At 40.9% G+C, this 243793-nt stretch overlaps 3 protein-coding genes across 3 annotated transcripts; 1 reads left to right on the plus strand and 2 right to left on the minus strand.

The window, feature by feature from the left end:
- Positions 1–122122: 122122 nt before the first annotated feature.
- LOC137293522 (polyribonucleotide nucleotidyltransferase 1, mitochondrial-like) lies at positions 122123–150621 on the minus strand. The gene is made up of 28 exons (XM_067824121.1): positions 150445–150621; positions 150078–150138; positions 149375–149449; positions 149052–149157; positions 148764–148813; positions 146882–146945; positions 146174–146221; positions 141799–141912; positions 140982–141168; positions 140039–140090; positions 139407–139464; positions 138850–138888; positions 137690–137783; positions 136937–137039; positions 136427–136497; positions 136076–136112; positions 135221–135287; positions 135010–135099; positions 127867–128027; positions 127384–127455; positions 126686–126749; positions 126090–126173; positions 125424–125507; positions 124877–124983; positions 124418–124470; positions 123977–124055; positions 123232–123370; positions 122123–122912 (listed from the first exon to the last, which is right to left on the minus strand). The coding sequence occupies exons 1-27, from the start codon at positions 150600–150602 to the stop codon at positions 123245–123247; spliced, it is 2304 nt and encodes a 767-aa protein (XP_067680222.1). The 5' UTR covers positions 150603–150621; the 3' UTR covers positions 122123–122912; positions 123232–123244.
- Positions 150622–150722: 101 nt separating this feature from the next.
- On the plus strand, positions 150723–224604 carry LOC137295070 (kinetochore-associated protein 1-like). The gene is made up of 62 exons (XM_067826341.1): positions 150723–150810; positions 152323–152457; positions 155832–155949; positions 156872–156987; positions 158077–158149; positions 158518–158598; positions 159155–159276; positions 159985–160075; positions 162430–162494; positions 162929–163038; positions 163656–163800; positions 164200–164234; positions 164761–164823; positions 165262–165337; positions 165944–166069; positions 166457–166546; positions 166731–166772; positions 168716–168777; positions 169095–169203; positions 169724–169867; positions 170770–170826; positions 172823–172936; positions 175064–175183; positions 176208–176351; positions 176950–177048; positions 177687–177790; positions 178202–178304; positions 178750–178887; positions 179126–179242; positions 180553–180619; positions 181186–181268; positions 182346–182456; positions 182781–182809; positions 184475–184576; positions 185917–186098; positions 187014–187111; positions 188489–188654; positions 191116–191306; positions 192056–192154; positions 192633–192761; positions 193723–193839; positions 194157–194266; positions 194551–194743; positions 195199–195276; positions 195658–195753; positions 208648–208738; positions 209040–209098; positions 210493–210721; positions 211073–211152; positions 211499–211703; positions 212285–212403; positions 212878–212954; positions 214234–214303; positions 214454–214563; positions 215063–215198; positions 217244–217339; positions 217876–217987; positions 218553–218616; positions 220164–220368; positions 220635–220777; positions 223758–223866; positions 224314–224604. The coding sequence occupies exons 1-62, from the start codon at positions 150808–150810 to the stop codon at positions 224347–224349; spliced, it is 6594 nt and encodes a 2197-aa protein (XP_067682442.1). The 5' UTR covers positions 150723–150807; the 3' UTR covers positions 224350–224604.
- Positions 224605–227009: 2405 nt separating this feature from the next.
- Positions 227010–243322, minus strand: LOC137295076 (golgin subfamily A member 6-like protein 22). The gene is made up of 10 exons (XM_067826355.1): positions 243278–243322; positions 241701–242081; positions 240030–240137; positions 237461–237546; positions 231750–231939; positions 230890–230970; positions 229996–230105; positions 229745–229783; positions 229124–229259; positions 227010–227507 (listed from the first exon to the last, which is right to left on the minus strand). The coding sequence occupies exons 1-10, from the start codon at positions 243320–243322 to the stop codon at positions 227058–227060; spliced, it is 1626 nt and encodes a 541-aa protein (XP_067682456.1). The 3' UTR covers positions 227010–227057.
- Between the last annotated feature and the right edge of the window lie 471 nt (positions 243323–243793).

A 243793-nucleotide genomic window follows, 5' to 3' on the forward strand; every position in this document is an offset into this window, starting at 1 on the left:
TGAAGCCGGTCTAAAAAGGTGGGTCTCCTCTCCCTACACCCCGAACGTCTTCCATTCCCTAATCTGCGCGTCTTCCAGGGGAATTTGTCGCGGTCTGAAGTTTTGTGTTGTTCGGTGTTGTCATCGGTGTTTTGACGTCAAGGTATACAGCGGTTTTATGCGTGTTACCCTCACTTGAATACTGGATGTTAATCAGGCACAGCGTCTCTAAAAACTCCGTTTTACCAAAATATACAATTATTCATAATTCGTGGAGTTTTTGCGAAAATGTGGCGGATGATGTTACCCCCATGACTACGTCAGTCACAGCCCTGTTATCTTGGAACAAAGGTGCCGTATAGTCTTGTCTATATTATACAGCTATCACCATGCTCTACTTACTTCAGTGTACATCATAGCTTTGTACTGACGGGAACTAAATCACTTCAAATACTCCACCACGTATTTTTCATTTGTGTATGTAATATTGATTTTCAAAAGCATTACATCTTCGGGTCTGGTAACACAGATGACGTCATGACATTGATTCAGAGAAATCTGACAGGTCAAGGTCGTCGTCTGGAGCCGGTGTCTGACGCGGTATGTGTGTCTATCGATCTCAGGGATTATATTATATGGGATATTTCTTCGTTGTGATAATGTTTGAAGTACTGAGTCGGTGTGAATGTTGTTTCTGTTACAAAGCTAAAAAGTTTACAATAATAAATCGGCCGTCAATTATTAATTTATTTCAAAGTGTCATGCAAATACTTGCAGTCAATCCTGGTCCAGACAAACCTGTGTCTGACACCATAAGCACCAGAAGGAGCCGCTTGGATATGTCATAGACTAAATAAAAAAGTTTCCTTGAAATCATTTATTCAAACGATCTATTTGTTTCAATATAAGTCCAAAGTGCACCGAAATTCTATCCCCTATGTCTATGTAATGTATTCAGCAAACATTCGGTGTGTCCCCTCTTATCATAAACCCCCCTCCGGGCAGACCCTTAATTCTCAAACGCTATCAATACATGCCAATTAACACCTCCCTAAGTCGTCGAATCTTACGTATGTACATGTGTATGGGCCAGTGACCTTGCACAATGTGGCATAATGGCCCTAAGTATAAAAACCTGACTGATATGGTCAGTCGGCGAGACCAACCAGTGAGACCATCCAGCGAGACCAACCAGCGATACAGTCCAGCGAGACCAACCGGCGAGACCAACAACGGAAACCAGACCATCGACAGAAGTGGACGGATTGTGCGGCTAGTCGGGGTGTCGGCCAAGATTCAAATCTGGGATTCGATTCGCCAATCCCGAATCCATTTCTAACTTCTTGTTGCCGTCCAGACCCAATCTAAGGCTGCGCAGTTCATAAATAACTGTCCACATGAATTCATTGCAAGCAAAGACACACCAAAACTCCTGTCTATATAGCCGGAATACGGTTCTCCAACAACAACAATCCTTGGCTTCCTGTTGAATCCGCGGCCGGACAAACGAAACTATACACTCATATTTCAAGTATGGTTGAAGAAGGAATGCCATTATGGTTATACGAGTGTCATGTTTCCATATGGCTTACATCTTGGTCTTGTGGGGTTCCGAGGTCTGTTTTCAGCCAAGTAACGCTTAGAAAACGTTTGAGGCAAAATCCAATTTCTACTTTTTTCCTCAAGGTTGACTGGAATTGCTGTTTCATGGATGTTTGTGATTTCACTTGGGGAACTGAAACGTTCATCACATAGTGATCCATGCTTTGTTCTTTTACAGAATGTGTATACATACCTCTTTTATCAAATTCTCTCAGTGTCAATAAGCATTTGAGAATATGCGTCAGTGAAATACGATTATATGCTTCAGAGTCTCAGAGTTCTGTCAGTGCATATAGAAATGGTACCTTTAAATACATAATTATAGTTCAGTTCATTGAGGTTTCACTTCCAAGGCCTGGAAAACATCCTTCTGTTATTGTGGTTATTGATATCCCATGATCAGAATGCGTCTACAGAACAAGTCGTAAACTTTACTCCCTGCTCCTTCATGGCACTAAAACACATTAAAGACTATCTGGGCATGTCCCTACGATCCGAGATAGCCTTTCAGTGAGAAACCAATAATCATGTAAGTGCATAGGCATGTTGAATCGATGAATTAAAGATCACCAACAGGACGGACAAAAAAAAAACAATCTTTGACATTATTAGGCGAAGTCTTTATCAAGTCCACCGGATTGACCGCCGATTTTGACGGTAAAAATAGGTGTACATTGATAAGGAAGTGCTAGTGGTACGGTTTCGTAAAACATTAGAACATTATTGAAATGACACCGATCAAGATGGTTAATGCCATTGATCGCGGAGAAAGGGGGATGGAATGTCACTGGAAAAAGGGACACTCTGTATTGTGTGGCGTTTGTCTCTTAAATGGTTTTACTTCATTGGATGGGTATGGGTGAATTTACAAATCAAGAACGAGATCAGCTACGATTGTTGATTGGCTTTAAAATCTAAAATCTGGGAATGTCAGATAAATTCGCATCTGTTTGAATGCGTTAAGTCACGCTATTACTACTGGAACTATACAATGCCACTTTCTGATGGCGTATTGCTTTCAGGGTGTGCGGTGGGGATAGTGGTTACATCGGTCGCTCGAAATGCTGAATCCCCGAGTTCGATTCCCCATGGAGATGAAGCCAATGTTCGCTGCTCTCGACAGCACTACTGTGGGTACCTTGTTAAATATGGGTTAAATCCGACTGACTCTGATTTCATAGCAACTCATTTATGAGCATCCGTCAAAATTATTCTACGCTCGCTGACAGTTGTGTCCAAAGTTTGCATGTTCACCTTTACCACTGATCAAATACTTCGGACATTCTCAACACTCGCAAAGGACTTAGCTAATGGTCAGTCAGAGAATATATACTTCATTATTTCCTTGAGGTCATTGCTGTGTCCAAGGCAAATCGTGTTAACACATGTGATGGTCATTTGGGACAGTCTCAAAACATTGGGATTATAATTCACTTAGATAACAGCTTGTGTACCATATAATACAAAGTGAAACCATACATTCCACCACTAAGGAAGAGTACTTATCATAGTTTTGACAACAAATACTGACTATATTCTATTTCGCTGACCTTTTCATGCATAGGTTTTAAAGCGCCAACGATGGCTGTAACTATGACATATTGCCAGTTTCTAAATGACATTCAAATGATTATCCACCTTTTTTATGAGTCATGAAGTTGTCATGATCCCCTTCTTTCGCTGCGTCATTTTTAAACATGACTTTATCCACACTTGTAATTTGCCATTACCAGTCGGGGCCAGTGCTTTATTAATAATGTCAGTTTGAGTGAGTGAGTGAGTGAGTGAGTGAGTATGTGTGTGTGTTTAGTTCTACTCAGTCTTAGCGATATTTCAGCAATATCAGGGTGGATATGGGTTACAGAAATAGGTTTCACACACTGTACCCATGTGAGAATCGGATACAATACTTCATCGTGGGGAGTGAACACTTTAGCTACCACGTTGCATAGACCCCTGGTTTAGCATGGATAGCCCACTGATATTAAAGTATAATAAGTGTTCTCAGTTTACGAGCTTTTGTACTCTTAATCCAAACGGATAGAAATATGCCGGTGAGATGTACCCTTTATGTTCCACATGCCTGATGCAATAGTCTCGGTCTAAAACAAGACATCTCTCTAAAATAACTATCCCACAAATGTTTCCATCACAAACACAATTACATCTAAATCGGAAATCAGTATTTGAGAGAAAAATCGAGAGCAGTATAGATTTAAATGTGCTAGCTGATTACAGAAGATCAGATTCACTGCATCCCACTCAACCCCCAACCACTGCACATGCAACTATCGACAGCTTTACCCAAGGTTGAAGATATGGACAGTGAAGATCACGGACATCAAGGATAAGATACAATATATTCCTGTATTAGCGCTTCGCCTGTTTAAGTCTGGGACACAGCTCCTGAGTGGAAGTGATATATCGAGGTACAGAGGTAATCTACGTAAGTGGAACCCGCTTCACCAGACTCACTGGCCAGGCACCCTTGGCTGTGCAAGCAGGACACGAGGCTAAAGGACAGAGATATCAAGGTCCTGCCTGCCGACTTAGGGAGTGCATACATGTTGATGCCGGTTATTCCTTCTGTGATGGTAGTCCTTTTATCTGGTGATCTCGTTCTCTGAACCAGATATGAAATTGGTTAGGTTTGTGTGATTTTATCGTGTGTCGTTTCGAGACGGATTTTATGAGTTTTATCTGCCAAATAATGATGTTTTTTTTTCTCCCACGTCGTATGTAATGAGATTTAGGAATTTATCGCCTGTGTGTTGCGCAGCGGTATGGGGTCAACCTGGTAATGGGTTTTAGTTGGGACATCTTAATCCTTTGTGGGTGCTTTGAACGAAATGATGGCACGTGAACTCTTTGAAAGAGGAATGAAGGACGTATCAGTCACACAGGCATGTTAAATAACGTTCTCCATCTCCATTCATGACATAAGGATATCTGTACAGGAAAGGAGCTAATCGTGTATCAGTTGCAGACAGAATAAGGTTGAAAATGGAACTGTTAGACCTTCGCCAACAGGGTTACACCTGCTGATGATTGAGTTGACAGATGGATGGACAGGATAATTGGTAGACGAATGATGAAACAAGGGAACATCGTACTGACAGCGACAGCACCCACGCAGATCATATTGCTCAGCTACTGATATCACGTGGCCCATAACAGGGGGTTTTCGAAGGTCTTTTTGGTAACCAGAAACTAGGAGTCTAGATTATCTATTTACGGAATCCACTGTGGTCTTGGACAAGTTATCCACAACACCAGTGTGCATTGTATGACATCATCAATAATTCATTCTAACATGAGTAATACTCTTGACCCATTCGCCAGCATAATAGGGTCTTTTCATTGGTTTTAGTAACACGAAATTACGTCGTACAGACCATATGTAAATCCTCTTTGAGACTCTTTACGCTTCGAATAGAACTGAAACCGCTATTTAGCATAATGGAAGCCGTACCCCTACCTCTCTTAGCACTCATGCAAACCTATTAAATTACAGGGTAAACGTTATTTACAACAGACTCTGTGACGATATTGTGCAAGTGGGGTCATGCCGAACCATAATTTGATTTCTTTGGTTTTACTGCGCTGATGATCCGGAAGGCCCAAGTCAAATGAATAAAAACAACAGGTAGAGGTAGATAAGAGGTCTCTTTATAGATGGAAAAACACATATGAAGAAAGAAGAATGAATACACATACAGATAAGTGTGGTATATACAGATAAGTGTGGTATATACAGATAAGTGTGGTGTATACAGATAAGTGTGGTGTATACAGATAAGTGTGGTGTATACAGATAAGTGTGGTATATACAGATAAGTGTGGTGTATACAGATAAGTGTGGTATATACGAGTAGAGATATAGATATAGTGATGCATGGATATATGGACATATTGAAGAAAGACGTGGGGATAGCCGGCTGCTGAGACAGATATTCGACATTTTCATCACACTAATTCGCCTTCAAATCAAAAAGACACTTCTTCGAAGCGACAATACTGCTTCATCTATGGTCACGGAATTTATTATGGCCTCCCGTTGTTGTTGGACACGACTGTGTATACCCTAATCTGGAGACAATTCCAAATTTGACGACATTGATGGAGAGAATGTGTCCATTTCCTGAACTGACTGGATCACTCTGCTGGATGCGAAGCGTCGTCTCAGTGGTATCTTCCATTCGACACGACAAGATGCAAACATTAACTTCGTCATGTCGGTGATAAAACAGAGTAGCAATGTATCGGTATCTCTAATATGCTCTTAATGTTTCCAAAGTTCATCCATCTACTAAATTAAATGTCTTTGCTTGTCTTGACAACATATTTCCATACATACCAAAAAATCGTCATTCCCTCTTAGTTTTAATAAAATGTCAAGGGTGTTTTTCATACTCATTTCCCGATATCACAACTCTTCCTAGTTCGTCTTATTAAAAATATGTCAATCGTAAAAATATCGCGTTTGCAACAGTTGATTAATCACACGAAAAGAAAAGTAGTTTCATTAATATTCCAAGGAAACGTTCAGACCGAAATAAAGTGTTAGATTCCATATTTGAAACGAATATGCTGAAAATGGAATTCGTATGATGTGTCAGTACTGAGAAACTCCATGTTTTGCTATCGACCGTGTTCAGTTACTTGCATCAGAGCAATTTTAGATAATGATTTCAGGTTCTGAACCTAACCAAGCAGTTTCTCGAACCGGTCAGTTCTGCTAATTCCCTGGAGGAAATCCACGATTTCTCCATATCTCAGTTTTAACACGACCAAAAACCTACTGCTAGACACATATTAGATGATCCTGCGCACTAAACGCATTTGTGACAAGAGAGGCGGTACAACGAATCGGGCGAGTACACTTGGCTGATACAGGTAGCTTGACGATTATGCACGTGCAATACATGCTAACCGTGACATGAAATCAACACCGCATATTCCTTCGAATGATAAGACTACAATTTCAGTCATAAGATACTGATATTCCACGTTAACCTTTAGTTAAGACGAAGACAAATGGATGATTGGGGCATTGACAAGCATTTTAGATATTCAACAATTTTGTTAAAAAAAAACCCCAGGAAAATGTCACTTGCTTCGTGAAATGGATCGGTGGTCCTAAACATATTTGCTCAGTATATTGTGTTGATTCAATTCGTTGGGATTGTACCTGTTCCCAAATCGAGTGTGCTATAACAATTCATGCGTGAAACGCACGGGGAAAATGAACTTCTCGATATTTATCAGACAACCTGTCTCCCTCTTGTTTCAAGTGGATTGTCCTGTGGGGCGTTCCAAAGTATGCAAATTGGGGTCATTTGTCAGGTCGTGGATCATCTTATATGTGTTTACCAGTACTTATTAAGTACAAGCGACCAACATATCGTATGGCTTGCATGGGCATTTTGTGAATGAGTGAGGATGGTTTTACATCGCTTTTAGCGATATTCCAGCAATATAAGTCGTGTCTCCAGAAATGGTCTTCACACACTGGACCCATGTGAGGAATCGAAGGTAGAGCAAAGTACAAATTCATTCACCAACGCACATACGCATATACACACGCATATGCCAGCTGCAAGAGTCTTCGGATTCAGCGATCAAGCGTACATATTTTGTGATAATGGAAACTTATCTAAAACTTATCTTTTTAAAGAAAAAGCCTCTCTTTATGATAGTCACATATCAGTAACAATACTAATGTAATGTTCATGGTGCTTTGATTTGTGTAAAGACTGTCCTTAAAGCAAAGCTGGCATTCATTACTGTCAGACACATCCTTTGATTCAATTGACATGTTTAATTCTATATATTCTAATCGAAACAATTCATACAGTAATAGCCACAAAGTAATATTTCCTAGCTTGATGACAAAATATTGATTTTGATTTGGTATTTTTTCCAACTTTGACAAGAAGTTGAAGCAGAATTGGCGGCTAACAAACTCACTTCAGGGAAAATGAAAACGGAGAAAAACGGGAAATATTCCAGAATTATTACGGTTTTTCTCAAGTAGATTAAACAAGGTTTGACCTTGGTGGGAACCGATCAGAGGACTGTATTACCACCAACCACTCATGACGTCAGGCTGCTGGACATTCTGCTTCCATTATCGTGACATCACTCAATCTGTCAAACAGACATTTGCCCTGGAGTGGAGCCTGTGCGACGAAAATATTAGAAAGCGTTTTTCACTCCAGGCTCAGAACTGTCTGTCAGTTTTACCGCATGGCTGAATGGTTAGAATTTCTATGTTGGTTTTAGGGAATGCATGTGTCAGTTGCGTCAATCACCTGTCAGTCAGCATGCACCAATACCGTTAATCCATTTCATGCTGCCAGCGTCAGGCCGCACCAGACACCACGTTCGTATACGACGTTATTCTAACGTCACCTTCGTTGAGATTCACCAGAGCCCAACTGTTACAAACCTGCCGAGATACTGGGTAGTGTAGTGGTTAAAGAGTTCGCTCGTCACCCTAAGGACCAGGGTTTGATTCCACACATGGGCACAACATGTGAAGTCCATTTCTGGTGTCTGGCGAGAGAGAGAGAAAGGATCTGAAGATCCTTAGTAGTGATAATATTTCTTCACTGCCAGTGAGATCATATGATGAGAATCATATCATATGAGAACATATATAAGTATGTCCATGTGCGTGTGCGTGTGCGTGTGCGTGTGCGTGTGCGTGTGCGTGTGCGTGTGCGTGTGCGTGTGTATGTGTATGTGTGTGTATCGATGGCTGTTGAACCTTACTCGTTCGAAACATAAACTTTCACGGTTCAGACTGAGGGCTATTAACTGGACAGATTAAAGCTGACTTACTTATTCAAATTCGACAAACAGTTACAAAATGCATATTATCATATACATTCATTTCCGAAAAGTGCAGCAAAACATACTCAGTGTTTTTTTTCCATATGTATGGCTGTATCTGGATAAAGAAAAACACAGATTACATTTGAAGGAGAAAAACATTTCATACTTGATGTCGATATGCGTCACAGATCTATGAAAAAAGCTGTAATTATTCCCAATGTAGGTATCACACACAGACTAGTCCAGTCCCAATGCAAGTCGACACAGCTCATAAATAACGTCAGCTGTCCAAATGAATTCACTACAAGAAAAGGTACATTAAAACGCCTGTCTATAGGGATAACAGGGATAGTTTCTCCAACAACGTGTGACACTGCCTTTCTTTGGTTTGCATGATATATTCAGTCAGACAAAAGAAAATATATCATTATATTTCAAGTATTGTTGGAAATCAATGGTTATTCGGGAGTGATTCTCATATGGTTATGTTTTCACCATAATTTGGTGATGTTTCAACATCTGTTTTCAGACAAGTAACGCCTAGGAAATGTATGGGGCCAAATCCAAGTTCTAAGTGTAAGACTGCGTTTTTCTGAAGGTTGGCTGGAACTTTTGTCTGATGGAAGATGATTGTTTTTTTCACTTGGGGAACTGAAACGCGCATTACATAGCGATATATACAATGTAGTTTGTTATCTTACAGAATTTGTTCTACTATTAAGTCAAATTTTGCATACTTCCTTCTTTCATCATTTCCCATTATTTCAATGTCAATATGCATCTGAGAATATGCGGCATGGAAATACGGTTATATGCTTCAGAACCTCAGAGTCTCGTTAGTGTATATAGAACTGGTACATTTATATGTACAATTATAGTTCAGTTCGGTGAGGTTTCAATTCCTAGGCTTAGACTACATCCTTCTGTCATTGTGGTTATTGATATGCCATGAATGGAATACGTCTACAGAACAGGCTTTACTCCCTGCTCCTTCATGGCACTAAAATGCATCAAAGACTATCTGGGTATGTCCCTACGATCCGAGATAGCCTTTCAGCGAGAAACCAATAATCTTGTAAGTGCATAGGCATGTTGAATCGATGAATTAAAGATCACCAACAGGACGGACGGAAAAAAAACAACCTTTGACATTATTAGGCGAAGTCTTTATCAAGTCCACCGGATTGACCGCCGATTTTGACGGTAAAAATAGGTGTACCTAGATAAGGAAGTGCTAGTGGTACGGTTTCGTAAAACATTAGAACATTATTGAAATGACACCGATGACGATAGTTAATGCCATTGATCGCGGAGAAGTGTGGAAATGGAATGAGAATGCACTGTCACTGGAAGAAGGGACACTCTGTCAGTGGCCTCATAAATGGTTTTACATCATTGGATAGGTATAGGTGAATCACGAACGAGATCAACCACGGTTGTTGATTGGCTTTAACAGAGATTTTTCATCATCAAAGTCTGGGAATGTCAGATAAATTCCCATCCGCTTGAATAAGTTAACTCACGCTGTTACAACTGGTAGTATACGATGCTGCTTTCTTGTGTCTTATTGCATTCGCAGGGAGCGGTGGTGTTAGTGTTTACATTGGTCGCTTGAAACGCTGAATGCTCGAGTTCAATTCCCCATGGAGATGAACCCACTCGTGGGTGCCTTGTTAGACATGGGTTACATTTCGACTGACTCAGACTAAAAAGCAAGTCAGTTATGAGCATCCGTCAAAAACATACAATCTTCGCTAACAGTTGTGTCCAAAGTTTGCCTGTATATCTTTACCACTGATCAAATACTTCGGACATTCTCAACACTCGCAAAGGACTTAGTCAATGGTCAATGAGAGAGTGAATACTTCAATATTTTCTTTGGGCCAATGCAGTGTTGAAGGCAAATCGTGAGAAGGCATGTACATGTTCACTTGAAATAGGGTCTCGAAACATTGGGATTATAATTCACTTAGATAACAGCTTGTGTACGACATTATACAAAGTGAAACCATCCCGCTAAGGAATAGTACTTACCATAGTTTTGACAACAAATACTTACTATATTCTATTTTGCCGACCTTTTCATGCGTTAGGGTTTCATGCGTCAACGATGGCTGTAACATCTTTCCATGTTCTGTTATCACTATGACATATTGCCAGTTTCTAAATTACATTCAGATGATTATCCTCCTTTTTCATGAACAACTTCATGCGTCATTTTTAACATGTCTTTATGCACGCGTGTAATTTGCCTTTACCAGTTGGGGCCAGTGATTGATTAATGGTGCCAGTTTGAGTGAGTGAGTGAGTGAGTGAGTGAGTTTGGGTTTACTCCGTTTTAGCAATATCGGGGCGGAAATGGGTTTCACACACTGTACTCATGTGAGAATCGAATACAGTTCCTTAGTGTCACGAGTGACCACTTTAGCTACCAAGTTGCATAGACCCGCTGGTTTAGCATGGATAGCCCATTGATATTAAAGTATAATAAGTGTTCTCAGTTTGCCAGCTTTTGTACAAAAGGGTTTTTAATGTAAACAAAAATATGTCGGTGAGATGGTCAGATGACCGCATCCAACTCAACCCCAAATACAGTACATGCATCTATTTCCAGCTTAACCCAAGGTTGAAGATATGAACAGTGAAGGTATTATGTCTTCCGGTTACTCTCTGACGCTCATACAGATCACGGACATCCAAGGATAACATACCATATGTTCCTGTATTAGCGTTTCGCCTGTTATAGTCTCGGACAAAGCTGAGTGGAAGTGATATATCGAGGAACAGGGTTAATATACGTAAGTGGAACCCGCTTCACCAGAGTCATTGGCCAGGCACCCTTGACTGTGCAAGCAGGACTCGAGAGTAAAGGACAGACACATCAAGGTCCTGCCTCATTATCGTTTTGGTACAGGAGATGCATGCATTTTGACGCCGCTTTGATCTTTCTGTGATGATGGTCTGGAGATCTTGTTCTCTGTGCAGGTATGAAATTGGTTAGGTTTGTGTGATGTTATCATCTGTTGTTTCGAGACGGAATCTTTGAGTTTTATCTGACAGTGTCAAATAATCGTGTTTTTCACTCCCAGATCGTATGTAATGAGACTTAGAGATTTATCGCCTGTGTGATGCGTAGCTGTTCAAGGTCAGAGTGGTAATCGGTTTTAGTTGCGACATCTTAATCCTTTGTGGGTGCTTTGAATGAAATGATGGCACGTGAATTCTTTGAGAGAGTAATATCATGTAGAAGAAGAAAGCAGACAGATAGGCATGTAAATAACGTTCATCATCTCCATTGATGACGTATGGGAACCTGTACAGGAACTGAGCGAATCGTGTATCAGCTGCAATCAGACCAAGGGTGAGAATAGAATTTTTAGACCTTCGACATCAGAGACACACCTACTGATGGTACAGTTGATTGACGGACGGACGGGATAATTGGTAGATGAATGATCAGACTAAAGAACAACGTCTTGACAGTGATAGCACCCACGTAGATCAAATTGAACAGCTACTGTTACCACGTGACCTATAACAGGGTGTTGTCAAAGCTCTTTCTCAGTATACCAGGGCCTATGTACCTATATTATCCATACATGGAATCCACCTTTTTCTTGGGCAAGCCGTCCCCAATATCCACTGTATGACATCATCATTAATTCATTTTAACATGAGTAATACTCTTGGCCCATGAAAGTTATTTACAACAGACATCTGATTCTGTGACGACATTTTGCAAGTAGAGTCATGCTGAACTAAAATTTACTTTCCTTGGTTGTGCAAGGCCCAAGTTATGACGTCACTTCCGAAAGGAAGCTAATGCATAGGTAGAAGAGACATTATACCCTTCGACCTTGGACGTTAACGTCATAACCAGGTTAGTACCCTTGTGATTCTTAATGAAATAGATGTGCAACTTGTTTGAGTTACATTTTAGAAGTGGAGACGTACAAATTGATCAATATTGTTTTATTTAGTTAGATGGGCATGATCACAGAAGGAAAAGTAGATACATTCCGTTGATTCAAGACGCATGGGATATATGTGAGATAAATGCTAGATACCAGAATCATTCATTCAAATTTATTCTGTTCAAATGCCCGTCGTGGGAGACAGATAGAAAAGATGGATCTATAGATATTTGAAATGTTAGGTACGGACATATTTTAAAAGGTTCCAAATTAATAAATAAACAGGTAGATAAAAGGTCTCTTTATAGATGGAAAATCAGATATATAGAAAGATGAATGGGTACATCTACATCTACATCTACGTATGCGAATAGAGATATAGATATATAGACGTATGGATATATGAATGACATGAAGATAGCTCTCTACCAGTGAGGTATTCGACATTTTCATGAAATTAGTTCGCCTTCAAATGAAAAGAAACTGCTTCGAAACAACAATACTGCTATTGACACGGATTTTATTATGGTCTCATATTGTTGTTGTACATGACTGAATATACACTAATCTGAAGACAATTCCAAATTTGACGATATGGATGGAGAGAATGTGTCCACTTCTTGAGCTGACTGGATCACCCAGCTGGATGCAGAATGTCGTCTCAATGGTATCTCCCATTCGACACGACAAGATGCAAACATGAAAGGTCACAGGCAACGTAATAACAATAGATTTTATATATCATGAATAAGTGATAACTGTGTTTGAATCATGTTTGATTTTCTGGTTCCATGTGACCTTAAGTTTGTCATTTCAGTGACAAAACAGAACAACAAAGCATCGGTATCTCTAATATGCTCTTAATGGTCTCAGAGTTCATCCATTTTTGAAATTAAATGTCTTTGCTTGTCTTGACAACATATTTCAATGCATACCACAAAAACGGGGGTTTTTTTGGGTTTTTTTTTCTTCCGATACCACAACCTTAGCTTGCCATTTCGTCTTATTAAAAGATGTCATTCGTGAAAATATCGCGTTTGCAACAGTTGATTAATCACAAATCAAGGAAAGTAATTCCACTAATATTCCAAGGAAATGCTGAGACAGAAAAAATATTGGATTCCATATTTGAAATGAGAATACTGAAAACTGAATTCGTATGATGTGTCAGTAATGGGTAACTCCATGTTTTGCTATCGACCGTGTTCAGTTACTTGCATCTGAGTAATTCTAGATAATGATGTCAGGTTTTGAACCTAACCAAGCAGTTTCTCGAACCGGTCAATTCTGCTAATTTCCCTGGGGGAAATCCACGATTTCCTTCAAATCTTAGTTTTACCACTATCGAAAATCCAGTCAGTAAACACTAACGACCAACGCATCGTATTGCTTGCATGGCGTATTGTAGGTCATTTTAGCAAACCTTACCTTTCATACAATTATGTGCTGGAAGGTGGGTGGGAAAATGAGTCTAGTTTTACATTGGTTTTAACAATATTCCAGCAAGATCACGGGACACCAGAAGTGGGCCTCACACATTGTACCTATGTGGGGAATCGAACACGGTTCTTCGACCTGACAAGCCAACACTTTAACTGTTTGACTACGGTATTCAATCGTCCCGGCTGGAAGCAAGAACAAAGAAAATGAAAAATATCCAGACACAAACGCACATACACATATACGGACACACGGACACATCAACTGCATGAGTGTTCGGATGCCGCTAACGGTTTTATTGTTCACATACAATCAAGCCTGCATATTTTGTGAAAAAGAAAACACATCTATCAATAAGAATACTAATGAACTGTTTTTATTTCTTCAATTTGTGGAAAGCCCGACGTTTGGTGCATCGTTTGATCGTAAAATGACATATTTAATCATAACCATCGTAACAACAGATACATTAACAGAGTCAAAGTAATATTTCCTAGCTTGGTGACAAAATACTGATTTAGATTGGGTGTCTTTTTCACATTTAGTTACGTTGACATGAAACTGAAGCAGAGTTGGCGGCTAACAAACTCACTTCAGGGAAAATGCAAAGCGGAGAAAAGGGGAAATATTCCAGAATTATTACGGTTTTCCTCAAATAGATTATACAAGGTTTGACCTTGGTGGGAACCGATCAGAGGACTGTATAACCGCCAACCACTCATGACGTCAGGCTGCTGGACATTCTGCTTCCATTATCGTGACATCACTCAATCTGTCAAACAGACATTTGCCCTGGAGTGAAGCCTGTGCGACGAACGTATTAGAAAGCGCTTTTCACTCCAGGCTCAGAACTGTCTGTCAGTTTTACCGCATGGCTGAATGGTTGGAATTTCTATGTTGGTATTAGGGAATGCATGTGTCAGTTGCGTCAATCACCTGTCAGTCAGCATGCACCAATACCGTTAATCCATAAATTTTCATGCTCCCAGTGTCAGGCCGCACCAGACACCACGTTCGTATACGACGTTATTCTAACGTCCACCGCAAAAACCTTCGTTGAGATTTACCAGAGCCCCAACTGTTACAAACCTGCCGAGATACTGGGTAGTGTAGTGGTTAAAGAGTTCGCTCGTCACGTCGGAGACCGGTGTTTGATTCCACATATTGGTACAGCTTGCGAAGTCTGGTGTCTGGTGTGAACAAAACTCGTATAAACCTGAACTAACAAGCAGTATGACGGTCCCAGAAAGAGAGGCTTATTTAATAGGTACACAACGCCATCATCAGTTTCAGCCTTCGGCTTTTTCTATAACCCCAAAGAGTAACAGGTGTCACTGAAAAGGGGAATAATCCATCAAAAAGATCAGAGGATCCTTGATATTGATCACATTCTCCAATGATCATCATATGAATCGTATCATGTGAGAACATATATGCGTTTTGTGTGTCTGTGTGTGTGCGTTCATGCGTATGTAGAAGTGATATGTCGGATGATCACTCACCTCCATGGGTAAAACGCACGCCCAATAAATAACACTTGGTCTAAATTCGAAAATAAGACTTGTAATTACATACAAGGAAATCGTGAACCTGTGTTAATGCTATAATGAACCTGAAACGTTTACGATTCAGACGAAAGTGAACTTATTAACAATCAACGAAGAGTTAATACGAAGTTTTCAAAATTTTAAAAATGAATGCACTGCACACGTTAAAGTGGACTTACTTATTAACATTCGATAGTTCCAAAATGCCTATTATCATACATATTTCATTATCGAAAAGTATATACTGAAATACACTTAGTGTTTTTTTCCGTGTGTATGGCTGTTTCTAGGTAAAGGTAAAAGAAGATTAAACTTGATGGAGAAAAACATTTTGTTCTTGGCAACATGATGTCAATGTATGTGACAGATAGATGAAAAAAGCTGTAAGTATTCCCAGTGTAGGTAACACACACTGACTAGTCCAGTCCCAGTGCAAGTCGACACAGCTCATAAATAATGTCGATTGTCCACATGAATGCATTGCAAGAAAAGGTACATTAAAACGCCTGTCTATAAAACAGGGATAGTTTCTCCAACACAATGTGACACTGCCTTTCTTTGGTTTGCATGATATATTCAGTCAGACAAAAGAAAGTATATCATTATATTTCAAGTATTGTTGGAAATCAATGGTTATTCGGGAGTGATTCTCATATGGTTATGTTTTCACCATAATTTGGTGACGTTTCAACATCTGTTTTCAGACAAGTAACGCCTAGGAAATGTATGGGACCAAATCCAATTTCTAAGTGTATGACTGCGTTTTTCTGAAGGTTGACTGGAACTTTTGTCTGATGGAAGATGATTGTTTTTTTCACTTGGGGAACTGAAACGTGCATTACATAGCGATATATACAATGTAGTTTGTTATCTTACAGAATTTGTTCTACTATTAAGTCAAATTTTGCATATTTCCTTCTTTCATCATTTCCCATTATTTCAATGTCAATATGCATCTGAGAATATGCGGCATGGAAATACGATTATATGCTTCAGAACCTCAGAGTCCCGTTAGTGTATATAGAACTGGTACATTTATATGTACAATTATAGTTCAGTTCGGTGAGGTTTCAATTCCTAGGCTTAGACTACATCCTTCTGTCATTGTGGTTATTGATATGCCATGAATGGAATGCGTCTACAGAACAAAGTTTACTCCCTGCTCCTTCATGGCAATAAAATGCATCAAAGACTATCTGGGCATGTCCCTACGATCCGAGATAGCCTTTCAGTGAGAAACCAATAATCTTGTAAGTACATAGGCATGTTGAATCGATGAATTAAAGATCACCAACAGGACGGACGAAAAAAACCCAACCTTTGACATTATTAGGCGAAGTCTTTATCAAGTCCACCGGATTGACCGCCGATTTTGACGGTAAAAATAGGTGTACCTAGATAAGGAAATGCTGGTGATATGGTTTCGTAAAACATTAGAACATTATTGAAATGACATCGATGACGATAGTTAATGCCATTGATGGCGGAGAAGTGTGGAATGGAATGAGAATCCATTGTCACTGTAAGAAGGGACACTCTGTGTTTAGTGGCTGTTGTCTCATAAATGGTTTTACTTCATTGGATAGGCATAGGTGAATCACGAACGAGATCAATCACGGCTGTTGACTGATTTTAACAGAGATTTACCATCATCAAAGTCTGGGAATGTCAGATAAATTCCCATCCGCTTGAATAAGTTAACTCACGCTGTTACAACTGGTAGTATACGATGCTGCTTTCTTGTGTCTTATTGCATTCGCAGTGATTGTGTTTACATCGGTTGCTTGAAACGCTGAATGCTCGAATTCAATTCCCCATGGAGATGAAGCCAATGTTTGATGTTCTCGACAGCACTTGTGCATCTTGTTAAATATGGGTTTAATCCGACTCTGACTTAAATCAACTTATGAGCATCTGTCAAAAACATCCTATGTTCGTTGAGCATTGTGTTCGTCACATTTCATGTATATCTTTAGCACTGACACCAAATACTTCGGACATTCTCAACATTCGCAAAGGACTTAGTCAATGGTCAGTGAGAGTGTATGCTTCAATATTTTCTTTGGGGCAATGCAGTGTTGAAGGCAAATGGTGTTAAGGCATGTGCACGTTCACCTGAAACACCTGAAACCTGAGTCATTATTGATTATTGACATTATTAATTCGGTTAGGCAACAGCTTGTGTACCACATTATAAGTGAAACTAATCCATTCTGCCGCAAAGGAATAGTACTTATTACAGCTTTGACAAGAAATACTTACTATATTCTATTTTTGCTGACCTATCCATGCCATTAGTTTTCATGCTCCAAATATGGTTGTCCTTGTTCGGTCATCACCACGGTATGTTGTTAGTTCCTAAAGGACATTCAAATGAACATCCTGCCTATTTATTAGTGAGTCATGGATTTGCGATGGAGACCTTCTTTCACTATGTCATTGTTTAACATTTGTATACGCATATGTGCTATTGCCTTTACCAGTCAGAACAATGATTGATTTATAGTGCTAGTTTTGTGGGTGTGTGAGTGTGTTTAGTTCTACTCGGTTTTAGCAATTTTTCAGCAATATCAGGGCGGAAATGAATTTCAGAAATGGGTTTTACACACTACCCATGTGAGAATCGAATCTAATATTTCTTCTTGACGAGTGAACACTTGAGCTACCAAGCTACACAGACCCAGCTGCCCCAGATGGTTTAGCATGGATAGATAACCCACTAAGACAAAGTATAACATGTGTTCTCTGTTTATGGACTTTCTTTTACAAAAAGACTTTTAATCCAAACAGAAATATGCCAGTGAGGTGCACCATGTATGTTCCATATGCCTGATGCAATAGTCTCGGTTTAAAAAAAGACATCTATCTAAAATAACCATTGGACAAATGTTTCCATCTCAAACATAGTAACTGTTATATCTACTTCGTTAATCATGAAGAAATGACAATATTTGAAAGAAAAACTAACAGCAGTATAGATTTAAATGTTCTAGTTAATTACAGAAGATCGGATTCACCGTATCCCACTACAATTACAGCACATGCAACTATTGCCAGCTTAACTCAAGGTTGTAGATATGGACAGTGAAGGTGTTAATCTTCCGATTATTCTCTGACATCCAAGGATAACATACAATATATTCAAGTATTAGCGTTTCGCCTGTCAAAGTCTGGGACACAGCACCTGAGTGGAAGTGATATATCGAGGTACAGGGGTAATCTACGTAAGTGAAACCCGCTTGCCCAGACTCGTTGGTCAGGCACTCTTGACTGTGCAAGCAGGACACAAGGGTAAAGGACAGAGATATCATTCCGACATAGGAAATGCATACATTTTGATGCCGTGTTATTCCTTCTGTGATGGTAGTCTTTTTATCTGGGGACCTCGTTCTCTGAGCCAGATATGAAATTTGTTGGGTTTACGTGATGAGCTTCGCCCTTGGACGTTAGCGTCATAAGCAGGTTATTACCCTGATGGTTCTTAAAGAAATATATGGGTGTGTTAACAGAAGGACACATAGAACCATGCAAGATATATTCCCTTAATTCTTGATATATGTAAGATACATTCTAGATACCAGAATCATTTATCTTTCCAAATGGTCGCTGTGGGAGACAGATAGATAAGACAAATCTATAGATATTTGAAATGTTAAATACGGATATTTTCTAAAAGGTTCCAAATGAATAAACAACCAGGCAGAGGTAGATAAGAAGCCTCTTTCTAGATGCAAAAACAAATATACAAAAAGATGAATGGTTACATCTACATGTACATCTAAGGTATACGAGTAGAGATATAGACATAAAGATGTGTGGATATTGGAATTCGTTGAAAAATGACTTGAGGATAGCCGACTGATGAGATGAACATTCAATCAATTAGATATTCGACATTTTCATGAAATTAGTTCGCCTTCAAATGAAAACAAAATGCTTCAAAACGACAATACTGCTTCATCTATGGTCACGGAATTTATTATGGCCTCCCGTTGTTGTTGGACACGACTGTGTATACACTGATCTGGAAACAATTCCAAATTTGACGACATTGATGGGGAGAATGTGTCCATTTCCTAAACTGACTGGGTTACCCAGCTGAATACAGAATGTCGTCTCAGTGGTCTCTTCTATTCGAGGCGAAAAGATGAAAACATTAACTTTGTCATGTCAGTGACAAAGCAGAGCAACAATGCATCGGTATCTCTAATATGCTCTTGATGGTTCCAAAGTGTATCCATCTTCTAAATTAAATGTCTTTTGCATGTCTTGACAACACATTTCCATTCTTGGTGCTTTTGATAAAATGTCAAGGATGTTTTCATATTCTTCTTCTGATATCACAACCCTAGCTTGCCATTTCGGCTTATCAAAAGTACGTCATTTGTATTAATACTTTGTTTGCAACAGTTGATTAATCACAGAGCAAGGAAAGTAGTTTCATTAATACTCCAAGGAAATGCTGAGACAGAAAAAGATATTACATTCCATATTTGAAATGAGAATGCTGAAAACTGAATTCGTATGATGTGTCAGTGAAGAGTAACTCCATGTTTTGCTATCGACCGTGTTCAGTTACTTGCATCTGAGTAATTCCAGATAATAATGTCAGGTTTTGAATCTAACCAAGCAAACTCTCGTACTGGTCAATTCTGCTAATTTCCCTCTAGAAATTCACGATTTCCTTTAAATCTCAGTTTTAACACTACTGAAAATTCAGTCAGTAGGCACAGGGCGGCCAACGTTTGGTATTGCTTGCATGGTGTATTGTAGGTCATTTTAGCAAGCCTTACCTTTCATACAATAATGTGCTGGAAGGTGAGTGAGAATGGTTCTACATCGCTTTAAACAATATCCAGAAATGGGCTTCACACATTGTACCCATGTGAGAAATCAGACACGGTTCTTTGACATGACAAGCCAACGCTTTAACTGCTTGGATACTGGGAGAAGGTAGAGGAAAGAAAATACAGGTATCGCACAAATCCTTACACCAACGCACATTCGCATATACGGACACACGCGCACACATCAACTGCATGAGTGTTCGGATACTGCGACCGGTTTTGTTGTTCACATACAATCAAGCCTACAGATATTATGAAAACGAAAACTTATCTAAATAAAGGAAAAGCTTCTCTTTATGAAAGTCACATCAATACTAATAGTAATGAACCGTTTATATTTCTTTGATTTGTGTATTGGCAGCAAAACTGACGTTTATGTAAATTGACTTCTTTAATTTTATACATTTCATACATTTTATAACAATTCATACATTAATAGCCACAAAGTAATATTTCCTAGCTTGATGACAAATATTGATTTTGATTTGGTGGGTTGTTTACCATTTAGTTACGTTTCCAACTTTGACAAGAAATTGAAGCAGAGTTGGTGGCTAACAAAATCATTTCAGAGAAAATGAAAACGGAGAAAAACGGGAAATATTCCAGAATTATTACGGTTTTTCTCAAGTAGATTAAACAAGTTTTGACCTTGGTGGGAACCGATCAGAGGACTGTATAACCGCCAACCACTCATGACGTCAGGCTGCTGGACATTCTGCTTCCATTATCGTGACATCACTCAATCTGTCAAACAGATATTTGCCCTGGAGTGGAGCCTGTGCGACGAACGTATTAGGAAGCGCTTTTCACTCTGGTCTCAGAACTGTCTGTCAGTTTTACCTCTTGGTTGAATGGTTGGAATTTCTATGTTGGTGTTAGGGAATGCATGTGTCAGTTGCGTCAATCACCTGTCAGTCAGCGTGCACCAATACCGTTAATCCATTTCATGCTGATAGTGTAGGAAAGGACAGGAGTTGCCTGACCCATGATTCCACGGGGTGGGGAGCCCTGTGTCAGAAGAAAATGAGACAATATGTAAATACAAGCGAGAAAACAGTAGCGATAATTGTAGCATTTCGACTAATCTCGAGGAAGTGTATGTAAATTTTGACGAGAGTAGTGAGTGAGTGAGTGAGTATGGTTTTACGTGGCTTTTAGCAACACACCAGAAATGGTCTTCACACGTTCTACTCATGTAACTCACGTACGGATTCTCAGCGTGAGGAAAGAACGCTTTAACCACTGGACTACCAGACCGCCTCTGATGACAATTGACGTGCGCGGAAAATGATAATCGTATTCTGTACCGTCGGTGGTACGAGGAACATATGCGAAATAGGGATTCCCATCGGGCACTGTTTTGTAACCGCTGATTCTCCAAGTGTCTACAATATAACCTTTTGGAAGCTCTAAAATGTCATGAATGTTGTGGCATTGATCGAACAACCTTTGAGCAAGGGCCACATGACGGTCTTTGTAATCTTCGTAGACAGACCATGCTTAGGGAAAAATGAAATTTTAACACCAAATGCTGGAGTTGATGGAATATTGCTTGACATAAAGGGTAAACTATTTTTCACATGAGTAAGGTCATTTAAGTCGTAATCACATTTGTAGATATATCTCTGTTTGATTTGTTGTCACAATGAGACGCCGGTACTGGCTACAACTACATCAGCACCGACTGTACACCAACGAACGCCAGCACCTTGTCGGTCTTCCAGACAACAGAGAATATATTAATAATGTTCAAGTTAAGTCTAGAATAATTAAGCCAGTCTAGTTACAGCTCAGGCATGTTATAGTCTTTGATAACATATCAGCCATGACACCATACCTGTACAATGATCAGTACTCATGTATCTGGAGGCGTTAGTGTACATAGTCACTTGAAATACCACTTCTACATTCTGGTGTTGCTAAAACGGCAACTGCTTCTACTACTACTACAACTACTGCTGCTGCTGCAGCTGTTGCTGCTGCTACTACTATTACTACTGCTACTACTCCCACTGCTGTTGCTGCTGTTCCACCCATGCTTGTCGTAAAAGACGACTGACAGGATTGGATGCTAAGGCTCGCTGATATGGTTGAAACATGTCACTGAATCCCATTTGCGAAGATTGATGCTCATGATGTTAATCACTGGACTGTCTGGACCAGACTCTATTACAGATGACACAGTTTCACCACCTCCACAACTACCACTACCTGCTGTAGCTGCTGCTTTATATTGCTGTTAGTGCTACACTACAGCTAAAACTATTTACAGCTGATGTTAGATATTCCAGAATTGGGTGATAGTAATTTCTATTGAGTAAGTGAGATGTGTTTAACGCCGTTCTCGTCATATCTTTACTTCTATTACCGTCTGTACATCATGAGGCATGGCCGAACTGGGATTCGAAGTGCAGAACGCACTGTTAGTTGCCTGGCAAGCTACAACACAGTGACTCACTCAAGGCAGATCAGTAGCTCGTACACGCGTGCTTGTCGAGCCCGCCTAAATCGGGATCGGGTGGTCAAACTCTGTCTGTTAACGGATTGCGGGCATCAGATTTGTTGGACGTTGATAATACTATCATGCTATTAAGCAGATCCTACTGATGTCACTACAATGTGATGGCTTACCACATGTTGATTAAACACAATATTTCAATCAACATTGATGAGAGTCGTGAAACAGCGGGTATACGCATAGTGATAATGCTTATTATATCAATTGTAACAACAGTAATGAGTGATTGTTGATTTTCCCAGTGTGACCACCATTGGCAAGTGAAAAAAATGACGATCCGTAAGGTATGAGTCAGCTTTTGTTACGGACTAGTTCCATTCACCATTATGACACGACCTGTTTTAAATACCCCGTTGTTAATGCACTGCTTAATCTCAATACAAAAAACATCTAATTTTAATACCTTGGCAACAAAGGCATTTTCATATCACACACTCAATTATTGTTTTTTGACTTATTTCAATTTTCTCGTGAACATAAACGACACTTTTAATTGACATTTTAAAGTCTTTGTTATTTTAATCTTTTGTGTTCTCCATATCTTGATATAAAATTCCTTTTCAAATATGAGGTGATGTTTCAGCGCCTGTATGGCCAAAATTGGTACTTCAAATTGATAAATTCATTTGATTTGCATAAGACAGGCGAACATCAAGATGAAATTACGATAAACCATGGCGTCGTGTCATTTTAACGATAATTAATTTCACAATTTGAATTTTTCATTTCAAATAAAGGTTTTAGAGTCATGCTTTGCAAAGCTTTGATCTTCACAATGAAATTGTTATTTCTTACATTGTTGTTTAATCCTGTGATTGATCCCGTTCACGTTTGTTCAAACATGTCGCCCAGCCCTGAAGTTAGTCATGGCGTAAGGTAGCCCTTATAACTAATCGCTGTTTGATGTCCTTTGAAATGCAAACCTTTGAAATGAACACAACGCGTTCTTGACATAGCACATGACGTTTGTATCCCAAGATATTGACAAGAAGAGCAATTAAACACACGTCTATCGACCGAACCGTCGTTAGACCTGGACGCCAGCGGTTCTGTACAATACAATCACGTCCTGTCGGTCAGTGGGAAATAGATGCCAGGGACAGAATGCTGTACATAAATACAGTTATGAGGGAAGCGGGGTTATCTGATGGTCAGTGTGGATCTGAGTTGTGGTAAATATAAACTAGTTCCCATACATCAGTGACATTTTATTGGCTGCTGTAAGTGATATGAACATCAGTCAATCACTGTCCTCACTATGGCGACAGCTAGGTGAAATGAGATGTTATTCAATTGATGGTCACAGGAGAATGAGCTGTGATTGTTTTGGAAGGGGACACTCCAACGGGACATGGTGATTTATTGTTGAATATTTGTTGTTTAACGTCGGTCTCGGCAATAATACAACTACAGGATGTCGGTTTGTAAACAATCAAGACTGGATTAGCATTCCAGACACTGACATCATGAGCGCCGACCTCCGAAACGATTACATACACGAACGCAGTCAGCGAGCCTGACCCCCGTAAGTCGCCTCTTATGACAAGCATGAGTTGCTGAAGACGAACTCTAACTTGGATGTTAATGGGACTTCTGTTCATGGGGAAGCTATTGTCTTGTGCTTGCACGTATTCATGATTCTATTTACATGTAAACGTTTCATGAGACACGACATTAGGACATTGAAGGTTTCATCAACAACAACGATGCAACAGTGACGACATGGAACACGGGCATTCATCCAGCCTCTTCCGATGTTCCTGGTTTCCACTAGGCATTTCATAACATTGAAGGACAGTTGTTATGTAACACTGGCTTCAAAAGGAGATCCTACAAAAATACTGTACGAGTGTTTCCACCAGATGTTCGACTAATGTTTAGAGTGTTGTCGATGTCCCACTGGGCATAAAGTACGTTATTAGCAAATGTTTGTTTGTCGGCATTGAACAATGTGTCAGATATATGGCCACGGTATGAAAATATTCGAGTCCACACAATCCAGTGACTGATATTATAAGCATCGATTATCACAACTGGGATACGATTACGTGCACCCTTTAGTCAGCTCCTACTTCTCGTGGGGCGATAGGGTAGCTTTATGGGTTAAGGTGGAATACTGCTGATAGCGTCGTAAAACAACACTCACTTACGCTTAGCATTGGTGACGTTTTTTTATTAGCATATATTAGCATACATACAGCATACATGCATATCATACGAGAGCAAGCATAAACCACATCTTGCAGCAAGCACATCAAAGTCGATATACGTGTAACCTAACTCTCGTTCCATGAGTCTGACATACTCAACGTAAGCCCAACGTAAGCTACCCTAGCAGCAAACCAATCCACACACACACATGTAAGCTGTCTCAAGTAGCACACATCCACCTTGTCGACACGTCTCTCCCGGCGTTGGGCAATTCCTTCCAACGCGAGAGTCTCCCAGCACCACCCCCAGTTGTTTGTGCAGACCGTCACGATCACAACAGTCATTGGCAGTAGGATTAATGGATCCCGTGTAGACAGCAAGGCAAGTCAGTAATTGTCTGTGTGTCCGAGGAAGTAAATACGCCCGGTTCAATATGATTTGCAGCAGTGCTCATGTGTGCATGCGCTGTGAATGCTGATTAAACGTCTGCCTTTTGTCCAACGTTTTTTCTCGTTCTTTGGTTTTTGTCTTTTAATGATGTGCCTCAGAAATGAGTCGGCATGTATATTGAAAGAGAGGTGTTATGAACCAGAAGCGATCGTTTGTGTGTGTGATATGGTTGCGTTTGGAATTGAGCACGCTGCTGTCATTTTGTGATCTGAAATGTGTCTGCATCCTACTGAAGTGACAAGTGCAGCATGGCCGGGAACCATGTATGGCTGCCAGTGTGTTTCAGTGTTTCTTACAGTTAATTCCTTCATTATATCTACATGATATAACAAGCCGATAAAACCCCTCGGGACCACCACTTCCTTTAGCACGGGGTATTATATGATGGATCGAACCGACCTTATACCATCCAAGATCAATTCAATTAAATATACCTTACGAATTTTGCTCACGAGCGACATGTTGTCCCGGATATATATCGAAGCTAAACACACATGATTATAACACATAAACAAAATACAGATCGAGCACAGTGCAACGCGACATTTCACCCTTGAAGCAGTATAGACTTCAAAAGTCATCCTAAACTTGAGTCGGATTATAGTTTAAATAAGTTTAGGCTAAGGTGGACAAGCTTATCGGGGTTGTAACTTTACGACTGAAATGAGTTGTTTGTGCTCAGACAACCAGGGTGAGATATTCAAACTATATTAAATCATTCGGCATGTGAGCACAAAGAGAGACTAAATGACTGACTGTCGATTGACCTCACGGTGAAGTATGGTTGAAGCTATATTTGAAGTTCAAGGTCGTCATATTCCAACAGCAGACAGTATTAGGGTATGATAACTAACACCACTATTCGTAGCTAATATGAGTTTTGAAACATGGAACACTCGTAGCTAAGATGGCGTAGGTCGGATTATTGTATTAAAATTCACAGCACGCATTTGAATCTTCTTTGATGGTGTACGCGGCAATGTGCAATATACCAGCTGTGTCATGGCGATTTGCTTGTAATCCAGTCCGAACCAGGAAAACTGAGGGTTGATGTTATATGTAACACGGCACCCTCGGAGATTAATGATACGCTGTCAGCTAAGTCAACCAGTCTCACCACAGTATCCATTGTATGACCTCTCTGCAATGATGTAATTAGGGCCATCGATGTATTTAGCGACGCAGTACCTTTAGATTGTGCAAACAGCACATGACAGAACATAGACTATAGTGAACAGATCAGGAAGCACCTGCACAACACATGTCAATACAGTGAGTGAGTTTAGTTTTACGCCACACTCAGCAATATTCCACCTATATGGCGGCGGTATGTAAACAATATGAACCAGACAATCCAGTGATCAACAGCATGAGCATCGATCTGCGCAATTGTGAACCGATGACATATATCAACCAAGTCACCGAGCCTGATCACCTGATCTCGTCAGTAGCCTCTTACGACAAACGTAGTTGACTTTTATGGCAAGCATAGGTTGCTGAAGGCCTATTCTACCCAAGGACCTTCACGGGTCTTCTTTATTCTGCATGTCCATAAAATAGTCCCCATTCTTCATCTACGCAACTTCTAGAGTGCCAGTCAAAGAGGTCACGACAATGTACATTTACAACGTACAGTTCAACCTGCACTTAGTGTTAAGAAAAAAGCTGACGAGAAGGCACAGAAGAGAATACATCTCAGACTGCATCGACAGTTCAGTAGGCACATACTGTCCGCGCATGTACAGCTTGCATTGAAGATAGACGGTCCTCGCATCATGTCCCCTAGTCAGCAGGCGATCACCATCCGCTGAGTATTATGTCATGTGTAACTGTTTTCCACTGGCAGAACTCTACCACACGTGACGCCTGGCTTGACGGCTAACGGTGAATCAGTCCCAGAGGGCTATAAAATACCCCTGTAGTCGAGCTACCTTGCCTATCCAGCTGTCATCTCATTGTTTTATTGTTATCATGGGGAGGATAATATCGCGTTTTCTCGTGGGAGGAAAACATTATTGAAATGTTTCCACAAAACATGCGTCGAGTATGAAAGATTCATACTTCCATGCTAATGTATCATATCATATTTCCATTCCATTGTCCACTGAAATATGAAACAGAAGATGATATTATGTCAGTGTCATATTTTATCACAGGGAGAAAACACTTGTTAACAAGCACAATAATAATACTCAACATCGAAGTTTGAATGCTTTGTGTTAAATCCGTGAAATGAGACGACTGGCTTTTCATCAACCTAGACAATACTGCATAAATGTACGTATATATGAGATTATTATCTACTTAGGAGAAAATATAATCTGGTATCAAATTATATATAACCATACACCCAGTCTGGTTTATGGAACATCTGACTTAAATAGTGATGCCTGTGACCGATTTCTTTGACGTTCAACTTTTATGTATTTTAAGGTGCTATCGCAATAGTCATTAAATCATAATTAGTTTTGATAATTGTATTTATTTGGGTCTTTTTTCAAATCTGATATTCAGAACTGGTTTTATCAGTGTATATGAAATAAAAGAAGAACCAACATTGAAATGTGTATGAATCATATATAGATTAATTTTGCTATTACATGCATCTAGGTCTAAAGTTTGTTTTAATCTACATTATGAAACTATATTATGTATGGAGGCATTTGGGGCGGTATTCACTCAGAAACTAAGATTTTTTACAAAATGAAAACCTATTTTTTATTTCAGACTTTAGTTCTTTTATTAATAACTCAGGTAAGTATCTTTTTCGTAGATAAAAGATGTCAAACAGATACATCGGATAACAACATTGGGCGTGTCGTGTCGTGTCGTGTCGTGTCGTGTCGTGTCGTGTCGTGTCGTATGAATAGTGAACAATCAAATGACGCAAGAAAAACAGGTGGATGATATCATGAGTAATAACCGTCAAGTCACTGAACTTGAAGACAAAACCATGTTCTCTTTGTGCGATATCTATGTGGGTCTTAGAAAGTATCTTGCAATCAAGAATTCAAAAAGTCTCTGTTAACAGTATTCATTTAGATATCACGCAAACAATGCTAGAAATATCGCTTATCATTTTAGTGAAACTTATAAGCATCGACATGGTGGTGAATCCAGGAACAACCAGGGCCCACCTGCATAAAGTAATCTTAGCACCACGATGATTGTAACTCCCATTCTCCAACTTAGGCTTAAGGTAGCTGTAGTACTAAGGTCGCTTTGTGCATGTGGGCCCAGGATTCGAACTCATGACTAGAGACTTCTGTCTTTTCTCTTGGATGCATCAGCGACCTGCGCTCCATATATAATTAGTGAGCACCAGAAATGGGCTTCACGCATTGTACCCATGTGGGGAATTGAACCCGAGTCTGGAGTGACGTGCGAACGCTTAAACCACTAGGCTACCCCATCACCTCTATGTATGATTAATCTCGCATGTCATATTTAAACCGCAAAATAGCATCAGGTAACTGCATGTATGACTTGCTATGTACTATTAACGTTCGCATTAATAAAGAAAAGAACACATCACACATAATATTTCTCATTTTTTATCAAAACCATTTTCTCCGTAATAGACGCTCTTATGACATTCTGACGCCACAGCGAGGAAACACGTCTACTGGATGTGACATCTGACATATGTTGGTTAATCAATTTCACATAGTGCTGTATCAGCGCTGGGGAATCAGGACCCGTAAATGATATTAACACGATATGGCATATGTCTCTGACACATTGGGCCAAATTATTTCACAGATCGGGATATAATTAGAGAAAGTAACGGACACTTGCGATATATTACTGTGACAATTTACGTGTTTTATCTCAAAGACACCGTTGGTTTCTCTGTTAATAGTGTCGTGTTCTGAAGACATATAACACCTCCATAACGTACGAGCGCTCATTTAACCAGATGATTGTATAAAATCACGAGCAACCGGTGCTACCGAACGCTTCAGGGATGTATTCACACGAACTTAATTATAATAGTTTTTTTAAAAGATAAATCTTATTAAAGTTTTGCTGACAGTGATACATCACACTGAGTATTACGAAGTAAGGACATATTTCCTGTAGATCCCAATAGGCAGTTAATTGTTTCTAAACTGCATCTGAATTAATGATCATCAGTATCAGTCACTACTGACTTTTCGCCTTGCACAGTAATGGTGATAATGCTATTAACATGGTGCAAATGCACAATATTTTATAAAGATTCTATGACAGAATATTTTATTGAAATATTGAAATGCTACACGTTCCACATCTTCAGTCTGCCAAGGGTCACACTGATAACGAAGGTCCAAGACCAGTATCTTGTAATTGTTAACAGATAGAGATAGGCTAATCCAATTTATCGTGTACTTCACTCGTGGTCACACTGATATCGAATGTCCAAGACCAATATCTTGTATGTGTCAGCAGATGCATCATGTCTTTCGCTTGTCAACGCCGTTGTGGTCAAATACGTTATGAAAATCTTTATGTAATTCTGACAGATAGAGTAACTTAACTTCGCAGTAGGTACGTTATCGGTAGTCGAATTAGGCAATAGGATTTAGATACAACAACTTATCAGCAATATTATCAGTAAACCCGATTAGCTATGACAACTGGGAAAGGGTATAAAACAGGGACGACCACAGTCACAAATCATCCTGTGACTGTGGCGCAATAAACTCCTTGTTTATTTACTCAGGTTCTCGTGTTGTGTGTGGGTTGGTATAGTTACACCTCCTAGCTGCCAAGCGAGCTGATTCCCCAAACTCGCGAGTTAACAATGCTATAAAAGGAAATGTGGCGTTATTGCCTTATGCTCCTTTGGTAAAATCTCAAATAATAAAAGTAATTATTATCATTATTATTATTATATCACATCAATGAATCATATATTATATTATTTATATCAATGAATTTTATGTCCCTTCTCACCGCTGCGTAATTGGCAAGATTCAGAAAAAAGCATGATAAATATGCGGACCTCGCCTTTGAAATGTCTCGCTGGCATCACAAGGACATCCCAAGGCTCCCTATTGTTCACGGTGCCCTTGGTTTGGTACCCCCTGATATCTTGGCGCAGATCAGGAGAGTGCCCGGGTTCTCCACCTGGAGCACAGACCTTCTGACACTCTGGGTAATGCAGACGGCTGCAGGGTTTGGGAGCTTTCTTATACTCCGGAAAATTCTTGGGGGGTTCGACTAGGCATAGACTACAGCTAGTCTCTGAAAAAAAACCGTTCATAGTGAAATAATAATATAAAGAAATGGAGCCCTGAAACTTTCTTCATTTTCAGAAGCTAAGGAAATTTAGACTTGCCACATTTTCTAGACTTGCGTGGGCTTTCTTGGATATATATACTTCAGGGTCTGTACGACTAGACTAGGCAGGGCTTCCTGGGAGAAGTCCGATTCGCTGCCTGGGTGGGGTTTTAGAGGGGGCAAGGGCCTTGAGAAGATGAAGAGTCCTACCAGCCTAACTGTGTCAGGATCACACGAGCCCTCTCTGCTGCATATTATATTTAATTTGTAGACGGTTTATTATACTTGCGAACGAGATAGTTCAGCGGTACATTGCGATAATGTGATGCATAGTCAAAATGTTTCCTTGTCTCACTGTCACATTTTTGGTTAATTGTGACACTTTTTGCTTGCTTTTTGTACCAAGGATTCCTTACAGCACCTAACAGAATACTACATGTCAAGTATAGACTGATTTTGATATAAACAGTTCGTGTAATTTTGTAAAGATTTCTACCCTAAACGATCTGCTGTTTGATGTTACTAATCTCTTACTTATTAGGCTTATTATGTAAGAGCACTTTTACAAGAAACATCCACTTGGCTTTATGGACAAACAAAGGTTCCATTCTGGGAGAAGAAAGGAAATATCCTAAACAGATCACAGTTCTTTATCAAAGCTATTGATATAATCAGTAAACCATGGATGGGGTACATCAGCCTTAATTCATTGTTTTGTATTCCCATATAAAAGAAATACTTCGAATTTACCGTTTTAGCACTTCTCTAATTCCTTTGATAGTCTCGTGGGAAGCATCGATATTGGTGGACGAAGAATACAGGAACTGGACTCATATTACTAATGAGTTTTCTTTAGTGCAATTCCGAGACATGAAGACTGCCATTTTGAAACCTAACCCATCGAGTACTGTGCTTACTAACCCAGTTCCAGTGAGAAATTTGGTAAAGGGGAGGTAATACCAGAATGATCTCTATCATGAGAGATTTTTTGTTTCAATAACGACATCATGAAAAAGAATAAGATCACTCTGGCCCCAGCTGGAATACAGGACACGATAAAAAGGAACTCATGCAGCATGTTGGCAGGAGCTATGTGCGCAGACACTTCTCTATATGGTTGAATTGCTCTTTTCCTATGATGTTCCTCGATAGGAATTGTTGATGGCGAACATATAACCATGCTGGACATTGGTGCCATCGAGCAATTGTTGCTTCTGTTCTATTGGTGATCTTGGCGCCAGGGGGCCGATGAGTTGGAACACCATGTTTATCTGTCTGTGGAGTGTCCACATGCACAAACACAGAATCTATCGTCTGAGAAGGGGCATATTTTGTTCACTAATTATGAAATATGCGATCACGTGGATTTAAGGATCAATAAATCCGCGCCTTATCTTTTACTCTCTCTCTGACCTAATATTTGTCAAGCGTTGATTGTTCGTCTGTTGGTGTTGTTTGCCTCTGGAGCACCAGACAGACGAAAGGTTTGTCAGGGCAGCGTGTATTGTTTGCTCTCACTTCCCTCATAGCAAAATATATTTTTTTGAGAATGTCAAAATTCGACTGGGTCGGCAGGGCAGAGAGCTGAAGACTGCGACCAAGACCCGTGCTTCAGGACACTACGTCAGCTGATAAGAATTCCACCAGAAGCCGAGGAGGGTCTTTCAGTAAGATATCTTAGTTCATGTCGACTCCTCGAAATCACGTATACCCAATCGATTTCATTGGCGCAAATTAACATTCAAGCACAGCAAGGATGTTGGGAAATGCCTTTAATAGCACCTCGAGGGCTCATTTACCACCGGTTCGCCATGTTATTAGACAGCCCAAGAGCTTGGCAGGAGTTTCATTCCAGAGACTGTGTTTGGATGAAGATCGCACTTACGTGTGTACAGACCCCGGTTTGAAATTTGTCGGAAATTCTTCCGTGTGGCGAGTACTCATTACCCACATGACCCCTCTGCTCCCCCGCCCTCCCCGACCTTCCACCTCTCTCCCTGCTGCCCTTGTCCCCTCGAAATGGTAAACATCTCCTCCTCGTCAAACACAAATGACAGGCGAGTCTCTTAATGTAATGCTTCCAACGTCTCAGCCCGAGGCGGACATCCTTCATTTGTATCAATATTGTGGTTCCTTTCGAAGATGACAGCGTATAAGAGACATGTCATTTGCTTCTATTACCGGTTGAAATCGATTTTTCCGTTGTATGTCACAATCTCACCCCCTTGTCTAACACTGTTAGGACCCTCTCCTTGATTTGCTTATAGTCGACTAGTGCTTTCATGAGTTTTCCCGTATATTCTCTTTACAGAAGTTGTCAAGGACTGAGACTTTTAAAGTGGACACATATGTTGACGCCTTTATGTTATTCATGAAAGAGTATGTTAGAAACACAAACAGAAAAACCTTATTTAGAAGACTAAACTCATAACGTGGAAGCGAAATAGAAGCGACAAAACTCTCACAACGCTTGTAAGAAATTTTGCAAAATGCAGAAACGTTTAAATTTGGACTGACTTTATCATTCATGTGTATTCATTTGTTTAACACTGTATTCACCAACAGGACAGCTAAATGACGACGACTTGTAAATAAAGCGACGGTTGGTTTAACTCTGTTATTTCTGTAGTTTCATGGCGAGTGGAAGGAATATCCTACGTGTGTAAGATATGGTCATCTGAATCCCACACGTTCGTTTCTCTTATTCATGTCTAATGTACATATCATCATGTACACCCCACGCGTTTGTTTCTCTTATTCATGTCTAATGTACATATCATCATGTACACCCCACACGTTTGTTTCTCTTATTCATGTCTAATGTACATATCATCATGTACACCCCACACGTTTGTTTCTCTTATTCATGTCTAATGTACATATCATCATGTACACCCCACACGTTTGTTTCTCTTATTCATGTCTAATGTACATATCATCATGTACACCCCACATGCTTGTTTCTCTTATTCATGTCTAATGTACATATCATCATGTACACCCCACACGTTTGTTTCTCTTATTCATGTCTAATGTACATATCATCATGTACACCCCACACGTTTGTTTCTCTTATTCATGTCTAATGTACATACCATCATGTACACCCCACATGCTTGTTTCTCTTATTCATGTCTAATGTACATATCATCATGTACACCCCACACGTTTGTTTCTCTTATTCATGTCTAATGTACATATCATCATGTACACCCCCGTCGTAGTAATACATCTTCATCGATTCCTGTATTATCCGTATGTTCGATATTAGGCAGTTCAGTGTGGGGGATAACATTTAGTGTCAGCCACATATTAGGGAGATGCATCTGCAACCATATTATTGTAAGAAGGAGCTTCTCACATTGTATCAATGCTTGGAATCGAACCGGGTCATCGATGTGCCAGTAGCTGCCCAGATACCCTCACCCTTTCATTCCAACAGGCTAGTTGTAGTGGTGATTCAGTTTGACCATGGTCCACACTCTTTAAGTCATAGAGTCAGGCACGTAATCACACATTGTGAGCCCCGATCAAACTTTCCGGTATTCTTACATAAAATAACATCAAGATTCCCATATCATAACATATAAAAAATAACGATAATTTTTGCATTTTTGTTTTTAAATCAGAAAACGCTGACTCAGCTAATGAGCCTAACTGTCGCCCCAACGGCAGTATCTTCCTCCGCAAACCTGTCCACCTACGTCGGCGCTGAGTGACAGTCTCAACTCGGCAACGTGTCAGCCATGTTGGCGATGTCACATCCGCCATGTATGTCACGGCCCCTATCTTACACAACAATAATCGGCCTTTGTATTAACTCATCAGCTGTCGCCTACTGATTGGCTTGCAAAACAGGAGGCTGTCTTTGGGTAAGACCCAAACCTATTATTGTCTCCAGAAATATCAACTATGATTGCAACCCGATCAAGGTGCGGACTATTACGGCGTGATGGGTAGGAACTGATACACACTGTTCCATTCTGTGGGAGATCTGCTACAAGGGGTCGACAGCAAGTTTTGACACTGACGAACGAGAGGGATGATATGCGTTTACAATGTACTTAGTTTGAAGAAGGGAGATAATGTGTTTTTAGTGTTTTCTCCAAAGATATGACTGGATATGCCTTTCAGCATGTGGAAGATTTTGTTGAATGTCCACGCCTCCAAAGTTAAATGTCGTCATCTGGAAGTCCCAGGAACGTCCAAACCATGTCAGTTTATACAAAGTGCGTGACCATCAGAGAATTAAGCGTTGCCAACATGTCCTGCATCAATACACAATGCCGTTTAGAAAGTGGTCAAAAGTAAGATATGTTACATTTCCGATTGCACATTCGCGTTGCTGAGTATGTTTTTGTTCTGTTTTCTTTATAATTGTTTTTAAGATCGGTCCAATCCCGGATTCGAACCCACGGTCTCAGAATCAGGCACCTAATCGCTAATCACCTCACTAATAGTACAAGAATCTGTACTATACCGAGAAAGTTTAATCCTAAAGTTCTATACAAGACAAAATAGCGGAAGAACTATTTGGATGGATCAGAGGAAGCCAAAGCCATATTAAACAGCTTTGACATATTCTGCCCGCAAAACATAGTTCGTGTTATCAGGAGCTCGAAACAAGCGGGGTGCTGGTACTATACGGTTATAACAATAGAACTTCAGTTGTGGAGCTAATGGCCGTGGCGAATGAAACATTACTGCTTAACAACCAGACAAAGGAGATGTATTCAATAAAATATCGCGGCAGATGTAATCGACTTTGACTAAAACGGATGTTACATCGTTCACACTTAACGTGGATGAGAGTTGGACATGATGAAGTGGCCAAGCGTCAAGAGAATTATCCAGTCATCATGTCCTATAGAAAAGGGCAGTTATAACAGGGGACAGTGTTGTTGATACATGTGCCTGTTTCATGTCTGGTGTGGAATAACGACATTAGTCCCCTGGGGCAGGATAGTACACTTGTTATTGTCACACGAGGTGACAGTGAGTGGACAAAGGAGCACGGGGCCATCAGTCGTCCCCTCGAAACAGTTACCACGGGTTTGTGTCCCAGTGGGACAGTTTATAATGGTGTAGATTTTATTAACGATATGATCTGGTCAATCCGGATCTTTCTGGTTTGCTTCCTATCTCATTGTATACTTTAACCTCTTTAATCCAGTCAATACATGGCATATTTCCTATTTGTATGTATACGGTAACTCCGTTAATCCGGTTAGTGCTGGTTTATGACAACCACCACGTGCAGCGTATCCTCGTCAATAAAGTCAGTTCCGTTTTATCACCAAACGTCATGTAAGATACTTATCACCTCGATCATCCATGCGTTTCTTTGTGTTTGTGAAACCGATACGTGAAGTATTACGTTTCAAAGGTGTTGTGTAGCAAAACCCATACAAAATGTCCACATTCGTATTTTATATATAAGATTGTGTAACATTACCTCCGAGCACTGAAAACATCACCATAATAACTTCTCAAACATGTTTACTTAGCATTTCCTTGCTAAATGTCACAGTGTATGTTTTATCAAACACACATATCTGTCAACTTTATACAATTTTTTGAGCCCTGTGTTTTTCCAAACATTCATTAGTATGCATACGTACCTGGAATGATAAATTCTGATTCTCACATAGAAGCAGCTGCTTGATAGTGTAATTTGATGTTGTGGACATTGCAAAATGTTAGAAATATATGCGTATCTTCAGTAAAAAATGAATAAGCTGAGCAGATTCAGTCCCTTGGAACAGTCATGATCAGTAATAGGAGCGACAGTGTGGAGTGATCAAGCACATATAAAACCATAAGGCATACTTAAAGAAATGCTGAAGTAAGGTTGGACCTTCCTGTGCTTCCGTAAAGACATTGGACTGCAAGGTCAGCTTGAATTACGTCCCCTGTCCGGGAAGGTCTGTGACAGCAGTACAGGAAGTTTTAAGATCTGATGATATGTTAATGACCCACCGGCGAATACCATGTTGTTGCTTCGGTATTCCCGTGGATGAAATGCGTTCCACTCTCAGAGAATCTGGCTAGAATTTTGACAATGAAGAAAATGTTAACTTGTTTGGTTACAAAGCTGCAAACATCTGCTCGAACACGCACCAACAAAATGTATTGTGACAATCTGTCTCTGTTTGAATCTGACAAGAAAGGTTCTTGCAACATTTTGTGACGAGACGCTACTATGAAACTGCTATGACATTACCGCCACAATAGATAGAGGTACGTACTTAAGTCCATGTGTTACGTTATGCCAACGGTATCATCATTGTAGAATGTTTTCTAAAACGGCAAACAATGAGCAGGACATGAAACACTGTATCTACGGGGTAATTACGGAATGACATTAAGACGAAGAAGCGTGTCTGAGATATGTCGTATTTCAAAACAGTTTTTAAGTGCACATATTAGTCATATTAAATGGCTACAATCAATGCCTTAATTGGCTTTGAACTTGTACACGAGCTCTGTTCACCTTATCTGGCTCTAACAGACATGTTTCTTCGTTCTCCTTTTTCCGGAACTCATTGCAGCTTGAACGATGCCGTCATAGCAGCTATGGAGAATGTTTAGGACATTCAAAAGAAGGGCTCCTGTCCAATTTTGATAACATCTTTCCAACATTGTTGACATATGTCAATGAGGAAGATGATTATGTTGAAATATAACCCATTTTAATGTTATTAATGACCATATACCGTAACGTGATCATTGCATTTGGTCAGGTTATTATCAATCAGCCACTTAATTGTACCATATGATCAGGATGGCACGGCACTCGCCCGCTCTACTTTAATGGATATCTATATATAATGTAATAATTTAAACATGTATGCTAGAGCCCAAAACAGACGTTGCCCCTGACGGTATATTTGCATGACTGAATAATTTGCAGAATAGAAATCTGCAGAAAGGAAAAGGAAAGTGTTTTCCATGTGCTTAATTCCTCTGAACAATCAAATGTGTTATATTTCTTGAATGAATCTGATAATCTGCTTACAGGAAGATAACAGACGAAACAACTGCATAAACAAGTGCAAGTTTCGTGCATTAAGTAGTCCTAATTTATTAAGTGATATTGATTCGTAGCAGGAAGCACATTACGGGCGTGCATATGCGAAAAGAAGAATAAGGCAAAACATACATGGCAGAATTATGTTAGCACATCACATTTACATACTTCAAGAAATAACATTTTGCATCGACTGCAAGAACAAAAAAGACAGGGCATCAAGATGCACAAAGTCAATCAAATTTGTCGGTAACTGCATTTATCTAGAACCTGTTTACTCCTAGGTCCATCCAAAACGTCTCCTTATAAGACTCACAGTCTTAAAGATTAAATCACAGCCTTATATTTACTTAATATAACGCATTCTTGTCAGGACTGGACTGGACTGCACAATGAACTGAAGCATAAAATATTCCAGTGAATATATTGGTAGCTAAAGCGGAAGACGAATAGTGAACGACAGGGTGAGAAGGAAGGAATTTCAAGAGTGAAAAAAACCCTTCAACCCAGCGAAGCCAAGGATGATGGAACAGACACCTCTCAAGATCCCGCTTGTTGCTGAACCCGGTGAGCTAAGGCGTCCTCTGTGGAACGTTTCGACGCAGTTCTGTAGTTTAGTGGTTTATGCGTAAGTTCGAGGTTGATTCCACACAGGGATTATATTATATTGGTTTAAAGTTTTGTTTGTGCCCCAGCCATAGTGTTGCTTCAACATTGTTTAAATTTAAATTTTCGTATCCAGCCAGTGCTAGTGCCAACTAAGGTAGCGGTCGCATTTTGAGGAAATCATACAGACAAACTAACAGGTCCAAACGTTTAACAAAAATATATGCAAGAACCCCTTCTGTACCTTTTTCAGAGTACTTCTGCATCATTAGTGTTGCCAAGTTTAATCGGTTAGATAATTTAAAAAGTGGAAGTGAGTTGTGATTGGTTCTCTGAACGTCCCAGCGTACACACCTGACTGGATAAAAAGCCAGCCAAAGGAGGTACCAAATTCATCGGGCTGAGCCGTAAATGCGTCCAGGATATAGTGGAGACTTGTCGGAACGTATACCTGGAGATATCGAGGATGCGTAGCCCGTGGCTAGTTAAAATCCAGTCGGACCAGTAAATCTCCAGTCACTGGCCCGACCCTCTAGAAAATTTGTATGGGAATGATTTTGAAAACGTATCATCCTCTCCTACTTTTTACGTTAAAACTCTTTAAAACCATGCAATTTCATGGACACATAAAATGATCATCACATTAGAAGCTTAAGGATGAAACCCGTGTTAGCATTCACATTTAGAGCTAGTGTATTATTTTGTGGGCTTGTAACTTTTAGCAGCTAACTGTCCTGAATTATAAGTACTCCAATTTTGAGGCGAGTGTCCCAGGGAGAGAACCACATGGCTAGTGCCGTTGGATGCACTTTGCTGAAGCTTATGATGTGCAGTGACTCCTCTTAGCGCTAAGATATAGTCGTAAGGTAATATTAATGTGAAAATCTAGGCCCACACTTGGATTGGAATTTCTTTGGCAAAACATAGTGGAGCAACCTGTGTTGTTTACAGGGAGTTAGGCTTGGCTCCAGCTATACATGGTGGTAGGTTGTAAGTTATATTGATTTTCTGAGGATCACATCCGTCTGATCTCGGCATACATGTTCCAGATTTATTAAATAAAAACAGCCTGTTTATGTCAGAAAAAACTCCTTTCGTTGGGATAATCTTCACATGGGAAGACATCTAGGCGAAAGCAATACGATGTCTTAACCGCTGCCATCATGGGTATTCATGTACATCATATAACAAATTGAGCCCAGTTCGTGAAGTCGTGGATGGTGAATCTGCAACACCCGTTTCATTGCCGCTTTCTGTTTTCAATTATCTCAAATTTCGCTTGATTAAACTGGGACTTGACTTTTGTGTTCGGCGAGGATATTTTAACAGATTCTTAAAGGCTAGTGGTTGGCAACGTGCCAGAGGTTTTAAGACTCAACCCAGCGTGTGCTTCATTCAATCAGCTGTCAACCGTACCAAGCATTTCGTGGAACAAGCAATGTACAAGCTATGGACAAGGCAAATTGGTCAACTGGCATCTCTAGGCGCCGAAACCTATCAGCTATTGACAACCGTAGGGCTGAACTGAGTCTTCCTCGTGCATTAATGGCGGCTTGTTGACAGGAACATGCTAATGACATGCAAAGTCTAAACGCTGTCGGGGGACAGACCGCCTTTGAACTTGTTTCCGCTGAAAAAAATGACCCTTTGGTTTGAGTGACGTCGTTAATGACAAGTGTCAATCAATGTTATTGTATGACAACGCAGGGCCCTGTTTTCACGCAACTGATAATGAAACGTGGTTTGTTTCCGACGTTATGAAGCTTTAAACATGAGCTATCGTCACATTGAACTTGCTCAGCCGTGGAAGATTACTCCGACATCGGTTAATACTACACACTGATCGGTTACATTTTGAAAATCAGTTTTACATCACAAAATGTAACGGGGCGATCCCATTTACGTCTTCTAATATGCATGTAATATCGAAAAGAGACAATAATACTTGCACTGTATTCCGACCTCGTTACATACTTAATAAGTAAAAATAATATTATCTTCAAGATTCTTTACAACCCTAATAGGGATCCCTTTACTCAGAGGAATACTAGAAATACATGATATCTAATGGTGTTGATATTAATGGTTAATATTTTCATAAGTGGCGATGGACATTTTAAGCAATATGTATTTTCTAGTTTGTTTTCAGATATGTGTCACGTTATGTTACAATATATTTGTGTTCGCGAAAAGTATTCTGTAATCTCGTAACACATTATCTTTGATTCGGAAAGAATTCTCCAATACTTCTCAGATGTATGTTGCACATCTTAAAATCACTTGTCTTGATATACGTCAATTTTCTCACAAAAGACTCCTTTTATATCGACCCCAAATCCCCCTTTTCTCTCAACAGACTCCGAAATGCATTCGTTACCTTTCAACCCTTCACTTTAAAGGCGGAACATACGATTGCTATGGGAGAACAGCACTTCTTTAAATAGGTGTAACTGCCTTTCCCTGTTACTGAATGAAGTATCTAGATGTTACGTGTAGATACTCTGGCTGCACCTAATTTGTCTGCTTAGTCATCCGCCCTGTGTTCACTCGCTGAGAAGGACTGGCGTTTCCTTGTCATTTCCACCTCAGCTAACAAGCAGCGATGTCGCATCTGACATTATGCCATGACTATTGATGCCGAAGTCGGCGATGTCGACACCCGGGAGGTCAAGCCCACACTGACCTGTTCCCCCGTAACGACCACATTCACGACAATTGCGGCATTATCTTGTGTCCACATAACCACGACCTCAACCCTGGCGCGCTTGCTCGCCTAGCCTTGGTCAACATGGTCAGCTTCAGCTAACCCTCCCTGATGAGAAACACGATAACCTCTGTATGATCAAATCCTATTATTCAATACTCACACACAAACGGATTGTTTAAGCACATGTGCTGGTTCATTTGTCAATTATTCAAGCCTCAATAAAGTGTCATTTCAGATTGTAATTATAATGCATGCGGTCATGAAAGTGATGGAGATATGCTGCCCTGATCGTGAATAATCTGCCGATAGTTATCACAAGTTCAAGGAATTATTTGTTTTCGGTCGTGACCTAGGGCAAAACAGCTGCAAGATTAGCCACAGCGATACTGTAGTATTATGCGCAGTATCGACATCCGTGCGGGAAATAACTTCGCAATTACATCCATGGAAGTCCGTTAGCGAACATCAAGTCTGTCCGCTTGACCAGTGTCCAGGAAAACACGGTCGATGGACGAAGGAAGGGTCACATGGTACTAAGCGCACGTAAACCACGCGTCTTCTAGGTGTCCATCTTTAGAATGTCCTCTGAGGTAATGCGGAGCGTTAAATGCCTTTTCAGAAGCCATAGGATTTCTGGCGAGTTGGTAATGGAACAGGAATTGAGACAACCATTCTCATGCTAGTCAAGGGTTAAATCGTTAAGAATGGGGGAAAAACCTCTAAATCAGAAAGGCACTGAGATGAAATGGAAAGGAGTCGCCTTATCGACTGTTGCTCTGCTATGTACATAATACACTCTCACAGGAAAAAAGCCAATCGCATGAATCATGTACATTGTTCCAGTATCTGTAAAAATAATCAATATGATTCTACATACAATCATTTCAGTACAGCATTTTAGCAGACCTCTTTTCTCCCTTTTTTGTCCTGGGGAGCAAAAAACAAAATACGATCTTTTTTAGTGGGATACAAAACTTCACGTTAACAATCTAATCAGTTCAGACTGATCAATGTTGGTTTGACGTTCAGACATATAAATGTGTTGTATTAGATTTTGCATGGAAATATTATGTGCGTATGTAATAATATTGGCCATCGCGCCAGTCTAGTGTCGGTGATTGCTATCACTTTAAACAATGCGTTTGTGTCCGTGATAAATGTCTCCCTTGTATGTTGAATCAGAATATCGGAATAAAGGGTTACTGAGTAAGATTATGTTCCCTTCCTTCTTGGTTTTCATAAATTTGGCTGATTCCCTGCAGTCATTGAACATTGGTTTCATGACCCTCCCAAAGAAGACGAAATACATCCCCGATTCCTTCTCCTAAGATCGGGTGGTCAGGGTGTCATCGTATCCCATTGGGTAAGTCGGTGTTCATGTTGTTGATCACTAGATTGTCTAGTCCAGACTCGATTATTTACGGATCGCTGCCAAATTGCTGGAATATTGCTGAATACGGCGAAAAGCTAACCTCACTCAGTGACAATAATTTTACCATTATCATTCCTATTAGGGTTAGAGTGGCTCCGTATTCTCGAAACCCGAAGAATTCTTAACTTTGATCGTAGCCGATGTGTTAAGAATGGGCTGAATAACTTAAGGATGTTTTGTGAATAGCTTGCCTGGTCTTCAGCAGCCCATGCTGCCCAAACCAGATGACTAATTAAACGATCGGGTGGTCAGGCTATCAGGAACTGGTTGCTCCACGTCCTCGTGCCCCATTTATGTAGATTGATGCTCATGATGTCATTCACTGGCACGACCCGACACACCGAATATCGGAATTATTGCTGAGTGCGGACTTACTCCACAAACATTATTAAACAAATAAGAAGCAAATGCAGTATAATATCTAAGTTCCCCACAGCGTTACAGCTTCCTCTGAGCCCACAACAGGACGTGGTGTGTGTTTGGAGACGCGTACAGTAGCATCTCGAGGGAGAAGCAATATGCAAGAAATGTATTAGGTAAATCTGATTTTAGCGTATTTTAAAGATGTGTGTTTGTGAGAGTGAAATCAATAATACATGCAAAAGAATTTTTAACCATCGTCGGTGAAGTCGAAACCACCTTACTCGCAATCGATAGTATCGCCACTGAACACGTCTTCACCAACTGTGGTGGAGGTGTTTTCTGGCAGTCCACGTCCAACCCCGTGTTAATACTGCTGGAAGTGAGTTTCTTAGTTAGGTTTTACGCTGATTTTAGCAATATTCCATCAACGTCACAGCAGGGGCACCAGCAATGGACTTCGCACATGGTACCCATACTTTGTCGAACACCGGTCAGGAGCGAACGCTTTAACCACTAGGTTACCCTATCGCCTACATGTTGGTGCAAGGCTCAGTAGTGTATGACGTGGTATCACTGCAGTAGTTGCAAATATCAACCTCAGTGTACTAGTAGTCGTGGTCGTAGTAGTAATGATAGCAACACCAGTAACAGCCGTCGTACCTGCAAACATACCAACTGGACATGGCAATACAATGTATGTATATATACGGAGCGTTTTATCTGGTATTCTCATAACTGCTGCGATTGAATCGATCTAATGGAAAAAGTAATCTAGCAAAACAACATAACTCACTGACGTATTTACTTAGTTCTCTGGGACGGACAACACAACGTGGCGACATTGCACTGGGCGAAATGTCCGGTTCATGCTTCAGCTGCTGTTGTCTCCCAAACTGTGATGATTTCAAATTACTTTCGACATGCTCAGTTAGAACAACCATGCAGAAACAATAAACTACCCCAAAGCACACGGGCTGACAAGAAAGTAATAAAGTTTCTGTCTTGTGGATATGTGAAAAGTGTGTGAAAGTGACAGCGGGTGTGTGAAAGGCCATGCTTGTGTGTGAAAGCGTTTTGTGAAAGATCAAGCATGTGCGAGAAAGCGTGTGTATGAAAGACGTGGATGCGTGTGAAAGTGAAAGCGGGTATGTGAAACGGCGTGAATGTATGCGAGCGTGTAAGTGTGAGAGTGTGAAAGTATGTGTGAGTATGTATGTGAAAGAGTATGAAGGTGTATGAGAGCGTATATATGTGAAAGTGTGTGTGAAAGGGCATGAATGTATGTGAGAGAGCTTATGTGTGTGAAAATGAAAGCGTGTGTATGAAAGGGTATGCATCTGTGTGAGAGTGTATACGATTGAAACTATATGTATGTGTGTGTCATCGGGGTATGTGTGTGAAAGTGAAAGCTCGTGTGTGCCTTTAGATAGTAATCTTTGCAACAGATAGGGGCGGCACAGTCATTGTAAGGTGTGTACCTAGCTGTGCAGAGTTGCGTTCCCTTTTCTCTAAGGAAACTTGGGTTCTAATCCCAGATGTTGCTTCTATGTTTACACACACCGATCGTTGGGTTCACCGGAATTGTGGACACCTCATACCTGTTTTAGGTTGTCTTCGGAACTGACGGGACTGATCTCTGATGACGATGCATGTCTGACACATAACTGTAATACTGTTCAAATCAACATGTTTCCCGTGTGCCAATAACCACCATCTTAGATATTAAATAAATAAGAAGTAAACAACACCTGTGTACCAGAACAATATATTTTATATCATGAATGATTGTGAGAGGGTCAACTGGCAATGGGCTTCTTAACATCAGATCAGTCTCAAGGGCAGTGGGGTATGTTATCAGTATTAGGTATGTAACACGAGGCAGTTGGGGACGGCTTGATAGCATTCCAGATGTAGACCAAGCCCTGTCGCAGGTGGACCAACGTCACGTATTGTGTTAGGGTCGTCGTCAAGGACGATTCTTTGTTTTTTCACTTGTCCAGTGGTCTACAGATCTGATGAAAGGAACATAGTACATATACTACATGAAACTTGTATGGATAGATCGCTGAAAGTCAGTGATGACACCAGGTGTTCTCTAACGTCGGAAGATGTTATATCTGTTACAACATACGAGGCCTCGTAAAACCTTGCTGTGAAGTGACGGGAGGTCTAAAGGGGCGGCAGGATGTGAGGACGGATAACTCTGTCACGGAACCGTACACCTGTCAAACAGTTATCGATATCCACTAGCGCGTCCCTTTGATGTACAGTGATACTTCCCCACACCATTACGCTCCCACAGAACTACAAATGCATCAGCGTAACGTTCATTCCAACGTCGATAAACACGCTGACGGCAATCACGCCTGTCAAGATGAATCCTGGTCTGTCCTTGAAGGCGTCTAACGTGAACCTCAGATATAGTCTTGAGCATGCCAGGCGTGGAGTAAGCAAATCCCATTAGCAAATCTGGATGTACATCTGGACGTTGTGGTTGTATGTTTCGCTCTAGAAATCGATAGTTCACAGTCCTTGCACTAATCGAACGTAAGCCAGGGCTGCTGCATGCTGTCAACGTTTCAGTCTAATACCAATTTCGCAGGTGAACCAGACGGATATGATTATCGTGCCTACGTGACGTTGCTCGTAGACATGCAGAACGGTCCCTGGTGTGTCCTGTCTGTTGGTACCGAGTACATGGTGACCATGGCGTTACTTGTGGACGTACAGAGCAGTTCCTGGTGTATCTAGTCTGTTGGTATCGAGTCCAGGGTGACTGTTTGGCATTAGGATAAACACCAAAACAACAAAGTTTGTTTCCGGTATTCCAGTTTCAGGTTATTGGAACAGCTCGTTTTCAAACATGCGTGGCAGAATATTTAGGAGGTTTGGCCATCAACACACTTACCTTTGTTAGTGAAAAAGCTTCGATGATTTACTGTCTTTGATTAGACTCGGTTCCATGTATATTGTGCACATGGATTTCCTTCTCCTCGGGTTTATGCTTACAATGCCCTGAATACAGAGTTCAGTAAGCAATATCATGGTGTATCGTGACAAAGAGTTTGTACCCGTGATTATCATACACGATTCTGAGAAGTCCATGGTCCTTTTATTTCACCAAGGAGGAAACCTAAGCTCTGAAACAGGCTAGCTATTCTCGAAACGTTCGTAGCCCTACGATAAAAGTTAAGAATTCTTAGGGCTACGAACGTTTCTAGAACAAGGACCCAGGACCGGTAATGTGTGAACGTTTCAGATACTTTATATCATCGACAATTTAAATAATGATTTAGTTTAATAAAGGAAATAGTTAATATCACATCAGACCTATCTTTTAAATCAACACTGTCCTGCACAGGCTAATCATGAGAGGGCCATTGTAGGATTTACTACGATGATGTAAGTTTGAGGTGCGACCTCTTTATCCATCAGGAATTAACGACCCGTTCAATGTTGGGTGAGGTGAGCTGAAACTCTCACAGTCTGTTAATCCCGCGTCATGACTGACCAGTCAGTAAAGACGTCCAAGATGATACAGAATCAACAATTTCTTTTCGAACCTGCCCAACCTTTCTCTAAGTGACAGATAGATTCGACAATGTCACCCACAAACATCAGTGTCCCCGGAAATGTAACGTGATTCGTCAAAACTTCTTTAAGTGGTATTTAGAAGTTGCTACGAAGAAGATAAACTTTTATCGATTGAAAATTTCTTTATTACACTGTGCATCAACTTCCCCAGTCATATAAACTTAATTATCCTTCTTGTAAATATGATCTTAAAAATAAAAGAACCTTGACTTGGGAACAATATGACTTTTAGGAAAATATTTGACACAAACCAATCCAAGCTGAATCCAAACATGGCAACGACAAAAATTTGAAAACAGAAACGTTGAACAAAAACGTAACCGTACTCTCATGTATGTACTGAACAGCTAAAGCGCACCCTACATGAAATGTATGTGTTTCATGTAAATGGGTATAACCCTTTGCTGAAGCCTTTGACTTTAAGCTTTAAAAAACCACATTAGTAGTACTCCACATTCATTGCTTTAAGCCACTAGATACCACCTCAGACACTACACGGAGTGCACACAACACTTCACCAAGAGATCATTCAGCATCTCCTTTGTTCTAAGGTCACTGCTGCCAAGCTGCCATTGACGCTCATGGTGATCACACCAGATACTCACATTTTACCCTGACCAAGTGGTTTTGATAGCCTTCTGTGATTTATCAGGCACTTTCTTGATAACCATATTTTGGAAATTTGTAAAGTGATGATTTTGCTGTAATTGAGCAATGAAGTTATGTGTTATATGCACTCAGTAAGCAAACTCTAACACTCTAATTTTTTGGAGAGTATTTTATATTTGCGCATAATGTGTATCTTTTGTCAGACAATAGTGTTAGGATCAGCATTTGCTTGACAACAGTGCTAGGATCTACATTTGTGCCATAATGTTTTTTGACAATCACTACAAAAACGGTGTTAGGATCTACATTTGCTTGATAACAGTGCAAGGATCTACATTTGTGCCATAATGTATTTTGACAACCACTACAAAAACGGTGTTAGGATCAGCATTTGCTTGATAACAGTGCTAGGATCTACATTTGTGCCATAATGTTTCTTGACAACCACTACAAAAACGGTGTTAGGATCTACATTTGCTTGATAACAGTGCTAGGATCTACATTTGTGCCATAATGTTTTTTGACAACCACTACAAAAACGGTGTTAGGATCTACATTTGCTTGATAACAGTGCAAGGATCTACATTTGTGCCATAATGTTTTTGACAACCAGTACAAAAACGGTGTTAGGATCTACATTTGCTTGATAACAGTGCTAGGATCTACATTTGTGCCATAATGTATTTTGACAACCACTACAAAAACGGTGTTAGGATCAGCATTTGCTTGATAACAGTGCTAGGATCTACATTTGTGCCATAATGTTTCTTGACAACCACTACAAAAACGGTGTTAGGATCTACATTTGCTTGATAACAGTGCTAGGATCTACATTTGTGCCATAATGTTTTTTGACAACCACTACAAAAACGGTGTTAGGATCTACATTTGCTTGATAACAGTGCAAGGATCTACATTTGTGCCATAATGTTTTTGACAACCAGTACAAAAACGGTGTTAGGATCTACATTTGCTTGATAACAGTGCTAGGATCTACATTTGTGCCATAATGTTTTTTGACAACCAGTACAAAAACGGTGTTAGGATCAGCATTTGCTTGATAACAGTGCTAGGATCTACATTTGTGCCATAATGTTTTTGACAACCACTACAAAAACGGTGTTAGGATCAGCATTTGCTTGATAACAGTGCTAGGATCTACATTTGTGCCATAATGTTTTTGACAACCAGTACAAAAACGGTGTTAGGATCTACATTTGCTTGATAACAGTGCAAGGATCTACATTTGTGCCATAATGTTTCTTGACAACCACTACAAAAACGGTGTTAGGATCTACATTTGCTTGATAACAGTGCTAGGATCTACATTTGTGCCATAATGTTTTTTGACAACCACTACAAAAACGGTGTTAGGATCTACATTTGCTTGATAACAGTGCAAGGATCTACATTTGTGCCATAATGTTTTTGACAACCAGTACAAAAACGGTGTTAGGATCTACATTTGCTTGATAACAGTGCTAGGATCTACATTTGTGCCATAATGTTTTTTGACAACCACTACAAAAACGGTGTTAGGATCAGCATTTGCTTGATAACAGTGCTAGGATCTACATTTGTGCCATAATGTTTTTGACAACCAGTACAAAAACGGTGTTAGGATCTACATTTGCTTGATAACAGTGCAAGGATCTACATTTGTGCCATAATGTATTTTGACAACCACTACAAAAACGGTGTTAGGATCAGCATTTGCTTGATAACAGTGCTAGGATCTACATTTGTGCCATAATGTATTTTGACAACCACTACAAAAACGGTGTTAGGATCTACATTTGCTTGATAACAGTGCTAGGATCTAAATTTGTGCCATAATGTTTTTTGACAACCAGTACAAAAACGGTGTTAGGATCTACATTTGCTTGATAAGTGTAAGGATCTACACTGAAACGTCGTATTTTCTGCGACATAAAGGTCTTCAGTCCATTCTTCGAAACTGGCATGCATGTTGATAATGAATTTTGACGATACATTATTGTTGGTGACGTACAGGGTGTGTATGTTTTTCAGTTATAGAGCAAGAGCACTCCGATATCATGGACATGCTCAAATCTTATTGCATTTATGGTAAGTTTAATTCCATCTGACCACGTTTCCAATAGAGACTAGAACCTAAATCTGCTCTTGTAGTTCTTCACATTTGAATAATCTCTAAGACGTGCACAGAGGACTCTCTTCCTACGACAAGCTGATGTTTTGTGATAAAACGCGGATACTGTTCACAGCGGATTTAAACCAAACTCTCCCACTCATCTAAAAGAAACGAGATTCATGTAAAGAAACGCTGGATAGGTATGTAGAGGCCAGGGCACCATGTGCAATCTTCAGCTTACTCGCCATCTCTGTTGTTAATTGTGAATCATTTCCTCTTAGAGCTTTGAACCAAATCCACACAGGATGAGCATACACGCTGGGCTCAGATCTTGACAACTCAACACATTTCATAAGTTCGGGTAACCTTGAATATGTAAACGTGTATTCTGCCCACACACTGGGAGTTTCTGCTGGGAGATAAAAGTGTTTTTGTTTGTTTGTTTTTTAAAAATAAAATAAAATAAAAACATTCGTCACTGTATATATGAACTGGAAACACCTCAACTAATTGTAGTTTGCATGAAGTAACATGTACAGATCTTCATAGATATGTACTGTAAGTGCTTTATCACCTTTATTAATCTGGAGCTATGGTCCATGAAATGCTTGAGGTTACATGAAATGATTATATAATGGAACCCTCGTATTTTAAGAAAAGCACAGTCTTTTCATCCCAGGGGCTGGAGTTAAGAGTTGATGAACAGAGGTTGGTAGAGCCAAAATGGGATTAAATGGTGGCATTTTAAAGGGTGATTGTTTTATCAAATATATGCTCTGTCGTCTATAGGAGAGACAAAAGACCAGAGATAACACATTCCTATTCCTCCTGGGATCCTAACATCATCTTTCGACTAAATCATGAATAGACCCACAGTCCTATGGCTTATACCTCCAATACATCAATTATTCCTGGAGATATCTTGGAGTACCCTAAGCCAACACCATTCAACCAGTCCATTCAACTAGGAAACCACCGACAGATGTAGTGTGACAATTAACTCGATAAACCAGACAATAAAGTGGTATATTCATACAATCGAGACAGCTTTATTCACTAATTCCTCATAATAATGCCGGCCCCTCTACTATTCTAGCTCGATGAACACTCTGAAACGGTGGTCGATATATATACTGACCAGCACCCGACGGCGGTCATTGATAATGATGGAATGTCCAGCACGGCGCCAAGTTGACATAATTGATGAGGAAGCGTCTTACAGTTTGGCTTTTCCCTTTGTCGATGGCAATGGGGGCCGCATACGATCTTCCGCTATGGCGGTGCCTCAGGGGAGATAACTCACAATATTCTTCAGATAGGGAGGTACGATAGTTACGGTGAATGCTGATTGAGAGTGATTGGTGGGAACACTTTGGCTTGTAACTCCCTTAGGCAAATGTGTGATTGCTTGGTATTTTGATAAGCTCTGATAATATCGGATATTGACATTTTATGATATGAAGGAATACTTTTAGTGATAGCGGTGATAAAGAAAGTGGTATCCTTTGCTACAATCCAAAGCTGATGCTGACTGCTAAGTGTGTTATTAGACGTAGGTGGTGCTATAATTGTATATGTTAAAGGAACTTTTAGCCGGGAGGCAATTAATTATGTATCAAACAATAGCAGCTAAAACCGAATGTCGTTACGTTGACTAGCATATTGTGTTAAGTGTGAAACCCGGATGACGATTTGAATGTTGACTGAGACTAACCGACCGACATGGATGACCAAATACTCATCTGTTCACCGAATAACCGTAAATCCCATTTTATTGCTAATTATTTATAGCTAGATATTCCAATAGAAGCTTAACAATCGCTTTATGCGCAGTAAACATCAGCAAATCTTCTTAGGGTGAAGTTTAAAATAAAACCAAGCCGATTGCAAGCAGAAATCGATAGTCCTAAATTAAATCAAGCCCCCATTCTTTTGCCAGCGTTGCGTAATTCTGCTACGAAGTTATTTGCACCTGATTTAAATACTGACATTGGTTAGTAGGACGTGGTGTGTTAAGTTGAGGGAGAAGGCTCACTACTGAAGGATGTTTCATAACTTAAAAAACAAATAGTTTGTAAAACATTATGTTATTGCTGGAGGAACGGGTTTATACGCAGGAAGGGACAAATGATTGGTAGGCGTGACGGTACTACCAACTAACATGGAAGTCTCCAGTGACAAGGTGGCACTGTCGGAAGTCTGAAAACAGTTCGTGTTGTTGGGGCGTGATACAATGACTTCAGCAGCAGGAGGAATATATAACGTTGGTGAAAACTAAGAATGCTGTCCACAATGACAATCTGTTACCATGAACTCATATATAACGCCATCAATGACGAGAGAGAGGGAGAGAGGGAGGGAGAGAGAGAGAGAGAGGGAGAGAGAGAGAGAGAGAGGAGAGGAGAGGCATTATAAATATGAAGGTAAGCCTGTGATTTACTTATAAGTCACTTGGTCACAGAAAGTTAGCGCGGTGTAATACTAGTGTAACATTCTCCTATGGTTTTATGGGATTTCTACTGTGATACACCGTTCATACTGTCTGATCACATTTCAAGGCGTCCAAATCCCATCATGTATCGCCATCGTGACACTACGCACTGAGCCGGGATTAACCCCGCCGTACAACACGGAGTCTCACAGCAAAATATCTCCGTATTTATTATCATAATATGTGGTGATGCTTCCCATCACGCGATGTTAACGCACACTCACAATACTTGGCTGTAGCTAATATTCCACATTGCCTTTACTGGATGAATAATACATCATATCTCGCGGTAAAGGTGGGTTTAACAGCAATGTGTGCGATCGTTTCTACATGAAGGCAACCCGAAACTACGGTTTTTAAAGGTTTTTAAGCTTCATGTTCGTTGAATTGCGTTTATCGCTCTTCCAGTTTGAACCTTGGGGAAAATAGGAGTCGATTTCTAGTTATCATAGAATAATGACAATGAATAATTGTAGACATATTTCAGAGTAACACGTGACTTTGTGAATTTCCATTAAAATGTAAAAATGATTTTTTAATTAATTTCAAGAGACTGTAAATAATCGAGTCTGGATCAGACAACCAAGTGATCAACATCATGAGCATCATTGTTCGCAGCTGGGATACAGTGACATGCGTCAACGAGCCTGACCACCGATCACGTTAGTCGTGTCTTCCGACAAATATAGGTTGCTGAATATCAATTCAAATACGATGTTACGATCACGAAAATGTAGAGTTTGGAATAGGCCCATATTCCTCAGCCTCAAACATACTCAAGTCAGCAAACCTGACCCTATCGTTTTCGGTAACACCGTAGACATCATTGGATTTTGTGCCCTTTTTGGCACAAATGTTATTTACAAGATTCAAGAAAAACACGTGAACTATGAGGACCCAATTTCACGCTTTCGATCCTCCAGTGTGCATTGTGTCTTGACTGCGTGTGCATAGGCTTGATACCTCCTACTGGAAGTATAACAGCCACCATGTAAGTACGTGATGACCGCCAAACTGAAACAATTAAAAAGAAATTCACACCAGCAATGTCAAACCAACCGATAACAAATATATTTTATAGACGTCAAGGATAGTAACTATCATGAATTCTACCAGGTTTCAAAATCAGTATACCAATTACTGCAAAGAAAATGATATACACAATATAGAGACGGGGCAAAGTATAATAGCAATATTGTCGGTATTCTACGTGTTTGTGTTTTGTCTATAGCTCTTTTAGCAGATTCTTTATTACACATGTGCAACTAATCGTCATCTAACAACCAGTGTGCAACTATACGTCATCTAACAACCAGTGTGCACCTATACGTCTAGACATCTAACAAACAGTGTACAAATATACGTCCACACACACATTCGCCAGTGTGCAAATATACGTCTACATACAAATCAGCCAGTGTGCAACTACACGTTTATAAACAAATCATGCAATCTGCAACTATAGACATACAACGAGCAGTGAGCAGATATACATCTACATAAATAAATCATGGTCAGCAAGTATACGTCTTGATATAAACATAGACACGGTGAGACTGTACATCTGCACACAAATCATCTCCAAGCAGAAGCTATCCTGTGACTGGAGACTATTAACGTCAAGCACGGCCCCGACTGCGACATGCACCACGATACAGACATCTCCCAGCAGACAAACACTGCAGTGTGATCAATAATAGACGTTACATAACTTCCTCTAGTTCCTGCACAATGAGCACACCCCGAAGACTTCCACCTCCAGTCGGAACTGTATTAATCAACACTACAGCATTAGAGAGTCGTGTGTTTCCATATCCATGTGTCAGGGCCTTCTTTTGACTGACTCTGATGATGAGTAACTCAAGACCCAGAATATGGAGCATAATTTTGATTTACGATTTATATCTGTTTGGATCAGTTGGCTGTTATTGCGAAAATTTCATCTCATGAAGTTGTTCACTTGAAAGAACGACACATATTTAATGCTCTTAGGATAGAAATGTTTCCAAGATGCAGATCAAGCAAAGAAAACAACCAAGAGATCCGGGGGTTATCTCCACAGTACATCCATGCATTACCTACCTGCATGTACAGCAACATAAATACAGTTATTTCCACAGAGCAGCAACATCCACACAAAAAGTACTCCACAACATTATCTCAACAGTACAGCAACACACTCACCCATAAGGGACACCAAAAATGTGTCCATGTACAAAAGAAAAATAACACATGGAACACCGTTTGGAGTAATCTATGTAAAGACATCTAGGGTCCACTATCGGGAACTATCGTCTCCGTGCCTTAATTCCACCGAAACACTACCTCTCTATACTACAAACATGGTTAGAATTACAGCCCTTATGAATACTAAACATGTTCAGAATTATCTGGAGCTTCATCGTGGGAGTATTACTTTATCCTTATCCTTATCCTTATCCTTTATTACTTATTTGATCTGCACTGCATTCTTCGAGACTACTGAGTATGTCAGGTGAGCAGATCCTTACACTGTTAATGTGCATTCCGTTTAGGTATACAGGACTCCCTGGTCATTAGGCCATTAGGTCATTAGGCCTTTAGGTCATTTGTCCTGGAGAAGATGTGGCATTATATCTAGGGTGGCATTATAACAGTTACGGGACCGAACCAGGTATCATACTGGCAGGCCATCCGTTCTAGCAAAAACATGCCAGTATATCTAGGGTGGCATTATTTCCAGTGTGCGCACTGTGTACATTTGTACAATGCAAGGGGAGGGGCAACCAAACATGGACAGAGAACAACAGAGAGACGAATGAAAGCCTAACTGGGAACGTTTTAATGCGTACCTTGAACGTTTTTACAAGTCTTTGCCAAGTTGTTCTCGGGTGAACTTCTGGAATCAAAACCACTTCAAACCTCTTCAAAATACATCACACGAAACAAGCACCAGTTTAAAAACGGATAGCTTATTCGCTATCGTTGGTAATAAGGTAGACTCTAAAGCTCTAATTTTATCTCTAAGCAGCCATAAGTACCACCTTGCTGCTAATTGGCCTGATAACGTCCCCTTCTTGTCTATTTACGTAGGAACGGTGGACAATTAAATCGCATGCACATCTAGGGGATATCGTTGTCCAATTGGCCTACTCCGAACTAGAAATTGCTCATTTCAGCCTAGTGTGATGTGTTTGACCTTTTCCCCCTACCTCCTGTATAGTGTAAATGATGTCTTTAGCAGCTCAGACACTTGTCGATTGCAGCAATGACAACACAATTTACTTCCGATGCATGGGGTTGTGTGACGCTCGCGGCAGTAATGGCTGTTTACATGCCTAGTAAGTCCCCCAGGTGTAAATGTGCCCACTTCTCGGGCGAGCACGCTCCAGAGACGAACGAACGGTTTACACTGCATCATTATGTACATGAAGCTATACACATGGATTCATTAGATTGCAGTTGATCCACTAAACGTATCGGTTCCCATCTGGAACAGCTGCGTTATAACCTTTTTTCTTTAAAAAATGTCCATGTATCGCTGACGTCTTTGTGCAAACATGGTCATGTACAGTACAGTATCTATTAGATGTTTTGAACCCACATACGTCCTCATCGTGTTTAACCAATGGCCTTTGTAGTTGATAGACTGGTTTGTTGTTAACATCACACTCAGCTATATTTCAGCTATGGCGGTGGTCTGTAAATAATCGAGCCTCAACTAGACAACCCAGGGATCAACACTATGAGCATCGTTCTACGCATTTTGGATACGATGACATGTGTTAACCGAATCAGCGAGCCTGACCTTCCAATCCCGTTAGTCGCCTCTTACGACAAGCATGGGCTACTGAAAACCAATTCTGACTGTGATCTTCACGGATGTCCCATGTAGTAGAAGCCCTTGCATATCCATGGCGCTAATGACGGAGTGATAGATTTGGGCTTGGAATACTATTCCCGTTATATCTAGGTATAATGTCGGAAGACCACGACGCAGGTCTCAGACGTTTAACACGTTTGTGAAACCCACGAGCATGCGCCTGGGGATGACACCGGACAAACGGGAGCGAACCTGAAGCCGGCGTCACAACACATTCCTAGCACTAGGGCATTAACAAGCCAAATGATAAACTGAGAGTCACGACAGTTCGTAACGTTACGGATGCTTTGTGGAACTGAATCTATGATCTTACGTTTCTGGTGCGCCCAAGGGACGCAACCCTGCAAAGTGAATTGTGTTGCTGTACATGACTATGACGCCAGTGCTCCTTGTGGACTTTATTATATGATAAAAGGTCTAACACCGTTGTGTCGAACTCATGGGAAAAGACGGAAAACGGAATGTTCGACTTATTCGCGTGTTCGACGTATCCGTCAGCATAGAAATAATGATGAATATAAGGAAATCGGCAGGGACTGAGAGATTAGTTCGACACAACCGAGAATTCGTCTCAACCGAATTCGGTACGGTAGGGTTTGACTGTATCAGTAAACGACCTGTCATACGCTGAATATGTAGCATATACATTTAGCACTGAGATGACTACTAGATAGCATGTACCAAAATAGCAAGACACGACTGTTATGATGATCATTTAGATCATATATCTCTACAGTTTGCTGCATGATCCATATACACAACAATACACTTGTCTAGACATACAACGGTAACTTTATGCCGCTTTGATAAAGAAGACAATCATTCTCAAGACTTTATTGACTGTACAGACTGCTGCACATCTCCATTGTGATGTGGTCATTTACCGTGAGTCACGAGCATACAAACATTTTTAAATATTTTCTTCAAACCAAATTCGATCAACAGTGGACACCTTCAGGAACGTATGGGTGAGTGAGGTGGGTTTTCAACAGTATTCACGTCTTTTCAGCTCAGTGTTGAGTGAGTGAGTTAAGTTTTAAGCCACACTCAGCAGTATTCCAGCTATATGGCGGCCATCTGTAAGTAATCGTGTGGGCCAGACAATCCCGTGATGAACAGCATGGGCGTCGATCTGCGCAAATGGGAACCGATGACATGTTTCATCCAAGTCAGCGAGAGCCTGACCACTCCTACAAGCATAGTCGCCTTTTATGGCAAGCATGGGTTGCTGAAGCCTATTCAACCCTGGACCTTCATGGGTCGTCAGTGTGGAGAATATCCCAAGATGATGTACATCTGAGACCTTCACCTTCTAGGTGATACCCATGGGCATGGCTATGTTACTGACAAACCGCAGGTTACTGACCTCATATAACAGGCCACAGTCAAATGTTCCTGGCGAGGGGCGGTGAGGTAGCCCACTGGTTAAGGCGTTCGCTCACCCCGCCAAAGATCCGGGCCTTTGAGTTCCCACATTAGCACAAAATGTTACGTTCATTCCTGCTGTTCCCCGTCTTGCTATTGCAGAAAAATGTGCTAAAAGCGGCGTAAAACCACACTCTCTCATCGTCCCTAGCAAACCTAAGGGACGCAACTCTCAGAGTGTATTGCTGCGTCATATCCGGCAGGGGCAACCCTGCTCCTCTTCACCAAGATTAAACTACTCTCGGGACTCGGTTGAGGTTTATGTTTTGCCTCCTCAAACCTCAGTGAGACAATAGCTACTAGGTGCAGTTACTTGCACCGGATTACCCTCACCAAAATCTACAGGTAATCCGGTCACGTTGAGGGGTCCCAAGAATGATTGATGACAAGGAATCCACACTGAAACACATTACAGGACGTTCAACTAATAACACTTATTAGATGAGGTTTCCGTGGCAACAACGGAGCGACGAGAAGACTACGCTCAATACGGACACACAGTAAACCCGAAACATGGCTGATACATCATATCTGTGGTGTTGGAGATTTGGAGCATGGGTTCCGTGTCTCTCAGATCAGTAGCACAAACATATATGAATAGTTGTCAGCTCAAATGATCTATCTGAGTAACGTTTTAGAAGTTGATTAATGCTGAGAAAGGTGTGATATTTTATGTATGACAAGCATTATATTATGATGCGAAGTTTCAATTCCCTCTCTTGACAGTCGCTATTAGCTGCTATATTGCCGATGAGTCTAACTCACTCACTCACTCACCTTGACAGCGATACAAGGACATAGACCGAAATGTCGCATCGCAATATCATAAAGTAGTTGTCCACAAAGTAATGTCATACCTGGTGTCATCGCAAAGTCCATGTGGTATTTCAGATAAAAAACACAGGCAAACAGAAAACTAATTAATATACAAAGAGATGTCTCGAAGTCCTTGGTCATCACGAATGGGAATTTCCGTAGTTCTGGACAAGTGCCGATATTAGACTAGAATGTCGATTTATGTCGGACCACAAAGTTGTTTATAGGGGAAACGTTTGTTTGTTTGTTTTGTTTTGTTTTTCAATAATACAGCGGCCGTTAAATATTCGAATGAGGGCCAGACACTCCAGTGATCGCATCTGAAGGCAATGATCCACGCCGTCGGTGTATTGTGGCAAACAATAATCTAAGCTACGAGCCTAACCACACATATTCTGTCTCCTCTTATGTTGACCATTTGTTGTCGGGCATTTCCCCGAAAAAACAATATTTAAATGAAATCGACTGCGAGAAAGTACTGATGCTATTCTCGGACTTTATGGTTTTAATCGACCCAGCGGACTAGGCCGATGCAGTTGATGTCAACTGTTGGCTCTCAGGTCACCACGGGTTCGAATCTAAGACTTTAAATCCAATAATCATCGCTAGTTTGGGATCCTAGCCATATCGGTTTGGACTTACTCTGTATTATTAGTATCCACACTTTCCTCGATGTACATAATAAACCTCATGGGAAAGGCACCTCGGTATCACGGTTGCACATTTAATCATATATGAAACTTCTGTCTAAGAGAATAGCTGCATAGACAGATTTCAGGTGACGTATCGATCGAGCTAAGTGTGAACATTATGCGAATAGACCAAGGAAAATCTTTCATGGCACCAGGTGTTCACGACAAGGGAAAACACATGTATGTCATGCCTGCCAGAAGCAACTGCCAGCCGTAATGTCACATCGTAGAGAAGAACTCGTTCCATGAGACGGCAATCCAGACAAACAAGTGATGGACCACATAATCCAGTCTTGATTGAGCAGGGCGCTCTTATTTTCTTCTCTAACGCCTAGTGCTATCATTGATTTTCATTCCTCAATCCAAATAATGTAGGCCCCTAGTTTGCCTTTTACTCCCAGCGGCGTTTGTTTCGACAGATAATGGACTGTTATTATTTGGCGTAGTAAGCTTTCATCGCCGAAGCGGTTTCATCTTCCTTCTCGGGATTCAAAAATATATGTTTACATTCTTCAAACAAATACAAAGCCCCATATTTTTACAGGAACGATTTCTTTGTCTCTTTCTGTCAGATCAGTTTGGCACAAATATGTCTCATAATGGGCTGGGGGTCAGCAGTGAATAGGTCACACGAGCTGTTTTGTTACCTAAGAAAACTGACAGAGAACGAAATTATATATGGTTACTGGAGTCAGGATATAGAGAAAGACGTTGCGTACATTGAAGATACGTCTTGTTAAAGCACCTTACAGTGCTAAATATATGACCACGCCGATCTGAATTTCAAAAACCGTCCTTGAAAATATTGTAACGTTATGTCGGTATAAATCCGTGTTTTAATGCGTTATGTACGAGAAGTGAAATATAGGCCAGACCATACAACCTAAATTGCTAAATTGGGAGATTTATTCTATTTTTGGAGTATTAAAGCAAAATGTCCTCTGGACATTCTGGTTTCCTGAAACAAATGGGTCTGTGACAAAAAAGTCGATCGTTTCCTTATTCCATTCATGTGACCGAAAATATCTTTGAGAAACTGCGATAAGAGCTCCTTGCTGTGTAAGGGTAATAATAACCTCTTTGTCCCGAAACAACGACAAACCTTCGAATGTTGATGTGCATGCTTGTGGTTTCAAATATGACGATATGTTACACTTGATCGGCGATAATCACAGGATGTAAGCGTATGTTCTTTTATGCAGCAGACAGCAACAATTGTACCAGAAACCAGAGGCTGACAATATGAGCAACGATTCACTGTGATCACCTACTCCTCATCAGTTGTGTTGGGTGGCGAGGTAGCCTAGTGGTTAAAGCGTTCGCTTGTCACGAAGACCCACATACGACCCCGACCTGGGAACAATACGCGAAGTCCATTTCTGGTGACCTCAAAAACTCTAGCCTACTGAGATGAAAAAAGAATAGCATCATTAACCTATACGATGAATTGCAAGTCTTGCTTTGACCTTACTAATAGTGAGAGTCATTTTTAGGCCAGGATGGGTATGCTACCGAGTAGGTTCAGAGAAATGAGTGGGTAGATATGTGTTTTTATACCACCGAAAGCAATATAAAGTAACAATGGAAAATCATATTTTAGAGCATTTAAATGCCACGCTTTCTCAGTTCACAGATATCGGTTTACTCCCGAACCCATATATAGCCTTGTTTTATTTAATGTTTCAGCATTTTAACGTTCAATCACATCTTCAAGTGCAAATAGAGCTTTATTTGCGTCGAAGCGCAAAGGATAAGCTGTTCTTACTTTTTCACTTGTCACAGCGATGAATTAACGATACTTGTTGGAGACTTATCAGATTACTTTGAAAAAGAATGGGTGTTGTTTAACGCCGCACTATTCCAGCTGTATCAAGGCTGCCGGCAAATATTCGGTTAAATAGCAGCAAAACGCACTTCACGATTTCTACACACTCAGAGCCCCCACCATACGGAATATTTCCTCTGTACCTCTAGCTGCTCTGTACATTATTTCCTGCTCAAATGGGCAGAACTGTCATGAAACGACCCGCGCCTTTACAGGTATAGTGCAGGATATTCAAATTTTCCTTTTATCCACTTATAGTCTAGCATGACAGGGAAACAACAAGAAACATTTTACATTTTTCGCATGACGCATCCGAGGCTCGACTGAGCGATGTTCCAGTTCCGCAGGCGATCTATCCACTAGACTACTCCACTACTCGGTAAAGTATTGACTTTTTAGAAATGTGGTCGACGATATCGATATGAGAATTGATGCACGCCTCACAAGGCCACGACAAGTTTGCATATAAATAATGGGGACGTATTAATCTCCTCAATGTAAACATATTTCAGCGCATCCTGACAGATGAGAACAATACTGGAAGCTGTTTGTGCTGCCCCCGGGCTGTCTGGTGCTGGGTTCCACCGAGACAACAACCCAGCAACACCTACTGTGACTTCACTCACAGGAGAAGGTGTAGGTAGTCCCAGCCTCATTAGTTAATGGAGTTCCTGTAATTTTATTCCTGTGACGTCTGATGTTTATAAGAGGATCCTCATACTATGTACGCATATATCTGATGTTCTGTTGTTTGGGTTTTTTGTTTTTGTTTTGTTTTTGTTTTTCAAATTTAATACCACGCAGGTGCGATCCAGGTGTGAAGGTACTTACAATCATCTCCACCACGGTGGAACATCTGTCACTTTCTGTTCATGGGGTTTCAGGGTTTTTTCAGAGACAAAATCCTTTTTTCTGTCGCTGTTTTTAGACAAATAGTTTTTAAAAGTCAGGAGCCATGTACAAGTAACGAACTGGGACACAGTTCCTTCAGTATATCCATGTCAAATGAAAACATAATTTATTTATTTTGCAGCATCAGTTTATCTTTACAAGCATTTCCAGGAACAAATGACGTTTTGAATATCAAAAGCGGTATTTCCAAGCCTCCACCACACATGGTCGCTTCTGTACAAACGTGTGCGGACCAGCGTTTCAGTGTCGTAAACATCAATTCACCCGAGAGTTTGAGCTGCACGATGACTGATAACGAGGACAGGGGGAATTTAACAAACACAGAAGAAGTGTGCGCACCTCATTAAATATGCAGATGCCACAAACAAACTAACAGAGATGTTTGATAATGATAACGGTCAGTTCGCCGAGCTCCAGGTGCACCATTGTCACTTCAACGCTCACAGTCAAAGGCCGCACGATCTGTAAACATTTTCAAATAAAGTTATTTCTGGAAATGAGGGTTAACTCACCATTACATCTCCAGAATTCCAGGATCACGGCAAGGTAACGGTCTTAGAGGTGTGATATGGATTGTTCAAACATGGTTTAAATCTAGTTTTACGGCGCTATTAGTAACATTACAGCAGGGGTCACCAGAAATGGGCTGTGGCCATGTAGAGATTTGAACCTAGGTCTTGTGGGTCGAACGCTTTAACCACTAGGCACTCTGCCCCCCCCCTAAATAACACATGTCAAGAACATCTGAAGGGCAGCTGAAAGCGAGTGGTTCAACAATGTCGACATCCAAAGCTGATCCCTGATCCCAAGAAATAAACTGTCTTGATCTTCTAGTTTACTGTAAAACTAGTTGTTTGTTGTTTAACTCCACACTCCTCAATGTCCACCCATTGGTGTGTGTGCATATGCCGCTCGCATATTAGTGTTAGACTCTTTATGCAACTGCTGTTTCACTACAACTTACTTTGTGACACCATTAGAATCTGACAGTAGTTGAGTTTGCACGACTATAACTAATGGTGAAACTATTATCGTACCAGCAAATATCAGCTAACGGTGTCCACACGGATGTGGCTAATACTTGTGGGCCAATCGTCAATGTGTTTACTGAACCGACTGCCATCTCATGATATCAGCTGGGTAAATGGTGCCCCCTCTCTGTGTATGTCCAGAAATCACAAGTCAAGAGTGGCGGAAACACGCATATCTGAACTTCACACTATGTTTAAAGTTGTCTCCCAGTATTGAATCCTGGACAGAATAGGCAACTTCACTCTATGTTTGTCTCCCAATGTTGAATCCTGACAGAATAGGCCAACTTCACCCCATGTTTGTCTCACAATGTTCAATCGTGGACAGAATAGACCACTATTAATGTGCCTGCATCCGAATTTTTATTTTTACATTTTGTCCAGCAATCGACAGTCGGACACTGAAGCTAGTGCTATTTCAAACATTCCCACCAGGACATACGCAAGGGATATTCAAATAATCAATCAAGTGTTCAATGTACTTAATACCGAATGTTTGTGACGCCAGAAGCTGCCGTTATTATAACATATATTTGTCAAAACGTATGTCGTTTGTCGCTATCTTGTAAAGAAATCTGCGCAACGGAAAGAAATGCAGAAACTGCACATTTGTAAGTTACACTATATCCAGCGTCTGTGGCCGTGTAGAGACAGATGTCACAAAAGGTCATCAAGGGACTTCAAGGTCATCAAGGGACTTAACAAACACGATTATCACCAAGAAGCTGAGCTACCCGCTGTTGTATCACCCAGCCTTGCGTTATAGATTACTTACATCAAACAACCGCTCAAAAATTCAGTTTCATCTTTTGATTGACAGAGAGATAAGCGGATGTTTAGGCTATGTATCCTCATCGATTTGATAATGCCGGCATATTTAATTCAGCCGTTACACGGGACGTTCAAGTGGACGCATTCAGGGCGCCGTAAGAGCATAATGCTATATATTGATTCCCCATCTTTGCTTCTTGTGAAATTCTATCCGGTCGGACTCTACCTACTGGGAAAAACTGTCTGCGAGCTAGCTACCAATATTTGACCGTGTGTAGGAGGAAAACGGAAGAGATATGAAGCTACTTAATGGTCATTAAGTGAAAAAGACTAAGTGGTGGTTCTTACCGCCATGTTTGTATACGTTTGACGCTATTTGAAATATTGACATATCACTATCGGTGTTTTTATTTTGTCAATGCATATAAAACACGGATTTTCCATAATAGACGAGGATGCGTTTTAGTGCTGTGATGCTATGTTTTGGACTGCACAAAGTTATGAATGATTTATGAGAGGCATTATGTAAAAGGACAAATAAACATGATGTAGGCCATTAAAATTCAAAGTGGACATACCATTTATGCCAAACCAACTTTTGATACTGAACAGCAAAAGAAAGGCAACTCTCGTTTTCGTTAATATGTAAATAGAAGACATAAACATGAACGCTGACTTTTATGAGATATCATTGTTTGAAACTTGCGTTTCTTTTGCTGTTCAGTATATATGGTGCATACGCGGAAACCAGCCACACTGATGAGATGTGAGGACAAGCAGCTTAAAGACAAGAAGTTGATCATTCTGCTTTTAGGACATGTTTGAGGACCTTTGAATTTGTTAGGTCTCATCTCCACAACTCCACAGCTGTCTCGAGTCTACAAAAAATCGTCTGTTTGGAAGGGGAAGGCCTTACACCAAGTTGTATCATAGGCTTACGGAGTGGCGTCCTTTAAACATACGGGAAAATTCATAGGTTCGATCCGAAGACACGCCTCGACTAGATTTATTGTTTATCAGCACCATAACGTCCTCGTGTCTTTCGTCAAATGGAAAAAAAATGTCTTTGAAGTTCACAATTCCATGTTTTCCTGTTTTTTGTGAAATAATTGAACTTCTGTACCAAGCGGTGTTGGAACCAGTTGTCGAAAGCGCTATGTTCACCAAGCGGAGTTGTATCTCTTGCGACTGATGATCGTTGATTCTAATCCCAGATTCTGTTTAAACGACCTGTGAAGATCGTCAGTAACGCATGCTTGCCGTAAGAGATGACTAACGGGATCGAGTGGTCAGGCTTGCTGACCTGGTTCACACATGTCATCGTATCCCAATTGCGTAGATTGATCCTCATGTTATTGATCACTGGATTGTCTAGTCCAGACTCGATTATTTACAGACCGCTGCTATATGGCTGGGATATTTCAGAGTGCTGCGTACAATTAAACTCACTCACTCACCCGTCAAGGCTTGACGTAGACGGCAACGTAGCTGTCACATTTGTCGATACAAACCTGCCTGACGATGCGCATTTGTATTCAGTCAGTGTATGGGGATTACAGGACGTTGTTTCTATTGACCATCAAGTCTGTTATTTCATTTCACATACATAACTGAAGATAGGCCCATATAAATAACGTTATGTCAGCCTCGTCGGATGTATATTACATATCAATATACCTCGCGATATTTCAGCTAAGCCGAGTAACGGGTTAAGGAGCTTTGCCAGCGCTATCAAAGCAGTAAGCGTTATCGTTCTTACTCTGGAACTAAGAGCTCTGTTATCATCAAAGCTGGCATTTCAAATGTAAACTATAGTTCAAAGATGTCTACGGTATTCCACTTGATCTGCTGATATGCCAGCGCGCATCATGACCCCGTTGTCAGGACATGAACATATTTCGCCCATTCTCCTTTCCGCCAATTTCTGTCTGGTATCCTGCAGGACCTGTCCGCTCCCTCCGTGGTACGGAACGGAACAATTTTGAAACCTTAATCGGAGGAGCTCCAGCATCAGCTTCCTACAACAAATAGTGAGTGAATGAGTTTGGTCTTATGCCGCTTCTAACAATATTCCAGCAATATGACTATGGGGAGACACCAGAAATGGACTTCACCTAAGTTGGGAATCGAACCGGCGTGACGAGCGAATCCTTTAACCTCTCGGCAACCCGACTACAAACTATTGGGTGATTGACTTAAATTTTATACCGCACTCAAAAATATTCCAGCTATATGGTGGCGGTCTGTAAATAATCGATCTGGGCCAGACAATCCGGTGATCAAAAGCATGAGCAAAGAAAAGAAGACGACCGTTTTGGAAAACATTTTATTATAATCTTAAGGAAAAATAGGATCAACATGGTTGTCTCGTGGCCGAAAATATCAATATGGCTTCTTCTCGGTGCTGCCAACCGAGATGATGTATAGGAAATGATGTATAGGAAATTCAGCATTGATATTTTATTGTTCCCTACGTAAACCGTAAACACAGCCACCATGGATCATTACTAGCAACAAAACCATTTCAGTATCCGCCAGACATCTCAGCTGAAAGCAGACGTCATTTGTTAATTGTGGGTGTGTCATGAACACGCTTTTGTGATTCACAATTAAGCAGTGATGATACCATCGTTCTTATCCTATCCCACGGTCACACACATATGCAAAGGCACGTCATCTGAAAAAAACCCAGAACATTATGTGTAAGGTACAAGTGAAATTGGGGAATAGCACCTGGCATCATTTATGGTTTTTGCATCAAATTTAGATTTGTCCCGCATGTGTCGTAAAACACAATGAAAGTTGTACTGAGGTGTTGTACTGAGACGTTGTACTGAGGTGTTGTATGTTGTAACCCTGATGAAAACGAAGTTCCAATAGCATGCTGTACGTTTTAAAACGTGTCTCGATGCGGTGTGGGTTTCTGTCAGTGCTAGCATATGTTCTTTTTGACTGTCGGCAGAAGTGCAAACTAAGGACAGGTAACTCTAAACGCATTTCAGTCGCATGAATACATTTTTTAATGTCTCCTCCTCTGCTATTTGGCCACGATATCAGAGATGACACATTGTGCTGTAAGCACTGGCGAGCATTTGCTTGCATGAGGACTAAAATGAAGACGATTCATATATTCATATTTTCTCAACTTTCCAACTTCCTCGTACAAGAATGATGAACTTGCATAGCATGGTGTAAACATATGCTTCTAGAAGTTTCCAACTTTCTCATACACGATTTATATAACTACATACCACATCTTGGGCATACTGTGTATAATCCTGTCACTGCTTCCAGACTTAAAACTGATACACCAATAATGTTCGTATACGTTGTGTTATCTACCACGTTTTGTCAGCGTGCCCACAGGCGATCTGCTACCATGGTGTATTTGTCGACTAACAAGCTAGATATTCAGCCCACGCTTATCTCAGTCTGTCCAAAAATAGCAAGACGTCTATGCAAAAAGAACTATATGACGTTCTGTGTCTATTATGAGGCCTTTCCATTAATTCACTGAACTAATATACGTCACACCTGTATATTTGATACCGTCCCCAAACAAACAATAATGTCTATCTCACCTACATCCCCATCACTGTCACAATGCCACTCGGTCTTATCGAAAGGTCGTTCTATGTATACACCTACATTTAACTGTGACAATTTGCCTATTTTGGAAGTCAGATAAGTTATCTGTGGAAACATAATATCACATCAAATGGTATATACATAATCATAGCTCGTGTTCATAAAGAGATTAACATTTATTGTCAGTAAAAAATAAACATAAATTCGAATAAACAGATAGTTATTGTCATTTCAAAGCTAAATAGGTGCTCGACCGGTCCGTTTGGATTTTTAAACCAAAATTCTAGTTCGCCCCTTGACAACATCGTACCCGACAGTGATGGTGTATGGTATGGCATGTGCTTGGCGGGAGATAGTTTGAAATATTTCCCCAAGCACTGAGTGCAGACCTGTTGTTTTAAAAATTAAATCTTCAAAGAATGTGTCAAAGAATGCCTCATTGCACACAGGTAACAGACAACGTATATATATTGCCATCAAGTGATATACAGTGAAGCGATATTACATGGTGATGATATACAATAGAACAATATTACATGGGGATGATATACAATAGAACAATATTACATGGAGGTGATATACAGTGGAACAATATTACATGGAGAGGATATACAATGGTACAATATTACATGGAGGTGATATACAATAGAACAATGTTACATGGAGGTGATATACAATGGAACAGTATCACATGGAGGTGATATACAATAGAACAATATTACATGGAGGTGATATACAGTGGAGCAATATTACATGGAGAGGATATACAATGGAACAATGTCACATGGTGGTGATATACAGTGGAACAATATGGCATGGTGGTGATATACTGAGAAGCAATATTATAGGGCCATGATATAAAATGGAACATTATTACATTGAGGTGACAAACAATGGAACAATATTACATGGAGGTGATATACAATAGAACAATATTAGATGGAAGTGATATACAAAGGAACAATGGTCCATAAATATATACATGGAACAATATTATTTTGAGGTCATGTACAAAGTACCGATATTATAATTATGCAACTGATATACACAATGTTAAACAGAAGTGATATACAATCAAGATAACAATAATACATAGGGGTCATATAAGAGGTAATAATATTGCATATGGTTGATATGCACTGGAACACTGTTGAATATAGATGATATATACATATACAAAGGTGATGTATTGTGGAACGGTATGTTGCATATGCTCGGTTTACAGTTAGGAATGTTCAATAACAACAGATAAGACACAAACTAGAAATACTTTTTTAAAGGCAAGACCTTTATGAATATAGAACATTGTACACAGTATTGATTGAATTATGTTTCTTCTGGGCTGTGTTGTCCTTGTTCTAATCCCTCAGACAGGGCAATAACATGTAAAGGGATCCAGATATTTCGGTACGATAAGGCAAGGCGATAAAATCACCGCCCTTCCACTTTCCTGGCAGACACTCTACAAGTACATCGCGAATGAGGTTTAAGAGTTAAATCAATATTTTAACAAATGTTCATGATATCTCGGTAAATGTGATCCGAAGTCTCATTTACCCACGGGACATAAATATGCGGGCATTAGAGTCCAGCACCATTATAACACTTAAACATTTCCGGTTAATTTTACAGATACCCTAAGTTTACGATCTTTGCGTAAAAATATTATTAGATACAAACCTTTACTTACCAACTCTACCAAACACAATGCCCAACCTATGTGGGTTCGTTTTGGATGGTCAATATTTGATTCCATTGAACAACATGGCTGCGCCATTAGCTGCTCAAGGTTTCTGCAACGAAAGTTCTTAATGTAAATGTTGTTATAAATCAATAGTTAGCAATTTGTACATATTAGGCGCACGAATGTGTCTGATCAGCTGTACCTATGACAATTTTACACAATTTTATACCAAAATACCAAAGTGTTTGACCTCTGTTTACGTAAGCTTCAGCATAGGCATTGTACTTATGAGAGCTACGGAGATTCGGAACTGAAGCCCCTAGCTTTATCAGAATCTGCTTATCATGAGTGTGAATATGCCAGCTCCCGTCTCATCGTTATATGTTGTCAGCACACAATCCATAGGTTTCAGGAATGATGTAAAACAACATGGGTCTGTGTCACGTCGTAAATTAAACCCACGTTTTTATCGTACACGGTGTACTAGAATTGAAATACCGTTTATTCGGCAGACCCAGTTTAGACTAGGGGAATGTGAACCTGATATGTAATTGTCACAAAAAATACCAATTGCCTGTCAAATAGCTTACATAGAGTAATGTTCGTAATATATATCTTAATGCACATGCATTTTTAATTCATCTCATATCAACTACAAAGAGAAAGCAACAAGATACACTGCCAATAACCAAAGTTACTCCAATAAATAAGAAATATGGATATTAATTCTATATAAAACCGTGTAATGGCCGCTTCGTGGCTGTACTACTGACGTAAGTTGTCTGGATAATAGTCGTACAACTAACCTGTACCCTTGTCGGAGTTTTCCATTGCCGTTAAAACGTCTTGCTATTGGAAACCGCTGTCTGTGGAAAGGCTATAAAACCTAAGTAACTTTTCTCACTGAAAATAACGAGGAAAGACAGTCCCTGTTTAAAGTAGTATTAATGTAGGATAGCGTCGGTTGTGTATAAAATCAATAAGACGTATTGCTTGTCCGTTGTAACACGGGCGTTGTACTGCGTGAGTGAGAGTGCGTGTGTGCGTGTGTCCGTTCATGTGTGAGTAGGTTGGTGAATGAGTGGTGAAATAGTTGTAATACATCTTTCCGGTAACTTATCTTGCTTATGTAGTGGGGCAAGAAACAAATCGAGGTGAGACGTTTCACACCCTGCTAAATCCATGGTTTGGTTGACAAAGGTCATAAACGGGTGACTACCGGATCCGGGCACACATAAGGGACACAAGAGGACCCAGCAGCGCCCTAGACAAACGGAACAATCAGCACAAGTGTTATGTACATTTGGGACGACCACATGGTATAATAGGAAGTGACTGATAGCTAACTCGGGATATATCAAATCAGATAACAGGACAGCCAGACAATAATTACTCTGGGCTATTTGGCGAACAATATTCCACTGGGTGTGAAGAGCAAATACCGATGAACATAATGTGAATGGAACCCTGGAATCAATGGTGACGCCGTGTTCTCGAGAGTCAGTTCTTGGTTTGAACCTGTCAAGACACTGTGACAGAATCCCCTCGATATTGCAGTACTTCCGATCCTCCTGTATTAGGGAGTGCCACCAGAATGAAGGAGAACCGCGCACCATGGCCTCTGTCGTGCATGTTTACCTGTTTGGGTAAAACCAGGTGCGAGAGATGTGCCAGTAGATAATTGGCAATCCAATTCGCTGCATATCCTGAGGGGCAAGGGGATGTAACCAGTTTTTACTCTTCTCCATGTATAGTTTTCATTCAAGTGCTGAGTTTAATGTTGTATTGTTGTTCCTCCTCATATCTATGTCTGGCACGTAAGCCGCCATGTCCAGAGCTGCGATTTAATACACCAGGGACGTATCCACGCAAGGCAGACAGGGAGACTATTACATGACTAAGTAGGAAGCGAGACTTATAGGAAGCGAGTGTGAAATTTTGCATTGCACGAGCGTGTAATAATTTCTATATCATCCATTTTATTCGTGTAGATATGTGCAGTAAAACACAGTAAACAAGTGTAACGGACCTCCTCATTGGCATCACGTTCAACTGCTTAATGACGTCACTGACGAAGAGTGAGTGAGTTCAGTTTTACGCTACACTCAGCAATATTCCAGCTGTATGACGACGGTCTGTAATTAATCGAATCTGGACTAGACAATCCAGTGATCGACAGCATGAGGATTAATCTACGCAAATGGGAACCGCCCGGATCCTCACGGCTACCACAGACAACAAAATACAGAAAACACACATGTGATAAATATGACACTGGCTATGTTTCCCGATGTACATAAAAAGGAGTGATACGTTACGGGGACGCATCTTAGCAGAGCACGTTAGTACTTCAATATCGTAACGCTTATGAGACTCGATCCAATACGTCATGATGACGTGTCCTAGCATAACAGGTTAACAAGGTGGTGTCACAGCTGACTCGGTACGATACGGTATTTTCACGTACACTCGCTGGGTAAGTCCACGCTAACACGGTTATTCTTCATGATCATCGAACTCAATCTAATATGATATATTCACGAACTCTTGCTGAGAGTATCCACATTTTCAGCTGGTTCTTTGGCTACACTTTTTCTACATTCGTAATGGCACCCTTAAATCTTCCCCTTCATGTGTATCGCCCAACAGAGACTTGAAACCGTTCGCCGAATGCACCATCTTCCCTTTTGTCTGACTTGCAAAGGTTAAAAATATTCTGGCATCACACTCATGTTCACTCTCCTCCTCTATATTATAAGTGTTGTCAACACATAGACTAGATCTTGCTAGTCCTCACATCCTCTGAGATACCTAAATAATACCACTTCTTCGACGCATCCAAATTACGTAAGAGGTTCTTGCTTGTCATTTCAGAATCGGAACACGAATAGGCTTAAAACAAACCGCGGGCAGTTTGGCAAGGCTAAGTTCGAAAATAAACTTTTTCAAAGGTTTTCAAAATGTTTATTTCCTTTTGAAAAGCTATCCCAGTCTGTCCCTGGAGGCAATGTGTTCCGTGTCATCTGTAAACTGGGTTTCTTATAAGGAGCACAACCGCATGTATACTCGATTGCGCATTTACCGATGACAAATGCAACATCTACCGATGAAAGTGGAATCAATATTCATACTATTCAGGCCAGACTGTGTTTGTTTACAAGATGTGGTCGATGTTGGGTATTCCGGATTGTGAGCCGTTTAAATGCATCGAGGATCAAACCTAAATATCACATTTATCAAACTGATTAAATATTCATCAATGTGAGTATTCCTAAGTACTGATCAATGAGAAACTGTATCTGGGTCTTAAGACTCGTCTCAAATTACATGGGGTTTGCTGTGTTAATGCAGGTGTGGCTGGAGCAAGTGTAAGCAATTACGCTCTAAGGTGTGACTGGCCTACGTTTCTACAATTCATGTCACTGTTCGATTAATTGGTCTGCACTCGGAACTGAACACATCACTGTGGTCATGGTCGATGGGAGCGCTTAGTCAAGTGCTGTGTAATTGCTAAGTAAATCTCTCCCAGCCAAAGTCCTACCTCGATTCTGTCGTGTCAATAAAACACACTCCAATAGTCAAAGGAACAATCTCCCAAAGCCCGGGGGTCAGGATGGCGGAAGGAGGGGTGTTGACTTGCCGGCCTCTGGGGCGGTGGTCAAACAATCTGCATGACGTCCCGGGGATACCGTCATACGGAGGGTTATCATTTAGTTATGGGAGGGCTTTTATGCTTAATGTGTTTGCTAGCCTTTGGGAACAGGTCACGTGTGGACTCAGGTTGATGCTAGGGTTTACAAACTGATGGCGACGGTTTGTCAGACACTTGTACGTATTTGAGATTTGTGACTGGACAGGGTGATCTTGTTAATGTTGAGTCGACGCGGGGCGGCCCAGTTGCCTAGCAGTAATCAAGGAGAAACTCGGTGGTTTTATTGGTTGTCTAAATGCAGAACGTCTTGCGTCTATCAAACTCTGGACGGTCAATGATAGTTCGTATACAGTGAGACACATGTACAGTTTTTTTTTCGATTTTTTTTCAAACACATTCCTGGGAATCTGTGATTCTTCAAACAGGAAAAGGCGAAATCTGACCTTTATTACCTACGGCAAGTATATAATAACAGAAATTAGCAAAAACTAATGTTTACGAAAGAGAAATGAACCGACATGTTGATTTCAACATTTGAATATATTTTTTATGACAGTCCTAAATTTATCTGAAAATTTATCATTGTTGTAGTGCATCACAAACTTTCATTTTATATTTGGATTTTGGTAAAGTTGAAACTAAACAAGCCTTGGAAAAATCATTTCATGCATATCGTAAAATAATAGGGTGCGGACTTGCTGAATGTTGGGTTTTTTGTGAAACAAATTATAAAATATTTAAGTCACACAGAAATATTTGAACATCCGATAAGTCTCAGCTTGTCACAACGATTCTCACAACGATATTCCTGTGCCTATTTTCATAAACATGGTGCACATTCAACCAATGGTAGCGGAATAGAGACTGAGAATAGGACTGAACCCATTCTGACATGATAATCGTCATGTTGCCAAACAGACCTAATATCATGTCATCGAACATATTGCATATATCCACCTATCATTTAATCGGTATCAAATGTTAATGGGTATATGTGATTGAAAGGAGAATAAATATTAATACATCTATATAATTTTTTATCTTCTGTCAATATATATTGTCTTATTGTCATTTAACAACGCCCTTGGGTCATAACTCGAGTGCAGATTCAGCTGAGTCAGTCGTCAAACGGACTCTGTAGTAAACTGTGGATCGTCGGCTCTGACTGTTCGTTAGCGTTCATTACGGTGACGTGCAACAGACGTTTTCACAGACGTTAGACTATCGCTGTTGTTAATCAGATGTGCGTGCGTGCGTGCGTTGGTTGGCGAATGAGTGAGTCACCGAGAGTTTATATCGCCTTGAGATGTTTTTCATTTTTTTCGTAAAGGTATTATTTGTGACATCTCTGGAATATATACCTAAGAACTATACTTGGTAGTGGGATAGCCAAGTGGTTAAAGCAATCGCTCGTAACATCAGTTTCCCAGGTTTGATTCCCACATGAGTACAAGGCAGACCATTTCTAATGTTCCCCGGCGCGGTGCCGCTTAAATATTGCTAAAAGAACCCCTCGTTAACAATAATTATGTCCTGTGGAACACCATACAATTTAACAGAGACGGTGACACACAGACGTATACTAACTGATAGATACCCTCGAAACCATCGTTACAAAACAGTTGACATTGGCATCGTGAGTTCCCGTCGCACCCACCGCCACCGAAGTAATCACCTGATGCAATTTACAAGCCATGGCCTCCATTACGGTGAACGGAAACGGCAATTACTGGCGATGGTGTCCACATGTTTCTGCGTGTGACATGCTGCCGGGAGAAAAACAAGTAAGCTGCCCTCCGTGTAAAGCTTCTGTTAATATCACTTTGACATTTATGAAATAATAACTAGAATGTCACATACATTACCGCGCAACTTGCAGTCTTTTATGTTTCCCGCGCAGTATGGGTTCGCAAATTACTCAAGAAAACAGCGACTTGTATTTTCCTCAGTACCTCCTGAGCATTCATCAGTTTAACGTGAATTATTTAAGGAGTCATTTAGGGTGGAAAAAATGACCACTCCTGATACAAGTCAGCCAGTGCTCTGTGTGTGCAACGGTTCAATGTGGGGGATAGGATATTTACTGAGCAGGTGAGGACATATTTTTGGCATTGGCCACACTATGACATCCTGTGGATAAGGTCGAGGCTTTATAAACGTCGCAATATACTAAATCGGATTTTCCTCCCAGAACAATACGTGCAAATGTAATAGAGAATATTCAACTTGAGTGAGAAGGTCGAAGCTTTGAAGCCATACTATTATTCTAAATTAGGTTTTCAGCTCGAGGAAGAAACTACACGTGGAGAATCTTTAAACTGAATGGAAGTAGAAACCTTTAAAATGAATAAGTCATTCAATCAGATTTTACCCCGAGATAAATACGTTAAACCTGAATAGGGAAAGTTGTGAACATGTTGGTGGTATTTTTCAGAAACGTAAAACATTTGATAAACCAGAATGTTTCCATAAATATTTTAATCTAACCTTTCAAATTTCAGTAATATTTCCAATCCAATCTGTGTTGAATATCACATTGGTTCCAGTTGGGTCTTATGCTGCTTTAGATATTTCGTCATTTTTGGTGAGTAATGGGTGACCATTAGTATGGGCAAAGTACTAACCCCTACTCCATGGACTACGTATTTTAGTAGGAGGCGATCCCTTTTTAAACTGACAAAGAGCCCTAGTCTGGTGTGTATGTTGAGAGGGGGGACTTCTGAAGCTGGTGAAATCTCTTGATGTCTGGCTTTAGCGTTACAGATAGCGCAGAAGAACATATGTGCTTGAGGAACTGTGAGATAGAGTGTGTTCTGATAACAGGCTTGTTCCTAAACGTTGTTACATGGGACTGGATCCTGGGCACTGTTGTAAATAACATAATAGGTGGGTTCAATATAGTTAGTTTTTGTCAAATTCTGCTAACCATATGTATTACGACGACTCGGTGACAAATGTCCACCTACGGGCGTCACACGTTGTGTCCATGTGGGAAACTGAACCTCCGCCTTTCTCGTGGCGAGAAAGCGCTTTAACAACTCGGCTATACCACCGACCCCTCGCTACATGGCGATGCGTTCTCCAGTAAAATAACAAACTAAAACCCAATAAGGCATGACTAGTTTCTACCTCGGAGGGTGTATGTATGAACGTTTCAGTTGATAGTGATGGTGGTATGTTTACGCTGGCATCCAGACAAAAAACAAAGTAAATCGCGGAAAAAGATATCCTAACCAAGATATAGCATGACGGTTACAACAATACCCTTTGATAGTATCACAATGAAATAAGGAACATGTTACCAAATCAACCAGCTTGATAACTTAGCCATGTTGCCACGTAGAAGGAACTGAGATTATCTGTTAATCTTCAATAGCGATGCGAGCCATCATTAAAGACGGATTTTGCATTAGTGTGCAGTTCTTCGTTCTGTTCGCCAGGATGGGTAAAAACGAGCATATTCGATCACAGGCACGCAAATGGTGTAGATACACACATAGATACACACACACACACACACACACACACACACACACACACACACACACACACACACACACACACACACACACACACACACACATTAATGAACCGGGACATGTGGCTGTTCAGCTACAAAACGTCATGTGTGAATTTCACTAAAACATATTTCTCATTAATAGCTGCTAATTTATAATGTTTATTTCCTAATCGTGGCACAGGACAGACACACTTTCCCCCTCTAAACCTGTGATCGGAGCGTCGAAGTCCAGGCTGCCGTTGTACAAACAACCTTAGTGCTAAGGCAGTCTCAAGTCTATGTTAAGAGATACGGTCACCTTCACACTTTGAACCCATTTGGGGAATCGAACCCGGACCTTTCGCGTGACGAACGAATGCTTTAACCACTAGGCTACCTCACCACTCCTAAACCCATCAGATGTATATGAGACTGATACGTAGTTAACCCAAACTGGCTCACTCTGGCGACGACTTAATAGATGAACTTCATATAGGTATCGTAATAGGTTGTACATAGTGTTTATAACACCCAGTAGTCTGCACATTTTCATTTACTATTAATCAACAACACTGGTGGTAATCACATAGATCAAACTCGCTAATGATGGTAACACAAAGCCGTTATTAACCTTCTGTGTGTGTTAAGAGTTGTTATCTAATCAATACTATCCTTTTCTGGCTAAATGACATACACGTGTCCTGGTAATCGATTTGGGTTGAGTGGCGGTCAGATTCATTGAGTAACCGTAGATATAATACGGACACAAAGGTGGCATGTGAAAGGCGAACAATGCATGTCTTAAGTACAAGGCGGGTGTTGTCTAGGTACTGCACCAGCTGACCGCAGCTGGGATGTCCGGACCCCTGGTCTACGTGAGAGACGCACTCTGGAACATTCTAGCGTTAGGATTAATGACTCAATGTAAGCGAACGCTATGGTCTTGAAATGTAGAAGAAATTATGTACACGTGAGATGAAATGAAATGTCGTGCATCAGGCAGCCTGTTTTCTGGTATGGCATGGAACAATGCAAAGTATCCATGTACTGGCTATTTCCAGACACAGATGTGTGTGTACGTGTGTGTGTGCGTATGTGCGTGCGTGCGTGCGTGCGACACAAGCAGCAATGTAAGATGAACACCACCCTCCATTACAAGGTAATGTTGACCTGTACACGCTTTATGTTCTGAACAAAAGAAAACAAGACAAAACGTTTTGTAGCCATTCTTAGATTTTGCAGACAAGAAACACAGATTTAGAGTTATCTCTCTCCCATCGTTTTGCATCCGCAAAACATTGGTAATTTTCGTACATCATACGTGATTCAATGTTATTCGAGATAAAAAAAAATACTAGGACGAAGGAATGAGTTCGGCATAACAGAAGATCATTCAGCCAATCAGAAAACGAAATTATTATGTGAGACAAGATAAATGTGAAAATGACACGCCCGGATGGACGCTATCGACTACTCAGGGGAGAAATAATGAGTGCAATTACTCTGCGCTCTTTGACAATTGTTGGCCGCAATAAGCAATATACACCTAGGACACGTTTTCAGTTTTTCGAAGGGCAAACTGATTGCTGATGGTATTGCACACTAGCGAGCAATGGCGATAGTTTTGTTACCCTGTTATTAGCTATATTAACACTATGAAGTATTCAGTGTTCGAGAGGAAGTTCTTTATGAGAGCCTGGAGAGACTTTTAGCACATGTAGAACGCGGTGGAGTAGGGCAAAACGACGGGTCAGATTGATGGACTTACATGAGTGTCTGCGTGTGTTAGGGTTGCTCTATTCAGTGTAACTAGTCTTGAGGTATGCAGTTTTATGACGCGGGACCATTGGTGTCTCTGAACAGACCAGTCACTGCGTTATCCAACTACAGACAGGCAACAAGCAGTACCTCAGTTAAAGTCCTGTGTGACGGAGCGGATGATCTAACCTGCGATTTTTCCATTGTTCGGCCAAACACTATGTTCACTTCACCAAGGAAACGGTTCTTATAAGATGTGGACTGGTTTTTATTGTGTAGTCCATCTCTTGAATATTTATATGTTTCTCCACCGTTTAGAGGAGCCTACCAGGTCTGTGTGAAATACGACCGAGCACGCTTGTGTTCAACCTACGCAAAAACAAGCGACCAAACGCACCGTATTGCTTGAATAAAGTATTGTAGGTCATTTTAGCAAACTTGATTTTTTCTATAACAATGTGTGAGAAGATGAGTGAGTCAGTGATTGAGGGCGGTTTTCCAAGGCTTTTACCAATATTCTATCAATATCCCACCGGAGGAACACATATATGGACTTCACAAATAGTACCCATGTGGGGAATCGAACCCGGACCTTCGGCGTGGCAAGCGAATGTTTTATATTACCCTTCTACCCACGACCCCTTTACAACCGTTAGCTAAACACATCAGTGTTAGACACAATACTAGGACATACTTGAAGTCATTCTTACACTTTTGTTCAACTCTACCCACGACCGCTTTACAACCGTTAGCTAAACACATCAGTGCTAGACACAATACTAGGACATACTTGAAGTCATTCTTACACTTTTGTTCAACTCTACCCACGACCGCTTTACAACCGTTAGCTAAACACATCAGTGTTAGACACAATACTAGGACATACTTGAAGTCATTCTTACACTTTTGTTCAACTCTACCCACGACCGCTTTACAACCGTTAGCTAAACACATCAGTGTTAGACACAATACTAGGACATACTTGAAGTCATTCTTACACTTTTGTTCAACTCTACCCACGACCCCTTTACAACCGTTAGCTAAACACATCAATGTTAGACACAATACTAGGACATACTTGAAGTCATTCTTACACTTTAGTTCAACTCTACCCACGACCGCTTTACAACCGTTAGCTAAACACATCAATGTTAGACACAATACTAGGACATACTTGAAGTCATTCTTACACTTTTGTTCAACTCTACCCACGACCCCTTTACAACCGTTAGCTAAACACATCAGTGTTAGACACAATACTAGGACATACTTGAAGTCATTCTTACACTTTTGTTCAACTCTACCCACGACCCCTTTACAACCGTTAGCTAAACACATCAATGTTAGACACAATACTAGGACATACTTGAAGTCATTCTTACACTTTTGTTCAACTCTACCCACGACCGCTTTACAACCGTTAGCTAAACACATCAGTGTTAGACACAATACTAGGACATACTTGAAGTCATTCTTACACTTTTGTTCAACTCTACCCACGACCGCTTTACAACCGTTAGCTAAACACATCAGTGTTAGACACAATACTAGGACATACTTGAAGTCATTCTTACACTTTTGTTCAACTCTACCCACGACCGCTTTACAACCGTTAGCTAAACACATCAGTGTTAGACACAATACTAGGACATACTTGAAGTCATTCTTACACTTTTGTTCAACTCTACCCACGACCCCTTTACAACCGTTAGCTAAACACATCAGTGTTAGACACAATACTAGGACATACTTGAAGTCATTCTTACACTTTTGTTCAACTCTACCCACGACCGCTTTACAACCGTTAGCTAAACACATCAGTGTTAGACACAATACTAGGACATACTTGAAGTCATTCTTACACTTTTGTTCAACTCTACCCACGACCGCTTTACAACCGTTAGCTAAACACATCAGTGTTAGACACAATACTAGGACATACTTGAAGTCATTCTTACACTTTTGTTCAACTCTACCCACGACCCCTTTACAACCGTTAGCTAAACACATCAGTGTTAGACACAATACTAGGACATACTTGAAGTCATTCTTACACTTTTGTTCAACTCTACCCACGACCGCTTTACAACCGTTAGCTAAACACATCAATGTTAGACACAATACTAGGACATACTTGAAGTCATTCTTACACTTTTGTTCAACTCTACCCACGACCCCTTTACAACCGTTAGCTAAACACATCAGTGCTAGACACAATACTAGGACATACTTGAAGTCATTCTTACACTTTTGTTCAACTCTACCCACGACCCCTTTACAACCGTTAGCTAAACACATCAGTGTTAGACACAATACTAGGACATACTTGAAGTCATTCTTACACTTTTGTTCAACTCTACCCACGACCGCTTTACAACCGTTAGCTAAACACATCAGTGTTAGACACAATACTAGGACATACTTGAAGTCATTCTTACACTTTAGTTCAACTCTACCCACGACCGCTTTACAACCGTTAGCTAAACACATCAATGTTAGACACAATGCTAGGACATACTTGAAGTCATTCTTACACTTTTGTTCAACTCTACCCACGACCCCTTTACAACCGTTAGCTAAACACATCAATGTTAGACACAATACTAGGACATACTTGAAGTCATTCTTACACTTTTGTTCAACTCTACCCACGACCCCTTTACAACCGTTAGCTAAACACATCAATGTTAGACACAATGCTAGGACATACTTGAAGTCATTCTTACACTTTTGTTCAACTCTACCCACGACCGCTTTACAACCGTTAGCTAAACACATCAGTGTTAGACACAATACTAGGACATACTTGAAGTCATTCTTACACTTTTGTTCAACTCTACCCACGACCGCTTTACAACCGTTAGCTAAACACATCAGTGTTAGACACAATACTAGGACATACTTGAAGTCATTCTTACACTTTAGTTCAACTCTACCCACGACCGCTTTACAACCGTTAGCTAAACACATCAGTGTTAGACACAATACTAGGACATACTTGAAGTCATTCTTACACTTTTGTTCAACTCTACCCACGACCGCTTTACAACCGTTAGCTAAACACATCAATGTTAGACACAATACTAGGACATGCTTGAAGTCATTCTTACACTTTTGTTCAACTCTACCCACGACCCCTTTACAACCGTTAGCTAAACACATCAATGTTAGACACAATGCTAGGACATACTTGAAGTCATTCTTACACTTTTGTTCAACTCTACCCACGACCGCTTTACAACCGTTAGCTAAACACATCAGTGTTAGACACAATACTAGGACATACTTGAAGTCATTCTTACACTTTTGTTCAACTCTACCCACGACCGCTTTACAACCGTTAGCTAAACACATCAGTGTTAGACACAATACTAGGACATACTTGAAGTCATTCTTACACTTTTGTTCAACTCTACCCACGACCGCTTTACAACCGTTAGCTAAACACATCAGTGTTAGACACAATACTAGGACATACTTGAAGTCATTCTTACACTTTACTTCAACTCTACCCACGACCGCTTTACAACCGTTAGCTAAACACATCAATGTTAGACACAATACTAGGACATGCTTGAAGTCATTCTTACACTTTAGTTCAACTCTACCCACGACCGCTTTACAACCGTTAGCTAAACACATCAATGTTAGACACAATACTAGGACATACTTGAAGTCATTCTTACACTTTTGTTCAACTCTACCCACGACCCCTTTACAACCGTTAGCTAAACACATCAATGTTAGACACAATGCTAGGACATACTTGAAGTCATTCTTACACTTTTGTTCAACTCTACCCACGACCGCTTTACAACCGTTAGCTAAACACATCAGTGTTAGACACAATACTAGGACATACTTGAAGTCATTCTTACACTTTAGTTCAACTCTACCCACGACCGCTTTACAACCGTTAGCTAAACACATCAATGTTAGACACAATACTAGGACATACTTGAAGTCATTCTTACACTTTTGTTCAACTCTACCCACGACCGCTTTACAACCGTTAGCTAAACACATCAATGTTAGACACAATGCTAGGACATACTTGAAGTCATTCTTACACTTTTGTTCAACTCTACCCACGACCGCTTTACAACCGTTAGCTAAACACATCAGTGCTAGACACAATACTAGGACATACTTGAAGTCATTCTTACACTTTTGTTCAACTCTACCCACGACCCCTTTACAACCGTTAGCTAAACACATCAATGTTAGACACAATACTAGGACATACTTGAAGTCATTCTTACACTTTTGTTCAACTCTACCCACGACCCCTTTACAACCGTTAGCTAAACACATCAGTGTTAGACACAATACTAGGACATACTTGAAGTCATTCTTACACTTTTGTTCAACTCTACCCACGACCGCTTTACAACCGTTAGCTAAACACATCAGTGTTAGACACAATACTAGGACATACTTGAAGTCATTCTTACACTTTTGTTCAACTCTACCCACGACCCCTTTACAACCGTTAGCTAAACACATCAGTGCTAGACACAATACTAGGACATACTTGAAGTCATTCTTACACTTTTGTTCAACTCTACCCACGACCGCTTTACAACCGTTAGCTAAACACATCAATGTTAGACACAATACTAGGACATACTTGAAGTCATTCTTACACTTTTGTTCAACTCTACCCACGACCGCTTTACAACCGTTAGCTAAACACATCAATGTTAGACACAATACTAGGACATACTTGAAGTCATTCTTACACTTTTGTTCAACTCTACCCACGACCCCTTTACAACCGTTAGCTAAACACATCAATGTTAGACACAATACTAGGACATGCTTGAAGTCATTCTTACACTTTTGTTCAACTCTACCCACGACCGCTTTACAACCGTTAGCTAAACACATCAGTGTTAGACACAATGCTAGGACATGCTTGAAGTCATTCTTACACTTTTGTTCAACTCTACCCACGACCCCTTTACAACCGTTAGCTAAACACATCAGTGTTAGACACAATACTAGGACATACTTGAAGTCATTCTTACACTTTTGTTCAACTCTACCCACGACCGCTTTACAACCGTTAGCTAAACACATCAATGTTAGACACAATACTAGGACATGCTTGAAGTCATTCTTACACTTTTGTTCAACTCTACCCACGACCGCTTTACAACCGTTAGCTAAACACATCAATGTTAGACACAATACTAGGACATACTTGAAGTCATTCTTACACTTTTGTTCAACTCTACCCACGACCGCTTTACAACCGTTAGCTAAACACATCAATGTTAGACACAATACTAGGACATGCTTGAAGTCATTCTTACACTTTTGTTCAACTCTGTTCATGTAATGAACCGGATGTTTTGGAAGAACAAGAACAAACAATGCAGACACACTGACCATATCATTTATCTTAACTATCATTTTTTCAGTAAAATCTGAGAAAAAAATCAAACAAAAGAGACGTCACGGCCGTAATTCGATTCTTTTGTTGGTTACAGCCTAATTATCTCTGCCTGCTACCTCGACTCATCTCATACAGGATATGTTAATTACTCTGACGCCAAAATATAACATAGTGTGTGAATAATTAACAAGCATTTTTTTCATTCCGTGTTGAAGAAGGAAATTGATGTCGTCAGACACGAAATATTTCCCTGAAAAGTATTAAATCCACATGTTTTATCCAAGCGTTATGGGGAGTTTGTAGCACGGATAGTCTCAGGATGAACGATTGTTCGTGTTTGCCGTTACAGGTGGTAGTAATGGCCGGATACAGAACATCTTCTGGAAATTGCCCCTAACACCTGTGGCCAGGTGGTATTTTATTATAAGGCCTATTTTTTCACTTTTTTGATTCGCGGATTTCTTTCTCAAGAACATAGTATCGCTTGTTGCAATCTATCAGTAGTATCAGGTTGATCGGTTCCTTGATGTTTGAAAGAGTTGGTTATACCCATGTGTGTGGGACTGGTGGTGGTTCGTGCTGACAGCACGTCAGTTAATTAAGTCGAAGCCCCGTTCGTGTACTTCGGGACTGCTCGACTGCGCCTTACAGAATTTAAAACAAAATCTTAGATTCTAAACCTAGGACATTCCAGTTCTTCTGGAACACAGGGACAGCTCAGGTAATTTCTACATCCACTTTTCAAACACACTCACAGGTCAGGACGCACGCACGCATGTACGCACGTACGCAGTTTTCCTTGTCCCTAGTTATACCAGAAAGGCGTGATGACGGGATGCCGTGTTGATTAAGACACTGCTGATCATGACTTGTAGTCACGAGTAACGAGCTGGCGACCAGTACAGGTAATAGCGTGCGAACCTCCAGGGGATGTACCTGTGTGGGTGGCTGATGCACGGCGTGTTCCGGTCAGCTGACTGACTGGAGTCAATGCTTCACCATGTGTACCAGTCGTAGGAGTGACGACAATGTGCAATATTTGGTGCAATTCGGGAAAGAAACTGCAGTGCTTATACCTTTATGTTCACCCAAACGTGTTATGACTTGATACTCTGTTTAAAAGAAAGAACAAATCTGTAAGTAGAAGGTTAAATAGACTTTGTTGCGTAGATCAATGCTCATGCTGTTGATTACTGGATTGTCCACACTCGATCATTTACAGACTGCCGCCATATAGCTGGAATATTGCTGAGTGCGGCGTAAAACTAAACCAGAAACTGTCGCTCGTCACGCGGAAGACCCGGGTTCGTTTTCCCACAAAGGTACAATGGGTGGAGCCCACTTCCGGTGCCCCCGGTCGTGATATAGCTGTACGTTTGCTAAACGCGGCGTCAAACTAAACTGACTCACTCGCAACAAACTGCCCGTATCACGGAGAACAGGCACCAGCTCCCGTTCAGACACACAGTATATATTAAACACAGAATGACGCCAGCAAAGACCTTTACGTTTGTTCGACACCAGAATATAAGGCCTAACATGGACTGCATAATAACTGAACCATCGTGTTAAGATATCAGACAGGAATATGCAATCAATAAAAATGCCAAAACAGCATTTCTGATATATCCAGACATATTACATCTGTCTGAAGGATGCTTGGAACAAGCTGACGGTGTGTAGGCAAGCCTACCATACTGGTTAGATGCAAAGCCTCGCAAGATTTCCGAGCTGATCAGAGTTGAATGTGTCTTGATCGGAAACCATATTAAAGTGGAACAAGCGCATCAAACCCCATACAATCTGTAGATAAGATTAAAACGGTTTCAGTATTCCGGTTCCTGAACAACGTACTAAAAAAGAACGTCGGAGTATACAATTTATTTGATGTTTGAGATATTGAAGGTAGGCGCCATGTTGAAGTGGCCCGGCAAGATCTGGTTTTACCAGACATATATGTGATTGCACGACTCAACTGTGGTTGATATTGATTCAGACAAAATGATATATGAAATGAGATTTTCACTTCATTCAAAAAGTTGTAACCACATATATCTAGATCTATCGTTTGAGATATTTTTTTACATTTGGTGTTTTGTTCTGAATCATTTATATTGCAGAAACGTTTTAAAGCACATGGTGACAAATATTTTTTCATGTCCAACTGTTTCATTGTAAATTTAAAGATTCACCATCTTCTAATTGGTATCCCCAGCCCTTCAACGCATAGTAAAGGATTATTTTAAATTTTAATTCGCATTTGTAAGGTGGCTTTTTGCTCATTTGAAATCCAAACGTGGGTTCGGTTAAACGCCACATGCACACAAAGGCAAGCATCTTGCAGCACAACCTTCTGCATTAATGTATGCATGCACACCACGTGGTGCACGCGCTCACGTGTGACTCATGTGCATTCCACAGCTTGTCTCCATCACCATCACGTGGCTAAGGTCATGCCATCAGTGTCAAGATGTCCGTAAAGATACCAACCAGTAATCATCGCACAATTCCCTCGATCTAAAATGGAGAGTGAGATCCACGCAGCAGATCAACGAGTGTGAATTCGGCCGTTCAGCGTGAACTCGCTGGATTTTCGGCCATGTCATGGCGGAGATGCACGCGATGTTCCCCGTCAATAATTGATAGCCCCGCCCCAGCACGCACCGTCATCTCTCTCCCCTGCCAAATGAACACGACAGGGCGTGAGACACTACGGACTGGCCCTGCCCCTGGGACCCTGCTAATATTGTCTGGTGTGGGGTAAACTTCGATAGAACTAGTAGCAAACCAATGTCTCGCTTATTTATTTATCTGAAAAGCAGGTCCGTGTTGTATGTTAATACGTAACTGTGAGTGTTTCGCTGGGGAAGATTGATTTATTAATCCTGTGTGTTCCAGTTTTTCGAGGTACTGCCCTTAGAGGTATCTTGAAACTGTCAGTTTTAGGACGTCGTTCATTATAATGACGTTTGCGATCGGCCATTTGCAGCAATGTTTTTCGGGACAAGTGCATCACATTCTCGCGTTCTATTAGCCTTGGAACAAGATTGAGAACACTCGGCAATGTGGCATCGTAAAAAAAGTACTTGGGAGAAATGAGAAGCCCTTGAGATCCCTCACACTTGGCGAATAAAAACCCTTTCCACGTCACCACTGGTTTTGTGTGTCGGTTAAGCCATGACGGACGTGTGTTACAAAAATGGGTTTCATTTCTGTTTTGAAGAAGTGTCGTAGTCGTCCCTTATATCAGCGTTTTGACGATGAGACAGTCACTCCAAATGTTTCTTTGTGTATATCAAACATGGGACAGATGTGTCAGTTTTCCTCCTTCCTGTACAGTCTCACAGGAGTGAATCTAGGTTTAATACTGCTTTAAGTGAAATTTACAAGTATCATCATATTGTGGGCTAAACACCGATAGTGACGTTGGTCGATCGACGTTGGTGAAGCTCATGGAAGGTGGATATCATTGACAAACAGATCATGTATCATGTCGTTTAGCGGCATTTAGAAGTTGTTGTATTTGACCAAGATCTTTTATGGATAAATATTTTAATTCTTTGACACACAACGCTTCAGGGTCATTACAAGACTCCTTCATCGGGTGACACACAACGTTGTGTAACTCCTTCATCGGGTGACACACAACGTTGTGTGTCAAAAAATGAAAAGAAGATTTGTCTATAAAAGATCTTGGTCAGTTCATGTATTGTTTCGGATTCGAACCTGTGGATCCTGACACTATTCCTGGTCGTAACGGTTCAAATGAATCGCAGCATCCTAGACGCCACCTCCTCCCGTACCAGTCTCTACCTATTACAACAGTGCACATATTTTTGTTGCGGTCTTAGGTTCCAAACAGATCCATCTTAGATATTGTTTATAGGGAAAGAAGCAACTGGGAATGTTTTTATACCGTGTTTAGACATATTCAAGCTATAGTACGGAGAGGAACTCCCGATAATCAGCTGCTTACATTGTACCCATGCCGAGAATCGAACCCAAACCCCCAGCCTCCTTTTAAGTGTGAATGTATGATGGTGGTTTAGGCTCATGTTTACTCAAGACTTCTTGATCGTCTCGGCCACAAAACATATTGCCACCCGTTTAACACTACAGCAGTAGAACGTGCCTGAAACCCATGGTCTTTACCTCTTGGAAACATCTGTCAGTACTGGTCCAAGAAAGTTTATACAGGTCCGGCAATATCCAGGTGAACTAAGATATATTAACGAGCCATTGCCTAACCTAGTCCTTGTGTGATTGGGACTTTGATTCAACGTCTCTTTTGAGAGTAGTGACAAGGTGTGACACGGATACATCACTCAGACACAAAATGCTGACCTGAGCCGACTGTTTGCTTCTTTTCCAGGAGGGCAAGGACAAGTGATGTCTTTTGGCGTCTTTTTGAATGGCACGATTAGGAACATTGTCGATTTTTTGTAAAATGATCATGCCTTTGTTCAAACCCATAATTCTCCTTAGTTAACTGCAGATTAACTAGTGAATCGTCATGCATATTTCGACCCGTGAAGGTCCCGGGGTAGAACAGGTCTTCAGCAACCCATGCTTGCCATAAAAGGCGACTGTGCTTGCTGTAAGAGGCGACTAACGAGATCGGGTGGTCAGGATCGCTGACTTGGTTGACACATGTCATCGGTTCCCAATTGCGCAGATCGATGCTCATGTTGTTGATCACTGGATTGTCTGGTCCAGACTCGATTATTTACAGACCCGCGTCATATAGATGTAATATTGCTGAGTCCGGCGTAAAACTAAATTCACTCACTCATGCGTATTACATATGTCTGTAGATACAGTTCAAAGTTTGTTTTGGGTACATATATATTTTGCAAATACATCTCCACGTGGGCATTTTCTATCTAGTCTATGCACTGACATGTGCAAGCATTTTGTTGTTGAAATGTCATTGTACCTCTGATGCTGCTTGCGAAATTGGCCAAAGTGAACATAAAGGGTCAGGTCAGTCATGGGATTGAACTCCCGGCCTTACACTCTCCACTCAAACGTTCTTTCCACTGCACCAAGGAGGCAGTACACTTCTTTGCGGAAACACTGCCTCATAAACCCCATTTGTGTGGTCAGTAGTATTTCATATGGGGCCAGTGTAACCCATTCCCCGATGACTGAAATGTACACATGATTGACACAAGTAATGATTTCTTCATTGGCTACATAGTATTCCTTTTTATCGGTAACCTACTTGAGTATACAAGAGACACAGCACCTGACATGTCTTTGGCTGAAACAGACAAGGGGAAATGAAGCAGACAATAAGAACGAACGCGATTGGCGTTTCTTGAGTAACGATATTGTACAGGACAGGAAGAAATTGACACCATGAAACAAGTAATAAGAAACACTCGCGATGAAACAAGCAACGTTTCTGTACCGAGAACCGGTCAGTGATGGGACGACATTACGGTAGAGAGCAGTGGTACACTCAGTGTACACTAACGTTTAGTCTCTGAATACATAGTTTTGATAACTGTAACAAATAACCTCAGTTAAATTGGAAAGGAGCCCTGCGGCGAACTTGAAACTTGAACTTTGGGAAATCTAAACTTGCTTCATTTAAAGGCGTCAGCATTCCAGAGAGGACTGTAGGGAAAATAATGTGATTCAGGGACTACACTCAAAGCTTTACTGTTAAAAACGGTGTGTATTAACGCCACATTCAGAAATCTTCCAGCTGTACGACGGCTCGAATCTCGACAAGACAATCAAGTGATCGACATGAGGAGCATCGACCTACGTATTTGCTATGCGATAAACACGTATCAATGTACAACTTTGCTGAAAATCATGTCTTACCCAAATCTTCACGGGGTCTGTGAACGTAATAGTAGGCGTTATTACCGGGTGTATGTTTCTCCAATGGCATTAATGTTCCCCAATATTCAAGAAATTGAGTGTGATATGATTGTTGTCTGTTTTATGATTAGATTCGGCTTTAATTTCATTTGAAGGGTGTAATGTTCTGAAAGCAATGTAATTTCCACCAGCAGCATCAACCGGTCAATCTTAATTCAATAACATGGTTGATAATGTCTGTATTCAAATGCATATATGCATAAATGTATGAAAAATGGGCTACCATCTAAGGAAATGATGCTGGCACGTGATTCAATATACAAGACTACAAAACGAAATGTTAGGAACGGATGCTTTTGAATTAATCATTTAGGAATAATCTATAATTGTAGTTTGTTTACAGGTCACCATTGCATGACAGAAGTATTGCTGTTTGAGGTTAGACAACAAGTCGTTTCGTCTTCATGCAAATTATGTGACTGCCAGATGCTAGGGCGGAACATTTTGACAAGTGACGGGGGTCATCACAGGTTTTCTGTGACCCGTTCATATAAATTGCATTGCTATTTGTATGTTCTACGCCAGCGGGAATCTGTTTCTGTCAGTACACGAGACTATACTCGTCTAATGCGAGAGGTAATGGTGAGGGGAATGTTTGTGTTTCATATGTTTGAGTTCTAGACGTATGAAATACACTGGCTTATAGCAGTGTCCATTTTACATTTATGTATAATATTGCACTCTAATCTGACATAATATAATTCCAGCACAGTTAATTGCTCAGAGTGAATGGTGGTGCTGGTGTGTGTGTGTGTGTGTGTGTGTGTGTGTGTGTGAGAGAGAGAGAGAGAGAGAGAGAGAGAGAGAGAGAGAGAGAGAGACTTTTGAGACCAAGGTGTGCATGCATCTTTGGAACAAACGTTGCAGTTACAAAATGTCAGCCTAAACAAATACATAAAACGTACATACATACCAATCTAATTAGTATAGGAAACCTAGTACACAGAGGTGAGATTGTCCACATCAAAATAGGCCTATTGTAGCAGGGCGTGGAGTCATCCCACAGATGACATCCTTACCTTGTCAGCTTGCTGACGGAGTTAACCTCTTTGGTCATGTGGACAAGGCGTTCGTCCTCGGATCAGAAGGTGCGTCGTTCGAATCCCATCTCGGGACTCGGAAACTTTGTGGCCGCTACATTACAGTAAAGGCCAGGAAATATGCATTATATAGAGTTGACACTATTCACATGAAACTGGACAAAATTGGACTGTATTATGTTTATAAATGGGTTGTCTTGTAAGTGTAGCTTGCTCGTCCACTATGCTGCAAATATCAGCCAGCTCAACAAAAAGCAAATCGGGTCAACGGTATGAACGATACGTCGTTAACATTCGTGTGTTTGTTTGTTTGTTGTTGGCGGCAGTCTGTAAATCAGTCAGGAATAGACAATCCAATGATCAACAGCATGAGCATAGATCTAATGGGATACCATGACACGTGTCTACGAGAATGATCATCCGATCCCGTTAGCCGCTTCTTACGACAAGCATGGGTTACTGAAGATCAACTCTTACCCGGATCTTCACAGATCAAACCAAATGTGGTCGCATGCTGTTCCTAATTTCAATGGCTGGTCAAGATTCTAAACTGACATTCCTGTTTCGGGTCTTTGTATAACTGGACTATGCAGGAGTGTAACGTTAACAAAGAAACAAACAAGCGACTGTGTTGCCCCATTACTACAAGCATGTGTTGCTGAGGACCAATTCTAAACCTAGTTAAAAAACACATTTTACATTTACATAAACGAATAACACAAGACATGTATGACATATTATGAACCCTGATAACATTATTGACAGGTCTAGCCCCTTAACCCACCTGATACTCCTTCATTCATTAAGGTAAACAATGTGGCCAAAAACCAGCATGCCCTCACCATAAACTAAATTCCAACCCAAATTCACTAAAACTTACAGAAGAGGTGGCCCTGATACAACTGTACCATCATCATTTACTAAAATGTTGACTATTATATTAGGAAGTGATCCTAAAACATTACGTTATCGAGACCAAATCCAAACCCTATTTATGAACTATACCTGAATATGGAACGTATTCGCTAGAGAATGATCAGTTTCGATTATCCAACGAAACACATCAGTATTGAACGAATCAGACCAAGCCCTAGGTGATACTTAACTGATGACTTTTCATCACTGTGATTGTACACATGTATGGGAGTGATGCAGTCCTGACGCCATCGACAGTGGCGACAATACGTAAAGCAACTGTCTCCCTTAAGTGTTCTTATATTACATGTTCAACCTGTAGGAATTATGTTGTTATTTTTAACAACAATCATGGAACGCTGAGTCTAATTCGTTGGCTTTTGAAATGCGTTCGTGTTTGCTTTTACGAAAAGAAACTTGAAAGACAACAATCATACTTTTGTATGACAAAATACCCATGAGTAAGCGAGCATAAATTTAAACTTTATGTCACATGGGCAGTATTTCAGCCAAATGGTGCCTGTGAAAGTTGTACATGTATAACTGAATAAAAACACACTTCGACAATAAACTGTCTGCAAATGTCAGTAACAATATTTAGAATATCACAGATATAAATGTAAAACTAGTATGAAAATCTAAAACATCTCAAACTATACCAAAACTCTATGGTATAAAGACCATGACGTACATAATTCTACCTGTCCTAAACATGCTACCTACACAATACGGCATATACGTATATCTGTTAATGCATAGTGACCTATTTTACATTAGTAAAGAGGAATAATACTACAAAAAATCAGGTAGGCAACTGACAGTATAACCTATTGATAAAGTTGCAGATTGACAAAGCCTACTACAAAGACGGTATGACAAGAGGGACGATACGGATTTCCCCCCAAATTCAACTGTCGCTTCATGTCGATACTTTGGAATCAATATTTCAGTTTCAGTTTCCGCTTGCATTACATAGAGTGCCATGTCACTTTTGTTCCAAAGTTACTGGATTGTAAAACAATCAAGCCATTTGTGCTGCTATTAGTTAGTTCAGGGTAAACATATGGGAAACATAAAGAAATTCTGAAATGCTTTTGATGAAATTCGGTATTTTCACTTGTACCATATGGTACCGTGTGTTGACACCCGACCGTCCCCCGGGCCAGGAAACGCTAACCGTCTCGTGAACATATTTGTCATCACTGTTAGATTATGATGCATAAAAGCATGAGCACGATAACCTCATTCGTACAAACAGCTATGCTTTTGGGAGATAGTTTTTACAATGTGATTATGGAAAGGGTTTTGTCGCCTTGATATGCTGAAAAATGTACAGATTTCCCTTACACATCCCGGACATCAAACCTGCGAGAGTTTTAACACGTATAGTGTTCAGCTATACGCACCATACTAAAAGTAGGACATGACCGAGCTGCTAAATTTCATCAACCATACCTTGAATATGAAATAGACTAGTTTAAGCTGGCTAACCAGCTTCATATTCGACAGCACTACTGGTATATTAAAAGTTCACAGATTCACAATTGAATTCTAGAGCGGATAAATCGACCTAGTTCACTGAAGATAATGCGGCAGATCTATTCATTATATAAATAACACCAAGTATATAGTCAGTGGGTCCTTTTGCAAGTATAGTTTATCGCGTTGTTTTCACCTCTATTATACCTGGTACTGTTGAGCCGTTCATAACTTGTGTAAGTACTGTAGCTTACTGTAAGTACGTGAAAAACGTGTTAGATAAGCAATAATTTAAAAAAGCGACTATATTAATTAGAAATGGGAGGCACGAACAATCAGTGTTCTACAAGAACTTCGTGTTTCCATGTCAGTGATTTATGGCAAGTCGATTACTATATAAATACAGAACGTCCTCGTGAGAGAATAACCGGTCTCTATTATCTATTATCCCCCCAAAAAGATTTCATTGGGTCTTTAATAATCAGCGAGAAATCAAGAATCGTGGTGTTCGCGATAAAGGGTAACCGCCCTCTGTGTGTGTGTGTGTGTGCGTGCGTGCGTGCGTGTGTGGACACGCCCGACTGAGTGCATTCCATGATGTCAGTCTCCCTCATTTCATACTACCAAATCATCTTAATACGGAATTAATGTCTGTGATATTGCTTCATACTGCAACACATGTCCATTTTAATTACATGTCACGTGTGTAACATGCAAGAGCCCAACTCTCTTATCAATTTCATGGTTAAGGCTTTAGCTGACACATGAAAATCAAATAAATGATATTTTCCTCTCATTCTTTATCTTTAAAAAATAAGAAATGGGATTAGCGATTTGTTTCAATTTCGGATTTTTTAAAAGTGAAATGCCGTTATAAATGAATATTACGGCAGCAAGATCCGTTAATATTCAGCCAATACATACATAACACCAGTAACCGATGTGTGAAATCAACTTTGCACATCGGTAACAAAATCGGCAGTTTTTCTTGGAAGAGAAATGGCCAGCTGGCACGACACCGTGTCATTATCGCCAGCACGGCATACATTCTACCATATATCCGGCAGACCTCATTTATTCCAATACACAGACCGCATTAATGTCTTGGTTCCTTCACATCCTAGCGCTATGGGACCAAGTTTTTTTCCACGTCAGTACCTCTAAGCCCGGCCTCCATTACGATGATGTTATAAACGTTGTGTCGTTATTTTCCCGTCACTTTTCAGAGATGGAGTAGAGCCGTAACGGATGAGGCGAGCCCCGGCATCTGCAGCAGCTACCAAGCGACACCTCACAGCTATGGCTTTTTACCACCAACTCTGGCATGTTCTTCAGCGCGCAGAGGCTTAGGCTTGTGCCTTCGCGAAGCATGATAATTCGGGTCATGTCCTCCTCGCTGGAGACTAGAGGGAGAAATGAGATTGTGTGGCAATTCTTTCCTCATCCCTTTTTGTTCCCTTGGGAGTCTCCTGAATGCCGGCTGTCATTTTGAACCGTCTTATGGTTGAAGCGATTGGATAGATTCCGATTTGATTGCCCGATCGGCCGCTCAATGCATTGATTGGGCCAAACACAAGGGGCCTGGGCCCGAAATAACGAAGACACCGAGAGTAGGAGTTGCCGCACCATATAAAAATGCAATTCATTACAAATTGCTGATCCCAGGGGGAGGGGTCCATATCTTTTTACACATCAATTTTAGGACTAGCAAAACAAATAATTCAGGCATCAAAATCAAGAAAAAGATTTCGAGTGCCACTGAGCGATTTCAGTTCATGATTAACTCTTTAATTGCTCAGAGGGGGAAAATTTCTCAAATCTTGCATAGGTGTTTTTCCGGTTGTTTCAATGCAATAATCGTTTCGAAATCTTCATTTTGTAGCGGCGTCAGCCATTAATTGTGTTACGTCTGGCAATGTTTAACAGATGTATAAGAGAGAAAACCTCCATGTTAGAATTTTAAATGAATCTTGTCAACAAATACTTTACCCTAATTACAGAGAAATAAAAGTCTTGCTGCTCCAATTCAAGGATGTTTCATTGCCAGTTTTGTGAGACAGCGAATCCTGTAACATCGTGAACAAATGCATAAATATTACAAACCATGTAATGCTTGTGTTTCATAAACAGAGAAAATTAGAGTGAGTGAGTGAGTGAGTTTAGATTTACGCCGCACTCAGCAATAGTCCAGCTATATGGCGGCGGTCTGTAAATAATCGAGTCTGGACCAGACACTCCAGTGATCAACCGCATGAGTATTGATCTGCGCAACTGGAAACCGATGACATGTCAACCAAGTCAGCGAGCCTGACCCGTTAGTCGCCTCTTACGACAAGCAGAGTCGCCTGCTATGGCAAGCATAAGTTGCTGATGGCCTGTACTACCTCCAAGTTCACGGGTCAAAAGGGTCAAAAGGGTCAAAAAGAAAATTAGAAATAAGTATATGAGAAAAGAAATTTGTTTAACCGTTATTTATCAATAACGTATTGCCGTGAGAAATGACTACGTGAAATGATATGCAGTGGTACATGCAGAGAACCATGAGCATCCAGGGTACAATACGTCTTTAACAAACCATGCTTGCCATAACAGGCGACTCTGCTTGTGGCAAGAGGCGACTTACTGGATCTGGTGGTCAGGCTCGCTGACTTTGTTGACATATGTCATCGGTTTCCAATTTCGCAGATCAATACTCATGCGGTTGATCACTGGATTGTCTGATCCAGATTCGATTATATAGACCACCGTCACATAGCTGGAATATTGCAGAAAGCGGCGTAAAACTAAACTCACTCACATACAGAGAAATGGAAGTACACACTCGTAGGTCCATGACAGGCACTGCGAACACATAACATTTAAATGATGGGTCATGTATATGGTCAAGTGCTTCAGTTCGGTTTCTAGGAATAACGTTTGTATAACTCTGTATACTAGAAAAATACCGATTATTCACGAGTGTCTACTAAAACAACAGAAAATACGAGGTCCCCATGGTGTTTGTCACCAAAAAGAAAGATGTTCGTTTTTTTACAATCAGGACCTTCCGAAATACGCACCTCCCTGCAGCAACATTCTTGGTTACAAAGGTTTGACTAGAAGTCAAAAAGTGAAAGGATGCACACTTCTTTGAGAAAAAAAAATGGTTCTTTCATGTTAGTAACTTCTTGTAAATACATTTTTCTGCTCTGGTCATATGGTTAACCAAACAAACACCCAGACCTTCTTCCTAACCCTTTCGGTCTTCTACTAGAGATGCTTGATAAAGGATGTTTTGGACGTAAAGCAAAAACAAAAAGTTTGTATTTAAGGCTTCTGGGAAATCCGATTGGGTTAACGCTTTGTGCAATAATACTCTGACTGTGTTACGGCAATGAAGGAGCATGTAGTTTGTCTGTTAACCGGTGGCAAAAAACAGACAAGGTGCTGCATTTAAAAAAATGTCACTTTATTTTTTTGTCCGGAACTCCACAAAAGCCCGTTTGTTTGATCTTCTTTCTTATAAAATGAGTGAAACCTTTCTTCGTAACGCTAACGGTGTTTAGGGTAGCCTTCAGTAGCAAAACAATGGCGAGCGCGGTGTTCGCAATCAAATATTTGCAATGGAAAGGGATATTTTTTTCTATTGTGAGGTGGATTAAAGGTTTGATACGAATCACAAGCTAACGTCCACCTACATGCTTTACCGTCGGTACGATAAATATACACTCATAGTCAGTAAGTGGTTGGATTAGACTGTGGTGCTGCTGCTGTTGTTTGGCGCCACTGTGTCAGGACATCAAATCATCACATCAAGACACGGTCACCATTTTTCTTTAACGAAAGGAATCAAACCTGTTCTTCCCAGTACGTTGCGTTGTCTCTGCGTTCACGCCATCACAGAATGTTAAATTCTCATGTACAACTGTTTGTGTAAGAGAGAATATTTCACTCCACAAATTCATACAAACAAGTCATACAAACCTTCCTACACTGAGACGTATATCCGTTTTTACAATTTTAAAACCTATATTTTACCTTTTTCGCCCATACATGTCATTGTTTGGTTTGTAAGTAGCTATATCTATATCAGAGTTTAGGCTTGAGTGCAACCAGGTGTTTCGAACCCATCTGTTCCAACATTAAACAGTCTCTGTGAGCATAGGAGGGTGAGAGCTAACAGGAGGCCAATTAAACTTCATCAGCCTTCATACAAATGCAGCACAAATATTCCCCGCGTTATCGCGTATCTGTAATATTTTTTCCGCGACCTATAATAACAGTGTGATTGACGTAGTTCAATATTGCACTTACAACAACCATAGCTGTACGTTGTGTTTTCTGACAGCGCTATTGATACAGTGGGATCTAAGAGGGCACCCTGCCGACTCCCTCCTCATTATCATTGGGCTATACCTCAAACAGCACGGTTTAGCACGGCAGCAGTGGTCGCGACCCGTCCTGAATTGGTTGAGATGCATTTCAACGAAGTGTTCCAGTTCAAAATTGTGAAAAACTAGAATGCAGTAAATATTTCATCGACAGGTGAGCGAAAACAGCGCATTAAAGGATTAGAAAATTTGGCATTGTGCTTTTTATCAATTGATTACATGGCCTAGCCTGTCAAACCAACAGAGCGATTGAACAGTTTTATCCCTCAGTGATAACCTTCTTTCTAACTCGAGATCGTTACTGCTATTTATCAGCTATTCCTTAATACGACTGTAACGATTTATTTCCGACACGAACTCACACTTTCAGAGAACCCAGAAGTAATTTCTTGTCGTTTAACGTGAAAACCGAATTAGTGGCGCGTTGTAGTCCGAGCATCGATTTAAAATCTAAATTCAGCATTGCATGTATCCTGCCACAGTTATCATCAAAAGGTCGCTATGTTGATTACAATCTGGAGTAGAGGGAAATTGAAATTACACGTGCCTACACAATTTCTTGAAAGTTCAAAAGGGCAATGAGATAATGTTAAAATTAATAAATTCTCTTTTTTGTTTTCTGCTAGGGAAAGTGCCGACAGAGGAGAACAATGTCACCTAATGGAAACAAGAAGAAGTTGGACGACATCACAGCGGACTCACCATTGATCGTATTAAGTTGCCTGACAGCTAGTGGTCAAACAACGCTTGGTGTCACAATTGTTCAAGGTTCGATTCCCTGAATGGGCCATGATATGGGTTCGTAATACTTAAAGCATCGTAAAAACTATATCACATAAAGTTAACTTTTTAAGCATCCGCATTCCTAAAACAAGAACACTTATCGCCTGTTCCAGACTAAAATTCTTACTGTTTTTCTAGTACCTGTGTTATGTATGTGAATGTTAACCTTTAACAGTACGGTTCCACATGAAAGTACGTGTTCTTTACCACATTATACGGGTATAGTTTCGTCGGAAGCTTTCGGGGCGGTGGAGTCGCCTAGTGGTTAAAGCGTTCGCTCGTCACGCCGAAGACCCGGGTTCGATTCCCCACATGGGTACAATGTGTGAAGCACATTTTCTGGTGTCCCCCGCCGTGATATTGCTGGAATATTGCGAAAAAGCGGCGTAAAATTAAACTCACTCACACTCGAAAGTTTTCTCACCGTCTCCGTGGTGTAGAGGAGAGGGCTCTGTCCAGAGTGGATGATGGGTGGTTCGAATTCCACGTCTTATAAAGGTGTTATAGAAGATCTACATCTTCTTCAGTAATGACTCTATATCTGAAATGATAATGTTAGACATCATGACAATCACAAATGTAGACATAATCTACTAACAAAATGTAAATATCAACTTCTCAAACGTTTCTTTAAAACCACTTTCAGTATATTCGCTTGTTGAAAGTAACTTTATGTCATATGGCCTTTAAACCTGTTAAAAGGTGGAAATTATTGCACGGGCTTTAAACGGATAAAATCATCGACTGTTTGCCTCGATATTACAATACTAAGGTCCATGTTAAACTGTCGAACAATAATTGAGGGGGCTAGTTCTATGAATCCGAAGTCCCTTCTAATACGAGCGGTCACGTGGACAACCGTGTCAACATACCCACGCTCACTCACATGAACGCACATCGTTCCAACGGTAAAGAATATTTATGCTATATTGACCCCTATTTGTTTCAACAATTCATAAAAGCACTTCGCTCCCTCGTGAAACTCTTTACCTTGATGACTGAGTACTTCACTGGATTAATATAGCTAAGGACATGGTCACATTATCGCCATTGCTGGGAAACAATATCTCACACAATCAATTTGCCCCTCTATAGGCATGAAAATTGTTTCTTGCCATTAAGATGAATATTGCATCGTACATCTAACAGATGTAAAGGAACACCATTATACACACTCATTTCGTCAGATGTGGCCCATATCCTTGGTCTCGTGCAAGTAGCGTCCATCCGGGCGTCAGAACTTTTGATCTTTGACGTTGATGGACACGGATGTTAAATTACGACTGTGAAATTGAAATGAAATATGAAATATTTATCGTTATCTTAGAACACCAACATACAAAACTACATTATTTCATTAAAGGTAAAAGCTACACACGATCGCTAAAGGTGGATAGTTACGTTTATTGAACACAATTAATAGATGTAAGATACCGAAATTCGCTACAAGTGGGATGTCCGTACCATACGTGAACTTTATTTGAAATATCCAGTTAGAGTTGATACCGATATCTCGGTAGAAGATAGAGGAGCTAAAAACCAACATGTCTGGTTTCCGGGTTAGAACAGCAGCTACGTGTCTGTCGCTGGAAGCGACGAACGTGATCGCTTAATCGGGTTAGTTTAGTAGCCGAAGATCCACGTTCGACTGCCCAACATGGGTTTAATGTGTGCAGCCCATCACTGGTGTTTCCGCCGTTAAAACCATACGCACTTACACAATAGAGTAGATTAATGCTCATAATGTCAATCACTAGTTTGTCTGAACCTGACTCGATTATATGCTGACTGCTCTCGCATAGTTGAAATATTCCACCCATAAATTAATAATCAAGGGGGTTGGGGTGGGGGTGGGGATTGGGAAGGTTTGTAAGTAATCAAGTCCGACCCAGACAGTCCAGCATCGATCGACGCAACTGAGGTACGATAACATGTATCAACAAGGTCAGCGAAACCCTGGCCACCCGATCCCCTTAGTCGCCTCTTACGATCAATTCTAACCCGGATCTTCACAGGCCGCCCAGGGGCAGGACACAAAATCACAAGGTCACTGGTTTTATTTTCCCGATCTTCTTCAGCTACAGGAGTCAATTCAGAATGGGATTTACATTTTTTTAAAAACAATTTGTTGATTCAAATGACCATACTTATGAATGCGTGCTTTAAAATTTCACAAACCATTTCAGTTTTTAATCACTACTAATATAGGAGACCGAGTTCCCATAAATACGAGATGTCCATTAAGGTAAGAATATTTATTGGATTTAAGATTTGATGAATAAATAATGATATCAAAAGCGAAATGTGCTTTGGTGAAATTCAAATTACACACGACATATATCTCGTGTGGGAAATCCACTTTCATATAAATGGTTTCATTATTTAGCTCTTCACCACACACAGAATAATTCATTTCCATCGCAGTGTTCCTTTATCTCAAAAGCTTTCATCGATCTTGCCGTTTTGATTCGAATTTAGCATCAAAGTTTTTAACACCATAGGTACACTGCGACGATGGCCTTGCCCTTTGCCTCAGAAAAAAAACAACATAGCCATCTCGTATCCAAGTTGCCTATATCGCGGTTCATGCTGTTGATCACTGGATTGTGGTATTTAAACAACAACAACAACAACCAAAAAAACATTCAATGTGTGAAGCCCATTTAATGGTGTTCCCCGCCGCTAGAATATTACTAAAAGCTTACTAACTCACTCACTCACATACCCACCCATTTACTCACTCACCCACCCACTCACTCACTCACTCACTCACTCACTCCAACTTTGACAAATACCTTCTGTGCTTAAAAGTTTCCAAGCGTTCAGATGTGTACTCTTCTGAGAATAAATGATGCTTTAAGTTACACATAAACTTCAAAAATGCCTTGCAGGTTTTACATATCCAGGTTTTTACCCAGATATTTAATCACAATTTCACCCCACCTACTGATTCCATTTCTTTTCGTCTTGTCTTGCCTTAATGGCCGTTCAGTTTTGTGAAAAAAAAACCTTTGGAATAATATTAATTATCTAGCTGAGATGTAATACCCTTCTGATCGAGTTATCAGTGTTCCAACACTGAACACGTGGCTTATCCCGGAAATACATCAATTGCAATTTAATTTAAATAGGTTGTTACTTTTTAATTCTTGAGAACCAAAACTTTTGTATTATAGAATACATTAAACGAAGTACAAGATCCCACAGGGCATCCATATGAACAGGAAATATGGACTGATTTGGGCGACAGCTGGCTGTCCTTACTAAATCCGACACTTTCTGTGACAATTGCTTGAAGTTCTTTGGACGAGCATTAATACCTCTGGCGTCCCCCAGACTCGGTAAATCCGCTCAAGAAAATATCTTGTTACTGGATACAGCCTATATTTAAGGTGGATACTGGAGTTGTGTGAGCGAATTTGGGTTTGAAACTGGAAAGTATGGTGGTAATGGAAAACATTACAGACAGATATTTCTTATGAATCAGAGTATGAAAAGGGTTGGGGCTTTTATTTATTCCAGTTATCAAAATGAAATATTGTGGGATTATTTTAACAACGTGTACAGATAATTGCTTTAAACATATTAGTGCAATATGGTGGTAAACGTTGTTTTTTTTATCTAAAGCCATACATTTCCAGAAATGTGTCATGCGTTATCACCACTTTTACCGAGTACAAATTAATGTCAGCAAACAAACAATTTGGATGGAACATGGCGACCACGTTGACCTTTTGTGAGTCTGTGTCTGAGTCTGTTTGTGTCTGCGTCTGTGTGTGTCTCCAGCATGTCTGTGTTTGCGTCTGTCTGTACCTATGTTTGTATCTGAGTCTGCGTGTACGTCTGCGTCTGTGTTTCTGTATGTGTCTGCGTCTGTGGCTCTGCGTCTGCGTTTGTGTCTCTGTGTGTATCTGCGTCTGTTTGCAATTGTGCTTGTGTCTGTGTCTGCGTTTGTGTCTGTTTGTGTTTGTGGCTGTGTCTGCATCTGTGTCAGCGTTTGTGTCCGTGTCTCTGTGTCTGTGTTTGTTATACACCGTAATATAAGGGACGGTAATAGCGGCTGAAGGGTTCTGTTTCCTGATGGTGTCTAGCGGATTGCAGATTACACAAAAACAAAATTTAGCGTATATTTCATACCTAGACTTTTGTATCAATGCCAGATTTCTTTTTCTAAATAACTTGGTGTTCAGTTGCATTTACATATTCTTGCGTCTAGGCACTTTTTCACTAAAGCTGTAAATTGCTTTAACAGGTTCCTTTGCCAAGAAATGGGAAGCTACACACTTCAATTTCGGAACCAAAAGTCGTCGCTTAATGTCTATGCTGAAACATCTTGTTGAAAATGACATCACTGAACACTGAAAAAAATGTGATTTATGTTCTATTTGCTAGATGGATAGATGTAGATTTTCAAAAAGGACATTAAAATCTGACACAAACTTATCCTCTCATATCCGTCAGCTTTCTCGATCTTGAATCAATCAGTCCTAACGACGGAATCTGATCTGGTACAGCAGAACCTGTGACGTCACTTATCGGCAATGATGTGGATCTACACGCATGTGGCAAAACTTACCTCACGCATGAATGTCGCTTTCGGATTGGCTAAGCGCTATTTATTATTTTCAATGTACCCCGCTTACAGGCGATGTATTATTTTCAGTGTACACCGTTGGGAATTCCGAACTCTTCTGGTGCTTCGTGGAAGTACTTCTTTGTCTCGAATAACATTAAATGACGCATCAAGCACGGAAATTACCGATGTTTTGCGATTGCAAATCGATGGAAGGGAGATCACTCTAAATCGGTTTACCTTGTGTCGTTTGCAAAATGGCGATTCGCCTCGAATTCGCAAAAAGTGCTTCAAACAGTTCAAAATTAAAATTCAGGTATTCGGTAAGATAAATAGGTTGTTCACTGGTCCCTCGGGGTCCATGGACTCATGTACCCTCGGGGTTTGTTTATGTTCCCCTCGCGGGCTCGTGAAACATTGGTTCATATGAATAAACTCGTATTCCAGCCAAGGCCTACATCGAGCACACCTTGGTATAGTGCGAAGTCGTCTAGTTATATGCTGGACTAGGGAAATATAAGCAAACCTCGAGGGCACATGAGCCCGTGGCCCCCTCGTAACCAGTGAACAACTTATAGAATCTTCTGTTTGACACACACGAAATGGAAATCTGGGTAAGAATTGATCTTCAGCAACCCACGCTTGTCGTAAGAGGTGACTAACCGGACCGTGTTATCAGTGATCAGTCTATCAGTGTAAGAAAAGTGTTTGAATGCTGCACCTGCACACGCATCTAATCTACCTTAATGCAAAACTATACTAATTAGCAGAGAATGTGGTTTGCTTGGCGTAGCATGCATTTCTCGTTATCCATGGCGAAGTAGACACCGTCACTGCTGGCCAGACAGTATTTAGTCTCTGAAGATGCAGTTGGGAACACATTGGTCTAATTAAAGGTCGGAAGTCAGATTGCACTACGTGTGTAGACAGTTCAATGTTAATCTCATTGGTGATGGAATAGCGTGAGTTGAGCTGGGGAGCTGAAGATGTAAAAAATGAAGTGAATTATTCGATGGCTGTATGCATCTCCAAGTGTTAGAATTTGCGGATGAAACCTTAGTGTGAAATAAAATATTTTCGTTTGATATATTTTGTAAATGTGGAGAAATCGAAAAGTTTAAACGTTTTTCGACACCATTTTGTTTATTACAGCCACTCAGGGAAGTCCGACAGAGAACTGATCTCCAGCATTAATGCTACAATTACACGTCCGCTGAAAGAACCTGGTGATCAGGTACGGTGACCTCACTGAAAGTGAGCGGATCGATCGATGCTCATGACATTAAGCACTTGATTGTCAGTTACAGTGTCGGCTATCTTCAGAAAGGTGGAAGATTGTTGATTGTGGGCTCAAACAACAAACAGTTCCACCTGCTATTTCACCAACATGTGTTCAGCTACGTAAGGCTTCAGACAAATGCATGCCATCCAATATTCATCATGTCTTGTCTTACCGCTCTGCGATTTCACAGCTATGCACAGCTCCCTTTTACTGAACAAGCCGCTGATGCATATTTATGATCCCTCTACCTGTAGTAAAAGATTTTGGTGGTGAGTCTGTAATGAACGTTAGAAAATGCAATACAAAATAACACAGACATCATTACAGGGCTTTATTATAGAACCATGTATCTTTAGGTGGTGGCCTTGGACCTTCACCGAGAGAGATCACTCACTGCCTTTGTGTTCCCTAAATAGTAGCAAGTGTCAGCTAACTGCGTGTTTCTTTGTTTGTTATTCCAGCCATTTGGCGACAGTCAGACAATCAGGCGGTCAGTATCATAAGCATCTATACACGTTTTGAGATTACACACAATAACAGACTCAGCGAACCTCACCACCCGATCCTGTTTGTCACTTCCTACGACAAGCATGGTTTACTGAGGATAAGTACATCATGTGTGAGTGCATGTTGTGTGTGCATGGGCGTGTATCACTATGTTTCAGTCTAACCCCCTAATGCAATAGGAGAAGGACGGCACGATATATCCTCCACTAACATTCCACACTCTTTCCGCTCTTTCCACCACGGGCGGGGTTCGAATCCCAATGGTTTTCACAATTATTTTTGTAAAAAATCGACAGATACACCATCATCTCTCTAATTGTGATTTAAACACAATATGTGCACAAGCACATGTGTATATGTGTACATGTGTGTGTCAGGTGCGTGGTGATCGTGATAGCCTAGGGTTAAACACATTCAGATTCAGCATACCATGCACGTGATTGTGACATACACCTGTTTGTGACGTAATCTGTTTGCTTGTTTGTTTGCTTAATACAACACCGATGCCTATTCCAGCTACCATTCCAGCTACAAGGTCACAGCCAATAGATAATTAATCCTGATCTGGCACCAGTGATTCATAGCATGAGCGACGATCCATGCACTCGGAAACACCGTCTCGATTGTCACTACCTTAACCTGAAGTCACTGTGGAGTTATTCTGACCCGGAATTCCACGGAATGTCATATTCGTACTGATTTCTAAAATATGTGTTGCATTAACAAAAAAATCACTTGAAAGGAAATTCCTCTTTTTAAACCTGGGGATTTACGGATTTTGAACATGAAAATCATTCCGTTGGTCAATAGACTTTGACGTAGTATATTATGATCATAAAGAGACAGTCGATGAATTTTATATGGTAATATATTTAGATTGATAAATGTGTCCATTAAATGTCCATATTCCAACAATGAAATATGACCGGCTGTCACCGATTTTATACTCTCATGGATGTTAAAAAAACAGCTATCAGTCTCGGTTTCAGCACGTCGAGATTGCCTATTGATTCAACTTTATCGCTGTGTTTCATAAGGAAACGAGGGTATTTAGAGAGGGCTTCTCTTGCAAATAAGGAACCATCTCCCTTTGGAATTCCAAACCAATATCCTCTGAATAAACGCTATAACTATCTATATACGTCATGCCATCAACACGCTATATTCATGGATTCTAGTAAAAGATATTAGCTGATCCCCAGTGTTTTCATTGAATGTCAGCTAAGCCGGCTCAAAGCTTACGTCAAAGAGCGAGATGTGCTTAAATAAAAAATACTGTTATTTAAGCGCCAAACACCTTCGGGTGGAAGCCTTGTCAGAGATCGCGTGTAGTCACATTGCGCGCCTTGGAGAAAACGTATTATTTAGCAAAAACACTGTTCTTAACAGTGCTCCTTTAAAGGAGTGTGTCCGTTAGCAAGTACAAGACATTTGTATACCTGAGAGGCTCTCACGCCGCCGAGACCTGACGTAATGTTCAATATTTACCAAAGGGTCGTGTCTTATTGGCCGTGATGAAAAGTGTCATACTTTGATTAACTGACACCGATTTCGTTAAAGGTGAAATACGCGCCGAGTGACTTATGCCTGTCACCAGGTGGAACTGCACGCACGTGGGTATAAACACCGACCGAATACCTTCACTTGTCATATGACTGACATACATTTAGTACCACTGTTACTTCATCTAGGTATGAGGCTACTGCCAAAACTATGGTAGCTATGCGGAGTGGGGTCTATGGTGGTAGTGAAATGTACAATGGTAACTGTTGGGATGTATACAGTGAAAATTACATTGGACTGTGTTGAACGTGACCAGTAAGGGCTTTACATGGCTGCTTGATGGGAGGTCTGTGTGTTTAAAACCATTACAAGGGTTAGATCGTGAGTCGGGTAACATCGTTTTAAACAGATACATCACGTTATTCCAGTCGGTTTAAGAGAATTCTCACAACAAACTGCAACTGTTGTAGGGCCGTGAACCATTCCCTTAGAACATATGAAAAGTCCTAGTGGAGGGCCCCGCCTTGACATTGCTGGAATACTGCTAAAAGCGGTGTAAAACTCACTCACCATGGTATCTGCCATTACACTGACGTGTAACACGCGAATACGGGTGTGTCAGTGACAAACTTAGAAACATAGTCGCTGCGTGCCGGGACACGAACCCACGATCACAGATCCTACGTGCCAACAAGCTGCTGCGACTGACCTACACGTCCCACCCCACAAATGCAAGAGAAACGCATTACGTTCTCTTTGATTTAAATCAACAAGTCTTGACTTATCAGTCGTGTTTCAAATCAGTAATCGTTCATTAGCACACACTTTTAAGCGAACTTGATTTGTGTCTTGTTATCGGGTTTGTGAAATGCTGTCACTTGTATTCTTCCTAATAATAAAGGAAAACAAAGCTGTAGTATGTTTAATGTATTGGTGCCATTTCTCCACTTTGAATGTAAACAGCAACGTGGTAAAGCTACCCCGTGTCAATATATGAACACGTAACCAGACTATTAGATAAGGAGATTGTTGATTGGGATACAATACCAGGTACACATCATGTCCAGAAAGTAAACAGAATGAAAGAATAGTCTCAGCGGGATGTGTGCATATACAGAGTTTATCATAAACCCCACTTAGCAGTGTTTAAGTTTACATCCATGACTGGACTATGGAACTACTTTCGGATTTGAATGGCATATTAAACACTATCACAAAGGCACATGATGGTCTTGTCAATGTGGCTGTTGTTGCTTGCCAGTTTGTTTTCTTAAGGTTACACTCCTGCATAGTCCAGTTATACAACAATCTGAAGCAGGATTGTCAGTTATCACTGCTGTTGATCACTGGATCGTTGGCACCAGACTTATTTACATCCTGCCGCATATACAGCTGGAATATTGCTGAGTGCGGCGTTAAACAACAACCAAACCTAAAAGCATTTGTTTTACGATGACGTGCATCCGGTTCGCTGAGGCTAAATAGGCAGACCATTAAGTCTCCTATGGCGCACAGCATAGAAAGTACTGGACCCCTTCAAACAAGGCATCACGTAGTGTTATAGGTCGGACTCAACAATGTACTAAGTACAACATCGACTGGTAATGAGAATCCCGGCATGTCTTTCCCAATACAATACAATATAAATCCCGGCCATAACAGGTTACGGGGCGGCATTGCGGGTTTTGTGAGTAATGTGTTGGCAATTTGACCAAGGGCTGTATTTCCAATATAGTTTCAGTGTGGGTGGCTTACCCTTTGAGTTCCCGACTGTGGAGCTTTAATAATAAAAAATGGAATAAATCCCAAGCCACTCACTCTCCCATTATTGCTTTGTTCACAACTTAAACTGTTTAATGCGGAATAGAACCCAACCCACTCACTCGTCCATTGCATTGTTAACACCATTAGCTACTATTAAAGTGGCGTAAGTCCCAACCAATTCTCATTAATGCCAACTGCTTGGGCACATGTCCTTGTCTCAATCTACATGAATGTTATCACCTGTGACACTGTTTCTTGGTAAAGTAAACCATTCACTACCCCAGAGGACATTCCGACTGGCAATATTCAGGCTGTCTCTGGCAACCTACGCAACCATATTGCTGAAATCTTGCTGAGTGCACAAGAACAAAGGCAAATACACTCTTCAAAAAAAAGAAACGCAAACATGAAATTTTGAAAATGATCCGTACAATTTTGTACACGTATGTAACCTCAAATATTTTTTTAGGGTTGCACATTGTTTCTGGGATGTTTTAGAACATCTTGCTGGACCAAACGCAACCAAAAATGATTTTGAACAGTTTTATCAATCAGGATTGTCATGTGCGTGGATGTCATGCAGCACGAATGTCAGGCACAATGATTGTTTCTCACGTACAGCATTGTGACTATAAAAGACACAAGTGAATCTCACAATTTCATCCACGATCTTTTCAAGTACTCTGCTCGAAAGTGGGACGTGTCTACGCTGCCGATCGAAATCAGGCAATTGAACGATTCCAAACTGGCGAATCAAAGAGTGAGGTGGCAAGGATCTTCAACGTTCATCCCAGCAGAATAAGTCGATTGTGAGATCGATTTCGTCAAGCACATTCGACAAATGACCGCCCATGATCAGGAACACCTAGAGTCACCACACCTACCCAAGATCGGTACATCCGGGCAACCCGTGACCGCCATCGTAGCGCCCGGGATACAGCATAAGAACTGTTTGGAGCCGGAAGAGTGTCCGATCAGAAAATCAGGAACCGTCGCCGAGAAGTAGGAATACGTGCCAAACGTCCAAAAGTTGCCCCCTCCTTGTCACGACTACATCGACGTCGACGAGTGAGATGGTGTAACACGGTGCTGCTATGGAACCTGGCAAACTGGAGGCGCATATGGTTTAGCGATGAATCCCTTATCTCCTCAGGCGACGTGATGGTAGAGACCGTGTCTGCAGACGACGCCAGGAACGTTTTGCTCCTAACTACATCAGACAGGTGGACATATTCAGTGGTGTGAGTGTTATGGTGTGGGGAGTGATCTCAAACACCCGCAATCGGCCAATCGATACAACGACCAGATTCTCCGTCCGTACGTCCTTCACCTTTTTGACCATCAACGGCAGCTTTTCCAATTTTCCAACGCCAGACCCCACGTGCCACCGTGGACTACCTGGCCAATAAGAACATCAATACCCTCCCCTTTTGCGTTTCTGTTTTTGTTTTGTTGTTGTTGTTGTTTTGTTTTGTTTTTCTTTTGGATGAGTGTAGTAACTGATTGCTTGATGTACATCATAGCTTGGTAACGTCGTAGCGAAAATTATGACATCTGGACGACTGTGGCTTCTGTGAAAGCGACTCGGGGAAACATCGAATTCCGCCGTTTGCCGAATGCTTGGAAGTCATATAACGGACACAGAATTATGCGACCGTGACCGTATATTTCAGCTGATTAATGTTTCAAAATTATTCCTCATTTCCATAAATCTGATTGCCCACTGGCTCATCTAATTTCATTAACATTTCTGTATTTGATCATGCCTTTAGACCAAAACTAGCAGGTAATTGAAAGAAAGGCTAATATGTATTTCGACACAGGGTCCTCAAACATTCTTTATGTCAGTATTTCAACGTTATCTGTAAATTCCAGTGAACCGAAAAGGATAATCATACTCCTTCCTTTCGGAAAATTAGATGGCTTATGGAATTAAAATGCACTGGTCTGTGAACTTCCCAGAAGTCATTTACTGAAATTTGTCTCCAGGGTATGGCGCTACGAACCCCAGAGTTTCGCCGCGATAGGATCAAGGATCAACATCAAGCGTCTATAGTCTATCTCTTGAATTACTCTCCATCACGTTTTATGATGTAAGTCTATTTCCCTGAGAGCTGGTTGCCTAAGTTTATTCAGTGCAGAGATGGCACTTCACTTGAGCGTCTTGGTGTTTCATATGGTTGTGCATCACCAGGGACTTTCAGACAATGTAATTTCGACATCGAGTAACTTAATATAACTTTAAAGGTGGTATAACTTTATACACTGGACAAAACCGTGCGTGAACAATGAATAATATCAGGGATTAATAATCAAATTATGATTAGGGGGAGGGGGGTTCATCAGGAAAGCAGCTGCCAAGCCTCTGTACATGCTACTGCACCGGTGGGGCTGGGAACGCTCACCTTTTCGCGGACAGCTAGTATCATTAGTATTGAATGGACGCCTGCCCATGGTAAGTTCGAATCTCACACTCTACATTTGGCAAGGATTTCTGAAGAACATGGCGTGGATTTTGTCGCCTTTAATTAAGTGGCATGCCCTGTGAAACACTTATGTACCGGTTTGTCAGGAGAGCAGTGCATTGTCCGCCATCACTCGAATCTGTAGAATAGCGTGATCCTATTTAACAATTTAACAGTGACAGTGTATACGTTTCCCTGCTTCCAACATCTGTCTTATTGCGTGTTCAGTATACTAGCTTCTTTCGTGTGCTCGGGCTATAACTCGGTGCAGTGAACTAAATGAATTAATTACCACGGTTGTTACGTTATAATGTCCTTGGTAATGGCTTATCAGGAAAACGTACCTACTGCTAAAATATCAAAGAAATGTTATGGGCTTTCCTTTTTTTTTAATGTACGTCTAGTAACTCATCGCAGTTCTAATCTTTAACAATGACATAGGGCAGTGGTAAGAATGTCGAGAGGGACTCGCTCTTAACACGATCATTACTCCATTCATTCACTCTGTGATATATAAAGTTGTTGGGGACGTTTTCACGAAATTCTCTCAGCATCTCCCATCCTTTAACCCAGACCATTGACGAAGGAGGGGCTGAGATTTCTTTGTGAGGCTGGTCCTGTTCGCGAGGAGGATTATACCCATTATACCCATGAATGAATGCACCATGCATCTGACTATGTTTGTACTCATGTTTCTCGTAGTTGTTGACCATGACAGTGATTGCATGGCCTGGCCTTGTTCAAGGTAAAATGAGCGTGGTGAATGAGCGTACTCTTACGCCGCTTTTAACAATATTCCACCAATATTTCAACCCATGGGGGTCCACGTGTGACAACATTTGGGGTTCAGAAAGGTTTGGGAGAATAGTAGGCTACCCCATACTGGGATTACATCAGATGGTAACCATCAGATGGCAATAATATGTGACATAGGTCACGTTTTACAACCGTATGTAGTCAGCGTCCAGTATATACAGTTTACTCGTCGATAAAAGAAACGCGTTTTCAGCATTTCATTTCGATATAGTTTGACAGCAGTCGTCCTTCAGAAAATTCAACGACATGAATAACGTGGTGCAGTGAAGTAATTAATGCTGTCTGGCCACTATACATTCATGTGTCAAATTTCCTTCACCTATGTTCAAGCTTAACCGACTTATGAACACTAAATAGCTTTAAATTTCCTTATTTTGGGACAAGTGAGATCCGGGCTACAAATGATCTTCAGTAACCCATTCTTGCCATAAGAGGAGACTAACGTCAGACTTGCTGTCACCGGTTCCCATGTTCCCATGTGCACGGGTCGATGCTCATGACGTTGAGCACTGAAATGTCTGGTTCAGACTCGATTAAATACAGACCACCGTCATAAAGCGGCGTAAAACTACACTCACTCATTCACTTTTATTTTTCCTTTGCGTTCTTCTTTTTTCTTTCTGTTTCTTCTTTTTTTGTGTGTGTGTCCCTTTTTCGAATAGTTTATCATATAGTTCTCATAACAGCTGTCCTAACAATTTATCAAATAGAAAATATGTCCGCTCACGTAGCCAGCATTTTGTCTGAAGTAGAGTTGATATGATTAAAAGTTCATATATACTGGTATTATAACAATATTATTAAGCTTTGACTTAACAAAGAGTTAAACGAGAGTTTCCTCATGAAGTTCTTCCATGGAAAGAAGAAAATTATATTTATATCTAGAGATATTTTCGATTGATATTAATGAGGTTTCATGACAGTTTATCAAGCTCGTTGCACATGAAACCGGCTTCCAGTTTGCCTGACCTTGAACACATATAATTAAATGTTCTTACACGCTGACATTATAAAGATATTGCTGACTTTCATAACAGTTTATCAAACAGGCAAAACACTCTTCAAAATGTCTTTGCAAAGGTCCTTTTGGTCATAAAGTTTGATCTAAAAGAAGTGCATCATATTACCTGTCATATAGTGAAGTGAGTGAGTCTGATTTTACGCCGCTTTTATCAATATTTCAGCAATATTACGGCGAAGCCCACAAGTACTGGGCTCTACCCATTGTAGCCGTGTGGGGAATCGAACCTTGGTCTTCAGCGTGATAGGCGAACGCTTTAACCACATGGCTACTGCATCGCCCCGGGTGGCGAAAGTGGTTGAGTGAAAATTGCACCATATTTGACTGTATGACAGTAGTAATTAACGAAGACGATGCCGACGACGATGGTGATGTGATGATGTTGTGAGTGCGTTGCCATGTTTAAAGCAGCATAGTGGCACAGTAGTCAGATCTTTAGATTTCGATCCTTACTTCTGTTCTACTTCTGTTCTGGAACTACATTGCCGCGATGTAGTAAAATTTGACACTCTCTGCTCGTTTTTTGTGCGAGCAGCAACACGACAAGGGCTTTTCTGGGGTTCCCTTGCTGGTCATCATCATCATCATCATCATCATCAACATCATGGCTACTTCTATAAGTAATAAAATGTACGTTACAGCTCAAGCGAACAAACATGTCTTCGACAAACAGCGAAATTCGACGGCATATCCCTAATCACGTGATATGGAACACCTCAGCCAGATACCCATATGCACATATTTATGGGAAGTCTGTCCATAAAAGTAATCGTCCGTGTAATATCCATCAGTCACGGAGCGAAATATCCTATACAGACCAAGCTTTAAACGCCAGTATAAGCCCCCTACAATGCCTTATAACACTTTAAAGGTAACCCTAGCATGTCTCATGACCCTTCAAGGCAATTACTCTTAATCCCCCCACGAAGAGCCTTTATGGCCAAGACCATGTATGTCCACACCTGGCCCTGTAAGACACAAAGGTACCACAGCATACGATCCCGGCGTAATGGGGCAACTATCTGCCTTCCCGTACTAAACAATGGGAATGTATTTAGCACCGTGTAGCACTTTTTCACCATGGAATATTTTCACTATCAATCAGTATTTATTCAACATTAATGCCACCGCATTTGCGATTTTTACATTATCCGAAACGAAAATATAAGGGTGTACCCAGCAACACACCACAATGGCATGTTAGGATCATGTATATTTTGGCTCGTGACTACGCATGCCGAAGACGCATCATTCACCAGAATTGTATGTCGGAAAATATCAAATATTTATCCAAACAGGCAGAATATTCCCGGCTCTGTGTAAAGTATTCAAGATGAGTGCACACTTTTCGGGCTTTGTCTCGCAATCGGTAAATCTAACAAAAGTAACGAAAGCAAAAGTGCGAAAGTTTATTTTTATGTTTAGCTATCTCGGTATTGATTGGGAAAGTTTTAAACACTGAATACAGCATACAACTGTAGTTTGTGTTTGAAGCTGACAACACCTGCATTGTACCTAATTCTTCCCGTTTCTATGAGAGGGCCGTTATGATAGCTTATGGGTTAAAGCGTTCGCTCGTCGTGCAGAAGACCCGGGTTCGATTCCCATCATGGGTAAAACGCGTGAAACCCATGTCTGGTGTCCCCCGCCGTGATATCGCTGGAGAATTGCTAAAAGCGACGTAAAACCATTCTTTGCCACCGATTTCTACGAGACTTGCCCCGATTTCTCAGATTTAACTGAAAGCTATATAAAAGCCATTCCCAATTAATTTTTTTTAGCATAAATCAGTCACATCTTCACTAAACTCACTCACTCACTGTGGAATGAATTCTTGTCTCCAACATGTCAAAAGCGGTAACCACGTGCTCAATAGCTTTTACGGATGCTCGTTTCATTTATACGAATTTCGTTAATCAAATACGAACGTCGGTCCTGTTTCTAATGTTACCTAAATCTAATAGTATTTATGTCACCAAGCTGGTACAGAGTCAAACCGCGTTGGCGACTGGTCAAATTAAATTCCAAGATATTGGATCCTCTAAAATTAGACCGAGTCCAGATCACACGTATATTTCGTGTCAACACGGTTTATTATGGCGTCAAATAACCTCCCTCATTTGTAAGTATGTTCAGGATAAGAACGGTTTTGGCACTATTTTATTCATTACTTGATTATAGGGTGTGCGTGGGAGCGCCCCAACCTATTTCAGAATACAACACTGGGCACATGCATTGAGTGAGCGCTGTCACCAACCTACGGAACCCGAGAAGGGACATTGTCGCGGTGTCGCACTTAAAAAATCGAGGAAAAAGTGTCAAAATTGACTACAGAACGACAACGCAACAATGTGGCTCCGTTCAAAAATTCATAGAAACCATTTTCCCGTGGCAAGGGAACTCCCTGACTATGTGGTCCCATATCCACCCTTGCCGGGAAAACTCGGCTGCCTCAAGATGATGTAGAACCAATGCTTTTAACCAGAGATCGAAATCTAAAGATTTCACTTTCAAAGGGAACACATGGACCACTGTGTTACCATGTTGGTTTAGATATGGACACACGCCCGTGCGCACGCAGCTAAGACACGATGTACTGCAGAGTGAAGACGGTATTGTGACTTTGTCCTGAAAAAAAAGACTTGAAAAGCGAACACAGTCTATCCGTTAGCAAACGTATAATATATATGTCGTTTCCTTCTTCATCTTGAATAGCTGTATGTAATAGGGTCTGATGGGCTCACAGCAGCTAACAGCGCGAGTGAATTGGTTAGGAATAGCCAGGGAAATTAGTTAGCTTGACTGAGTAGGTGAGTGCCGTTAAACGCTACATCAGCAATTTTCTAGTTGAACATAAGATCATTTTCATCCAGAGCGCGTACAGTCCTTGAAGAAATAAGCACGTTGATAAATTACATGGATTCACGAGAATAAGTATTCCGTGTTTCGCATAGAGACTCATGCTGGGCAGGGTTTGCGTTCTTTCTTGATAATGGAAAGGCCATTCAGCCTCTACTCTCACCTCCCACACGCACGCATGCAAGCACGCACACATGCACGCACTTCTAATCATCTGACGAACGAAATGTGGAAGAAAGAGCCCCTGACCTAACACACCTAGAACATTAAGATCAAACACGGAGTGACTTTGTCTGTGTAGTGCGCGACAGGTGAACATCAAAGATACCGTGATTGGCTAGATCAAACGACCAAAGACACCGCCAGCAGGTAAATGCGACAGGTGACATGGACCATGTGCTCTAAATTTCGCCGTTTAACGAGATAACAAAAGAATTTAATAGACGACCGAGATCCTGGAATGTTTATTTGTCATACATACTCCGGTCATATCTCAAGAGCTATCTTAACATGTGGGTCATATCGCTTTGAAATGCCATTTTACTAACACCATGTGTCGGAAAGGACCGGAAAGTGCCGAGGTAATCCGATTGATTTTCTAATGGGCTTACTTACAGGTGTAATATTAAAGCATAATTTCTCAAAGGGAGTGGTTACCTCAAACAGTATAATTCATTTAGCTTCCCCCAGGCGCTTAACGTGTCGGACGTCACTACTGATCTAGTACAGAGCAATCGAATGAATCAGGAAAGCTGTTTGACATTCTCATATCGGAAACATATTAGATGTGACTTTCTAACCAAGTCAGAAATATCTGTGATATCTAGTAAAATGTTCCTGGGTTATGTCAATTAAGTAAATGTCGAAAGGAATATCAATTTATGTAGCTCACCTCTGTAATTTTCAGACAGCAAAGACAGACACTTAGACATACGCCCATGCACACAAGCACGCACGCTTACAGATACATATAACTCAGGCACACTGACTGACTGACTGACTCTGTGTGTGCGTGCGTGCGTGCGTGTGTGCGTGTGTGTGTGTGTATGTATGTGAGTGCGGTACAGTATGCCTGTGCATACATAGGTATATCCAGTATTGTATAACGGTTACTTTGGTAGGATGCTTAAACTGCCTTTGCCTTAAAGGAGATTGAATATTGCACGTGTCAAAAATCGAATCTAACACGTTATAACAGAACCGGGAATCAGGTCGCACCTTAGAATCGAACCTACCACCAGCAGATTCTGGCACTGGAGAGTGATGACAGAAGGACAGGTGTTCGCCTCGCTGATACTTTACTAACTTACCGACAGTTATTAGATCATGAATAGCGAAGACATGTGAGGTGTAGTACTATCACTGAACGAAAAATATGGTTGTTAGATATAACAGCAACACAGATAAAATATACTTTATAAGTAGCGCTGTACTGTATGTCCTTATCTGCCACTCGTGTGGTGCTAAACTAGCCTCACTTCTGCATGGCAGTCCAGCTCATCCGTCAAACGGACTGGAACGGGTTTGCAGGTTCATGAAATCGAGAGTGTTGTTCGAGTTACCTCCCCTGGCTAAAGTTAATCGTGGTTGTTCTGAGTGTCCAGTGATTACATTTTGTTGATGAATATGGAAGTAAGTGTAACACATTACATTTTTATGTATGACTTGTGACGACTCAGATGTTACCACACGTACCCATTTGTAGCTTAAACACAGTCGAACTGGATTCGTCAGTGTATACCTACCTACCGACCGATACACACACCCACTCAACTACCCACCCAACTACCCAACTACCCACCTACCTAACGACCGACTGGGGGGTGGGGGTAGGGGTGTTAGGGGGTGTTGAGGGGGTGGGGGGTGGGGTGGAGAAGAGAGTCACTGACAATGTGTGTGCCACTTAAACTCTTATGGAATACATGGAAACATGAAAAAGTACTGTTATGTAAAATATACCGATCACTTCAATCTAGTATCATTTCCATAACGGTATCTACTGTATCACCACAAATGTATCAAAGGCGTCTTTGTTCGTAAGCCTACGTGACGTTCTTTGATATAAAAAAAACAATAACGAATGTGTTCCAAACATAGCCAAGCATTATTGAACAGACTATGGAACTTATCAATTTAAAGCAGTGACTCACATGTGTTTACAACTAACACGGCAATGAAAACAATTAGAAAATCTAAAATAGAACGTTGCCAAAAGGATCCTTAAATTGAGACATGAAATATTTTTATAAATAATCAATATCAAGGGTCAAAGATTATACAATGCTGTGAAGTGATGAGCCTCCAAGCTCCAGTGACTTAAGTTTAAAGTGTTCAAGGTTGAATTATATTATATGGGGTAACATCTGAGTAACGATTATCGTGTAAAACATGTCAGCTTTTCGTCCATGTTTGTAAAACAGTACAATATGCCCTAGGATAAAGCCTAATATGCATTCAAGTTTGTATGTTATCTTGTATAGCTTAATACTACCTGGATCTAGATTTTCGAAGCTCTCTTTATGTTAAGATGGTCGTAAGTGCCATACATTAACATTGACTTACGATCATCTTAGCTCTAAGAGTGCGTCGTACATCTAGGCCCTGGAACTTAAGCAGACACTATGTATCCCACATTTTTGTGTGTACATCATTAGATTTATCACCATTTGTGAATTACATATAACACAGCCACATCCTCACACAGAGTTACTTTCCTTAGGTACACCAGGAATCACCGATCGTGGACTCGAATCCACTATCCGTCCTGATTGTGATGCTGGGTTTATCAGCACCATGCCCGTCCATGCCCACGGAATTCACAAAAGTGCCAAACACCCCGAACTTTGTTATCAAACTCCCTGATATAACCAAAATACAATTCAAAGCGGCATGCGACCCTAATCCTCATTTTCATTCGCAAACAGATGAAATTTATGTTCATCAGAGCCATGAAATCAGTGGTTGTTCAAAATAGATCCCTCTCCTGATGCAAACATGTCTCTTTAGTTGTACACGTCGGGTTGTGCAAATGTCTGATTTCAGTCACGTAGTTTCGTGCAAAACAAATAAACAGCAGGAATTTAACATGTTCGTATCCTTAAATGCAATTTCGTTTCGAAATTGTTACACGGGTATGATAACATCTTGATGACAACGCCCATAAAGTTGTATTATCGACTTTCATCGTTACAACAACCGGCAAATAGCATCTTTTAAAATGTAAATCCTCAAAAATTAAACAATCCGGTTGTCTTATTTTCACAGCTCGTACACGTGCCTCGCAAATAGGAACAAATTTGTCTTGGAGAAACTGTTATTTAAACATAGGGCATTCAGCCATAGTTTGGACCGGCGCCCTTAAAAAGTCCGTAAAATACAAACGCGGCAGATTTCATCGGGGCAGGACACTCGATTAATGTCTGCGATTTAGATTACACCCCTCAATCACGTCAAACAAGAGCTACAAGGGCTATCCTTTCGTCAAAAAGTGCAAATTAAATTCATTGCACATCCCTATTGCTCTCGGCACGTCTCAAGCCCCGAAGTCGATGTCTCAAACGGGCAAGTAGTATCTTTCATTCCAGGTAATCCAAGCTACTATTAACGTCTAACGACCCAAACCTTTTCAATCATCATAAAAGATGAACTTCGGGGCCTTTCCACTCCATTTATGACTTTTATCACGAAAAACTTTTTTCTGGGTCGTTCTTTTCCTTGTAATGTATCGAATAAGCTCCGTGCTTAGATTAAACTTGAGACATCCTTAAATCAAGTGGACTATTTTGCCACTGCTGCTGGCTCTGATGCCCGACACGGAATCACCAAAGGCATATTTTTCCGTGTGTATTTTTCATTTTACACATTATCCCATAATTTTCCCCACGTCTGTTGTGCCGACTATAATGACTGAAGTGTTTAGCACCCCATTAACATGGATTAACGTTTTTCGCCCATCTGAAACCAAGGACGTCATGACATAGCAGTTCGTGCTAGACTCTAATCTCAGGAACATCCCGATATAACAGAAACAAGCCTGTTTGAACAGTGGTCGCTGCCAACGTAACACCCGACGTAGAATATATTTAATATCATCCTGGCGCCTCTGTCAACAGCATGTGCTCGGCGTGAGGGGAGATCAGTTTAACACACGGAGTTGCTGCCTCAGCATGTGTTCATATCAGATTAGTTGTCCGCCTGTCTGTTAACAGACAATATAAGTGGTATTTACAACTACGCTAAATGTCTGAAGCAATATCATTACTGAACACCAAGATTTGTGTTTCATTAAGCCCAGTAGATATCGCGTTCGCTCATAACATGGGATATAAGGGTTCGATTCTGGGGTTTGTACGCACAATGGTGGCATTTTCTTTATTCTATAAGTGGGTGAGTATGGTTTTATGCCGCATGTAGCAATATTCCAGCAATATCACTGCTAGGAACACCAGAAATGGGCTTCACACATTGTACCCATGTGGAAATCGAACCTGGGTCTTCGGCGTGACGAACAAACGCTTTAACCACTATGCTATCCCATCGCACCCTTTATTCTCCAAACCACTATGTATCAACTCTCTTGATTCATCTAGTGGTTCGTGTGACCTCGTGGGTCAGCTCGAGTCTGTTTCACTTGATCATAAAAGATCCATGCACTTTGAACATTCGTCATGCTATTTAATGAAGCGAGTATTATTTTAGTTTCAGGTATCGAACGCGTTGGCTCGTCAAGTCAGATGCCTGGGTTCGATTCCATGCCCCACTCCTGTGTCCGATTCTTGATTTTGCTGGAATGTTCTAAAGACCGCGAGACTATTTTCTTTAGGTCTTATTTTGTATCGTTACTTCCATCTATAACAGTAGTATGGGTGCTTGACTTCACAATTATGAGCAGTTATATCTATTTTTTCTCAGCACATCTCCCAAGATGCTAATCATTGTAATGAACCGTGTTTTTATATAGACTGGTTCTTGTCTTCCTCTGCTCTCGGATTTCGTTTAATCCCACAGTCCGCAGTTTGCAGTATCACTGATACGCTTGGAGGTGCAGAGAAAAAGATGTGCATGGTGGATAGGGCGAATAGCGATCCATCGTCAGACATCGGCTGCAGATGGTTAGTGGCACCCTGGTCTGCAATAATACAGTTATATGGCGGATTTCTGCTATAGTATATCTTATTAGTACATATCTGATTATCAAGTCAAAACAGTGGGGAGTAACAGGAACAACGGTCCGGCCTGTTTACATATTATAACCAATCGATTTGCTCTAGACGGCCATTGGCGTTTTTTAACGCTGCTTTCATTAATATTCCAGTAATAATGTTGTATGGACCAGGAAATACACCCGTGAGATGGATTACGACAAGCATAGTCGCCTTTTACTGCAAGCATGGGTTGCTGAAGGCTTATTCTACCCGGACCTTCACGAGTCATATCTGTATGACGGCACGACCTATTGTAATAAAGTACAGTTACGATAATGTTACGAAAGCTTTGTGGATCGACAGTCAGATCACACCAACCATTAAGATGATGATGATGATGATGATGATGATGATGATGATGATGATGATGATAACTGGATATTTATGTAGCGCACATATCCACGCAACTAGTACATGCTCAAGACTCTGGTGTCACCATGGTTAAAGGATGTCATTTTTCTGGTATTCTTTCATCTCATCTCCCTTGGAAGTATTCAACTCATGCAGCCTGTAACGCAGTGAGCATCACGTCTTGTTATACCCTGCAACTTACAACCATATCGTGCAGCCTTATCTGGGGTGCGTACCAACCAGTGTAATACCCAACCTGTTGTTAGGGACCATTCCTAGCCCAGAACCACCTCAGTTTACCTCGTCTCGTCTAACGAGAGTGCAGTATTGGGGTACACACCCCAGACTCCCATGATGACCATTCCTTACTGGCAGGCATGCGTTACTGGAGACAGGTCTACCGTGGAACAAAATAATAATGGTTGGTTGTGTTCATCTCGGACAGTGAACAGTTAAGATGGTCTGTGTGAATACAGGTCAGTGAAATACAATATCCAGTTTTGACCTTCCTCCGAAATCGATTCCATTTGCTGTAAAGGGTGAAATAGGTGTGGAAATAATGAGAACGGACCACTGTAAATAATGGTAATAGTCTGGTCATATGGCGCTCATATGCAGGCACATTGCCTGCTCATTGTGTTACATACACTACTTTCCCCGGCCATTGGACACTGTCGTACTTTCCCATAATTTGTCAACTCCCAGGAAAACGTACAGCCAGCTTGGCGAACTGAGACAATGTGGATAGATCTTGTCCAAAGATACTACGTAAATGTGCCAATCTCGGACCCGAACCTAGGTGTCTCTTGGGGATCGAAACCGGGCCTTCAGCGGGATAGTCAAGACGCCTTACCACAACACTATTAAGCTCCGCGTGATGACACCAGTGTTGGTGAAATGGGTAAGCACCGGAAATCTTACAACTGCTTCAACAGGAGAGTTAAATGAGATGTGCCGTCGACTGCAAGATTAGTGCGCCAAAATGGTTTCTAGTATGCGTCTTAGAGTGTGAGTGGTTGTTACTACCATTCAGATCTGATTCAGTCATGGTTTGACATGGTTCCGGGTAGACCAGTATTTGTTTTATGCCCTTGAAGTCGATTGAAGTAGGGAAACCACAAGTACTCTCTTTCAGGACGAGGCCCTAGCTGATCGAACAACCGCCCTTGAGCTTGCAGGTCAGCAACTATGCACTGGGCCACAAATACTAAATTAAGATGCGTTTAATAAATCTGTTGTACAGTTGACTTGTGCGGAGAGTGTGACTTGATTATCTCTCAGGTTCCGTGTTAATTGGTAACACCGTAGGAAGTTAAGTTGATTCAAAAGAACCAGGGGAACATATCCATGTCATAAATTGGTTTAACATTGATGTTCGACGTCAATACGTTGATAAAAAGGTCGTCAAAGATACAAATGTCACATCAGCTTGAGTTGATTATCTACATCAGACAATAAGTTCCTGGGTACGCAATATTGGTTAATCTAATCTAGTTTTCCACATGACGCTTTTGGCGACATCAATACACAAATTTATGGAATCTCAGGAGGGACAACGTCGGGTTGTGGCCCTTACAAAAACAATAATAAAATGTGAAAGTTAACCAAAGTGTGAAAATCTCTCCCATAGTCGAACTTTAAATAACATATTGTCTTATTTCACAAAGTGAGGTCAGGGTGTGATGCGTTCTGGCACTGCATTGTCATCTGCATTGTAAAACACTCAAAAAAGGTCCTTAAATGCCATAGATAGCGCATATTAAGGGAAGTAACCCATGATTTCCCCCGAAGAGTTTCCAAACCCCGGGGGTATTTTATTACCGTAAATGATTCTACAATCTGGAGAAGCATTGTCCTTACGTGTTGGTTTACTCCAAATTACAGCAGATCTATCACTGATTGCACACGAATGGTTGACTGGCTTAAGATGGCGAAATCCGTGGTGCAGAGGTACATGAGAGCTCTGGGTTCCAATATGTACATTACACATTTTATAACACCTGAATTTAATAGGCCATCAAATAACTGTAATATTTGTTCAAAAGCAACGAATTTATCTGAATTTGGCTTACGTCAATGTATTCGCGGTGCAGACTGGTGACGACTACTACCCAATACCTTTGGCCGTGAGTTCAATGAGTGAGAAAAACCTGGGCACAGCAAGAGCAATATTGCAGTCACATGGATTGGAACAAAGTATGCCTCATTGGTACAGTACAAAGTAATTTGCATCATCTACTCAACCCTCTATGACTTCAATTCACCAGCTCACTTCAGACATCATCGAAATCTATCGTCCATCTCGTGCCTTGAGGTCTGAGAAAAGGGGCATCCTGAAAATGCCAGCAACAACAACGTCCATGGGAGACAGAGCTTTCATTGCTGCTGCGCCAGCTTTGTGGAATTCTCTGCCAGTTGATCTGAGATCAGTATCTTCCCTGGAAACATTTAGGAGCCAACTAAAATCCCATCTCTTCCTAGCTACCTACTAGTTTCTCCACTTTGTTTGCACAGCGCCACTGAGCAGCACTGGTTGGACATTGTTATCAACACCCTACAAGAACAGATATTTCCTTTTACGAGTGTAATGAAGTAAAGGGTATCAGAGTAAATTGACCGAACATCACATATTTAACACCAGGCGTATCGCAAGCATCTCTTTCCCGTGTATACCCAATAGGTTGCAAAGCTTTATACATAGAGAGTATTGAGGACTAGCCGAACTTTCATAGCATAAATCACGAGTAAGCCTGTTCTCTTTAAATATGATAGCTACGCCTCTGACCACCAGCTAGCAACCGTCAAAACACAGCTGCCTGTATTGGTCTCACCAATGCTCTGTGAAAGCGGTCATGAGTCAAGAGAATAAACAACACCAAACTTGTGGGTTTTTTTCATTATGTATTTTCACATCTGCAGTATGAAATTTACACGTGTACAAGTAATATCAGTCACACAATACAAGCTATATTCACATATACTGGTAGAAACTTGTGGCTTCATTCACTATTTATTTTACTACATTATGTCAACAACTTGACTAGACCAATTCCCACAGGTTAGTTCTAACAGGAGACTTCCAGCCCAGGGGCACGTTTAACAAAGTGCTACTGTCATAAGTCTATGTTAAAGTATGGGAGTTAGGATCATCTTTGTGCTACGTTCGCTTTGTGAAACGGGTCCCAGTGCATGGGGTTAACACACAGTGAGTTGTCCTTGACTGTTCATGAGAGCTGGTTTATCAGCATCAGTTGAACATGACCAATGTCATCAGAGTGCGGGTAGAAAATCTGGAGAAGATTGTGTTTACAAGGTTACTAGTATATGCTACTGTAAGTGTAATCAACAGATCTGTGCTCGGATATAAGGTAGCTACATGATAAATCTCATATATTTTATCTGAATGAAACATGGTTTGTTTCATAATACATTGTTTTGTCATGAAATCTCCTGTTCAGATTGTATTGTGGTCATTGTTTTTCTTCCAAAAACACAGCTGAGACAATCAATGCACTGTTTCAAAGTAAAGTTAGAGTGTTCAGGTGTGTGGTCCTGAGCACAGAGCTCAGGTCACAACTCAGTTGAAGTTACGCAAACTTGGCCATGGAGAGTTCTTGGATGGTCGACAGTGTTTGGCAGCTTGACTGTTGAGAGTTTCCACACCTTCAGTCCTGCCCCACAACAAAGCACATAAGATACATTTGGTCTCACCTTAGGTAAGTGAATTTGTTTAAAATTGCCTCTGTTGACCCAGCAGAAAATAGGTACCCAGTTAATTAAGTAGTGAGACTATTAATGTTCAGCCTTGTAGCTGTTAGAGTTTTCTGGGGTAATAATGATCGGATTGTGCGCTTTGAGCAGGATACCTAGCCTTGAAAACAGGTGTCATAAATATTCTCTCATTATTATTATTATTAAATGTGGGTACACTTCAACAACCCACTGCAAATGTTATCTCAAAGTTATTGTTTTTCATCATAATCAGGCAACCTTCACAATCACATCATCTTCCTGTGGTCTGGAGAACCTTCCGAGACAACCGCATCCGACCGTTGGCAGGGTCCCGTCCAAAGTACTTGGCTCTGATCTCCTGCCCCACCTCCAGCCCCAGCACTGATGGGTGGTTCACCTGTAACAAGAGTGAGTGAGGGAGAGAGCCAGTGAGGAATCGAGAGAGTTAGTGCACAATACATGAGCCATAGACAGTGTTTAAACAATGGTATCTAATATTATCACATGATCAAGTTTGACAAAAGTGTGCAGTGATACATGTTATTGATATACATCCAATCATTGTATTTCATTGTAAGGAGGCCAAAACATTTATCTGCCTTTCGTTATACATTTTCATATTGAAAGTTGTAAGAAAAGTTCAAACCAAATGTTGCTGTGCATTGAATTACCAAGCAAGGATCTTGATATAAAAAGAGTTAAAACTTTCATCTGTGTGAAGCAAACAGTGAACAATCAATCTGTTCAATGCAAATGGAAATACAAGCAACACAAGCCACTGCTGTTTATCACATGACCACTAATATGGTAGACATAATCAACAACATCCTGATGTGGATAAGGGAAACAACTTTCCAAAGCCAATTACTGGATCACTTATGGACTAGTTTCTCATTCAGTCTTATTTAACTATAGTGAACTATGCTCTTTGCATACTGAGAACATTCTCAGATCTAATCAGAGCATATTCAGGGCTACTCTGGGCACATGCAGAACTACTTACCTTCCTCATATCTAGCTGAGAATTGTGAATGAGAACAGGCTGCAGCCTTGGGTGAAGCTCCACCATCACACCATATTCTCTGTACAACACATTATACACAATGAATACTTGAGTTAGTCCAGCAATGTCCATCCAGGGACACCAGAAATGGACTTGACACATTGTACCCATGTGGTGAATCAAACCCACGTCTTCAGTGTTATGAGAGAACGCTTTAACCACTGGATTACCCCTATCTTCCCAATGAATACTTGAGGTTATAGAAGCATCACATAGTGTGAAATGAGTTCAATATATATCAGAGACATTAGAGCCATATCAAGCACAAACTTGAACAGATCACACCTGGACTTAGGCAACCAAACTAAAATGAAAACAATCTTATGTCTTTTCAAAATGTACAGTTAAGCCTTCAAAAGCAAATCAGACAAATATACTTACTTGATTTCAACAATTTTTCCCGTACAAATTGCACCAAATTCAAACTCTGGCACCTGAAAAAAAAGAACAGACTATCCAGTGATGATCAACGTAAGATACCACCGGTACTGATGTTATAAATGGAATTTGTTACCATGACAATTGGTTGTTTGTTTGCTTGTTTGGTTGGTTGGTTGTTGTTGTTTAACACTACACTCAGCAATATTCCAGCTATGTGGTGGTGGTCTGATGATAATCAAGTCTGGACCAGAAAATCCAGTGATGACCAGCATAAGATACCAACCAGTAATGACATTATCTATGGTTGTTTGGTTGTTTGTCTGGTTGGTTGCTTGGTTGGTTGTAGCTGTTTAACACCACTTTCAGTAATATTCCAACTATATGGCGGTGGTCTGTTAACAATCAAGTCTAGGCCAAACAATCAAGTGATCAATAGCATAAGATACCACAGGTACTGACATTATCCTGCAAGAGTTCCTCCATGATTTCTCGTGCCTCCTCCATGGCGTCCTTGTTGGGGGCAAACACTTGGAATGTGGTCTCATCAATGTTAGTAATGGTCACCCCTGAACACAGACACATGAGCAGAGTGCTAGGATGTTTTCTTTACTAAGTTGAAGATAATATACATGTATCTGGCAAAATGGCCACAAAAATAAAATTAACCATCACTTTAACCCAGTGTATTCAGGAATAAAAATCAATGTCACTGTTTGGGTTTTGATTTTATTCACTTTGATGCACTATGAACTTAATGTTACAGCCTGGTGATTGACGCTATGAGCAACTACCAGGGGTTTGTGACATGGCGACGGGTAAAGGCTTTGACAGTGAAAGATCTGAGAATAATCTACTAGTCAACCAACACCTATGGATGAGAATGGGAATGGGCTCTTTGGAGTCGTATTAATTGAAACATTATAACATATATCATGAACAACACCAGTGCCATCAAATACACACAATTCCGCGAATTAGTGGAAACTTCTCATCCCTCAATACCCACCTGTTTGACTGCGGATCTTCTGCAAGTTATAGCCACCAGCTCCCACAAACTTTGCCCTTTTGTGCAAAGGTACCTGCAATGTCTCTACAACATGGCAAAACAATGTTACACAGTATTCAAATAAAAAGAAAGTAGAAATAATTTTACACACAACATAATGGTAATAATCATCTTTTTCATGGATTCAGTAGAATGACAAGGTAATGTTTTTCACAAACTTGTAAAAAGTGACCCATCTCCTAATTTTCACAAAATATTTTGTCAACATCCAGAGAAGAAATAAAATAATGTTGACTCGAATGTAACTTGAACTGTTGAATTGAAAGGTAAGATAACATTACTTTAGATACTGTTTGATGGCACTGTATCAAACAGTCATGTTGAGACGGGACATACAGCCAATACGCCCAAATATGATTATGAAATATAGCAATTGTCAAGCGGAACATTCTATAGTTGATAGAATTCCAGAATCAGCTATTTTCATTTGAAATTTGTATACATTTGTAAACAAATTTAACGTACATGCATTCTTAAAACTCAAGCACATAAGGCTTGAAAGCTGCAAATAATAATTGAAATTGCAACCATTTTCCTAAATTATACAATGAACACCTTTTGGCAGTGGAGAATCAATATTTTACAGGTGATATAAGACCGTGGTACCTGTTAGTGGTCCATTTTCTTTGCGAGCACTTCTTGGTTTTGCAAGCGTGCTGTTCATAATCTTCAAAATCTCATGTTTTGCATCTGTATAATTGGTAAGGAAAACAGACAGATTTTACTCCTATCAAACACATATTTAGAAACTAAACATCAATAGCAGTTTCATCCAGATGTATCTTGATGAAGGTGATTAATTCTACAGAAAACTTGATATACCATGATGAAGATTTGAAGTTTTGAGAATGTCACAAGCATTAATTGCCTGTCATAAAAACCATGGATCAGGCTGATTGTGTGTTGAGACAAAGAACTTGTGTATTGAGATAAGATAAGATTAGCGTGCCTGACAACCCAATCCTTCTAAAATAATTATGGATTACTGTAGACCAGGTCTAATCAAGACCTTTAGACTGTGTATTATCAAAGTCAAGTGGTGTGGCATCCTACCTCATGATGACCATACTATCAATATCTGGTTTGCTTGGCCCAGGACTGACCATAGCCTAGTAAGCTATAGTGTACATTGCTGAATGTGCTACAAAATAACCCACACCTTAACACATTTCCTACACTGTGTAGTACAAACAACACTCTACCTGCAGCTTGTTGTATGGCTTCCATGACAACCTTTAAGGGAATCCCTGACAGCTTGATGTCTGCCTGCATGAAAACAGATGACACATATCTGCAGAATATCTTTAAATTTAACTTTAAATTTAAATTAAATGTAAATCTCTTAACACTGACCTAAACAATCAGCTAATTCAATCTATCACAAATCAGAAAACTGTGAACGATTTATAATGTCTTTCTCTTAAGTGTGTGAAGAAATTGAGATGAAACTGAACAATGAGCTAAGAGCTCAAATAATATCCTACAGGTACTTGTCTAATTGTGAGTCAGGGCCTCTAAACCCTAGAGCAGTCTGATGCAAACTACGCCATACTGTGGTCAAACATCAAAATAACTAATCTATCATTTCCCCCATCCTAAACACTTCAAAACTATCTGCAACTTAAAATGCACACACAGCCATACACTGGTACATTCACTACACTACAAAACCCAAACTATATGCATCAAGTCCATACTGGTCAGTAGTCCTACAATGAAAATCAACCAGACCAACAACAAGATCAACAGATCAAGGTTCATTATGTATGATCTGGCAGAGGAAATATGGGGAAATGGCAAGTCGTAGGAAGTACTGTCTCTACAATCTAGATGGCTACACTCTAGAGTTATCTCCCTTGGCTACAGCAATACTGTTTGTTTTTAGCAACATGATACTCACTTGAAGGGCTGTGATTCCCTTTTTGGTCCCAGCCAGTTTGAAATCCATATCCCCTAAGTAGTCTTCAATACCCTGCATGAACACACATCAATCTATATTCCTGTATCTCAATGATGAGAAAATCTGTGTGTCCAACACAACAAAAAGAATATCCAAGTTGAGCTCAACTATTAACAACAGAAGTACTATTTTCACAATCTGAACAAAATAACTGAGCAAAGGCTGCATAGCTTTTTCAATATTGCAGATGAGATGATCAGTGAAATTTCAGTTTTAAATTATCTATGAACTGAGGTATCATCATCGGTAGGAAATGTGATGCTTCAGCTTCATAAGTCAGGAGGTTCCTGAGATGTTTATGATCCAGCTCATAGGATCCATGTTGTAAGATCCAAAGGAGCTGGACAAACATGCGATCACATGTTCGCTTAAGTTTCATTCAAATAAGACAGAGACCAGAAAATATCTCAGATTCACACGTACCAGCAAGTCTGTCAAGAGCTTGTATTCCAGTATGTCCGATTTCTCAGGATCACTGCGAGTGATCAGTCCAATAGCCACCCCTGCTGCAGCATCTGAGATGGGGACACCAGCATCCATCAGTGCAAGACTGCCACCACACACAGATGCCATGGAGGAAGAACCTAATCAGAAGAACAGTGATCTTTGTATCACTGGCAGAGAGACAAAGACCGTGACTCATGTCATGAGCTACATACAAAACAATCAGCACATCATAAAATGTCGTGAGCCAAGTCACCAAGCACAAGCACTTCATCCACGGAGTCACCTCTTTTGATCGGCATACATTGCCTAGCACTAGATCTAGCCTTGACTCCTTGGATTATTAATTTAAAAAAAATATTTATTAAAAAACAAAAGTCACACAGTGTGGAATCATTATATAAAATAGGTCCCCACAATCTCATCCTGCGCTCAAAGGCCATCAATAGACCTCACAATCCAACATGGAAACTTGTTCCATGACATGACATTGTATCCTGAGGGGAAAAGATGCGTTCATAACATCAATCACAAGTTTGTCTGAGTTGCCATGGTAAAGCTGGATTACTGCTGCTGAGTTAAAAACACACAAACACTCCTGTCTCAAATTTGGAGAGATGAACACAAATGGTTTTACAAGTTCACAATCAAATGTCCTGCGTTGACTAATGAAGTATACTGAACAGCAAAAGAAATGCAATTTTAAAAAGGCAATGAAATATCACAAAAGTGAGTGTTCATGTTTATCTTTTCTGTTTAAAACTTGACAAAAAACAGTTGTGTTACTTTTGCTGTTCAGTATAGTACAAAGGGACCAAGCTTATACTTCAGGACAACCAAACGTTTGACATTTCACAGTTTGATACACCAACACTAGACCATACTAAAAGGACGTGCTTTGTACGGTGGCTAGGACAATACCATTCCAATAAACAATTAAAATAATTCAAGAAACCAATTTTATTAAAATCTAAATATTTTAGATATTTAAATACTTACCTTACCATAGGTCTTATGCATATTACCTCAAGCTTCGCTAGAAGAGATCAGACAGTCGTTGATTCGCCATTCCCTAGATGGCTACCTCATGTAATCTACGAATGTAGTCACGGAAGTGACGTGATCTCCCCACTCGCGCAAGCGCGAACAATCCAAAAATCACTTTTACTGGCAACAGGAAGGTCCGAAGAGTCCAGAGTGGGGAGGAGCATCCAGCGTTGGGAGGGAGTCACCGCCCTATGGTAAGGTAAGTATTTAAATATCTAAAATATTTAGATTTTAATAAATTTTTAACTTACCTTACCATAGGTCTTATGCATATGGCTTCGACAGATGGATGGTGGTGTGGACTCCAGAGGACCATCCCTCAGCAACCAGTGCACATGCATTAGGAGAACCTGGGAGACCCATGTCAACAGTCACAGGACAAACCTGGAAGCAGGACAAAGAGTAACCCTAGGGAACTCCAAAGAAAAAACCGACGCACCCTGAAGGTGAGGTTAATCTTAAGACCAACGGTAAGAAACAGTGTTATTACCTAAAGGGCGGCCGGCCGGGTAAGTTGCTGGGCAACCACCAACGGACTGTAGTCCCTCCATGTCCTCAACTGCCAAGTCCCCCAGGTAGTGGGAAGCGAAGACAGTAGACCACTTCCAAAAGCAGCCTTCCATAGTTCGTGGCACTGTGCAATTACTATGGAGGGCCAAGGTAGATGCCAACGCTCTGATCTCGTGTGGGTTGTTCGCCACCGGATGAGGTAGATGCTTGGCATCAAAAACCGTCAGGATCGTAGATCGAAGCCATAAGTCGACTGTGTTCCTGTTCACCTCCCCTTGCAGGTAGTCGAAAGTGGGATGAACATTCTTTTACGGGAACGTCTCTTAGAAGCCAACTTCCGGATGTAACATCTGAGGGCTCGAACGAGACACAGTCGCACCTCCTCTAAGGCATGTTGTCCCAAGACTGAAGATGCAGGAGGAATGGAGAACAGCCTGTCTGGCTGTCCAGGAAGCTGATTCTTGGCCACAAAATCCCATAGGAGACCCAAGGAGGCTTGTCCATGCCTTGACTGCTCAAAGCGAACATGTGTGACGTCCAGGGCATGAATTTCACTAACTCTAGCCGCAGTAGCCAACGCTAGAAGGAAGACCGTCTTTTAGACGAAATACATGAAGGAGGCTTCCTCTCATACGGCTCATACGGAGGTCCTCTAAGATGTTGTAGGACGATGTTGAGGTCCCAAGCTGGAGGATGAAGCTTAACTTTCTGGTCCTCCAATTTGAAAGGCTTGAGTAGCGCAATAAGCTGTGGTATCTTGGAAATCTGTTTATCCGCTTTAATCGCCAAGAAGGAGTTCAAAGCCGACAGATAAGTCCCCAAAGTACTGCCTCTAAGATGCTTGCAGTTATGCAGGAACAGGAGGAAGTTCGCTAAAAACTGTGGAGAAGCTGTCATAGGATCTTGCGGTCTTGAACACAAAAACTCTCCAATGAGCGTCACTTGTCGTCATATAAGGACCTAGCGGACATACGATGCACACAAGCTAGGACGCTTGCCACTCACTAGCCCTTAACTCTCAATGCCTTCTGCAGATGACCCAACCGTGAAGATGAAATCTCAGCGGGTCCAGATGAAGCTGCCGACTGTGCGGATGTCAAAGCAGACGTAACTAATCTGGAAGCTGGTACGACTCTCTGCTGGTGAGAAGACGCAGGTCGGGGAAGCATGGCCTGGCTGGCCACCAAGGCGCGACCAAAGGCAGTCGCAGGTTCTGAGTCTGCTTGACCTTGGTCACCACTCCTGTGAGAAGGGCTGATGGTGGAAATGAGTAAGCGTCCAGACCTTCCCACGACAGGGACATCACATCAATCGTCCACGCCTGCAGGTCCACTGAGTGGAAATCCTGTGCTCCAAGGCGATTAACTTCGCCACTTGAGATGAGTACCCCTTGGCCCTCAAGACTTCACAGATGGTCCAGGCACAAAGATGAAATTGCGGCGGATCCAGGTGCAGTGTCCGATTGTGAGGATGGTACAGCAATTGGTCCCACTCTAGAAGCTGATTATTTGAAAGTGTTTCGACACACAATATTCTCTGTTGGTGATATACGTAGGGGGCGAGATAAGGCGTCTGCCATGAAGATGCAGGCTCCTGGTATGAGAGATACTTTTATTTGGAGGATCTGACTCGACCACGTCGAAGGGTAGAAACGACAAGAAGTGTAGTAGAGGTCGAGGCCTCCTTGACCCTTGATTACCTAGAAGGCTACCATAGAGTTGTCCGTAAGGATCATCAGTAGCTTGTCTCTCGGTGCTGTCAACCAATGATAGACATGCATCACCGCTTTCATCTTTAACTGGGTGATGTGAAGAGATAGATCTCCACTCTTCCAGAATCCTGCTGCAACCTCCTTGACTAGATAGGCACTCCTCCTTGACTAGATAGGCACTCAATCCTTGGAGAGACGTGTCTACCTAAAGATGGTTGTTGAATGACGGCTCAAATGTGTAAGTTCCTACGCAAACATTGACCAGCGCGTCTACCACGGGTGTGGTGTCGAGACGTCCAATGTCGTAAACCTGTCTTGAAATCATGATCCCTGTCATAGACGTAATAGTGGACGTCTACGTCTGATCATATCCTGAGGTGAAGTGAGCAAATCGAGTAGACATTATCACTGACACAGTGACAACGGGCAGAGTACAGCTTGTGTATAACATCGCCTTGAACTTTGACTCCCGAACCTGGGACGGCGATGTGATGAATTAAATCCCGCGGAGTTAGATCCTCAAGTCATCCAAGCTGACTTAACAGCCTGATAATGAAGTCCATCTCTCTCAAGAAAAGCTTGTATGCCGTGAAGAATGCGTCATTATTTGACTTCAGAACGACCACGCTGTTTATTATGAATGTGTTGACATTTCAATGAAGTCTATTTAAAGCTGGCTGTCTGTCCGATCAGAAACTGCCATACATCGCTGCATGCCTCCTGACAGGCAGCGTTCAGACTAATGTTAGAGGATCTCTATGCCGACTAGAGGCATCCAATGCTGCTGTAGACTTCTAGTCTAGAGTGTAAACGACATCTTCCCATCGTAAAATGACTGTAAGTCACTGCAGACAACTTGCTAACACTAGAATAAAACAACACATTCTGCGCAGGGCGTTGTCCCTCGATGACCAATCAGATAGTAGATGTAACGACCCTGGGATCCTTTGCAGGGCGTTGTCTCTCGGGGACCAATCAAAATGTAGACGTGACGTCACCGGTGTAGCACATAACTGATCATCATGAAATCTTGTAAACGGTGTTTCCTTGCTAGCCTGTAGGCTTGACCGTAACCATGCTGTTTGGCGAGCACGTGTGTAAATGAGTAAAGCGTGCGAAAACTGTTCCGCCGCTTGAAACTGAAGTAGACAATAGCTTTCCAGGTAGATGTGTTGGCAATTTTTCCCCGAGGATAAATGCCGTCCTCTCTTGTAATCACGAGGTGTAGTTAGACGTGGCACTTAGTTGTTGTCTCGAAGAATCTTCGTGACCAAATGAGTAAAGCAAGTGAAAGAAAACTTTCTCCGCTTGAGGCTTATGTAGACAAACTGTAACGTAAGGATCTTCGAGGATGCGACCAGTCCCTCCAAAGGACACCCAGTCTCCCGCCTACCGGCATAGGAATACCTGGTAAGGTGATTGATCCTCGAGGCGTTGTCTTCAGACCAGTCCATCGCCGCCGCCGATGTAGCTGACGCCAGCGCAGAAAACGGCTTAAACATTTGCTTGAGTTCAGTCTTCAATGCCACCCGCTTAGAATCCTGCACTCTGTAAGAGTGCTGCGAGGAGCCCAATAACTGCTACAGAGATTCACCCAGGACAGCCACGCTGTTCGCGAAAACCAGGCTGTGTATCTTGTAATCTGACTTCCTGGACTTACACGCTTGAAATTCGGATTAGATGACAATTTCGCAAAGACCGCATTTAACAACAGCGGGATGAGTAGCTCCGGCGATAAATGAATTGCTGCAAGGTTGCTGGAATCAACCGAAGGCGAAGGGCAGTCCACTCGAAGACAACTGATAAGGGTAGTTAAGTGCCATCACCGTCGCCGTCGTCTCCTGCCTCCTCGTCGAAGTCCGGGCAAAAAAATCTGTTCCTCCCGGTCCTCCCAGGACACGGGATTCGAATCACGCCACAGTGTAGAAGACGAAGTCGATGCATGAGCAGCAGATTCCTTGGACGGGATTCAAGGTGGTTCCGGCTACCGCAAACGCCGAGATCTGGAGGAGCACCGAGGTGATATGGACTGGGATTGCAAGCAACGTCTTCACCTGGTAGTAAAGCGAGAGTCCTCATTCAAAAGGGCGACGCGGGGACCGTGAGCTTGACCGAGAGCGCCGACAAAGACTACTGTGGAGGGTACAGGATCACCAACTCCCAGGGAACCTGGAGCGTGATCTGCGCCGAGATCGCCCTTCATCCAGCTGTCGTGCAAAACCTCTTCCCTGGACAACGTATGCAACACCCTGGGTGTACGGTAAGGCGCAGGCGCTGGCGCTGGCACAGGGTCCGGCGTCGGCATAGGCGCTGGTGTCGGGATAAGCGCTGACGTCCGGATAGGCACTGGCGTAAGCACAGGCGATGGTGTAGACATAAACGCTGGTGACGGGATAAGCGCTGACGTCAGGATAGGCGCTGGCGCAGGCATAGGTGCTGGAGTAAGTACAGGCGATGGTGTAGACATAAACGCTGGTGTCGGGATAGGCGCTGACGTAGGCATAGGCGCTGGCGCAGGCATAGGTGCTGGCGGAAGCACAGGCGATGGTGTAGACATAAACGCTGGTGTCGGGATAGGCGCTGACGTAGGTATAGGCACTGGCGTAAGCACAGGCGCTGGTGTCGGCATAGGTGCTGGTGTCGGGATAGACGCTGGCATCGCAGCAGCACCGGGCGTCAGCAGGGAGCGCAGGAACCTCTGGACTTCCGGATGAGACAAGGCATCTGGATGAAAACAGATCCACGATGTAATCCAGGCGAGGTGGTTCCGGGGCATACAGCATACAGGCGTCACGGACGAACGCCCCATCCCAGGCGTCGGCACAGTCGCTGAAGGCGGTTGTAAGTCAGGGTCGTCCGGCAGAGATCCCAACGACCACGCTTGAGACGACATCCTTCTCTACTGCTGTGCAAAAAGCTTCTTCTTAGCCGCAATAAAGTCTTGAAATCCGCCACCAATAACGACTCGCAGTACTGGCAGCGTCCGTCAAAAGAGCAGGCTAGAGACGCACAATCCGGGCACCAAGGGTGAGGAACTTTCGCTGATTTCTGCCCCTAGCTGATAGTGTAAAACTGGCGAGACATACACAGTTAACTGTAACAAAACAAGACATAACAATGCGTGGAAACCAACGCTAGGAGGTAGAAAAAAACACCCCTACACCAGAAATGCAGCACCAACGCACCCCCACTATAAAGTAGGCACGCCCGTAAGCTCGTGACAGCGAAGGGCAAACAACCAGAAAGGCTACCTGCATACATCGCAACGTGGCACGAAAAAACGTATAAATGCAGTGAAACATGGGCAAAAATACTAATCGACATGGAAACCACATGGAGGAAGAAAAACCAGCAAGATATAATACCCCCACGGACGCCATGCCTCACTCACACACGACGCGGGCGAACCCACCCCGAAGTGAGAGAAAAAAACAAAACAACACGAGGTAGCAAAGTAAGTGCAGTTAAATGATTACTTACCTTAACACGCACACCTAAGGGATACAAACCATACCTACCCGTGAGGAACAACTTTATTGAACCACAAAGTAGGTAAACTAAGCGAACCAAAAAAACGTCCGAACAGACGAACGCTAGAAGTAAAAGTGATTTTTGGATTGTTCGCGCTTGCGCGAGTGGGGAGATCACGTCACTTCCGTGACTACATTCGTAGATTACATGAGGTAGCCATCTAGGGAATGGCGAATCAACGACTGTCTGATCTCTTCTAGCGAAGCTTGAGGTAATATGCATAAGACCTATGGTAAGGTAAGTTAAAAATTATGATTATGATGATCATCATAACAAACATAATTACCACCAAAGAGGAAGATTGTAGCCTAATGAGAACTTACCATTCGACTCCAACACCTCAGATGTCAGTCTTATTGTGAAGGGAAAGTTGGAGGGTACTAAAGGCCTCAATCCTTTCTCTGCTAGGGCACCTGAGAACGGAATGAGATAAAACCTATATACTATTTACTACATAAAAAATTAACAGAAGTATTAGAAGAGTACAAAGTTACATAGTCAGAAACACACTGTTAGAGGCACAGCACCACCTACCGTGCCCCAGTTCTCTCCTCTTGCTGGCACCAATTCGGCCTGTCTCATTTGTAGCATATGGAGGGAACTGGTAACAAAAGACAACAGTTGGCCACACTGACACCATCAGTTAACAGCAAACATGCAATACCTCATTAATTCATGTTCACTTAAGAATTCTAAGCAAATGCTCTTTTTCGTTAAATCCATTGCCTGATGCCATACTCAGCAGTATCAAGCTATCAGTATCAAGCATCATGTTCAAGGGGTCAGCTTGCAAATCAGGACAAAACAATCACGTGATTCATGTGCAAAGAAATGCCTACATGACAATATGCAATCAACCAAGCTACTGAGGCTGCCTGACCCTACTTCTCCTATGAAAACACCTAAGGTGCTGAAGAGCCATTCTAAACTGGAATCTCTGGAGGTGACAACAAGATTCACCATTGTTCACCTGCCTGTCCTGGGCATTCAGCAGGTGTTCAGAGACAGACCTGTGTCTTGGATTGTCACATTTGGAACTATACACATCTTCAATCTAGTGACTGTGTCGGAAGTTTTCGTGTTTCATGGCTGAATAAGTCTCATCAGCTTATTCCAGCAATAACATGGTGGGGGACACCAGAAATAGGTTTCATACATTCTACCCACACCAAACATGTGTCATCGGCACTCACTCATCATACTAGGCCACATCACCCCAAAACATCTGAAGCAAATGTTTTGTCATATCATGAAGATAGATTACATTACACATCATTATGGCAACAACTACAGGCAGACTCTACTTCATTATTTGGACTCATTGACACTGTAGTTATACATATCATGATCTATACTTTTGAAGCTAACATGTATTTTTGATTATCTCACCTCGTAATGTAACATGAAATTCTTTTCCTTCAGACCTCTGAAATGAAATATATCTGGTATGTTCTGATTGCAACATCGAAGGTTTCTTCACTGTCAACTTTGAGTTAAAACAATTAGATTTCCACAAGTCACATTTAATCGAGTAATTCTTCCACATAAAGATTTATCAGAGAAGCAATCCCTTCTGAAGTACTAGATACATTTCGTTATTAAATTATTATATTTTTGCTATTTTCTGATATCAAGAACTTTCTGAGAGTATGCCCCTTAAGGATGTATAACGTAACTTGCTCAGCAGTTATTCAGGAATATGTAACTACACTGATGGCCAAGGAAGGTAAGGGTACATACCCAGCCAGAACAGACATAGGGTCAGACTTGAAGGCTGTGTCCAGACTGTCGAATGTTACTGTACACAGAACCTGTAACACAGCAACAACACACACTTTTGTGACGTGGCCCACTGAAGGATTTTACTGTTACCCTCAAGGAAGTTCCTTTCATGGATATTAGAAAACATCTGACGAAAACAAACCCAACAAATTCAGGTCACTGTTCAGTCCAAGACACTTCATAATGAAAGGCAGGCCATTTGATATTTTCTCAAAAAAGTTGAGTTATTGCTATGTCTATTCAACTGACAGTAATTCTGATTTGAAGATGACAATTTAGAACACAACATGTAGACTTCAGCAAGTTAAACCACTTTGTACTGGGGGGAGACTGCCCATGCAGTCAAAATCTTATTATCAGTTTGCGCCACAGAATTAAAATATCTGTTTGGAGCAGGCTACAAAGCATTGCCCTACATTACTCAAAAGCCAAAATCTTTCTCAACAAAAGAAATATCTCAAACCCTGCCTGAGTTTGTCCCCTCTGGAAGATGGCTGACCCATGCAAAGGCTTGTACAGGTCAACCTCACAGGAGATGTCCCTAAGGTCTCTTAGGCCACGCCCATCACACCTGTCATTCAAAAAACACTGACATTGTACATGGGCAGACACTATCCTCTACACCATGGTGACTGTCACACAGGGCTCACACAGATTTAAGAGATGTGAACCTCCTTGCACCATGTGTAACCTAAGATAAAAACCTAGTTGTACCAGCTAAATTCCAGTTGTACTGCTTTTGTTGCAATTAATGATGAAAGAAATATGTTACTGAATCATTTAGATATTTATTCAGAAGTGTACCCACTGATAATTGACTTGCACCTGGTGCAAGTCAGACTCATAACTAGGATGCACCATGTAATATTGGGTTGCACCAGTGCAAGTAATACAGCAATAAATCCAGCCTTGTTGTGTCAGCCATATACGTTATGGTCATGTTCAGCTGGCAATAGGAAGAACATGCCATCATGCTTTGTATGCATGTAGATTTTAGTCGAGAATACACCACTTTTCCTCCATTCAGACATCTGGAGTGTTCTAACATCAGACCAAAGACACACAATTAGTTCCCCCCTCAGTAAACCATGCCATGACACAGCTTAAATACAGCTACAAACAGGATAGAATCACTCTCTGATATGCTCACATTTACAAATACCACATCCATTGTCCACAATATATCTATATGATAATATGTACATGCTTGGGAGATGTTACCTTTTCTCTTCATCCAGAATGAGATTCCTAAATACATTTTTAGACAAAGCATCGAATGCTTGTTGTATGTCCTGAGCATCTACTTCCGGTTTATCTGCAACACAAACAAGGACGACAACTGACACAGGTGATGGTCCAAACTTGGGAAAATACATACAGACAAAACATCCATCAAAGGAGAAAACACCTAGAGAAAATGACTGTGGTGTGCAAGTAAGCACTTTCTTCAACTCACAACATGGATAGACATCTGATTATGATTACAATGTATTGACATCAGAATTTATAGAAGATTCCAACTCTCATCCCTCCTTGCTGTATGCAATATGCCATGTGTCATAAAATGGGAAGTGATTTCGTACTTGTCACTGAGTTTATAATAATTTAAAATGTCTGTGTTTATGAGCTTCATTGGTCATACATTTACTCCAAATAGGTTTGTGGTGGATTTGTCTGATGTGGACGGAGCAAGACATCGACATTGATAAGTTAATGCTGACATGAACAGAGAACCAAATGAATTTTTTATGATAAATCAGTTTCATAGTTCTTGAGCATGATTACACATTTGTGTACACTGTACAAGAAGTGTTCCTGGCTGTCTCAGCCAGTCCTGTAGCCTGTGTTACATACAGGAACACCATGGCTTGATGGATACGAATGATCAATAATTCAGCAGGAAAGCATATTAGCCTCTTACGATGGTTACGTTTGAGAGTATGTCACACACAAAGCATACTAGCCTCTTACCATGGTTACATCTGAGAGTACATCACACACAAGGCATACCAGTAGTAATAAGATGAGGGCAGAATCCAATCACAATATACAATGAGTCACAGCTTTCAGGTAAGTTAGTGAGCTTGTTATCTGATGCCACATTGATCAATAAAGTTATATCATAAGGACCTGTTAGTGATAAAGCCTTGACCAGACAATCCAGTGATTGTGAACCATCCACTGAGCAGACCATCCAGTGATTGTGAACCAGCCATGGTATAATGTGCATTCATGAATCCATGCATTTATTTGTTTGTTTCTGAGTCATATAATCTCATTATTTGGTTGTCTTGGCCTGGACTTCAAGAAGCAAGGGGTGGGGGAGATCACATTAATTTATGATCATTCACATAGCTAGTGTCATGCATTCAGATACTTACCATTTGAGGTGGAAGATTCACCATTCTGTAACAGGGACTCTGGAAAACATGATGTAATTTTTATGATAAAATTGATATGATATACTTTTCCTGACTCATGATTTCAAAGTCCCTTCTCAGCAGTATGGGCTCCCTGTAGGTCTTAGTGTGGACGTAATTTGGGAGAGAGTGACAAGAGCATGTCAGTGTTCAGGTCATGAGGGACACCATGCAGGAGAAGGGAGGAGACCCTGGGTGGGCTATTTTACATTTGCTTCAGGCAGCAAAGGGATTCAAATTTCCACATAACTGTTCAAAGGGAGAGGGAGATAAGCATATAGCAGGACTCAGGATAAGGAAAAATTACCAATCACATTACTGCGATTGTAAAACTAGTAACTATATTATAGTGTTTGAGATGTTTAACCCATATTAATCAAGTTGACAAACTTGGACAAGATCCAAGCCTTATCACCTCTAAAGGTTGCTGTGCCCAGTTCTAGCCTGGAACACAGGCAACATACTGAGTGGCTACTTGATAATTAATTGCTAAGAGAGAGCACAAAAAACACACACACCTTGTACATCTCTCAACACATCCGTTCTGACTTTCCTCACTGCCATATCTCTGGATATCTGGAGATTATTAAAAATGAAGAACATTAACACTGACGATCATGAACAGAGAAGATAATTACACTTAAGACCACTAAAACTGAAGATCATTAACACACATGTTTGTGAACCTGTACTATTCTTAAAAAACCTTAATCTCACTACTGACATAGGTAACGTTAAATTTTCACCCTAAAAGTTGCCAACTATTCAAATACTGAATGTGTTTAAGTTAAACAGTCTTTGTTACCATAGTAACTTCATCTGTGAGGTATATCAGTTATAACTGGTCTAAATGCCATGAATTCTTGAATCTGTTATTTTATGGTTATTGACTAATACACTCATGTTTTGCATTTCACAGCCATTAAGCCTTTTCTTTATGTTGTCATATTTAGACTCTTTGAGTATATGTTTTCTAAAATGAAACAACTTAACGTTAAGATGTTCTGCAGTAAAAGATTGGACACTTTTCAATGATTCATTCTGGCTTGATTTATGTTATTTCAGTTACTCAAAACAACAAAAATTTCAATGGCTACTGTTTACCCCAGCTAACAACATTTCAGTATATCATACCTGTGTAACTACTCACTTTGTCATGAGAACTGTCGGTGAAAATATCCCTTAACTTCAATTCTGCTAGACTGAAAACAGACACAATAACATTGCCTGCATATAATTATTCATGTAAATTCATCTTCAGGGCTGTGAAGTTAAAGTATTAATCCCTGTGTGTGAAGTGCAACTTTGAACAATATTTCAGGATAATACTATTAACAGGTAGAGTCATGTCTTGGAACTCATGACTCTGGTATAAAACAACTCCACACTGTAAACTTGCTGATCCACTTGGTCTGTGACCACCACTATATTATTTTATTTGTTGTGGTTTAATGCTGAGAATATTCCAGTTAAAAGACAGCGGTCCATGATTATTTGGGGACCAGACAACCCATCCTCAGACCACATCATGAGCATCTACCGGAACTAAGTGAGTGAAAGAGTGAATTTAGTTTTATGATGCTTTTAGCAATATTCTAGCATATCTGGAGATACCAAAATCTGGAACTGGGAAATGACAATTAGCACCAACTATGTCTGTAAGTCTGACCACCAGATTCCTTTGGTCATCACAAATGACAAGAATGGCAACTGAGGACCAGTTTTGATCTGAATCTTCACATGGATTTGGTATAAAATCCAAACATGAAAGAAACTTGTCAAAACAGAATTTCTTTAGTCCAGATGTTTTCTATATGATCAAGATAATGACCTTGTGAATGAACAATTGAGTGAGTGAGTGAGTGAGTTTAGATTTACGCTGCAGAAAATCCAGTGATCAACAGCAGAACCGATGATGTGTCAACCAAGTCAGTGTGCCTGATCATCCCATTCCGTTAGTCACCTCTTACAACAAGCATTGGTTACTAAAGGTCAATATTCTAACCTGGACTTTCATGGGTCCCTGGAAGAACAATGCATGACTGAACATATAAATTAAGACCAACAATAGAAACTAATCCTACAGCTGTTACCTTTTGACAATACTTGTGATTTTTTCAGAAGGTTCACATACAGGCGGCACTTCCTTCTTTTCCTGACCAATCTCATTCTGGAGATTTTTGATCTGTCGAATGATGGCTTGTGTTTCCTTCAAACCATGCTTCACTGCCTTCTGGAAGTCTTGCAGGTAGACATTGTTAGCTGAGGCTTCCAGCATTACTGTAATGACAGCAATACTGTACCTGTTTAGGCTGGATCATGGGGATTCTTGTATAAATAAGTGAATTTTCATGCAATGTCCTGAGTACAGAGCACAAAAGAATAGACATGTGTACTATGGAGCACAAGTCACAGACAGTAGTTGGCTGACTGTGTTCAGCTGTTTGACTTCCCTGTATTTTCTTGGATGATGTCCACAAAAGACACATGATGTCTCTAAAGGTGATTTTTTTCTCATAATATGCCACTGAACTTCCCTGAACACTTCTGAACACCCAGAAGTAAATAGATACCAACTAGGGTGAGGTTATGTAACTGCTAACCTTCTGGTTCCTTAATGCAGACAGCTTGTGAAGCATTCTCCCCAGGGAGCTGAGAATGAAAATTATATGCACACTAATTCATGACTTGGGAAAGAATGTATCTTTCCCAGCATGCTTCAAGGTGTGGACCTGACACATTATAAATGTGCACAATACTATTAGCACTATTTGCGAAAGAGACAATGCTGAATGCATCCACAACAAATATTCAAACTCAGTTACAACAGCCTGTAAAACATAAACTCTAGGCAGCGTATGGCCATGGAGGGTTCTCAGGCATCACAGGGTCAAAACAATGCTTACTCACCCACTTTATCACGTTCAGAACCAGTGATCACCAAATTGAGGGTACTCTGAAACATCTGACGTCTGGTAGGGTTGACGACGACTTCATTGTCAATAAGCCCAACTCTGACCGCACCTGAAACAAAATTTAGACAAACCTGTAGAGGTTTCCAATTCTTTGAAGAGAATCATCCTTGGGCTACATATATGCATTTTCTGCTGCTGGAAAATATCATGTGACGGTTGTATCAACATTTTAATAAAATATTGTACAATAAACAAAAAGTCTGTTTTAGTTCATTATACAGCCCCTCAGTACGTGGAACCTCCCCTCTGTTGTGCATGTGCAGGCAGCCAGGTAAGCATCCAAGTCTGTACTATCATTCCTTCTGCTGAATAAAACAGTGAACAGAATTGCAGGGAGGTGGGTGGCCCTCCCCTAAGGACGATTCTCTTCACAGAAACCTCTACAGGTTTGTCTAATTCTTTTCCATAGAGATCATCCTTTTGGTGCATAAATTCAGACTCCCAAAGACCTGAGGCTAGGGAGGAGGGAATTCTGGCACAGCATGTAAAAATAGCGATTGTAATGATGAATATTAACTTATGCAGTAACGCTCACCTGTGACCTGATCCGAAGATTCCGTGAGGGGCATTGTGGGAACAAACTGACAGGGAGCAACTGCACTGAGAGCCAACCTCAGAGCTATTTACATGTAAAGCACTTAAAAAAGTGCGAACATAACCCCACCCACACAGTGAATTCTATAGAGACCACATAAGGGGGAAAACCACCCTATAACTGAAAACAGACCATACGAGATCGTCAGTCGTGGGACATGTCAAGAGTGAAGACACAGCACTAATATGCAGTAACAGCAGCGTCAACTGTCGATGAACCAAGACTCATTCGGACAGGGTGGCAGGACACTGTCCACTGGAGAAAACCGTACGACCAAAGCGCACTCTATCACGTGAGTGCATATCAAGCTGATACTGCTTAATGAACGTGCTAGGCCTGCTCCAAACAGCAGTAGAGCAAATCTCTTCAATGGGCAGTGCCGATGCAAATGATTTGGAAGTGGCAACAGCTCTGACCGAGGAAGCCTTCAACCCCTCAAGGGGAGGCTTGCCCTTAGCCTGGTAAGCAGCACAAATGAGTGAAACTATCCAGGGGGTTTGGGTCTGTTTACTAGCCGGCAACCCAGCCTTCCCACCACCGTAACAGCAGAACAGATGGGTACCCATACTGATCCCTTTTGTTCATTTGATATACACCTTGAGGGTCTTACAGAACGGGTGAGTGCTCTTTGAACAGGTCCCCGACGTAGAAGGCTAGGTCAGAGTAGGAAATTCGATAGGAGCAGTCACATGGAAAGCGTGATCGATCTCCGAAGGGTAAGAATCCAGGAGGCGAATACTGACACGGTCTGGATGAAACAGTCAGTGCTGGGTCTGTTGACATGGCATGTAAATCGCCAACCCTTCTCCCAGATGTTACTACCACCAGAAATACAGCCTTCCATGTTAACAGCTGAATGGAAATAGCTGATAGACGTGAAAAACTAGGACCAGACAGCCAATCAAGCATAACTGACAAATCCCAGCAGGTCGAACCCGATCCATGCCAGCTAAAAAGCACTGCACAAGAGGGTGCTGCCCCAGAAGAGCACCATTGATAGAGGTGTGAAAGGTGGAAATAGCAGTGGAGTAGCCACGAATGGCTGCCAAGCCTTGTGCCAAACGAACTTGCAAAAACTCCAAATACTCAGCTAAATCCGCAGAAAAGGTATCTGAAATCCCCCTATCTGAACATTAGCATGCATAGCGGGACCACCCATCCTCATACTGAATGCCAGAATTGTGTCTGCATCTGCAACTGCCGCAGGAATTCCGCGTGCTTTGAGGCAAGACCTGACAGTGGCCACCCACTGATTCCTTGGATTGGAGTGCTGTTCTGAGTGAGAATGTCTGGTTGCAAAGGTAATAGAACAGGAGGTTGAGCCAGAAACATGAGAATTACCGGAAACCAGCTATGTGACGGCTAAAGCGGTACCAGAAGCACAAGCAGCCGAGCAGGCTCGCTGGACAGGTGGGAGAGGACCTTGGGAATCAGGGGAAGTGGTGGAAACTCCCACAGAACCTTGCCCGTCCAATCCAGCAGGAAAGGCGTCGGAAGCCAAGACCCTCTGGTCTGGTATTTGAGAGCAGAACACGGGTATCTGATTCATTCTGCCTGACGGAAACAGATCCTCCTGAAACGATCCATATAACTGGGAGATAACTCCGAATATCCGCCAATCAAACATCCACTTGTGTGGGGCCAGGATCTGGCAAGAGAGACAGTCATACTAATCACACCAAAGGAGGAAATTCCATGCCTCCTTGTTTCAAAATGTATGTCATTGCCGTACGGTTGTCCAACTGAAGACAAACCACCTGGCCCCTGACATGATCCAGAGAGCGCTCGAAAACCAGCTCCCAGTTCTAAGACATTGATGTGAAGACTGTCTTCGACTTCAGCTTCGGACCAATGTCCAGACACGACAGACAGCCCAGAACACACCCTACCCTAGCCAGTGAGGGACGAATTGGTTTGAAGTGTAAGAGATAGCGTTGGGAGCTCCGAAGGGACCACCTTGGAGAGATTCCTGATATTGGTCCACCACTGAAGGTGAGGAGACAACCACCCGGGAACTGTGAGACACTTCTCCAGATCCTCTGAGTGAGCCCACAGACTCGCCAAAGCTTGCTGTATGGGGCACCCTGAGAAAGACCAAGTCCTGGGTGGATACCAGGTTGTACTCCTTGAGGCTGATGATCCACCCCAGCCGAACTAGAATGTCTATCACTGTGTAAGTAGAGTCTAGACTAGCTGGCTGAGCAACCACTCATCCAGGTAAGGATGACAATGCCTGCCTTTCAATCTGGCTAGAGAAGTCGGCACTAACATGAGCTTGGTGAACACCTTTGGGGCCACAGAGATGCCAAAGGGGAGCACCGTGAACTGGTGACACACCCCCTCGCAAGAGAACCGAAGGAACTGCTTGAACGAGGGGTGTATCGGCAGTATACGCATCCTTGAGGTCGATCGACATAAGCCAATCGCCAGGCTGAACAATGGAGATCACCAAGCAAAGTGTCTCCATCTTGAAGGATGGAACTTAAAACATGTGGTTCAACCCCTTGAGGTTGAGAATGGGACGGAACCCACTGTCCTTCTTCAGGACGAGGAAGTATGTGGAGTAAAATCCCGTCTGTTCCTCACCCCATGGTGCACGCTCGATTGCGGACTTGTCCAGCACAGCCTGAACCTCGTCTTGATCGGACAGAATGGCATCAGAGCGCACTTTATGCCAACAAACTCGAACGGGTCTCGCTTCCACAGTGGTAGATGGCCAACATGAATGGTGGCCAGCACCCAAGGATTTCGCTTTGCCTGTTCCCATTCCGGTAGGAAGAGGGAGAGGTGATGACACATTGGGACATGAGGCAAGAGGGCGTAAGTAGTCCCTTGCAGCTTGAGTGACTGGGACTGCCCCGCGGGAACAGACAGCGCATCTAACGGGGGGTTGGGCCAGTCCCCCCACGACCGCAAAAAAGGCTCCTACTCACGCTAAGCGGCCAAAGCCAGGCGGCAGACTCAGACGTAGACTCTGTCCCAGAGGAAGAACTCAGCCACAGCTTGTGCATCCCCATAACTTTGCACATCACCGTAGACGCTGCTGACCACAAAGAGTCACTTAGGACAAATGACACAAAAGAACTACATTCAGGGAGACGTCCCCAGAGTTCCCTTTGTAACCCACGAGGGAAAGCCAGTGCAAAATACAGTCATCACAGACAATACAACTCAACTGCCAGGTTTAATAAAACGTTCTGTTCCCTATTAAACGAACGAATAAATCATACATACAGTAGAGGAAAACTCTGACATCTTCATTCACGCAAGAATTTAACTCTCCAATACGTCTGTACAGCATGACTGACAGCAGTAGGAATGATGATATGGGCTTGGATGCTTAGCTGGCTGCCTGCACATGTGCGGCAGAGGGGTGACTCCACGTTCTGAGTGGCCGTACAATGAACAAAAAAAACTTTTTGTTTATTGTACAATATTTTATTGAAACATTGATACAACTGTCACACGACATTTTCCGGCAGCAGAAAATGCATATATATACCCCAAGGACAAACTCTATGAAAAAGAATGAATATTTTAAACAACAGCCAGGAGCAAATATTCATCCAAACTTACTCTACTATATATCAGAAACATTTATCAGAGACATTTTGACAAGATGTGTTACTCACAGCATTTCAACATCTCTCATATTTTAAACAATTTATATTTATATATACTTCCAAACATTTGAGTTTGGGAAGGCAGCACCTACCTACAGGGCCATTCCATGGAATATTAGACACTGCCAGGGCTGCTGATGCTGGAGACACAAGAACAGGATGTATAAGAAGATGGATCTTGGTCAACCATGTCTGTCTGTCATTAGTGCGAGGATAAAGATTATGGTTTTCAAAATGGAATGAGTGACTGAGTGAGTGATTGGGTGGGAGAGCAAGTGAGTGAGTGAGTGAGTAGTTTCCCATATCTTCACTGGAATGTTTAGTAAGTAAGCATTCACATGCAGTTGTCAAAAGTGAGTGAAATAGCCTCTGGTCCACTAGTCTGTGGCTTGTAAAAATCTAGTTGGGCCAGTAAATCTTGACAGTCACTGGCATGACTGAGTTGCGGATGTTCATGGGGTTGTTTTGTTAACTTAATATATCCCTCTCTCCGACCTGGTAAGTTATAACACACTTTTAAGTCATGCAATATTATGGCCTGATAAAAATGTTCTTCATGTTAGCAGCTAAGTGATGAAACCTGTGTCTGCATTCAAATTTCAAAGCTATTAACCATGACTTTGGATCATAATAAGGATAAATCATTTCTTGTGTTCTGTCAATCTTGGACAGATTAGGGAGGTAAAATGGACTCATTGATACCACCATTCAAAATGGCATGACAAAATGTTAAGAAGCACATTTCTGGAATGACTTGTATATCATGGCTAGAGATCACATCCATATTTTTAGATGCATACCTGCATTTATACTGATGATGTCTGGATCGTTCATTCCATCAACAGCGAGCAAATTGCACATTATCTGAAAAATAACAACTTACAGGTCACATTACAAAGTAAAACACAACTTTGCAGATTCTGATACCTTTTGGTATGCACTTACCGAGACAAATCATCAAAAAATGCCAATTCAACCTGCAACATGTGTCATATTTGGGATTTCACTTTCTCAGTAAAGTACAAATTCTAGTACTTCTTTTGGTTGAGTCCCATCCGGGATTCGAACCCGCACCCTCAGAGTCAGGCACCTAATCGCCAGCACACAAAGTCAGCCGCCTAACCCGCTCAGCCACCGCGACTTCCAAATGAAAGTCGGACAACTGGTAGTCTAGACTGCGTACTTTGTGTACCCCTCTGATGAGTGTGAATTGGCACGGCTCCCACGGCCGAAAGCTATGATTACACAATGCCATTTAGAAAGTGGTCAAATGCAACATGTGTCATATTTGGGATTTCACTTTCTCAGTAAAGTACAAATTCTAGTACTTCTTTTGGTTGAGTCCCATCCGGGATTCGAACCCGCACCCTCAGAGTCAGGCACCTAATCGCCAGCACACAAAGTCAGCCGCCTAACCCGCTCAGCCACCGCGACTTCCAAATGAAAGTCGGACAACTGGTAGTCTAGACTGCGTACTTTGTGTTCCCCTCTGATGAGTGTGAATTGGCATGGCTCCCACGGCCGAAAGCTATGATTACACAATGCCATTTAGAAAGTGGTCAAATGCAACATGTGTCATATTTGGGATTTCACTTTCTCAGTAAAGTACAAATTCTAGTACTTCTTTTGGTTGAGTCCCATCCGGGATTCGAACCCGCACCCTCAGAGTCAGGCACCTAATCGCCAGCACACAAAGTCAGCCGCCTAACCCGCTCAGCCACCGCAACTTGGAGGTTGCGGTGGCTGAGCGGGTTAGGCGGCTGACTTTGGCTTAGGCGGCTGACAATTCAACCTATACAGTTAAAAAATATGTGATGAAAAAGCCCACAAAATTGGAGTTCAAACAATTTACCAGTTTTCCCCCAGCGCTGGGAGAAAAAGAGGTTTCAACAGCTATGCTGTGCTGCGCATGTGCAGTGAGTAGATTTGCGGAGCTTGAAACAGTATGCCTGCCTGGAGTATGAGGTCTAGTCTAATCTTGGTTGTGTACATAAAGTAGTCAGTGATTTGCTTGTTACATAAAAAACATAATGATTGTGATAAGCAGACTCAGTGACAGAGAAATCCCAATGTCTGGTTTATTGACACCTACATGTCTGCCTGCCTGTCTGCTAATGACACTATGCAATGCACAACTTCAATTGCTGATCATTTGCAATTTGAAATTAACACCTATTGAGCTTATAAGTCATAAACAAAGAGCAGGCTAAGCATATCGGCAAATGAACCAGTGGCCAATGACAAGGCATTGTTACACATGGTTGCACACTCACCGTCCCTGGCTGGGTTTGGCATCGCGGCTGCTCTGTTTCGACGGAGGTCAACACAATTACAAAATACTGCTCTTTTGATTTGTGATTATACGCATATAATTTTGCTTATTTGTTTTTTCACAATCACCAATGCATTTTATATATCACGAACAAGTGATAACTGTGTTTTAATTATTTTGGATTTTTTGGTTGTATGTGACCTTTAATCATACCAAGCTGATTTTATGTTCTAATTAACCATTAATGATCATTTTTCACCAAAATATCATCTCCAGATGTGCAAAGATGCATTCACTTTGCAGAAACCTCAAATTTACTTTTATGATATATATATATATATATATATGCACATGACAAAACAGTGTCTACAGCAGTTATCAGTTTCACATGCATACAACAAATTTCATACCTGAGTCTCATTATAAAATCCACGAGGAAACAAAGGTCGGACAGATCGATCTGAAATTAACACAATAGAACGAGTCTAATGAATCTTTCGGTGTCAAGTTATTTCAGTATTCAGCTACCATCCTCTGGATTTAAAACTAGTACCATCTCAGCCACTTTTAAAAAAAAAAACTCAAAACACACGTCTTTTAACAATGTTTCTTAAATCCATGTATCCTATTGTTCATATGGACTGTGAAATCAGACAGATTACACTTGACTTCTAATGTCTAAGAAAGACAATCTTTACCAATAAGTCTGCTTGTGAGGACCTCACTGTCAGAGGGACCTATCTCTCGGCGAAGGTAGTTGGTTGGGATACGGCCTGCTGCGGCTGCCTTCTGGCGATAGTCAACCTGGTGTCACATGCAGAATGTTTACAGCAAGACTAGCAGCATGAAGAATGTTGGCTTGGAATAGACATTCTGTCACATTTTAATGAAATAAGGACTACTCTGCTCGAATGAAAAGATAGTACCACTGTTGGCACTGAATACATTCTAGGTCAGCAATTGTAATCAGGATCACTTGATCAGAACAGGAGACACTATGACAATATGAAGCCAAACTTACAGTTAAGGGAACAAAGTTTTGTTGGACAGGTCTGTCACGGCTGACAGCAGTCACAAGCACTGACGTGTCACCATGCTGGAAAAGTATGGAACAACAACATACATATGCAGATGATGCATATATTTGTAGACTCAATCATAAAGCAGGTCCCTAATCTGGTGGGAAAGCAACTAGAATGTCTTAACACTAACAGTCATAATACTATTAATAGCTGGTAAAGTTCATCAGATCTTTAGGCAGTGGGAGTATCACATAGAAGTGCAACATATGCTTTTACCCCTTTTAATATACAGTTAAATTTCAAGGCACAGGGCTGTAAGTCTCATGAAATGCTACTTCCAGTACTACTGTTCTCGGCTCCCTTTGCTGGTGCCAAGAGTCAATTCTAGATCTGAAATGTGTGAGTACCAAATATGATTTTACTAGACTGGACCAAGTGTACAACCATGCTTGGCTATCGCAGTTGTTGACAGTTCCATATGGTCCCTGAAGCTTTGACATCAGTTGCAAGGTACTTTTTGCCTATTTTATGCAGGACTACAAACACAAGTACATTGTAATAGTATGTCATGCAATCAGACGCCATCTAAACATGGTCTGGATTCCAGATTTTGCTCTTATGACACGTTCAACATAAAATATAGTGACATGGGGTAACAGAGTAAAATTATTTTATTAGGTGCAGAAACAACAGTCTGTTTACCTGAGCTACAGCAGTACCATCAGCAAACCTGGCCAACTTCCCAGTAGAGATTTTGAATGGCCTGCAACAACAAACAACAACAACATCTAAATTACAGTAGTAAGATCACAACCTCAGTTTGCAAACACATATATCAAATAGATGACATCTCTGTCAGTCAGAAAACAGTGGAGATTTCCACCACTTTGAACTTAATTGATTTTCTTGCAAATCACGATGCATCAACTAACGTTGAAAGGAAATTCATAATTCTCAAATGGAAATATTGCAACAGCCTGGCAGAAGCTGGGCGATGGGGTGTTCACGATAACACGAAATTAAGAAACTCTTCACCTCAAAAAGTGCGTTTTTCGAAGATTATCCTCACCTGTTTCCAATTTCAGTTTCGACTGTTGCTCCATAATCACCATTTTTCCACGGGTTTGAATGTGATCGTCTTTTGAATTGTAACAAACGTCGTATACGAGCATATGGACCGCCGGTGCATTTGCACAAACTGTCACACGCTCGCATGGGCGCAGCCATATTTGAAACGGCGAGCGAGATATCTTTCGCGAGATCTCACGAGATTAACTTTGGCGGAAAATTTGAAGTAAGGTGTGACAGCAACACCCTGAATTCGATCATCAAACATCGATCTGAGCTGTCACAAACTTGGGATATCATATCGCTCTGACCATATTGTACAGGCACCAGGGAGCACCTTTATCATCGTTCTCCATCTTCAAAAATGGTACTGGTAGCCAGATCGCTAGTTTATTTGGATCTAGGAATCTGACTCTGAGTATTTGTAAAAAAAAAATACCGAGAAACGTTCCTCGGCAACACTGTTAGTAACAGTAAAAGCAAAGCTTACGGTTATTGTCTTGCTTTTATAACTTTCTGGGATTCATAATTCGATCAGCAACGATATTCTGTTCAAATGTTTCAAAACTTAGTCAGCAGCACATTCATGTCAGTCATGAGATCTTTGATTCCCATATTTCTCGCTATTTATTAAGGGCAAAGAGTTCCGCCTCTAATCCCCTCTTTTTAAATTTGCCCCAGGGGAATATCCCAACAAGTTCACTTAATCGACTGACTGTTTTTTCATGAGCAGGGTGTGATATGCATGTTAGTATGTCGGGCACAGGCTGATTTCCAACATGCATGAAACTGTATACAGTTAAATGTAAGTAATAAATGAATTAGAGAGCTATAGTCACGATAGCAGCATATGATATTAAACGTGAGTTAAACACTTCACTGAAGAGATAGGCACTGCATTCTATCCTGTTTCTCTGATTGTTGTATAAACCAGACTGAACAGACAATCCTTTTTGTTGTCATAATGAAAAAGCTCTGTACTTCAGATTCTCATTATTTTGGACCAAAGTGTCCATCCGTAAAGGCAGTTACACGTAAAAACATTGCTTAATAATCTGGAAAGAGAAGGAAGTCTGCTTGGTTAATGAACCTTGAATATACAGCCCATTGACTGGTTTGTGTATTTTGTCAAGCAGTGAACACTTATTTATCTTTCATTAGATTAACAATAATTTGTGAACTATAACTGAAATGATCATGTAAACTCAGTGTCAATAATTGTGTACATATTGTTTAATTCATCAGCAATGTTTCAATATCTTCCAACCAACACCAACCTCTTGACCAGGGAAAGATTTGAGCCTTCAGGTGTCAGTGCAGGAAATGTATGTGTAACTCGCACTGCTGTCTAATTTGTATGCTTAGTTGGTCCCAAACCAGTCCGAATTAGACAGAGTGCACCATATGAACATAAGTCTAATCATACAACTCGGCATGCAAAATCTAACCAATCTGTCAGTTCTTGACAAGCTCAGTGTTCGTGTTAACGCAGAAACCTGCGTTTTTCACACAAGAAAATATTAGAACCATGCACAAATTATTTTGCATGCATGATTTGATGCACAGACTGATTTATGTAATTTTAAAAAGTACCTTAAAACTGCAACACATAGACAAACAATGCATTTTGACATGATTCAGGATTTTAATGAAAGGTTCACGCAGAAAAGATTTGGACTGCATATTTTTAATTTTATTTCTGCATGCACTCGTACAAAACCTACAGCGAACACTGAAACTCCATCAAAACCATGCTTTCACTGTCCTCAGTTGTTTAAAATTCCTCTCAGAAACTATCAGACCCTGCTATCATGGCTATAGTTTTTAAATCATAACTGACTTAATTGTAAGCCATATGCACTGCTTCCTATTTTTGCAGGTGAACATGGCAGCCTGGGACATTGTGACAAGTGACTTTGGCTCTGATGAAACAGCCATCTTTGGCCCAAGACAAGAGACAGGTTCTGCTCTCTATCAAGTGGAGACTCTTGCAACAATATCCTCAAAAGATGCGGTAATTAACAGGCATTTGATATTTTATTATTGAAATGATCATATTTACATACAATTTCAGAAATGTGTCCTTGGTTACCAGCCCTTACCATACTCATAAATAAACATGTTTACAATCTTTAAACTTGAGGCATATTAAGGTTCATTCCCTTTACAACTTCTCCCAGTTAGACTACCTGTCCAATTAGGACATTGTTATCGATAACAACTTCTGCATTGCGTTAGTGCGACGTTTTGATGCAGGTTTGACAACAGTACAAGAATCTGCATCGAAACATCACACTCACACAATAAAAAAGTTGTTATCCATAACAATTAGTCCTATTTGTACACCTCAACATCTAAAATGCCACTCAAACAAGTTACCTGTCTGATACGCTACCTGTTCTAGTTGAGTGTTTCTTAATCACTCTCTCCCTTCCATCAGGAAGACTGTTCCACCAACACTTTTAAACAATCATACCTATACCATGTTCATACAATATCTATTGAACTAATTATGTAAGGCATTGTTGAGTTCAGGTGTACACATGATGTATTTATTTAGTACGACTAATCCCCGAGCCAAAACATTATAACCACTTCCACATAGCCCAACATGTTTGTTTATGCAACAGAGTAGTTACAGCCAGTTTTGGGCTAGGCAGGCATGATCCATACACATATACTGAGTTAGACAATAGATCATTTTCATTACATGGTAAGTGAAATAGAAAGTTTCTGCACTATATAATATTTTGAACTATGGACCGCAAAAGCAACACAGACTATGTAAACAGTGTGATGGGTCCATGTTGAGAACTTAATGAAACTCTGTTACTTTAATATGGTATAAACATATTATTTTTTCATCAAAGCATAAGCCTGGATAGGTGAACAAGCCTACTGGTAAACACATATAAGATGATCCACGACCTGACAAATGACCCCAATTTGCATACTTGGGAACGCCCCACAGAACGATCCACTTGAAACAAGAGGGAGACAGGTTGTCTGATAAATATCGATAAGTTCATTTTCCCCGTGCGTTTCATGCATGAATTGTTATAGCACACTCGATTTGGGAACAGATACAATCCCAACGAATTGAATCAACACAATATACTGAGCAAATATGTTTAGGACCACCGATCCATTTCACAAAGCAAATGACATTTTCCTAGGTTTTTTTAACAAAATTGTTGAATATTTAAAATGCTTGTCAGTGCCCCAATCATCTATTTGTCTTCGTCTTAACTAAAGGTTAGCGTGAAATATCAGTATCTTATGCCTGAAATTGCAGTCTCATCATTCGAAGGAATATGCGGTGTTGATTTCATGTCACGGTTAGCACGTATTGCACGTTCATAATCGTCAAGCTACCTGTAGCAGCCAAGTGTACTCGTCCAGTTCGTTGTACCGCCTCTCTTGTCACAAATGCATTTAGTGCGCAGGATCATCTAATATGTGTCTAGCAGTAGTGGCTTATATAAGTGCTGCTCCAGTACATTGTTGCAGTAGCTGAATAATTTGACAACAAAAGAATAATACATAGACAAAACAACAGATAAATGATTGAATAATAAATAGCTTCATTTTGGTGTTGGTAATGCCTAGCAAGGAAATAAGCTGCAGCAGAATATCAAGTTATATATAACTTGTCTTACACTGAATATGAATGTTGAGGTGATAATCACTAGAAGTGGTTACGTTTAGAAATGAACTGGTGTAATGATTTGAGAATGTCACTATTTTCTGAGTTATTCAATACACTGTTACCGCGTAAAGTAGTATTGTGTTATTGTATCCTTGAATACAAAAATACACCATTGTTCTTAAATTTTGATAGTTCTGACATGTAAAAAGGTAGTAAATAACATCTTCATTATAATGACCACTTGAACACTGGGATGTTTCCGATATATGCCGATTATATCTGACTGCCTTTACATTACTGTAACCAAGCTTGAGGCGACAGTGGATGATTTAGTGAAATGATTTGATAAACCCCAAATTTAAGACAAAGTAATTGTGAGTTTCTGTTGGGTTTATCATGGTTTTAAATTGATTCAGTGAAATAGTGTTACCAGACCGAGCAGGCAACGAATTCCATCACATAATCACGCTCAGTATAAAAATGATTGAGAACATATTTACAGTTTATTGAATTGAAGTTGGAGGGCTTATTTCAGTTTACAAACTTTTAATCCAAGTATCAAAAGAAACAATGAATGGTCACAAGATCGCTAATTCATTTAGCTATTAATCATTATAAGTAGACCCTGAGACTCTCCCTGATAGGTTTCTTTTAAAGAGTAGTCAAACTGGGAGTAATCAGCAATGCAGGTGTAGTATATAATTAAGTGTAGGACATTCCATTATATGTTCATGTTCATGAGCAGTCAAACTGGGAGTAATCAGCAATGCAGGTGTAGTATATAATTAAGTGTAGGACATTCCATTTTATGTTCATGTTCATGAGCAGTCAAACTGGGAGTAATCAGCAATGCAGGTGTAGTATATAATTAAGTGAAGGACATTCCATTATATGTTCATGTTCATGAGCAGTCAAACTGGGAGTAATCAGCAATGCAGGTGTAGTATATAATTAAGTGTAGGACATTCCATTATATGTTCATGTTCATGAGCAGTCAAACTGGGAGTAATCAGCAATGCAGGTGTAGTATATAATTAAGTGTAGGACATTCCATTATATGTTCATGTTCATGAGCAGTCAAACTGGGAGTAATCAGCAATGCAGGTGTAGCATATAATTAAGTGTAGGACATTCCATTATATGTTCATGTTCATGAGCAGTCAAACTGGGAGTAGCCATAATGGGAAGATACCCAATTGAAGGGATAGGGTGGCCTGACTTGCTTGCTTGGTTGACACGTCATCGTATCCCTATTGTGTAGATGATGCTTATGTTGTTGATGACTGAATTATCTGGTCCAGACTTGATTATTCATAGACAGCTGCCATGTAGTTGTAATATTGCTGAGTGTGACGTTAAACAACAAACAAACCAACCCACAATCTAAACTAGAGGTGTGACAATACAGAAAATTCACGATACAGTTATTTTTATTTATCTTCAGTTATTTTCTTTAGAAACATATATTTTTATATCAAGTAAAAGTGTAAATATTGACATAACCATCAATTTCTAGACTGACAATTTTGAGGTCAACTACATATCACGATATGGAAAAAGTATTGATATATTTATCGCTCAATAAAGTATCATGATCATCAATACTAGGAGTATGATATATTGTCACAGCTCTAATGTAGACACAGTGACATAATGCGACATCTGTCCTAACCATAATAATCAAAGTCGCATGTCAGCTAGTCTGTACTGTTAGTTCAATGTCTGTACTGTTCCTCTAGGATGAGACTGTGGTGCCCAAGGTGGTGACGTCAGTGCTGGGGGATCTTGCCTGTGTTGCTGTGGAGCAGCATCTCGCTGTGTTCAGGGATCTCCAACATACAGCCACTCTGGGATTTGGTGTGTAGGCAATCTGGATATCATGAAAATACTTATGTTGAGTTAGTCAGGATAACTGAACAAAGGGGAGTGCCAGTTATCAGGATTTAACTTGTGTATCTGTGTCATATGTATGGGCAATCTTATGTGGCTTTATCACTATTGTTAGTATTTGTAAACTTAATATATTAGTAAACTTAATGTATTAGTAAACTTAAATTTCAAATTATGGCACTGGTCCATGCATGTTTTCACCCTTCCTTACACTTTTTCCATAATTGTTTCCTTGTGTTTACCATATCTTTTAAAATCATAAAATCAGCTGTACTTGGTCCTAACAATGCATCTGCATGGAGTCTTTTCTGGCAGAAGTATTTGTGGGGTGCTTCAGTGACTGTTGGTGTATGTGTTGATACTGTTGGTGTGTGTGTTGATATGGTTGGTATGTGTGTTCAAAATGTTGGTATGTCTGTTGATACTGTTGGTGTCTGTGTTGTTACTGTTTGGATCTCCGTTTAGATAATGTTGGTGTCTGTTTACATTTTTGGTATGTGTGTTGATACGGTTGGTATGTATTTTGGTATTGATGGTATGTGTGTTCAAAATGTTGGTATGTCTGTTGATACTGTTGGTGTCTGTGTTGTTACTGTTTGGATCTCCGTTGAGATAAAGTTGGTGTCTGTTTACATTGTTGGTATGTGTGTTGATACGGTTGGTATGTGTTTTGGTATTGATGGTATGTGTGTTCAAAATGTTGGTATGTCTGTTGATACTGTTGGTGTCTGTGTTGTTACTGTTTGGATCTCTGTTGAGATAATGTTGGTGTCTGTTTACATTGTTGGTATGTGTCGGTACTGTTGGTGTGTGTTGATGGTGTTGGCATGTGTGTTGATATTATTAGTACATGTACTGATGCAGTCAGTATGTTACATCCTATCCACAGAGTCCCCCATAGATGCTGTGGCGTGGAGTCCTAATGGAAGTCTGCTGATCGTTGGCGATAGTCGCGGTATGCTCCTCATGTATGAGACAGAATCCATGGAAGCCATCTTCTCCTTTGTAAGCCACTTTACCTTTTACTTTACACCTCTATGGAAATTTTAAGCAGTCTTTTTAAGATCACATCTTCCAATAAAACACGTCCCTATAAGGAAGGACACTGAAGGACACTTCTTACTTAGAAGGTCATGTGAGATGGCACCTGAGTAAACTTTCACCATTAAATAGAAATAAAGGATGCGTGGGTTCTTCTGGCTATCATCCGTCTGCTTTCTAGACAATTGTTCTTCATTTCTTAGCAACGCTAATTCTTAATGAACATGTTTATGAATACACAATATGCCATTTCGAAAGTGGTCAGATGTAACACGTTATGTTTGGGATTACATTTTCTCAGCAAAGTACAGAATCTATTCCTTTCATTGTGTTGAGTCCCTACATGATTCAAACTCACACTCTCAGAGTCAGGCATGTAACGTGTGCTAGTGATTAGTATAGTAGGGGTGAAATGGTACAATACATATTATGGTACAAGGCTTTCGGTTCAGGCTGTTTCGGTGCTGTATATGATGATTTCCTTCCTGAGAAATAGCTGTAAAGAAAGAAAAGGGAAGAAATGCATAGATTTTGACCAAATAATTCAATTACTAGATATTTTAGAACAGGTTTAAAGAGGTTGTTAAAATGACCATACAAAAAAACGAAAACAATAAATTTTTCAGATTGCGCTATGGTTAAACCAAAGGCAAAATACTGTGGTATACTGTTTGCCCTTAGTGATTAGATGCCTGACTCTGAGAGAATCTGCTGTCTCTGTCATCCCAATGATTTAATCCCCAAGGCAATGAGAATTTTTAATCAACACTTGTGTGTGTTGAAAATTAATTGACAGTTATTTTCCATAACTAAGCTTTATCCATGTTTGTAAAGCCTGTTCCCTCACTGAGTGTAATTTGTGTAAGGGCAAGTGGGGAAGCCAGGTGGTCACACTGAGGACCTGGGTTAAATTCCCCACATGGGTACAATGTGTGAAGCCCGTTTCTGGTGTCCCCTGCTGTGATATTGCTGGAATATTGCTTTGAAAATAGCATAAACTAAAATCACTCTCACTCACACACTACCTGTTCATTCTGTGTGGCTTCATGATAGATGGTTGTGCCAGAAGCTGACCAAAGGAATGGAAACGCCTTCAAGAAGCTTATGTTTCAAGTTAGGGATGATGGTAACGCCCGTTATATTCCTTTTAATTCAATTTTTGACAGCTCAAGATTACATCTTGCCTTGTTGTTTTTATATTTTATAGTTTGGTGGATTTTTTTCTCAAAATCATTGGGTTTTTGTGGGGGCTAAAACTATTAAGAAATTAACAATGAAACTTTTCTGAATTTTTTGGCATGTTAAAGGGAATAAATTTGACTGTTCTCCTTATTAGATGTTTAGAAGAAACATTATCCATGATTTTTTAATTATTCAGCATTATGCTACAATGCAGGTTTGTTATGTTCTGTTATCTGTTATTAAGAAGTGAAATAAACATAGTTAATACATCATTAATATGCTTTCATGTTTATTTGAATTAATCTTTCTTAGGACTCTATGACCTGTACAGCCTATCAGTTGGAGGACGCCTGTATGTCATCCGAAACTTGGATCTGTCACTGCTTGCTGAAGGTGAGTACAACATACATAAATAATGATTCATGTTACTAACGCTCAGAACTTAGGCCATAACACAGCATTTAAGAATTGACTGGTTTTGACATTGATAAAGAGGCAGAAAAGATATGGTTTGCAAACTAAAAATCAGGTTGTGTTTGTAACTGTACAAATTCAAAGCTATTTTGACCATACTACATTGATAAGCACTGTTTTGTGTGATTTGTCAGAAGTGTAAGGACTTGAGGCCATCAGCTTCAAGTTTCAAAATGATGTGCACTTGTTTCACTTTTGTAGAATGATGAAACAAGGGTGAGAACCATGTGTTGTGTGGTGGAACTAGGCCTCCAGCACACCTTATAGATTTAATACTTTTCAGGACTTACCAAGGAGACATTGGGCTCATGTATCAACAATGAAACATTGATAAGCGTTGTCTGACCTTATGTGCCCAGCTAACTCTGCATTTGTCAGTTAATTTGGGCCATTATGATTCTAGAATGAAGCTAAAGTTCATGGTGGACCTGCATTCAAGGATGCCTCTTGTTAGTGTATTGTTTCTATGTACCAGATGTTGACAACCGTATGGCCAAGCTGATGAAGATTCTGCAGTTTGTCAATGTCCAGACCACAGACTACCATACACGAGGAACACACGATATCATCACAACACCCAGTACCGTGTACACTCTTGTAAGACAATCCCTCCTAGGGATGTGTTTTAGCAAATAAATTGCATTGCAGTATATTGTGATTCAGGTAGTCGTATTGCGATATGTATTGCAATACATTGGGAACATATGTGTTTGATAGTAAGTGACATTAACTGTACATGTCAATCATATTTTTACATTGTAAATCCCAAAACATTCTTGTTATGGTTCTAATAACAGCAGTTTCAAAGGAAGGTTGCTTAGTCATGGGTTCTATTTTCGCTTTTATACAAGTTATTGTCTTATAGTATGACGTCTCGTAATTGAATAACAATGGAAAACGTTTGTTTGGAATGGAAGGGTGTAGATTTAAATTGAAACCATAAAGATAATCACGCAAACTTTATATATGTTCTTTACCCAATACATCGTTTCTCAGGAAAAATATTACAATGCGTATCACTTGAAAAGCGCATTATACCGGTATACCGATAATTCCGTGCAGTCCTAATCCCTCCACACCTTGTGCATCCTAGGTATAGCAACTTGTTTTCAGGGCTTTAAAGAATCACCCATTACCCATAATACTAAAAGCAAGATTTATATGGCTCATGTTTTGTAATGCCATAGATCTCAATGACCCTTCTTAGCTTCAAACACAGCCCTAATATCACTTGATGTGAATGTTATTCGTTGTAGAATCATTGAGGTAAGTTTGTCTAAACAGTGATTTGTTTTTCCATTCCAGGGTTCTGGGGACAATTTTATTGCTGTGTGGGAGTGGTCTGGAGATGGTCAGCTGGTCATCCAGGACATGGTTGGAGACATGCTGGACGGAGGTTAGGACTGGCTTCGTGCTTCTAACGTGCAGGATCTACATATTTGGTGCCAATCCTAGAATTGTTCAATTACCTGTTGAGATCTGAGCTAGAATTGACCGTCAGCAACACGTGTTAACAGGATTCGCTGGTAATGGTATTGCTTGCTGACTCAGTTGACACGTATTATTGTCGCCCAATTGCTTAGATTGATGGGCATGATCTTGGATTATCTGGACATTTAGCACTGCTGTAAACTGGAATATTGCAGAATGCAGTGTTAAAGGACAAACATCCTTGGTTTGTTGGGTTCGTATCCATGGTGATACAAGCTTCACTGTAATAAGTCAAATACTGTATTAATCACTCTTGACTCCATGTTCGTCGACAGATTCTTCATAATATGCATATATATTTCTTCTTTATGTCACATATGTTCTCGTCACGATATGGCTGCAATATTGCCGATGTGACGTTAAATATCAACTCACTCACTTGATTCCATGATTATTTTGATTTAATAACCAAAATTATGCACAATAAACAGTTATGCTAACAACTGAAAATATTTTTTTATGTATTGTTATTTTCAAATGGTGATTCATTACTAAATAATATATTTTTAACTTTGTGCATAGTACCTCGAGCTTCACTTAAAAGAGATCAGTCATTGATTCACCATTCTCTTTAATTGCTACCTCATGTATTGATGATTGTACAATAACTGATTTCTGTGATGTGATCTCCACTCCCACACAAAATTCGCTTTTACTTCAGGCATCATACGAGTTATCCTCGATATCTCCAGGGTATACGTTCCGAAAAGTCTCCACTATACCCTGGATGCATCTACGGCTCAGCCCGATAAATTTATTACCTCCCTTGGCTGGCTTTTCATCCAATCAGGTGCCTACGCTGGGAATTTGAGTGAACCAATCACATCTCACTTTCTAACCGATTAAACTTGGCAAACAAACCATGCGTAGGTTCTGTGAAAGTATTAGATGGATTTCTTGCATATGTTTTTAAAAAGGTTTCAGACCTATAAATTTGCATGGATGATTTCCCCAAATTGTGAGTCGCACGGCGAGCAAACCTTTGCAGTTGCAACTGCTATCTTTGTTGACACTGGCAAATTCGGTTATAACGGTGACCACTCTGATTGGCAACTGTGAGAAAGCGGAGTCAGCAAAGGGAGGTAATAAAATTATCGGGCCAACCCGTAGATGCGTCCAGGGTATAGTGGACTTTTCGGAACGTAGACCCTGGAGATATCGAGGATGCATACAAGTCAGACGTTTTCTGTTTTCGCTAAGTTGACTACTTACTGATACCTTATCTGTATTAAAGTTGTTATATGCATCTGGTAGGTATGTTTTTATAAATCCAGTCTAAATAAACTTATCCTCAGTACCTTTTGTTACACTCCACTACTGATTCTAACAAAACACATTATTTGAGGTTGCATCAGGTAACCTTTGAGATTGACCAGTCAGAACACAGCTTACCAAATCGTGAAAGTGGACATTCGCACATACCTTTTGAACTTTTTATCTCGAAAAGGTTCGTACCTGAACGATTCCGAATGCTATTTAGCATACGCTTGCTTCCGGGTGATGCACATGGCGTATGTACAACCATGACAACGGTGAGTAAACAGTCGCTGAAAATGGTGTTTTTTGGCAATATTCAAGCATGTCATCTTGCGGAAATATTAGCTAATGGTAACCATGTCCACAGAGACCCCAAAGCGTATATACTGCAGGTCAAATAATTGTGTTATATGCAGATTTTGTTGGTGTCAGTGACCTGAATGTTTTGAAAGTCCCTCCGATCCCTAAATGGTAGCTTTTGTCTGATTGGTTAAATCTATTTAACCTTCTTGCGTTTGATTGGACGGTCATTGGTCGCTCACAGTTTACCTGACACAACCTTCTACTAGGTTTTGTTAGACTCAGTGGTGGAGTGTAACAAAATACACTCAGACTAAGTGTACTTAGACTCTTATAACTTTTTCTGTTTTATAGGTGGGTGTAGAAGGAATTACATTAACTTATCTACCTGGCTACCTCGTGTCTCTCACTTCTGCACAGGTGTTGGTGTTTATGTGCTGGATGCGCCTCCCCTCTCTGGGCTCTTCTGTTTTCAGTAAAAGTGAATTTTTTGGATAGTCCATACTTGCATGGGAGTGGAGATCATGTCATATGCGTTATTGTACAGTTGTCGATACATGAGGTAGCCATTCAAGAGAAGGGTGAATCAACGACTGTTTGATCTCTTTTAAGAGTAGTTTCAGGTAATATGAGGTTAGACCTATGGTAAGCTAAGTATTTAAATATCTAAAATATTTTGATTTTAATGAATTAATAATTCAGATGCTGGCATGGTGACAGGGAAGTTATCAACAAACAAAAGATATCTCATCCTCCAGGATTCAAATGTGAGTAGGAAGCCATACTACATCCCAGGCTAGATAATATAAAACCCTGTGTGATGTGACAGTATGCTGACTTACGACAGGATGTTTTGCCGCAATGTGACTCTGTTAATGTAGGACAGTTTGTTGATGCAGGTGTTTGTCATTGTGGGATGTAGTTGTTGAAAGACAGTGAGGCACTGTATACTTCTTTTGGGAACATGTGATATTAAATATTGAATATTATGTAGGACAGTGTAGCAATGTCTTGATGTTGCAGGACAGTGTGCAGTTTGGTGATGTTGCACAAAAATGTTATCTGGGTGTATTTTGTTGAATATTTTTGTTTGTTTGGTTTGGGGTTTTTTTAGATTATGATGCCATTGAGGTGGCAGGACAATCTTCCGGTGTAACATTATATCAATGTGATGTGGTATTATGGTATATTGATGTTGTAGGACACGGTGACATTGTGGTGTGTCAAGAACCTGGTGTTACTGAAGCAGCTGCCAGAGGTGAAGGTATTCCAGCTGCTGATGTTGGACTCCTCAGAGGACAACACAAGCAGGTGAGGTGCCTTACGTACCTGTGACACGGGCTATAACTCTGGAAAGACATTGCCTATTGCCGCACCATGGATGACTAAGTCGGATTCAACTCACCAAGTGACATCTTTACTCTTTTGCTCCACCGCAAGGCGAGAAGGGATATAGATTAAAGCTTGGTCCGCCTGCCTTTTTGAGATGATGGGGACAGATTTTCTCAAAAAAACGTTAGAGATAGGGAAACAAAATTTGGCATTTGGTTACAGGATATAAATGCCTTGATGGAGACTGGAAACAGAAACTGTTACAATCTGGAGTTATGGCCCTTGTCATGTATTTCTTGACTTTGTGCACAGTATCCCAAATGGGGACAGTTTTTTTCTCAGTAACCATCATAGATACGTGGTTATTCAGGGCATGAATGTAGTGATGTAGTTTAAAAAGCAGGAACTAAATTGGAACAGATCAATGTAGTGGTGGATATTGATGACCATGTTTTCATGCTTTACTTGCTTCTCATGTGTACGGGATGTGAGAATTTGTTTTATTCATCTGGTGTATTATAATGTTGAACAAAATGCAAACAATACAAGCACTGAAGATATGCACCTCCATTTTGGTTCTGTCTTCTGTGTTCCAGTCTGACGAGCATGAAGCTGGTTTTGATGTCCACAACTGACGATGGCTGCAGTGCTTTGTCTATCCGGGAGATGCCATCCTTCAAACCTGTGTACTCACTTCAACTGTCAGCAGATTCTATCCTCTCCCAGTGTATCCCCACACAGGTATGTGTAGTTTATCCCCATAATGAGATGTGTAGTTCTATACCACATGGGTTGATTATTGGGTCATCTAGTTCCCGGTGTTTCACCTCGAGAAGAACTTTTCCCTTGGCAGGTCAGGTTTCACAACCCTATGCCTCTACCTCAATGTTTTTATTGGAAACATCTTCAATAAATAAATACACAACCATTTATTTCTATTTCTTTTTAAATCATAATATCTGCACATTGCAGTTAATAATAATTCACCAAGAATATAAATGTTTTTGACTTTGTGGTATATGCGGACTAACAACCTTAAGCTCATGGTTCACTTTGATAACCACCTCGAGGGAACCACTCGCTTTATGGATATTATTTCACCCTTACACCATGTTGTAGATTGATGTGTTTTTGTTGCAGGAGGTGCTATATGTGGCAGAAGTGTGTCCCTCAGAGTAAGTACCACAAGTCTGAAGTTGTTTGACCTGTATAGAGTATGCTGGCGTAATATCCAACTGCTCTACCAGCCTCGTATTTCTAGCCACAAAGTACTGACAATTGTCTTCATTCCATCATGTCCATGAATAATGTCTCAGGTGTTCAGCATGTTGCATGGTAGAGTTGTCACAATGGTCTGTCTGTAACATTGCTGATAAAAAGAGACAGGTTGATGACAGAGAATGAACTTCATAAAAACATCTAATATTTCAATAAGATTACTACCAATGTGGGTAGTTACAATGTTATTTTAGTTCACATCCCTTTAGTCAGGTTTGACAATAATCCTTCCTCCCTCACACACCTTGGGCGGTGGGATAGCCTGTTAGTTAAAGCGTTCACTCATCATGCTTAAGAACCAGGTTCAAATCCCTCACATGAAGCCCATTTCAGGTGTCTTTTTTCAGTGCTGGAATATTGCTAAAAGCATCATAAAACTAAAACTCACTCACTGATGTCCACACAATACTGTTATGTTTCAAGGAAGCCAGGCCTGTCTGCCACTGTGAGGTTCCGATGTCTGACAGAGACCAATCCACAGACAAGGTGAGAAATCAGATTTGAAAAGAATGTTATGTCCAAAAGAGCTCAATCACTTTATAGCTTCACATGAATTCAAGTATAATTCATAAATATCTCAAAATGTTTTACCTGGAATCCTGGTACCACAGTTGAATTTGCTTGATATTATTATATTAAGATACACACAAACTTCATCACTGATTTATGTGGTCTGATTAATTTGGCATCAGTGCACACCTCCATCTTGTCACTGGAGGGGACTGGGGGTGGCCTAGTGGTTAATGCAGTCGCTTGTCTTGCTGAAGACCCAGGTTCGAGTCCCCACAATTAAGACCATTTCTTGTGTTTCCTGCTTTATGATGCTGGAATATTGCTAAAAGTGGTGTGAAACAAAACTCACTCACTCAATACAACAACATTTATGCTCATATTTTTATTGAGATGTGGAATGTTTGTTCCCAGGTTGTACAGGATTTTGCACAAGCAGCGCTTTGATGAGGCTGAGAAGTTTGCTAGGATGTTTAACCTGGACACGGAGGTTCGTGCCAAATCAGTTTCTCTTTCTTTGATCATTCTGAACATGATGAACAACTGAGGTATGGTTGACACCACTCTCATGTACAGAGTTACCTCCCTGGAGCACACAGATTGTCAGCACCACACCCATGCTCCCACTTAACTGTTAAGTAGTAAACATCAGAGACCTGGCCCTGACATAAGGGCCCTGTTGCAGATAGAGTTTTCCTTCCACATTAAACCTAATGCCTGATAGCTGATGGAAGTGGAACACTGTTCAAAGTGGAGTTAAACCAAGCTCAGTCACTCACATTCTAAACCACAACTAGTGTCATGTCAACTTTACTATACAAGTTTTGTGTAACAAGCATTTATGACAGTCTGTAATATTGATAGACTTTTTTTCCCAGATTTTGAACCTGGAACGATATTTCAAAAATAAGCTCAAATGTCCAAACCCTTTCATAGCAATGTTTATGTCACTTCCCAAATGAAAACTGTCAGATTTCACCATCTGAATATCATATGTAGTGTTATTTGTATTAAATAGAAACAAGTGAAGTGAATGAATATATTAGTGAAGGTAAGATATCAACGCGTGATACATATGTAAATACTGCCATTTCAGCTTGTCTACAAAGTGAAACTTAGCTACATTCTTGACCAGTTGTCTCCCTGGAATGTCCACAAGTGCGATTCGGACATGGTAGCTGACCTTCTCACTCAACTTTGGGACTGTTTGAACAACATTAAGGTTTGACATCAATATATCTTCTGTGTGTTTTTCAGATCCATCTCAGTTTCAGAAGAACCATTACATAAAATAATTATGTAGTATGAGGTAGACGTAGACATGGTAACCCCGTGTTTGAAATGTCTTAAAAAAACTTTTCATGTTACAGTACAAGAATATTTTAGATAACTCTCACAGAGATGTTACAATTCTGTTTTAGCCCATAATGAGGTCATCATGAGTGTAATCTGATGTCGGATACACTACAAGATTGACTGATTACTTTGTCAGTACTTTTTTCTTTAAATTACAAAATGTGCACTAAATTGTACATTACTTCATTCTTTATGATGTAGATTATAAAAGTAGTAGACCATCCGTTGATTGAATGTTTCTGATGTTCTGCAGGATGACACTGATATAGCAGAAAAGTGTATGAGGGCAGCATTACCATCATTTGACGACACTTGGAAACTCCTCATTTTCTGTAAGACCAGGGTGAGTTGCTTTTTGATTAAACCTTTTTTATGTTCAAGTAAAGTTTAAAACATTTATTCATGTACCGTTGAGGCCTCAGTGATCTAACCCATTTCCGTTCATTTGCTGAGTTAGTTTGAAGTCAGTGTTTATGATACAAGTTATATTATTGCTTTCTATCAAATCAACCAATGTATCTTTACAGCTGAGGAAATCACCCAGCCCAGATGAAGCACTGATGACAAAGGTGAGTCTTATGTCATCGAGACAGGCCACACAAGGAACACTTTCTACCTCCTGTGTGAATAAAGGTGTCTTGCAGGTCCCCACTCTACCCCATGCATGTCTCTTTTTTGCTGAGTCTGTGCCAAGACATGTCTCTGATATTCATGGTAAGTTCCCATCAGGTCACCATGCTTGTCTCCCTTGTGGGAAGTGGGTGCTGAAATAAGTCTGAAGTTGTTAGGTTTAGGACTGAACAGGTCCACAGTATCTAAGTTCAGGTCTGGTATGGTTCTCAGTACCCAAATTCAGGTCCATTTTCGTCTCAGATACCCAAATCAGATCCAGTACGGTCTCCGTGCCCAAATTCAGCTCCAGTATGGTCTCCGATGGCCAAATTCAGCTCCAGTATGGTCTCTGATAGCCAAATTCAGCTCCAGTATGGTCTCTGATACCCAAATTCAGCTTCAGTATGGTCTCCGATAGCCAAATTCAGCTCCAGTATGGTCTCCGATAGCCAAATTCAGCTCCAGTATGGTCTCCGATAGCCAAATTCAGCTCCAGTATGGTCTCTGATACCCAAATTCAGCTCCAGTATGGTCTCCGATAGCCAAATTCAGCTTCAGTATGGTCTCTGATACCCAAATTCAGCTCCAGTATGGTCTCTGATAGCCAAATTCAGCTTCAGTATGGTCTCTGATACCCAAATTCAGCTCCAGTATGGTCTCCGATAGCCAAATTTAGCTCCACTATGGTCTCTGATAGCCAAATTCAGCTCCAGTATGGTCTCTGATACCCAAATTCAGCTTCAGTATGGTCTCTGATAGCCAAATTCAGCTCCAGTATGGTCTCTGATACCCAAATTCAGCTCCAGTATGGTCTCCGATAGCCAAATTCAGCTCCAGTATGGTCTCCGATAGCCAAATTCAGCTTCAGTATGGTCTCCATGCATGAAGGCCTGATCAGCTTCAGCTTCAGTATGGTCTCTGATACCCAAATTCAGCTCCAGTATGGTCTCCAATACCCAAATTCAGCTCCAGTACGGTTTCTGATACCCAAATTCAGCTCCAGTATGGTTTCCATGCATAAAGGCCAGATCAGCTTGCTCTGATACCCAAATTCAGGTCCAGTATGGTCTCCAATACCCAAATTCAGCTCCAGTATGGTCTCCATGCATAAAGGCCAGATCAGCTTCAGCTTCAGTATGGTCTCCATGCCCAAATGCAGGTCTAATATGGTCTCAGATACCCAAATGCAAGTCTAATATGGTCTCCAAAACCCAAATTCAGGTCCAGCATGGTCTCCGATACCCAAATTCGGGCCCAGTATGTCTCCAGTACCCAAATTCAGCTTCAGTATGGTCTCCATGCCCAAATTCAGCTCCAGTATGGCCTCTGTGCCCAAATTCAGCTCCAGTACGGTTTCTGATACCCAAATTCAGCTCCAGTACGGTTTCTGATACCCAAATTCAGCTCCAGTATGGTCTCCATGCATAAAGGCCAGATCAGCTTCAGCTTCAGTATGGTCTCCATGCCCAAATTCAGATCCAGTATGGTCTCTGATACCCAAATTCAGATCCAGTACAGTCTCTGATACCCAAATGCAAGTCTAATATGGTCTCTGATACCCAAATTCAGGTCCAGTATGGTCTCTGATACCCAAATTCAGGTCCAGTGTGGTCTCCGATACCCAAAATCAGGTCTAGTATGGTCTCCGATACCCTGATTCAGGTCCCGTATGATACCCAACACCCAAGTCCCAGGTCCTGATCCAATAATGCTGGTCAGTCACAAACTTTCTTACAATTTGTTGCTTAACTGCAGTGTGTAATGTGGGTGACTAGATCATCCAATGCTGTATTGTCATCCACTCTTTTGGATAAAATATCATAACTCTCCATGAGTTCCATATAACCAGTATTGATGTTACTAAATGCACTGTATATTCAACCGTTTCCCTTTTTTTCAGCTATTGTGCACTGAGGGACGTCTCATGACTTACAGATACATTTATGGATCAAATAAATACAGGTAACCATGGCAACAAACTTCTTGAATGTCTCTATTTTTCATCCCCTCTGATGTTAACTTGCTGTTCTTAACTTAATGAACTGAATGGTTCATGACATGTCAGCATACTCGTAAGCATTTGGACTGCTGCTCATGATACTGATCACAGGATTGTCTGGTCCTGATGTAGCTGGATTATTACTCAGTGTGAAAAAACAATGGGAAACCGGGCTGTGTTCTGATGAAAGGGTTTGTTCGGCTTATTGCCATACACTGATTTGCTTGGCCCTGACTAGCTAATTTTTTTACTCACAGTAAATGTGTTACCGTTGTTGCAGTGCTGATACCTGGGAACACTTCTCTAGGATGGACATGCTGAAGGAATGTCTGAGATCAATGAGAGATGGCAACACACACATGGCTTTTACACTCTGGACCAGACACCAGGTAGGTAAAATATATGGGACAGTGGTAGGGGTAAAATGGTGTACCGTGGTATTAGTAGAACCAGTGTACTTTGACTTCAGTTCAGTATACCTTAATGAAATAAAAAAAATTGGTATTTTTGGTTTTCGTGCCATCATTTGTATCTATTCATAAAATGACAGAAATGTTCATTTAAAATGATAGATATTATGGTTATTTTGTTCATATTATTAAGCAATGTAAGGTTTGGCTCTTGGCATTTTTATGCATTATGATATACCGATCCGAAATGGACCGAACTTTGTACTGCAGTACTGTGTAACATGGTAAGGGAGTACCATTTTTGTCCTAGACTGTGGACCAACATTAAGCAGTGTGAACCAGACACACCAGTGTTAGAATGGGGTGTGATGTTGCCATGGTGGAAGTTGCAGCAAGAAAGAGCCCACTTCCAATCATTGATATTCAGTAATGTTCTTTAAGAAAGGTAAATTTACATTTACTGTAAATGAATCTAATCAAGGGATATTCTTTCTTCCAGAATGACTGGGGTGATAAACTGACTCCATCTGTCATTGACCACTTCTTGTCTGAGATCCCTGACCACATGACCGCCTCAGATATCCAAGGGTGGCTGCTCACATCCCTCATACCCCACATTGGCAGAAAGCTGCCCCATGCATTGGTGAGTTGTTAACAGGCCTCGGTACATGCATTGGTTCATTGTTAGCAGGCCTCGGTCCATGCATTGGTTCATTGTTAGCAGGCCTCGGTCCATGCATTGGTTCATTGTTAGCAGGCCTCTGTACATGCATTGGTTCATTGTTAACAGGCCTCGGTCCATGCATTGGTGAGTTGTTAGCAGGCCTCAGTCCATGCATTGGTGAGTGTCAGCAGGCCTTGATCTGTGCATTTGTGAGTTGTTAACAGGCCTCGATCCATGCATTGGTTCATTGTTAGCAGGCCTTTATCTATTGTTTCGTGAGTTGTTAGCAGGCCTCAAACAATACATTAGTGAGTTGTGAACAAGCTTCGATCCATGCATTGGTGAGTTATTAGCAGGCCTCAATCCATGCATTGGTGAGTTGTTAGCAGGCCTCAATCCATGCATTGGTGAGTTGTCAGCTGCTCTCAATCCGTGCATGGTTGAGTTGTCAGCTGCTCTCAATCCATGCATTGGTGAGTTGTCAGCTGCTCTCAATCCGTGCATGGTTGAGTTGTCAGCTGCTCTCAATCCATGCATTGGTGAGTTGTCAGCTGCTCTCAATCCGTGCATGGTTGAGTTGTCAGCTGCTCTCAATCCATGCATTGGTGAGTTGTCAGCTGCTCTCAATCCGTGCATGGTTGAGTTGTCAGCTGCTCTCAATCCATGCATGGTTGAGTTGTCAGCTGCTCTCAATCCATGCATGGTTGAGTTATCAGCTGGTCTTGATCCATGCATTAGGAAGTGAGCAAATGAGACACATGTAGTTTGTTGCCTTGCCTTGACATGGTTTTATCTACCATACATGTGTGGGGATACTGTTAAATTCAAATGTTCAGCTACTTTGACTGTTAATAGACATGGTAATGTTTCATGATTTCCAGTTCAACATTGTCAGCTGGGTCATTCAAAAGGCCCTTAACATGGAACTCTTGGAAAAGGTATGTGTTCACTTTGTTTTATTCCATTTGGAACTTCCCATTCGTCCCATACCAGGGGTGGTTGGATAGGATTGTTGTTAAAGCCTTTCCCTGTCACGCTGAAGACCTGGGTTTGATTCCCCACATCGGTACAATGTCTGAAGCCCATTTCTCGTGTGCCTGGTGCATTATTCCTGGAATATTGATTAAAAATAGCGTAAAACTCAATTGTTCCTCAGCAATATGTTCTTGTTAGAGATGACAAGATTTTAATGGTAAAGCATGAATATTTAGTCCAGTAAGTATCACCCCATCATCATTGAGTGAATAAGTAAGACTGTCCCTCATGATATCTTATAGAGAGAATCATGGTGAATGTTAACAATGAAGTAAACCTGACACTTACTGTCTTCATATACTACCGACAGAAAATAAGGGAACCAAGAAATTGAATGTAGATGACTTTGACTGTGACAGGGTCCGTTATCGTGGCGTATCTACCAAACGCAACATCCAATGACAATGGAATTTCGCATAATGCATGCCCAGCATGTGCTACACATGCATACAGAAGTTAACTCCTGTAAATGTACTGGAGAAGTGGCAATCACTAATGCCATAGAGATTGACACTTACTGACAGAAATGCCTCCGAGGCAGTATCTCGGTGAAGCAACAAAATGGAGAATTGTGGGGATGATAGTGGGGGTGGACATCATTATGTGAAGTTGCCCGGCAGATGGGTAAATCAAAAAGTGTAATTTCACGCCTGTGGGATAAGTACCGTCAAACGGGTGGGGTTGCAACGAGACCTGGGCGTGGTAGACCAAAATCAACGACACCACGACAGGATCGTCTCATTATGTTAATTGCTCTACGCGATAGGTTTAAATTGGCCCCTGCCATCAATAGAGAATTACGCACACTCACTTGAAGACGCATTTCAACCTCAACCGACTATCAAGCTCGTCTGAAAGCAAGACAGCCTGTGCTTTTACGGGTGTCACCCTTTCAGCTCACAATAAGCGCCAAAGATTGGCATGGGCTAGGCAGCATCAGGGACGGGCTATGCGCCACTGGTGTTACACCATGTTCTCTGATGAGTCAAGGTTTTGCCTACGATTCACAGATGGCAGGAAAGTTGTTGGCGTCGGAGCGGGGAGCGATATGCCAGAGCAGCAATTCTTGACCATGATCGATATGGAGGTGTTAGTGTCATGGTGTGGGGCGCGATTACACATGACAGACGATCAGATTTGGTCATCATTAACGGAGCCATGACTGTTCAGCGATACGTTGACCAAATATTGCGTCCTGTTGTGGCTCCATTGGCTAGAGTTATCGGCCGAAATTTTGTATTCCAAGATGATAATGCCGACCACATCGGGCCCGAATTGTCTCTGCTTATTTACGACAAGAAGATATCCAGACATTGGACTGGCCCTCTAAGTCCCCAGACCTGTCCCCAATGGAACATCTCTGGGACGTTCTTGGTCGAAGGGTGTACGCCAGGGACCCAGGACCTGTCAACCTGGCCCAGCTTGGTGCAGCTCTACAAGAGGAATGGCGGGCAATACCACGGGCAACCATCTGGAAATTGATTAACAGCATGCCATCAAGGTGCCGTGAATGTGTTGCCCAACATGGTGGACACACCAGATATTGAACTTGACGCCTAAAATTGATTTAGTGGATTTTTATAGCAGTTTCAAATTCTCTATTATTTCATTAGTTCCCTTATTTCTTGTCGGTAGTATATGAAGCCACCGATCAGCAGAACAAGTGACTTACAATGAAACACAAAATGGTAAAATAAGCTATTATCGACTGTTCAAAATCATATACCCTATAATTCACTCTGGCGATTCCAGTTTGCAAGCGTTGCCACTAGGTCTTCCAGCTTTGATGCTTGACAGGCATCGTTAAATTGCAACTTGCATTGTAGCCGTATATGTGGAATTAGTACAGTGTTGAGTAGGACCAAGATTATATCAATGGCTTTACTGGGCATTTTTCAGACAGGATGGCCAGAGAATGCCCTGAGCTTCCTTCAAGAGACACACAGGAGTGTCAGTGAGGCTCTGAAACTGACAACCACTTCAGGACTTAATCCAGCTGAAAATGTCAGGAAGGTAAGGATAGATTATTTGATAAAAGTCTAACATTAACTGGGTCAGTCATTATTTATTTCAGTCTTAACATGGTGTTTTAGGACTAGACATTAAGCCATTTTATGCACACAAATTGTTGTAATCATAACAAAATACATATACAACATGCAGGGTTTTGGCTTGACTGACAAACACGGTAACCATAGGGATACGTAATTAATGCTTTTATGGGTCCTTGCAGGCATTACAAATGCCCTGTGAAATAAAGGTGTAGAGAACTGTATGTTTTGATAATTTCTCTAGACCCTGTAATGATTTGGAACAGGTCAAAAAGGCTGCATGACAAAAGGGCCGCAAAACAGAAAAGTAAAAATGGCCACAAGAAAGTCAAAAGAGCCACAAACCCCTAGTCAAAAGGGCCACATAAAAAAGTCAAAAAGGCCGCATCAAAAAGTCAAAAGGGCCTGAGATTCCTAGTCAAAACGGCTACATTTAAGTAAAATAATAATCATAACATCTTTTTCCAAAATTATAGTAAAAGATTTTCCATCTACTCTGTGTATATTTTGTGCATACTAGTCCTGTTCTTAATAGATATCTTTTTCAATATTAGAAATAAAAAAATGACAAACAATAGATTATGTAATGGTTACATATTTCATTGAAGTATCAAAAGACTTCCCATTTATGATTATGAGCCAGCAGGACCCAGAAGGAAGTTTTTGCTGCCTGGAAGCTCTTTAAGAATGGAGACATTAGCCCAGTGGAACTGCTGTGCTTGTGTTCAAGGCTGACAGGACCAGTCGAGTGTGAAATTTGAATGTGATCTCTTGAAATGATGACTTTGTGTGCAATGATATATATAACCATTACATACATCTAATGTTTGTCACAATTTTCTTACTAATATTGAAAACAGGACTAGTATGCACAAAATGTACATTGTAGAGATGAATAAACAAGCCATCCAAGGTATTAGTGACAACTTACATGTTAGTCAAAACACAACCAGGGCATGAAAGGAATATATTGTGTATGGGTACATGTGTTTTTGTGCAATATTTTAGTTTCTTTCTGGAGCATTGTGGTACCATTCTGAAAGATATTATATTTATCATAATCATAAATGGGAAGTGGTTTGATACTGAAATGAAATATATATCCATTACATAATCTACTCTTTGTCATTATTTTATTTCTAATATTTACAAAAATATCTATTAAGAACAGGACTAGTATGTACAAAATATACATTGAGCAGATGTAAAAATCTTCTGCTACAACAATTTTGAAAAAAGATGTTATTATTATTATCTTATTTATACATGGCCCTTCTGACTAGGAGTCTGAGGCCCTTCTGACTAGGAGTCTGAGGCCCTTCTGACTAGGAGTCTGAGGCCCTTCTGACTAGGAGTCTGAGGCCCTTCTGACTAGGAGTCTGAGGCCCTTCTGACTAGGAGTCTGAGGCCCTTTTGACTAGGAGTCTGAGGCCCTTCTGACTAGGAGTCTGAGGCCCTTTTGACTTTTTGATGCGGCCCTTTTGACTTTTTCATGCAGCGCTTTTGACTAAGGGTGTGCAGCATTTTTGACTTTCCTGTTTTGCGGCCCTTTTTTCATGCGGCCCTTTTGACTAGGACCCTAATGATTCATTGATCATGTGGACTGATGGGTGAAATGATACATGTAACTGCTCAGGAAAAAACAACCAAACATTTAGGAAAGTCACAGATGTCTTAGGGGTACAGGGTGGATGACTTGTGGGTGACTTAAAACATCACTTGTCCTGACTAATTTTCAACTTACCCTGATTTTTACGACATAATCATGATGATGTAATTATGAAAGAATAAATCAACATGGTATTTGGTGTTAATGTTCAGTGGACTATTTATTTAGAAGTGATAAATAGCAGAGAAAGATAACTCTACTCTGTTATCATTGGGAAATTTAATAGCTACATTTTGGCAGATATGAAATAAAATCAAAGTTTATTTGCAGTTTGAAACTGTAAGCCGAAATTTTCTAGTAGCCATGTACAGGTAAGATGCCATTATTTGATTGCCCAAAATGAAAACTGACTTGTCCCTGGCATCAGGCCGTTCAGTCAGTAGATGTCCCAATAGTGCTGACGTAGAGCCTGTGTTACAGAGTATGAACAAGAGTGAGAAGACCCTGCAGCCTCTGCAGGAGATGATGACGTCCCTGAAGCATCTCTGTAATCTCCACAACAAGTACAAGTGTAATCTTCGACTTACAGATTTTCTCAAGGTCAGTGGCTTCAAGTCAACCCTTTGTGGGTAGGGAATGGAAAGGGAATTAGCTGGTCATAGTGTGTGGCATGACCGATTGTAGCTCTTTATACAGGTTGTGTTGGACCTTGGGATGTGATGATTTACTAATGCTTTGTATGTTTACACCTGAAAATATGGCACATGTATCAATTCATGTTTTAAAGTTGCCTCTTTTTGGAATCCTTTTCAATTTTCCAGTAACCTTGCCTCATACTGACTTCTGTATATTTTACGAAAATACCCACTCTGATCTTAGAGTACCATTACGGCTACATTCAAGTATTTAGAACTTGCATGTGATAAACCTGAAACTGCCAAATGCAACCTCATTTTACCAGCTGTCACCGTGTGCATGTTAATATATTTTGCTAGTTCAGCAATAATCATCATGCTGCTTATGTGGCATCTGTAGAGAATTTTACCAAACTGCAAAGATTGCGCTATCTGAAAACAGTAGGTTGCCAACAAAAACAGGAAGTTAGCTTTTCTAACGTTTTCTAAGCTTTACATCATGATAGAGTGTTATCTCCACAAGGGTTGTATGTGTTTCACTGTAGTCCCTTATGAGCAGTGACTACAGGGACAGTGAGACATTGAATGTTTTTATTATTAAAAGAAATTCTGTAAGGTAAGATAGAATAATCTTATCAGACACAGAATGGTTTGATTATAATAATGTTCTAAATCACTAATACCAAAACTTAAGCATTATCTAGAATTTTACTTTATCAGCAGTCACATCCTGCTTTTTGTCTGGGACAGCAAGGTTATTACCTAAGGTTGCATAAAGTTTCATTTCCATAATCAAACCATGTGTTTGTATTAGCTTGGATATCAGGACTAAATAGTGCTTATTACTGTCTTTCTGTCCGTCCATCTGTCCATCCCTTGCCGTTTTACATGTAACGGAGCCTGACTACTCAAACCCATTACATCACCACTTACAACCAGCCCAGGCTGGGAACACATTCACATTATGTCAAATGTGCCAATTCCCACAGGAGACGACAGAGAGTGTGGCGTTCCGTATGCTGGACAAGGTGGTAGCCCTGGAACTGATCGTGCCGACACTGGAGAGACAGATCCGACCCTACATGAGAGAACACAGGCTCAACGAAGATCAGGTCTTCTCCAAGTATATCAAGGTATCTCATCTATTGCTAAACATTGTTTGGATCTATTTCACTTTGGATCTTTTTTTACTTTGTGTAGTGTGAGTGTTATCACCGTTAAACTTTTGTATGTTGATTTTAGAAAACTGGTTGTGATAAAAGTGTAATGTGATAGTTTCTTACTGACATGAAACATCACCATTGCAGAAGTAAAATGCCAATTCACAATGTGGAATAACGGAATGTTTGGTCAGCCAAATGCAGGATCAGAAAGAGCATTATCTTCCTGTGGTAGGGTAGCCTTGTGGTTTAGGTGGTCACTCATCATGCTGAAGATCCAGGTTCAATTCCATACATGAGTACAATGTGTGGAACCCATTTCTAAGTAAAAGCAGCATATAAAGTCTCACTCTAGCCATATCAAATATATTTCATTTGTAGGACGTATTATCAATTACATGCAGAAGAACTGTTGTAACATGAAGAATCAAAGTATCAGTTGTGACATGAAAAATGTGTGACATCACATCAAATATGTATGATGTTCAAACAGCTTGGCCAGTGTTGTTATAATGACATGCTGGAAAACTGGGTAATCTTGTCAATGATGTTCTATCTGTTGTCCTACCAGGATCTGCTGGAGCGGACAGGCAACATCACCTCCTACACAGGGGAGTCAGCGTGGGAGACGAAGGCCATTGCTGTCATCGACTTCATTAAAGGCCTAAGGGTGAGGCTACACACACTTTCACTTTTGGTGCCTTGTATTTAATTTGTCTTGTAAGATGAATTGATAATTTCAGAGCAGGTCTAGTAAATGTGTCTGGACAGGTAAGATGGTGGTGTGTGATCCAGTGCTTAGGGCTCAGGTCATGAATCAGTTGAAGTAAGTCCATGGATGGGTGACTGCGCTTGACACCTGCGAGTTTCTAAGGCTTTGGTCCTGCTCGACAACGAAGCGAATGTGATAGATGCAGCCTCACCTTTGGCATATGAGTTTTTCTCAAAATTGCCCCCTGTTCACCCAGCAGAAAATGGGTACCCACTGACATAGATCATATGACTGTTAAACCCTCATACTCCTTAGGTTCTGTGCCTTGAGCATGCTTATGACCATGGATATGTGAGCGTCGTAAATATGCACTATTAATAAAATGGCTTAGCACTCATCTTTTTTATTGGATTGAAGTCTGTGAAAACAATTGATGGCAAGGTTTGCAAAATGATGTCTTTTTATTGTTAAAAACTCATTATTTTGTATTTAAATCCTCAAAAAAAGGAGTAGCAGGCATAACTCTTCATCGTAAGCTTCAGTGTAGTTTGGACAGTCCTCAGCTCAGGGCCTTGATGTTTGAAATGTTGCTGTAGGAGAAAGGGGAGGCAATCCTGGAGGTGATGGAGTGTGCGTCACTGCCGTTGAGTAACAATGTGGAACAGCTGATACAGAGAGGCTTACAGCTAGATCATCCCATGTAAGTGTTGAGGACATCTGAAACTTTCTTGAACCTATCCCTTGGTTTATGCTCATCTTTAATAAGATTTATTGTAATGGCCCATATTATGCCGTGTACTCTTGACGTACTGATATGTGTTGAATGTTGCACATGTGTGACAACACTGGATGTCGTGGTTTATCCAGTGATCCACTGAGGTCTAAGAACTGAACACTTTCAGGAATATCTTCTTACGTCCCATGCACAATCACTGGTTTAACTCTGTGTCCAGATTACACATTAACTATAATAATGATACCTGTACGCATGTATTACATTGTGCATTCTCTATAGCTGAGTGCTTATAATGAATGCTGGTCTCTTTCTTAGGACAAGTATTCTACATATGTTAGACACATATTTCATCCATAACTTCATGATTGTGTTTAGTGTGAAGAGGATTAAAGAGGAGTGTCACATGTTGGAGGTGAAGAAATTAATGAAGAAATATGGCATGAAGAAAATCCATCTGCCAACTAGAAGTAAAATACAGGTCAGAAATTCTTGATATTTGGGTTTGTTCATTCTTTTGTTCATCATTCGTGTGTTTTTGATTTGGTTTGTTTATTGTTTACCGCTGTGCTGAGCAATTGCCTCTCTATGGTGGCAGTCCTTGAAACTTCAGTGTCTGGATACAGCAATCCTGCAATCACCAGCATGAGAACGTGGTTTAGGCAACTGGGATATAGTGACGTGTGTCAACCAAGTCAGCGAGCATGACTGATCGATCCAGTTTGTTGCCTCTTACTAAACACATGAGTCACTATAGACTACTTCTAACCTGGACCTTCACAGGTTCTTCATTCTTCAAATACTCATACTTTAAAATAATTAAATCTCACCAATATTTATAAAAATGTTATACAACCTGCTTTTAAATGCTAAATACAAATACCAGTAAGAAAATACTCTCACTAAATATTCTGTGTGTATTGCAGCAAATGATGTACCACATCCTGGCACAAGACATGGCAACGTGTATAACGGATGCAGTCCAGCTGATCACCACATATGAGATGAAGCTGGAGACAGAACTGTACTTCTTCCGACTGCAATGGCTCGTCTCTCACAACAGGGTCAGTGACCAGCAAAATGACAATGATTCTGAAGTAACGTTTTCTTGGAAAACTTGGACTTTCACTGATTTCATTTCCATGTTGAACTCATAGAGATGTCAAGGTGTGTTTTGGGAAATTTAAATCTTTAATTTTAGATAATATTTCTATACAAAAATTAAGAAGATATATCTCAACATTTTCCCCTAAAATAGGAATCAGTGTTGTTCCAATTCCTCCAATGGATGTCATGTTGCAGCTTGAAGATTATTTTGACCTCCTGAAATCCTTGACCCCTGAAATCGCTCTTCACTGTGGGAGGCGGATCATCATTCTGACACAGGTCAAGCTTGACACAGTCATACATGACACGCAGGTAGAAACTTTTGACCACTCTTTAAAAGGTATTGTTTATTCATAGCTTGGGCAAGGGGAGCCATGCCATTTTATACATGTCTGAAGGGTACACAAAGTACAAAAGATTCTGTACTTTACTAAGAAAAATCTAATCCTAGATATAACATGTTGCTTCAACAGTGTTTTGAGAAATTGGTTCATTATTTACTCCTTTGGAGCAAATCTCATCTACCTGTGTACATTCTATCTATGTAATTCATGTATAGCCTATCTACCCGAGTACATACTTGTGTTTGTACATCACCAACCCTCATGTAAACATGCTCACCCCCTATCGTGTGTTATGTACATCATCCTATCATGCGTAATGTATCACCATTGGCTTCCATCCTTATCCCCAATCATGTTATGTAAACATATCCAATCAACTGTAATGTATTACCATTGGCTTCCATCATTGTTATCTTAACTATCGGCTTCCCATCAGTGCTTGTTTATACTAGCTTTCGTTAACTCATTCCACTTGTTACTTTGTTATTGTTTTACCTGTACATATAAATACACCTCTGTATCCCTTTCTCAATCACCTGATGAAGGAGTAAGCATTAACTCCGAAACGTTGTGTTCTCTCATAAAGAAGTTGATATCCATAAAAATCTTCATTCTTATGTATTTTCACTTCTAAATGACATTCAAAGACTTCCTTTGGAGCAAGACTATTAGGTATTGTAAATATTGATATATTATGTTTTAAATAGCATTAGGCTTTGGTGACAGACAATCATGTTTTGGTTCCGTGTTTCTGAAAATGAAGAAAGTAAATGTTTCATAGACTATGCCCTGATAAGTATACAGCATGATAAATGTTCTGGTTTGGGTAATATTTACATGTGCAAATATTGTGTGGAATTTTGCATGATTGGTCATTTTGGATATTTCCTCTTAACTGTTACATGTGCTTGTGTTACCGGAAAGTCCTCTTTGACCCACATGGCAATAAGTCGCTAGTTGTGTTCATGTATGTGCTCATACTGCATACCTGTTTACACAGATTAACATCAGATCTACAGTACAGTATGGTGTGATGTGAAGTGCAGCCGATTCAGTCCTATATACACAGGGTTAAGGTGGTCTTCTGGCTGAGAGTATCACAATTAACTGTGTAGAGTAGTCCCCCTTCTTTCAGATCACAATCCATTCTCATAGATTTATCCAAAGCCATTAATGTCTACAACCAATGTTACATTTGATGTCTTTGTTCCACTTTGAGCTGTCACACAATGGTGTAACTGACTTCCTGATTCTCATGCTGATGCACTCCGGTTTCAGGACATCCTGAAATCCAAGAAATTGTTCACTGAGGCTGCAGTTGGAACTGCTCGTATACTATTGCAAGGTAGGGGGAAATTTGAATGTTTCGAAGATCATTGATAAATTTTTGGAAGATCATTGATAAATGTTTTGAAGATTATTGATAGCATAATTATTGCATGATCTGGAGATGGCTCAGACCTGCAATTGATTGGAACTGGACTCGAAGTAGGTCAGTAGTAATAGAAGCACTATTCTGTTACTTACTTGTAAACTACAATGTAGATGTTAATGGGTGTACATCTGATGTACTGTAACTAGGGTTACTAATCACTGTATGTAGCTTGTGCTCTAGTGAGCTGTGAAGCTTGTATGAATTCTATCGTAAGTTGATTTAAAAAGTAGGTTTTCAAAGGCTCTATCAAGAGTTTAATATTGTGAAGCAGAACTCATGTGAAAGGAGAATAACTTTGAAGATGTTAACATTTTCAGAATTAACTTGTGTGGTTACTTTTTATAGCTAAATTTGATTTTAAAAGCTCACCTGGTTATATCATACCATGATACTTGACTAGCATGAGTAGTGCAGAGGCTGGTGTATCTGTTTGTGTGAACTTCACCATGTGATCATTGTGTTACATTGTTCCCCAGATGTCCAGGACCATGTTAACTGTGAGATCTATGAGGAAATGAGGAAGGACTACAGTGAAATGACAGCTCTTTTGGCTTTGCAGGTCAGTAATAGATAGGAACAAAAACATGCATTCAGCCATTGCAAAAACTGATCAGATCAGTTTAATGTTTGAAGTGGTGTATTTCATAGTTATCATTACACTGGAGTGTGACTATTCTCATTATCGGCAAGAGTTGACTATTAAATGTCAGTGTGTTTATTTCCATAATCGTCTGGGATAGAATAGGTCTTCAGCAACTCATGTTTGCTGTGAAAGACAACTATGCTTGTCATAAGAGGTGACTAACGAGATCAGGTGGCCAGACTCGCTGACTTGGTTGACACATGTCATCGGTTCCCAGTTGTGCAGATCGATACTCATGCTGTTGATAACTGGATTGTCTGGTACAGACTCGATTATTTACAGACCACTATATAGCTGGAATATTGCTGAGTGCAGTATAAAACTGAACTGAACTGAACTGAACTGAACTGAACTGAACTAAACTCACTCACTCACTCACTCACTCACTCACTCACTCACTCACTCTGTAACTTACGTATGTGGCCATAGGCCCAAATACATGATGCAATAATATCAGTGATATTAAACAACCATTTACGTTTCTTTCAAGTAACATGAAGGAATGTTTAATCTTAGCATAGAGTGTGAAGTTGTTACCATAAGTTTTTGGAGCATCTGCACTGATGGGTCCTGATGACATTACATGGTAGAATACCTTTTCTGACAGTGTCAAGTGAAGGGCATGTTCAATTTCATTTCGCTCACCCTGTGGACAGATATGTTTCTCATGGGGTGTATTTGATATCTTGCCTCTGTCAATCAACAGAATTGTATGTCCAACTCTTGCAAGAGCAAACTGGTGCTCAATTGTTCATAAAAAGAGTCTGATAGGTGTTTGTCAGCATCAAGAGTTGTTTTGCATGCAGAGTATATCTCATCTGGAACTACTGACGTTACTTAGTCACTGATTACATGTACATACGGGAAACTGAAACTCACAATACTCACATATATTTCCAATCTTGCTTTTCGTTTTGCACCAGGAGTTAGTGAAGCTGAACAGTCCCAGTTGTGTATTGTATTTTGAAGTATCGAGCTGTTCTTGTGTTACAGTGTGAGTACAACAAGTACCTGACGCTGTCCCAGTATCGTTGTCGGACGTCCAGGGAGGCTGTACTTGTCTCCTACCTTACAGACTTCTTCACATCGCAAGTATCAATAAAGGTGAGGTTTAACTGTGAACTGTGTCTGTGTGTGTGGATGCTAATGACAATAGATATCACCCATCTACCGTCAACTTAGCTTGTTTGTTTTTTGTTCCATATTGTGAGATTTCTGATCATCATCGTTTGCATGTGAAAAGTGCATTCAGTACATGTGATGAGAATTACAGTTTCCAGTGAACTGGATTGGATGGGAACACTTGGCTTTACATACCTTTTAGGTTTATTTGAAAACAAAGGATTCTATTTGGTTTTATGGGTGCAGTTATAATGGGAGTTGGGCTAATTATGCCAAGTTTTACTATGTATTTATGTTTCTTTTCAGGGTGATATCAACTATGCAAAAGTTTATAGGTAAGTCAGCCAACTTGTTCAGTATTACCTGTACTATACAGGAAAGAAAAAGTTTGGTTTTAAGCTGCTTTTAGCAATATTCCAGCAATATCACAGATGGGGTACATTAGAAATGTGCTTCACACATTGTACCCATGTGGAGAATCAAACCTAGGCTTTCCATTTGATCAGAGATGCCAGCCCTCCCGAATTTGTCAGGATCATCCTGAAAAAATGCATGTCGATTCCGCGATCTTGGCAAAGCTGAATTCATTCAAATTTTTTAAAAATATGACAAATATATATCTTACTTACTGGAGGGCTAGGATCATCTTTGACCTATAATTAATGATGATGATATAACTGCAGCACTTTGTTTACAGAAGTTTTCATATTGGTTACACACAAAAAGTAATCCTGGAGTTGAGTAGGCTGTTTGATAAATTCCATGCTCTATTTAATACCGAGTACAGCAAACCGGTTTCAGTTGTGAAAGGATGTCTACATGTGAGGATATTGAAATGTTGCATTCCTTGAGTGCAATAGTTTATATGGTTCCCTAGTTTGTTGAGGAAATTACTAGGGTTTATTTCAATCTTAGGGAGCTCAGATTCCTAATTGCACCACTTTGGAGTTGGCATCTCTGTGTTAACTCATAAACCACTTGGCTACCTCACCAGTGTTGAAATGTGTGACCTGAAATATCAGTTCCTATGGTGTAAACCGAAATTCAGTCAGGTATTATCATGTTTGATCAACTGTCTTTGAGGTAAAGCACAATGCACTGAGAAATACGAGATGAAATAATATAACGTATCATTCAGGGCCATGGATGTCATTACATCATAATGCATTTATCACTACATACCACTGCAATTTATGCATAATTCATGTAGCCCATCAGATCTCCAGCTATTTTGAATTGTAATCCAAAAGTCACTGTGTTCTGTAATCTGATTGGTTGAAAAACATGATCAAATGGTATTAGAATCACGGAAACTGCAAGACTATTCACTGTGTATAGGCTCGTAGAAACACCGCAAACAATAGTTTTGTTGTGGCGTCAACAGTGGTGATGTCATTCAAATCATATTGTGACGTAAAGTTAGAATGACGTCACAAATGAGCCACTCCAGATGCTACCATGGGAACCAGCTGAAACGGCCAGCTGATGACACTTCACTGCTGTAGCTGTACTCAGTGTAAACGTAGTGCAGACAGTAAAACCCTTTGGTTTACTGTTTTCTTTACAATGTCATTAAACATCACGTCATGGCCAATTTGCGGGTGTTATTGAGTATTTAAAGCACAGGAATATTTCATTCAAAAAATGCAAATTCCAAATTCCAAACGCATTCCTGTGCTTCAAATACTCAATAATACCCGGAAATTGGCCAGCACATAATGTTTATCTCCTAAGTGAATTGTATCCCTGATATTCATCAATATTGCTACCGTCATTGAGTGTGTCTTTTCTAGTTAACATTATTTAGCAAGACAGTATCTTATTACTGAAGTACAAGACACTATGTTATAATAATACCTTTATTATACATACACAGTGATATATTCATTTAACTTTAAAGTAGTGAGAAGGATGGCAAATGTGTATGAGTATTCACCACAAAGGTTTCACTTGACATTTAATGCAGCAGTTAGCCATTAGGTTATGTGTGTTGTTCACAGACTGACCAGTCTGCTGGATATATCGCTGGTCCATCTCCACGGTCAGCTGGCGATCAAGGCTTCCGGCACAGGTGACATGGAGACGGCAGTCAAACACTGCAGGTAAGATGAGTACCAGCAGGGGAGAAAGTGTTTCCATGGCCTCATTCGCTAAAGCAGTTATTGTTATGTTGGTTGTTTACTATTACACTTTGTCATTTCTTGCAGTCTTCATAGTGTTGAGACATATTGTTGAGTGCCGCCCTCCAGGACTAGTTTGCCATCAGTATAAGCAAGCAAGAGCTGTCATGATAGTTACCATATATCAAAATTGATAAACATTGCTTTCAGCTTCACACAACAGCATTGACTCACAAATAAATTGTTTAGGATCTTAAAGGTCACATGCAACGTAAAACACAAGTTTGCAAATTTTGATACCTTTTGGTATGCACTTAGTGAAACAAGACATCAAAAATGTCAGTTCAACCTATGAAGTTGAAAAAAAACACGATGGAAAAAAGTTCACGAAATCAGAGGTCAAACGATTCACTAATTTTGCCCCCAGCACTCATAACGTATGCGCAGTGAATAGGTTTGCGGATCTTCATACAGTATGCCTGCCCGGAGTATGAGGTCGTGAGCAGTAGTCTAATTTTGGATGTGTAAAGAAACAAGGACATACATGTAATCTACTTGTTACTTTTAAAAAAACTTGTTGATTGTGATAAGCAAATTCTGTCAACTCAGACAACTCAGTGTCTGCTTTACTGATACTTATGTGTCTGCCTGTATGTCTGGTAATGACAATATGCAATGCACAACTTCAGTCACTGACCACATGCAATTAACACCTCTCGGGCTTATAAGTCATAAACAAAGAGCTGGCTAAGCGTATTGGCAAATGAACCAGTGGCCAATGAACAAGTTTTGTTACACTTGAAAGCACAACCACTGGCTCTGACTTGGTTTGGTATCACAGCTGCTTCGTTTCGAGGGAGGTAAACCCAAGTACATAATATTACACTTTTGATTTGCAATTACACTTATAATTTTGTGTGTTTATTTTGTTTAACCAGCATTGCATTTTATATATCATCAATAAGTGATAATTGTGTTTTAATCGTGTTTGCTTTTTTGGTTGGATGTGACCTTTAAGAATTGTACTATGGTTTCAGTCATGGTGAATTTTCAGCAGTCTGTGAGACACTTCAAATCACATCTGATCCATGATGTTATCCTGCAGTCCTTTCAATCAGTCAGAGTATATATGAAGAATTCTAAGCCGTAAAATAATCTGAGTTCATGCATAAGGTTCATAATCCACTGTTAGTAACCTTTCTTGTCATCATATATTTGAAATAGTGGTGAGTGTGGCATAAAACTAAACCCACTCACTCGCTCACAAAACAGCATAGACTCACAAATAATTGTTTAGGATGTTCACATGTGGTATTTTGCAGTAAGCTGCTGGAGAGTGACCCGTCCTGCTCCACAGCTGAGACCCTGTACAAGGTGGCACTGTCCTTCCTGCAGCTGTGCCAGAAGAAGGAGGACGACACATTGGAGGGCAGCAGCAAGCTGCGGGATCTGTCCTACACTGCTGTCGAACTGGCCAGTCTTGCTCTCACCATGTGCAGTCCAGGTCAGCTGTTTCAACAAAATACTCAATGGCGATTCTGTAACGAATAAGTCCCCAATGCCCTGCCCTATGTGTCCATCAGCCCACCATGTGGATTAAGAAAGAATGGGTGCCTAGTACCCTACACTTTTCTCAGCTTATAAACCTCCAGTGACGGCACTCTGTTGTCTGCAGGTTCATGGGCATCTGCAAGAAATGACAGGGATTTTTTAACCCAATTGCACGGGTTGCAGGGACTGTCTTCAGAATTATTTTACATGTGCAAGTTTAAAAGATTGATATAAGTTTGACTTGCTGTTACTAAATACTATCATAAAATATCACATGCCTGGTTGTGAACCTGAAACCCTTCCTATGAAGGGTAGCAGTGAACGAAGTGACTATTTGTCAGTATTAACCATTCGCTTCCAAGGCAAGGTATCGGTTGCCAGTTGCATCCCAGCTGATTTCAACAGCAAGTACTGAATCTTGAAATCTAAATCTAAATCTAAATTATGTCTTCTTTGGTTCATATGTTGGATCAAAACCTCCTTGTTTTTTATGTTTCATGTCAAACATATACAGGGATTCAAGAAAGGATAGGTCACTAGTTCCCCATGCTTGTTTCAGCACAGGCTCCAACAATGATCTGATGATAGAATAGCTTGCAAGACTCCTGTAATTATGGTTACAATGTGTGACCTTCTTGACAGTGTGTTATGTACCCCACTAGTGTAGACTGTGTTTATCCTAATGTCTGTTTGTTTCCCTGAGTCATGCTTGTGTCAGAAACTTTCATGTCCATTAGAAAAATCTTTTCAATGTATTGTTATAAGATAATATATGTAGAGGGAGAATTGGTTCAAACAGTCTGAAGAGGGATATATTTTCCTGCGCTCATGTAGTAGTATGAAGGCACGTTGATTGTGTTGGTTTCAGAACGTATGAGTGCGTGTCTGGACCTGTATCGAGCCCTGTCCCTGTGTCTGGATGTTAGCAGACAATGTGAAGTTGGCGACTATTCTCAGTCAGTACAAGTAGGTCATGGAATATCTCTGCAGTGGGGATTCCGAGAGGAATGGAGTCTTAAGACTCTTTTCTATGGTCTACTATCTATTTAATTCATTAACTGTCAAACAGTTTGTGAATTGAATAATATTGATATCATTGTGAAGTTCAAAGATGAAAATAGCAGAAAGTACTATTTCAAAATGCGTTTTAGATAGATAGATAGATTGGATATTTATATAGCGCACATATCCACGCACTAGTGCATGCTCATGGCGCTGGTATTTTTCCCTCGATCACCGGATGTCAATCTCAACAGCACATCGTATTTCAATTTCATCTCCCTGGGGAGTATACAACTCTTACTGCCACTAGACGCACCAAGTTTATTGTGGCTCTCTCAATATAACGAGGTACCCAATTGACTGACATAGTCACAGCACTTTGTCCAAGTTTACTGCACGTTGCTTTAGCCGCAACTAGGTGTATGCATGTGTTCATGTGGCCACCATCTGGTCATATACCAACGGATTCGTGGGTTCTTTTAAGTGCACAGGGTTGTGTACTGTACACTAGGGGTTGTGACAACACCGAAAGAGTCTGCACACAAAGTTGACTCCAAGGTTTTTAAACCCGGTCACAGGTGGGCTCGATCCCGAAACCTCAACCTCGCTGGATCACTAGCCTGGCGCCTTAGCCAGCTCGCCCACCATGCCCCGTTTTAGAATATTACATTTCTCATAGTATCAATTATTTTAGTAATAAATATATTTCAGTGTTTTGATATATACTGGACCAAAAAAAGAGAAATAAGGAATCCTTTTGGAGATAATATTTTCAGTGAAGATTGAGCACAACATTTCATAAAAATATCAAGGAGGGTATTCGTGATCCCCATGGTTTTGTGTTCAGTATATATATAGGACTCAGATCTGTGATGGTTCTCTAATCTATGACAGGTTTCCTGATCCATTTCACTGTTCGATTGTTACATGACATCATTACTGCATGATATCATAATCTCTACCTGCCCGACGTTTTTCGACGCCAGACGTTTGTGGCGGCAGACTGGGAACTGTCACCGCATCTAAGAACTCTAACTGTATGTGACTGACACTCAAACCCCCATAGGTTCCAGTTGAACAGACATCAGATCTGTGATGGACAGATTTAGATTTATAATAAATAAATATTTTTACGCATTTTCATTCTTTTGTCTGTCATCATGTTTTGTCAACCCCTATTCTACTGAGCTGAAATGTTCTAATGACGATGAGTAGGAAATCCACCACAGATTAGGGTAGGTGCGGCAGCTAGGCATGGATTGGAAATCTGCCATGAATTTGAGGCCTGCCATGGATTCTACGTATGTGCAGCCTGAATCTGTGACATAATCTGTATTACAGAGCCCCAACAACAGCATGTCGGTGGAGCAACAGGTAATGGCCTCTGAGATGCATGCTGAGTGGAATCTGTCACCCATGTTTAAGGAGGAGTCGTTAGTGATGACTTCCAGTAAGGTGCTGCCTCTCACTGTCAACTACCTGTTGGCTGTCCCATCCCTCGCTACAGGTAAATACAATAGTGGTTGGTTTAAGGAGGAGTCGTTAGTGATGACTTCCAGTAAGGTGCTGCCTCTCACTGTCAACTACCTGTTGGCTGTCCCATCCCTCGCTACAGGTAAATACAATAGTGGTTGGTTTAAGGAGGAGTCGTTAGTGATGACTTCCACTAAGGTGCTGCCTCTCACTGTCAACTACCTGCTGGCTGTCCCATCCCTCGCTACAGGTAAATACAATAGTGGTTGGTTTAAGGAGGAGTCGTTAGTGATGACTTCCAGTAAGGTGCTGCCTCTCACTGTCAACTACCTGCTGGCTGTCCCATCCCTCGCTACAGGTAAATACAATAGTGGTTGGTTTAAGGAGGAGTCGTTAGTGATGACTTCCAGTAAGGTGCTGCCTCTCACTGTCAACTACCTGTTGGCTGTCCCATCCCTCGCTACAGGTAAATACAATAGTGGTTGGTTTAAGGAGGAGTCGTTAGTGATGACTTCCAGTAAGGTGCTGCCTCTCACTGTCAACTACCTGCTGGCTGTCCCATCCCTCGCTACAGGTAAATACAATAGTGGTTGGTTTAAGGAGGAGTCGTTAGTGATGACTTCCACTAAGGTGCTGCCTCTCACTGCCAACTACCTGCTGGCTGTCCCATCCCTCGCTACAGGTAAATACAATAGTGGTTGGTTTAAGGAGGAGTCGTTGGTGATGACTTCCAGTAAGGTGCTGCCTCTCACTGTCAACTACCTGCTGGCTGTCCCATGCCTCGCTACAGGTAAATACAATAGTGGTTGGTTTAAGGAGTCGTTAGTGATGACTTCCACTAAGGTGCTGCCTCTCACTGTCAACTACCTGTTGGCTGTCCCATCCCTCGCTACAGGTAAATACAATAGTGGTTGGTTTAAGGAGTCGTTGGTGATGACTTCCAGTAAGGTGCTGCCTCTCACTGTCAACTACCTGCTGGCTGTCCCATCCCTCGCTACAGGTAAATACAATAGTGGTTGGTTTAAGGAGTCGTTAGTGATGACTTCCACTAAGGTGCTGCCTCTCACTGTCAACTACCTGTTGGCTGTCCCATCCCTCGCTACAGGTAAATACAATAGTGGTTGGTTTAAGGAGTCGTTAGTGATGACTTCCAGTAAGGTGCTGTCTCTCACTGTCAGCTACCTGCTGGCTGTCCCATCCCTCACTACAGGTAAATACAATAGTGGTTGGTTTAAGGAGGAGTCGTTAGTGATGACTTCCTGTAAGGTGCTGTCTCTCACTGTCAACTACATACTGGCTGTCCCATCCCTCGCTACAGGTAAATACAATAGTGGTTGGTTTAAGGAGTCGTTGGTGATGACTTCCAGTAAGGTGCTGCCTCTCACTGTCAACTACCTGCTGGCTGTCCCATCCCTCGCTACAGGTAAATACAATAGTGGTTGGTTTAAGGAGTCGTTAGTGATGACTTCCACTAAGGTGCTGCCTCTCACTGTCAACTACCTGTTGGCTGTCCCATCCCTCGCTACAGGTAAATACAATAGTGGTTGGTTTAAGGAGTCGTTAGTGATGACTTCCAGTAAGGTGCTGTCTCTCACTGTCAACTACCTGCTGGCTGTCCCATCCCTCACTACAGGTAAATACAATAGTGGTTGGTTTAAGGAGGAGTCGTTAGTGATGACTTCCTGTAAGGTGCTGTCTCTCACTGTCAACTACCTGTTGGCTGTCCCATCCCTCACTACAAGTAATCACCATAGTATCCAGTTACAATCGTGCAAGGTTGTCACTGGAAAAGAAGTGCATACATGCAGATGCTAGAAAATTTGTTTATATACTGAGAATTTAAAGTTAAGGGGCATGTTAGATAGAGCTTTTGATTCATCTCTGTGCAAGATTGCAGTTACACACTTTCCTTTTCAGTAGCTTAGATTACATCCTTTTTAGGTTTTTGTGAATCCCTGTGCTGTAGGTTCCAGTGATCATCAATTTTAATGTGTTTATCAAATTTGTTTTCCAGGGGTATATCTATCTTAGTTGCAGGAAATAAAATATAGCACAAGGCGTCAAGATTGTTTTTCATTTTAAAAATATGGTTTCAAAATTTGCCCTAGTGTTATGTGGTTATTTTATCAGTGACACTGGCAGTCTTGTATGAGGTATTTTGAATCCTCAAGTACCATTAAGTGTGAGGGTTCCTGGTCCAAATGGTCCTCAGTACTTTGTTGTTTGTGGTAAGTATGGTGCAGAGTTGTTGGTCCATGACTTGACTGGTTGAATGTCATTTTGTATGAAATAATAATGCAGAGAATGTATTATACACCCCTGAACAAATTTGATTCTTTAATTGTAAGACTAATCACAAACGTCTTAATATAGCCCTGGGTACTGTTAAATTATGGGAGTTCATACTTTGTGAAACATAGACATGTGAAATACCTCAGCAATTGTCAAAATCAGCTGAAAACTCATGAACTAATTTCTGATGTTTACCTTGTCAGGGAACAAGGATGCTGTAGTGACGAAGTTGTCTCCGACGGTGGTGCAGAACATGTCGGAGCCCCTCCTCCCTCTCCTGCTTCACCTGAGAGAGAACTCCCATCTGGAACTGGCTCACCGATTTGCCAGCCACATTATGTCCTCCCTCACACAACATGTCACGCAGTTCGACATGGGATTTGAACACAGACAGGTGGGTATCAACATCAAACCAGATGGCAAATAAAATGCCAAGTAGAACATCTGTCAAGTCTTAAACACATCTTCTGTGGGAAGTACCGCAGGGCCAACGTTTAGTTGTCCTCTGCTGCAACATGGAATGGGGCTTTGTTGTATCAAGTTTCTTCAGATTTAGTGACAGACTTCATTGGGGAATTATGCAGACATCCAGTCAGTTTGGGTGACCTTGACCTTATTTACAAGGTCACCATGACACTTTGACCAATTTTCAAGCTTCGGTATTTTTGAGAAAATGCATTTGCAAATTTTCCTTGTAAGACAATAGAGATTGCTACTTTGTGATGACAAATATATCAAGAACATAAACCTCCTGGAGTCTTCAAGAAATGTTGAGTGATGACTTATCTTTAAGTGAAGTGAGTTTTCTAAGAATTAAACATGTTTTCTGGCCCTGGCAACTTTTTGCATCATCAAGTGTTTCAACAACTAAAACAGTAGTTCCAAAATTGTTTGTGTTGGATTATGAGAAAATTTGATTGATTGCTTGGTCGCTTGGCCACTGCAACCAATGTTTGAATATTTCATTTGATCAGAATGGTACTATTGTTTCTTTGAGTGCCTGTTTAAGGCTGTGCTGCCTTTGGACAGTTATTCTATGGTTCTGTTTCATCTATTTCATCTAAAAAAGAGTGTGAGTTATTTTATTATATTTTTTCCTGTATGAATTCTGTTGTCACTGACAATTTCCCTCCTGTGAAACAGAGAACAGCTGAGCTGACTCAAGTTGTTAGTCACTTGACCACAGCAAAAGAAAAATTTGCGCCTCTGATGCAGGAACTCACATTTGGTATTCTCACAAAGGTACGTATTGTGTCATGGTTTTCCTGTTTGAAGTTAACTGGTAAATAGATCTGTCAAAATAGCTATGAGATTTGTCTTCTACCATGCCCTTACCAGTGCCTGAAACCAACAAACACGGGATCAACTCCGCAATTCACCAGAATTCGGTTTCCATATTTTTCAAGAACATAACCATTTACCGTTGTTGTGTTCTCTCTCTCTCTCTCTCTCTCTCTCTCTCTCTCTCTCTCTCTCTCTCTCTCTCTCTCTCTCTCTCTCTCTCTCTCTCTCTCTCTCTCTCTCTCTCTCTCTCTCACACACTCTCTCACTCACTCTCTCACTCACTCACTCTCACTCACACATGTGTGGGTGGGGTTCACTCACTGATCATTTTAAAAACCATAATCCTGATCCATTAGTAAGCAAACTTTAGATAACTCTGAATACAGACAGAAATAGTGGACCTCTCTCTCTCACTCTCGCTTGTTTCTCTGTGCAGATCTTCAATGCCCGCAAGGTGGACCAGAAGCTTGGTCTGTCCTACATCATCAGTCAGCCTCACAAGGTGATGATGGAGACACTCAAGATGTTGGTGTCTACCTCAGGGCACAACTACAAGAAACTCATGGTCAGTATTGCGTGCTTGTGTAGCACCATTAAAACTTAGTTGTTCATTGTCATTTTACTCAGTTTCAAAAGTTCTTTTCATTATGATAAACTATGGTGAGATTGCTCTGATGTTTTCCGAGTACAAGGACAGGGCCTACATTTTCGAAGCTTTCTTAGCGCTAAGATAGTTGTAAGTTAATGTTAATGCATGGCACATACAACTATCCTAGCGCCAAGAGAGCTTAGAAAATCAAGGCCCTGATAACTGCTGGTGCCTGGGTAGTCACATTAGGCTGATATACATATGTGAACACTACTGAGTGAGTAATGCCCCCTGTGCAACATCATGCTTGCCATGCATTATAACTCAGACATGTGTCAATCTTATGTGACATGTTACTTATGTTTGTTTTGTTTTGGTTTTTTGCGTTTTTTGCTGCTGTTGTTGTTGTTGTTTTGTTTTGTGAAATGTCTACTCTTAGGTTTTATGTACTGGTACTAGTTTATTCTAGTTTATAGAAAACCGAATGTGAGTACTAACATACCATGCAATCCCATTAACATTAGGTGTTATAGCACACTTAACTGGTGACTTCCATTCCAGACTACACTTTATAAAATATTTATTCTTAAGTTAAAATTGAATCACAGAAATCTGGATTGTCTAACAGATGGCCGATACAGTATTGCAACACTTCAAGTTGTATAGAATGTAACATTCAGATAGCCCCTTGTTAACGTTTTCGGGATTGAATACATAAAGAACCCTTCTGACTCCTTCTTTCCTGATAAGAAATTCAGTGTGCTTGATTGGAAGAAGTCATTGTAGTGTGGCTCAAAGTAAAATGTCCTCAGATCTTTGTTTTCAAGTAACGAGAACAGAGGTCTCACTTTTACAACAAAGAGCCAATACTCAATGGTCCAGAATAGTTTTAGAATTCCGGAGGCATGTTTCAATGCTGTGACCACCTTCTGTGCAGGCTCTGGCATCAGTGGGACGAGCGATGGGTTGTCTGCTACAGGAGGTCAAGGTGACCACCATGGCGGAAACCATGGAAACTAGAGCCACATGGGGGCATCGCCTGAGTAAGATCAAGGTGAAGGTCATATTGTTCAGAACTGAAACTGTATTAAACATTTTCGTCTTTTATGCCTGCACTCAAATGTACAAACGTATCTGCTGCTTTTCAATCACATTACTAAGAAATTTGTAACCTTTTAGTAACTATTATAATGAAATGTTGGATGCAGTTTGTAAGTTTGACAGGTTGTGGTTACATTTTTAGGATGATTTTTAAAGGATGATCTAACAAGCATACTTTATCATGTAGAGTGATACTAGAAAGGAATCTTGAAACATGTCAGAAGTTTTATGTTAAGGCACTGTATTGATGATCATTACCGATGTTTACAGATTGATTTTAAACCTGCATTCCAAGGAACTACAAAGGAGAGATTGAAAATTCTAAAAGCCATTGCCTTCAATGATGCTGCTGATGTCAGCATTATCACAGATTACTGCAAGTGGGTGGTGTCTTTTCATATCTATTTGTGCAAATTCCCAATATGTGCCTGTCGAACTGTCATTACAAACATTTGGAGTCCTAACAGCCTCACTGTCAGCTTCCCTCTGGATGAAGTCATCAGTGTCCAATGCTCTTGTGCTGCCAAGGCTAATTTGTTTTGTCTATAAATCATTTGATGACAAGAACTGTGCCCCCTCCCCACATACTTGATATAGGATTTTGTCAGAAATGTATGATGGCTGAAATTTTATCAAATTGAAATATCTCTTACCATGGTTACAGAGACTTTGACCTGGATGTGAAAGAGGGCCTGATGACCTACATCCAGCACGTGCTGTCACTGGAGATGCCTCTGTGGGAGGGGACATGCAATCTAGCCCAGCGTCGGTCTCGCACTGCCAAAGCCAGAGCAGCCATCAGAGTGCTGCCAGAATCTGACGTGTTGGAGGCAGAACTGAATAAATTATTGAAACGAGTGGGTATTCTTCTAGATTCTGACTGAAAGAAAACAGAAAAACTGATCTCTCTTAGTTCGAACTGTGATTTTTTCTGAGGCACTGAGTCTCTTTGGCTCACCAGCATTGGTTTGCTTCAAGATACAGTTTATCCTAACTAACTTATCCCTATGTCAATGACACTGCTGAGATTCTGGCTCAGAACAAGTCATTGAACTTTGTTGACATAAATCGTTGCTCAGAACATCAGTCATTGGATTGTCTGGTCCAGACTCAGTTAATCATATGATGCTGTCTAATAGGTCAAATATCGCCAAATGTGGGAACAAAGAAACATGTTGATTTCTGTGGATGATTTGAAAGGAATTTGAATTGAACGATATTTATCATGTATCAATGACACCTATGATGTCTTCGTGAAGGCTTCAGAAGTATTACATGTGCTACTCTAATCCTATCCTTGTGTCTTTTCAAGTGCAACCCCTATGACTATGAGACCATCAGGTTCTTACTGGAGGAGTTAGAGCAATACGATAGTCAAAAAGCCATTAAGGTGAGTTTGTTTCAAATTGCAGTGTTTCATGGATGTATCTATCACACACTGCGGTACACTGACCAGACCTATGTTTGGAGACATGGTTTAAGATACAAACCTGGAAAATTGTTCAATTTCAATGTTTTTATTCAATGTCCACAGTGACAACACGCATGCTCTCGCTCATCACACGGTGCACACACGCAATGCCCAGTTACCCCAACCCACCCCATGCCTCAGCACACTGCATCAATATACTGAAGTTAAGTGTATACATTTGGTTTACATTCATCACACATATGGTTTTCAATATGCATAGTCTTCCCAATTTGGAAATCTGCAAATGTGACATTATTGTGATTTATATTTCGTGTTGACTTTGATGACTGTTTTCTACAGGGTTTGAAACTCCTGGAGTATATCAGTGTATACAACAGAAGATATCCACCTTCAGAATATGAACAGCAGTACCATGGAGAAGCGGAGAGAGAGGAGGTAGGCAAAGGCAGCTATGGCTTGCTTCCAATCGGAATTCACAACTGACTAATATTGGAAACCAGTAAAACCAATCTGTGTTGACTCGCAAATTATTTACCTTTGACTCTCATTTGCATTCATCAGTAGATCTTACCATCATTTATAAAATAAAGCATTATGAATGTCAACTACTTCTTTATTGTACAACGTTTTGGGGCTATTCTTTGCGCCTTCGTAAGGTGACCATGAAGGGACAAGGAATACCCCAGAAACGTTTTGTATACAATGAAGAAGTTCACGTCTGTAACATTTTGTCGTATATTTAAATACCAACTATTACATGCCTCTCCAGAACCTTGCCATTATTGGACTACCATCTGTAAAATCCATAGTAGACCGATTACTTTCTCTGATCTGTTTTTCACCTGTATCCATATTACTTGTAAAGTGACCATTTGTTGATTCTTATTTGTATCTGCCAGTTAACCAGTATCTGTTGATTTGATCTAGTCTTGACCCCACTTGTTTTAAATAGTAGACAAGCAACTTCTTGACTTATTATTGTTGTCCCTCGTTGCAACGTGGACCGAGGGACTATATATCCAGCAGTGTACGTACATACATTGTGATTATTGTCAACGAGATATGTCTCGAACCATTGTACCCACTGAGTTCAAATGTGGGGACAGCTTACATTGGGGTATTACACAGACACCAGTTGATTTTGGTGACTTTGAACCTATTTACAAGGTTACCATGACACTTTGACCACTTTCATGACATCTCATTCACTGTTGTCCTGAGGTATTTCATGTACTGTTGTACCCAAAACCTTCTATTCTTTTTCAGAAGAAGTCCTCCTTGGGGTACATATAAGCATTTTTATGTCCATTAAAAATCCCTACGACAGTTGTAACTATTTTGATAATAAAATATTTACAAAACAAAAAACTCGTTTTTGTCTTGTGGGACCACCTTTACAGGGCCCCCCAGGCCCCCTACAGCCAAGAGCATGTAACTCTGGCCGTCTACCTCGCACCTCACTTTTCATGCTGTCGTTCGACTAGAAAGACGTGTGTGGTCCATTTAGATAGTGTTTGTGCTATCTGCCTACGGAATTATGAGTGAGAAAGAGTCAGCTACTGTATGTATGGTTCCTTTTCTTTCGCACGGGCGTTAGTTGGAATTTCTTGGCTGAAATTTTCATTCATATATTGTTGTAACTTTGCCGGTCGGGTCCTATCTTCCTGTCATGTGGCAGGCAAGATGGCGGTCTTTATGGCTTCTTTTTAGTGCGGGAAGTGTTTCGCTTGCGTCTCACTTATTCCTACGTGTTTCTTATTAGTATGTTTTACATGCTAAGATGTCTTAACCCATTTGTTCTTGTTTCAGTCAAAATGGGGATGTTGGTTTTTAAGACTTTTCGTCTTTTTCATTGCATTACACACTTGTGTGTGCACACTTGTTATTGCATTTATCCGCTTATACTTTGTTGTTTAGCTGGGTTAATGTATTTTGGCAATTTATTATCGCCCGTGCGTTTATATTTTGCATAATGTGTGTTCAATTGCGTATGTTTTCTGTACATCAGTTACCATTAGTTGGTTCTGATTGTTACAGTTTCGGGGTGCACCCAAGTCTTGGGTCTAGGCTCAGGCACGGGTGCTGTCCCTGTGGGAATCTCAAATCCAAGCTACGGCTCTGGTGTCGTTTTCCCAGCTGGCTCTAGGGGTTTTGCACCGAGCACCGGCTCGGGTGCAATTCCGCTTGCCGGCGCCGGTCCATCGGGTCTCGTATCGTTGGTCACCGGCAACCTAACTGGTGGTTCCCGAGCACCGGCTTTGCCGCCTGCCTCGGTTCCGCTCAGTGCATCGGGTGTCCCTGCTTCGGCAGCCGACCCCACAGGGTCTCGACACCCTGGTTCTTCAATGAGCCAGGGGTAGGCCGACTCGGACATCTTGGCTCTTCTGGGTCTGTTGTCCTTGTTGACGGGTCCCTTGTGCGTCGGGGTTACCGGCAACCTAACTGGTGGTTCTCGAGCACCGGCTTTGCCGCCTGCCTCGGTTCCGCTCAGTGCATCGGGTGTTGCTGCTTTGGCAGTCGACACCACGGGGTCTCGGCGCCCTGGTTTTTCAGTGAACCAGAGGTAGGCCGACTCCGACAACTCGGCTCTTCTGGGTCTGTTGTCCTTGTTGACGGGTCCCTTGTGCGTCGGGGTTACCGGCAACCAAACTGGCGGTTCGAGCACCGGCTTTGCCGCCTGCATCGGTTCCGCTCAGTGCATCGGGGTCCCTACTTCGGCGGTCGATCTCACGAGGTCTCGACGCCTTCTTTTTTCGGCGAACCGACGGAGGCCGATTCGGAGCTTTTCGCTCCGTTCGTCCCCGGGGCAGGTACGCGAATGGATCGCGGTAGCACTGACCCGATTCCACGGAGTTTCGTCTTCCTGGGAAGTGTTTACTCCGTTCAGGGTAACCGAGATCAAGGGGCTGTGCCGCAGGTGGTCGTCCCTGCGGACGCCCCCGATCCCGCGGAGTTTTGTCTTCTTGGGGAAGCGTTTGCTCCGTGTCCCTACACGGCTCAATTGCCTATTTTACCTTCACTCCTCAGTGAGGTAATTAATCTGCTCCTGTAGGGTAGCCGTTCGCGGTTCGATCTCCCGAAGCTTGACCGGCTATTTGATGGGGGACGATGCGCTATTTGACCCTCCCGCTGTCGACGAGTGCGTGTACGCCTCGATCGCGCTTGGGGGGTCGTCTGGCCAGGGTCGCCGCTTGCCGCTTTGTACCTCATCGAACCAGGTGTTGCGCTCGGTTTCCGCTCCTTTGAGGAGCAATATCGGAACGCCGTGCAGCAACTTAAGGTTGCGATGCACTCAGCCTACCTCTCTGTCTTGCAGAGGCAGGTGGTGTCGCAGGAGGACGGGGACGAGGATTTTTCCTCGTCCACGTTAGAGCGGCAACTTACGGAGGTGCATTCACATTTGACGCGCGACTTAATGCGTTCACGAGTCAGATGATGTATGCTGTGATTGGCCTTCGTAGGTTATGGCTGTCGCCAGGTATTCACCGGCTACACAGCAGGCACTGCTGTCTCTGCCTGTCCGACTGGGCATGACCCTGTTCCCGGGGGCTTTGACGGGAGTTAGTGAGGCTGCGGAGGCCGTTAGTCAATTCAAGGACTCTTAAGTCTTTTCTTGAACAACCCTCCACCTCTCGCTCGCGGCCTTCGGTCCTCAGCTCAAGCTATCCTGCGACTCAGTCTAAGGATGCGCCGAAGTGGACTGCTCCACTACAGGCACGGAAGAGCAAGGGCAGGGGTAAAGGGAGTACCTCCGGAGCCCTCAGTTGTCCCGTTGCAAGCGGCAATCTCTGCCGTCGGCCGGGACACTTTGCCTTCTACCCGAAATTCCTGTGGGTGGTCGCCTCACGTTATTACTCAGGGATGGCCACACGCCACAGTGGAAGCGAGAGCTTACTCCTTTTGCCGGGATTCGCTGCACTCCGGTGCCGAAGTCGCCGGAAAAAGTGGCAATCCTCCGTGCCGAAATTCAGTCTTTACTGGACAAGGCAACTATAGAGATGGTTCCATCAGGACAGGAGACTATGGGGTTTTACTCCACTTTTTTCCTGGTAACCAAAAAGAACGGAGGGTTCAGACCCATTCTAAATCTCAAGGGTTTGAACAACTTGATAGAGGTGCCGTCTTTCAAGATGGAGACACTGAGGTTAGTGATCTCGTCTGTAGAGGCAGGGGATTGGCTTACGTCAATCGACCTCAAAGACGCATACCTCCATGTACCGATGCATCCCGAGTTCAGGAAATACCTTCGGTTTTCCTTCGACGGGGTTTGTTATCAGTTTCGTGTGCTCCCCTTCGGCATCTCCACGGCGCCAAGGGTGTTCACCAAACTCATGCTAGTACCAGTTCAGGTCGCCAGGGCGCAGGGCAACTTTTGTTTCCCGTACCTGGACGACTGGATCCTCAGAGCGCTCTCCCAACACCTAAGTCGAGAATCCACACAGCAGGTGATGGATATTCTCACCAGACTAGGTTGGGTTATCTATCTTAAAAATCAATTCGTGCCGAGGCAGGATCTGGTTTTCTTAGGGGCGAGGTTCGAGACAACCCGAGGGGTGGTTTCTCTGTCCCAAGAGCGCATTTTCAAGGTACAGGGCATAGTGTTAAGGTTCCTTCAGTCCCATATTGCCTCAGCACGGACGTGGCTTCAGTTGCTAGGCAACATGGCGGCGACGGTGGACATAGTCTGGCGTGCACGTCGGAGAATGCTTTCCATTCAGCAGGCGTTAGCACAACAGTGGTCCCACTCGGAGAGCTACGAGAAGAATCTGGCTATTCCCCAGTGGTTGATACGTCACTTGCGGTGGTGGACAGATACCGGGAATCTATTCAAAGGTTTACCTCTGATGACCCCGGTACCGTCGCTCACAGTTCAGACGGATGCCTCCCTCACAGGGTTGGGGGGATGCGTCCTGGGCGACCTCGCGATGTCGGGACTATTGTCCGACCAAGAGGCGACCTTGCACATCAATGTGTTAGAGTTGAGAGCTGTGACGTTGGTGTTCGAACGCTTCGTGGATCAGGTTCGAAGCCGAGTGGTTGTCTAGAGATGGACAATCAGACGGCGATGTCCTACATTCTGAAGCAGGGCGGCACTGTGTCTCCGTCGCTCCTTCAGGAGGCGTGGCAGTTTTCTACTATGGTGCGATCAGTTCAGCATACGGGTTATGCCTGTGTATCTCCCAGGGGTCGACAACGTGCGTGCAGATGCGCTCTCACGTGTTCTGGCTCCCCACGAGTGGTTGCTCGAGCGGGAGATATTCGGGATTATCTCCCAGCTGTCTGGGTCGTTCTAGGTGGATCTGTTTGCCTCTGGAGTGACGAACTAGATTCCGGGGTTTTTGTTCGCGGATTCCTGATCCGAGAGCGATTGCCGCCGACGCCTTCCAGCGGGACTGGACGGACAGGGTGGTGTCGGCGTTTACGCCAATTCCCCTGATTTCCAAAGTTCTGTCTCAGCTTGCCACCCAACCAGCGCGGCTACTAGTGCTTCTCGCACCTCTGTGGCCGTCTGAACGCTGGTTTCCGGTAATACTCAGGTCGCTAGTGTAGCCGCCGGTACTATTACCGCGGCGACCGAACCTACTATCCCAGGACGGCCAGCCTCACCCCAATCCCCAGGAGTCAGTGGGTGGCCTGGCCACTGTCCGGAATCGTTTCCAAAAGAGCGGAATTCCTGCATCAGTTGCAGACACAATTCTGGCTTCATGGACGGATTCCACGAATGTACAGTGTGAGGATAGATGAGCCTGTTATGCGCGCTGGTGTGGAAATAGAGGGATTCTCGATCCCTTTTCTTCGACTGTAGTTGAAGTATTGGAGTTCTTACCGTCTCGTTTAGAATCTGGCTTAGCCGCTTTTACGATTCGAGGCTACTCCCTGGCTATTTCAGCCTTCCACATACCCGATGATGGTTGCCTTGTTGGGACAATACCCCCGGGTACAGCGTTTTCTTACAGGCGTGGACAGACTGCGTCCGGTCGTGAAATTTGTAATTTTGTATTGGAATGGTTACCCACTCCTCTCGTTTATGACTTGGCCAACCCGTCGTTACAACTGTTAAGTTGGAAAACGACTTTTTAGTGGCGGTTACGTCTGGTAGACGTGTTAGCGACTTACACGTCATGTTTTCAGACCCGGATCTTACTATGTTCCATAAGGATCGGGTTAGCATTCGCTTACCGGATTCATACCGCCCAAAAAAATTCGATCATTCGCTTCGAATGACCGCGCCTATCGATTTAACTGGGTGCATGCGGCCTGCGTCGTCTGATAATACATACCGTAAGGTTCGTGTATTAGACGTTATGAAACCTCTTAAAGTTATTTTAAGAGAATAGCCTTGCTCCGTACGGAGAAACAGCTATTTTGCTGTTGTGGTGGCGGAATGGCTGGCTATCCGACTGATACACTGACGGCATCCCGATGGATTGTATCGGCAGGCTGCAAGGTCTATATACATAAAGGCTTGTCTCCCCAAAAAAGGGGTTGTCAGCTCACTCAGTGAGAGCAGTGGCCACGTCAGAACCGTCATTACCAACTGAACAGACACTCACGAGAGTGTGCTTGGTTCGGTCAGTCAGTTCCCTGCAGTAGACAGAATAGTTCTGCTCAAGCTGATTAAGCTTTGTTTGATAACTATATCTGTTTGCACTCGGTGTTGGGTAACTATCCATTCCCATTTTATCGGCGGTGATATTTGGTGATGGTTTCTTAGTCCCGCCCTCTTTGGCTGGGTGCCTTACTTTCCTTTCCATTTCCCTGCTTAGCTTGCTAGTGCGGTATGGACAAGGTTCAGTTTGGCGAGTGTCCCGTACGTCCAGGTCTCCAAACTTTGATTTGGGTGGGCGGGGTTTCTCATTTGGGATTTCCCAAATTCTAGCCAATGGGCATGTAAGCTTTGACAAGCGGGTCCTCAGCTTTGTCACGCCCCCGCCTTGATTGACATCAGCGGTCAGGTGACCAGGTCGGTGCCTTTTCTATTTCCGTGTAATTGTAGATTTGCACTTCGATCGAATGGACTGTTGCTGTCAGACAGAATACCACTCCCAATTGCTTCTCTTCGGGAGTCTGTTTAATGCTTATATGTACCCCAAGGAGGACTTCTTCTGAAAAAGAATTATACAAACCTGTAGAGGTTATGAATTCTTTGAAGAATGTCCTCCTTGGGGTACGGCCACCCGCCTCCCCTCATTCTGTCTGATACGTTCAGCATGAAAAGTGAGGTGCGAGGTAGACGGCCAGAGTTACCTGCTCTTGGCTGTAGGGGGCCTGGGGGGCCCTGTAAAGGTGGTCCCACAAGACAAAAACGAGTTTTTTGTTTTGTAAATATTTTATTATCAAAATAGTTACAACTGTCGTAGGGATTTTTAATGGACATAAAAATGCTTATATGTACCCCAAGGAGGACATTCTTCAAAGAATTCATGACCTCTACAGGTTTGTATAAATTTGATGACATCATACTGGCAAACAGGGATAAGTTGGACCAGCGCAGAAACCGAGTTTAAGAGAAGGCAGTGGCACACAGCAATGAGCAAACCCATTTTGGTTTGTGAAAAGGATATCAGCTGGTAGTGCACATGCAGTGTATGATGGTGAAATTGATTCTGCCCGTAGCTTCTGAGACAGGCCACGAGCTGCACCCACTACATTTAATCATGGACAACCTGGGGCCTCTTCACTCACAATGGCAACAGCCAGTGGGCGCCACTCATACATTCTAATATGGGTCAACTGTCAAGTCAGTGCTCAACTTATCCTTGTTTGCCAGTACATTGGAGGATTGCACAGACACCAGATAATGTGGGTGACCTTGACCTTATTTTCAAGGTCAGCATGACACTTTGACCTCTTTTCAAACTGATGTAATAGCGATATCTCATAAACATTGCACCCAGCTGAAAAATATATTGCCATTATTTACATATTTGATGTCAGCAAATAACATGGGGGGTATCATGGTAGAGTTATAGGTTGTGGGTTACTGGTGTAACAGGCCAAACCTTCCCCTGGTCAAACCTTCCACAGGGAAACTTTGGCCTAGGACTGACTTTCTGCAGGGAAACTCTAGCCAAGGACAAAATATTTCTTTCAATTCAATAATAAAAAAATGAAGTTAAAACATCATTCTGATTGTTATGTATGTAGCAGATCTTTTAGCTTAGCTGTATCATTCCATACCTGAAATATTCATTTTCCAAAAGTAATTATGGAGTAGTAAAATAGCTTATGTGAATAATGTTCCATTACATTTATACATAAATGCAACAAATAGTAGATCATAAACAGCATGAGAAAAGACCAAGCACCCTGTGTATATTACATCTTATTTAGCCATTGAATGTGTGACTGAATGTTTACATCTTAGGACGACATGATTTGGACAGATGAAGAAAAAACTCAGTGTGTCTTCACAGGATTTGCAACAGGAGCAGGATAGATGTAGAGATGTATGATGTTCAAACATGTATGCATTCAAATAGCTACACCAGAGACAGAGACCAGAATGTACCACTTGCCAAAAACTGGGTACCAAACTTACAGTCAAAACTAATGTCATTTTGGTGTTTGTAAAAGGGTGGGAAAGAAGTAGCCTAGCTAGGCCAGAATCTCCACCTTTTGATGTAAGAACAAGGGTGGTGAAGAAGTAGCCAAGCTAGGCCAGAATCTCCACCTTTTGATGTAAGAACAAGGGTGGTGAAGAAGTAGCCAAGCTAGGCCAGAATCTCCCCCTTTCGATGTAAGAACAAGGGTGGTGAAGAAGTAGCCTAGCTAGGCCAGAATCTCCCCCTTTTGATGTAAGAACAAGGGTGGTGAAGAAGTAGCCAAGCTAGGCCAGAATCTCCCCCTTTTGATGTAAGAACAAGGGTGGTGAAGAAGTAGCCAAGCTAGGCCAGAATCTCCCCCTTTTGATGTAAGAACAAGGGTGGTGAAGAAGTAGCCAAGCTAGGCCAGAATCTCCACCTTTTGATGTAAGAACAAGGGTGGTGAAGAAGTAGCCAAGCTAGGCCAGAATCTCCACCTTTTGATGTAAGAACAAGGGTGGTGAAGAAGTAGCCAAGCTAGGCCAGAATCTCCACCTTTTGATGTAAGAACAAGGGTGGTGAAGAAGTAGCCAAGCTAGGCCAGAATCTCCCCCTTTCGATGTAAGAACAAGGGTGGTGAAGAAGTAGCCTAGCTAGGCCAGAATCTCCCCCTTTTGATGTAAGAACAAGGGTGGTGAAGAAGTAGCCAAGCTAGGCCAGAATCTCCCCCTTTTGATGTAAGAACAAGGGTGGTGAAGAAGTAGCCTAGCTAGGCCAGAATCTCCACCTTTCGATGTAAGAACAAGGGTGGTGAAGAAGTAGCCAAGCTAGGCCAGAATCTCCACCTTTTGATGTAAGAACAAGGGTGGTGAAGAAGTAGCCTAGCTAGGCCAGAATCTCCCCCTTTTGATGTAAGAACAAGGGTGGTGAAGAAGTAGCCAAGCTAGGCCAGAATCTCCCCCTTTTGATGTAAGAACAAGGGTGGTGAAGAAGTAGCCAAGCTAGGCCAGAATCTCCACCTTTCGATGTAAGAACAAGGGTGGTGAAGAAGTAGCCAAGCTAGGCCAGAATCTCCCCCTTTCGATGTAAGAACAAGGGTGGTGAAGAAGTAGCCTAGCTAGGCCAGAATCTCCCCCTTTTGATGTAAGAACAAGGGTGGTGAAGAAGTAGCCAAGCTAGGCCAGAATCTCCCCCTTTCGATGTAAGAACAAGGGTGGTGAAGAAGTAGCCAAGCTAGGCCAGAATCTCCACCTTTTGATGTAAGAACAAGGGTGGTGAAGAAGTAGCCAAGCTAGGCCAGAATCTCCACCTTTTGATGTAAGAACAAGGGTGGTGAAGAAGTAGCCAAGCTAGGCCAGAATCTCCACCTTTTGATGTAAGAACAAGGGTGGTGAAGAAGTAGCCAAGCTAGGCCAGAATCTCCACCTTTTGATGTAAGAACAAGGGTGGTGAAGAAGTAGCCAAGCTAGGCCAGAATCTCCACCTTTTGATGTAAGAACAAGGGTGGTGAAGAAGTAGCCAAGCTAGGCCAGAATCTCCACCTTTCGATGTAAGAACAAGGGTGGTGAAGAAGTAGCCTAGCTAGGCCAGAATCTCCCCCTTTTGATGTAAGAACAAGGGTGGTGAAGAAGTAGCCAAGCTAGGCCAGAATCTCCACCTTTTGATGTAAGAACAAGGGTGGTGAAGAAGTAGCCAAGCTAGGCCAGAATCTCCACCTTTCGATGTAAGAACAAGGGTGGTGAAGAAGTAGCCTAGCTAGGCCAGAATCTCCACCTTTTGATGTAAGAACAAGGGTGGTGAAGAAGTAGCCTAGCTAGGCCAGAATCTCCACCTTTTGATGTAAGAACAAGGGTGGTGAAGAAGTAGCCAAGCTAGGCCAGAATCTCCACCTTTTGATGTAAGAACAAGGGTGGTGAAGAAGTAGCCAAGCTAGGCCAGAATCTCCACCTTTTGATGTAAGAACAAGGGTGGTGAAGAAGTAGCCAAGCTAGGCCAGAATCTCCACCTTTCGATGTAAGAACAAGGGTGGTGAAGAAGTAGCCAAGCTAGGCCAGAATCTCCACCTTTTGATGTAAGAACAAGGGTGGTGAAGAAGTAGCCAAGCTAGGCCAGAATCTCCACCTTTCGATGTAAGAACAAGGGTGGTGAAGAAGTAGCCAAGCTAGGCCAGAATCTCCCCCTTTCGATGTAAGAACAAGGGTGGTGAAGAAGTAGCCTAGCTAGGCCAGAATCTCCCCCTTTTGATGTAAGAACAAGGGTGGTGAAGAAGTAGCCAAGCTAGGCCAGAATCTCCACCTTTTGATGTAAGAACAAGGGTGGTGAAGAAGTAGCCAAGCTAGGCCAGAATCTCCCCCTTTCGATGTAAGAACAAGGGTGGTGAAGAAGTAGCCAAGCTAGGCCAGAATCTCCACCTTTTGATGTAAGAACAAGGGTGGTGAAGAAGTAGCCTAGCTAGGCCAGAATCTCCCCCTTTTGATGTAAGAACAAGGGTGGTGAAGAAGTAGCCAAGCTAGGCCAGAATCTCCCCCTTTTGATGTAAGAACAAGGGTGGTGAAGAAGTAGCCTAGCTAGGCCAGAATCTCCCCCTTTTGATGTAAGAACAAGGGTGGTGAAGAAGTAGCCTAGCTAGGCCAGAATCTCCACCTTTTGATGTAAGAACAAGGGTGGTGAAGAAGTAGCCTAGCTAGGCCAGAATCTCCACCTTTTGATGTAAGAACAAGGGTGGTGAAGAAGTAGCCTAGCTAGGCCAGAATCTCCACCTTTCGATGTAAGAACAAGGGTGGTGAAGAAGTAGCCAAGCTAGGCCAGAATCTCCACCTTTTGATGTAAGAACAAGGGTGGTGAAGAAGTAGCCAAGCTAGGCCAGAATCTCCACCTTTTGATGTAAGAACAAGGGTGGTGAAGAAGTAGCCAAGCTGGGCCAGAATCTCCACCTTTTGATGTAAGAACAAGGGTGGTGAAGAAGTAGCCAAGCTAGGCCAGAATCTCCACCTTTTGATGTAAGAACAAGGGTGGTGAAGAAGTAGCCAAGCTAGGCCAGAATCTCCACCTTTTGATGTAAGAACAAGGGTGGTGAAGAAGTAGCCAAGCTAGGCCAGAATCTCCACCTTTTGATGTAAGAACAAGGGTGGTGAAGAAGTAGCCAAGCTAGGCCAGAATCTCCACCTTTTGATGTAAGAACAAGGGTGGTGAAGAAGTAGCCAAGCTAGGCCAGAATCTCCCCCTTTTGATGTAAGAACAAGGGTGGTGAAGAAGTAGCCAAGCTAGGCCAGAATCTCCACCTTTTGATGTAAGAACAAGGGTGGTGAAGAAGTAGCCAAGCTAGGCCAGAATCTCCACCTTTTGATGTAAGAACAAGGGTGGTGAAGAAGTAGCCAAGCTAGGCCAGAATCTCCACCTTTTGATGTAAGAACAAGGGTGGTGAAGAAGTAGCCAAGCTAGGCCAGAATCTCCACCTTTTGATGTAAGAACAAGGGTGGTGAAGAAGTAGCCTAGCTAGGCCAGAATCTCCCCCTTTTGATGTAAGAACAAGGGTGGTGAAGAAGTAGCCAAGCTAGGCCAGAATCTCCCCCTTTTGATGTAAGAACAAGGGTGGTGAAGAAGTAGCCAAGCTAGGCCAGAATCTCCACCTTTTGATGTAAGAACAAGGGTGGTGAAGAAGTAGCCAAGCTAGGCCAGAATCTCCACCTTTTGATGTAAGAACAAGGGTGGTGAAGAAGTAGCCAAGCTAGGCCAGAATCTCCACCTTTCGATGTAAGAACAAGGGTGGTGAAGAAGTAGCCTAGCTAGGCCAGAATCTCCCCCTTTTGATGTAAGAACAAGGGTGGTGAAGAAGTAGCCAAGCTAGGCCAGAATCTCCACCTTTTGATGTAAGAACAAGGGTGGTGAAGAAGTAGCCAAGCTAGGCCAGAATCTCCACCTTTTGATGTAAGAACAAGGGTGGTGAAGAAGTAGCCTAGCTAGGCCAGAATCTCCACCTTTTGATGTAAGAACAAGGGTGGTGAAGAAGTAGCCTAGCTAGGCCAGAATCTCCACCTTTCGATGTAAGAACAAGGGTGGTGAAGAAGTAGCCTAGCTAGGCCAGAATCTCCCCCTTTTGATGTAAGAACAAGGGTGGTGAAGAAGTAGCCTAGCTAGGCCAGAATCTCCCCCTTTTGATGTAAGAACAAGGGTGGTGAAGAAGTAGCCTAGCTAGGCCAGAATCTCCCCCTTTTGATGTAAGAACAAGGGTGGTGAAGAAGTAGCCTAGCTAGGCCAGAATCTCCCCCTTTCGATGTAAGAACAAGGATGGTGAAGAAGTAGCCAAGCTAGGCCAGAATCTCCACCTTTTGATGTAAGAACAAGGGTGGTGAAGAAGTAGCCTAGCTAGGCCAGAATCTCCCCCTTTTGATGTAAGAACAAGTGGGGTGGGGAGGACGAGGCCACACTGGGTCAGAATCTTCACTCCTCCTTTTTCACCTTAGCCCAGACAGTTTAGCCGGGGGAAGAAATGACCTGCTACACTATGTCAAAAATCTGAATCTGTCCCAACTCTAATACAAATTGATATTGACAGTGGATGTATGCACCTACATCTATACATTCAAATCCATTTGAGTCCTGAGAAGTGACCATGACTAAGAACTACATGACACAAAAGGTAATCTTCTGTGTGACCAAAAGATAAAAACTAGTAAATATGTTATATTTCTTTCATCTTCAGCAGTGGGACACATTGCTATGTTAGGGACAAACACTTGTTTTTCCTCCATCTGTAATTCCCTCGAGACTAGTAACATGGTATTTGCCCCATCTATTCCCTCAGTTTTCAGGTGTTCTTGACACACTCCCAGCAGCCAGCAAGAAGTGTGTCCCCTTCCATCCACTAATGTTTGGTGATCCCTGGAAAATTATCAGTAAGTTTGAAATTCTGTGTCAAAATATTTAATATTTACATAACAGGTATGCTGTTATTGCAAGGTGCTTTCCTTAGAATAAGGTGAACACTAATCTTCTCTCATAATTTTTTTCCACGAAGTGAAAATGTATATCTTGTAAGTATGCATGTTTGTCACATATACTGAACAGGAAAAGAAATGCAATTTTTGAAAAAATGAAATCTCATAGTAGTAAGTATTTAAAAAATGACCCAAGAAAACCAAATACTTGCATTTCTTTCGCTGGTCAGTACTATATACCCTATTGATCCTTTTCCAGCACCTGAGCTTGAAGATGATTCTGTTTCCATGTGGCTTCCAATAGCAAAAGTGTTAAAGGTAAAAATCTTTTCTAAAAAATATTTCATCACCACTTCAGTTATTTTCAATTATGAAGAGACAATAATTCATTGATTGAAATACAAGAACCTGTGATATCTATACTAACTATGATAAATATACCCATGAAGATCTGTGTTAGAACTGGTGTCAGCAACCCATGCTTGTCATACAGATGACTAACAGGATCAGCTGCTCAGTTTCACTGACTTGGTTGACCAGACTGGTCAAAACTCTTTTATTTGCTGACCGCTGCCATATAGCTGGAATATTCCAGAATGCTGCATTAAACTACAAAAACATGAGAAATTAGCATCACTCAATCTTGTTTGTATTTTTAGTTTGAAGTTACAAATTGACCAATGATTTCACAATATCTGAACATAGTGAAACAATTCATTTTTGTCTATATATATATTGTGAGAAATCAGCAGTTATGTATACCTCACAAGCATTGCAAGAATTATCTCCCTTTGTCATCAAAGGATCGGTTAATTATCAGGTTGAAGCCCAGATATGCCCATACTGCAAGGTTTGGTTTGTTTTCACTTGAGGTTCCCTGACCATTTTCGCTTTGCATTGTGTCGGTTTAATGTGAAATGAAACATTTGGCTTCTGACCCAACTGAAACAACAGAAATTCATACAATGTTAAATCTGTTATTGTGGAATTAGACTTAATGCATGAAACATTCATTCAAGTGACTGAGGACAACCTGGACAGTATACTTGTCAGAAATGTGAACGATCATGTAATGCATACAGTTCACTGATTTGGGAAGTGAATATAATGCAACAGAGCAGATAACAGTATCTCGATAAGGGCAATCTACCAATGTCAATGTATAATTTAATACCTCACCTCTAGGGGTGCAATGGTCAGCCATGCACAATTAAGTATGTATCCTGGTATGCAGCTCTCAGTTCGGTACAATTTGGTTCAGTTCATTAAGAATATGTTCGTGGAAAAGCGCTGTCGGTTTGATTAAAGTTCTGTGGAAAAATTGTCTTGGACTTGGGACTCAAACAAACGTGATCTCATTCATCCATTCGAATTAGCATCAGTTGTTGACAATAGCGGCACAGAAATATCAGATATGGTAGCTACCTGAAGATGTCATCTAGCTTTAAATTACATGGAATATTTGTGACAACATTCCGAAAATCATATGCATAAGATGAGTGAGATGATATTTTCAGTATGAAAACCAAACATAACATATTTTCAAAGCAATTTTCACTGCACCGAACTGAAAACTAAATACTGCAGTATTTCAGCCCTGCACACCTCACCTCACCTCATCTCACCTCACCTCACCTCACCTCACCTCAATCACCTCACCTCACCTCACCTCACCTCACCTCACCTCACCTCATATTGTACTCCTGTTCCAGCTATCAGAGGACCAGATCCCGCTGATGGCAATACAGAACATGGTCCGACGTCACGTTAAGTCTCTACGACAACAGACCACCGGAAACATGGACAAAAACAACTGTGACTGGAGCTTCGACCAAAACACTGTTGCTTTCCTGGATAAAGTGAGGGACTTGCTCATGAGTGTGTCCAACTGTGAGATGGGTCTAGCCTGTGCTACCTGGCTCTTCAAGGAGCTGCCCATGGGTGAGTATCTGTATATCTGGCTATCCTGTGCTACCTGGCTCTTCAAGGAGCAGTCTATGGGCGAGTATCTGTATATGGGTCTAGCCTGTGCTACCTGGCTCTTCAAGGAGCAGCCTATAGGAGAGTTTGTCTGTATATGAGGCTATCTTGTGCTACCTGGCTCCTCAAGGAGCAGCCTATGGGAGAGTCTGTTTGTATATGGGGCTATCCTGTGCTACCTGGCTCTTCAAGGAGCTGTCTGTGGGTTATTGGCATGTACCTGTGAGGCCAAACTGTTTTGTCATAACCAAAACAAGAAATATTTTCAATTAATGCTGTGCCTACCATTATATTGCATAATTCTGTATGCAGGTGGGGAGAAAGTGATTGCTCTGAAAGGCTGTGTGATGTTTGCTGAGAAATGGTACAAGGCCTGTGATGAAAAAACGCAAGTAAGTTAACCAGCAGTCATGCTACATAGGAGACAATCATCCAAGTTTTTTATGGGAATCAAGTTATGGAGGGTGTATTTTCAGGACTTTCACATTTCACAAATATTTTCTACATCATCATTTCTCTGTTGAGAATAAACAGTTGTTTTCCCAGCACACATCCCCATTGTTTCTATACAGCAGGGCTCTGTTTCAAAGAGCTCTCGTAAGCCCAGAAATCTCGTAACTTTTCTAGTAGCATTCGTACGTCCATAGGAGGTACGATGGTTAGGAGAAAAGCTATGAGAGCTTAGGCTTATGAGGCCCAGGCCCATTGTTTCTTAGCTTTCCTATCTTACTGATGCAGAAAGGACAAAGGGATAAAGCCCAGGCAGCGTACTTGAAGTTTGTGACAGTGTTCAAGCGTCTCTCAACAGAGCGTGTTCTGTTCATGAATGACCTGGCAGAGCCTGACCTCCTACAGCTGTGTAACAAGCCAGAGGACCTGATTGTCAAGCTGTATGATCACCCCAGCATCACAGCATCCTGGGACTGTGAGGTCAAGAAGCCAGGTGAGCTGCGGGGCAATTACTGTAAATCATGAGTGAATGGGTGAGTTTAGCTATGTGCCGCACTCAACAATATTCCAGCTATATGGCAGCTGACTGTAAATACTTGACTCTGGACCAGACAATCCAGTGGTCAACAACTTGAGCATCAATCAGCACAAGTGAGAACCGATGACATGTGTCAACCAAGTCAGCAAGCCAGACCACCCCATCCCATTAGTCCCCTCTTACAAAAAGCATGGGTGGCTAAATGCCAGTATTCTAGCCTGGACCTTCAACAAGTCCTGTAAATCATGAAATGAAAGCATCATGAATTTAATGCAAGAGTAATTATCATGATTAGACCTTTGTTGACCTACTTTCATATATTTGATGATATCTGTGAACATAATGGGTTGTTTGCCCCTCTTTCCGTTATTAAATGATAATTGTGAGCATGAGATTTTTCATGCTTTTTGTGAGCATTATGCATTGTTTGATCTACTTTCAAATATTTCATGGTAATTACATAGCATGTTCATCAACCTACTTTAATGTTTCTTACAGTGATTTTGTGTACAATGCATGGCATGACCTACTTTCAGATATCAATGCTGTTGTGAAAGAGATCAGTAAAGTAAATGACCTTGAACTCGAGAGCATCTGTTTTGATCTAATCAAGAAATGGCTGCCATCTGTGGAGGCAAAGCAAGAAGCTGAAGATGTAAGGAAAAGTGTCCTCAGTTGTGCTGTTATAGCATTCTAATATTACATGAAAGAATGAGTAACAAACTGAGTTAGAGAAACCCTTGTTGACTTTATGTGAATCCGATAAGTATGCTTCCTGTTCAGTTACTTCACCGACTGCTTAACAAGATCTGATTTGAATGACTGACATAAAATAGCAGCACAGTTCAAACTGTTCCACCTACTTTGCTCTTAGATATGCCATTTATGGTAATATTGTAGTTGCGACATTATATTTTTATAAATGTACCTACTGGACTTCAACAAACAAATACATCTTTAAGGGAATAACTTTTTAATGTACTGTTTCAATGAGAAGATAGTACACAACTACAAATATTTAAGTTGTGATACAATTTTTGCGATGTTATGGAGTTCATAACAGATATAACCTTTATCAGATAGCATCCCATTTTGAAATCCTTTCATTAATAACTCGGCTTTGTTTCAGACGATGACCTTCAACTTTGACAATCTGAAATTTGCCGGAGAGGAACCAAGACATGATGATGATGACAGCCTCAGACGGTAGGAATCAAGCACATTCTTCACTTCCAATACTTTACTCAATGAGTCAGATCAAGATTACTGCCTGTGTTGCACACGGTTAGAGCAGGTCCCTCGCGATGTATCCTGGAACTAAGGATTGTTCAGGTGGTCAGTTCGAGGCTTTTGTTGACAACGGATCAGGTGTCATTGTGCTTTGATGACATGTATCATTGCTCGAAATATCTCCCACTGGATAGTCTGGTCTAACTGTATTGTATGAAGCAACAAACTCATGTGCAAATGTATGCACTCTCTCTCTCTCTCCCTCCCTCCCTCTCTCTCTCGCTCTCTCGTGCGCGCTCGCACGCATGCACATGCACATGCACACGCACACGCACACACACGGTATTGCCCCAGTGGAGAGTCTAAGTCAGAGCTGATCCTGTGTGCCTTATGGTTTATACAAGAGAAAAGAATTGATCGGGCCCAGATTTCTTGAAACAAACTTTTTACTAAATTTTCAAAATGGGTTTTACAATTTTAAAACAGATGATTTTTATTAAATTTTAACTCAGCTGCATTTTTAAGATAAAAAAACCCAAGCAACCTAAGCAATCTATCCACCAAACTCAAATTGTCTACTATGTTAGAGTTAAATATTGATTTCACTTGATTTGGGAAATGCATTTTCTCAAATTTGCGTAAAATCTCTGAACTTAAGTCAAAACTCAGACTTAAGTTTGTTTTGAGAAGTCGGGACCAGGTCTGGTGACTTGTCAAAATCCTTGTCATCTTGCCTGGTGGATCATCGTTCATACTGTCGATCACTGGATTGCCTGGTCCAGACATGATCCCTGACAAACCAGCTTGGTGTGGCTGGAATATTACTCGCTGGTGTAAAGTTACATGTCTCTGTGATGTGTGATGAATTTTAGGGCGTATGCAATGAAGTATCTGTGAGGTGTCACGCTATCTGTGGTGTTGTAATGTATGAGAAGAAACAATGTGATGACTGACCGTGTGTGTGGTATTTCATGTTGTATGTAATGTGAGAAATTAATCTGTTGTGTGACCCGCATGTGATGTGTGCATTATCTACATGATGCATTCCTAGTGATGCATCATGTGTGGTGTATGGCCCTATAAAGATAATGGTTTAATCATCTTTTGCATGATTCACTGTGATATGAGATTTGCATATGTAAAACGGCATTTACACGGCAAATTTGACAGCATGTGTTGTTTTACTTTTAGTTTGACACGTGAAGGCTGCTTAGTATGTGTATATGTGATGTGTGACATATCTGTGTGTTTTCAGAGTGATGTACATCATGAAAGGCATCAACAAAGAGGACTGTGGCGTTACAATCTTCAACTTTATCAACAAGGTGAAAGGCTGACTACAACTACTCCACATTATTTATCACAACACCGAATGATGTGTGAAAACAGACTTACAATGTTACAATGTTTGGACGCTGAACAGTTAACGCTTAAATTCCTTACAGTCAAAGAACTGATTTGAATTAATTTTGCAGGACAGTGAGACCACCAACCAGTGCCGAGTACGAGGCCTCCAGTGTCTTCTGCAGGTGTTCAGCAGTGAGGACTTAAATCGGATATGTGACAAATCGGCAGAGGAACTCAGGTCAGTCTTTCTGTATTAAAAACATTCCGTTCAGTTTAGTTTTAGTACAGCCTCAGGAAATTGATTTTCATTCTGACATGTCCATGCAGATAATTCTGTGTGACTTTGTGATTTTGTGAGGGGCACCTGGTCAAAATTTGATAAAATAATTAAAAAATAATTATATACAACCCGCTTCTTGTAAGTATTATCTCTTGCTAGAAAGAAAATTTACTGGTCGATACAACATTCATCTTCTTCCCTCTATTTTATTGATTTCTTTCATCAGTTACAGAAGGAGGGGAAGTTGAAGTTTTAGGTCCCTTCATTATCTTACCTGCAATTACTGAATACTTGAGGTGGATCGTGTTTCCACATGATTATTTCATTAATTCAGTTTGGATGATTCTCATTGGCCATACAAATTATTTTGGATTTATAGAAAGTCCATCTCCCTTTTTAATGATTGGTGGATCTGTATCACATGATTGTGATCGTGGGCTGTGATTGGTTGCTTCAGTGAGATGATGCATGTGCTGCTGTACCTGGTTGAACTTGAAAAGCTGCACATCCAGCATTCAGTGAAGACTTTCCAGGAATGCAACAAGGAGGGTCTGATCATGGGGGTGTGGAGGAACCATAACCATCAGAAGACGGTACAGTGGTCAGATCTAACACTTACTGATCATTAGCGCTGCAATGATTCACCCAGACTTCGATTTGATTAGTATTTTTATATCGGACCCTCGATTTGATCATTTTCAATTCGATACCTCATGACAGTAAAAACTTCAGATTTTATTTCACTCTCCAAGTTGGCATTATTAGCATGAAATCCTTCATCAACTTGGCCATGTCTACTAGCAACAATTCTCATTGGATAATTACCCCAGTTTCAACCAATGACATTTAGTCTTATTCCAGCACTCGAATCTGCTCAAGCTGGACTCATAATTATAGTGTGGCTGTATTGAAATAATTTAAACAGGTATTCAAATATTGAATCAAACTAGTGACAATGGTTATCAAAAACTGAAACTAAGGTGTCAGATTTAATTTTTAATGAATCAAAGCGAATCATTGCAGCCCTAGTGATCATTTGACACTATATATGGCTACTGTAAAATTCACTACAGCATATCTGTGGGACAATTTGATTTGACACTGTGAAGCCCGTTTCTGATATTCTCTGCCATAATACATCTAGAAATTGTTAAAAGGGATATAAAATCTCTCACTCACTCACTCATTAACCAAGTCCATATTCTCAGATTTCCAGGTGGACAGAAACTGTGTGTTGAGTGGTTTGATCTCTCCAGCCAGATCTGCTCTTGGCTGCTTTCCGAAGATAAGCCATTTTGTAAGGCTATTGTATCCAGTGTCACCTGATTAGTCAATGGGATAATCTTAGTACATCTCATGAACTGGAATGTGGACAGTTGCATGTGTTTCAGCAATTACTTTAAGCCTTTCATAAGATGCGACTAACAGGACTGGTGGTCAGACTCGCTGTCTTAGTCAACAGATATCATAGTATCTCAGCTGCCTAGATCGATGTTCATGATGTTCACAGGATTGTCATGTCCAGACTCGATTATTTACAGACCTCCGCCATATATCTGGAGTATTGAAGAATGACAGTAATAAAAACAACAATCAGTCAAACAAAAATGTCAATCAAACAGATAATGTGAACATTACTAGTCGTAATCTTAGCGTGTACATTTTTCCCTCTATGTCATTGTATCCCAAATGCGTAGATCAATAATCACAACATTGATCATTAGATTATCAGGTCCAGACTTGATTATTTAAAGACCTCCACCATATAGCTAGAATATTATTGAGAGACAGTTATAAACAACAATCAATCAATGGAAAATGTAAACAAACAGATAATGTAAACATTACTAGTACAGTAAAATACTTTGATAACGAACTACAAGGGACCACTGACATTAGTTCGTTATATCCGTAGTTTGCTATTCATGAAAATCCCATTGAAAGAACAATAAAACACACTACGTGTATACAGTACAACACATTCCTACTCTGTTTATTCATGCATGCATTCATTCATTCATTCATTCATTCATTCATTCATTCATTCATATTACGTTCATTTCAGTACAAAGTCAGTGATCTTACTCTGTGTACACTTGACCAACTGCAAGTCAGCAAGTGAATCTAAAGAAGACATGTCAGTTGTCTTTGGTGACACAAGAAAGTTCTTCAAAATTTGTAGCGCCATATTGGCTTCTGCGAATGAAGGTGGGGCCCGGTCTGTTTCATCAATGCTCATGTCGTCATCATCGCATTCCGAATCAACTTGGGATATTCCGTCGCGCTGATCGGAAACTGTCTTTACGATGTTGTCAGTTTTGAGACTGGCCAAAGTGAGCATCGCTAAATGGCAGTGACACTGATTGAGTTCACTCAGTTCGTTATTCACACCGTTAATTAGTGTTACCTGGGACTCGCGGGGATTGCAAATCAGTTCACTATAGCCATTAGTATGTTATATAGAATTCATTATTCACGGCTTTTTTATATGACAATATACGGAGGTTAATTCGTGACTTTTAAAACAGTTCGCTATAGCCGTCGGTTCATTATATCCATGTTTGTTATGAAAGTGTTCTACTGTAGTTTAATCTAAGGGTGTACATGACCTGTATGTCCAATGTCTGTCTCCCTGCAGGGTGTGCTGCTAGTGGCGGCACTGTGCCAGGACTACAAGGTGTATGACACACAGCTGTGGAACAACATCCTCACACAGATGTTGGGGCAGAGCATGGTGAGATCTATCGTGTCTATTCCAGCATGAAAATCCTAAAAATAAACAGTTTTTATCAGAGGACATTAAGTGGGCACTGATAAAAATTAAAAAATTTAAGAACCATGTGTCTCCGCCTTTGCCATTTTTTTAAACTGTGTCACCTTGGCCTGTAAATACATGTGTTTCAGAAGAGTGAAAAAGGGGCAGATTGGCAAAGGGAATTAGAGTGACCTCCCTTCCCTTGTACAGTAATGCCCATGATAGTTCAATTGTAAAACACAACTTCTTTCCATTTCAACACAAAGTGCTTTTTGTTTTATGAAGATGCATGAAAATATATCAATATTGTTCAGAAAAAAAATAAATGATGTCAGTGGGATAAAAAATGTAAGTAACAATTTCAGAATACAAAAAAAAATATAGTCATAAAAATTTGCAGTTGGTGGATCTGTTTTCACAGTGTATATGCATGTTGTGGAGATGTGAGTTGCTGTATGTGTTCTATCTGAGCCTACCTTTAACTTACACATCATGTATTTGTGTGTGTGTTGTAGAGATGTGAGCTTGAGCAGGTGCTTCTTCACCTGTGCGGTGTAGCAGAGGTCTGGTCTGTGCCCATCTTTGTCAAAGTGTGGCAGTCTGTACTCTCTACTCCACTCAATAACAGTAAGTATTAAAACAATGATGTCCAAACACTAAGATTTCCTAAAACCACTTGCTTCCTCACACCATAATGTCTCTGTGTCACCCATAGATACACTGATAGATCTTTAGTAAGTTCCTAACTGCCTTAACAATCTGGACCCCGTATCAAACTTTACTAATGCCATTAGGTTGTGATACAATAAAAATTTATAAACATCATTAGGGTTTTAATGTTGCTCATAGTCAGTAAAGTAGTGATACAACCAGATCTGGTTTATTAAGGTTTTCGGGGGGTTGGACAAGTGAACCAGCTTCATGTTTTGTCTGGTGAGTGTAAATTTGTACATCTGCTGTGAAAGCAGGTTTTGCGTGTACCCACTATAGTCTTCTAAAGCTTAGACTTCATACCATGATGTAAGTCTGTTTATCACACTCAACCTGTTTTCAACATTTGGCATTAACCAAAGAAAGCCAGAGAGACACACAGACAATGTATGTATTTGCATAGGGGTATCTTGTACCATCACAATTGTTGAACACAAACAGGATTTGCACTCTCAGGTGATGATCTTGTTTAATGTTCCAGTGTGTTCCCCTCTCAGTGACGACCAGACCAAGGATGTCCTCCACTACTTCAACCTTCTGTCAAGGTTTGCTATAATGCTGTCAGATGAAGTTCTGACATTCTGTACCATTCATCACATTGGTGTCATCTTGACCTTGTCATCTTTGTGCATTGACCTCCCCGCTTCCTGCCTTTGTTATAAATGGTTGAAACGGTACACTCTCTGACACAGTACAATACGTATTGCAATACAAGGCCTTCAGTTCGGTCTGTTTTGGTTCGGTACATGAGATTTGATCATAGCGTAGAAAATTTAGAAGAAGAGTCAAACCACAGAGGCTTGTATTGCTGACAATAGTACTTTGTCACTGACAGCAATCTATATGTACCTAGGATGTACTATTTTTTAGCAGTAAAAGTTCTTGTGAGCCAAACCTTAAATTGTTTAACAGTCATTTTATGATTATGTAGAAATAACGGTACAAAATCGAAAATACCAAACTTCTGGATAACAGTACAGTATACTGAACCAAAGGCAAAATACAGTCAAATCAAAATGATTTGAATGACAGTGTCTCGAATATAATTCATAACTCGGAGTATATGTCGGTCCTGACCATTTTTTTCTACCCTCATAGACAAACCAATGTCTCAAATACAATGATAAGTGGAATTTATAGTTTGGTCCCCAGTGATTCAACTCATCAGGAGTTGACTGTACAGCGGTTCTACAAATTCTGCAGTGTACTGTTTCACCCTTACTGTGATCATTGCACATTCTCCCAACTTGCATTGTTCTATCTAAACATGTTAACTTGTGCAGTCACTCTGTATAAAAATAAAGATGTTTACCATAAAACATGTCTTGTATTCATGTTGTCATACTGTGCAAGGGATCTCCCATTTTCGACTAACGTTTACAAAAATACATGATGGCTTTTTCAGGCTCATCAGGGCATTTAAGCATGACTACCTAATGTGGCTAGTGCAGGTTAAATATGTATAATTAATGCTGACCTTACCACAGCAGTTAAGTAACCTCATTCTTGATTACCCACTGAAGCATAAGAACAATAATTGCTCTCCTTGTCTTGTTGAGAACACAGTATTTATATGCTACACAAAGATTTTTAACCTTCCTTAGTAAATAGAAACTGGATTGTGTGATATATTGATGCAAATATATCCTGTCGAGGTTTACAGGACTGCTCATCTTCAGCTTTAGGATGTTACTATAAGTTAACCAATAACTAGTGCGTGAGTGTAGTTTTACACTGCTTTTAGCAATATCTGAACATATTGAATATATAAAGGGAATCAAACCCAAGTCTTCAGCATGATGAATGAAAGCTTTTACCACTGGGCTACCCTACCACCCTTATTGGTTATCTGAGTTAAGCTGAATAGGTATTGAGGTGTCACAATGATCTAAAGCAGTTATACCATTAATGAATTAGTAATTAGTCATCCCAGGTTGGTAGAGCAGTTACTGGTAACATTGGCTTATCATGTCCAAGGCTGGGACTCAATTGCTTACAGAGGAACGGTTTCCTGATGGTATTTCTGGAATATTGTGCAAGGTTTCCTGGAACCACACAATAAATTTGTTTTTGCTTGTTTTTATAAATCCAGATGTCCAGTTGTGACCAGCCTTGACCTTGTGTCATTGAGTAAACAGTTCCAGAACCTTGAGCTTCCAGTGTGTGCAGCTGGCTGTCTGCTGATGTCACCTACCTCACCCCGACAGAAGGTCAAGGACATCCTAGATGGACCTCACCATCTGGAAGACATTGTACATCTGGGACAACTTGGACTCAATGGCTACTCAGTAAAACAGGTAGGTTTTCAGGAGACACTTGGCACTGAAATACTTCATTTTAATGATTTTAATGATTATCAAGAATTTTTACAAAGTACATCTGTTCAACTCGGGATAAAGTCTACATAAAATAATTTTACTTTTAACTTAATAATCATTTAACGGATTGTTTTCAGAAATGTGTAATCGTTTCTTTTAAAGGAAATGTGCAGTAAAAAATTCATTTTGTCAATATTGATCATTTTTAAACTGTTTGAGCCCTATGTTGATGTGTTCTTTTCCAGATGAAAGAGTTTGTGTATGAGGAGATTGAGCTAGAGAAAGAGTATGCCAGTGTCAGTAAACACCAGCTGCCGGGTTTCATACACTACATTATCACGCAGAGGAACATAGACGGAATGCTGGTGTTTGCCCTGGAGAACAACAGGTAGGTCTGACTTCATAGGTACAACCACAAGCATTTCCAGACTTATTGTTTATATCTGCTGTCAAGTAGTAAGACTGTTGCTGCCTACATAAATACCCTCCACCCCATGCATACATAATGAACAACTGCAAGATGGAACTCCTGACAAACATGCAGGGTACTTGGACTTATAAGGGTGGAGATCCAGACCCACACCCTCTTCTTCTTTCTCTTTCTTTTCTCCCCCTGCCCCCTCTCTCTCCATTTTTAGGTCCTTGCTGGTAATATAAGAGTCCTGTAAAGTACTGACATGGTGTAGTGTGTGTTGTGTCAATTACTTCAGAGCCTGCAATGAATCAGTGCTGATGTTGACAATGGTCATGACTGATAGGTAAACCAGTGTTTGCAATACTTTATTTTACCACTTGGCCAGGCTTTATAATCTGCAGGCCCTGAATGAAATCTGCACGCCCTGAATGAAATCTGCACGCCCTGAATGAAATTCGCAGGCCCATTTGTTAAAGCGATGAAAACAAAATAGACCACACTGTCCACATGTGCAGTTTCACACTGTTCCTTAAAAATCAGATGGTGGAGCCTATGCTGCAGAGAGGTTTTTATTTCTTTCTTTTTTTTGTTTTTTTGGGGGTTTTTTTTTATTTTATTTTATTTGTTACCGACTGGTGTTAACATGCAAAGCACTGAAATAGCAGGAAGTGAAACAGTCAGTTGTCATAACAAACTGGATGATAAGTAATTCTCAAATGTTAATACAGAAAAAAATATGAAAGATTAAAATTGGAAACAAAAAAGACATAATTTACTGAGAGCTACAAGGACCTGCAAATATTTAAAACCGATGGCCCGATACAATAACAACTGGCACTGGGCTTCCAGTCTGATGATTATTTTGGACACTGATGTGAACTATTCTTGATGCACTGTTGGTGTGCTCTTGGTATTTTTGTGCATTTCTCAAGTTGAAGTATTTTGTGATTTCTGTGTCCATTCTCTTCATTAATTTGTCATGTAAAATGTTGAATATGGCTTTTGGATTCTAGGGACCTATGTAAATACTACCCAACACATTCATCATTCTGTCAACTGAAATTAAATTCTAATGGTGATTTGCAAGTCTAGTAACAAGTTTACTGCAGCAATATCCTGCATCTATCTCACAGCCTGCAATATAGGGAAATTATATCCAAGTGCAGAGCATTGCATGACAACTCAACATGAAAATACACTAAGTTTAAAGTATTGTTGGGTGTCAATCTCAAGTGAATATGCCAGTTCCATCTGAAAGAGTTTTTGATTTTTGTTGGAAACCTCTTGAAGTTTCCCAGGGCTTGTAGACTTGTTTATTTCACCAATCACTGCCAGCTTTATTCTGCTAATCAATCACTGATTGATGGAAAGGTTATTGATTCTCAGTTGTTAGCGGCTTGTAAAGTAAATATTCCCTGTGAACAGATTCAGTGTAAAAGATGTATAATAGAATAATGAAGTCTGTGATATTTTTATGTCATGTTTAGGTTCTTCACACAAGCTGTTTGCAAATTGGATTACTCTGTCTGCCTTCTGTGATTTATAGGGTAAAGTTCTGTAGTTAAATTGTCAGAGACATGTTTTTTTAAAAACAAACCGTCACATGTAAGTGATTGAAGTGATAGTGTAGAAGTCTTCAGGAAATGACTTGATCAGCTCATTGTGATGATTGTAAAACATGTTGAAGAACAATAATCGCTGAAAGCATCGAACTTTCTTCCTTGGGTTGGTTGAAATGTTCTATACAAGCTTTCAGCATCCTTTCCATATTTGTAAGTTATGGCTACTTTTTGCAACTTAAATTGTTCAGATGTTACTATTATACCCATTTTCCATTGAATCTGAATGTTAACAAACGCACAGCTATGTGAAGTTGCTGTATATCATGGATTAAAAAACAACAGGAAATCAAGAGAAAATAATGTTTTATCAACATTTTATATCAAAAACAATATCTGTAATTTCCATAGCACTCTCCTTGTGTGTGGATTCAAAGAGCTTTGAGACACATGTCACTCTGGAATGAATAGTTGAAGTCAGATACTTCTATCACAAGTGAATATCAGCAGGAACAGGTGAATAAACTACTCCACACAATATAAGACATAAGAAATTCATGCTGATAACAAATAACAAGGTTTTCACATATAGTTTCACAAAACCATTATCAGCAAGTGGTCACATGATATAAGGGAGGGGTTACCAGAATTTATCACAGGCCCTGAAAAGTGACAGGTTTTTGTCTTTGTAAGGAAGGGGTGGTCTCAATTTTTTTCACAGGATGTGGAATTTGTAGCTGTCAAATTCGGCAAGTTGTCAATACCAGCATAACATCTCAGTCCCTTCTGTGGCTAGTACATTTATCATCATTTACAAGCTCTGCAATCCAGCAGCTGGTATTTAAGGATTTTGGCATGAAATGAGCTGTTCGAATATACATGTATGTTTATATAGTAATCAGCACTGTCTAATTTGGGACGTGGTTAGGAGGTGGCTGGATGTGTATTGTCACCAGTCAAATCCTGCGTTGAAATAACAAGGGATTATGAGCGTTCAGAATCACACATTAAGTAAGTACAAGTGTACATGGTTGCCGACAAAGAAACTTGAATGTTCAGTATTTCTACACAAGTACAGGTGGGTGCCAGTTTAGACAGCTTCAACTGTAACTCCAAGCTTTGATTTCACTCTAATGGATTGTTTCCATAGTTCTGGTATAGTGTGTTCTTATGGATTGTCATGAAAATATATTGAGAAGGGAAGCAATGGGATGGAGGGGTTGGTTGCTGTGGGTGATATTGTCCCCAGGCTTATCTCACAGGCCACCCACCCCATGCATAAAAGGACCAGTCCTTCTTCAAGCAAAGTATTAATAGGTAGTGAAAATCCTAACAAGCTCCTGGCTTTGAATAACATATTGCAACATTGCTCACAATTTCCGTGTTCCCTGCAGGCTAAAGGAGGCAGGTCAGTTGGTGCAGATGTATCTAGCAGAGGACAGTGACATGGAGGACAAAGTTGAGGACTATATGAGGTCACACGGAGAGGACAACCTCCTGCAGGTAGTTTTGTGGCAATTTAACATGGAGAATGGGTAGAAGTAGAAATCAACATGCTCTCATGTAGGAATACCTAAATATATACAAGCAAGAAAAGGCCTTGAATTTTAATTTAAGGTCCCTTTGGAAATAATGGAAATGACAAAAATATTAGAAAAGTCTTGACTTGTGCAAAATGACATGTGCATTTATGACAGGGTTAATTAATTATTTGTTGTTAGTTATAATATTTCTTCTAACATTTGACATTTAAACTGCAATTTGGTACAGCTCATATATGCTAGATTTAAATCTGTATTTACTAATACAGATAGACTAATAAGGTAACTGAAAAAGAGTTAAAAATGACAGTTGAAGGCATTGCCAAATACAAGTTTTTCATATCTGCATTCCAAGCAGGTGCTTGTCATAATTTGTTCAGTATTTTAACCAAAGAGTTTTGCTTTCCAGGCTTACATGAAAGTGATGAATATAGAGACAGGCTGAGGGACTCTGGAGCTTTCAACATGAAATGATGGGTTAATATTGTGTAACATAAAAAGACATGCATGTAAATAAACTTATAAATCATGTGGTATAAATTTCTTACACAGCTACACATGTAAATAATATAACAGTACATGCACATGACTTGAACATTGTTTATTGTATCACAGTATGATAACAATTAATACTGGACCCAGTGTATATTAAGTCACGAGTCCGTGCTACATATGTGAATAAAAATGTACAAAAACTTAACATAGTTAACCTTGTTTTCTTCATCACAGTCTCAACTGTGACCCAGTCTTGAGCCCAGATTTTCTTTAAAATATTGTTTTGTTTGAGTCTGTATCATGTGTGTAAGAGTGAAATGGTATGCAACCAATCACAACTCACTTTCACTTCTTAAAGTATATAACCAATCAAACTTGGCAAGACAAGCCATACAGAGGTGCTCAGAATTGGGTAGGAGTTTTTGCATGTATGTTCCCTAATGTTTCGGGCCCTTCACTTTGTATGATTTCCCCCAGTATTTGAGTCGCACTGTGAACAAACCTTCCCAGCTGCAACCGCTATCTTTGTTGACACTGGCAAGGTTGGTTGTAGCGGCGGCTTAGCTGATTGGCTACTGAGAGAATGTGGAGCCAGCAAAGGGAGGTATTTAAATCATCAGGTTGACCTGCAGATGCATCCAGAGTATTGTTGAGATTTATCAGATCATATATTCTGGAGATGTCGAGGATGTGTTGTGTGAAATGTCATCTCTGTAGACTTGATCTTGTGAACCTGTTGTTGAAGGTGACAAAGACTATGAAACATTTGCTCATGTTGGAACACAAGTCTGTCCAAGCAGTTACTGTGATATAGACTAGAGTGGAACATAAATGGTCAGTAATACAGATGACAAACTGACATCTCACTGAAACCCTGATAAATTGGGATTTCTACCTGATTTCCATGACAAAAAAAATCTATGGCAAGAATATACATTTCAAGAATCATGGAATCAGTTATTTTGTGACAATTGTCAAAGTTGAAGGTATTGTTTTATATTGCATCATACTGATGAACAGGAAAACGTATTAAATTGGTCACGAATGTAATATCCTAACCTAATTCTAATTAAGCATTTGATTGGAAATTTGTTCATGTCAAGACCTAAAGGTTCATGATTTGGTTTGGTGTTTTGTTCTGAGACATACTTAAGTCATTGCTCTTGATATATCCAAGAAAAACGAAAGTAGTCCATTAATCACACAACAGGCCTTAAGGGTATGTACGCATATATACCAACAGGCATTGTCCACACTTTGAAAATTTGTTTGAAAAGATTCCAACGTGAAGTGACAAATACCCGAAAGTAAATGATCGGCAATCATGTTATTTTCAGAAACAGTTATCACAATTTCTTTTTCCCATAAAGCCCGTCTCTTTACATATTTAAATATGTATTAATGATTAAACTGTCTAGATTTTAAAGTCAGATGAAGAGGCCCCCTGATGTTATTTCACTTTTCAAAACACATACATGTCACCGAATTCCTTGTTCCAAATTCATATGAGCAGTTTTTGCTTGATATAAACGTGTTTGATGTATGGTTATTTACGTTTTGGGTAGAGGTTAGTAGTATGAAACGAAAAATAGGAAATTTTAGGGTGATGTTTTCTTTACCCCCAATACACTTAAAAATGACTGTTGTACCAGGACAAGTGGATGGTGTTAAATAGTGGAGTATTTGATCATCCTATGAAGTCATATTATCCATGTGAGTCTTTTTACTTTTCAGTTAGCTACACATGTACCATTTATAAACAGGGATAATCTACAACATATTTCATAGTCTCCCTGCTATAAGCGCCCCGCGTTGTGTATAACTTCATATTCTTTTCTAATTCACTGGTGAACCTGGTGAACGAAGCACAAGCATACACGGTCCCTACCGAAATATAAACATATTTGTCTTCTGTTTGTTTTCATGACTGCACATCACATGGAGCCATATATACGATGTATGGTCAGGTGAACAGTACTACAGCTCTGTAGTTAAATACAGAGGTCCAAATCTTGTATCACATCACAACACAAGCTCCGCTCCCCATTCCTTCCGATTCTGATGCTTGGGAATCGTACTTGGGCATTGTGTGAAAATCAGGCTGAGGATTTTAGTTGCTACCCACTAAGCTGACATAATATCACGAGGATGACTTCAGCAGTTGTGTATGTATTGATAGGCGGGTAATATGCAGGTAAATCTATGTACATAAGAGGCTTGCTTGTATCACATCACAACACAAGCTCCGCTCCCCCTTCCTTCCGATTCTGATGCTTGGGAATCGTACTTGGGCATTGTGTGAAAATCAGGCTTAGGATTTTAGTTGCTACCCACTAAGCTGACATAATATCACGAGGATGACTTCAGCAGTTGTGTATGTATTGATAGGCGGGTAATATGCAGGTAAATCTATGTACATAAGAGGCCTGCTTGCATCTTGTATCACATCACAACACAAGCTCCGCTCCCCCTTCCTTCCGATTCTGATGCTTGGGAATCGTACTTGGGCATTGTGTGAAAATCAGGCTTAGGATTTTAGTTGCTACCCACTAAGCTGACATAATATCACGAGGATGACTTCAGCAGTTGTGTATGTATTGATAGGCGGGTAATATGCAGGTAAATCTATGTACATAAGAGGCCTGCTTGCATCTTGTATCACATCACAACACAAGCTCCGCTCCCCCTTCCTTCCGATTCTGAGGCTCGGGAATCGTACTTGGACAGGGTGTCACCAGCAACGCTGTTGGACCTCATGGACCGCCGTCGGATCACTGATGATCCTTGAGGTGATGACAACGAACTGGGTCTGGATGGCAAGCCGCCATTAGAATGTCTGTCATCTCCGTGGAGATCATTAACGCGCTGTCTCAGCAGAGGTGATTTGGGTGCCGACTTGGATCCTGACTGGTCCGAGCTTGTCTGTCTGTGAAAGAAAGAACCTCTCCGCGCGAGATCATCCGGGGATATGTTAATAGAGTTTTTACGATTTACACCATGTAATTGTTCCTCAAGAATACGCCCCTCCGTTACGGAGAAGGCCAGTTTTGTCTCTAGTTGTTTGATCTTCCTCTCACTGGCAATCACCATCCCCTCTGTTTCGGTCAGCTGGAGAAATCAAAGAATAAAGGCATTAATTACATGCGATAAAAAAGGTGGATGCACCTTGCCCAAAAGTGATGAACATTTCCAACGTTTGTTTTGTTCCACTCACGCAACAGACTTTTGCTGCTCGTGCATGTCGGAAATGCAGCCGAAATGAGGATTGGTTGTGTGAAAAGGTCTATTTGTCTTGCCAAATTCTCCGTTAGTAAGTGTTTTTATCCTCTAACATAACAGGCTGTTGCTGCTTGTGCTTGTGGGAAATGCTACCGAAACGGGGATCGGTTGGTAGCAAAATACACGTATTCGCTGATATGCCATTTTCATATTTAGGTATTTAACGACTGCTCGTATTGATACTTCTTGATACGCTGATTGATGCATGATGAAACACTATTACAAATCGATATCTTGATAAAATCTAAATGAGCAAACATTTATCATAATGTCAACAAGTTTCATAAAGATAATGAAGCGTGGTTTCTATCGTTGCTCGGACTCACTAAATGAAATATCCAGTTTCGGAATGTGAGTAAAGATTGTCAGCAGATCAAGACTCAGCCAGGAAAATAACCCACAATGCACAGAAAATGAGGAAGCTGAAGTCACGAAGATCACAGAAGCAGAAACAGCTGGACATGAAGTATTTTGTGCAGCACATGTATAAAGTCGGATTGCAGAGTAATGAGGTTCGAGTGATTACAAAGAGTTGCCCAGTTGATTGTGCGCCATTGTTTTAATGGTGTGGATTGCTGCTCAGGCTGTTGATTACAGGTTTTCACTTGACACGGGTGTTGATAATAACGAGGCCTGTGTATTGGACACAGGTTCTACCTGGTACAGAGTTCACAATAACAAGGTCTGTGTATCAGACACAGGTTTACCTGGTACAGAGTTCCTAATATAACGACGCCTGTGTATTGGACACAGGTTCTACCTGGTACAGAGTTCACAATAACAAGGTCTGTGTATCAGACACAGGTTTACCTGGTACAGAGTTCCTAATATAACGACGCCTGTGTATCGGACACAGGTTCTACCTGGTACAGAGTTCACAATGACAAGGTCTGTGTATCAGACACAGGTTTACCTGGTACAGAGTTCCTAATATAACGACGCCTGTGTATCGGACACAGGTTCTACCTGGTACAGAGTTCACAATGACGAGGCATATGTACACGAGAGAGCAAGATCAGTAGATAACTTTCACGAGTATATGTCATAGGACACTCTTGCTAGTGTTTAATAATTTCTTTATTATCCATTTTATTAATTGTGCAGTAACTCACGATAGGCAAGTGTGACGGCCCTCTTCACTAACGTCACGTTCAATTGTTGATGTCACAGACAAAATAAAGAAGTATCTGAGCTGCTTCCCTTATCTCCGAACCTCTACTTGTAAACCACCGAATCAGGTAATTGCGGATGTCTAGGGATCATATAAGAATATATACAACCATGAACATGCTACACATCCTAGTTAAATACATGTAGATTATATATGTAATTATGAAAAAAACCAACCACTGTTAAAATCAATCAGATGTACCCATACGATGCTTGTGCTCAGTGCACACATTAAGTAAACAGTAAATGACATGTGGTTGCCAAGAATGCGTTACCTGCTGTTGCAACTTGGCAATCAGTATGTCCTTTCCTGCAATATTGGAGGAAGCAGAGGCCAGCTCTGACCTGTACTTCTGGACAGTGGCTTCCAGCAGGTGTTGCTTGTCCATCAGGTTGCGCCGAACAATGTCCCTGCAAGGAATCCACAGACTACCTTTAGCTGGGTCCTACACTTAGCTTTCGTCCTTAAATTATACAGTTGTCTTTAAAGAAGTTGATTTGTTAGTTGGTATATAATTCAAATAAATAGTGTTTATGCCTGCCGCTATAACTTTACAGATATTGACAATATGATCTTGAAATATTACTATCTGAGGATGCTATATAGCTACAAAGACGTTGATGATTCTCTACATGTATTCTACATGTACTTAAATATGTTACACTACATAGGAGGCGTTCTACTGAGACTTCAAAAAGATAAGAGAATTAGAGTCCAAGTCGCTACATGGCATGCACTATATTAGTTTACCAAAAATTATGTTATTTTAACATCTGTTAAGTTACTCTTTATTCCATTTATTGGAAAGCAGTGAAATGTTTCGTGTAGCATGGCAACACTAAAAGAGGATGGGAAGTGAGGGGACACACCAATTGATGAAGAAATACAAGCTTACCAATCTTCTTCATCTCTCAGTCGAGGACTCAGTGCGCTGCTATGAATTTTAAGTGGAAAACCATAAGTGTGTTTGGGGGAGAATTAGTAATATTGTCAACAGCAAAAAGTAATAGTTTAAAAGACCAAAAATCAAATACTTAAACTTAAATGGAAAACAAAAATCATGTTAGTCCGTCTTGTGATGGAAGTTAAAAAACAAACATTCTTACTGATCACAAGTTTAATATCGTCATAATATTTGACACTTACCAGTTTTTTCTTGCCTTCTCGGAGTTGTTCTCCGTTCCCCCGTTGGCAGCCACCTCTTGTTGCATCTGTTCTTTGGACTCCACTAGATCCTGGCGCAAAGACTGCAGCTCCTGAAGCAACAGACCCATCATTAGTACATTACACATGGCCAGGGTGGACCAGCTGTTACGTCTGTTAGAAGTGTCCACATCTTTGATGTGGATTCGACCTTGAGTATGTGTGTAGGTTTGCTGCTGCCACAATCATCAGGGGTTCCACCAGTGACAATAGTCTAAAACATGCAAAACTGGAGGCTTCCTTCCTATGTTAACCTGACATACAGCGATATAACAGAGTTCAACGCTGACTAAAATCCAGTTATGTCACTTGATGAAAGATTGTGAGTAAATGTTATCACGTGGCGGTCTACCCGTGAAGATCCGTGCTAGAATTGATCTTCAGTATCCCATCTTAATGTAAGGGGAGACGGGTGGTCCGGCTCGCTGATCTGGTTGACACATGTCATCGTATCCCAGTTGCGCAGATCGATACTCATGCTGTTGATCACTGGATCGTCTGGTCCAGACTCGATAATTTTCAAACCGCCGCCATATAACTGGAATATTGCTGAGTACGGTTTACAATTAAATTCACTCACTCATAGTAGTCTGTATATATAAGTCCGAGCCAGACAAAATGGCTGACATAATGATACGAAATATATTGTACTGTGGTACAGCCCCGGCTTCTATTCGTCGGCTCTGAGGATAAGCTTTTGGTACATTGTATTACTTACGATATTTCTCATTATAAACTAACTGAGCATGTCAAGTATAAATGCGGATTTGATTAAACGCATATAGCAGCATTGACATTCACAAATTTCAATTTACTCATTTTAGTTTTAACGCCTACCTCATCAAGTACAATGAGATGTTTTTGCCGCCGATCGCAAATTGCTTGCCTTTGATTGAGCAGTGACTCAACCTCCTGGATCTGAAACAATTCGATACATAATAACAACATCGATCGTGTTTGTGGATGCCTCTTGTTTCATGTTGCCCTTAAGCTGAATAAACGTTGCGTATCTGTTTTAAATGAATTCTCTGACATCTAAAAGCAACGATTTCATATCATTTATTTCATCTGAACCAAATGTCACTTACAACGTATACACTGACTGCTTTTCGCGTTGAGGGAACCAAAAAAGCCCTTTGTAAAATATACACTTCGAGTAAATTAATCCTTCAACGGGCAATTGACCCCTAGTCTATTTCTCCTTCAGAGACGCGCAATTCCGTAAACTTAGGGTTAATGTTTTCGCTGATTGTTTTTATAGGAGTTGAGAATACTAATTTCTTCCAATTCAGAGATTCAGCATACACATCTGCTGTTTACCTTCTGCGATATTGAGAAAATCTAACATTTCGCACAAAGACTTCAGTGTTTTCTGTTCATCATTACTTGAAAGGAAAATAAATATCAGTGACATGCCCAAGTGACTGCAAGTACGTTCTCAAAAAACCCTATCAAATTATACTTCTGTCAGCACATATGTTAAGTTTAGACGTTTAGGTTTCTTCGAAGAAAGAAACGACTAAATTCAGTCGTCATCACAAGACAAGGTGAGAGCGTCAAAAATATAATTCAGTCAGATTGTTGTTTCCCCAGTCTCAGTCCCGGCGTGTATGCATGTGTGCACCTGTATGTTTGTGCGCTCGTGAATGTGTGTGCGCTCGTGAGTGTGTGTGCACGCGTGTGTGATCTGCACATACCTCCTTCTCATATTCCTCCAACTCCTTATGTTTCTTGGACAACTCGTCCTCTTTGTTGAGCAGCTCCATCTCCTGGTCCAGGATCTTCTGCTTCTGCTGGAAGAACTCCATGCTGCTCTCCATCTCCTTCATCTCCTCCTTCAGCTCATCCCGCAGGTTGGCCTCCTCGCTCACCACACTCAGGCGTCGGCTGAACAGATACCTCAGGATTACTACACTGTACAGGAACACCTCATTCACTAAATACCCACGATCTACAGATCATCCCGCATGTTGGCCTCCTCGCTCACCACACTCAGGTGTCGGCTGAACAGATACCTCAGGATTACTACACTGGAGAGGAACACCTCATTCACTAAATGCCCACGGTCTACAGATCATCCCGCATGTTGGCCTCCTTGCTCACCACACTCAGGCGTCGGCTGAACAGATACATCAGGATTACTACACTGTACAGGAACACCTCATTCACTAAATGCCCACGGTCTACAGATCATCACGCATATTGGCCTCCTCACTCACCACAGTGAGACGTATTCGCCGGAGTACCATGTCCACTCAAGACAAGGTGCTCGAAATTCAACACCAAAACTTCATGTTAAACATTGGACCAGTCCGTCCGGAAAATATGGTATTACCTTCAGTTGAGCTTATTCATTCAAGTCAAAGGCCACAGGTCCATTGATGGGGTACATTAATTGCACATAGACCTTTTGTTATACATAAATATATAAACGATAAATAAATTTCACAAGGTACCTAAGTAATTCACATTGTATGATAATACCATCATGGATGTAACGATGGGTACAGTTTGAATGCTAGAAATATATGCTTACTTAAATTTAACAATGTTTGAGGAAGTGATAAGATTAACAAGTGCTGCAACAGAAGTATGTTCATGGTATGCAGGGTGAATGCTTTGCATGCAATTAAGAAATGGAATTCATTTTCAACTACATCTATTCCGTTGCGGATGCAGTGTGTACATAATCTGCTTTCTTCATCTATTCCGATCCTTCGTCCAAGCTAAATCCTTAAGTTGTGGCATCTGCATCTAATTCCTCATAGAGCTTTACGGTATAATCTTAAGTTGATAAGAAGTAGATATTGTTCGACCAATGGTATTACACAGCAAGGCTATAATCGCGTGTGTGTGTGTGTGTGTGTGTGTGTGTGTGTGTGTGTGTGTGTGTGTGTGTGTGTGTGTGTGTGTGTGTGTGTGTGTGTGTGTGTGTGTGTGTGTGTGTGTGTGTGTGTGTGTGTGTGTGTGTGTGTGTGTGTGTGTGTGTGTGTGTGTTCACTTCTGACAGAATCTGTCGCTAGATTGCCTATTCTGGACCCGACTTAAAAGCAATATACTAGTCAAGATTTTGACTCTCCCGAATTATTCCTGATAAAAATCGTTGGCATAATATTCTGAAATACCAAAGAGCTAGGGTGGGAGGAAAAAGATGTGAACAAGCTGATACACGTCAAAGGATCAGGTAGATGAAAGAGCTAGGAAACTATTTTTACTGCTTTAAGTCCAGACCCGACAGCTTACTGTTGATCCCACATGATACTGAAATGTTCTACACAAACATTCATCTCCTGGTAATGTCATATGTCTGGGTGAGGAGAGTCAATTCACACTTATCACCACTCGTGGTGACGTCGGTACCAGAACTCGGAGACAATCGTTCGCGATTACAGTATTTGGGATGTGATGGTAGTGGACGGAAACAGTTCTAAGCATGTCACTGTTTATGTCGTTATCTTTTAATATACCCGAAACAAAAAGACTGTAATTTTAACTTTACTTCGTCGCGTCTCTGTATTTATATTTTCCATGACGTCATCGCCGCATCTTTGGCGTTGTTGATAACGTTTTCAAATTTAGTTCCAATTCTTTATACCTTTAATATCTTTATATTCTAATTGAATAACTTCCATTGTTGTCATTCCTTGCTGTTTCTTTGATATGCAGATTCATAATCATTTAGCTCAAGGTGGAATATTTTGAAATGTACCCAGATTCTTATATCTGTGTCATAGATATCTTTCTGAAGTTTCAGTTTCATCAGTTCCGCTTTTAAGTGATGGGGGATTAGACGCCATGTTATTATCCGGTAGATAATGGAACGTAGAAACCCGGCGAGCTTCCACTTTACTTAGGTATTCCCTGCATGTAATAGAAGCTTAGACTGGCATTTGGTCCCATATCTACAAAATGAGCCCAAAGCAAACCTTATTTTGGGGAGCTGAGACTGAGCAGGACTTATGTCGTATTTACTTTCCTGGGTGTTGGAGTCAGACTAACTGGATATGTCCCAGGTAGGCCAGGTTCGGTGACTTGACTGACTGAGTGTTATCATACCTCAATGTTGTGGATCATGTGGTGCATGTCAAAACATCAGGAATCTGTTGATCGCGTAGTGAAAAAAGCATTCACTCTCTTGCAAGTTGTCATACCAAGTTCTAAAGCCATTTCTTGCACACCCACAGAGATATTTAACCAACAGACTGATTAGATTTTTTATTTGGTTTCGCAGCCCAAAGTTCTATCTAGTAACTATTTATAAAATAATATGCAACAAATTGCCTTTGATTGAACTTAGCGTTGCCTCATTATTCTCCATGTTTGTATTTCTGAATTGCATGCTCAATTATCAGACAAGTCATTAGACTGAATGAAACGGGAATAACAAACCTAAATCTGCATGGCCGTAATAGACAACTATTATTAGGCTTTGTTCTACAGAAACATTCATCACAGATCTACAAAATAATCCCCAGAATATTATTGCCGTATGCTGTCACCAGGACACTCCATAGAGACACATCAAAGTGTGCTTTACCAGATTAATATTTGACACTGCTAGCGCTGTAGACACTTCACGCTACTGTACAATAAAACACCAGCCATACCTTTCTCATTGAACGTCTCTAGAATTAATATTCACCTTTTCACTTCAGATCAGTTTATTGGGTATTAACAAACCTCGTTAATACTAAGCAGCACTGCCTCATTAAAACGTATGAATATCAAAACAAAGTTATCGTCTCAAGGCATGCAGAGAAAACTTTTAATAATGACGCCACGAAGTGTAGTATTGGATACCTCATCCCACAACTACGTGTGCTATAAAACACGATATCCAACACATGCTGACATTTGGCACCATTACTGGATGCAGGGAGACGTCGATTATTGGAAGAAGGTCCGCATTAACAATGAGGTCACGGGACGATTACGAGGATAATTCCTGAAACAGGAATAACCTGTTACGAAGATAACCTGAAACAGAACTGAAGACCGCAAAGAGACTTTGACTGGAAAAGTATATTTACAACATACAGGAAAGGGCTGCAAGACACAAAACTGATAGATTTTCAATATAGATTTCTACAAGGTGTTATTTATACAAAACAGAATTCCTTAAAATGAAAAAAGGTTGATACCAGTCTATGTTGTTTCTGTAATGGTCTAAATGAGAGTGTTTGTCTTGTATACTGGGAATGTCAGGAGACACAAACGTTTTCAAAAAACACCACAAAGCTTGTTTAACGAGTTATGCCCTCATTCATTGCTAATATCAATTTTGGTTTGGTTTTGGTACTCTGTATCAAAATATATTACCAAATCACATCACCACTGCAGCAAAAAGACACATTTACATATGCTGTATTAAGAATACGCATCCAAACATAGCTTTATTTACTAAAAAATCTGAGAAATATTCTTTGCGGATAATCATTCATGCAAAACATGATAAAATAGAACATTTCAATCATGAATGGTGCCTTCTCTTCCAAATACTTTGATGAATTAAAAATTCAGCCATATTTACCTGATATCACCTTTCCCTTTTAATGACTAATTAATGTCTATAAACCTGATACTGACATATTACCTGTACATCACCTATCTGTAGGTACCATGATTTTGTATGTGTGCAAAGAAATATTAGCAACAACAACATACTTTTTAAATTACAAGAGACTGTTGGAATACGTCTTATCCATGCACTCACGTAAATATGAGGAGGAAAATTAATAATAGAGTAACAGCTTCAACACGTTTCTGAATTACTACAGATCATTAGATGTATGCTGTTTGCTTATCGCAACATGACAAATGATAACGCTTTAAAGGGTGCTGTCGATGAAGTTCAAATCGACAACGTCGTCACAGTCATCAAGTTGTTACAGCAAAATGGATGAAGAAGTTGTTTGGGGTGACACGGACTATCGACGATGTCCACGTCGATAAGATAGTCAATAACGTCATCGATTTGTGGCAACAAGACAGACGAAGACGTTCTTTAGTGTACCACAGACTGTCGATAAAGTTCATTTCGACAACTTCACCAATGACAGTATTGTGATGTCTGAGCAAAACAAATACAGTTGCAAGGAAAGCAAAACACAACCAGTCCCATGTTCGTAAGAGGCAGCTGTGAGTGTTTATGAATCACTAAAAACAATGATGACTCGAGATATTCACGAAACGAGAGGTGATTCTAACAGACCGTGTCCTAATGGCACATATCCCAAACACACGCCAAAGCAAGTCAGTTAATTGTTCACTTGAGAAGACACGAGAAGTCAAACATTAGTTGCCACATGCCAAGCTGTAGTTACCGTGTGCATATATACTGAACAGCAAAATAAACGCATTTTCTCATAAAATAGGTGTTCATGTTTATATCTTCTATTAAAAAACCTGACAAAAAGCCAGAGTTTTGCATTACATTTGCTGTTCAGTATACAAACGTGTTATTACCTTGTGCACATATAATGCTATACGACGGCAAGCCATAGTTAACAGAGTTACGTTTCTTGTATGAAAACATGATGACTCAGCCGGTAAAGGATGGCACAGAGAGTGCAAGATCACTAACGCCGTATGACCCGGTACATAGCCTTACACACAACTGCTGCCATTGCCCATAATCATGCGCATTTTATCCGATCTCCCTAACATAATGCCAAACAATGGGGTTTATGATCATGTCATAACATGAGATCCTAACAATTCGCAAGTCTGAACAAACGCATGAAAGCAGGCCGTTACTGGAACCGTTGAAGTTACACTTGACAGATTCTTTCATTATCAGCGTGTGACAGACATCGATTTTCCGTTAAAGCAGCACCAAACGAATGCATCCCACTTCTATGGATGTGCGTCAACACTTTCATCAAACTCTAAACATTCAGGTACATTTAAGTATGATCACGTGATGATAATTAACAGCTGTTATTAAGAAGTGATGCTTACGAGTCGGGCAGCAGTTATGAAACAGTGTGGGCGATGCTATTCTAGCTACACTTCTGATTGTTACTTTTTGTGATTGTTTAACGCTGCCTTCACAATAAACCAGCAGTTCTTTAAATAACACGGCTGGACCAGCCAAACCATTGACTGACGTCATGAGCATTCATAAATGCAATATTGGGATACGATGATATGCATCAACCATGTCAGCGGGTCTGACCACCCGATCCAGTTAGTTGCCTCAAGCATTGGTAGCAGAAGACCAATTCCTACCCGGATTTTCACGAGTCAGAACCTGTTACTAATCAAAGCAGGCCCGGGTGGCCTCATGGTTGATACCATGAGTGACGATATACCCCGACAGGGTACGATGACACGCGGTGTTTACTCTGGACGTTCTGTACAAATGCTCCGGGCCACTGTACAAATATACACAACAACACAGACTGACCTGAAACCATTTCGTTGCACCAAGCCATTTATCTCCTTCTCACATGCATGTCTGTGATCGTCCACACACTGTTTCTGAGCTTTAATCTGAAAAAAGAAAACCAACAATACACCAGTATCTCATATAACCTTGCAAAAACCATTCATTTTTTCATAAATATGAGAGCGCACAACGAAGTAGATACACTGCTTGGCAAAAGAAAGTATACACTTGTGTTTTGATGGTGGCTAAGATTAAACAAACTGGAAATGGTTATTCCACACGGAGTCGTTGTGTATTGAACATAAAGTTTGCAATGTTTCCGGTCAAGTTACCTTTCGATATCCTTTTCAAGTAGATACTTTTATTTGTACATAATTCATTTGCAGTTGAGAACCAAACCAAACTTATAACTCTACTCGCGTTTACCCATCGCACCCAATAACACTTTCAAAATCTAGACACAAAATCGTGTTATGGGTTTATGCTCCATTTTACAGGTACATGTCCTATCATTGATTATTTATTGACAACCATGGATATTCTCGCTGTCACACATATCGGTTTTGGGTTCAATAATTTGCCGTATCATACCTAACTCTGCTGCAAGTAGTGTGTCGTACATATATACATATGCACCGGTTATTGACTTCAGCTAATGCAATATGTTTGTATAGCTGGAAACGGTGTCCGTCATTCATTTCCGTCAGGAATATTTCAGTTGTGTTTGGATCTGTCCTTAGGTACAAGAGCTAGTCTGAGGAGTATTGGCTCTGACTTTGTGGTTATGTAGGTCATGCTAGCCATTATTCATCATCATCATCATCATCATCATCATCATCATCATCATCAACAACAACAACAGCATCATCATCGTCATCAACAACAACAACAACAGCAACAGCAGCATCATTTCAGCACTGGTGTAGGCCATCGACCCAAACTGCCTGAGTCACCATCATAAAGTTTTTGCCTTAAACATCAACACTAATGTTTCCTGTTTTAATTGCAGCGCATCTAGACTGACCCTAAACCGACCTGTTTTGCCCAATACATGTCAGGCAGTAAAACAACAAATACAACCTGTTGACAACTTTGGCATAATGCTACCGAAAACCGGACCACTACCTTCCACCTCAGACACCCTCTATCCACAGGAGTGAGTGGGTTGGGTTTTACGCTTTTAGCAATATTCCAGCAATATCACGAAGTTGCACATAAAAATCGGCTTCAAACATTGCACCCATGAGGGGAATCAAACCAGGGTTTTCGGCGTGACGCATGAACGCTTTAACCACCAGACTACCCCACGGCCCCACTATAGGTGATTGATAATGATTCCTAAATCAAGCAAGTGCAATCAGTCTAACGATTTTGCCCCTGGTCATTCTACTCTATGAAATCCATAGTCGGTTGATTAATCCTCAATGCATATTCACAGTGATTGCCAATAAATTACCGATTTAAACGACCATACTTCACCCTGATTAAAACAATATATCTATAAACATATCTAGAGTCTATTCAGTCTGTGTATCGGTAGATGTGCCTGTAACATTCGAGGCATTAATTTTATAAATACACATACATGTATTTACTTTGATAACTCTTTTTATTGATTTGTCGTTGATCGATTACACAGAAAGCAATATAGAACGACGAATTAGAGACGCCTCGAGATTACCCAACAAAGAGTAACACTATTCATAGTGCTTTGGTTTCCCAAAGGGCTTTGAGCTCGCCACGGTAAACAAGAGCGGGTTGCTATGACATGTGACCGTCTGTTGGATGCAGGTGCTTGTGGCGATAATAGATACTGGTGTGGTGCCCTTTATGTATTAGTTACGACTCATTAAAGCGTCAATAATCAATGAGATTGTTGATGTCACCTTGTGTATTTCAAACTTCAGATAATGTAGTAAAACGTGCATACATGTAGGTCGTTGCCGATGGGGGAAACATTCAAACTTTATACAAAGATACAGTCAGGTTGTTCGACTCTGATGTATACACGTTAACGCATGTCAACATCGATATGACAAACAGTTAGCCAATGTTGAAACACAGACCACGCTGAGAAAGAGAGAGAGAGAGGGGGGGGGGGGGGGAGAGAGAGAAGAAGAAGAATCTGATATAAAGCCAATGGGTCCGGCTTTGTGTCAGATGGATGGATGGTCCTTAAATTGTGGTACAACAACCCCGTCTAGTAATTTTGTCAGAACTTCACAAGGTCAAGTTTATACCTATACAGTCAGTCTGACACAAAAGCGGACAGATGAATTGCAAACAAAGTCAGAAACTAATAAACATATAATACTCAGTGAAACGCTGATCATGATAAAAACATCAGACCAACTCTATGAATTACTACAGAATTTTGTCCTAAGAATTATTTCAAAAAATGTCTAACAAATGTTTATCATTAAAATATTGACGCAGTTTACTATTTATTACAAACGAAGAGGGCAAAGAGAGGGACAGCAAGGTGGGTACTCCTCCCTGGTAACAAATAGTGAACTGTATCAATATTTTAATGATAGGTTGTTAAACAACGCTTTTAGGGTTTCACTCAGTATCCCACTCCACTGACCTGTTTGAGACACAGCTCCCGGAACTCCTCCACTTCTCTTCTCAGTCTCACCATCTCCTCCCGGAACATCCGCCGACATTCCGTCACAGCCTGTTCGTCCGTCACCGACTGCAACATGCAATACACATGTTACCTCAGCTGAACTCTTGATCATATAGACAGTAAACCAATAATATACCCACGGGAAAAGAACATTTTATTATACTTCTTTCCCACAGTATCCGAGTTACTATAAAGGGAACAACGAGGAAAGTTTTAAGGATATACAACTTCTTTAATATCAGTATGAGCGACGTTTCGGCGTAACAACTGGCACTTCCTTGATAACGGTGCCGAAATTTTAGTTTTAAAGGAGTTGTCTATCAATGGAACTTCTATATGCCACTGAAAGAAGTTGCTATAAAGGGAGACAATGCCCAACGTATTTTGCATAATGCGGTCAACGTTAAGACGTTGTTTTAGTGTCGAACTAAAGGGTTTGGTTTGTATCATGTAAAACTGATACGATGTCTGGGCTTCTTCGCGTATGCATACACTGTTAAATCCAAATGAGAAGACCACTGAACTGGCTGACAGACTTCTTTCTAATCCATTTGCGCATGTCTTAGTAGTACTCTTCATTATCAACTTAGACCTATTTGTCTCAGGTCATGAGTGCACATAGGTTGTAGTTTGTGAAGAAAGTAAAGAACATTGAGTAATGTCGATTACTCAGGGTGCTACTGGAAGGGGGCATTAATTACTTGGTTTTTAACAAAAGACATAAAACGCTCATGTTAATTTTGTTCATTCATTATAAGGATAACAAATCTTTAAAGAATTGCATACTTACCGAACACAAGGGGCATATTCGAGTGTTGATTACTTTCAAATGAAAATCCGTCTTCTTTACATTTATACAAGAATTTTCAAATAACACTGTCGTCAATGAATAATTTTAAAGGTGCAAATTGCTTTACTCAGCCGTTGTTCATACGAATAATGTGAACTAATACAACATTGTAAAAATGTCATTCTCTAAATCGCAAAGGGAAATAACATTTATAATAACCTCATCGTAATAACGATCGCAGATTTCAATGTTTCAGAACATGTGTATCAAACTATTTCAACAGGATAATATCGGATGTTATATGACATATATATATTTTATATATATAATTTATCGGAAAATGCAGCATAACGAATTTACATACATCACGGTGAAAACTGCTAATGTTAATTCTTTTAACACTCCTGTTTTGTAATTTGGCTACAAAAAGAAAACCGAAAACATAGGACCTTGTCTCAAACCCACATTCTAATCAATGAACCTCCACACCTTCAAAGGGGATGGTGTGTAAGATCGATATACTGGCCGCTAAACGTTTAACACTTAACCTTTCTCAACACCACCTGTGCGTTTCTTCACAATAAACACAGGCTTTACATCAAAGACGAAAGTTGTTTTACGACGAAAGATTTAACTTTGAATGATGCCATATGATTGAAACAGGTGATGGTTTGCTGAAGAGATCCTTATCCTCAGCCCGCTGTTTGATCGCAGAATTAAACACAAAGGCAAAGGCTTACGTCATAATACTCATGTTATATGCATGATAACATACTGATTTTCAAAACAGGCCTCTTTTGTATATCAATTATATATTTAAAAAATAACACGAGTCTTACCTGGGACATTGTATACCTCAATTTATCCCAGAACCCTGTCCTCACAATCTTCTGTTCTGTAGTCTTGCATTCATTGTCTATGAGGGTTTTGGAAGCTTTCAGTTCGTTTTTCACTACTTCAACCTTGGCTTTATAATCATCCGCTGACACTTGAGGTTCGGCGTCACTGACAGCAGATGAATCTGACGTATCTATAGATTTACCATTCTCGTCATCGCAGCCATTGCTGGTGGACGCTTTGCTGTCGGTGGTTACCACGGTGTTATCCGCAGAGACACGGTCAGCAGGAACAACGTCCTTAATCTCACCCACTTCAGCATTTTCTGGTGGTGTTTCAGTGTCTTTGTGTCTCTTTTTCTTCTTTGTCGACTTCCCTTTGCCCTAGAAATGAATGTAAGATCTTTAGTGAATAAAGTGGGTTCAGCATTGATATGAACAGTACAGAACAGAAGAGTTTTTGTTTGAGGAATACCCACAAAGTATTGACATTAACCACCAAAATCAAACCAGCCAGCATTGACGGATCATGAGTCATTGATGGGTCGAATCTGGGATTTGAAACCGTGAACAGTGTTGTAATGAGATGAAAAGATAACGATAGTACACATGATGAAACTCACGATCTGACACAGCCACCCCACTCTTCTATGAGTTGACCAGAAATGTATAAACGTTATCGAAACGTTACTAAACAGTCGCTAAACATTGCAAACCTGTCCTAACACCTGTATCAATACATTGCCTTTTCTTGGTTGCTTCATTCAGTGTATATTCTTTTATCGTTCAGTCTATCTGCTGATTTCTCTTATAGTACATATAATAATGTGCCTAAACAGTCAGAGCTCGACACAATGATGGGTCAAAGTAACATCTCGCGGAGACCGGGAATCAAGTTAAGAAAAGTGCAGTCCACATATAGGTACGAGAAACAGAGTAATTGTCCGGTACGTTTTGGATTCAAATACTAGTACTCAAGTTAACTTCTGAATCGCAATTTTAAAAAAAAACGCCAGATAGATACGCCGCATACTAATGGCAATGTGTCTTGACCTTTAAACAGTGCCACGTTCTTAGTGAGATAAACTAATAATCATGTAGAAAAAAAGTGGACATCAATTTGGATTCATCACTTCACTCTTGTTATACCTACTTACTGGTCGAAAAGGTTAAATTGAACAACTCCTTAAGGAGAGTCTTTAATACTAAAGAGTGAAGCGTCATGAGATTTATAGACAACAACTCGTGCTTTCCTTAGATGGTGAACTTACCTTGATCACAATGGCTTCGTACCTGTCAAAACTATAGCGTCTATTTAATGGAATCATAAATATACATATGAATCCGACTAATTCTGTTATGGGCATTTTGAAGTTGGTATGTGGTTTTCATCATCTGTGTTCATTACACAGCACATTTCGATGTGCCTTTTCATTCACCGATGAAAGCGATCAATGCAGGTCTAATCTAATCCGCCCTTGTGTTGTGTGTCTTTGAGGAGCAACATCATCATTAGTTACATTATCATAAAATAAAAGTTAAACAGTAGCGACTGATTGATATTAAAATAATCCACATACCTTAAACAGACCAGAGGCTCGTAAAACGAAAACGCTAGCTGACATTGATAACAAGCACTGACTGTTCGGTACCATGCAAGACGCATACTAACACCCACACAACTCCCGTGTTTGTGTATACATGTCGGTAGGCATAGAAGAGTTCGCTACTGCCATGTAAGACGATTCACACTGTGCACAGGATCAATGGACATCATCAACTGGAACATTTATATACGCTTCACTTGTCTTGCCTGTGAAAGCCTTCAGTTATAATGTAATAAGTCAGATGGTTGTGTCCTGCAGCCAACTTTAGGCGATACACAATAGGTTCATATATCCATAGGAGGGAATGTCATATTGGTTTCTTGTGTAGAGAAAGATTGGATCAGATGTTGAGAGATGGCGGTGCCAAATTGTTCAAATTATCGAATGAGGTGATGTCAGTTTCCTTCCTGGGTTGAAGGAAGCTGATGGCAAATTGGGTTATTTGTTGACAGGAGATGAAGAGGGAGGGAGGGAGAGAGAGAGAGGGAG

The sequence above is a fragment of the Haliotis asinina genome, chromosome 8 (genome assembly GCF_037392515.1).
Source record: "Haliotis asinina isolate JCU_RB_2024 chromosome 8, JCU_Hal_asi_v2, whole genome shotgun sequence".
Taxonomy (NCBI): domain Eukaryota; kingdom Metazoa; phylum Mollusca; class Gastropoda; order Lepetellida; family Haliotidae; genus Haliotis; species Haliotis asinina.

Excerpts from the sequence above, each read along its gene's own strand:
- LOC137293522 (XM_067824121.1), bottom strand. The coding sequence starts at position 150,602 with ATGGCTGCGCCCATGCGAGCGTGTGACAGTTTGTGCAAATGCACCGGC. Across the intron at positions 137,040-137,689 it reads ATTCTGGATGAAGAGAAAAG|GTGTGATGGGCGTGGCCTAA; the intron begins GTAACATCTCCC and ends TTTGAATGACAG. Across the intron at positions 135,100-135,220 it reads GAGGAGAGAACTGGGGCACG|GTGCCCTAGCAGAGAAAGGA; the intron begins GTAGGTGGTGCT and ends TTCCGTTCTCAG.
- LOC137295070 (XM_067826341.1), top strand. Across the intron at positions 180,620-181,185 it reads TGCTCGTATACTATTGCAAG|ATGTCCAGGACCATGTTAAC; the intron begins GTAGGGGGAAAT and ends ATTGTTCCCCAG. Across the intron at positions 217,988-218,552 it reads CTCTACTCCACTCAATAACA|TGTGTTCCCCTCTCAGTGAC; the intron begins GTAAGTATTAAA and ends TTAATGTTCCAG.
- LOC137295076 (XM_067826355.1), bottom strand. The coding sequence starts at position 243,322 with ATGTCAGCTAGCGTTTTCGTTTTACGAGCCTCTGGTCTGTTTAAG. Across the intron at positions 242,082-243,277 it reads GAGCCTCTGGTCTGTTTAAG|GGCAAAGGGAAGTCGACAAA; the intron begins GTATGTGGATTA and ends ATTCATTTCTAG. Across the intron at positions 230,106-230,889 it reads ATCTCATTGTACTTGATGAG|GAGCTGCAGTCTTTGCGCCA; the intron begins GTAGGCGTTAAA and ends CTGTTGCTTCAG.